A 288,358-nucleotide genomic window follows, 5' to 3' on the forward strand; every position below is an offset into this window, starting at 1 on the left:
AAATCACGAACCTCGCCATAGTTTCATGTTCATATCAGATACATTCTATTTTTTAAATGTTATAATTACTCCGAAAGAAGTAATTTGACTTCTATTACTTAAACGCCGTTGAGTCTTTTTTAAAACTGATACACTAGCAGCAGAAATTACTGTAGTCCTATTTAGAGAAGCGCAGTTGATATCAGTATCGCTGTAATCAACGTAGCTATGAAAAATTCGATACGACATTTTCACAATTCACCTACGTGATGAAACCGAATAATATTTCCTTAAACGTTTCTGGAAAGTTTGAGACGAACGATTTAACTTTTTTTTCTTTACCTAATTTCGATCCCCCAACCCCCAGAGGGGTTGGGGGAGGGCTGCCAGCAGCGTAATATGCCGCTCTGCAGCCTACAGAAGAGTTAAGGAAACAGAATGAGGAGATAACAATAAAAACAAGCGATAAAACGATGACGGCTTAAAATTGGAACATGGGGAAACGCTGCGAAGTGAAAATATAAAAACAAAGGGTCGGCGAGGCTGATTAAAACACTTAGTAATTAGACAGGCACAATTAAAAACGCGGCGACTGGTTTCTGATATCAAGAGATAAGAAGCACATCTAGCTGTCTGTTCACAACACTTAAAAAGGGGACGCACAACACTCAACACTCACAGAAATACTGCACTCTAAAGTACAAAGGCATATGGGGGGAGGGAGAGGATCCGGAGAGGAGACGGCGGGCAAAGAAAGGGAGGAGAGGAAAAGCAAAAGGGGGAGCCAATGGAGGGAGAGGACACAGAAAAAGAGGGGGCAGGATCTGGAGGGCATTATAGAATTTGGGGGGGGGGGGCAAATATCCAGGCAGGACTGGCATAACAGAGGATGGGACAGATTAAGGATTTGCCAATGTGGAGGATCGTAGAGGGGTTCAACACCCATGTCCAGCCAGAGAGGAGTTTAATGAGACAAAGGCAGTTTTGGGCTTTGGATTGAATAGAGCAGAGATGAGCAATCCAGGTGAGGTGACAGTCAATGGTGAGTCCAAGGTAGGTGAGGGTGGAGGAGAGGTGGACAGGATGAGCGCAGATGGTTAGGGGAAAAATCAAGGAGCAAGGAGGAGTGAGTGGTACGACCTATGATGATTGCCTGGGCCTCGGAAGGATTGATTTTGAGGAGCCACTGGTTACACCATGTGGCAAAAAGGTCAAGGTGAATCTGTAGAAGGCATTGGGACCATTGAAGGGTAGGAGTGAAGGCAAGGAAGGCGGTGTCATTGGCATACTGCAGGAGTTGGACTGGAGGGGGGAGGGGTAGAAGGTGCAGGAACCAGCATTATGGATGATAACATAGGAGAGGCAGCAGGAGAGGAAGGAGGCAATAAGATGGACACAGTTGATAGGAAGGGGATAAGTCTGGAGTTTAAAGAGGAGACGGGGATGCTATACACGGTCATAGGCCTTTTCAAGGTCTAGGGAGACAAAAATGGTGGAGCGAAGGGAGTTAAGCGGGAGGGAGAGGAGATGAGTGAGACAGAGGAGTTGGTGGAGTTGGTCATCAGCAGAGGAGGAAGGTCGAAAGCTACATTGGGTGTTGGGGAGGACATGTTGTCGGTGGAGGTGGTGATGGATGCGCTGGGTAAGGATGGGTTCCAAGAGCTTGCTGAACACCGAGGTGAGACACATAGTGCAACAGCAAGAGGCTTGTTAGATCTGGAGAGCATCAGAATATGGGAGGTTTTCCACAGGTTGAGGTTAGAAGCCAGTGACAAGGATTACATTGTAGAAGGCGGCAAGTACTGCAGGGAAAGAGGGAGGACAGTGTTTGACATGGCGGTAGGTAATGCAGTCGTGGCATTTAGTGCGGATTGTGAGGCTGATGTCCTGTGTAGTGATTGGAGTGTTAAGTCCTGATGGTGGTGGTGCCCCAAGTACTGGAAGCTAGGAGCCAGGGGAGGAGTGGATGTATCTGTATGTTTGATGACATTGGGGAAGAGGGAATAATCAAATTGGGGGATCATCTGGATAGGTAGGAGGCAAAGTGGCTGGCCTCACTGAGATTTTCAGGAAAGGGGTGGTAATCAAGGAGGAGAGGGTACTGCAGCGTAGGGTGGTTCACAGTAAGACAGTGGAAAGTAGAACAGTACTTGGAAGAGTTTATCGGGAGCATAGCATTGAGTTGTGTGCATGTCCGTCACCAGGCACGGCGTTTCTTCATAGTAAGCATGTTGTGAATGTGTTGTTGTAATTGCCGGTGGTGGGTGAGTGTGTCCCGGTTATGAGTGCAGAGGAAGGATCTGTAGAGGTGACAGGATTCACAAAGGAGATGAACAGCCTGTGGGGGCAGGACTGGGCAATGAGAGTGGAAGGCTTTATTAGGGATACGGGTGGCGGCAGCGTCAGAAAGGTTCCAGTGGAGGAAGGCAGCAGTTCGGGAGATCTCTTTGGGAGATTGGAGGGTAGGATCGTGGCGTTCTACCTGGGTGTGTGTGTAGTCTAGTATACATGCCAGTCAGTGTGGGAGTAGTTGTGCACAAGTTTAGGAGAAATGTCAGGGTGAGGAATGGGGTGGAAATGGCGACCATCAGAGATAGTGAGGAGTACAGGGGCATGGTCACTGCCAATTAGTTCAAGGACATCCACAGTGACATGTCCAAGGAGGTCAGAAGAGACTAGGATCACATTGGGAGTGGTGTTGGATTTGGGTCAGATGTGTTGGGGGAGGGGAACCAGGTCTCCATGGAGGGTGGTGATAAACTGATGCCACAGTTGGAGTTCTGCAGGGGAATGGCTGTGGATTTTGAGGTCTGTGACACTCACGTAGGGGGAAAAGGCATAGTCAATGTGGGCCAGGAAATTGTACGGGTGGAGGTACGAAGGTGGATGTAGATGGTGACACATATGACAGCAAGGGTGGGGAAGAAGAGGCTGAAAGTGAGATTCTCAGCAGGATTGTTGAGGAGCGGTTGAGGCTGAACAGGGAGGTGTTTGAGGTGGCCAATAGCAACCCCACCACGCGCCAGGGGGCTTGGGCTATTGGTGAAGTGGAGGGTGTAAGGAGCTATGGAGACAGGGTTGAAGGAAGGTTTCATTTATGATGAAGGCGTCCATGCAGTGTCGATGGAGGGTATGGAGGAAGAGGAGTTTGTGGGTGGGCAGGGAGCGGATATTATGGTAAAGGATGTTGTAATGTTATCATGCCATGGGAAAGGAGTTTTGGCAAGAGTAGTGAAGTGAGCCTGGTTGTGGGCATAGGTGGCATAGGTGATGAGGTGGAAGACAGAATGGGCAGCAAAGGCGATTTGGGAAAGAATGTGGGGGGGGGGGGGGCATCGGAATGGGTGGGTGTTTTGGAGGACTATGGTGTCAAAGTGGATAATGTCCTCTGCAGTAGGGGGAGGGTGGATGGGGTCATCAGTGGGTCAGACAGGGACAGTGAGCTCAGGGGTGACAGGAGGAGGTTTCACTTTGCATTTCGAGGAGTAGGTATGATGGGGTTCATTACAGGTATTACAGGAGGGGAGAGAGGCAAGGTTGGAGCAGTTCTTCAAGAAGTGGGAAGCTATGCAGTGGGGACAGGTTATTGTATATTAGGCAGCATTGGCAGTGGTAGGATTGGAGGGAGGAATGGGAGGGGCCCACTTTATAATGTATATTGTAGAATAGGGCTCCCTCTGTAGGGAGGTGGTCAGTGGAGGAGGGGATTCAGTAAAGAGGCGCATTAGGTAAGTTGACCTGGCATCATTAAAGATGTAATGGGTTGAGCAGATTTCAATGTCAGGATGGGAATATAGTTGAACCAACTCAGCCTCTGTGATGATGGGGCTAAGCTTCGTAATCATGGCAGTGAAGGTCAGTGGATGTTGGGGAGTTGAGGCTGTTGAGGAGGGGGCAGGGTGTGGCAGGAGGAAAGGGTAGCTTGTGGGTCAAATTGGACACATGGGATTTTGGGGTTTGGAAGGAAGTAGGGGGGGGGGGCGGATTTAATGAGGACTGAGTCCTTTCAAGGAATGAGAAGGCAGATGGGTGCATTGGGGAAGTATTTACAGATGGCCAGGGAGAGGGTGCGTGCATCAAGGAATTGAGGGCCAGGATTGGAGAGGACAAAGGTGTGGGTAGAGGAGTTGTGGGGGGAGGGTCATATGCATGAGGGTGGGTGGGTCGCAGGGTTCAGGGGTTTTCTTTGTGGAGATGGTGGGGGTGGGGTCAACATAGGGTGCTTAGCAGGTTTCTTGGACAGGGCAAAGTGGGGAGGGGCCTGGGGGATGGGTTGCAGACGGAGGTGGCGGGGGCAGGTCCTCCCTGAGGGGTGGGTTATGCAGAGGGTGGGTTCATTGGTATCGCAGAGACTGTGGTGTGGCGGATGGAAATCCATGCTGGCTGGTAGCCTGCTGGATGTGCAGGATGTGCAGTAAGTGGTGGGAAGTCTGAAGATGGCGATGGGGCGACAGCTAAGGGTGACGGAGAGTTGAGGAAGTGACAGCCGAAAACGGGGCAGGAGTGGGGTGAACAGGGAGGGAAGGGAGGATAGGTGTGCAGTGAGGGGTGAAGATGGCGACAGTGGTGATGGCGATGGCAGCGAAGGACGAGAAACGGCAGAGGCGGCGAAGGATGGAGGCGGCGGCAGCGAAGGATGGCAGCGGTGGATGTGAGGGAGCCTTCAACGAGAGGGAGCGACAGCCCTTCCGGCTGGCAGTAATGGCGGTCTGGCGAATCCCTCTGGGCAGCAGCTAGACGACGACGGCAAAAGAAGGTGGCCCAGGATACTTGGCTGGCGGCGGTGGCGGCGAGCCCTGGACGGTGGCTAAACGGCAGGCAGGTAGACGAACGTATGTACGTACATACGACTATAACGGGGGGGGCCGACAGATGGACGGATGGCGAACGGCAGCGAGCACTGGGTGGACGGAAGACAGTGGCCGGCAGGCAGGCAGGCAGGCAAGCAGGCAGACGAAGCAGGCAGGCAGACAGACAGACAGACAACAGCAACAGGCATTTCGAAACCGTAGATTACACCCTGAAGGTAGCCCAGGCAGTATAATCTGTAGACTTCGAAGGATCCCAACGACTTAACTTTTTTTTCTTTATTGTTAATTTAAACACCTTGTACAAAGGTGGGCTGTCAGCAGCATAGTACGCTGCTCTTCAGCCGCGAGTGGTACAATATATGACATAAAGGAGGTACAGATAATACAATAAAGATGGCGGGCAAAAACTGTAGACACGGAAAACAATATACACGAAGCCGTTCACGCTGGACAAGAAAAAACACTAAAACCTGTTGACACGGCGCACAAAACACGGACGACTGCGACGGCACAGGTGAACGATGGTGGCGTGACAGCGAAGGAACACTAAACACAAACCCGAAGGCACACAAACGAGACACTGATGGCGATGATCTCCGGCGCGCGAATGTCCACTGAGTGTGTACGAGTCTGGTGACTTGCCAAGAGAAGAGGAGGGGGTTGGAGAGGGAGATGGGAGAGCAGAGATGCCAAGGGCAGGGGAGATAGGGGGGAAGAAGGAAGGGAGGAAGAGGGAGGGGAAACCCGGCGGAAGAGGGGTAGAGGAAGGGGGGATGGGGGGAAAAGCCGAGAGAAGGGAGGGAGGGTGCCCAAAAGAAAAAGCATAGGAAGTGGGAGGGGAGGAGCAAAGTTGATAGGAGGGGTAGATGGAGGGGAGGACGGTATCATCAGGGAGGGGGAGCTGGCGGAAGCCACCTTGGGAGAGGGTAAGGAGGGTGGAGAGATGAAGACCGGGTGGGATGTGGGAATACAGGCGTGGCAGCGGGCAGGGTGGGAGAGGATGAGTGAGACAAGCGGGTGAGGAGGATCGAGTTTACAGAAGGTGTAGAGGATCTGTATTCATTCGAGGAAAAGGAGGAGGTGGGGGAACGGAATTAGGTCATACAGGATCTGCATGGGGGAGGGGAGATGGATGCGATAGGCAAGGCGGAGAGCATGGCGTTCAAGGATCTGATGGGATTTGTGAAAGGTAAAGGGGCAGAGATCCAGGCCGGATGGGCATAACAGAGGATAGAGAGAATGAGGGATTTATAGGTGTAGAGTATGGTGGAGGGGTCCAGACCCGACGTATGACCAGAAAGGAGCTTGAGGAGTCAGAGTCGGGAGCATGCCTTGGCTTGGATTGTCCGGAGATGAGGAGTCCAGGAGAGGCGACGGTCGAGGGTGACGCCAAGGTACTTCAGGGTGGGGGTGAGGGCGATAGGACGGCCGTAGATGGTTAGATAGAAATCAAGGAGGCGGAAGGAAGGGGTGGTTTTGCTTACAATTATCGTCTGGGTTTTGGAGGGATTGACCTTAAGCAACCACTGGTTGCACCAAGCGGTGCACTGGTCAAGATGGGATTGGAGAAGGTGTTGGGAACGCTGCAGGGTGGGGGCAAGGGCAAGGAAGGCGGTGTCATTGGCAAACTGGAGAAGGTGGACGAGGGGTGACGGCGGCGGCATGTCCGCTGTATACAAAAGGTACAGAAGGGGGGAGAGGACGGAGCCTTGGGGCACACTGGCAGAGGGAAAAAAAGGTGTAGGAATCCGTGTTATGGATGGTGACGTAGGAAGGACGTTGGGAGAGAAAGGGGCCGATCAGATGGACGTAGTTAATGGGAAGGGCGAAGGTTTGGAGCCTGAAGAGGAGACCGGAATGCCAGACACAGTCATAGGCATGGTCGAGGTCCAGGGAGAGGAAGGTAGTGGAGCGATGGGAATTAAGCTGTTCAGAAAGGAGATGAGTGAGGTGAAGGAGAAGGTCACTGGAAGAGAAGGACGGCCGAAAGCCACACTGGGTAACGGGAAGGAGGCAATGCTGGTGGATGCGGCGGGTGAGTATGGATTCCAGGACCTTGCTGAAGACCGAGGTAAGGCTGATGGGACGGTAAGAGGAGACGGTGGACAGCGGTTTGCTGGGTTTAAGGAAAATCAGGATACAGGAGGTTTTCCACAGATTGGGGTAGTAGCCAGTGGACAGGACTACATTGTAGAGCCTGGCCAGGGTGAAGAGGAAAGAGACAGGAGCTTCACGAAGGTGACGGTAGGTGACATGATCATGACCAGGAGCGGTGTTGCGTTTTGTGCGGAATGTAGCAATGAGATCCTGTTTAGTGATAGGGGCATTGAGTTCTGTGTGTGCCATGTTGTCCAAGTACTGGAAACCAGGTTGTGGGAGTAGGTGGCATGCATTTTTAGGTGAAAGATGGAATGGGCGGCGAGGGATATCTGTTGGAGTGTGTGAGGGCGCTGGAAAGGGTGGACATTTTGCAGTACAATGGTGAGGAACCTGATGATATCCTCAGCGGTGGGAGGGGGACGAAAGGAATTGCCAGGAGGAGTGGGGGCGTCCAGAGGGCGGACAGGGACGGTGAGTTCAGGAGTGGTCAGAGGGGGTTGGGCTTTACACTTTTGGGAGTAGGTGGGATGCGGGAGATTGCAGGTATTACAGGAGGGAGGGGACTGAAGGTTAGGGCACTGCCAGAGGAAGTGCACTTGCTTACAATGCAGGCGGGTGGGGGCCTCGCAGGCCTCAGCTGTTGTGTGTGCGCGTTGTAGTGCAGACACCTCTGGCAGTGGAGGGATTGAGGAGGGGAACGGGAGGGGTCGATCTTGTATCGTTGGTTAAAGAGGAGGGCACCCTCCTTCAGGAGACGCTCTATGGAGGGGGCATGTTTGGAAAAAACCCGCATAAGGCGAGTGGGGCTGGCGGAGTTGTGAATGCGGCAAACTGCATGCACCTCCAGGTAGGGATGCGCCTTGAGCTCCGCCAACACTCCTCCTCCGTGATCGTCAGACTAAGCTGAGTGGTCACAGCAGTGAGTGTTGGTGGACAATGCAGGGGTTGGGGTTGGCGGGAGGGAGATGGGGAAGGGACAGGTGTGAAGGAGGCATTAGGGCAAAGCGGATGACGTGGATGCGGGAAAGGATATCGGTGTGATGGGTAGGGCTGGTGGAGGAGACGAGGACTGAATCACGGCAAGGAGTGAGGAGGGAGATGGGGGCACCGGGAAAATGCTGGTGAATGAAGAAGGTGAGGTTCCAGGCCTCAAGAAGGGAGGGATCAGGACGGAAGGGGAGATAGCGGTAGGAGGAGGGAGAGGAGGAGGAGGAGGGGGCAGGGACAGGCGGGGAGACACACATGGTATCCTGGGCAGGGCAAAGGGAACGAGACGGAGCCTTTTTAGGTGCAGTGGGGTGCAGGGGTGCCACTGGGGCGTTTGACGGCGGCGGAGGAGTTGCTCCCATCCCCAGTCCCGGTGTTGGAGTCGGTGCCAGAGATGGTGAGGGCGAAGGCGATGGCGATGGCGATGATGTAGACAACAAAGAGGGCGAAGGTGAAAGTGGAACGTGGGATGTAGCCCTCCGGGCCACCACCCTAGCGGGGGTCGCGGAAACGGGAGAAGCAGAGGGAGGGAGTGGAGGGAAGGGATCAGAGGAGGCGCAGGAGGGAGGAGCTGGGGGAGGAGCGACAAAAAGTGAGGGAGATGGGAGAGTGTGGAGGGGGGGATGTACTGAGGAGGGGGGGGGGGGTGCTTGGGCACACCACGTGATAGTTGTGGCGGCAGTGGAGGGAGATGTGTAGATGATGACAGTGGTGGTGGCTGTTGTAGTGGTGGTGGGGGTCGACATTGTGACAAGGAGAAAGACACAGAACAGGACAAAAGGACAGAGTCAAACGAGGGACAGGCAAGCGGACGAAAAACAGATGAAAAGGATGTAGAGTGACGAAGAAGACTGTGGCCGAAGCCCCACTCTGCTGCTGTTGGCGGGGGAGCGACTCGGCTGGCTGGCTGGCGGGGACGCCGCTGCTGCCGTCGCTGCCGATGCTGCTGCTGGCTGGGACCACTGCTGCTGGGACCGCTGCCGGCTGGGACCGCTGCTGGCTGGGCCCACCGCTGGCTGGGACCGCCACTGGCTGGAACCGCTGCTGGCTGGGACCGCTGTTGGCTGGGACTGCTGCTGGCTGCTAGGCTGGTCCGCTGCTGACTGCTGGCTGGACCGCTGCAGGCTGCTGGTTGGCTGGCTGGCACCTGCAAAACCTATCGCTTCGATTAGTGACAAGAATGTCACAATCGAAGGGCAGTATCCCTGCGAATTACCACTGGAGATGAACGACTTAACTGTATCACCGTTTACAAAACTCGACACATGCCACATGACCCGCCAGGACCACGCCTGATCGACGTATGCCTAGTTCAGTTAAGCTTGTTTGAACTTTTCATGTTGAACAAATAAGATGGGCTTTCAACAAATAATGTAGCACATTTTTTCTGGTTGAAAAAATGCAGAGTTTATTGTGGGACAGCATGGAGTTGTCCCGCTTCAGCCCCTATAATTTCATGAAGTACCGATAGGGGCGGCGCTATTCGCAGCCTTCAAAATCGCATCTATAGCGGAGGTGGGTTCCATGCAGAGAGCTGTCCTTGAGTTTCTTTCGGCGGAAAACCAGACCATCGCGGATAAGAGTAGGCACTTGCAGAATGTGTACAGAGACGGTTAACAAAAGCGTGATGAAGCTTTGGGTGAAGTGTCTGTCATCATCACAAAAAAGTCGGGCAGACCTTTCCGATCTCCCGAGTGCCAGCCGGCCGCACACAGCTGTACCTCCAGCAATGTTGGGCGTCAGTTTGTTCGTCGCCAGAATAATGCAAACGAACTTCCCCTTCTCCATGATAAATCAAACCTCAGACAAGTCTGCGTAACCGAGAGGAGCTCACAGAACTTGACCCTATAGCCCAGATCTCGCACTTTCTGACATCCATCTGTTTGGCCTCAAAAATGGTTCAAATGACTCTGAGCACTATGGGACTTAGCTTCTAAGGTCATCAGTCCCCTAGAACTTAGAACTACTTAACCCTAACTAACGTAAGGACATCACACACATCCATGCCCGAGGCCGGATTCGAACCTGCGACCGTAGCGGTCGCGCGATTCCAGACTGAAGCACCTAGAACCGCTCGGCCACTTCGGCCGGCGTTTGGCCTCAATGTAAGCTGCACTCCGCTGGAAGAGTACGTGGATGATGAGAAAGTTATGGATGCAGCAAAACACTGTCTTCGACGTTAACCAGCGGAGTGGTACCATGCGGGCATACAGCCTGCCCAGTAAGTAGCGTGAAGCCGTCGCATTGAACGGAGATTATGTTAAAAAATAGGGTTTTTTTGCCAGATAAAATTTGGAATTATGTGGTCTACTGGAGTCCTGTATAAAACCAACCTCATTTCAGAAAAAAAAATGTATTCCATTACTTACTGAACGCCCCTCATGTTTCGTACATTTTCCCGTGTACATTAGGACGTAGCTGTTACATGTTGTTAACGTAATCTCTTTTCCTTATCAGTTCATGCTATGTCAACGTATTGCTGGAAGTCAAAAGAATAAATATCTCTCCCGAGGTCTGCATCTTAAACATTTATGCGCTTTTGTTAATTATAATAACGTCCCGTTCGTTCTCACATCTTCAGCTACAACCATCGTGTCCTGGAGCTTTGTCTAGTTTTAGCTATTTCAGTCACTGACACTAATAACTATATCGCTCATCCTTGTAATGGTGAGAGAATTAAACTGTTGCACCACTCCTGGATTTTCGTCTGTAAACGGACATTTGAAAACGGAGTTCAGAATTTATGATTTCAGTTTTTCTATTATACTCCATTGTTCTTTACTAACTTTGTCTTTAATATATGTGAGGTCTCTCCCTTTTATCTTTAATAAAATATGTGAAACATATAAAAAGAGCGAAAATGTGGTATTTTTATTACGAAGATTTCATGTATGGCATTAAACACAACTTACTGTAAAGTGTTTTTATGCTTGCATATGTTTGACAGCACAACACTTCATGCTGATCAGTTTTGTTTTATCCATTTCACTGACGCTCTAGAAGCAAGTTGCTTTAGGTAGATGTTTCAAAGTATATTACTTTTTAAATTCGTTTTGCACAAGTTTCTAATATAATCTGTAAGAGGTAGATAGTTGTTATGTGAATTTAGACAAAACGTAGGACCCCAAAATCATCCAGAAGACAAAACGTTAGTCAAAATAGTGCTCTGGCTCAATATACGTTGGTAACCAATCGCGCATGTGCATAGTCATTACCGTCATGTTAATTCCGTCTATGTAGGAACACAAACTAGCACAACCGAGAACCTGTACTGGAAAAGGAATGTGAGACTATCTTACCGTTTTAGTGTCCTGCGTCACCACGATGCAGCTGTGGCGAAACACTTGCATTTCCTCCAGAACACAAACCATAAACGTTGCAACATCAATGGTAAAAGTTGGCAGGTCGAAACAGCGTTACTGCCTAAAATGTTCTGCTTTTATGTTTCATGTATAAGTTCCGTAAACAGGAATGAGGCATGTCTTCTGTGATCAAGGGCAGACGTGCCAATGGCCTTGGCCCATTGAACAGGAGGGCTATTTATGTAGTTCAACCTCCGATAAGTCCCGGACTAAAACCACAATGAAAATCCGGTGAAACTTTACGCAGATGTCTTGCGCAGCGTTTCTAGTATGCCCACCGATGGTGTCACGCGTACTTCCAGTAATGAGCGCACAGTGAGCAAGTAAAGACACCTAGAACAATATTGTCTCCCACCAAGTGTGAAGTGCTTGCTGAGCAATTTCGCCTGATTTAATGCAGCTCGTATTACGTAACTGTCGTGTGTTTCCTTCTTCATGACAGTTTTCGGTCGCACCCTGCAGGTGCGACGAAGACGATCCTGCAGTGTTTCCAATTGGAACTGTTTGATCGCCCACTATATTTGATTGCCCACCATACAGCCCGGACTTGGCTACCTATAATTTTCATCTCTTCGCTCACATGAACCGCCGGGTATGAGGACAGCATTTTGGCACTGAAAACCAGCGTAGGGAATTGGCGGAAATCGTACGTGGCTGCCTACTACAACGATGATACTGTAAACTTTCGACCAATGTCTAAGTCGGAGCGACGACTGTATAAAGAAGTAGCTGGAAGGATTATTCAAATTTTGAAAACGAAACATTTTTATTTTCACTGTGATTTCCATTTCTCGACGGCTCGATTGAAAAAAAAAAAAACAAGGAAAGAAAAACCTGTTCTCGTCAGATAATTGAAATCAATCAACGTCCCGTGTGGTCTGTGTTTGGACGGTTGACGGGTGTTCAATGTGTTGTTGGGTGTGAAGGAGAGGAAAGGTGGCGACGTAAAGTTCCTAACCACCAGTCTTTAAGCCAATGTCCTGGATTAAAATCCAAAGCTCTCCTCAGTGTCTCACAAACTGAAAGACATTTAACACTATTGATGGCGATCTTAATTCGGGTGCTGTTCATCGTGGCAGGCCCATTGGTGCTATTCGGGAGGAATAGGCTGCATGCTGGCATTGCATTTCATTCTCTCTTATGTCATCATCAGGCAACATAAACATGACACCACAGTACACACACACACACATTACAGTCACCTACACTTCACAGATATACGACAGGCTTGAAGAAATGCAATACATTTTTTTTCTTAAAGTAGGATAGTTTTATTCGGGATTCCAATACACTACACTATTCTCCACTCTTGTGACTACAAAACCTTAATTTTTAACATAATCTCTGTTCATTGCGACGGCCTTACGCCTACTTACTGGGTGGGCTTGTGTGTCCGCATGGTACCACTCTACTGGTTGACGTCTAAGGCCACGTCTTGCTGCCTCTCCATCATAAACGTACCGCTTCCCGCAGAGTGCGTCATTCATTGGGACAAACAAATGGATTGTCGGAAGGTGAGAGATCCAGGGTGGATGAGGAAGAAAAGTCCAATAAAGTTTTGTTTCCAGTTCGAAGTCATGGACCCATGTTTCTTCTCCTGTGACGACGTGCGACAAAAAATTGCCACGATCAGCCTCGTAATGCGCAAACAGTTCGGCACTGACGGTGCTTCGTTGCTCTTTATGGTCTTCTGTTAGGCGGCGAGGAACCCAGCGAACACCTTTGAGTACCCCAGCTATTGGGCGAGTGTGTCAGCACTACCAACACAGTCATCCAGTCGTGCAGTGAGGTGTTTGGCTGTGATCCATCGCTCACCTGGAATGAGAGGATCAGCATGCTCCAGCACTGCAGAAGTCACAGCTGTGTGCGGCCTGCTAGTACACAGAAGATCGGACACGTGCGTGTGATCTTCTTGCGAGGATGACACATCTCGCCCAACGACTCAGCGTGCTTTCGTTCAGTACTAGTTCTCATTAGAATTCTGCAAGCGCCTGTGAATATCAACGATGCTCTGATTTTACGCCAAAAGAAACTCAATGCCGTTTTGAAGGCTACGTGTAGCGCCGCTACGTCAGAATTACATGAAGCTATAGGGACTGAAGTCGGAATATTCCAGTATACCCAAAACAATTCCCCAATTTTTCAACCGAAATTGGCCGAGAAGGAGATGTGTTGCATTCCTTATTGAAGGCCCCTCGTATTTAAACACACAGCTCTCAGACTTCGGAAGGGAAGGTGGCAGTGTGGCCGAAGGATAGGAAAAACCTTTCCAATTAGGCGTCTGAATATTGAAAGGAGGTGTTTTTAGAAAGCTTTGTGTACTCATCACTCTGTTCGTTGGTTGAAGTGAATTAAGTGCTCTTTCGCTTACGTCACGATCGTCAACTATAATGCTTGCTACAACTAGTACACTTACTACATCAAATACTGTCAATGAACAAGAGTCACGCAAACCATAACTTGAGTGTCTTCACTCAATCATGGAGTAGGAATGTGGCATTACGTATGTTGGTCTGAGGGTTCTGTTCGTTTATTTTACGGGAGCTCAGTTTTTAATTCATTTTAGACATCCAGTGATAGATACGCCATACATGGCATTCAGTGATTTCTTCCATTGCATGGAAGGCAACAACACAATGACAATGCCGTGACTGTCGAGGAGGGAACAGCCAAACTGCACACTTCTATAAACAAGGCCCCCACCAGGTCATCCATAGCTGGAAAAAATTTGTCGCACTGGGAGTGTATATGTAGAGGAGGACCAGCACCATCACCAACTTTACTTTTCTCAGTGTAATTTTTTCGACGTGATAATTAATACTTTATGACTATCCTTGAAAAAAACAGGGGAACGAGAGAGCAATACTAATACCACGTATTCGTGTAACACACTGTACGGTGGCTCGTTGATTGTAAATGTAAATGTTCGTCTATAGCCACTACGCTCAGTACAATTTTTGATCGTTACTTCCTCTCTAAGGAGAGGAGATCCACAGAGGAAATATCGGTGCGCGACAAATTCCAGAGAAGGCTTTGAGCAATTTAAATTTGCTTCGAGGAGAGTATACGAAGTTGGGAATTTTCTCTTTGAAGTTGTTGTAGCGTAATGCGGTCGCTAATTCTGTAGGCTGCTCAGGGATGCTATTTGACTATCTGCAGCAGAGAAGGACGGCAAGGGAGAAAGGGCATCAGTGATACCAGTGCAGCTGATGCCGCGCGTACTCCGACATTGAAGACGAAAAGGTAGTCCGAGACGAGACTTCTGTCTGCACTCTCTTAGGCTGTACAGTGCAGGCTTCTTCAGTGTGCCCAGCCTTTCATTTTTCCGCGAGCCCAACTTTGGTAAAAAGCTGCCGTCGTTTTCTTAGAATTCAAAAAAATTACGCTGGAAGAGTCAGGTTATACCAAATATGAAAAACAGTTTCATTGTACAGCGTTGTCGTGCATCTATAAACTAATATTCTATTCAAATTTAAAAACCATTGCAACTGAAAAATCTTGTCAACACTGTATTTAATAGGCTATGTATTACATTACTACTGTACCATACATCAATAATTAGTAAGTGGAATCAACTTAAGATGAAATATTATCAAAAACTAGTTATAACTTTTAAAAAATACGAAATAGAAGTTATTCGCAACTAACACAAACTGCCATTTTTAAGGCAGGAGAATTGCGAAGACATTAAAGAAACTCAGCTCATTTGTCAGTTTCGTGTTCTATGATAGGAGACCTTCTTCCGTTTCAATGTACAAGATGGTGCGCTACTTACAAAGAATGACTTACCAGTCCACTAGTTACTATCGAGTTTTAAAACTATATAGAATTTTCCTCGCCATAAAACTCTGCAACTGATGAAGACGATATATATGACACTTAAATGTGTAGAACACTTCATATTCGCAAACGCTACGCAAAACGCGAACTTCATGTCTAAGAACAAAAACTGTAAAAATCGGCGGAAACTGCTTACGGCGGTTTCTAGTGCGCATTCTTCCATGCGATTCGAAGATCAGTCACTAGTTTGAAATACCGTTAGGTAAACATGTTTCTATAGACACTAACCTTCAGATACAATATTTTGCCTTACTGTCTGGAAACTAATTATAATAGCAGTGGTAGTAATAATGATAATAATAATAAGAAGAAAGATAGATCTTGAGTAAAATCGAAGTTCCAATCAAACGAATTGGCCCAGTGCGAGTAGTACTCGCACGTTGTGGGTATCCGTACAAACTTAATTATGTACATATATAGTTCATCCGTTCTGTAACTCAACAGAAGCGATTTTTGCCTGTTATCGATAGCGACCGTATCAAAATCTCGAAAGAAGCGAGCATAGGTCTTCGGTTCATTTGTGTAGAGAGAGAAGATTTAATAAAACACTTTTATTTACATACAAAAACATGACTACAACTTATATTTTTTTACTTACTGAAGCATGAGTACAGCTTACATTTTATTTTTGTATGCAGTAATGTTGGTCTATTATGACGAATGATGACCGCAATGTGTGTCCAAATGGCGAAAGATATTTTTATGTGATGTAATTAAAATTTTACAAGATTCAGATTTTTTACCTTACTTGTAATGTGAGACCTTACTTCGTGACGAATTTCATGGTTCTGTGTCAACGGTAAGTACCCTCTAGGTTTTGATGAGTGAGTTTGCGAGGATCAAAATGTGTGTCATAAATGGCCATATCTTTTGCGTGCATTGACATAGACGCTTAAATTTTTTACAGTTTCAAGGGGTCATAGACTTTAGTAAGCGACATAGATTTGAACTTTATACGCCTAACTGTTAGAGAGAAAACGGCTCTTAACACACGGATAGAAAAACAAACAGAAGATAAAAATATTACAAATAAAAAATATTTTTCTGTGTTATATAAGTGCAAATTAACATTTTTTGGGGTTTCTCATTACTTTTGCTGTGATATTTTGCTTCTTGCTAAATTTCGTGATTCTAGGTCAACAGGAAGCATTTTACGGGTTTTCATGAGTGAGTTTTCGAGGATCAAAGTATGTGACATCAATGGCCGTATATTTACAGTGAAGTGATTTAGCAGCTTAAAACTTTTACCCTTCAAACGGACCATAGGCCTTAATATGTGACATAAATGTGAACTTCATTTGTATCTTTCTGAGAGAAAGGGTTCTTAACAGTGGGATAGATGAACTGACGGAACGGATAAGAAAGCTATCCTATAAGATTTCCATTTTTGCAGATTGGGGCATGGAAGCCTATAATGAATTCACCAAACAAAATTTATGATCACATTTCTAGTGATTTAAAAAATTTAATGATAAAGCTGAAATCATCTCTGTTTCACAACTATTTCTCCACACAAGAGTTTACGAAAATGTAATAATAAGAGACAGCCACAGAGAAAAGCAAGGACGGCGGGTGGAGAGAGTGTGTTTAAGTGACGGGGAAGTGAGAGAGATTGAACATGATTAAGTGCGAAATATTATGTGTAAAAAAAAAATAAAAAATGAAACACATACCTTTAGGCTTTTTGAATAACAACATTTTCACCATCGAACGCATGTATTTGTTAAACATCCCACAGTTAAAACTTCTACATAAAGGCGTTATTAAGTGGTTTAAATAATAAGAGACAGACACAGAGGAGAGCAAGGACGGCGGGTGGAGAGAGTGTGTTTAAGTGATGGGGAAGTGAGAGAGATCGAACATGAATAAGTGCAGCAGGACATTCATCACCCAGTACAGAGAACATATCAGAGCATGGAAATATGGAAAAAGCCACTCAAATTTTGCAGAACATATAACAGAAGGTAGTCACGAACCTATTACAAGAGAGAAAGTCATGAAAATAGTTAGAATAAATACTGAAAGACACCTCCTAATTTACAAGAAAATTACCACATACACAAAACAAAAGCTGAAATGAAATGACTGCTAAATGACCAAGTGAATATGACTTACTGCTCACTGTTTACACTAAATTGATCATATAACAGACAGTAATCCCAATAGATGATCAGAAATCCCATTTCTCTCTCAAGAATACAAGTGTATCTGGAAAAAATAAAAATAAATAAATAAAAGTAGTAATAATAATAACAACAATAAAATGAAATACAAGCCCCCAAACACACACACACACACACACACACACACACACACACACACACACACACACACACACGCACACGCACACACATACTTACAGAAACAAACGGCACTATGCAAACAGAAAACGGCACTTTCTTTGCTATACGTTGAAAATAGTGGCCAAAAGGAAAAATTCTAGCAGTCTGCCACCTGAAAGAAAGCTGTTGGTCTTAAAAATACTTAATTATGCGCTGATCTGTAAGTGCTTTTCCATGTTGTTATAAGACATCAAGCAACTGTTCTAATCTGTAAACTGTAAATGCAAACGATAATTTGTTCAAACGTAAAAGTTGTGTAAAATTTAAGCACATCAGCTAAAGAGACCTCATAAACAAGGCGAAATGCATCTGGGTGCATAAGACAAGTAAATAAAAAGAAAACTTGTTGTGCATTACTGAACATCGGTTTCTTGTGTCTTTGTTCTTCTTCCATTCAGTAATAGTTGTTATGGATTTTTATTTGTATTTATTTATTTACTCGTGTTCTGTAGATCCAGTATGAATGTGGAATGAGTCATAATCACACATAAGAACATTAGTCTACATATAGATGTTAATAGACACAAATTGCAATATGCTTAAAGGAACAAAACATGATAACATTTATAAGCTTAGGCACTTCCTAAAACTTCCTAAAACATAGGTATAAAACAATGCAATAATAAATTACAATTATTCCATATTAAATTATAACTTATCTAGAAGCAAGGTACGTTGTTATTCTGACATAGGTCATCACATTCACTTTCAAAGAGGTGATGGCAAATGTTACAGGTCAATCTGCCATATCTGACTTACAATAACAAGTGTTTATGTCAAAGAACTCATCAAGAGAGTAAAAAGAGTGTTTCAGAAGATATTGTTTTAATTACTTTTAAATTGTGTGGTCGCACTGGTAAGATTTTTTATGTCTGCAGGAAGTCATTAAACACCTTTCTGTTTGAGTAGTGTACACTTTCTTGTACTAGGCTCAAGTTTTTTCCATTCACATGCAAGTTGTGTTTTGATCTTGTGTCATAGTCATGATAGTCACTGTTAGTTTTGTGCATGGATAGGTTCTTCACTAAAAGGGACATAAGGGATAGGATATAGTGTGAGGACACTGTTAATATTTTGCATGTTTTAAAAAGACTTCTGAATGAATTATTTCTACTCACTCCACACAGAATTCAGATTGCTCTTTTCTGAGTGACGAATACTTTATTTCCCATTGGCAGACTCCACAAAATATTATGCCATACGACAACAATGAACGAAAATAGCCAAAATAGCAGCCTTTGCAGAGTCATTATTTGCAGTCGCTGCTACAATACATAGAGCATAAGTTGCTGAACTAACTCTTTTTCTCAAGTCCAGCATATGGCACAATCAATTTAATTTACTGTCGATGTAGAGGCCTAAAAATTTAGAAGAATATTCTTGCTGTATATCTTGACCATTACAGCTTAGACATAGGTCCTACTGCACTTTCTGAGACCCATGGATATGAACGTACTGTTTTTTTTATTAGTTTTAATTCAAAGTCAGGCCATTGCAGGTGAGCTGTTTATAGAGATCATTGAGCACATAGTTGGCAGATGTTGCAATGTCACTGTCAGGCGTTTTTTCAACTAAAAGAGATATATCTTCTGCAAAAAGTCTAAATTTTGTAGTAACTTTTGTACAGTGGGAAGGTCATCAATAAAAATAAGAAAGAGCAAGAAGCCCAGAACAGAACCTTGTGGCACTCCTGTACTTACCGTTCCCCAACCAGATGGGTCTATTGTGTCATCTCCATGTTTAAGCGATACCCACTGTTTTCTATCAGTTAGGTATGATCGTAGCCACATTCCCACTGGGCCAATTAAGCCATAACAGGCAGCTTTTGAAAGGAGAATTTCATGGTTCACACAGTCCAAGGTCTCGGTTAAACCACAAAATATACCAACTGAAGCTGATCTATTGTTCAGTGATTCTAAAACATTATTGGTAAGTGCAAATATAGCATCATGAGTTGACAGGCATGCTTGGAATCCGAATTGGCAATGGCTAAGACCCTGATGGATGTTCAGGTGGTCGACAATTCTCTTATGCATAAGTTTCTCAAGAACTTCAGAGAAACTTGTTAAAAGGGAAATTGGGTGGTAGTTAGGAGCATCAATTTTATCCCCTTTATTGAATAGTGGTCTCACATCTGCATACATTATTCTGTCTGGGACGATTCCTTGTTGAAAGGATTCATTATATATATGGCAAAGTATTACACAAGGCATTATGAGAATGTTTAAGTACCTTAGAGGAAATATTACCAATGTCAGATGAATTTTATGTTTGCATTTTAGTGGTGATCGTTTTCTCCTCACTCACGGTAACTGGGACTACATGCATTTCACTTATTTTTCACAATCCAGATTCTTTTAGGAGGTCCATATGCTCATTGACCAAGCCCTTACAATCGGTTTTCTAGGAAGCTGTTAGAAAGTGCTCATTAAGGACACTTGCAACTGGATCAGTTTCTTTAACTAAGCTACCACAATGTCTTATTTCTATGTTAGAAACACTATCATCTTTTTTTCCTGTTCCCTTTTGATAGCACTCCAGATCATTATTATTTTATTGTTTGATTTCTCTACTTCAGATTTAACATGTAATGTATCAGAGCACTTTATAACACTTTTCAGCGTTTTACAATATGATATATAATGTTCTTTTACAGCAGGCTCATCAGAACATCTTTGTGATGTATATAACTCTATTCTTGTTTCACATAAAATTTTTATCCCTCTTATAATCAGAGCTCCATTTTGATAGCCTGGGACTCATTTTTACAGTATTTTTTTTTTTTGCAAAACTCTGATCCAAAAAGGGACATGAATTCATTTGTGAATAGGTTGAAGTTAATATTAACATTTCTTTGATTATATACTGAGCTCCAGTCCATCTGCTTCTAGAGCTTACTGGAATTTTCTAATGTGTCCACATTGATTGTTCTGAAAGACCTAAAAGCTGCTTTACATTTAATGATCAAACATATGTTATTAAGAGTAAGCAACTGCCCATCATGGTCAGTCAGACTATTGAGAATTTGACTTAAAGTACTGTGACTACTACTAAACTTATCAATAAAGATGTTGTCAATAAGGTTTACACTGGAATCGGTCATTTGGGTAGGAAATTCAATTAGTGAAGTTAGATTAATGTTTTGTAACAAACCTTATAGTTCTCTGCTGTTGGTTTTGTCTGTAAGGAAGTTTGCATTAAAGTTACCCAGAATGACTAAATGTTTAGCGTTTGAATATATTTTCAACAAAATTGATTTAAGCTCTTTTAAGAAAACACAAATTTTCCCTGCAGAGCCCTATATATAGTCACCACTGTAACTGAACAATTATCAGCAAAAATTTCAGATCCACAGCCTTCAAAATGGAAATCTGCACAATACATACTTAAGTGATGTATGAGCTATACCCACTCTGACGTGTATTGCAGCACCATTTTTCTCTCCATTTGCTCTACAGTAACTATCAGCTATGACGTAACCCTCCAACTGAAGCATCAGCGTGTTTAAATGTTCAAATGTGTGTGAATTCCTAAGGGACCAAACTGTTGAGGTCATCGGTCCCTAGACTTACACAGTACTTAAACTAAATTATGCTAAGAACAACACACACACCCATGCCTGAGGGAGGACTCGAACTTCCGGAGACAGTATCAGCATGCAGACTTTACACAGTGCTCCATGAAACACAATAAATGGGCTTGGGTTAGGGACTAATTTTCATTTATGTTGAGATCCAAAAGCTGCACTTTATCTCTAAGGCTCCTGATATTTTGGTGGAATATACGTAATTTATCATTTATAACAGATTTCAAGTTACAGCGTTTGGGGCTTAAATTAATGTCTCTCAATAGTTATGGTTTGGTACTCGATTTACTGACAGGCTCCCTCTTGTTGGCTATATTTGAGTCCACCTTACTTATAAATTTACCAGAGTCTTGCCATGTTTCTTTTTTCACTGACCCCATAAAAAAATCGGCACTGTAAACATCAGCTCTTCCACCCCAATCGCTTTTCACTAGTGATGGTGTTGGACAGGCTGCTAGTGATGAGTTGGTTACTGTTTTTGACTGGCTGGTGTTGTTTAATTCCACACTTTCGTGTTGCTTATTGTGCGAAAGAAATTCTGTTCATTGTAGTCTATGGTGAGAGGGTCCCTGGTTTTATTCACTTTTGCTACAAAGTTCCACTACCTGGTTCACTAACTGGTTAACTAACATGATTAAACGTTTTACACAGCTTCTATAGTTGGGAGCTGTAGCGCTCAACTGCTCTGTTCACACACGACCACTGAGGGAGATCATGCCGCACTGGTACTTTTATTAAGGTGACATTTGTGTTGTAAAATTTAGGCAATAACTTCCTGTAAGTTGCGAGTGCTGTCTTGCCCTTGTTTTTGAAGACGTCGTGGGCGCCACCTCTAATTACAATGTGATCGTCTTTTTTCAAACTATTTGTTTTTGTAGATTTTCGACTACAGCACTTAATGTTGCTCCAGGTTTAACTTTTGAGAAAACAGAATATTCTTTTTGTAGAGCATCATGAAGGGGAGCTGAAAGGCGTTTCCCGTGGCTGTCTGCGTACAGTAAGAACCTTTTTCTGCAGCCGTCCGTTATCATCTATTTGTTTCGACCCTTATCGTTAGATTCCTTGCGTTTACTTTCGCCACCACAGTGCTAAAAACTTACTCGGTGACTCTAGTGATCTGTTTGTTAGTGGAATATTTGCTGACTTTAACATATGTTTTTTGGTTGGGGTCCGCCTTTAGCAAAACACAATTTTGTTTTTTGTCCCAGACATGTTTCACTGCAGTTGCAGCATCATAAGTGGGTTTCTTTATTATTATGGCTGTTAAACATAAGGAATGTTCTTCACTGTTTAACTACATGTAAATATTAGTTTATAACTCGTAATTATACACTCCTGGAAATTGAAATAAGAACACCGTGAATTCATTGTCCCAGGAAGGGAAAACTTTATGGCACATTCCTGGGGTCAGATACATCACATGATCACACTGACAGAACCACAGGCACATAGACACAGGCAACAGAGCATGCACAATGTCGGCACTAGTACAGTGTATATCCACCTTTCGCAGCAATGCAGGCTGCTATTCTCCCATGGAGACGATCGTAGAGATGCTGGATGTAGTCCTGTGGAACGGCTTGCCATGCCATTTCCACCTGGCGCCTCAGTTGGACCAGGGTTCGTGCTGGACGTGCAGACCGCGTGAGACGACGCTTCATCCAGTCCCAAACATGCTCAATGGGGGACAGATCCGGAGATCTTGCTGGCCAGGGTAGTTGACTTACACCTTCTAGAGCACGTTGGGTGGCACTGGATACATGCGGACGTGCATTGTCCTGTGGGAACAGCACGTTCCCTTGCCGGTCTAGGAATGGTAGAACGATGGGTTCGATGACGGTTTGGATGTACCGTGCACTATTCAGTGTCCCCTCGACGATCACCAGTGGTGTACGGCCAGTGTAGGAGATCGCTCCCCACACCATGATGCCGGGTGTTGGCCCTGTGTGGCTCGGTCGTATGCAGTCCTGATTGTGGCGCTCACCTGCACGGCGCCAAACACGCATACGACCATCATTGGCACCAAGGCAGAAGCGACTCTCATCGCTGAAGACGACACGTCTCCATTCGTCCCTCCATTCACGCCTGTCGCGACACCACTGGAGGCGGGCTGCACGATGTTGGGGCGTGAGCGGAAGACGGCCTAACGGTGTGCGGGACCGTAGCCCAGCTTCATGGAGACGGTTGCGAATGGTCCTCGCCGATACCCCAGGAGCAACAGTGTCCCTAATTTGCTGGGAAGTGGCGGTGCGGTCCCCTACGGCACTGCGTAGGATCCTACGGTCTTGGCGTGCATCCGTGCGTCGCTGCGGTCCGGTCCCAGGTCGACGGGCACGTGCACCTTCCGCCGACCACTGGCGACAACATCGATGTACTGTGGAGACCTCACGCCCCACATGTTGAGCAATTCGGCGGTACGTCCACCCGGCCTCCCGCATGCCCACTATACGCCCTCGCTCAAAGTCCGTCAACTGCACATACGGTTCACGTCCACGCTGTCGCGGCATGCTACCAGTGTTAAAGACTGCGATGGAGCTACGTATGCCACGGCAAACTGGCTGACACTGACGGCGGCGGTGCACAAACGCTGCGCAGCTAGCGCCATTCGACGGCCAACACCGCGGTTCCTGGTGTGTCCGCTGTGCCGTGCGTATGATCATTGCTTGTACAGCCCTCTCGCAGTGTCCAGAGCAAGTATGGTGGGTCTGACACACCGGTGTCAATGTGTTCTTTTTTCCATTTCCAGGAGTGTATTAAGTACATAAAATTATGGCTGAGGCAAGAAACAAAATTGTGTTTGCTAAAGGCGTACCCCACCCAAAAACATATGTTATTATTAAAGCAAATGCAGACAAAAAAGCTTAAACCTCAAGATGATTTGCTGAGTCGTTTAGTATATCATTGCACATATAGCACTTCCATGTTTTTATACAGTTTCAAAGATGAGTCTATCTTTACACAACGAAAGCTGTGAAATTTAGACATGCACTGCACACATACAATGCCGCTTTTAGCGGTTTTCCCACATTTTTTACATACGACATCAGATTTGTTACCCCAAGACCTAGTAACGATAGTACCTAATAATAGTTCGTTGTTTCTTTTATCACATTCACTGTTTTGTTTCTTGAGATTGTCATATTTATATTTTAAAGCGTGCAACTCTTCTAACAGTAAGGCAATGATTTCGTATTTGCAGTCTCGCATGCGATTTCATTTTCGTAGTTTTGTGCCGCACTCTTTCTTCTTTCAGAAATTTGTCCGATACTAAAACACGCAATACACTCATCACCACGATATACATCACATTTGTTAAGTGTTAAGCACTTTTTATTATTTCTATTGAATTTATTCTGGGAACTAACATACTCGCAATTTACACTTGATGCCATCTTGAAACACGAGAAGTAGTTGTTATTAAGTCTTTACAAAGTTAAAATGTTGTAATGGAGTGGGGAAATTGTAAAATGTTCGAGTATATACACTGAAGAGCCAAAGAAACTGGTAAACCTACCTAATATCGTGTAGGGCCCCCACGAGCACGCAGAAGTGCCGCGATACGACGTGGTTTGGACTCGACTAACGTCTGAAGTACTGCTCTAAGGAATTAACACCATTAATCCTGCAAGGCTGTCCATAAATCCGCAAGAGCACGACGGGGTGGAGATCGGTTCTGAAAAGCACATTGCAAACCATCCCAAATATGCTCACTAATGTTTATGCCTGGAAAGTTTGAGGGCCAGCGGGTGTGTTTAAACACAGAAGAGTGTTCCTGGAGCCACTCTGTAGCAATTATGGACGTGTGGGGTGTCACATTGTCCTGCTGGAATTATCCAAGTCCCTCGGAATGCACAATGAACACGAATGGATGCAGCTGATCAGACAGGATGCTCACGTACGTGTCACCTGTCAGAGTCGTATCTAGACGTATCAGGGGTCCCATATCACTCCAACTGTACATTCCCCACGTCATTACATAGCCTCCACATGCTTCAACAGTCCTCTGCTGACGTTCAGGATCCGTGGATTCATGAGGTTGTCTCCATACCCGTACACGTCCATCAGCTCGATACCATTTGAAACGAGACTCGTCCGATGAGGCAACATGTTTCCAGTCATGAACAGTCCAATGTCGGTGTTGGCGGGCCCAGGGGAGGCGTAAATCTTTGTGTCGTGCAGTCATCAAGAGTACACGAGTGGCCTTCGGATTTGAAAGCCCATATCGGTGATATTTCGTTGAATGGCACGCTGATACTTCTTGATGGCTCAGCATTGAAATCTGCAGCAATTTGCGGAAGGGTTGCACTTGTGTCACGTGAACGATTCTCTTCGGTCGCTGTTGGTCCCGTTGGTCCCTTTCCGGCCACATGGATGTCGGAGATTTGGTGTTTTACCGAATTCCACTCGTGAAATGGTCGTACGGGAAAATCCCCACATCGTCGGTACCTCGGAGATTCTGAGTCCCATCGCTCGTGCGCCGACTATAACACCACGTTAAAACCCACTTAAATCTTGATAACCTGCCATTGTAGCAGCATTAAACGATCTTACAACTGCGCCAGACACCAGTTGTCTTATACAGGCGTTGCCGATCGCAGCGCCGTGTTCTGCCTGTTTACATATCTCTGTATTTGAATACGCATGCCTATATCAGTTTTTTGGGCGCTTCAGTGTAGTTAGTCATCGACGGCAGGGTGTAAACTGATACCTTACGTGAAAATATAAAACGAAGAGAAATAAAATAACATACGATAGAAACAGAAACTAGCAGTGCTCAAATTTACGGCGTAACCACCATCGTACTGCATAAAAGTAAGGAATTTATTCTTTCAAGAAGCAATGATTTCTTACGAATCACAGATTCAACGAGCATCAGCAAGAAGCAGGTACTGTGCGACTTTCCTTCTGCCTAACACAACCAGCGATGTAAGGCAGAAGAATGCACTTTCTCTGAACTTTTCTTTCGATTGTTTGGTGCAGCAGTAAAGGCGAAGGCCGGCTCAAGCAGCAAGATAGTGTTTATTAATTTACAATTTCTGAATGTACAATTATTTATTCAGGTTAGGAATATAACGAGTTCTTACTTACTTTTCAACGAAGCAGCAGAAAACTGATATCGATTCAAATTGCTTCCCCAATTGCTAATATTGGGGAAATTTTCGTTTCTGACGGAAACCTGCTGGAACTGGTTCTCAAATCATTCACTGTTATTTACGTTGGGAACTGACCCTACGAGTTATCTCAGGAGACAGAATGGAAAAAAAGACGAATCCACATTGCTTTTATTTCATATGCTGATTTAATGAAAGCCTTTGACAGTATTGACTGATTCACACCCTTTGAAATTCTGAAGAAGTGTAGTGTATTCATCGCGCTACTCAATTTGTACATCGAGCAAGTGGTTAAGGAAACCAAAGAGACATTATGAAAACGAATTACAGTTGAGGGAGAAGACATAAAAGATACGCCGATGACCTAGCACTGTCATAGACAGTAATAATTCAGAGATCAGTTGAGTGGCATGTAGAGTGGAGATTTTTTATACACTACTGTTATGATCACTAGAGAAAAATTAAATACAATTGAATTCAATACCTCTTTTGTTACCCAAGGATTTCTACTAGCCCTCGTCTATTTACCTACTTGATCCTCTGCTGCCTTCACTGTTTCATCTCTCAAAGCTACCCATTCCTCTTCTACTGTATTCCTTTCATCTGTTCTTGTCAGTCGTTTCCTAACGCTCCCTCTGAAACTCTCTACAATCTCTAGTTCATTCAATTTAACCAGATATCTGCTTCAATTGCTACCTTTTTGCAGATTCTTCAGCTTTAATCTACAGTTCATAGCTCTTAATGGGGGCATTTTGACCCCATGTTTACTAGACTTTTTTGCTTCCAATGATTGTTCCTGGCATATCCCTGAATATTGATCATCCCTGCTGTGACACACTGTATACTGCTGTCTCAGAACAATTGTTGTAACTTGTGATATAATTTATTATTTAATGTGTCACATAATTTATTAAGCTAAATGATTTCATATTGAATTTTCATTGAAATAATTCCTCTAGTTTTAATCCTAAATCAGAAACTAACAATACTCATGTTTGGAAACCAACCGAGACATTCTGTAGATGCATTACTTTAAAAATTTTTGATTGCACGAGAATTTCACAGCCACGCATATTTATCTCTGTACCTGACGACGGCGTAAAAGCAGAAAACGGTCTGGAAAACATCAAATGCTGTAGAATGTTGCTTTTTTGAATTCATGATGTATAAATTGTTCTACCAAGAAGCAAAGAAAAAGTTAATTAGTGAAATGCGATTACTCTCTGGCGCGATACTGGAGACAACGGGTACGTTATATACACTGAGATATTCCCGCTGAACAATTTCCAAATTTTTATAGGTAGATTTTTGTTTCAACCTGGGTATTGTAAAACATAACGGTCCTTTGACACTCCTTTGAGATACACCTGAAGATGCAGTCGGCAGTAACCGTACGCAACTGACTCTTGAGGTTGCTGTTGCCGTTACGTGAGACGCTACGTCTATCCAAATCTCATCAGCGCTCAACACTTTCTGCAACGTTAGACCCACCGTATAACACCTGCTACCCGGTCCGAGGGAAAACCTCGCCCGTCCTCGCTCCACTCGCCTGCCGGCTGCAGTCTGTTCAGTAGGAACGTGCGGTCACATATGTAATGGCCGCAAGCAGCGTGTTCTCCCCGCCAGAGGCCATCGCAGACGCGGGTCACGTCTGTGTCCCAGCAGTTCAGGCCGTTACTCGGGAAGAGAGCGACCGCGTCCTGTGAAGCAAAGTAATCTGTTAGCCGCCTCTGGCCGGGCTCGCCCATTACAAATCTGGTCCAGATACACTACTGGCCATTAAAATTGCTACACCACGAAGATGACGTGCTACAGGCGCGAAATTTGACTGACGATGCTGTGATATGCAAATGATTAGCTTTTCAGGGCATTCACACAACGTTGGCGCCGGTGGCGACACCCACAACGGGCTGACAAGAGAAAAGTTTCCAACCGATTTCTCACACACAAACAGCAGTTGACCGGCGTTGCCTGGTGAAACGTTGTTGTGATGCCTCGTGTAAGGAGGAGAAATGCGTACCATCACGTTTCCGACTTTGATAAAGGTCGGATTGTAGCCTATCACGATTGCGGTTTATCGCATCGCGACATCGCTGCTCGCTTTGGTTGAGATCCAATGGCTGTTAGCAGAATATGGAATCGGTGGGCTCAAGAGGGTAATACGGAACGCCGTGCTGGATCCCAACGGCCTCGTATCACTAACAGTCGAGATGACAGGCATCTTATCCGCATGGCTGTAACGGATCGTGCAGTCACTTCTCGATCCCTGAGTCAACAGATGGGGACGTTTGCAAGACAACAACCATCTGCACGAACAGTTCGACGACGTTTGCAGCAGCATGGACTATCAGCTCGGAGACCATGGCTGCGGTTACCCTTGACGCTGCATCACAGACAGGAGCGCCTGCGATGGTGTACTCAACGACGAACCTGGGTGCACGAATGGCAAAACGTCATTTTTTCGGATGAATCCAGATTCTGTTTTCTCGGTCACCTCTTGTTCGCATTGATTGCACTTTGAACAGTGGACGTTAAATTTCAGATGTGTTACGACCCGTGACTCTACCCTTCATTCGATCCCTGCGAAACCCTACATTTCAGCAGGATAATGCACGAACGCATGTTTCAGGTCCTGTACGGGCCTTTCTGGATACAGAAAATGTTCGACTCCTGCCCTGGCTAGCACATTCTCCAGATCTCTCACCAATTGAAAACTTCTGGTCAATGATGGCCGAGCAACTGGCTCGTCACAATACGCCAGTCACTACTCTTGATGAACTGTGGTATCGTGTTGAAACTGCATGGGCAGCTGTACCTGTACACGCCATCCAAGCTCTGTTTGACTCAACGTCCAGGCGTATCAAGGCCGTTATTACGGCCAGAGGTGTTTGTTCTGGGTACTGATTTCTCAGGATCTATGCACCCAAATTGCGTGAAAATGTAATCACATGTCAGTTCCAGTATAATATATTTGTCCAGTGAATACCCGTTTATCATCTGCATTTCTTCTTGGTGTAGCAATTGTAATGGCCAGTAGTGTAAATACACCACACACATTGTCAAACTCTTGAGCGAACAAAAGTGGCGGAATGTCGCGTTCGACGTAACAACTCAGTGACAACTACTAAAACGTGATAAAAACTAATCTGACGAAGTGTGGTCGGTATCAAAGTTTGGATAATCCTCCTGATCCCTTAGCCGAGGCATAGGCACCAGAGAGGCAATAGAAAGCAACACAAGTTCCAAAAACAACGATCTTGTGGAACCCAGCTCTCTCCATTCGGCCAAGAGAGGTAAAAATAAATAGATACTGGTGCTCTGGTTGATGCCGTGTTCCTTGACTACCGCAAGGCTTTCGATACAGTTCCGCACTGCCGCCTAATGAACAAAATGCGAGCACACGGAGTGAGTATCAGACCAGCTGCATGGCTGGTTTCTAGCAAACACAAAACAGAACGTTGTTCCCAATGGAGAGAAATCTTCAGGCATAAAAGTAACTTTGTGGCTACCCAAAGAGAATTTGGGGTCTTGCCCACTCGCCTCGTATAGGGTGCCTAATGGATGCTGCATTCTCGGATCGCTATACAACAATTCAATCAAATAACGTTAGTAGTTTTATTTCTATAAAGCAGATTGACAACATTTAACTTTAATGTACAAAGGTGTCGCAAGTGATGTGCGACATGCAACATAAATTCGGGTCCTTGCTATACACAATGTTCCTCCAAGTTGACACACGTCACTGATAACGGTTCTCGTAGCACTCTCTGCCATACCGTGCTAATACTCCGCGAATACTTTCCACTAACGTCCGTGTACTGAGCCGATCTGAGATGCCGAGGCTGGCAGGAGCGGCGCTTATATTCACTTCAGCTCGAGGGCGCTCCTGTCGTGGTGCGGTCCTATTCCACGCACCATTGGCCGATGTCGTTTCACCGCCTTCTCTGGTGTTGCGTTCTTCGTCTTCGTTCCGGCACTTGTGGTTACACCAGAGCAGAGAATATCATACGACCCATACTTTTACAATATACGGAGTGATTGACCTGCCCCTGCCACTGGGTTTTTTGCAACCCGCAACGCCTTCAAATATCACAAGCAATATTTTCTTATTCTGTCGTTCGCTACATCCTATAGAAAAAACGAATAGGATATGTTTGTAAGAAGTTTAATGTACTGTAGTTAAACTTTGTACTAGGATTCGTTTTCGCTGGAGGCCAGAATAATCGCATTATTCAAGAAGCACATACAAAAGTAACCTTCAAATGCGTTTTTCTTGAATAAGCCAAAAACTGTGACCTCCATCAAAAATGTTTCCCAATGCAAAATTTAACTACATTAAATTTCCTAAAAAAAGTTCCTTTCATTTTTATGTAGGACTAGTAGTTCGCTCATAGCAAGAAAAATAATATAGAAATCACGCCTGTGGTTTTCTTAAGACACTGGAGCTTACATAAAACCTATAGGTAAGATTCCCTAGTAGATAACGTCGGAAGTTCCATAAGGTATTTTGATGATGATGCTATTGCATACAGAGAAGTCGAAACGCTAGAAAATTATAGCGAAATGCAAGAAGCCCTGCACGAGGATCGACACTTGGTGCAAAGATTGGCAATTGACCCTCAACATATACAAATGTAACTCATTCCGCGTATAGGCACAAAGACCCACATTATTGTACGATTACACGATTTCAGAACAATAACTGGAAGCAGTCACATCCGTAAAATATCATGGACAATGCGCACAGAGCTATTGGAAGTTGAACTGCAGGTAAAACAGATGCCAAATGGAGATCAGTGAGTGGAAGAACACCCAGGACATGCAATGCACCCACCAAGGAGGTAGCTAAAAAAAACAATAGAGCAATACTTTAATATTGCTCGTCAGTCTGGGGTCCATGCTAGACGGACGGATAGACGAAATATAGAGTATCAAAAGAACAATAGCGCATTTCGTTACAGGTTCATTTAGTAGGCGTGAAAACGTCATGGGGAATCTCAGCCAGCACTAGTGGCAGACGCGTTCTGCTCCACGTTCGTGGACTGCTGATATGTTCCGACAACGCATGCTCCTATAGGAGTCAACTAATATATTGCTTCCTCCTACGTACATCTCGCAAACAGACAATGATGGTAAAATTAGAGACATTCGAACTCACATGAAGTCTTAGCAGCAATCGTTCTTCCTGTGAACTACATGCGACTGGAACAGGAAAAGGGCGAATGACAGCAGTACATAAGGTACCCTCCGCCACACACCGTGAGATCACTTGCGGAATATAGATGTTGATCATGTTTCGCTTGATAATGGATGCAACATATTAAAAAAATTTAAAAATCCTCAAGAAACTACCGCTGGATTCGTGAATTATAAAAAGCGTTAGACAACGTAAAGTGCTGCAAGATGTTCAAAATCGTCAGAAACAAATAGATGCTATTATTATTATTATAACAATAAGTATAGCAAATGAAATCACTATGCAGTGTTTGATATTTTATCATGTGCCGGAAGCTTCCCAGAAGTCTAAGCCTGCATAATGTGTCGGCGCGCGGTATTCGAACAGATCTCAGTAAAGTAATTTTTGCAGTTCGAAGGTGTATATTTTGGTTTACAAGTGCCCGTTAGGATCTTCTAAACTCCGTCCGAAAAGGCCTTGGAAGGCCCAACGGTACCTACCGGCCGCCGTGTCATCCTTAGCCCACAGGCATCACGGGATGCGGATATGGAAGGGGCATGTGGTCAGCACACCGCTCTCCCCGCCGTATGTCACTTTACGAGTGCTCAATCAAGTTTGCCTCACAAGGGCTGAATTCACGCCGCTTGCCAACAGCGCTCGACAGACCGGATGGTCACCCTTCCAAGTTCTAGCCCAGCCCAGCGCTTAACTCTGGTGATCTGACGGGAACCGGTGTTACCACTATGGCAAGGCCGTTGGCGTTACGATCTCCTGGCACTGCTCAAAGCGTGCTGAAAAGCAGTGGGACTCTAACATTCTGCGTGGTGTCTGTTAGTTCTACATTGTGTCTCCCTACCACTTTCGCGCAACGACGCTCTGAGCGTGTTCTTTAGGGAATTGACTAGTTTGAACCTGGGACCTGTTGCTAGTAAGGAGACGCCAGACCACACATGACATGTAGAATTCAGAAGAGTTCAGTGAGACTAGCGATGATATAATCAAATACTTAACGATTTCAGCGTCAGCTCCACTGCACTCCCTGTAAAAGAATCTTAATACTAACTAAATTTAGTGGAAGGGGTTCAAGGCTTTCCTATTTTCAGTTAGCTGGTAAAATAACATCGAAAAAGCAGTTAAGTTTACCATTGGAAATTTTATTCTACTCACAAAACATTGTTTATAAATTGCACTATTGATAAAAGGAAATTTTTTAATACAGGATGGTAAAAACCAACTGCGTTCAACAAACATGTGAACGAATATTCCCTGAATGGGTTTCCAAGTTCTTCAATGGATCGAAGGATGACCTATGCCATATCACATCTATAATCTAGGTTTAAATTAAGTTTCACAAAAGAGAAAACTATCAAAACTGGCTACAGTGACCCTCAATTATCTTTAATTACTTATCTAACTTGTCGTAAATTACAGTGGCTGATGTGGCTTCTCAACAACTATATAACAGAAAAATCATCGCGTTTCAGATTTTTACTTCAATTGGCAAATGTGAACACCATGAGTTTTAATTGACGATCGACACTAGTATTACGCAGAAAGGGGGTGTAACAGATGAGACTTCTGCAGTTCTGAGTGAAGCTTTATGCGCTGTTATGCGGCATCGCGTGCGTTTATTACCTTGTCGGTGTTCGTCAGGGGGCAGCGGCCGGCGTAGCTCCGCTCACCTCGTCGTCTCGGAAGCAACTCCGTAGCAACTCTCTCCTAACTTCTCCTTACTACAATTTAGCGAAGTTGGTTTAAAAAAACTATCCGGCTGTGTTTTCATCTGACCAATCAGGGTCTCAATGTTAACCTTAAGCTCTGCCTACAAAAATTCTGTCTATCCAATGTGAAACGTTATACTTTTCGTGGTGGGCAATGTTTTTAAAGTTTGCAGCGTAACAGAGACGCGAAAAAGTCTCACGCTAAAACTTGCAGCTGGTGTGGTCGTTTTTAGTGTTATCGTAAGATCTATACCGTTCTTCTGGAGGGCTCTATCTTTTAACATGGGCTGGGGGGTGGTCCTGACGTAACAGAGAGGTGAAAAAGTCTCACGCTAAACTTGCGGCTGGGGGGTGGCCCTTTTTGTGTTTGTTCTTCTGGAGGGCTCTAGCTTTTAACATGGGCAGGGGGGTGGTCCTGACGTAACAGAGACGTGAAAAAGTCTCACGCTAAAACTTGCAGCTGGGGTGGTCCTAGTGGTTAGCTGGCGACGTCGGTGTCCAGTCCGTCCCTTATCATAGGGCCTTCTAGCTTAACACAGTTCTGCTCTCTGCTTCTGTTCTCGTTTCTCCCCTGGGAACTGCGTCTGTCTCACGGTGGGAAGGTATGACATGCATTTAGGCATTCTTGTGTCAGTCTGTGGTATTCCATATGCTCGCTCGTTGCTCGTATTACTTTGGTTAATTTAATGTCACGATTTATTCGGAGCTATGCGACATTCTACTGGATTTGCTTATCATGTCAGGGATTTCATGGAAGGTGATGGATTTGCCTGACACCTTACAGGACCTCTATCACTGTCTTATGCTGTAGTCGCTGCATCGCGATTTCCAGTTCCACGTACTTGTTTTTCCACTTTTCTCTCGTCGATCTGCTATCACCTGGTACGGCGATGTCAGTGAACCGCACTTTCTTGTTTCCACAGTTTTGATGTCAGGAGTACTGTGTTCAGGCATTAGGTCTGTCTGCTCTCGTAAACGCCAGAGTAATATTGCATGTTCGTTTTCGACGACTGTTCCCGACTTGCGGCCGCACCAGTTCGACCACAGGTGAGGGGTCAGCCTCAGTGCGAGCAGTAACTGGGTTGGCCACCGGTGAGGACCGATCGGAGGACTCGGACGTGCTGGACGTCCGTTGGATCCCCACGGCTGGCCCACATCAGTGGTACCCATCCACTGCAGCCTCAAGCTGTGTAACCGAAGCTGCCGGCTAATTGTAAATCTGGCTTACCTTCCAGTGAACCACTCGTTCCGCAACATAATGCCCCTGCTTGTAATCAGTCTAGAAGGTCTTTTTGCAACAGCTCAAGACGTGGTTAATTAAATCCTCCGCTTTTTTTCTTACAGATTCTGATCTTTCGACTTCTGCTGCTTTCTCTTTGATAGTATTAGTTGTCGTGGGTTCTTCCTGTGAAACAAAAATCTGTCCTTCATTTTCTTTCTTTAAGGTTGCCTTGGTCCGTGAAGAAAATGTCTTTCCTTATATGTTTTGACTTCGATCTGATGTCAGAACGTCCTATTCGCTTTATCGCGAACACTATCAGAGCGCAGCTTTCCTGTACCGATTCTTTATTTTTTCTATTTAGAGAGACTTACTGTTGTTAACTTCAGTCAAAGCTGATCCCTGGCCATCTTTCACATAGTCTGCCGAACTAGCTGCCTAACTTGTAAGAGTCGTCTACCGTCTCCTCTCCTGGGCAAGTACGGGCTGCCAACGTCCCAGCGAGGGTGAAATACATGGTGAATTGTCATGAGACTTCTTTGTCTGTCCAGATTATCGAGCTCTATCTCAGTCCAGTTCAAATGCCCCCAGTGTTCCTGATGCCGGCTGTAGCGCAGGTTTTCATTAACTTGGTAGTATTGCTACCATTCAGTTAGCTTTTCAATTTTTTTCCTGACCCATTGGATGTACTGTTTGCCGACCATGCTTTTCACATGCCCACGCTTGATGTTGTTCAACCATGAAATGCCTAGATATTCGTAGGCTCCTGGGTGGTAGCATCTGATGGTACGTCCATTTGGGGTTTCATTGCCTTCATTTTCTGGTGTTTTGACTCTCTCCCTCTTATTCTTCACCTTATTATTATTATTATTATTATTATTGTTAGCGGTAACAGAAATAGTAATAGTTGTATAGCTACTACTAACGTTATTAATTCCTAGTCTGTACTGTTACTCACATTGCTTTTACATACATCCAAATAATTTTTCTTTCGAGTAATACCACTTTATTACTATTTATGGTACAAACATTACTGACATTTCTTAACAAATTACGGTGTTAAAGAAGTACTGCATATGTGAAACCCTGGTCCGATATAAGATCAGATTAAATAAGTGCCCTATGAGGAATGGCGAGTAATGTGTAATACGCACAAGAATCAAGAAGGAAAAGCAAAGGATAAGCACTTGGATTAAAAATGTCGTAAGGAATTGATGCAGTCTTACTCTTCTACTGTTCAAGAAGCAATGACGGGAATAAAAAATGCTTTCAGGAGTGTTATTAAAGCTCAAGGTGGAAAAAGTCAATGAAAAGTTTCGCTAATGACACTCTTATTCTCAGTGAGAGTAAGGGAGAATTGCAGGACATTTTGAGTGGAATAAACAGTCCGGTGAGAAAATAACGTGTATTGAGAGTGAAACGAAGAAAGAGGAAAATAATGAAGAATATCAGAAATGAAATTAACGATAAATTTGAACTAAAACCTGGGCACTACGTTGTACAAGAAGTGAAGGAATTCGGCTACCTTAGAAGCAGAAGTATGGATGGTGGGAAAGCTAGAAAAGATAAAGGAAGCGTCTCAGATATGGTGTTACAGAAAAACTGAGTGACCAGATAAGAAGTGGTGAAGTTCTGTAGGGAACAGGTGAGGAATGGAATATACAATGTCTAATCAAAAGCATCCAGAGACTGTTAGTGGACATTAATATGGAGTGTGTTGATCCTTTATCTTCATGATGGGTTGAAACTTGCTGGTGACAGTTTGAATGAGAAATGGAGAAATGGAGCCCACTGTTCCTCAAGAGCCTAAACCAGAGCTGTTCCCTTGGGTTCAGGTCGGGACACTGGGCAGGTCAGTTCATTTAAGAAATTTATGTCGGCAAACCACTGCCTCACACATGGTGGTTTATGACAAGGTGCATTGTCATGCTGATATCTCTAAACTGTTGTTCTACTGTACGAACCATACAGTTCTGTATAGTGTGCTTTTATCCTTCCACATTTTTTGTTTTCTTAAGCGCAATAACGGGACCACACCTTAACCATGAAAAACACCCCATAGCATAACATCAGCTGCTCAGTACTTCACTGTTGGCATTACACATGATGACAGGTAGATTCTCCCATCACCAAACAGTTTCGTCAGATTGCCACAGGGAGCAGCGTGAGTCATCACTCAGATTCATTTGTTTCCAGTGGCTTTGCTCTTTACATCACTTCAAGCACTGCTTAGCATTGACTAGAGAAATATGTAACTTGTGAAAAGCGCTTGACCATTGTACGCCTTTCTTTTTAAATCGCTACGTGTAGTCTTTGTGCTAGCTGGCCTGCTCGTGACACTTTTAAAATAACATGTGATTCCATTGATTTGAAGCGATTTTTTACAACCACCTTCTTGACCTGTTCTCTACGATTTTTTCCGTTTTTTATCGGTCACTCGAGATGTCCTCCGTAGGAGCTGGACAGTTAAAGGTCATGGAACAACGTGTCATCGGGTACTGCCGGCCGCTGTGGCCGAGCGGTTCTAGGCGCTTCAGTCCGGAACCGCGCTGCTGCTACTGTCGTAAGTTCGAATCCTGCCTCTGGCATGGATGTGTGTGATGTCCTTAGGTTAGTTAGGTTTAAGTAGTTCTAAGTCGAGGGGACTGATGACCTCAGAAGTTATGTCCCACAGTACTTAGAGCCATTTGAACCATTTTTGATCGGGTACTTAGAGCTCTGACTTCATTTGCTCTCATTAAGCTGAGTGTAGGCTCTGATCTCGTTTATGTGCTTTTCTACTGAAACTGTCCGCATCCGTTAGCAGAGTGGTCAGCGCGGCGGAATGCCACGCCAAGGGGCCCGGGTTCGAGTCTCGGTTGGGGCAGGAGATTTTCTCCGCTCAGGGACTGGGTGTTGTCCTCATCATCATTTCATCCCCATCTCCGACGCGCAAGTCGTCCAATGCCCTCGGCGGCCGAACTTCCCCGAATGCGGGACACCCGGCCCACAATGCCGTACGCTCATTTCCATCTCTACTGAAACTGTGAATGTGACCGCTCGGTTAGGAACGGTGCGCTTGGGAGAATTGCGTGTTCTCGGTCCAAAGAGTTCTAGGAAGGTGGCGGGTAGGTGGCAATAGCGGGGTGCCGACAGAGGCTACCCCTGGGGAATGGTCTGCGGTACGCCTTTGTATCAGCCGCGATGTAGAGGGCAATGGCCGGGCAGAAGTTTACGGCGACTGGCTGACGCCTCGCAAAGTGGTTTTACGGCTGAATACCACGTACTAGTCGCCGTCTCGACACCAGGCATGTGCACTGTGGCGGTGGCGTTCGCAGAAATTGATATCTAACACTGTGCAATGGCACCACACATAGAAGCTGTTTTGCAAATCTCACGTGCGGTTTCTCTCGCGTGTGTCCTACCGCATGCTAGATGATTGGTGGACTGCAGATGGTCCATGCTGACGTCATAGAGCACCGCTAAAATTTGACGGCAATTTTCTCCATTAAAACAGAACGCTCCGCCCGAACGGCCAGTAAGGCCCAACGGTGCTGACCGGCCGTCATATCACCCTCAGCCCACAGGCGTCACTGGATGTGAATATGGAGGGGCATGTGGTCAGCATCCCGCTCTCCCGGCGGTATGTCCGTTTACGAGACAGCAGCCGCTACTTCTCAGTCACGTGGCTCCTCAGTTTGTTTCACTAGGGCTGGCTGCATCCCACTTGTCATCATCGTTCGGCAGATCAGATGGTCATCCATCCAAGTTCTAGCCCAGCCAGATAGCGCTTAACCTCGGTTATCTGACGGGAATCGATGTTACCACTGCGGCAAAGCTGTTGACCAAGTTTCTGCATTGGATATGGATTTTGCGTGGTGTTTTTGGAGGAGTGTGTGCGGCATACAGCACGGAAATGACTGGCATATAATCCCACGCACAATCACGATTGGAACTGTTGGATCGTGGAAGGGCCGAGGCGCACTAATTTTGCAGAGTTGGTAGGATGAGGAGAGAGTTCGGAGAGGCTCATCTGGGCTTGAAGAGAGAAAGAGGTCGTGGCGTCTCTTCTGAACCGACAGAATGAGTTCATCCCGGAGTAGAGCACCAGAATTCTTGAGTAAATACTTAAGAATATTTCTTTTACCATTACTGTGTACTTTTGTACACTTCGTCAGTAGTAAGAACGTTTATGCTTCTACAAGAATACAGTATCTCAGAGTAAATTGCTAGCAATGTGAAAGCAAGTGCTCTGAATTCCGATTACAGTGTCGCCCATGTATTCCGATCCAGAACAGCCTTTGCTACCCTACTTTTGAACATGAGCATGTGTAAATTACTTTTGATAGGTGTGTGGCGCAAGTTACTCTAAGCTGCATCTGACTGTAAATGAAATTGAATTCAAAGAATGGCTGTCTACAGTATACAGAATGTCTTCTTCAACAAACACACTAGCCAACTGACGTGTATTGAAACTGTGCCCTGCTAGAAAATGCCTCTATTGAATTATGTACAATTTTGTACATGAATACTAAACTTCAACAAAGAAAGTTCGTTTAGGTTCTATGATTGATTCTTACCTGCAACGAATACCCTACCTCTGCTCTGTCTCCTTAACTGCCTAAAGTGATTAGCAGAACTGCATACACCTGAAATAAATCACCGCTCCACTAATTGCCTTAGCACTTATTTTAAGCTTCTTCTTCTTCATCCTCTTCCGTCATGCATTAGGCTTTTCGTCAGCCTTCCTGATATCTGTATTTCTTTTGTAGTCTAGCTTGGTGTATCCTGCTATGTACCTGAGGAATTTCATTTCATTGGCTTGTAATCTTATTTTAACTTTCTTTTTCATTACCCAAGATTCACTTCCATATAGTATTGTTGGTACTGACATAACTTTATAAAATTTTAGACATGTTTCTGTTCTTACTTTACGTTGGAGGGCTCTTCTGATAGTGCGATTTAAGTAGTTAAATTTCTCAATTTTGTCTTGTTGATCTAGGTCTCCCCTGTATGACAGCATGGTTCCTAGAAATTTGAATCTATCTACTTGCTCTATAATCTTATTGTCTATAATTCTTTTTGTTCTTACTGTATTTTTTCCACAGAAAGCCATGGCTCTTGTTTTTTGTATTCATATTGACATATTATATATCTTACATGTTTGGTATGCTTCATAGGCAGCTCTCTGCAGTCCATCTTCATTATTCGAAATTAACACTTGGTCCTCTGCGACCGACAAAGTCATAATGTAATCTTTTTGGTTGAAGCTATATGTATAGTTCTTCAGTTTCATTCCCCATCGCCGTGTAATGTCGTCAGTGCATGTATTAAAAAGCAGTGGAGAGAGGCTGCGACCTTGTAGCTCTCCTAAATTAATAACCTTTGTTGTCTCTTCATTATTCCCAATTATTTGGATTCTTAAATTAGCACAGATCTTTTGAGCTACCTATACAATGTGTATTGGTACATATCTTTTTATTAAAATTTCCCGCAGTAGCTGTCTATTTACTTTATCAACAGCCTTTACATAATCGTAGAACAGGGTGTGTATTTCTTTATTGAATTAATTATTTTTCCTATAATTTGCTGTAGCATTAATATGTTGTCTGTACAGCTTCTCCCCTTTCTGAATACATTTTGTTCTTCTGACAACAGGCACTCTGCGACCGAACCGCCGATTCTTTCCATCAGTAAATGGGGTATGTTCTCAACTGACTCGGTTGTTTTAACCCCCTCCACTGACAGAATGACCCGCTTCCTACTTCCGTATGTATAAAGCCGATACGGACTTGTAGCTGTCACGCCTTTGCGCTTACTGCTACGTATTTTAACCGTAAATAGCTCAGTCCTAATGGTAAGAGGTAGTAGTGGATTCAAGTTATTAATCTTTGAATACAGCACAGCTGCCACAAGCTCAGCTCACTTTTACTCCACTCCTACCCTCGCCATTGCACCACATTAACTAGGTGCTACATGGACCTTGCTAAATTCACTTGCGTATACATTTTTGACCGTTACTCGCCAGTATTTACCTAATGATTAGTACACTCCTAACCGGACTATTTCCGAAAGAGCTGTGATGATTGAACGGGTTCGATCCATGGCCTACAGTGCCCTACAGTTCACACGGTAACACTGCCTACCTGACCCACTTAACTTGGTAGTGAGCTTATGTATCCAATCACCACTGCTAGCAGCAGTGGATAATCCTATCAGCACGACGAGAGCAGCAGACTTACCGTCGAATCCTCCTGAAAATACTTATAACTACGGTCGCCAGCTCTGAAGGAGCAAAAGAATAAATCAATTTTTTGGCTCGTTTCAAAGTGAAACAGCTTGAGTTGAATTTTAAATTAATTCTGAATATTACTATTCCTGATCATTCTAGGTGATTCTACAAAGCAAATACTCTCTCAATTTCTGTGAGTTGGCTTGGTAATTACTACCAAGACAATTTATGCAACTTAGGTTAACAAAATTCTATCCTTCAACTTATTTAATGATTTTGGATATTACTCTTTGGACAACTGATATACAATTAGTTAAGTGACTTTACTTGAAAGGTTACTCAGAAAAATTTAAGTAACTATAAATAGGCGACTCATTCTGGTGTGACCATTGCTCTTTTCAACATTCTTATACGCTAAAGTATTCTACAAACAAAAGAATTGTAAATGAAAGAGGCGATGGTGGCCTCAGTCTGATTTCACTATACTATGTTTGAGGTTACTACACTTTACAAGGAATAACATGCGTCGTAATTTTACTCATTACTATATTCTGTCCTCTGCACTTGCATAAAAGAAAACTGGTATTCTCCTTTTACATGTATACAAAGTTCGACTTAACAATTGCAAGCAGTCTTGCCTTGGGTAGACGTGTCGGTGCTGGTGGTGAGATGCATGTGGCTAACGCAGCTCTTCACGCCACATGCCCTTAATGGCGGCTGGAACTACGAGCTGTAGCACTCTTATAAGCTACTGCACGTCCGCCATAAAATCTGCCGCAGGAACTCTTACAATCAGACCCAGTGGCATAGAGACGGCTTCGACAACTATTCGTCGCGTTCTACTCCACAAACGGCGACGATATTCGCCTCTTCGCTGTTGCACAATCACTTTTGCGTGAGCACAGTTACGCACGTCCGATCACGTCAACACTCCCCAGGCCATCTCATTGTTCAGTCCCTCTGTCTCCAGCTACCTCTAGCTACGCTCATATCACCAAGAGTGGGGGCGTTCCCCTACCACCTTTTCACCGAAATCATTTAGTATTTAAGAATATTTATATTTATTACCCTGGAGTTCATACCAGTCATAATAATTTACTACTAGCGCTTTGTAACATTAAATCATACAGTAATAACTTATAATTACCAAGAAAAAGAATACATTTGACTCCGAGAGCTTAGTGCATTGTCTGACAGGTAGCGCTAATTCCCAGTTTCGCCAATAGATGGCATCAGGGTGCACTCCCTGGCAGTCTCACACCAGCGCGCCCGTTTCCGACGCGCGGGCTCCAAATTACTGTCAGCCCACCATCATTTCAGTTCCGTTACAACTCCATTATGGGTTTTAGTCTTTCGGTTATTATTCTATCATAGATCACATATGCAGTATTTAATTGTGATATGCTTCTACAGTTTTTAAGTTTTGATCTGCCTCGTTTTTTAAATACTGGTTCTGTTAGTGAAATCTTCCATTCTTTCGGTATTTCCTTTGTTATCCAGCAAAGATCCAAAAATCTGAGTACCCTTTTTTTTAATGCTACTGAAGAATATTTTAGTAGTTCACTGTTATGCGATCACTTCCCACTGCCTTTCGATTCTTTGAATATCTGAGAGCATGTTCTAATTCTTGGAATTCAAGATGATCTGGATTTGTTTCAAGATCTTCATCATTTTATTTGTTCATTTGATCAGTCCGCATTTCCTTGTAATAATGCAGCCAGTGTTTGTTCTTTATTACATTGATATCTGCCACATCCTTATCGCTGTTATTCAAGTGTCGTACCATTTTATATGCAAGTGTTTGTCTCCTATGGACACCGTTTTAGATCCTGGCAACCAAGTTATCCCAACCGTCTTGATGGAGTTTTCAGCTTAGTTTTTTCACTTCTGCTGTCTGCTTCTTGTATGCTTCATTATTCTCCTGAGTTGGGTGTTGCAGATGTTTTTTATATAGTTTCCTCAATATTTCAACAACCTCCTCAATTTCTTTTCTCCAAATCATATGGCCTTTTTTCTTCTTCCTGTATTTCGTTTTACCTAAAGCTTCTTTGGCTGCCGTTCTCAATATGTTCTTCATCTGTTCCCACTCAATTTCAATACTCTCTGATTCTGCTACTGTGCCCGTTATTGTGTCTAAGCGTCTTTGATAAAGATTCTTGATTGACTTCTGTTCTAGTAAGTAGATTTTATAACTTCCCTTGGTTGTTCTGGTGATTTTTTACGTGTTTTATGCCATCTCTGCTTTAGGGCAACTTTTGCTTGTAGCAGGAAGCGGTCTGTGTTAATGTCGTACTCTCTATACAACGCACATCCTGAAACAGAACGGCTGTTTTTTGGTTTGCCACGAAGTAGTCAATTATTTTTCTAAATCCTGTGGCGCACCAAGTGTATTTGTGTATGTCATTGTGTTTAAAGAAAAATTTAATATTCTGAAGTTGTTGAAAGTTGCAAAATCTCTTAACATGGTTCCATTGCTGTTGACTGTATTCTCTCCAGCATAGCCAACTATATTATCTATTCTTTCCCTTCCTATTCTTGCATTGTAGTCTCCGCCAATTATAATATAGTCATTCTGATTTATCTTATCTAGTGTTTTCTGTTGATCTTCGTTGAGCGTTTCGGTTTCCTTCGTTCTCCCTTCCTCTGGGGCTTACACTGCTATACCGCTTAGATATCCTCTAGAAATCATACATCTTATGCTGCATATCCGCTCGTTTATCAATGCATAGCTTATCAACCTGTTTGTCCATTTTTTATTTTTTTATTATGGCAACCCCAGTTTGTGCTCTTTTGATTTGTTCTACTCCACTGTATATCGTAGTATAATTTCCTATACCTTTAGTTCCTTTCATTTTCTTCTATTTTATGTAGTTCTCCTTCCTTTGTCAATATCCCTCTGACGTTCCATGTCATTAAGTTTACATATTCTGCTATACCAAATTCTTTAACCTTTTCCGTTTCGTCGTATGGTTTTCTGCCCGGCTTTCTCTATGTAGCTTGCCAGTAACTTTTTATTACGCCTGGCCGCCTTATGGGGGCTGCGCAGTCTGCCCTAAGTTAAGTTGCTTTGTCAAATAATAATTTTGCCATCTTTACGACTAGCTGCCCACAAAATAGTACAATGCACGGCAGAGCAGTAATGTTAGAATTTCCATTCTATCTGTTAGGACAAAATTAAAGAATTTGTTGCAATCAGTGAAAAAGTCGTTTAAACTGAAGTTTTGTTGTGAAAGAAATGGATCACATTAAGTTGAAGACTATATTCTTTCTTGAGCATTATTGTGAACAATGGGAAATGATTCAAACAGTATTTTTAAGCTCCAAATTTACTCTTTACTTTTTCTACAGAATGCTTTTAACTAGAAGTTAAGGGTGACGAATAATAATAATTAAGATTCTGATCACATGACCGCAATTCACCCTGGATAGTTAACACAATTATTGTGGCACGATATGGAATCATTACACTACAATAATTACGTGGCTAGAGCTTGAAACAAATAAGAACTGTGTTTATGTTACCTTACTTTTGCAGATGTGTTGTCTCTCTAGAAAATCATCTCAGAATCATCCTGCATCCTTAGTCACATAAGCAGCACCTCAAACAAAATTCATTCTCTGTTTAGCACGACCGCCACCAAAGCTCTTCACTCACTAACCAAACACAGTCTGAGCCATTTAGCATTTCGCAGACTCCACACGTTTTGCAACATGGTCGATACCTCCTTCATTTCTCTGTTATGTTCTTATACAATCTGTAAGAAGATTTACAGGGAATGAAATGATAATTTACCCCGCTCATCTCATGTTATTTGGCAATAATAGTAAATGAGACTGAATTTTAGAGCTTTATACACATCAAAGAAAGTTTTGCATCACCTCGGTTCAGAGAGTTTCAGAATCTATACAAAAAATGGAATAGAGATCAACATAAACATCATTTACGCCCTTTTTATTGCACATTAAAACCAAACATTGCATGTTGTACCACCATACAGCGAGACCTTCAGAGGTGTTGGTCAAGATTGCTGTACACACCGGTACCTCTAATACCCAGTAGCACGTCCTCTCGCATTGATGCAAGCCTGTAGACGTCGTGGCATACTATCCACATGTTCATCAAGGCCCTGTTGGTCCAGATTCTCCCACTCCTCAATGGCGATTCCGCGTAGATCCCTCAGAGTGGTTCGTGGGTCACGTCGTCCATGAACAGTCCTTTTCAGTCTACCATGGCATGTTCGACAGGGTTCATGTCTGAAGAACATGCTGCCCACTAGTCGAGCGATGTCGTTATCCTGAAGTAAATCATTCCCAAGATGTGCACGATGGGGGCGCGAATTGTCGTCCATGAAGACGAATGCCCAGCCAATATGCTGCCGATATGGTTTCACTATCAGTCGGAGGATGGCATTCACGTATAGTACAGCCGTTACGGCGTCCTTCATGACCACCAGCGGCGTACGTCGGCCCCACAAACAACAGGGAATCTCCACCTTGCTGCACTCGCTGGACAGTGTGTCTAAGGCGTTCAGCCTGACCGGGTCGTCTCCAAACGCTTCTCCGATTGTCTAGTTCAAGGCATATGCGACACTCGTCGGTGAAGAGAACGTGATGCCAATCTTGAGCGGTCCATTAGGCATGTTGTGCGTATCTGTACAGCGCTGCATGGTGTCGTGGTTGCAAAGATGGATCTGGCCATGGACGTTGGGAGTGAAGTTGCGCTTCATGCAGCCTACTGCTCACAGTTTGAGTCGTAACACGACGTCCTGTGGCTGCACGAAAAGCATTATTCAACATGATGGCGCTGCTGTCAGAGTTCCTCCGAGCCATAATCCGTAGGTAGAGGTCGTCCACTGCAGTAATAGTCCTTGGGCGACCTGAGCGAGGCATGTCACCAACAGTTCCTGTCTCTCTGTATCTCCTCCATATCCGAACAACATCGCTTTGGTTCACTCTGAGACGCCTGGACACTTCCCTTGTTGTGAGCACTTCCTGGTACAAAGTAACAATGCCGACGCGATCGAACTGTGGTATTGACCATCTATGCATGGTGGAACTACAGACAACACGAGCCGTGTACCTCCTTCCTTGGGGAATGACTGGAACTGATCGGCTCTCGGACCCCCTCCGTCTCCTAGAAGCCGCTCATGCATGGTTGTTTACGTCTATCTGTGGGTTTAGTGACATCTCTGAACAGTCAAAGAGACTGTGTCTGTGATACAATATCCACAGTAAACGTCTATCTTCAGAAGATCTAGGAACCGGGGTGATGCAAAATTTTCTTTGATGTGTGTAATAGGTATATAATGAAAATAAGGCGGTGATGGATCCAAAGTTACTTGTATTTAAAAGTAACGCGTTTTTCCGTCGTTAGGCATCATCAGATTACGAAAAACTGCTTAATGAAGTTCACTGCGCCAGCTGACAAAGTTCTTTGCTAATCGCATTCACATAAAACTGTCTGGATCAAAATCCGGTCGTCAGAATAACTAAAAGGAAATGCAGGTACCTTTGAATTGTTATAGCAGCAAGTAGAGAGTTATTAATTGTAGTGCCGCTCCCGGTTAGAGCGCTCAGCTGTCTGGAAACCAGGCTGATATGGTCCTACTTAAGTCTGGATTTATCGTTAAGTAGGAATGGGAGTGGGAGGGCTAGGCCAAGTTCCGGGCATCGAGCAGTACGGGCTCCGACAGAGGTAGCAAAAGGCGCACCTCAGAATAGGCAACTCTCTCAACCCAAAAGCGCACCCAAGGTACAGGGTACAAGATCACGGTTGGGTGCGGAACATCGGAAACCAATGTCGGCCCTGCAATGATCATAAATACAGACATTTCTTGTCTTCCCAAACCTTCAGTCGGAAGAATGTGTACAAAAGGATATACCAAAATTATGGTCACTATGCAATCAAACCAACAACCCGGGCACAATTCTCAATAATGATAGGTTAATTCTCAGACCTGTTGCGACCAAACATAAGATTTAAACAGTACTTATGTACATAAAACTAGAAAAATGTAATTAACCAAGCAACAAGCCCAGAATACTACAGCTGATGGCCGTAAGCTACCAGGTAAACATGCTGTAAGACTGTTAAATGCCCAGAATTCTTTTACCTTTTAAATATTAACAGACGTAGATAAAGGACTACAACAAGATAACCGATGAAGCAAAAACTAGCTGGTGCTACTGACAACAGTAACACTTAGCCGCCAGACCTGCTGCGACCCAACATATACATACATAAAAGGGGCTTAAACCGCAACATATATGTATCTATTTAAAAAAAATAAAACTATGTAATCTACCAACTCACAAGCACAGAGTACAACTGCTAGTGGCTGTAAAACATTTGGTCATAACAGTATTTTCAACTGTACGCTGACTGAATACTAAACGGCGCTCTGTCAAAAGGCTCTTCTTGTGGCATGACGTTAAACAAATTGTGATTCAACGGTGCAAGTTAATAAGAATAGGAAATATCAGCGGCGCTCTCTCGAATAATCTTACCAATTTATTAATAATCACAGAGCAACGACGTATTTGGTTATAACAGTAATTTCAACTGTACGCTCATAGAACACTCAACGGCGTTCTGTCGAAATGCTCTTCTTGTTGCTTGCCATTAAACAAATTGCCATTCAACAGTGCACGTTAACAACAGGAATATCAAAAATTGGTTCAAGTGGCTCTAAGCACTATGGGACTTGACATCTGAGGTCATCAGTCCTCTAGACTTAGAAACTACTTAAACCTAACAAACCTATGGACATCACACACATCCATGCCCGAGGCAGGATTCGAACCTGCGACCGTAGCAGCAGCGTGGTTCCGGACTGAAGGTCCTAGAACCGCTGGGCCACAACGGCCGGCTAGCAGGATTATCAATGGCACTTTGTGGAAAAGTAGTAATCTTGTCAACAGCATTTAATAGTCATAGAGCAACGACGTATTTGGTAATAACAGTATTTTCAACTTTACGCGCATTCATGCAGATTCCCCTTCCTGGCTCACAACCTTGTCACTTGTCTTGCTACATATACTGGACTTACTTGTTTTAATTTAAGTAATTTTACATTTAAATTATCATAATTTAAACTTCCATGCAACTTATTTTTGATTTGTCTATATAGTCTTCTAGCTTTTATGATATATTAATATTGTTTTTCTGTTTTTATAATCTCATTTTTAATGTCACATAGAGGAATCTAGTTATGGTCAGTCTACAGGCACATACATAGCCTTCACATTCAGGAATTGCATGTGAGAGACTCAGACACTTATTTTCTTTACTCTAAGTATAATCATATTCCTTTTACTAATTATATTAACTTTGATATTCACTTATTTCTAAAAATTGATAACTTGTATGTTATCTCATACTTTAATTTAATTTTTACTGTATCTAAGATTGTTTATGCAAGTTATTTTAATATTTATTATGCTACCATGTTTCATGTAAAATTCTAATATCACTTATAATCTTACATAGATAAATCTAGCCCACTTCAAATTTTGGGCATATGTTTAAATTGTACTCTAAAATTGTAGCAGCGAGAACCCGGTTCTCTGTAGACACCCTATAGTTTAGAATTCTTTTTCTTTGTTTTCTTTCGTGTGTATTTCTTTTATATCTTATGTGTTTCATTTTATATTTAAAAAATTATATTATTTTTTATCAATTAGTTTGCAGATAAACGTCACTCACTGTAATAATTAGCGTACTAACACACAGAGAAACAGCCAGGTCAGAAACATTAGAAAAGGTCCGCCTCCACGTGGCAGGGACGGTAACGGAATGGGGACTTGTCAAGCCGACATAAATTGCAAGTAGCCATTTCGGCTGAGTGACGAAACACTGCCTGGCTTGTTACTTGTTTTAAGTAGCACACGGCCCACCTTAGTAACCCATGTTTAAATGAAAAAAAAAAAAAATGTACGCTCATAGAACACTCAACGGCGCTCTGTCCAAAGGCTCCTCTTGTTGCTTGCCGTTAAACAAATTGCCATACAGTGGCGCACGTTAACTGCAGACTCACCGTACGATACAATCCCGCTCGCGAAACGTCCATGCGGATCACCTGCCAGCAAATGCCCGTACACTAGTGCGACCTCTCTCTACGAAAGCCGCCAGCGATCGCACGCTAAGCACCGTGACTCCGTCTGGCGATGCGCCAGAGGAAGGAGAGCACGGCTCACAGGCCAGTATGACGTACGAATGGCTCTATACTGTATTCTGATTGCTGCTAAAACAGTTCAAAGGTTCCCACAGTTTCTTTTAGTTATTCTGCCAACCGGATTTTCATCTAGACGGTTTTATGTGTATATGGTTGAGAAAGAGCCTTGGTAGCCGATGCACTGAACTTCATTTGACAGTTTTACATGATCTGACGATGCCTAACTACGGCGAATTGCGTTATTCTTAAATAAAACTTTAACTTTGCAACCATAACTGTTTGTATTTTCACTATAACCGTGAAAATCGGTTGTTGTTGGTAGGGTTCTTGCACTTAACTTAGGATCCACGTAGCAACTAATAAATACACGAAACCCTCCGTTGCCTAATTTACCTTTATTGTAATTTTAATTAACGTGGAAGCCATAAAAACACCAAACGTGGAGGCAACATGTACGCATCTAAAAGCTACTTAAAAAAGGAATAAAATCACTTAAATTTGTTTCCACATGAGAATACAACGTCCCAATTCGGACCTCGCTAACACATTTTACTGACATTAAGTATAAAAAGGTAAATAATTATACATGTGACGAGAACAAATGAATAACACTATCAGTCTTTACTGATGAGAATACGACTATATCCATTACGGTTCGCGCCGTAGCAAGGGAGATACTTAACTTCAACAAAAAAGGTGATTACAGTAAGCCCTAATTCCACTCGACAAACGTAGTAACGATATAAGCGAGACAAATGTACTGAAGAAGGACAGCCGGATGTGACGTAGTAAAAAGGGCCACTATCAACCCCGTCAGGACGCGGCCCCCGTGAACACGTCATTTGTAGCTTCTTAAAAACAATTGACATGAAAAAGTACAAGGCAATGAAATATAAACGACTACTTCACAGAACTAGCTCCTCTTTAGACAAGGCAAACAGCAGAATATTAATAACACGTAAAATACTTCTAACCTATAACAAACTAAGGTACCACGTAATAGAATATCACCTTGAGCTCATAGAATACTCAGTTTGACTTGCCTGTTTATAGGTCTTACTACTCAACTGTATCAGCTTAAGCAAACCCGCGAATACGAAACTCGAAATATGACAGGAATAATGATTGAAGCCACTGACAATGCTAGGCTGCCACACAGAGGAGACAATTGTAATTTACAGCGGCACACAACCGACCTTACATCTCCAATTTAGTATAATTAGAATAAGAATTTTGTGTATAATAATTACTTACAGTACCATGACAACCTCTGAATAACACTTATCACCCAAGGTAGGTGCTAGTATGGAAAGGCACCTTTAGTAATACAGAGTTCGAGTGTATTCACTTATTGGAAGGGTTTCAACTTTACATCGCTTTTCAAATAGCTCTCTGTTTGCACACTTCTATAACTTTTGCAACTAAAGAAGGGCTTATAAATGCGCATATAACTGACACAGATTCAAGCAGAATAAAACAGTACCTTAGTATGACGCAAATGGCTTCATTTGCTTGACACGTGGGATATCTTCACAATTCAGTAATTCCGAAATATATTCAACAACGCGTGAGAGCAAGACGTCGCCGTGGTATCAACTATTTACTTCACATAATTTCCTCCACAGACACAAGGCAGACGAAGCGTTTTCACATGCTACAGCGGCGAGCATCACACATTTCCTCCGTCACGCCATACACACATCTCAAATTCAATGGCCAGTAACAAGAACCTATACATGCCCTCGCAGCAGAAAAGCCCCAAAACACAACACTGCACCACCGCGATGGCAAACCCGAGGTCCCATCAAGTCACTGCCGGGATCTCTTGCTGACCCTGCCCCTAGCGTACAGGCGTCGTACCACAGGACTCACGGTAAACGTCAACAAGCCACCTCCGACCCTGCGAATATCCACTCCGTTGTCTCTTTTCTCTCCCCGTTAACCACCCGACCACCGGCCTGAATCGCGGAAGGCAAAGATGGTGACCCTATAATCGATGGCAGCGATGCCTTTCTAAGTGTGAGAACACTGGCTCCAGCCGCGCCACGGCTCGGTTGTATCAATCAGCCAGTCATGGATTGGAGTGAATACTTTATAATATAGTGCAAATGAAAGCACGCATTTGTTGTGGAGAGGACCCATATTTAAAGCGTACAACTTGCCTGTTAATGACGGAGGATAAATTTAAACGCTCTCGCGATGCGTTGTCCAGCGTGGAATTGGGTTCCACTTTGCATATTCTAGCCGCCCCGCCCCAGCAACGAAGAGGGCCCCCGCTCCAGTATTTATAGAATAGCTGGGAACGCGGCCGTACATGGATTTTACTTATTCAGCTGCACGAGACGGCGCGCGGTGCGTTCCGGAGCTGTTCCGGCCGCCTTCCTGGCCGGGCTACCGGCCCTCATAAAGGCGCACTACCTTATGTAAACTGTCGACGGCGGCGGCGGAAGCGGCAAGGCGAGCCGGGCCGAGCCGACCCCACCAGAGCGGAGGATACATAACTGCGGAGCTCCCCGCTGATGTGTGATGAAACTGCCGCGCAATCTGCAAGTTAAGCAGGACGGATGAGCCCGCGCATGCGCGTTTTATATTCCGCACCATCGCGAGCAGAACTTTTAACTTGGGCGCAGAGGGTTCACTGATGTTTACGACCGAGCGCTTAAGTTTACGATTTCGATATTTGGAAAAGCCGAGAGATAAGTCATAGACGTGAATATTTATCAACAGCTTCCTGGCTCGCATTTCTGCAGCAATTTCTACTTAGAGGATTGCCTCTGACACCAGATAACTCGCCCAGGTGGGAAAAACTGCGGTATCGGTGGGGTCCGCACACGGCACTCTTTCGTGCCGTGCGCTTGTTTTGTTTTGCTGGCGCCAGTCCGTATCGATAGCTCACGCGCACCCTTTGGTCCCCACGGGCTCGGGGCAGTGCCTAGCCACGGAATAAAAATACTACATCTGGAAAGATGACGTCGATTATGACTTAATGACAAAGTGAATGTACTGATGATGATCTCAACGTCATCCGCCGACAGACAGCGTAGTGACATACCTACTGGGCCCCCATTTGCGTCAAGCCTTTAAGAGGGAATGCTCACAGCCACAAGACTCAGTGCAGTGCAGATGTGTGAAGCAAGTAGGCAACCATGCGACGGCGACGTACTCGAGCTTCCTGCAACCAACTGAGCTAGTTTGAAAGGGGTCAGATTGTGGCCTTCCGACTGGCGAGACGGTTCTCTCGGAGAATTGCCGCACAAGATGGACGTGAGCATCATTCGTGCAACGATGCTGATAGGTGTGAACAATCTCACACCCATAGGCGAGGTTCTAGACATCCAAGCAGTACTGACGCTCGCCGGGATCGCCATACTATAAGGGTAGCAGTGGCAGAGTATAGAGCTACCACAGCACAGGCAACTGTTGCGAAGGGGTTACTAGCAGTGAGACTACGGGCACACACACCTCTAGCCCGTCTTCCACTCACGCCACAGCATCGACGTGCACGGCTCGACTGGTGCCGTCAGAGGATCATGGTCTTCAGCGATGAAAGCACATTATACCTGCACGCAAGCGATAGTCGTTTGTGCTTACGACCCAGACCTGGTGAGCGCTGTCTCATAGAGTGCATTCCTTCATGACACAATGGCCCCAACCCCCCAGGCCTTACGATCTGCCGTCCGGGGTGTTCGAGCGGTTCTAGGCGCTACAGTCTGGAACCGCGTGACCGCTACGGTCGCAGGTTCGAATTCTGTCTCGGGCATGGATGTTTGGGATGTCCTTAGGATAGTTAGGTTTAAGTAGTTCTAAGTTCTAGGGGACTGATCACCTCAGAAGTTAAGTCCTATAGTGCTCAGAGCCATTTGAACCATTTGAACCTCATGATCTGGTTTGCGATAAGCTACAATTCTCGTTCACCTTTGGTGTTTCTGGAGAGGACGCTAACCAGCGCTCTGTACGTGGACCAGTTATTTTGCCGTTCTTGCAAGAGAAAGGTTTGTGTTGTTCCAACAGGATAATGCTCGCCCACGCACTGCCTGTACTCAGTGTGCTCCGCAACGTGGCACTACACAAAACTGGCGCTAATAGCATAGCCACATAGGGAACACACAGGACACAGATCTGTAAGTCCACTGTATTGGTGATAAGTTGAGAAAACCGACCCGAAACACATGTGCTACAAAACGTCACTGTTTCCTGCGCATGTACCCCGGCATCAATATGGGATGTGATCACCACGTACACAGGCTGCACCTCGGTTTGACATACTCTGGATCAGGTGGTCGAACAGTTGGTGGGGTATAGCGTCTCGTTCTCGCACCAGTGCCTGTTGGAGCTCCTGAAGTGTCCCAGGGGTATGAAGACGTGCAGCGATACGTCTACCGAGAGCATCCCAGACGTGCTCGATGGGGCTTAGGTCTGGAAAACAGGCAGGCCACTCCATTCGCCTGATATGTTCTTTTTCAAAGTATTCCTCCACGATGGCAGATCGGTGGGGCCGTGCGTTATCATGCATCAGGAGGAGGGTGGGACCAACTGCACCCCGGAAAAGGCGGACATACTGATGCAAAATGACGTCCCGATACACCTGACCCATTACAGTTTCTCTGTCAAAGAAATGCAGGGGTGTACGTGCACCAGTCATAATCCCACCCCACACCATCAAACCACGACCTCCATACAGGTCCCTTACAAGGACATTAATGGGTTGGTATCTGGTTCCTGGTTCAAGACAGATGAAAACCAGGCGACAATCACTGTTCAAACTATACCTGGACTCGTTCGTGAACATAACCTGGGGCCACTGCTCCAGTGACGCGTACTGTGTTCTTGATACCAGACTTTACGGGCCCTCCTGTGACCAGGGGTCAGTGGAATGCACCTTGCAGCTCTCCGGGCGAATAAACCATGTCTGTTCAGTCGGCTGTAGACTCTGGGTCTGGAGACAACTGTTCCAGTGACTGCGGTAAGGTCCCGAGCAAGGCTACCTGCAGTACCCCGTGGCCGTGGTGGTGAGATATCGGTCTTCTTGTGGTGTTGTACACTGTGTGCCTGGACACGTTTCCTGTCTGCTGGAATCGTTGCCATAATCTTGAGATCACACTTTGTGGTACACGGATGGCCCGTGCTACGACCTGCTGAGTTTGACCAGCCTCCAGTCGCCCTAGTATTCTACCCCAAAATAACGTCATCAGTAGATGTCCTTTGAGCCATTTTCAACACACAGTCACCGTTAGCACGTCTGAAAACGTCTGCACACTTTCTCGCTGCATCGTACTCTCACGTGCACCAACACACCTCTGCGTATGTGAACTGCTGCCAGCGCCACCGTGCGACGACCGCAAGTCAAATGCACCGCATGTCATACCCCGAGGCGATTTAAACCAGAAAAACGGCACATCAGATCGTTTTTTCACCATGTATCACCATTATCCTTTATTTATGAGCATGAGTGTACTTGAACAGGTCTATCTGGCGGGGCATAACGTATCCCAGGACAGTATTCGCCATCTGTGTGCTCGATTGGATGCCAGAATGACCGCTTGCATTTCCGCCTGTGGAGGCTACATCACGTTTGGTATTAATATGGGTGTTTCAGCATGAGTCGATATCTGGTACTGCAGAACTGCTTGTGATATTGATCACTAATTGCAATTATTTCATGTACTCCACATGCAACAATAAATCTTGAGCGGATTGTAAACCTTTAAAGGGTTGCACTAATTTTTTTCTGGCAGTGTGTTTATTAAACTATAGCACTTACAACTATGAAACTTGAAACACACCTTTACGAATCTCTCCAATTTAGATTACAGATGTGCAGTGTGTCCTCCGCCAGTGACACAAACAATATCACATTGATACTCGAATTCCTTCCATAATTGGATAAGCATTTCCGACGTCACTGATGCTGTGACAGTATGCATAGTATTCTTCAACTTTTCTAGCTTCTGCGGTAGCGTCGAGCAATCGATGGGCCGTTGTAAGTGAATAATTGCTGTTCTGAGCGAACTTCTCTTTCGGCTGGTTGCTGTTTATTGTTTACTGTTGTAAACCAGTGACTTATGTCCTGGTATAAATGTACTCAATTAATTCTATATATACAGTATACTTGTGTTGCTGGCCTAAGCCAGTTGTTTTACTCGTTCTAAAGAGGAGTCTGGCTGAGTCCAAAATTGCACTATTTCGTGTAACACTGTCCACCCAACGTAACTGATTTTGTATTAAAACCATAATTAAGATATCTTGGTACGTTACCTTTCTTTTAGTAGCGTTCTGTGCCCAATGCGTTTATTTTAACCATCCGCCTAGTGTGTTTGTTTGCTTATGAGCCTCCTGCAGCCATATGGGGGAAGCGTTAACTTCATTCTGTTTAGAACATTTGCAACGCCGTTGACTGTTGGGCGAACCACTTCCCGTGTTTCAAAAGGAAAAAGACAAAGAAAACTTCGGTTAAGTAGACCTACTTAGAGCAGTTGTTTGGTTAAGTTAATTGCCGCCTTCCTTGTAAATACCAGTTTCGTAGTACAGAGAGTGGCACCTGTCAAAATTACTTGTATGGTCATTTGATTAAAGTCCTTCTGGCAAAATTATGCATAAGTTCTGTGATTACATGTTATGCGAAGTCACCTTATTTTATGCTTCTTGCTAGTCTAGTTAATACCATGTAAACATAGTCCCAAAGTGTTCTAAAGGGGATACAGCACTAAGTGTTGTTTGATAAACTGTTTAGCCTTCTCTCGCAGCCTAAGTAATAACATTTTGCCTTTGAATTTATTTAAGGTGTGGTGACCTATTTGTAATTGATCCGCTACGTGGAGTGGGCAAAATGTAAGAATCAATCACTAATTTTTCTGCCAAAGAGGATTTATTCTGATGTATGTTGTCTTCTTCAGCGGGAATTTCAGAGATTGTATGCCTTATCGCTGTTTTTCTATCATTTTGGAGGGTTGTTACTGAATGAGAACATTTAAAGTACCCCAGGCCAAGAAAAACTGTCTTAGTTTGTGTGTGTGTCCTGTAAACGCTTGCCCTGTGCAGTTAAGAAAATTCAAATTACTTTCGAGATCATCATCATCATCATCATCATCTTGGACAGTTTCCAGCCTCTAGCCGGGTCTGTATGGAACATAGGCATCTCCTTCTGTCTTGCCACCATCTCTCCTTCTTCACCTTGGTCCAGTCTTCTCCTTTCTTCTGGACGCATTCCTCTACTCCTTTCAGCCATCTGCCCTCGGTCTTCCTCTTGGTCTCTTTCCTTCCAGTTTCATCTCATGTATCCTCCTGAGCAGCCTCTTCACCTCCATTCTCTTAACGTATCCATACCACCTTAGCCTTGATTTCTCTATCTCCTCCTGTAATGGTTTCACCTTCATTAACGCTCTGATCCTCTCATTTCTTAGACTGTCTATATTTGTCACTCCAATACTGTTTCTCAAAAATTTCATCTCAGAATGGTTCAAATGGCTCTGAGCACTATGGGACTTAACTTCTAAGGTCATCAGTCCCCTAGAACTTAGAACTACTTAAACCTAACTAACCCAAGGACATCACACACACCCATGCAGGATTCGAACCTGCGACCGTAGCGGTCGCGCGGTTCAAGACTGTAGCGCCTAGAACCACTCGGCCAGCCCGGCTGGCGTTTCATCTCACTAGCTTCTACTTTGATTTTCTCTCTTCCTTTCATAACCCAGGTTTCTGATGCATATGTCAGGATCACCGGTATATAACCTTTTTACTGATTTGGGGTACATCCTTGCTTCATATCAGGCTTCTAACACTCTTTCGAAATGCTTCTACTTTTCTGCCACGCTCGTTTATTTCTCTGTCGTTTTTTTCCATCTTCCCTCATCAGGGTTTCTAGGCACTTGAAACACTCCACTCTCCTCAATCATTCCCCACCAATTGTTATTCGAGTTGTTCCTCTCTCCTTCTTTCTTCTTGTGATAATCATCTCACTCTTACTTACACTAAATTGCATCGCATATTCTTGAACTGTTCGTTCCCATACGTCCAACTGCTCTTGTACTTCCTCCTCCTTATTCCCCCAAACCATCAGATCATCTTCAAACACCATAGCTTTCATCTTCCTTTCACCAATTACTTGTGCTACTGCACTCATCATATCAACCATCTCTATAATGAAGAGTAATGGTGAAAGTGCACTTCCGTGTCTCAAGCCATTCTTCAATCCAAGCTGATCTCTCTCCTCCCACTTTCACACAGCTCACACTTCCATGGTACATTTCCCTTATCCTCCAAATAATATGTTTTGCTGCTCCTCTGTTCCCCAGGGCTTTCCACACTTTACTTCTACGTACACTATCATACCTTTTTTCAATGTCCAGGAAGTTCATTTACAGATCCATTCCATATCCATCGTGCTGTTCCTGCAGTTGTCTTACAACAAAAATTGGATCCACCGTGGACCTCCCTGTTCTGAAGCCATGTTGCTCTTCTCTCATTCTTCCTTCTAATTTTGCCCGAATTCGTGCTTCCAAAATTCTCTCAAAAATGTTTGCACAATGACTCATCAATGTTATCCCCCGATAGTCTTGCACTCTTTTCTGTTTCCATTCTTAAAGATCGGGACAATTATTCCCTGTTTTGAAATACAATGTAAAAACTTTTTATTAATCTGGAACAGAAATTGTTAACGTTGTGCGAACTGTATAGAATATTCAACGTAATTTGTTAAAGCTATTGTGTTACAGTAGTGTGGTATTTCGATTTACAACTTGAGCCTCTGGGGGCTCCTACGAAACGAGATACATTTTTCTTTTTTCAACTGTGTTTGTTAACTGGTGTGTTTTTGGGTTTTGACATTAACTGTTCCTTTTTTTAAAACTCAGATTTGACCGACCTCCATTGGCAGTGTTCAGCGATAAATTTCAGAGTTACTTGATAAATAAATTGTGGTTGCTTGAATAGAGAATTTACCGTTATTGTGGTCCAACTCCCTGTCAACACGCCTTTGACCTTTTTTTTCAGATTGAAAGACAGTAATATATAGTTATTCAAATTTATGTAATAGTCAGAAGTGACAATACGGAAAAACTACGTACTGGTGAATTTCCCAGCTCGTGGTCTGTGAAACTTTTTCATCCCTGTAATGTCAAGAGCTGCTCTGGACATCTTCTGGCGTGCTCCCTCTTCAGCTGAGTCGTTTCGAATCTCAGTGAGCAAGACTTAGCAGAAGAAAGAGCACGTCTGAAGATGTCCAGAGCAGCTATAGACAAAACTACAGGAATGGAAAAGTTTCATGGACCTCTACCATACAACCCGATTGATTCAGCAACAGCTAAGCCATTCGGTGGAGAATGCCTTCTTTGTACAAAGAAGAAATATATTTCCCGCGATTTTGTTTTCCATTGTGGGGAGATGTGGGACATACGGTATTATTCATATGTATCTCAATGATTTGAGACGAGGACTGAGTGATAACTACAAGACATGAAGAAAGTAGCTGTAGCTCAGTGGACGGAACATCTCTCCATATTTGTAACTCTTATTACAGATGAACAATATGTGCTTCGTTTGTGTTGTGACAAACGTTAATACGTGCATGCACTTCGTTGATACATGATACGATTTGTCGGGGAAGGTGCTACGACAGCGCGCTTTACAAATACACTCCTGGAAATGGAAAAAAGAACACATTGACACCGGTGTGTCAGACCCACCATACTTGCTCCGGACACTGCGAGAGGGCTGTACAAGCAATGATCACACGCACGGCACAGCGGACACACCAGGAACCGCGGTGTTGGCCGTCGAATGGCGCTAGCTGCGCAGCATTTGTGCACCGCCGCCGTCAGTGTCAGCCAGTTTGCCGTGGCATACGGAGCTCCATCGCAGACTTTAACACTGGTAGCATGCCGCGACAGCGTGGACGTGAACCGTATGTGCAGTTGACGGACTTTGAGCGAGGGCGTATAGTGGGCATGCGGGAGGCCGGGTGGACGTACCGCCGAATTGCTCAACACGTGGGGCGTGAGGTCTACACAGTACATCGATGTTGTCGCCAGTGGTCGGCGGAAGGTGCACGTGCCCGTCGACCTGGGACCGGACCGCAGCGACGCACGGATGCACGCCAAGACCGTAGGATCCTACGCAGTGCCGTAGGGGACCTCACCGCCACTTCCCAGCAAATTAGGGACACTGTTGCTCCTGGGGTATCGGCGAGGACCATTCGCAACCGTCTCCATGAAGCTGGGCTACGATCCCGCACACCGTTAGGCCGTCTTCCGCTCACGCCCCAACATCGTGCAGCCCGCCTCCAGTGGTGTCGCGACAGGCGTGAATGGAGGGACGAATGGAGACGTGTCGCCTTCAGCGATGAGAGTCGCTTCTGCCTTGGTGCCAATGATGGTCGTATGCGTGTTTGGCGCCGTGCAGGTGAGCGCCACAATCAGGACTGCATACGACCGAGGCACACAGGGCCAACACCCGGCATCATGGTGTGGGGAGCGATCTCCTACACTGGCCGTACACCACTGGTGATCGTCGAGGGGACACTGAATAGTGCACGGTACATCCAAACCGTCATCGAACCCATCGTTCTACCATTCCTAGACCGGCAAGGGAACTTGCTGTTCCAACAGGACAATGCACGTCCGCATGTATCCCGTGCCACCCAACGTGCTCTAGAAGGTGTAAGTCAACCACCCTGGCCAGCAAGATCTCCGGATCTGTCCCCCATTGAGCATGTTTGGGACTGGATGAAGAGTCGTCTCACGCGGTCTGCACGTCCAGCACGAACGCTGGTCCAACTGAGGCGCCAGGTGGAAATGGCATGGCAAGCCGTTCCACAGGACTACATCCAGCATCTCTACGATCGTCTCCATGGGAGAATAGCAGCCTGCATTGCTGCGAAAGGTGGATATACACTGTACTAGTGCCGACATTGTGCATGCTCTGTTGCCTGTATCTATGTGCCTGTGGTTCTGTCAGTGGGATCATGTGATGTATCTGACCCCAGGAATGTGTCAATAAAGTTTCCTCTTCCTAGGACAATGAATTCGCGGTGTTCTTATTTCAATTTCCAGGAGTGTATGTTTACTGGGCCTACAGAATGCCACAATACAGAGCAGAGGGTTAACAATGAAAGTTGAAGACACCACAACCTACAAGTGCAATCTGCAGTTGTAAGAAATCGGCAAACCATTTTCAGGCTTCGCATTTGCCACCGAGACATTGATACCTGGTGGTTATAATTAAACTCATGGTGCAGTGAGTGCTGCTGTGCGGGGTTCAAACATCGCAGCATGCTGAAACATCGTAGGTTTGTTCATTAATCTGTGCATTCGCGGAGTATGAGGGGGAAAATAATAGCTGCGTTTTCTGAAACCAGGTGAAAATATACTGCTGTAAGCAGTCAGAACGTGGTATGAGGGCAGAAAAGGGGAGGAATGATCAAACACATGACAACGGTGGTTCTGGCACGTTTGTTAGGTTTCGATCACGTGTTCTATATGGTCTCCCGTCTCAGCAACATGCTGCTTCTAACACAGCATGGTCGACAATTGATCACAGCGTATCTGGTGTAATCAGAGAGATATGTCATGGTATGCTACCCTTCAGGTCAGAAAGTGTCCAGATGCATCCGCGATAGACACGAACTTTCAGATATCTCCACAAGCAGAGGTCACGTGGATTTAGGGTGGGGGATCTGGAAGGCCACTCATCTTGAAATTAGCTAGAGATGATACGCTCATTACCAAAGGTAACTCGAAGCAAATCTTTCACCTGGCAAGCGACATGTGATATCGCTCCATCTCGCATCAAAATAACCGTGTGGACACAGCTGCGTTCTTGCAAAACTGGAATCACGTGTTGTACAAGGAGGTCGTTATAAAGTGCAGATGTCACTTTCCACCTACCAGACCCCAGAGATAAGCAAAATAGTTTATTAAAAGTAAAAGTATTTAAATTGGTGATACAAATACTTGATTTTTTACGTCAAATGTAAATAGGAAACGGTTTTAAATAAATAATGTAAATACAAAACACAAAATACGTATTTTCAAAATACGTTTAACTCAAATAAAAGACCTCTAGTTCGTGAAAATTCACCATGCCGTATATTTCACTGATTTTAACGCCACTAAGAGCTCAAATATTTCGCCTTTAATGTTCTCCTTATGTGGTCTCATTATTATTCCACCATAGTAAAAGGGTCATTCAACAACAGCAGAACTTGGTAAACAAGTATTACATACGAGGGCTATGCACAAAGTACATTACGTTTTGGAATTAAAAATAAATAAAGTTTTGGAAATTTTTTTATTATATACAGATGAAAGCCACACTTGAATACTACTTTTCTACATAGTTGCCATTTAAATTAAGGCACTTATCGTAGCGATGGACGAGCTTGGAAATTCCTTCGTCGTAAAATTCCGCCGCCTGCGCCTTCAACCACGTGGTTAATCAGTAACCCGGTAGAAATACGATTTTTGTGGATTTCCTGGAAAGAGGCACTACAATAAATTCTCAAAGGTATTGCCAAACTCTACACAACCTCAGAAGAGCAATACAAAACAAGCGCAGGGGGAAGTTGGGCTCAAAGATCTTGCTGATTCACGACAACGCCCGGGCCCACACGGCAAATGCCACTCGTGAAGTTCTCGAATATTTTAAGTGGGAGTTGTTTCCTCATCCGCCGTACAGTCCCGACCTGGCACCGAGCGACTTCCACTTATTCCCAACAATGAAGAAGTGGTTGGCTGTGCAGCGTTTTGATGACGACGCTTCAAAAAGAGGTAACCACGTGGTTGAAGGCGCAGGCGGCCGAATTTTACGACGAATGAATTTCCAAGCTCGTCCATCGCTACGATAAGTGCCTTAATTTAAATGGAAACTATGTAGAAAAGTATTATTGAAGTGTGGCTTTCATCTGTATATAATAAAAAAAATTTCCAATACTTTATTTTTAATTCCAAAACGTAGTGTACTTTGTGGATAGCCCTCGTATAAGGTAAAAACTGTTTAGCGTTGGATATCTGCTCAAAAAATTCAAATTATTATCATTAACTCCCGCACATTGTGGTATTTCCAGAGTTATTTTAGGGTTGGCACTATCACTGACTACAAATGAATCAGCTCTCAAAAAAGTATAATAAATTCAACTTTTTTATTAGAATGTTTCGAGTTCTTTCCATATTCTTCTTCTTGTTTCATCATTCGCACTTCTGAAATAAAGAGTTATTTAACTTATTCTCTACTAGCATTCGGTACCAATTTCAATTTGAGAAGAGGATAAGGATGGATGTTAATATGCCATCCTTTGCTTTCGTTTCCTCTAACTTAAACACTCTCTCAAAATGCCTATTGATACTTCCTTCAATAACTTCTATCAGCACGCCACTGTACACAGCTTCACCCACTTGCAAGCTTCTTAGCATTCTTTATATTCTCATGTGTACTGACAAAAGGCACCTATAGAACGTATCTTTGTCCCCCACTACAGTTCTGACGCCATCAGCAACAGAGCAGTATGTTTTGAACAGCTTATGTATTCATTAAGAAATTTTCTTAAGCTTCTCGGTCTCAAGAAAATTTATTATGTTCGAACTGAGAATATGTTCAAGGATTCTGCAGCAGACCGAGGTTAGGGATATTGGTGTGTAACCATGCGCGTCCGTTCTTTTGCCCTTCTTATACAGGAGTCACCTGCGTTTTTTCCATTTGTTTGGGGCTATGTGCTGAGCGAGAGATTCTCGATGAAGGGCTGTCAAGATTGCATACCGGACTGTACACAACCTAAGAAGAAAAATCCATCCCAGAAAAGCGAAACTACCAGTGCACGCTTACAAAGGAGTGTATAAAATTAATTGCAGCGCCTAAAAAAATCGATAGAAATTCTAAAGCAGATACTGAGAAAAAAAACAGAAACAACACACCTACCTACAACATAAAAATTATGTTGAAAACTTTAATGAAATTGTAGAACGGATAAAATAAATTTACAGCAAAGACATCACAGGCGATCATTTGCAATGAATTTACTACTGTAGTGTCGGTAGCTGGACCGACACTGTGAAGTGGATTGCTGAAAAGAATGCTAAACTAACGCTGTGGCCGATAGTGCACGTTCGGCATAGAGCAGACGGGCGTGAAGTCTGGAACATGAAAACTTATGAATGAATAAGAAGAAAAGTATGTAGATGCTTTTTACTTATCTTTTCTTTATTCCTTGGAATACATCTCTCTTGAATACACGTAAGCTATAGGCACTGATACAATTGGCGCCTTGCTAGTTCGTTGCCATTAACTTAGCTGATGGCTATTCTGTCTCTCGGCTAATGAGAGAGAAAGGCTTCGTACAACTGGGCGATAGCTAGGTTCGCATACAACTGGGCGGTAGCTTGGTTCTCGTACAACTGGGGTCGAGTCCACTATCGTATCACGAGACCTGCCTTGGTGGTGGCGCTAGGTATGCGATCACAGTGGCGACACGCGGGTCCGACATGTACTACATGGACCGCGGCCGATTTAAACTACCACCTAGCAAGTGTGGTGTCTGGCGGTGACACCACAACTACTACCACAGACAACTACACAGATGAATAAGCCAACTACAGGTATATGTAAAAATATAACATCGTTGACGTAGCTGTGAATTGAAGCTGCCAAAATCACTGAAAATACTAAATAAGTTTTAGTGCACACTGCTCAACAGCAAATTTCGTTGGTGAGACATTACATACCTAGAGAATAACAATTTCGTCTGCGCTACACCTACAATACACAGCAATACAAGGTATTAGACAGCGAATGCGTTAACGATGTGTTATAGAAGTAAGTACTACGGCAGATATGTGCAAAATTGTTATTTGTTACAGATAGACGTAGATATATGTACTACAAATCTATATATTTCTAGATAGCTTCTTAATGAGCTTGAAGCCGAAATAAGCTTATAGCATTAGAAAATAACATCTAATAAAAAGTTTTTCAATATAGCAGCGTTTTGGCTAGCTATACATATAATTAGTCGTATTTTGGGTTCTGATGTGGTTCATTAGCATTCATTTGTTACCTCCCTTTCCGTGAATAATTGTGCCTTAATAATATATCTATGCCTGAGCTTGTTTTTTTTTAATACAAAGTGTATGAGATGTTGCAGTCATATATTTTATTACCAGTTGTAAGATACAGGATTTGTGGTATTGCAGTCAAATATTTTAAATCAAACTGTTGTGACCAGCCGGGACGAATAGCTCTTACAATAATTACAGATTTTGATTTTTGTCAACAAATTATTAATTGGAATTTGTCCACTAAAACCACCAGCGCCTTCTCCTCAGTCTCTCGCACTACTTTACGTTTCAGTGATTGTAAAGTGAGAACGCAAAAGCAGAACCACAGCCAAACGAGGACCAGACAGATAACATGTACTGACGGACAGATGCGAAAAATTGCTTTAAGTCAACGGAAGTAGTTGCGCAGTGCCACCAGCAGTCCAGCCAGGACAAGGACTGTGCTTAGAAAGTTAAAAGGATGGGGTACAACGGTCATGGAGCTCCTAATAAGTCACATAATTACTTATCCATTCCCAAACGGCGTTTGAGGTGCTGTAAAGAGCGACACCATTGGACAGTGGACGACTTGCAAACGAATGATTTGGAGCGAGGATCACGCTGTTCTCAGTGCCAATCCGGCCGAAGGATCTGGATTTGGCGAGTGCCTGCAGAACATCTCTTGCCATCATGTGTAACACCAACACTGAAGTACGGAACAGGTGGTGCTAAGTTGGTGGTGGGGTGGTAGTGACGGGAGGGCAGTTTTTCACGGTTAGGTTGCGGTCCACTTATTTCACTTAAAACAACCCCAAATGAGGAAGGAGATGAAAAAATTTTACACCATGATGCACTGCGTGCAGTAGAGGGACAGTTCGGGGACCATAACTTTTTTGTATCATCGTGACAGTCCGACGGGGGACGTAAAGCTCGGCGGTACCCTTGGTGCTCTTCAAGAGGTGTGGGCTATATACCGCCATCAGGTTTCACCATCTTCCTTGTCTCATCAGCTCCAACACTAACGTGACACTGTACTCCACACATACACATTGCAGTCACCTACACTTAACTGATACACTTACCTACACGACGCTCATACTTCGCAGAGGAAAAGCGCATGCGGCCGCGACGGATAAAAGAAAACCTTTCCAATTAGGGAGATGAACTTGCCCTCGGGATTTCCCAGCCACTCATGCTATACGGCTTCACTTTTATTTATCATGACCATGAACCCAATCGTGAAGCAGTGTTTGTGAGGCAATGGTTTGTTGACAGTAACATTTCTGAAATGGTCTCGCCTTCCCGAGTCCCACCTGATCTGAATGGAAAACCTTTGGGGCGCGTTAGAACGTAGGCCGCACTCCAGATCCCGCGTCCGAGATTACTACCTGCTCTGATTTCCGATCTTGAAGAAGAATTGGCTACCATTTCTCCACGCACACACATTCAGACATCTCGCTGAAACCATCGCAGCAGAGTTCAAGCCATCATAAAGGTGAAGGGTGTCCACTAATAGCACTTTTGAGCAAATAGTGTATTTGTGGGAGCTTTCGTCCAGACGGCGAGATAGTGAGCGTCCTATAATGGGGCAGATGTCTCGACATGCTATTGTATTAATTTAATGGAGAAGTTATGAAATATACATGAACTGTGGAATTCGTAAGTGGGTAGATTGTTCATAAACGATTAAAGGTAATGTGATGTAACATAAAAGATTTTTACAGATGATTATTCTTTGTTAATATGTCTAGCGAAACGTCAAATTCTGTCAGACTAAAACTTCCTACGTTCATTTTTAATGCGACATGAGAAAACACATATGCTGTGCATGGAAATAAAATCTTCTAGAGCAGTTTTCTTAATGCGATAGTCATCGTTTTTTCTACAAGTTCAAAATGGTTCAAATGGCTCTGAACACTATGGGACTTAACTTTTGAGGTCATCAGTTCCCTATAACTTAGAACTACTTACACCTAATTAACCTAAGGACATCACACGCATCCATGCCGGAGGCAGGATTCGAACCTGCGACTGTAGCGGTCGTTTGGTTCCAGACTGTAGCGCCTAGAACAGCTCGGCCACTCCGGCCGGCCCTTTCTACAATTCACCAGGATACAATGAACGCTTGACTTCTATATCTGCAAGCTTTTGAAAGTCGTTGAACATACGTACTTTCCACATTTTCTCCAGTACTGCCCGATCTATTTCAGTTCACTTGATAAAATATCACCTACTATCTGGAAAGAGCATTGGCGGCCGAAGACTTCCGGCATAAGAAGTCAGCCTCATTCTGCCAACGGCCTTGTCAAAGAGGGCGGAGGAGCGGATAGAGGTTCAGGGCACTCTCTTGTCCTATGGGGTGGGAAATTGCCCCTAAAGGAGGAAGAATCAGCAATGATCAACGACATGAGGATTCAGAAGGCAATGGAAACCACTGCATTAAAGACAAGTAACGTGTATCCACAGGACATGTGGCCTGTAATTGAAGAAGTGTCATGATGATCTCTCCATTGGCAAAAGATTCCGGAATAGTCCCCCATTCGGATCTCCGGGAGGGGACTGCCAAGGGGGAGGTTACCATGAGAAAAAGATTGAATAATCTACGAAAGGATAACGTTCTACGAGTCGGGGCGTGGAGTGTCAGAAGCTTGAACGTGGCAGGGAAACTAGAAAATCTGAAAAGGGAAATGCAAAGGTTCAATCTAGATATAGTAGGGGTCAGTGAAGTGAAGTGGAAGGAAGACAAGGATTTCTGGTCTGATGAGTATCGGGTAATATCAACAGCAGCAGAAAATGGTATAACAGGTGTAGGATTAGTTATGAATAGGAAGGTAGGGCAGAGGGTGTGTTACTGTGAACAGTTCAGTGACCGGGTTGTTCTAATCAGAATCGACAGCAGACCAACACCGACAACGATAGTTCAGGTGTACATGCCGACGTCGCAAGCTGAAGATGAACAGATAGAGAAAGAGTATGACGATATTGAAAGGGTAATGCAGTATGTAAAGGGGGGCGAAAATCTAATAGTCATGGGCGACTGGAATGCAGTTGTAGGGGAAGGAGTAGACGAAAAGGTTACAGGAGAATATGGGCTTGGGACAAGGAATGAAAGAGGAGAAAGACTAATTGAGTTCTGTAGCAAGTTTCAGCTAGTAATAGCGAATACCCTGTTCAAGAATCACAAGAGGAGGAGGTATACTTGGAAAAGGCCGGGAGATACGGGAAGATTTCAATTATATTACATCATGGTCAGACAGAGATTCCGAAATCAGATACTGGATTGTAAGGCGTACCCAGGAGCAGATATAGACTCAGATCACAATATAGTGGTGATGAAGAGTAGGCTGAAGTTCAAGACATTAGTCAGGAAGAATCAATACGCAAAGAAGTGGGATACGGAAGTACTAAGGAATGACGAGATACGTTTAAAGTTCTCTAACGCTATAGATACAGCAATAAGGAAGAGCGCAGTAGGCAGTACAGTTGAAGAGGAATGGACATCTCTAAAAAGGGCCATCACAGAAGTTGGGAAGAAATACTTCAGTTGATTGATGAAAGGAGGAAGTACAAACATGTTCCGGGAAAATCAGGAATACAGAAGTACAAGTCGCTGAGGAATGAAATAAATAGGAAATGCAGGGAAGCTAAGAAGAAATGGCTGCAGGAAAAATGTGGAGACATCGAAAAAGATATGATTGTCGGAAGGACAGACTCAGCATACAGGAAAGTCAAAACAACCTTTGGTGACATTAAAAGCAACGGTGGTAACATTAAGAGTGGAACGGGAATTCCACTGTTAAATGCAGACGAGAGAGCAGATAGGTGGAAAGAATACATTGAAAGCCTCTATGAGGGTGAAGATTTGTCTGATGTGATAGAAGAAGAAACAGGAGTCGATTTAGAAGAGATAGGGGATCCAGTATTAGAATCGGAATTTAAAAGAGCTTTGGAGGACTTACGGTCAAATAAGGCAGAAGGGATAGATAACATTCCATCAGAATTTCTAACATCATTGGGGGAAGTGCCAACAAAACGACTATTCACGTTGGTGTGTAGAGTATATGAGTCTGGCGATATACCATCTGACTTTCGGAAAAGCATTATCCACACAGTTCCGAAGACGGCAAGAGCTGACAAGTGCGAGAATTATCGCACAGTCAGCTTAACAGCTCACGCATCGAAGCTGCTTACAAGAATAATATACAGAAGAATGGAAAACAAAATTGAGAACGCGCTAGGTGACGATCAGTTTGGCTTCAGGAAAAGTAAAGGGACGAGAGAGGCAATTCTGACGTTGCGGCTAATAATGGAAGCAAGGCTAAAGAAAAATCAAGAAACTTTCACAGGATTTGTCGACCTGGAAAAAGCGTTCGACAATATAAAATGGTGAAAGTTGTTCGAGATTCTGAAAAAAGTAGGGGTAAGCTATAGGGAGAGACGGGTCATATACAATATGTACAACAACCAAGAGTGAATAATAAGAGTGGACGATCAAGAACGAAGTGCTCGTATTACGAAGGGTATAAGACAAGGCTGTAGCCTTTCGCCCCTACTCTTCAATCTGTACATCGAGGAAGCAATGATGGAAATAAAAGAAAGGTTCAGGAGTGGAATTAAAATACAAGGTGAAAGGATATCAATGATACGATTCGCTGATGACATTGCTATCCTGAGTGAAAGTGAAGAAGAATTAAATGATCTGCTGAACGGAATGAACAGTCTAATGAGTACACATTATGGTTTGAGAGTAAATCGGAGAAAGTCGAAGGTAATGAGAAGTAGTAGAAATGAGAACAGCGAGAAACTTAACATCAGGATTGATGGTCACGAAGTCAATGAAGTTAAGGAATTCTGCTACCTTGGCCGTAAAATAACCAATGACGGACGGAGCAAGGAGGACATCAAAAGCAGACTCACTATGGCTAAAAAGGCATTTCTGGCCAAGAGAAGTCTACTAATATCAAATACCGGCCTTAATTTGAGGAAGAAATTTCTGAGGATGTACGTCTGGAGAACAGCATTGTATGGTAGTGAAACATGGACTGTGGGAAAACCGGAACAGAAGAGAATCGAAGCATTTGAGATGTGGTGCTATAGACGAATGTTGAAAATTGGGTGGACTGATAAGGTAAGGAATGAGGAGGTTCTACGCACAATTGTAGAGGAAAGAAATATGTGGAAAACACTGATAAGGAGAAGGGACAGGATGATAGGACATCTGCTAAGACATGAGGGAATGACTTCCATGGTACTAGAGGGAGCTGTAGAGGGCAAAAACTGTAGAGGAAGACAGAGATTGGAATACGTCAAGCAAATAATTGAGGACGTAGGTTGCAAGTGCTACTCTGAAATGATGAGGTTAGCACAGGAAAGGAATTCGTGGCGGGCCGCATCAAACCAGTCAGTAGACTGATGACCAAAAAAAAAAAAATCTGGAAAGAGCACTATGAGGATGAGAACCACCTACTTGCCACTGGGATGGGCCTTTGGATGTGAGTGAAAAGAGGGTGACTTAAAAGCATAACTTAGCGACGTCTGGTGCAATTTCTACCAAATTTTGTATTAGTTCGACTCATCGTAGTGTGTGGGTAATACATCCGTACTACCCATTGGACTGAGGCAGCAATGAGAAATAGTCTTATTCGATAATGACATATTATCGAATTCATTGTTTTCAACCACGCAAGTCTCATTGGTGACTGTCCCTATGACGTTTTACCCTAGGGGCGGGTGTGGCGGGTAGGGGTGAAATGACAGTGACATATCAGAATATCTCTGTAACGCCTGAAACGGTTTTTACCAAACTTACCACGCGTATTACTTTCTATCTGCAGAAGAGATTGTGAAGGTAAGATACTCTTAGCACGTTAAGCGCTGTGGGTGAAAACGGTGACATAAACGGCGTAACCCAGAAAACCCTGCAACATATTCAGCACAATTCGATGTACATGTGACTCATTATTTGTGTAAAATTACTGTGGGAGTAGATACCACTACCTCCCCTGCAGATGGAGACGAGGATGAGAAGTGACGACATTTAAAAATGTTCGAAAACGACCTGTTGCTATTCCATTCCTGTATTTAATTGAGAGGGGCACTGTAAAAGAATGAATCAGTCACTTATTTGTGATGAAATACTTACCCAACAACAAATTTAAAATGCAGCTGTTCCATTTTCACACCTAAAAAAGGAACCAATATCAACGACTTCTTGCGTACTTCTTCCCTTGCAAAATTATGTTTCCCTTTGGATACTGATAAAGCTGTGCGACGAAATTTGCTGCAGATACGTATGAGATAATTGTACAAATATGCCTGAAATGTGTCAAATGCATGTGACATTTATACATGTATGAAACATATGTGATGTGTGGGTAAGTGGGTGAAGAAATAGAGGAAAAGCTACTTTTTTAATAAAGTATATTCTTTGCCATCTGTTTCGCTTAATTTTCGATCTGTATCATTTATAATGTCACAGAAACACTTGTTTTTCCTATAGGAGTTCCTTGTACGTTTCCTCGAACGTTTAGTGAACGTGTCACATCAAGTCGCACGCATGCACTCAGAAACATTCTGATAACCAGTCTTGCGCGTTTGAAAAGCGGGAACGAAACGTAGCGCATTGCTCAACGGCACGGACCACCAACAGAGCGCACCACAATTGACTGCGAATTTCTTTTTCTCTTTTGTTCATTTCCGTTTACACTACCCGATGTCTCTGCCCTTGTTCCTCTGTTCCTCTCCTAATCGTACGAGCGCTGAGACAATGTCGAAAATGTTGAATTCAGAGACGTGCAGATTAAATCTAAATTCACCCGTACCTGAATTTACTTTTGCATGTACTTCCGGTTAAATGAATCTAAGCGTCTCCATTCACACCGGAATACTTTCATTTGAATGTGTTTAGCTTTTGCACTTTGTTTTGGAGCTTTCTTTCGGATTTTTGCGATTACGTTACATTTCCTATGGTACTAACGGAATTTGTTCACAATCCTTAAATTCTCTGTAAGTCATCATGATCGAATCAAACTTTAGTGACAGATAATTCCCGTTCTGTGCAAATTCAGCCGATGCCCATGTAATTCCGACGTTACATTTCATTGATTCCACAGAGTCTGGTATGTAAGGAATAACAGTAAGCCAATTGGATACAATTTATTGAAATTCAGTACTTTGAACTTAATTTCATGAAGACAGAAGTATTACAATGCTTATATTAATGATGCTGTTGGCCCAAATGTAAGTCGCAGCGTAATATATCCTGCGCCGTTAATTTTAAGGGGGAGAGGGGGGGGGGAGTGAAAGATAAGCTCGGTGAAGAAACATTTACGTCACGTTAGCGATTTACAAAAAAAACTGGTCACGTTTATTGAAAAATTTTGTATTTTAATATCGATAAAACACACAAATAGACCTTCTGTCCGCAGTCCTTGATGATGTCACTGTTCACAACGCCACTTGTATTTGCTCCACCACTGTCACTATTGCTTCACTCTTCTCCGAAAGTATGATTACGGTGGCCTCGTTACCATGCAGAATATTGTACACACAACGCATGTTGAACCACTTTCTGAGAATATGACTGATTATATTATGCACAAAGGAAAGAACCAAACTTCCAAGTGTCTCAGATGTTGCAACTTCGTATTGTTTCCTTAATGCAACGGCAATTTGCAGCTCATTCTCCGATGCGGATCAATGCCACACATTACGTGTGTGTGTGTGTGTGTGTTTGAGGTTTACGGGCGCTAAACAGCGGGGTCATCAGCGCCCACACACATTACGTGCGTCCGACTCACACTTTTTGATGCTCTATGAAATGCATTCTTCACATAATGGATAACGCGAATTTGAAATCTGCGCGGTAACTGTATAGAATTCAGATGTTTGTTAATGATTTTCTTTCAGTGTCACTAATCTTTGATGAAGACCAAATTTTACTGTTTGGTTAGAGAAAAACAGTGACTGTCATGTTGTGTAAAATAAAGGAACTATGGGCACAATAATAATTCATACCTAAATGAAACATCAACAATCGGAGACTGTTACATTATTAGCTCATATACAACCATTAATTTCTCTTCACTATCTACATTGTTGCTAAGGAAGGGGCACTCTAGTTTAAGTTTCTATGATACTAAAATATTCCAATATTTGTAGGATTGTGCATATGCACTGCATGCTAATTTTTCGTGGGCGAATTTGGGGGGGGGGGGGGGGGGGGGGGAGCGATGACTTTACCGCTATATTCGGGCCAATACGATGTATTGTAAGCTAATAATTGGATAATGAGTTTCTCAATTACAAAGTAAATTTTTCGACAGTTCTTTAAGTCAGGATTAAACTTAATTACATAATGAGCAAAACATTTAAAATACCAGTGATTTGATGAACGGATGAGCACTCTTGTATCTATTACTGTTAACCACTCAACACTTTACACAAACTATGGTACTTTTCAAGAGAAGATAAGTGTTGGTAACGACAAAGGGTGATAGTAGATTCGTGTTTCTGAAACTTTTAAAAAATAGCAAGTCTTTGGAAGAGCTTCCCCGATAAAGCAAGTCTTTAAAAAAATCGTTATCCAATGTTCAAAACTATGAGCTCGCTGAGAGGCAAACCAAAGTCCTGTTGCAAATATCTGAAATTGCGTGTCATGTATTATATGTCCGAGTAATTGAAAAAATGATATTGCACTGTTTACCAATGACCTCATTTAAAGAGGAAAAGAAAGGTTTTTTAATAGGGACTATAAATGAACAATTGCAGTGCTGTGTATTAGAGCTGCTGCTACAGCCGAAAAGTATACCAACGCACAAAACAGTTGCTGTATTTTCACACACAAACAAAATGAGAAAAATGTATCGTAAAAACACACTCGCGGCAGCTGTCAACATTGAATACAGCGTCTTCTACTAATGAGAGCCAACTGCATCACAAACAAGAAACCTGATTAGCCACAGTCAGAGCTTTCAATTTCGGATCAAACATGCACTCTCTTCGAATTTGAAGATAATTACTATAGTCATTCGCCCACTACAATCATTTTGAAAATTGTGCGGAAAAGTTTGTAAGAGAAGTAAGACGAAAGACCGCCGTTATCGTCGTATTAAAAATGCTCCCTGAATTTTAAACTAAAATACTTCATCTGGGTTTTGGCACTTGAAAACACTGCGATGGTGCTTAATACAGACGTTTTTAGTCATTTGTAAATGACATAATGCTTGACATACACGACAAACGGCTATTATGCAGCATTTGGTGACATAATTACTACAGTGTAAAGTTTTGATTTCTAGTATTTACTGAACAGAACCTATAGTATACAGACAGAATATAACTACGATAAGACTAGAATGCTAACAGCAATACAAGGGAATAAAAGAAATTTAAACTGTTCAACAAATGAATATCTTTCACTCCGCGTATTTAGAATGCATACCAGTGCCAAACTTCGCATGACTTGCGACTATGAGAACAGTACTGGAGTGATGAATTGATAGGGTAAATTCAAGCTCTCGTATATTCACATCACTTGCGTTACCTCGAAGCTGTACTTCGATGCTCAAGTGCTACAGTGAACTCTCCGTAACGAGTAGCAGGCCCTTCGGAATGTAGGCTGATGACATCTTCTTTGCTTTCTCACTTTATGTAAATAACCAACAATTGGCCTCTTAATGTCGGTCCCGGGTTTCTATGCCACATGCTGTGGCAGCAAACAGCATTGACAAAACTGGAGCACAGATGTACTCCGTAGCACTGAAGATAATATTGAAACGCTTCGCGTAAACCAACGCTGTATGACGTTACTGACGAGCACGTGAGAGTGTGGCAGGTTGTAACGATTCTACAGTTCACATAGTGTGTCACAGGTGGACATATAAACGCCAAGCACGTCGCTAAATTCTAATTTTCACTCATCTCAAATCTTCACACGACGTCCCTTGCCGCAGTAGCTACTGAGTTCATATATTCGATAATCACTCTTCTTAACCACTATGAAGTAACTGGCTAGGTGGCAGTTGGAAACGGTTTATAGGCGTTCCATCAGTACGTTAAAAATCATGAATTCGAATGATCGTGATGAACTTATTTCACACAAGTAACTGATAAGTTCACAGAAGTAAGTACAGTATTATAACAGATTCTGTGATTCACTTAAAACTTCCGGGCTGATAGGCCGCGGTCGAAGTATAAAACTCTTCCCTAACATTTCGTCTCCGACTGCGGGAGACATCCTCGGAGGTAAAGCGGCGAACTGCGAAGAGAACTCGAGGAAGCGCTGATTATATAGGCAGTGCAGAGGGCGCCACTGTCGATCACGTGGCGTCGGCTATGAGATTGTCTCTGGTAATGCCAACATTCTCGATTGAAAGTAATCGATCGACACGCTTGCGGTGCAACGCTGACATCCAAATTTTATCCAGTTTAACACCTCCGTCTTTCCTGTTAAAATTATTACGATGTTTATCAATCTCGATAGCCTTTCCATACATGCGTGCATAATAATGTGAGGTTTTTGATATGACACTCGCCTCGCTGAATTTTATTTCATGATCACCTTCCTGGTAAACATGTTACGCTATGGTCGATTTATCCGTGTGACCCAGGCGGCAATTCCTCTTACGTTCAACAAGACGGGTGTTCACACTTCTCTTTGTGGTACCGATATAAACCTGTCCACAACTCCAAGGAATTTTATATACCCCCGGTGTAGCCAAAGGGTGACGTACATCTTCTGCCGATCTTAAATATTCTTTTTTTTTCCCTGGTGGGTCTGAAAATAGTTTCCACCCCATACTTGCTTAAAACTTTCCCAATGCGATCTGTGACCTTACTAATGGTCGGAAGAAAAACTTTGCCCTTGGGCGACTGTTGTTCGTCGTTGCTCCTAATTCTCTGCCTAGAGCAAAGTGCTGGATCTATATCTTTGCTAGCCAGTCTTCACGAAAGTTGACCGTAGATGATCAATCTCATCTTTTAAATAAACAGGTTCACAAATTTTGTACGCCCTGTCTACCCAGGTTTTCATTACACTTCTTTTTTGTCTAGGGTGGTGGTTTGAATCTTTATGTAGATAACGATCAGTATGTGTGGCCTTTCTATATCCCTTATGGCCCAACTTTCCGTCCCACGTGACCGACAGTGGCGCCCTCTGTACTGCCTATATAATCAGCGCTTCCTTGAGTTCTCTTCGCAGTTCGCCGCTGTATCTCCGAGGATGTCTCCCGCAGTCGGAGACGAAACGTCAGGGAAGATTTTTATACTTCGACCACGGCCTATCAGCCCGGAAGTCTTAAGTGAAGACAATACCGGCCGTGAAAGCTTACATTGTATGATCACATTCTGTGATTCCTGATGTATGCATTAACCTGCACTAATTGTAAAAGGAAGTCCTTCACACACGCCAGATTTTCAGGATAAGAATCCGTAGTCGATATATAAAACTGTGACTTGCCATTTCGCCTCCTGCAGTGGACGTTTGCGAAGGTATCACGACAACCGTTGTCGCTTTACATCCGAAGATATCTACCACAGTTGGAAATGAAGACGTCAGGGAGTAGTTTTAAGTATCGCCCACGAATCCAATAAGAAAGTTTTAAATGAACTAATCTGCAGTGGCGGCTAATGGGTAAGGACACAATACGGCGAGAACTGATGACACATTTCGGATTTGTTGGTTATTTTTCTTTGAACGCTGTTAGGCGTAATGTAGTTGCGGTAATCAGAAATACAAGACACTAAATCTACCGCGCAATGCTACATTTCTGCCCCTCTTGACTCCGAGAAACTTCGCATCACGGTCGCGAGCACACTTTCTGTTGTGTACATTTTAGGGATTTTGACGCATGCGCAACTGGTGTGACGTAATTACCTTACAGGCCAAATATATACGGATCTGATAAATGACGTGCCCGGTTCATGGAGTGCTCAGCTAGCCTCTACCACTCAACTACAAGTTTATGTCAATGCCACCAGGTGGTAGCACACTGTAACAAACTTTTATCCACGTTCGCTTGGAATAAATCCCGCTAGACGGTAGCACACTCCTCAGATATGCCAATTCACTCACTATACAGTAAAATTAGATCGGACATCAATATATGTTACACCGACAAAAAAACCTACTTTGTTGGATTGTGAATGAGAGATAGTATATTAAGTTATGAATTTAATCACATAGTAACCCATAGGAGCTGAATATCATAAAGTACGTACATCATCCCCTGTTGCGAAACTGCAGCATTTATTCGTTCTTCTAATATCTGTGGATTTTAGGTAGGTCAGATTTATCTGTGCTGTAGGCCCACATTATATATACATATATACATTCACGAAAAGATGTCGCACTTGTTTCTTTGACATTCACTTAAAGTGGGATCGACGATGCTGTGCTTTTGGCCCTCATGGTTCTCAAGGAATCATTTATGTTCTAGCCAAGTGATCACGTTGATAGACAGTACTACTTGAATTTAATCATTTCCACAAACAGCAGTTTGTGTTGCAGTTCGTTTTTAACTGTGCAGGAATCTGTGTTTGTGTATTGTGTCAACATAAGATCTGTTGAGTCTGTTTTAAGTGCCAACAGAAAAGAAAATTACCAGGAAAGTTAGCCGCAAAGGAACTATGGCCTCCCAGGCAGTCTGTTGACTCAGGAAGTGACGAAATCAAATAAGCGTGACTACGAGTGAACAAAGAAGTGTATGATAAGAGTACGTTGCTGTGTGGATTCAATGTAATAATGTACGATTTTTAGCTCGCATTTAATTCGTTAACGAATACATGTCTCTGGAATCTTGTAAATTTGGCCGAAAAAATAAAAAACAATGAAAATTGCTACTTTCAAAAAAATGAGGAACGGGGAATAACGGAAGCTTAAACGTTATTTCGTTCTTGCCCTAAACTGTACTTGATTATGTACAAAGCAAAAAATTCCTCACAAAAAATTCATTCTTTCTTCAAACGAGTTTTGTATATTATTATTACTATTATTATTATCATTGTTATTGTTATTATTTATAAATATGTTAATAAGCAAAACTGTTATACAGCAGATGCTATTAATTTCACACTCTCATATTTACTTGAGTCTAAAAATTTGGGAACACGCACAATGTATACCAAAGAGCCGCTACGGATAATCTGTATTGTTCACAAAGGTACGTAAACACCTCAAGCGTCGGCTCCTAAAGACCAACAGACTTGAATGGTTGGTGTTTCTTCAGCTTAACAGGAGCATCTGTTCATACCTATCCAAGCAACTGGAAGCTAGTGAAAGGTCACACTTCCTTATGAAGTAATGAGACTAGTCCGTTTCTGTGGCCTAGACTAATGGGAGAAGAAAACGTGTTGCTTACCTTAATCTCCATCATCATCACGCACACGTTTGGGTTAGACATCTCTGTCACTTAAAGCTGATCGCACCATCTTCTTCCTGGTCGCCCTTTCTTCTTCTGCCCTTGGGTCTGTAGCCATACTTGCAGGTTTTTCTTGTTATCTAGCTTTGGTCCGTACTTAGTATCAGGTCACTCCATTTCTTTCTGTACTGTTAGATCTTTCCTACTATTCCTAGAAAACGTAGCTCATATCTAATGTTATTGTTTCTTTCGTGAACGTCTAACTTGTATTCTGCCAAAGGTTTTAGCAGACTGGTCCCAAACTTCAAAATTTTCTTAACCAGTTCTGAGTGTTAGGACATCCATATTCATATCGTCTAGCGCTAGCATGTAGCGAGATGCTTTCGGAACTCTGATAAAAATGCTGCGGATCAAAGGGGTGGATATATAGAAGGCTGCGAGAGAACAAATGGAACGGCACATGTTTGTAGGTAGCACAGTGCGCCTGTTTCACTGAAATTAGATCAAATCACAGTCTTCTCCATTCCAATAATGTCTGAAATATCTAACTGCCTTTTCTTATACATCATAGATATTGTTTTAAAATAGACACCTCAGTCATTCTGCTGGTCCGTAGATAATTTGTACATAGTGGGAGGTATATGCTCCAGAAAACTACATATAATGTAGAAAACATTGGTGTGTGTGGTATGTCAAAGCCATCTACAAATGTAATGCTGAAAACTTGTGTGCAATGTTTCATGTTTTTTGTTGTTACTAGAATAAATGTGTTTTGGCATTGATTTGTTATGTTTTTCTCCATAGTTGCATTCCTAAGTAAATCATTGTAAAAATAAAGATTTAACTCTGAAAATCACAGACATGAAAACATGGATCTAGTCGTGTTCGTAGCACACATGTGTCACCCTTCAGCGATTTTCAAAATCGGTCAGTTAAAAATTTTTTCGGTGTTCGAAGTGTATATTTTATCATACTTGAAGAGAGATTTTGACTCTTTATTTATTAAATATATGCAAAACAAATTTTAACCATGAAATGGTTAATCATTCCTAACTTGTGTAAGGATCTTAGTACTTTCTTATCATAAGCACAAGAAGATACAACAACCCAACTGTATGAATGTATCGATATGTTACAGTTTGTTTTTTTTCGATTCTGATTTGAGGCCTAACACGGAAATGTCATCAACTTGACCTCATATTTTAAGGAGAAAAACGAAACCAGCAACTAGCAACTCATCAGTCCTAGAAATCGATTCTGCGCGAAAATCTGGGCTCTTATACAGGTGGTACGTAGTTATGACTTTCTGAAAGAATAGATTTTAAATATTCGCGAGCACCCTCCACGCTGCCCTCCAGTGCTAAATTGGTGATCCCTTAATGCCATGTTCTTCCAACCTATCCGTTCTTCTAGTCAAGTTGTGCCACAAAATTCTCTTCTTCCCAATTCTATGCAATACCTCCTCATTAGTGATGTGATCTACCCATATAATCTTCAGCATTCTTCTGTAGCACCACATTTCGAAAGCTTCTATTCTCTTCTTGTCTAAACTATTTATGGTCCATGTTTCATTTCCATATATGGTTACACTCCACACAAATTCTTTCAGAAACGACTTCCTGCCATTTAAATCTATACTCGGTGTTAACAAATTTCTCTTCTTTAGAGACGTTTTCCTTGCCATTGCCAGTCTACATTTTATATCCTCTCTTCTACGACCATCAGTTATTTTGCTCCCCAAATAGCAAAACTCATTTACTACTTTAAGTGTCTCATTTCCTAATCTAATGCTTTCAGCATCACCCGATTTAATTCGACTACATTCCATTATCCTCGTTTTGCTTTTGTTGATGATCATCTTATATGCTCCTTTCAAGACACTGTCCATTCCGTTCAACAGCTCTTCCAGGTCCTTTCCTGTCTCTGACAGAATTGCAATGTCATTGGCGAACCTCAAGGTTTTTATTTCATCTCCATGGATTTTAATTCCTACGTCGAATTTTTCTTTTGTTCCCTCTACTGCTTGCTCAATATACAGAATGAATAACATCGGGGATAAGCTACAACCCTGTCTCACTCGCTTACCAACCACTGCTTCCCTTTCATGCCCCTCGACTCTTATAACTGCCATCTGGTTTCTGTACAAATTGTAAATAGCCTTTCGCTCCCTGTATTTTACCCTTGCCACCTTCAAAATTGGAAAGAGAGTATTCCAGTCAACATTGTCAAAAGCTTTCTCTAAGTCTACAAATGCTAGAACCGTAGGTTTGCATTTCCTTAATCTATCTTCTAAGATAAATCGTAGGGTCAGTATTGCCTCACGTGTTGCAACATTTCTAAGGAATCCAAACTAATCTTCCCCGAGATCGGCTTCGACCAGTTTTTCCATCCGTCTGTAAAGAATTCGCGTTAGTCATTAAAATTCTTCTGGGTATTATGCCGCGTCATTGCTTAAGAGAAGAACAATAATAAAGTAAAACCGACGTTTCGGCCGAATTGCAACGGCCTTCCTCAGGGCACGACTCACTAATCACTATGACACCGGCCGCGGAAGCCTACGTTCTTATATCAATTCGCGTTAGTATTTTGCAGCGGTGACTTTTTAAACTGATAGTTCGGTAATTTTCACATCTTTCAACACCTGCTTTCTTCAATTACTATATTCTTCTTGAAGTCTGAGGGTATTTCGCCTGTCTCATACATCTTGATCACCAGATTGTAGAGTTCTGTCAGGGCTGGCTCTCCCAAGGCTGTCAGTAGTTCTAATGGAATGTTGTCTATTACTTAGATCTTTCAGTGCTCTGTCAAACTCTTTACGCAGTATCATGTCTCTAATTTCTTCTTCATCTGCATGCTCTTCCATTTCCATAAAAATTTTCCTCAACTACATCGACCTTGTATAGACCCTCTATATACTCCTTCCACCTTTCTGCTTTCCCTTATTTGCTTAGAATTGGGTTTCCAGCTGAGATCTTGATGTCCATACAAGTGGTTCTCTTTCCTCCAAAGGTCTCTTTAATTTTCCTGTAGGCAGTATCTGTCTTTCCCTTAGATATATGCCTCTACATCCTTACATTTGTCCTCTACCCATCCCTGCTTAGTCATTTTGCACTCCCTGTCGATCTCATTTTTGAGACGTTTATTCAAAGGGTTCAAATGGCTCTGAGTACTATGAGGCTTAACATTTAAGGTCATCAGTCCTCTAGACTTAGAACTACTTAAACCTAACTAACCAAAGGACATCACACACATCCATGCCCTAGGCAGGATTGGAACCTGCGACCGTAGCAGCAGCGCGGTTCGGGACTGAAGCGCCTAGAACCGCTGTATTTCTTTCCCCCATTCTTGTCAACTCTCTACAACCTCTGGTTCTTTCAGTTCATCCAGGTCCCGTCTCCTTAAATTCCACCTTTTTGCAGTCTCTTCAGTTTTAATTTACAGTTCATAACCAATAGCTTGTGGTCAGAGTCCACATCTGCCCCTGGAAATGTCTTACAATTTAAAACCTGGCTCCAAAATCTCTGTCTTACCATTATATATTCTATCTGAAACCTCCCAGTATCTCCAGGCCTCTTCCACGTATACAACCTTCTTTTATGATTCTTGAACCAAGTGTTAACTATGATTAAGTTATGCTCCGTCCAAAATTCTACCAGGCGGCTTCCTCTTTCATTCCTTACCCCAATACCATATTCACCTACTACGTTTCCTTTTCTTCCTTTTCCTACTATCGAATTCCAGTCACCCATGACTATTAAATTTTCGTCTCCTTTCACTATCTGAATAATTTCTTTTATCTTATCATACATTTCTTCAAACTCTTCGTCGTCTGCTGAGCTAGTTGGCATATAAACTTGTACTACTGTGATAGGCATGGGCATCGTGTCTATCTTGGACACAATGCGTTCACTATGCTGTTTGTAGTACCTTACTTGCACTCCTGTTTTTTTATTCATTGTTAAACCTACTCCTGCATTACCCCTATTTGATTTTGTATTTATAACCCTGTAGTCACCTGACCAGAAGTCTTGTTCCGCTTGCTACCGAACTTCACTAATTCCCACTATGTCTAACTTTCCCTTTTTAAATTTTCTAACCTACCTGCCCGATTAAGGGATCTGACATTCCACGCTCCGATCCGTAGAGCGCCAGTTTTCTTTCTCCTGATAACGACACCCTCTTGAGTAGTCCCCACCCGGAGATCCGAATGGGGGACTATTTTACCTCCGGAATATTTTACCCAAGAGGATGCCATCATCAATTAACCATACAGTAAAGCTGTATGCCCTCGAGAAATATTACGGCTGTAGTTTCCCCTTGCTTTCAGCCGTTCACAGTACCAGCACAGGAAGGTCGTTTTGGCTGCTGCCCCTCTTCAGGAACCACACGTTTGTCTGGCCTCTCAACAGATACCCCTCCGTTGTGGTTGCACCTACGGTGCGGCTATCTGTATCGCTGAGGCACGCAAGCATCCCCACCAACGCCAAGGCCCATGGTTCACGGGGTGGGGGGTGTGAAAGTACTTATCAAGCAAAGTTCCGCTGACGTACTTGGGTAACGTCACACAGCACACAGTCAAACGACAGGTATACAGTGATTTTATTACGTGCGTAATACATTGATCAGATGGAACAATGCATGTATTACACACCATGCGTTCAGGGCAGCTTCATCTGTTAAATGTATCACATATAATAAGATCACTTTGTTGTATGGCTATGTGTTGTGTGGACGTAACCCAATACGTCTCTAAGATTTTGCTTTGATAAGCACTTTTACTGCAAGTCTAGTTTAAAAGTGAACGACTACGTTCGAAATAAGTCAACAATTTAAATTACATGCAGTTGTGACAGAAATTTAAATAAAGAATTAATAAAAGAAAGCTTCAAGAGAAGGATTAAAATTCAAAGTGAAAGTCTATCAATGAGAAGATTCACTGATGACATTGCTGTCCTCAGTGAAAGTGAAGAAGGATTACAAGATTTGTAGAAAGGAATCGTGTAATGAACACAGAATATGGACTTAGAGTAAACCGGAAAAAGACAAAATTAATGAGAATTAGCAGAAATAAGATAGTGGGAAACTTAACACCAAAATTGTTTTTCACAGAGAGGACGAAGTTAAAGAATTCTGCTACCTTGGAAGCGAAATAACCCATGCCGGACGAAGTGAAGTGGACTTAAAAAAAGCAGACTTGCTCAGGCAAAAGGCTTTTCTGGCCAAGAGAAGTTTAAAAGTATTAAACATTAGCCTTAATTTGAGGAAGCAGTTTCTGGGAATGTACATCTGGAGCACAGTATTGTATGAAAGTGAAGTATGGACTGTGGGAAAACCGGAACAGAAGAGAATCGAAGCGTTTGAGATGCGGTGCTAAAGAAGAATATTGAAAATTAGGTCAACTGATTCGGAAAGAAATGAGGAGATTCTTAGCAGAATCGGTGAAGAAAGGAACGTAGTATGCGAAACACTGACAAGAAGGAGGGACAGGACGGCGGGAGATGTGTTACGACATCATGAAACAACATCCGTCGTACTAGCGCGAGCAGTAGAATGTAAAAGCTATCAGAAAAGACAGAGACTGGAATACATCCAGCAAATAATTGAGGACGTAGCGTGCAAGTGCTACTGTGGGATGAACAGGTTGGCGCAGGAGAGGAATTCGTGGTGGGTGCGTTAAACCAGTCAGAAGACTGAAGACTCAAAAAAAAAAAGTTGTGCTCCAAAATCAAAATTAGTAAACCCAAACAACTGAAGAATTATTATGAAATGGGGTCAATGACTTTAGATTTCAAATTTAATGACGCTAATCGTATTGAAGAGTAGCGTAATTCGTTTAATAGTGTCAGCTTTCCAATTCAAATAAAATAATGCACAACAACGATGTTAATAAGTAAATAGCACTAAGCTAATGCCTTAACGACACACTCACTCATTTCATTAAAAACATTTCTGAATCGCAACTAAATTGTTTAAAGCGAAAAGATGTCTGGCACCAGCTACAGGTTAGAAACCGCTCACTTTGACACACTGAACAAAGCATTATGGCTTGTTGGTACACCGACGTTATGAACATGACCCCCTTAATCACTCGACTGCACAGTACTTCGTACTCGTACATTAGGCGGTCGATGTGTGCGAAATTTAAAAGCTCTACATTCAGGTGCTCATATTAAGAGAAAACTGACCGAAATTTCCACGCGGAATCGATTAGTGTAACTGATATCTAGAAAGTGTGCTTTTTTCCTTCAGATATGTCAAGATGGTGATGTATCCTTGTAAAATATTGTTTTCCTCAAAAGGCCATAACTTTATATGGCAATATCACGTGTGCCACTAGCCTGGAAGCGCAATATTATGTCTTAAGGAAGCCCGTTCCTGAAGCAGCTTGATTGCTCTAGTTAACGTACAGAGCTAATCAGTCATGAATATTAAAATATAAACTGCACTTTGCACATGCATCGATTTCCACTCCAACTCCTGTTAAGAACGCGTCATTTACACCAGCAAAAACATTGATTTTAGTACCATTACAAAACACGTAATACCGGTTGTCATATAACACGAACGAGTTCCCTCTACAAGCCATCATTAGGCTGTCACAGCTAAGATCGTCTTCAATGCAATGCTTTCTACTTTCTTGGCTTTAAATCAGGAAAATGGTAAGAATTAACTTGCTAAACATTAGATGTACATGCAAATTTACAAGAAAGAATAAAGGCGTGTAGGTCAGCTTCACGGAAGCCCTTTTGTTACAGGTTCTGCGGATGTTGTTGTAGAACAAATGCCGCATATAATATGTTGGGTTTCTCCAGAAAATAATTTCGTAACTTATTAGCAAATGGAGATATGCAGAATACCCATTTTTCAGCATTTTCAGATCACATATATAGTAATCGTAAAGCAGTCGTATCCAACTCAAGTACAGCACTTCAGTAATTCAGTAGAGTGGTCTTGCAAGGGAGGTAGTCCTCTACCTATGATTCTTGAAACTGAACACGATCTACTTTATGTACTTCATTGTTTGAATAGTTCTTTTCTGATTTTGTATTTATCTAACGACAGTATTCGAGTTCTCTATTAAAAACTGAAGTATATGGCTATGTTTTTCCTACTCTCAGCTTATCTTTGCTTTGAAAATTGTGCTGAAACTATCAAATCGAATTCCATCAATTTAAAAACAGTTCTGACTAGGCTTAATGTTATCTTCAAGCACTTTCCGAAATCCATGTCAAGTGCCGGGATCGTTCCCCATTTGCCCCTCGTATACCTGGGAGCTATGTGTAATACACTCTAAGACTAGAAGACAAAGCACTACGAAGGAATTATCCGAATGGGAAGGAAATAGGTAGGCGTGATGACATGTGCAGACAAACCAATGATTACAATTTAACCAAAATTGTAATAGTGATTCGAGAGAAATAGCTTTAGAAATTAGACAAGACAGTAAGGCATTGGTCCGACTCTGGCCCTTATGCTAACAATTATTCGGCTTGGCATTGATTTATGGTGTTGTTGGAGGCGCTCCAGAGAGATATCGTGCCAAATTCTGACCGACTGGAGCGTTAGATCATCAGAATTCCAAGCTGGATGGAAAACCCTGTCAATTACACCAAAAGCGCTCTCAATTGGGGAGAGATCCGACGACCTTGTTGGTCAAGGTATGGTTTTGGCAAATACGAAGACAAGCAGTAGAAACTCTCGCAGTGTGCGGGCGGCCATTATCTTAATGTAAGCCCAGGATCGCTTGCCATGAAAGGTAATAGAACGAGGCGTAGGATGTCGTTGACGTACCTCTGTGCTTTTAAGGTCTCGTCACGGATGACCACCAAAGGGGTCCTGCTATGAAATGGCACCCTAGATCGTCACTCCTGGATGTCGGTCCGTATGGCAGGCGACAGTCGGCTGGTATTCCAGCGCCATCTGGGGCGTCTCGAAATACATCTTCTGCCTGGAATATCATTGAATGGAGCAGAATTGCCTTGAGTAATGAATCCCGGTTCGAACTGAGCCCCAATGACCAGTGAAGACGTGCCTATAGGCGCCTGAGACAGGAGTGAGATACCAATCTGACAGTAGTCCGCCATACGGACAGACATACAGCAGTGATAGTCTGGGGTGTCCTTTCTTTTCGTAACAGTACCTCTTTGGTTGTCATCGGCGACACCCTTACACTACAGCGGTACGTCGAATATATTTTATACCCCTTATTTTTTGTCTTTTATGGCAAGTCCTCCGGCACACAGTTAGAGTTTCTACTGCTTGCGGAGTGGCCGTGCGGTTCTAGGCGCTACAGTCTGGAACCACGTGACGCTACCGTCGCAGGTTCGAATCCTGCCCGCATTCGGGAGGACAACGGTTCAATCCCGTCTCCAGCCATCCTGATTTAGGTTTTCCGTGATTTCCCTAAATCGTTTCAGGCAAATGCCGGGATGGTTCCTTTCAAAGGGCACGGCCGATTTCCTTCAAAATCCTTCCCTAACCCGAGCTTGCGCTCCGTCTCTAATGACCTCGTTGTCGACGGGACGTTAAACACTAACCACCACCTCCACCACCGAATCCTGTCTCGGGCATGGATGTGTGTGATGTCCTTAGGTTAGTGAGGTTTAAGTAGTTCTAAATTCTAGGGGACTGATGAGCACAGCAGTTAAGTCTCATAGTGCCCAGAGCCATTTGAACCATCTACTGGTTGTTTTCGTGCTTGCCAACCCCTACCTTGGTCAGCAAGTCGCCGGAACTGTCACCAATTGAGAACGTTTCGAGCGTTATGAGCAGGACCATTTTGACGATCTGTCGCGCGAATTGGACAGAGGAGGACATCCAACAGCTGTATAAATCAATGCCAAGCCGAATAACTTCTTGCAATAGGACCAGAGGAGAAATAATGCGTTATTGACTTGCCGAGTTTGTGAAGCTCTATCTCTTGAATCAGGCTGTCATTTTTTCTGAAATTGTAATAATCTGTTTATCAGTAAATGTAACATCACATCTGCCAAATTCCGTCCCATTTCGATAATTTCTTGTTGGTGCACTTTTTTTAGTCCTAGAGTGTAATTTGTAGAGATACGAAATGAAATAATAGCATGGGATATAAGTTTATCGCAGGTAAAAGAGATGTCGTATGATTGTTAAGATACCGGGAACGTTTAGTTCGTCTACTAGCAAGAATGCTTACAAAGAAGTCGCGGGACGCGTCATAGAACGTTACTTAAGTGTATGGGAACAATTTATACCAAAAATAAAACTGTAAAACTGACGTGCCTCTCTGTGTTTCTGTTTGAAAAGGCTAACCTTCAAAACTACTAAACGAATATTTATATGGTTTAAGCAGGTAACTTAAGCGTAGCTAGGTGCAACGTGTAGGCTTTATTTCTTCAAGCCGGCCTCTGTAGCCGAGACGTTCTAGGCGCTTCAATCCGGAACCGCGCGACTGCTACGTTCGCAGGTTCGAATCCTGCCTCGGACATGGATGTGTTTGATGTCCTTAGGTTACCTCAGATGGTAAGTCCCATAGTGCTCAGAGCCCTTTGAACCATTTTTATTTCTTCAAAATCAGGTCACGGAAAGGAATACGTTGTGATTTAATGTTTTATCAATCCTTGCGTGTGTCCGTTTTTTTAACTAACACGCTAACCGCCAAAACTACGAGAAGAATTGTCATAATATTTTCACATATGACTTGAGCAAAGCTTCGGGCAATGTATGGGTGTAATTTCATCAAAATCGTATCATGGTAGAAAGAGATAACGTGACGTAACACGACACAGGGAAACATGTTTACTCTTTGTAAATGCTATTTACTCTTTGGCGTTTTAACTCTATCATATTTGCGAAAATTCCATTATTGATGTGTTCTAGGTAATACGATTCTAAGTAATGAACAGAATGTTTATTCAATGCTCAATGTATTTAATCCATACTCCCATACCAACAGTATGCGAAAGTAACAATCTTTCAACCTGTTACATTTTCACGGCTAAATTGCTGACCCGATTTCGATGAAATTTAGTTTGGAGATAGCTTGGAAGCTGAGGAAGAAAGCAGGTAACTTAACAAAGGGGATAAACCAGAAAAAACTATCGACCCCTAAGACTGTGAAGCAGGGGATGGAACATCTTTTTTTTTACCTCAGTGAAAATTAACTATGTCAAAAATTATTAAGTTTTTTTCGTAATGTCCACGTTTTGTGACGTATAGTTACTTCAGTAGCACGACGCATGTGTGCGCGCTCCTACCCACGCACCTCTTTGCACACTACTCGGCAACGATGCTGCGCATTCCGTTGCGTCGTGCGTTGGGGCAGTGGAGCGGTGGGGAACTTAACGCAACAGGCACTTGAGGGCAGCTGGCATTACTATACATACAACAGCTTACTCACCATCACTCATCATAACAAAACTACTGATATGCGATATTAGCCGCAGGTAACAGCTAGCACCACACAACTGACAGGGGATACTGAAGGTATACAAGAAAGGTGAACACGAATGGTAAAACGTTTGTTGGATTCACGGCAGAGCATCACGGAAATGCTGAAAAACATTAACCAGCAGATGCCTGGAGATGGACATAAACGATCCCATGACGCATATTTTGAAATCTCCTTGAAGTGATGGATACAGGAATATCCTGCAGCTACCTGTGTATCATACCCGCAGGGTCTGCGAAGGGCAAGTTAGACCAATGGCATCGTGCGCAGTGTCATTTAAGAAATCATTCTTCCCATGCTTCATACACAAATGAAACGGGGCGAATTAGGAAAAGTACCATCTGCCGTACAATTCGCAGTGGTTTTAAGAGTACCGACGCAGGTATGCATATAGTTGTTGTGTACATAGTTCCGCGTAGTCAGCGCGTACACAACTTTCCCACTAGAGCGCGCCCCGCTAAGCACAACAGCGCAGGCGCAGCGCTCGTCCGTCTCCGCACTACGAGATGGCGCTGTCTTATAGACGGACCAAATTCTGCTTCCGCCGATCCGCGTATTAATATGTAACGCAGCCAATGATATTGCTGCTAACGTAGAACCTTTTCTCCTCGCGGATCACACTCGCGCAGTGATACCTGAACGCTCGATGTATTATAACGTGTGTACAGACCTCCGATTAGTCAGTCTGCATTAGTCTACATTAGTCTGTACCAGTCTATAGTCAAGTTACAGTCTGCGCCTAATAAGATTACCATATTCCTGTACATAGCCATGAAGAGAAATGTATAGACACTTTGTCAAGGATCAGAGATATGTGAGAATAAGATTAACGTACCAAGACCAAAAGAACTTCAGATTGTCAATTGTAAATAGCATCCAGAACTAAGTTAAGATATTTTTATGCTTGTTATTATTTTAATAAATGTGTGTGAAAATTAATCAAGTTCTGTTTAAAGTTGGTCACCGTCAATCTGCTACTCTAAGCGTGCAAGTGGCATTTCTATCGTCTGGCCTAACGCCAGAAGATAAACACGCCACTTTTTTTTTCTTTATCGTATTTCAGTTCCCCATCGGGGCGGGCTGGCAGCAGCATATGCGCTGCTCTTCAGCCGAAAGACATAGAACAAACAATAGAAGACATTTAAAAATAACAAAGGAGAGAATATGGTGAACATAGATATAAAAAAGGGGGAACATCATGGAAGGCAATAAACAAAAAACGGGGTGACTGTGAAATGGAGACAAAAAACTGTTTAAAAGTAGCACACACAAAAAGCCACACACTGGGACAATTAAAAGAAAACAAGGCACAGTATGACTGGAACATAAAAGCTATTGACAGATGGCGTAACACATCACAAACACTGACGGCGAACCTCAAGGCAGCACACAATTAAAATCACACCTCTTGACGCACAGGAGAAATAGCACTAACCACAACACTGATGTGGCACACTGACGATGATCAAAACAGAGGATCTGCCAGGCGCAAGGAGATGAGGAAGACCAGAAGAATGGAGGGAGGGGAAGAGATGGGGCAGAAGAGTGGGGGGCGTGCTGAGGAGGGCCAGGTAGGTAGGGATGTGGGAAGGAAAGAGGCAAGTATGGAGTGCAGGGTCTCAGGGGAAAGGGGGGGGGGGGGAAGGAGGAAAATCCGCTCTGGGAGAAGGAGGGAAGAGGAAAAAGGGGGCCCTGGGGAGGGGGGGGGGGGAACAAGGCCAGGTTATAGTTGGAAGGAAGGGTAGATGTCATGGCGAAGTTCGTCATCCGGGAGAGGGAGGCGTTGGAAATTGCCCTGATGAAGGAGATGGAGGGTGTGGAGGTGGAGAGAGGGAGGGATACAGCGATAGAGGTGCAGCAATGGGCGGGGGTGGAGAGGAAGGAGGAAACCAGAGGGTGGGGGGATCAAGCCTGCGGACAATGTAAAGGATGCGGAGATGTTGGAGGAACAGGAGGAGGTGGGGGAAGAGGATCAGTTCATACAGGAGCTGTGTCGGGGAAGGAAGGCGGATACGGAAGGCAAGGCAGAGCGCATGGCGTTCAAGGATTTGGAGGGCCTTGTAAAAGCGGGTGGGGGTGGAGATCCAGGCAACGCTGGCATAACAGAGGATACACGCCACGATAAGACCACGAGACATATTGCTGACACTCGCCTACTTCGTTAGAGCGACAAGTCAAATAATCCGATGGTTTGTGTACCGAAGGTCTTACAGTACGCACACCACACATATAGAACCCACAACCACCACCAAACGTAGGAAATCGACTTATTTTGGACAGGTGTTGCGATGCGAGAAGTACAGTTTCATGCAAGTACGGCCGTACCGTACTTGGATGTCACGGGAGGTGTGATGAGAACTCTGCAGGTAGCGCTCCGGTTTGCCAGCGGAGACGCCAAAGGAATACCTTCGGTCTGTGGTCAGTAGATCAGCTGGCAGTTTTGTGTGCAAGTTCGAAGTAAAAACAAAATGCAGAAAGAGGAACGTCTTATTCCACACGCTGTACAATGATTTAAGGATACGCTGCTAATTTTTTACAGATTCGTGAGAATGTCAGTGCGGTCATTTGACGAGTTAGCGGAGACCTCCCGAGATGAACTGAAGAAAAAGAACACTGTTCTAGGGAGAGTAATTTCGCCAGAAGAAAACATTATTGTAACCTGCCTAATTTGAAGCTAATTATTTGTTGTCTGCAAGTGGTATTTACAGGTTTAGTTGTAACTGGAAAGTATATGTAGGAGTGACTTCTGCAGTTTTTTTGGAAAGTGCGTTATTATAAAATGAAATTAAATGACTAATGTGTTAGATAAAAAGTAGATAACCTGCCTCATTTGTTTACATACCTTAGTTATTAAAATAACTCTAGCGCCTCTGGTGTGTCAGACACACTAACGTCACCTACTGCAGGTACATGGTGTTGCGGTACAGTGGAAGGCCCTGAAACTAATCTTGTCAACAGAGACGTTGTTTTTTTTTCGTAAAGACGTGCTGCCCTTCGAGCGTACATTGATTTTGAGAGGGTGTGTAATCATTTGAAGTACGATTCTCAACATCTAGTTGTAATAAGTGATGGTGCTTCTGGACAGAACAAAAACCATGTAATGGTGTACGTCTTGTATTTTCTGCTGCATGCCTTGAAAATATTTCGTAGCATAACGTACTTATCTCCAATGCGGGGACACAGCTACCTCCCAAATGATCAAGACTTTGACCTCATAGAAAAAAAGTAAAGAAAACCGAATGCAGCAAAAACTCCTAATGGGTGGGTGGAAGCAGTATCAAGATCACAACAAAATCCATCACCATCTAATCTACAAGAAACGTAATATACCGATTTCAGTGTTTTCAGAGCAAGTTTGGCCACATAGTTTGAAACGTCCCCTTTGAAAAATTTATATATGACTGTGCTTTAACTGACACACAATAGTTTTTTTTAGCGCAATGCAATCTGACTTTCAAAAATCCCTCCAAAATAATGGCCCTGACTAACATTAACCTATACCTTTCACAAATCACCTACCTCACGAAAAATCTTCGTTACTCGAACTACTGCAAAACAGCGAGCGCCACTACTGCCAGCTAAATAAAAGATTCAAACTAAGGAAGGCACTAACTACTGATAGGCATAGTTAGCAAATGAAAGATTTTAATAGAGAACAAATAATGTATTTACCTTAATAGTCATAATATATATAGCAGTTCATGACAAATTACAAAACTCCGCCATCTCTCTCCCCACATCCACCACTGCTGGCGGCTCACCTCCAACTGCGCAACGCTACGCGCTGTTCACATTCAGCTGCCGCTGCCCAACACTACAATGGCAGACAACAATGCAAGCTAGCCACAGACTGCACACAGCACAGCCAGTGATTCTCACACAGAGCGCTACGTGTCGTTACTAATAAGAAAACCTAAACAGCCTACTTACAAGTTTGTGAATCGTGACACACCTCCTATGCAAATGAAAACAGTGAGAATGTTCAAGTTAGAGCAGATACGTCCAACTGTAAAACTCAGGGATACATATTCAAGTCCATGAAGGACTAGTGTCAGTCGCAATAGCGTTCAATTTTCACAGGAAATTCAACTACAGCTAGCATACAGCGTAAAGTTACCAATACCACCAGCCAAGATTACGGACCTGCAAAACTTGATGCAATATTTGAGCAAGCACGACAACATAGTATTTTATAACAAAGTCTGCATGGCACCTGAAGGCAGTAGTGGCGAAGCTGACACTGACTGTGGTGGCAATAGCAATGGGTGTGATGAACGAGCAGCTGACAGCAGCTGTTCTACGAATGTAAGCTGTGTGTACTGCAGCTTCAGTTCACCGAAATGATATTAAAGACTCCTTGATTAAGAATGTGTGGTCTAACTGTGTCACAGTTGGTTACATGTGATAAGCACTCTGAATGTTACGTCATTTTTGTATGTTTCTGGTACATCTTTATACTTATGAATACATCTTACTAAAAAAAATGTGTTTATGATACCTGTATTTTTGAAGCGTAAACAGCAGCGGCACTTGGTGCAGGGAGTGGCAACTGACCCTTAACATAGACAAATGTAATGTATTGCGAATACATAGAAAGAAGGATCCTTTATTGTATGATTACATGATAGCGGAACAAACACTAGTGGCAGTTACTTCTGTAAAATATCTGGGAGTATGTTTGAGGAACGATTTGAAGTGGAATGATCATATAAAATTAATTGTTGGTAAGGCGGGTGCCAAGTTGAGATTCATTGGGAGAGTCCTTAGAAAATGTAGTCCATCAACAAAGGAGGTGGCTTACAAAACACTCGTTCGACCTATACTTGGGTATTGCTGATCAGTGTGGGATCCGTACCAGGTCGGGTTGACAGAGGAGATAGAGAAGATCCAAAGAAGAGCGGCGCGTTTCGTCACAGGGTTATCTGGTAAACGTGATAACGTTACGGAGATGTTTAGCAAATTCAAGTGGCAGACTCTGCAAGAGAGGCGTTCTGCATCGCGGTGTAGCCTGCTGTCCAGGTTTCGAGAGGGTGCGTTTCTGGATGAGGTATCGAATATATTGCTTCCCTCTACTTATACCTTCCGAGGAGATCACGAATGTAAAATTAGAGAGATTCTAGCGCGCACGGAGGCTTGCCGGCAATCGTTCTTCCCGCGAACCGTACGCGACTGGACCAGAAAAGGGAGGTAATGACAGTGACACGTAAAGTGCCCTCCGCCACACACCGTTGGATGGCTTGCGGAGTATAAATGTAGATGTAGATGTATATATGTCCGTCGTAGTTTCTGTTTTTCATGTGTGAAATATAACTTGAAAATGTATATTATGTTTATTACTGTGTAAATGTATCCCAACGCAATACCGAATTCCATATATATCGCTGCATTATGATGGTGGACAGTTCCGTCTCCCTTCCCTTCAATATTCCGTTTGCCTTTACGGCAGAGGGGACAGTCGCTGTTGTAGCGTGAAGTTCCTGATCATCAGTCTATGAGCCAACTTCATGGATTACGTTCCAAGCCTCTCCGCAGTGTTTGATGAAGTGAGGGCATGCTACACGTTGATATCTGTCCGTCCGTCGGATGGGTAAGTTTAGCTCGACGGTGCTCTTGGAGACGAGTAGGCTATGTGCCAGAACCGAATTTTAACTCTCTCCTTTCTATCGTCATTCTTCAACAAGAGCATGACACTACACTCCTCTCTCTCTCTCTCTCTCTCTCTCTCTCTCTCTCTCTCTCTCTCTCACACACACACACACACACACACATTACAGTAACCTATAATTAACAGATACATTTACCCACACTACGCTCACACTTTGCGAAAGGAGCGTACCTACAGGCGCCTAGGATAGGAAAAATCTTTCGAATTAGGCAACCGAACCTGCCCTTCGGGATTTCCCAGTCATTCGTGCCATACGGCCTTACTTACTTTATTTCAGCAATGGTCGTTGGCGAAGTGTATTCTAGATTCCAAATGCTCATTGCATGCAGTTTTCGAATTGTTCTCTCGTAAACTGGTTGTTTCCCAGTCATCCGTGCCATACGGCCTTACTTACTTTATTTCAGCAATGGTCGTTGGCGAAGTGTATTCTAGATTTCAAATGCTCATTGCATGCAGTTCTCTTAGAATTGTTCTCTCGTAAACTGGTTGATGTGAAGCTGGGTTCATTGATAGCAGCGTTTCATGACCGACTGTCGCTAACAATGTGTGACACACTCGTCTCCGGCTCCTACCGCTTAAAATATTTTTCTGAGCACCTTACATCGCGTTAGAAGCCTGCGGATATTAACCACTTCTTGTAAAGCCGTTCGACAGTCTATGTTCAAACAAGAACAAATCTGCTAACTCCAGTCACTGTATGGTTACGAGCACATTCCAAAGCGATAGCTCTAACGAAACCTTATTACGTCGATTCCGTTCAACCGACTGGCATATAGACACAATTTCACGACCATGATATACTAGGGGGGACCCAAAAGTAACCGTGCAGACGTGAGACGAGGAAATGGCTAGTTCTTACGAACAACGTGCGGCAGTGAAGTTTTGTTTCTTGCTCGGCAAGAACGCAGCAGAAACTGTTCCGATGATTCAGAAAGCCTACAAAGACCACGCTCTTGGTAAAACGCAAGTGTACGAATGGTTTTCTCGACTTAAAAAGGGAGAAATGGTGGTTGAAGATCAGCCCCGATCCGGTCGACCTACAACTGCTCGAAGCGAAGACAACATCGACAAAATCCCTGATCTTATCAGTGAAGATCAACGCAGGACAATCGACCAACTCGAGAACTTGTCTGGGGTGTCCTGGAGCTCAATTCAGCGCATCTTGACCATCGATGTCGGTATGCGAAGAGTGGCAGCAAAATTCGTGGCGAAGCTTCTTACCGGAGATCAAAGGGATCATCGCGTTCAAGCCTGTATGTCAACAGCTATGCAACCTCTATAGCGTTCCAAAGAGAACAGTCAGCTCTTTTAAGGGCGTGACTGATATTTTGTTCGTGAGACTAAAAAATAAGAAGGAAAGCGTGAATTTATTCACAGAGTGCTGTCCGTTGCACAAGTGTGAACGAGTAATCCGACGGTGGTCTTTAGTTTTGTATACTACCGCTACGGCCGCTCCATTGTCAGCTTTTTTGCTAACCATGCATATTTTACGTAGGTATTGCTGTTTCTGTGGTTTTTTATCGTTTTTGAAAACCATTTCGTTCTGTTCCGTTTATAGTAATTACCCGCCTTGTCTACGCACGTTATTTCATAAAATAGATAGAAAATATACAAATATTACTTTTCAAATACGCTCGCCCGTATTAATTTATTATGATTTCATGAATTCACAGTTGTGTAATTAACGTACGTAGGAAATGATTCCGTGTTGTAGCCGCCATAGATAAAAATATGGCTGCATAAGGGGGACACCAATTACTGATATTTTAGCGCGAGGTAACATCTATTTTGTGGATTATTTGAGCCGGTGTTTGATTTCGTTATATGTCGGAACTGTTTCCTTGCGAGGCATTATTATCGGACCTGCTACGTATTGCATTTAAATAATTGAAGTAATCCACTGCTGCTCAATTATACTGTTACGCATAAGTCACTGAAAACAATAAAAACTAGAAAATGCTTAGGAATACCAAACTGGGGTGATCTAAACTGGTGTGCCCACATTAAGCAAACGATTGGAAAAACTGGTGGGAGGCTGAGAGTGATTGGGAGAATTTTAAGGAAGTGTAATTCACACGTGAAATAAGTGTTCGATTGATTCTTGATTACTTACCATCAGTTTGGGACCCTTATCTTACTTAGCTTTACGGGCTTTTACTCTCTTCAGCAGTTGCCCTGTATTCCAATTCGCCAGCTTTCACAATGATGGCCGTCTTCCTCTTTCAGATCGCTCATTTTCATCATTCCAATTACTCCCACTCTCCATCTTAATCTCGGCCGCCCACCTTCCTCCTTCCCGGGTGGCGACCACTCCAGGATCGCATTTGGCCAACGTCCTTGCTCCATTCTTGTACCAATTCTTGGTACAACTGGTTGTTCCATTCCATTATCTTCCTAATTTCCTCATTCCTTCTCCACCCTGTCCTGGATATCAGGTCGGTCACTTTATTCCATCCATATTTACTGCCTCTACTCTGCTGCTCCTCCAGGGTCCATCGTTCTGCATCGTCTGTTAGATACTTCCCACTTTTGTTTGCAGTATCTTCTTCTTTGTTTGTTTTCGTCTCTACTTTGTTCTATCAGTACCTGATCATCGGCAAGTAGTAATTAGTAGATAAATATTGCATGACTAGCTCAAATGGCTCTGAGCACTATGTGTCTTAACTGCTGAGGTCATCAGTCCCCTAGAACTTAGAACTACTTAAACCTAACTAACCTAAGGACATCACACACATCCATGCCCTAGGCAGGATTCGAACCTATGACCGTAGCTGTAGCGCGGTTCCAGACTGTAGCGCCTAGAACCACTCGGCCACTCCGGCCGGCTGCATGACTGGTTTCACTGTTCCAGTACAGAGGGCGATTTTTTTACACCCTGTATAAACTCTAGGTATTGATCGATGAGAGGACTCGGAACGGAAAGGTCTAATGAACTTAATGTACGGAAGTGCATGGTTTCCATGCTAGAGACCATTTATTCAATCATACATTGTTACAGAGACTGCGGTCTAATAAGCTTTGTACTATGCAGCCACCTTTACAATATGTGCTGAAAATGGTTTTCATGTGCCTAAACGCATGCTTGCTTGCGCCGTAGCATATTCTATGTCTAACTTTCACATAGGCCAGGCTGCATCCGAACAATGTCAAAGGCAGCATGAATATATTCCAGTGTCTCCACATCTGGACTGGGCTCAGCATATACGATACTTTTGAGGTGACCACGTGACCATAAATCGCAAGGGTTGAGTTAAAATGAACGAGCAGATCATGCAATTGGACCCCTTCGTCCGATCAGTTGAACAGGGACGACATGATTGAGATCCGCCAGGACGTTACGGTGAAGTAGGCTGGAGCACCATCATGTAGTAACCACATATCCCTTCGAAACGTCAATAGCACTTCTTCCAGCAGCGGAGGCAGAGTCACCCGCAGGAAACGCCGATACTTCCTGCCTATTAGGCGACGTGAAAGGAAGATGGTCCTAAAATAAGGTCGCCAATTACCCGACCGACACATTTCTGCTGCACCTACTGATGATTCGCTGTCACCACACCATGGGGGTTCTGAATTCTCTCCCACAGATGAGCATTACGGAAGTTGAAAGTTGAAGAAATCACTCCGCGTAAAGGTGGCCTCATTTGTGAACAGGATGGATGACACAAATCCTAGAAAACTGGAAATTTGTTGTAAGGTTCTAGGGGACCAACCAGCCGCGGTGGCCGAGCGGTTCTGGGTGCTTCAGTCCGGAACCACGCGACAGCTGCGGTCGCAGGTTCGAATCCTGCCTCGGGCATGGATGTGTGTGATGTCCTTAGGTTAGTTAGGTTTAAGTATTTCTAAGTTTAGGGGACTGATGACGTCAGCTGTTAAGTCCCATAGCGCTTAGAGCCATTCGAACCATTTCTAGGGGACCAAACTGCTGAGGCCATCGGTCCCTAGGCTTACACACTAACACACTAATTAAACTAACTTAAACTAGCTTACCCTAAGAACAACACACACATCCATGCACGTGAGAGGACTTAAACGGGTGGGGGGGGGGGGTGGAGGGGAGCCGCGGGAACCGTGACAAGGCGCCCTAGACTGAGCGGCTGCACCGCGCGGCACAAATCCCGTAATTGTGGTTGCCTGGTGAAGAAACCAGTGACAAAACTGCTTCCGATGTGGAAAGTCTGTCGCTAGTAAACCCTAAACACGCTGTGAGTGATAATGGTAGTAACAATTGTCATGGAGAATGTTCCACACGGTCGTCTAGCTTACGCTGTACTGGCTGGCCGACTGTCTGGTAATGACACGGCGGTCACCTTCCATAGTGTTACATTTTCCCCCTAGTCTGGTGTCCGAACATTTCGGCTACGTCATTCATGACTGCCTGTTTCCTGAAACGACCCAGTCTCAGGCAAACGGCGAAACACTGGTGGAAACACTGAATGTTGTGGTTGTTGTCGGTGGGGATAGGACTCCTGATAAAATACTGCTGTCTGACGCCCGAATACAGAACCATTGTGTACAATGCTCTATCACATCCACTACAAGGTGAGTTAGTAAGAGAAGTGAAAAGAACACAACATTACCAATTACTACCGCTGGAGAGGGCGCTAGGTCATGACGTGTGAGGAACAGCGCCACCCTCTAGGAGGAAACCATGCTTACTGTAACTGAGGCTGCATTGTACAGCGCGTATTAGACCGCAGTCTCGGAAACAATGTATGATTAAATAAATGTTCTCTAGTGTTGAAACCATTCATTTCCGGACATAAGTTGATTAGACCCGTTTTCTTCCGTATCGTCTCATCGATCAATCCCTAGAGTTTTTACACGGGGGAAAAATCAGCCTATATACTGCATACACAAAAAGTAAAGGGAGGTAGGTTTACGTGAATGAGTTCCACTACAGCACTCGTGGCTGCCGCATCGCGGTGGCGAAGTGGGGCCGAGGCAGTTCCAGATAAGTTTTATAGTCTGACGATAATTTATGGATTTGTAGTTTTAGCTTGACGATGTCCAATATGGACAAACGATAGTTACTGTTTTCTGAAGAAGGTTAGGTTATCCCGACTGAAACCTAGGTAAATTCTAGGTAAACGGTGCAACTGAGGCTGTTGATTATTAAAATTAAAATTGCTATTGTTTTTTTTTTTTGTAAATAAAGTTTACATTATGGCTACGAAGTCTTTCGCGAAGTATTTCTTGAGTAAAAATCTCTCGGTGTACATGCCGCGTCAATTCAGGATAAAACTCCAAGCTTTCGACCACTATCTCCATGCTCGTCGTCAGGGTTAAAACTGACTGTCGTGAACTAGCGACATGCTTCTACAGATATGTCTACGATACTTTTTTAATCTGGCCACACGGCAGCGACACGCTGCAGCAGTTCGTCGAACATCTGAATGGTGTACATCCAAACATAAAATTTACATTGGAGGTAGAGAAGGAAGGGAAGTTACCTTTTTTAGATATGTTGGTGGAGCGAAAGCCGGATGGACGACTGGGCCATTCTGTGTACAGGAAGCCAACCCATACAGACTTATATCTGCATAGCCATAGCTTGCATCATCCATCTCAGAAGAGAGCTATGCTGAATACTTTAGTACACAGAGCCAGGACTAGTTCCGACAAGGACCACCTCGGTCCCGAGATTAACCATTTGACGACTGTTTTCAAGAAGAATGGTTATTCTGCCGGTGAAATTAAATCAGTATTGTCCAAGAAAGTAAGACACGATGCCGGCCACATACAAGAAAAGGACCAACACATAGCGCGGCTTCCCTTTTGCGGTGCTACAACAAGCAAGATAGCCAGAGTCCTGAAGAGGCAAGGAATAAAACCAGTTTTCCGACCACCTAGGAAAATTAAGGAAATGTTGAGACCAGTCAAAGATAGTCTCGGCTTAAGAGTGCTGGGAATTTATACTATTCCTTGCGAATGCGGCAAGAATTACGTGGGCCAGTCTGTAAGAACCGTTGCCGACCGCTGCATCGAGCACCAACGCCACCTGAAATACAGGTATTTGGAAAAATCAGTGGTGGCTTTTTTTTTTCTTTATTGTATTTCAATTCCCCATCGGGGCGGGCTGGCAGCAGCATATGCGCTGCTCTTCAGCCGAAAGACATAGAACAAACAATAGAAGACATTTAAAAAGAACAAAGGAGAGAATATGGTGATCATAGATATAAAAAAGGGGAACATAATGGAAGGCAATAGACAAAAAAACGGGGTGACCGTAAAATGGAGATAAAAAAACTGTCAAAACTGTTTAAAAGTAGCACACACAAAAAGCCACACACTGCGACAATTAAAAGAACACAAGGCACAGTATGACTGGAGCATGAAAGGTATCGACGGATGGTGTAGCACATAACAAATACTGACGGCGAACCTCAAGGCAGTACACAACTAAAATCACACCTCTTGACGCACAGGAGAAACAGCACTAAACACAACACTGATGTGGCACACTGACAATGATCAAAACAGAGGATCTGCCAGGCGCAAGGAGATGAGGGAGACTGGAAGAAGGGAGGGAGGGGAAGAGATGGGGGAGATGAGCGGGGGGCGCGCTGAAGAGGGCCAGTAGGGAGGGATGTGGGAAGGAAAGAGGCAAGTATGGGGTGCAGGGTCTCAGGGGAGGGGGGGTGGGGGAAGGGAAGGAGGAAAATCTGCTCTGGGAGAAGGATGGAAGAGGAAAGAAGGGAGCCCTGGGGAGGGGGGGGGGGGAACAAGGCCAGGTTATAGTTGGAAGGAAGGGTAGATGTCATGGCGAAGTACGTCATCTGGGAGGGGGAGACGTTGGAAATTGCCCTGATGAAGGATATGGAGGGTGTGGAGGTGGAGAGAGGGAGGGTTACAGCGATAGAGGCGCGGCAACGGGCGTGGGGTGGAGAGGAAGGAGGAAACCAGAGGGTGGGAGGGATCAAGCCTGCAGACAATGTAAAGGATGCAGACATGTTGGAGGAACAGGAGGAGGTGGGGGAAGGGGATCAGTTCATACAGGAGCCGTGTCGGGGAAGGAAGGCGGATACGGAAGGCAAGGCGGAGCGCATGGCATTCAAGGATTTGGAGGGCCTTGTAAAAGCGGGTGGGGGCGGAGATCCAGGCAACGCTGGCATAACAGAGGATAGGACAGATGAGGGATTTGCAGGTGTGGAGGATGGTAGAAGGATGCAATCCCCATATCCGGCCAGACAGGAGTTTCAGAAGGCAGAGGCAGGAATGGGCTTTCTGCTGGATGGTCTGGAGATGAGGGGTCCAGGTGAGGTGTCAGTTGAGGGTGAGGCCAAGGTATTTCAGGGTGGGGGTGAGCTGGATAGGACGACCATGAAGGGTGAGGTAGAAATCATGGAGGCGAAAGGAGCGAGTGGTGTGGCCTATGATGATTGCCTGGGTGTTGGAGGGGTTGAGACGGAGGAGCCACCGGTTACACCAAGTGGTGAACTGGTTAAGGTGGGTTTGGAGGGTACGTTGAGACCGTTGAAGGGTAGGATAGAGTGCCAGGAAGGCGGTGTCATCAGCATACTGGAGAAGGTGGACTGGTGGGGGTGGCTTGGCCATATCAGCTGTGTACAAGAGATAAAGGAGAGGGGAGAGGACAGGACCCTGGGGGACGCCAGCCGTGGGATAAAAGATACGGGAGTTGGTGTTGTGGAGGGCGACATAGGAAGGATGGTGCGTGAGGAAGGAAGCGACCAGACCGACAAAATTGATAGGCAGGGTGTAGGTTTGGAGTTTAAAGAGGAGACCGGGATGCCATACATGGTCATAGGCATTTTGGAGGTCTACTTTTTCTATAATGCGTCAGAAAATGCAGTGTTGTAGAATGGCATACTTTATCTCAACATTATGAATTTCTTTGGTTCCAGTTGGTAGGGGTAGTCCTCAAAAACAAGTGGATCCAGTGAGATGGGTCGAGCTGTCATACCACACACATCTCACGCATTCTTGCAGGAGAAATTTCTGGCTCATATGATCTTACGCCGTGGACACCAGATTTGGCCATTCTTGTCGCATGATGCCATGTAACTGCTTCCTTTGGGGTTACGTGAAGTCACGTCATCACACAAACAAACCGAGCACGATCCCTGAGTTGATGGACAAAACTGAGTTCGTCATCCCACAAAATTAAAAGCGTTAAGCCTTTGTCAATAAAGTTTTGGTAGATCTTTTTCCATACGTACACTCATGAGTTTAAAAGAAAAATATTCCTATTTTGATTTAACTAATGTATTATATTCAGTAATTAAACCATGTGTTGTTATTGGGACATCAACAAAAGACACTATTTAATTTGAGGACTTTGAACATCTTGCAACAAAAGGAAATCTCTGTTAGGGGAGGGTGGCGGTATTCGACACGGTGGAGAAATTACACGACTCTGTAGTTTGTCATTATCGAACCCAGTAAGCTCTTGAAGGGTGTGAAGGGTGCTGCACTCTAGTGACATAACGCAATCAACCGTATGAAGATGCCATCATTTGTCGGCGAATTAGTGCATCGAAGCGATACATGTGTCAGTAGTAATTTTTCTGCTGTGAATTTTGAGGTAAGAAGAACTGTGTAATTTATTATTAAATGCATGTATAATAGGAACAATTTTCATACGTTTCTAAATCCAGGGATTGAGAACTTAACAGATTGTATCTGATACCCATTTTTTGTAACCAATGTACGCTGATGTCATATTGCGAACAATAGTTAGTTGAGTCACATGGCCTCGCAGTACTATATGTTTATATTTTATTATAATTATACGGTTGCATATGTAGTAACAAATGTAGAAGCACAAGCAGAGAAAAGCAACATTCCACAATTTTGAGGGCTACGTCATACAAATTGGTGTTGAAATTTAAAGGCTTGAAACAGAAGTTGAAAGAAAAAGCGAAAATCAGAAGACAACAGAAAATGAAGCAGAAGAAGGAAAATACTGCTAAGGCAAAACGTAGCAAATATATACAACGTAACACTCGAATTGTCATCACCTGAATTTGAATCAGAGGTCGGTCTGATGAGCTTGTCTGACGACAAAGTAGATGATTTGAATGGTGATAAGAAACAACTAGTGTGACGAATCTGAAAAAGGTGGAGAAGTTTGCTGGTATTGGAGCTATTCAGAGTGCAGCAGATGAGACAGTTCACGCAATTAATGTGATATATGTTTGTACAAACAATGAATTTATCAGGTTTTGATAGAATTGGCTCAACACTGTAGATATTTCTACAGCTGATACATTTCATTTTTACGTTAAGCCTAATTTGAATCATTTAGCAAGCTAAAACAAATTGCAAAATAACTACATAAATCAGACACTTAGACATTCACAATGGGCCACTTTCCCCATCATGTTCGGGTAAGATGGCACAATGCAAAAAATTAGACAGATACGATGTTATATAAACAGCTAGTCATCTGAAACTGCTATGAAATTGGCATTGTTATGGAGATATGGGTGAAAGTTTAGTAACAGAAACCTTGATTTTGAGAATACACCTTAAAGGTGCGAATTCGAGGAGGTTTAATGCAGTCTGAGCACTCCTTCTCCCCCTCCCCACCTCCTCCCCCTCCACAAAAAAGAGATGCGTGTTTATATTTTTACATAGCTATCAATTTCTATATTTCTCAGATTACTTTCGAAGAATAAAGTAATATGGAAACTAGGAAGAATTTTAGAAAGCGCAAGGTACATTTAAAACAGGATATTCTTCAGCTGTTTGTACAAAATTCTACCTGCTAACTATTTCACTGGCCGAGGCACAAAGAGAACACGGCCCGAGTGAACAACGTAGACCAGTTTATTGAAAAGTATGCAATCCAAAATATTCCTCTGTTGAAGAAACGTTAATCACTACAATAGTTTTTAAAATTTTCTGAGTAGTACTGAATTTACCCAAGCCTGAATCTGGGCAGAAAGAGTCAAGGTTTAATATTCCTCAGAAGCAGAACAAGATAACGTAGTGAAGATCGATGGCTGACACCAAGTTCCTGGCCGTCTCCGAAGCGGAGACCAAGTCATGGCGGTGGTGAAGGCAGACATGGCGACTTCCTAGGTCAGCGGTGGCTGATGCGACAAGGTGTCGTTCATAGTGAAAGTTCCGATCGGGACTCTGATTTGTTTATTTATTATTCATTTATTTGTTCTCTGTAAGACAGCCTATTATCTAGAGAGCTAACGTAGATAATACAGTCACATTTTATACATAGAAATACGTGTATGGGTTAATTATTTGTTTCTGGTGCTTATAAACATTTTAAAAATTATAATTATATAAAAAATGCTACCACTGCAATTATTCTCTACCACTACAAAGCTACAATTAAAAACCCTTAACCAATTACCCAACTATTAATACTACTTTAGTGCTACTGATTCTGTTCTATTTATGTTCATTTCTTGCTGTGCATCTAAACTGTTTATGTTTTTTGCCATTGCTGGATCCACTCTCGTACTGCCCCAGTCAACAGCCATTGTTTGCCGGATTCTTTGGGGTTGGAGCAGTAACAGCGGCGTTTCCACTTTACGAGCGCATAGCTAAACCACCCCTCCTCTCGGTCCGTTCATCACTCGCTCGGTCCTTCAACTCACCAGTGGAAAGTGATTCCAAGTTCCACTGCAACGTCTCAGAATTACCTTTTCTTTTTCACTAGCGCCAACGCACTGTAGATTCTTGAAAAACCACTTCATTCATTGGTCTCCATCCGTAGAATATCACGTCTAGCCGCGATGGCAGCATATTGCCGTGCGGTTGAGTGCCTTGAGAAGTCTTCCTTTGCCTTCCTCTAAACCACGGCTGGAGTATCGTCAAAGATGCGCCAGGTTGACTCGTTCTTCAATGGCTCTGGGATCGAGAGCCCTTAATGACTGACGACCACTGACCACTGCATCTTCTTATTGCGCACCCTCCCACACTGTGTGCCCTGGAATGCCCACATTGCGGCAGGCGCAACTATCCTTAGTTTGCCTTTTGATTTTGTGCAGGTATGTAGCATACAGGCTACAGCAAGTCAAGTAATGTATCGGTCCACTCGATGGTTGAAGCAGTCTCATTTTTAGTCTCACTCTGATGCTAGGAAGAAATTCGTATCTCCGCTCTCCGTTGCCTGAGGAGTACCGTTCATTTTGCCACAGCTACAATAAACGATCTTGAATTAATTTTTTTTGTACTGGCCTCAATTCAAAATATCCTTAGTACTTCCATTTGCTTTCCTTTCTTTAACCAAGTGCTCCCCTTTTCCTAATCTCCAAATCCAGTGGGCGTATTCCTAGAGATACTGAAAATACATAATTCGGGGCAGTGCAGTAGGCGCCCTTTAATTTTAGTACCACTCCTCGTTGAACTCTTCTGATTAACGAAGCTCGCTTCACAGGCTGTCATCTGTGAGCCCAAACGCTAGCGCCATGTCCTACGACTGATGCTGATATAGATTCGTGGTATGGTGTGATGGTGTTCAAGGGAAGTTGCTTTCAAATATAGAAAGGTCTTGATCGTTCAATTCTTTATGTTACGTGCTTCAAAATTTCTCATCAGACTGAAGTTGTGGAAAATGTGTACTAAGAAATTAACGATGACAAATATGTACAAACTTCCGTAAGTATGCAGCATAGTAATCCATACACAGAATTTTCAAATAATATCGTACTGACATTTAAATCAGACTTTAGTAAAAAGCTCACGAAAGTGAGCATGTAGACAATATAATACAGATCTCATCTCATGTAGCCACACTGGAAAGCGCCGTTCTCTATTTGAAGAGAACCAGTGCCAAATCAACTGTGGTGTTTAAGCTACGTAAGAAGTAAACAAAGTCCGTAGGTGGTGCAAACGTTGACCCTAAAAATGAAGTCAAAGAGAAACTTTACAAAGAACTATACATTGCGATAAAATATATTTCAGAACAACTTGACAATGATACAATTATGCTACTTTTATGGAGAAGAAACTCGTATATTGATAGTAGGTTATATTCACGTAGCGTGAAATGTTCGTCGTTAGTCAGCACTCAAAACAGAAGACATGTTTGCAGTCATTACGTGGTTTAGCACAACGTAAACTTAAAACTGATATAGATCACAAAAAATGTAAGTTGTCAAGGAATAAATTTACAACCATCACAAAATGACATGTTACAAAATTTTGGAAATTTGTGGTAAGGTCTCATGGGACCAAACTGCTGAGGTCATCGGTTCCTAAGCTTACACACTACTTAATCTAACGTAAACAATCTTACACTAAGGACAACACACAAACCCATGCCCGAGGGAGGACTCGAACCGCGGACGGGGGAGACGCGCTTACCGTGACAAGGCGCCCTAGACCGCTAGGTTACTCCGCGCGGCAAGTGTTACAAAAGTATCACCAAATGTAGTCATATTACAATAGTGTAACAAATAGTAAATGACATATGACAGAATCATTCCGGTAACCCTAGATTAGTGGCGACAACATCAGTAAAAAGTAAGCTCATATTTACAATGAAAAAGATTTTATATTTATATTTCACCGAATGGTGCAGTAATACATCGTAATTAGAGTTAATCTGTTTAGTTTACATCCATCACAAATTAAAATGATACAAAAGTATGACCAACTCTTTTAATATTGCATTAGTCAAATATATAATAGAAGACATAACAGAATCATTTAGGTGGCAGCAATCTGAAATAAAATGGAAGCTAATATTACGATTTCTATTTCTTTCTTTATATTCAGACGGGTAATGGTATAATTTTAGACTGTATAACAGCCTAGCTTGATGTATATGCGTGACGATACCCAAAACACATCTTATCATATTGTGGTTCAGGATGTAAAGTTTCGATCATTAGTGCCTAGGCACTCGCATTGCTGAAACAGTGGTCAAACTATTTCGGAATTATTGGATTCGGTTTGGAGATGTAGGTATACGTAGTAGAATGTGAACGTGTGTAACAGTACGTAAATGCGGAATTACATGAAACAAACACAAGCGCTTTGTAATGGTAGCGAAATCCAAGCGTTCAATTTTCGTAAGGGTAACTACATTCAAGACGACAAGTTATATTTACTGCTCTCATAACGTGCTACTCATGGCGTGGAAGCATAAAATTGTAAAATAACTCAAATGTATGGTATGAAGTACTAATGTTAGCGAAATACAAAGTGCCGATGCGATAGGAGCGTCTGTAATTAACGGAGCTACACAGCGAAGCAGGTACGTTGTGATAGGCGGGGGGGGCGGGGGGGGGGGGGGGGCTTGAGAATAGTGCCTCCGTATCTTGGCTTGGAGTTAATCCACAGAGAAAACGAGGCGAGATGGCAATGTCAAAAAGGCTGTTGAAAATGATGGCACCACCTAACAGGACGGAAGAAAACTAATGAACATTAAACTGTAATGGTTGCATCGTAGGTAGCTGACGAAGGGTAGGTATTTATGTCTACTCTAAGCAATCTTAGAACAATTGGGTCAGGGCCGAGATACGGGTTGGGTTGATGTGGGGCTTGGAGGCCAAACTGCGAGGTCATCGGTCTCATCGGATTAGGGAAGGATGGGGAAGGAAGTCGGCCTTGCCCTTTCAAAAGACTCATCCCAGAATTTGCCTGAAGCATTTAGGGAAATCACGGAAAACCTAAATCAGGATTGAACCGTCGCCCTCCCGAATGCGAGTCCAGTGTGCTAACCAATGCGCCACCTCGCTCGGTCGCCCGAGATCTGTTTCATGTAGTGTCTTCCACAGCTTCAGTCCGATGATGAATTTTGGAACGCGTGACGCTTCATAAAGAATTATGCTATCAAGAATTTTTATATCTCAAAGTTGTGCCAAACCCGAATAGTCGTCCTCCTGTAGCTTTTATCATCACGTTACGACGTTTTTGGCCAGCCTCCTCTATATGATGTGCAAAGTTACGAAGTTCGTCCATGAATACCCCTGGAAACGCCGTTGCTGAGCTTCTTTTAATAATTAGATCATTTAATTCAATGTTAGGAATTTCTTGCTAGGTTACATTTCAGCAAGAGATACGTTGTTCTGTGAGGTGCCAGTGACGATTTGACACTTCTACACCATCCTGAAAGCCGATGGGGCGCTGCATTACGTTTATCTTCTACATCTACATCTATACTCCGCGAGCCACCTTACGGTGTGAGGCGGAGGGTACTTATTGTACCACTATCTGATCCCCCCTTCCCTGTTCCATTCACGAATTGTGCGTGGGAAGAACGACTGCTTGTAAGTCTCCGTATTTGCTCTAATTTCTCGGATCTTTTCGTTGTGATCATTACGCGAGATATATGTGGGCGGTAGTAATATGTTGCCCATCTCTTCCCGGAATGTGCTCTCTCGTAATTTCGATAATAAACCTCTCCGTATTGCGTAACGCCTTTCTTGAAGTGTCCGCCACTGGAGCTTGTTCAGCATCTCCGTAACGCTCTCGCGCTGACTAAATGTCCCCATGACGAATCGCGCTGCTTTTCGCTGGATCATGTCTATCTCTTCTATTAATCCAACCTGGTAAGGGTCCCATACTGATGAGCAATACTCAAGAATCGGACGAACAAGCGTTTTGTAAGCTACTTCTTTCGTCGATGAGTCACATTTTCTTAGAGTTCTTCCTATGAATCTCAACCTGGCGCCTGCTTTTCCCACTATTTGTTTTATGTGATCATTCCACTTCAGATCGCTCCGGATAGTAACTCCTAAGTATTTTACGGTCGTTACCGCTTCCAATGATTTACCACCTATGGCATAATCGTACTGGAATGGATTTCTGCCCCTATGTATGCGCATTATATTACATTTATCTACGTTTAGGGAAAGCTGCCACCTGTCGCACCATGCATTAATCCTCTGCAGGTCCTCCTGGAGTACGTACGAGTCTTCTGATGTTGCTACTTTCTTGTAGACAACCGTGTCATCTGCAAATAGCCTCACGGAGCTACCGATGTTGTCAACTAAGTCATTTATGTATATTGTAAACAATAAAGGTCCTATCACGCTTCCCTGCGGTACTCCCGAAATTACCTCTACATCTGCAGATTTTGAACCGTTAAGAATGACATGTTGTGTTCTTTCTTCTAGGAAATCCTGAATCCAATCACAAACCTGGTCCGATATTCCGTAAGCTCGTATTTTTTTCACTAAACGTAAGTGCGGAACCGTATCAAATGCCTTCCTGAAGTCCAGGAATACGGCATCAATCTGCTCGCCAGTGTCTACGGCACTGTGAATTTCTTGGGCAAATAGGGCGAGCTGAGTTTCACATGATCTCTGTTTGCGGAATCCATGTTGGTTATGATAAGGAGATTTGTATTATCTAAGAACGTCATAATACGAGAACACAAAACATGTTCCATTATTCTACAACAGATTGACGTAAGCGAAATAGGCCTATAATTATTCGCATCTGATTTATGACCCTTCTTGAAAATGGGAACGACCTGCGCTTTCTTCCAGTCGCTAGGTACTCTATGATTCTTCTGGAGTTACCGCTTACAACTAACAGCACGTCATCTGCAAATGCTTGCTGTCAGCTTACGCTACTGCTGTCATGCAACTACTGTAGAATGGTTCCAATCCTATATCCCAAAACTCTGGGCCAAACATAGACCTCTGAGGACAGCCTTTTGTTATGGTCTTCGTTATTTCCTTTCCTGGGCATATCGAAGCTACATGTCTCCCTCAGCAGTAGTCTCTTAGGAAGTTGTAGGGGACCTCTGGACACTCCAGATCTCTAATGCGACCAAAGAAAGAAGGCCACTGTAGATTATCGAAAGCACGAGTAATATCTATCATCATCGCTAGAGCATACGTAAAATCAGTATCTGTCGCTAGCGAGTCAGCCTTCTTAATTGCGTCTTCAGCTGACTTGCCTCTCCTAAAATCGGACTGGCGAGGATTCTTCCCTCGTAGTAGCCTGGAATCTTGTAATCTTCTGCATAGTAGTTTTTCAAATATCTTCCCAAGAATGTTCAGAAAATAAAGTAGTCTATAGGATACCGGTACCATCGGATCCTCGTCTTCCTATTAACTGATAATCACTACCCCGGCATTCATCCTCGATGCAGGGACCCTTCCTTGCAGGATACACTCGTTATTCATTTCACCCAAGTACATATCTGCTTGGTAAGATAAGGCTTGTATTACATCGAAAGGGATCCAATCCGGCCCTGGAGATTTTTTTTCTTTTTGAGTCTGAGAATTATTTGCCTAATGTCTTCCCGTGAGGGAAGGTACACAAGCTTATTGTTTCTATAGCATTCCTGTAACGTAATTCATAATCTAAGCTGGTCATCCATCACGTTTCCTTCTTCGTCGTCAGGGATCAGTGTATCCATCAGCAGGAGCAGGGCAACTGACTGTTGCCAACTATCTGTTACCGTCCCATCGTTTCTTTTGAGGCGAGCAAGACTTTTGATGATCGTATTTTCTCGGTTTCTACGTTAGCCTCCACAAATTGTTTCTATCCTTTCATTTTTGTTTTCCACAACTCTTCTTTCAACGTTAAACAACGTACCAGTACCTTTGCAGCCTTCGAAGTCTTTCTTCTTGTGTCATACCGCTCTGGCATAGCATCCTAGCTCTTCTTGTTCACATCTTAAATTTTGCAGCGTGTCAGTTCAGATGCAAGGAACTCCTCTAGAAGGAATTTTCCATTTCAGTATGTATGGCGCTTTAACGTCCACATCATCATCCAGCGATGGACTTACTGGGCATATCTTCCCATTTAGCCAACTTGATGATGTAATTGGACTTTATGAGCACGTTTTCTGTAGTATACTGCATTTACCTTCTATATTGTGATCACTCTATGACATTCCACTCTCAACCTTCCGGTCTTTCACACAGGGCGCCCCGCTTCCGTATTCGCTAAAGTGACATCTGAGTTTGACGTACTCCTACTCCCCCCCTCCTCCCCCCTTCACATGTTGGCAGGTTGCGACGTGTGTTCAATGCCTGTAGCTTGAGTTCCATGCCTGATTTCTTCTAGTTGTCTTCCACGATCATCAGTCGCTCACTTTCTGCCAGAAATTCCTCGCTCTTTCAGAATTGCTCTTTCTCCTCGATGGTGATTTAAGTTTTTATCTAGACGGCACGTAATGGTGTCAGTAGAACACTCATTGTTTTCTAATTTTATGAGACATATCACCATAGCTCGTTCTTAAAATCTGCCTTGTTACGAAGGTTTGGTACGTGTGCCACTTATCTCTGTTCCCCACGCACTTTTTACCCATCTTTACACATACATGGCCCATTTGAGCCGTGGTAAAAATTGCTGTTTTGAAGAGCGCGCCGCAGCGCGTAATGTGAAGCAGTCGCTCTCCGTTTCAGGGGGTGGCACCGCTGTGGCAATCGCAGCTTTGGTGTCTCCCTCTGTTGGGAAAGGGGAAAGGTTGCCTGTTCACGTGCATTTAAGGGGCGCTATGAGGTCGCCAGTCGGTCAGTCTGGGTCAGTCTCTCGTCCCCAGCTTGCTAGTCTGTCTCTCGTCCGCATTTGTTAGGCAGTAAGAGAACTCAGCGAGTGGTCGCCCGGTCGGGACTTAGTTCCTGCACCTGAGTCTGCGCGTTAGGCCGCCAGTCTGCTCGAGTTTGCTCAGGAAATGGTCATTGGCGGTTGGATCGATCGGTTGGTCGGTCGCGCACTGAGACACAAGATGACTTGTCTGTCTTGAGCGTCGGCGCACGTGAGGTCGCCACGTGAGTCCAGTGGGCCGCGGCGTATAGCGAGGGGTAGTGACATCGCGGTCGACACGAGAGCAACAGGAGTCAGCCCACGACATCAGTCTGGCCGGTGCGAGCTGCGACGCCGTGAGACGGGAGATTGGCGCGTCTTGCTGCGTCCGTTGAAGCGGCTGGCAGCGGACTGTTCGGGAGAGCGATTTGGGGGTGGTGCGCCAGGTCTTCTCGAGAAATCGCAGTTTATTAGAAGTTAAGTGATTGGTGATATGTTGTTTGATGTACTCTTGTTAAATTCTACTTGTTTTATTGGTGAGGTCACCAGCCGTTTTGCTTTGGGGTCGTCCCACCATTCTTCTCCGTTCGCTCACCCGTGGGAAGGTAGTTGTTTATAAATCCGGTGGTCCGTTTTTCCCTTGTGGAGTACGGGCGGGTTAGAGCAACCTGCGGCTCGGGTTCTTCGGTAATCTCCGTATCAATCTACCGTACGTTAGTAGCTGCCTCCGTCGTGTTTGTCGGATTTGGTGTGTTAACGAAGTTATTGCTTGGAGTGTAATGGCCTAATACCTGAAATATCTTTTGGTCTTTGGAAACTTTGATATTATTGCTTATGATCTTGAGAGGCGGTATCTGTGTACTGTAGGGCATCTTAACTTTTGTTTGGCCAACCTTGTAGAATTTTATATAAGATTGCATTTCATGGGCTTTTATTTAAATGATCATTTTAGTATATAAAGTTGCCACCCTTTCACCGTAAGACTTTTCTTAGAAGGTAAAATCAAGTTGCACCTTCGGTGGCAAGGTGAATAATTGTTAGTGTTTTGTACCATTTCCATCCCTCCTACGGGGAGTGCATAGTTTGTGTGCTTGTGTAAATTGTTAAAACTCTTAGTTTAAAATTATCTGGTGTGTTGCAGATTTGCACCAGTGTAGTCTTTCAGAGGCTGTTGTGAGCGGTCGTAGCTACGGCCATGTCAAAGGGAAGCGGCAAAGTTCTGTGCCCGAAAGCTCATACTGTCAAAATTTGTTCTTCCTGCCTCGGAATAAATTGTAACTTTGATATTTAGAGGGTACTTTCTGATTATAATTTTAAATTTGTTCCTTTTAAAAAAATGCTTTAGGCACTATTAAAGTGAATAAAATTCCCATTTGTTAAAAAGAATTTGGTTATGATTTCATCAGTTACTCCCTGGTAAGTACTTCCATGCTTACATAGTGTGATTAAATGTGTTAATGTTCTTGATGAATCGCTAGTAAATAGAACAAATTCTTAAGAAGATTCTTTGAAAATAAATCACGGTTCACCATTGTTTGATTTTATGGCAGTCTTTCCTGATATGGCTTTCTTCCCCACAGTGTCCACAAGCTACTACTTGTCTATTACAGTGTTTTGCCAAATGGCTAAGATCTTCGCAGTGGGCTCATCATCTCACTACTAGGTAGTCTTTCACTTATCGAAATCCACTATATACGTTTTGTCGCTTTGAGACCTATTCTAATCTTGGGGGTCACTTCAACATTTTGATTAAACAGTTTTTTTCCCGTTAATCATGTCCTGAATTTTACTATAAAGCCGCTTTCAAAGCTTTCTTTGGTCAGATCATCTGCAAAATTCTGAGTATATACTGTGTCTTTTAGTGTCTTTGAATTTGTGTCCTCTGCGATGTCGTACAGTATGAAAAAGGTCTCTTTTCCTTAGGCTGTTCACAAATCAGTGTCTCTTGCGCCTTTTTGTTGTTAATTATCTTTTTCGTGACACTTTGCGTAGCGGTTTCCAGGATGACTTCAATGTTAGTCTTGGTTTTCATTGTACTAATTTTCTCTATGGTGGGGTTTATTGAGGTCGTTAGTATTTGTTGCACTATCTTGACTCTACGCACAAAGTATTTTCTTGGTTAGTTTGTGCTGCTATTCAGTAAAAGCCATCAAATCTTCGTATCACAGTTGTATATTCACCACTTGTCATACTGTTACAGCTTTCTCCTGGGCATTACCCTTTGAATTAGCCATGCTTGGGACTCTGATTGAAAAACTGCAGGTTCAGTCACCGTCTGGCCCAGAAATCGATGGAATGTATCTCAGAGTCGCTTTTCACCATCTATATACCCACGTTCCGTAAACATACTTCTTTTTTTGAGTCATTAGTCTTATGACTGGTTTGATGCAGCCCGCCATGATTTCCTCTCCTGTGCCAACCTTTTCATCTGAGAGTAACACTTGCAGCCTACGTCTTCAATTATCTGCTGGATATATTACAATCTCTGTCTTCCTCCACAGTTTTTACTCTCTACAAGGTGGCGCAGTGGTTAGCAGATTGGATTTGCATTCGGAAGGACGACAGGTCAAAACCCGCGTCCTGGTTTGGGTTTTCCGTGATTTCTCTAAATCGCTTCAGGCAAATGCCGAGGTGGTTCCTTTGAAAGGGCACGGCCGACTTTCTTCTCCATCCTTCCCTAATCCTATTGGACCAATGACGACGCTGTTTGGTCCCCTCGCCAAAATCAACCAACCAACCAGCCGTCTACATTTCCCTCTGGTACCATGTCAGTTGTTTCCTGATGTCCTAACAGATGTCTTATCAGCGTGTCCCTTCTTCTTGTGGCTCTTTCCCGTGTATTCATTTCCCCGCTTGTTCTGCGAGAACCTCATTCCTTACCTTATCAGTCCACCTAATTGTCAACATTCTTCTGTAGCACCACATTTCAAATGATTTGCTTCTCTTCTTTTCCGGTTTTCCCACAGTCCATCACTACCATACAAGCAGTGCTCCGTATGTATAGTCTCGGAAGTTTCTTCCTCAAATTTCGTCCAATGTTCGACACTAGCAGACTTCCCTTCGCCAGGAAGGACTTTTTGCAGTGCTGTTCTGCTTTTTGTGTCCTCATTGCTCCCGCCTCCATGGGTTATTATGCTACCTAGGTAACAGAGTTCCTTAATGTCATCGGCTTTGTGATCATCAGTCCTGATGTTCACATTTCACCTTGAATTTTAATGCGACTCTTGAACTTTTCTTTTATTTCAGTCGTTGTTCCTTCGATGTATAGATTCAAAAGTAGAGACGATAGAGGACATCCCTGTATTACACTCTTTTTAATCCAATAACTTCATTCTTGCTCTTGCAGTCTTACAGTCCCCTCCTGGTTCTTGCATTGTGTATTACCCGTCTTTCACTATAGAACACCCCTGTTTTTCGCAGAATTTCAAACATCTTGGTCCCCTTTACATTTCCGAACGCATTTTCTAGGTCGACGAATCCTATTAATTTGTCTTGATTTTTCTCTGTCTCTTCATCTTCTGCTCGCGACGTCGGTACCTATATTGTTGTAGTGTTCGTTTGCTGTCGATTCTGATGAGAACAAACCTATCACTGAACTGTTCACAGTAACTTGCTCTTTGCCCTACCTTCCTTTTCACAACGAATTCCGCTCCTGTTATAAAATTTCCTGCTGCTGTTGATAGTACCCTACACTCATTTGACCAGAAATCCGTATCTTCTTTCCATTTTACTTCACTTACCCCACTATATTTAGATAGAGCCATAGCATTTCCCGTTTAAATTTTTCTAGCTTCGCTACCACTTTCGAACCTCTGACATTCGGCGCCCCGACTAGTATAATGTTACCCTTCTTTTGGTTATTCATTATTTTTCTCATGGGCAGCTCCCGATTGGTAGTCCCCTCCCAGAGATTCGAGTGGGTCACATTTCGAAATCTTTTGCCAATGGGGAGATCATCATGACACTTTTTCAATTATAGGCCTCCTGTACTGTGGATACACATTATGTGCCTTTAATTCAGTGGTTTCCTTTGGGTTCTGCATCCTCATGTTGTTGATCAGTGGTGATTCTTCCGCCTTTAGGGGCAGTTTCCCATCCCAAGGGCAAGAGGGTGCCTTCAACCTCTGTTTGCTCCACCTTGACAAGGCCGTTAGCAGAATGAGTGTGATTTCTTATGTAGGAAGTCTTCGACAGCCATTGCTGATGATTTTAATTCAAAATTTAAGCATGGAGGAATTTGAACCTTGGATCGAGGACGTTTTGATTGTTAGTCAAAGACGGTACCCCTCTTTTTTTCTTTTAATATATGCCGGACTGTGATTTGAACGGGGCTCTCCTCCTTACTTGGCAGGAGTGTTGATAACTACGCTATCTTTGTTTTTTTATTTTTTAACTTGGAATCGAACCTAGGATCTACCACTTACTTGGTGATTGAAGGCAAAGTACAACAAATTCGCAAAATAAAGCACGATAATGTGTAAGCCTATGCCCCTTCCAATATCTTCACCATATATTAGCTAAAATCATGGGGGTCGGGATCGTTGTCACGTCCAACTACATAGTGGACACAGTGCCCAAGAAGCCATCCGGTTGAATTAGTCTTCGTACGAGGGAAGGCGGGAAGGTCCGGAGACAGACGGAGTTCATCCCAGAAAGTAGCTTCAGCTGATCAGGTAAGGAAAGCCAGTTGTCGGCGAATCCAGTGCCAACCGTAGACCACGGGTGCTTCTTATGAAGTAAGGAAACTAACTGAGATCACATGACCCGTAGAGGTAAACACTTCTACGGCATCAGCGACCTCTGGCGGCCTCTGCTCTGTCTAGCCAGTGTGCATGACTGAAACTCTGTCATCTGCTGATGTAACCTCTTTGAAATAAGGCCGCTAGTGTACCAGTGCTGTTAGAAGGGTTACCAGTCTGTTGGGTATACAGCCCGGACACAGCACAGTCTCTGTGTGTAGGCTTGTGGCATGATCGGTAACATTCTTATCAGATAAAGGTGTACATTCACAGGCTGAACGTACGTGCTGTCAATAACAAATCCGGCTTTGTTCTGTGTCCACAGGTAGCATCGGCATACTACAGGAAGCTGAGTAAAGGAAGATAGAAAGGGAAACATTTTTCGTTAAGATAAAAACAGAGGGAAATAGAAATACTGAGCTTCCTGATCGTATGCACGCTCGCATTGCCACAGTATACAGATCTGAGTTCGCAGTCATAACCAGTCAGTGCAAAAAGTTTCAGGACTGGATTAATAATAATAATAAAAAAAAAAAAAACAGAGGAAAGGTAGACTTGGAAACTTCGGGGAAGTTCCTATGGAACCAAACTGCTGAGGTCATCGGTCCCTAGGCTTACATACTACTTAATCTAACCTAAACTAACTTACGCTAAGGACAACACACACACCCATGCCCGAGGGAGGACTCGAACCTCCGTCGGAGAGAGCCGCGCAAACCGTGACAAGGCGTCCTAGACCTCGCGGCTACCCGGCGCGGCAGAACGAAATGATTAGATGTTTTTAATGCTTCAGGTGCATTACATAGTCGGCCCTACTCCCCCACTTGACTATATCCCTTAGAACCTTCATACGACAACATAAAACTGTCAGAAAGTACTTCTATGGGATGCTACTCAACTCGTGCGGTCTATTGGCTTGAATGTAGCTTGTATCGTCCAAGGATTCACCCTTCAAGTGAATTTGTGTGTTTTTTCGTTCTGTGGCAAGTTCTACATCTACATCTACATCATACTCCGTAAGCCACCTAATGGGGTGTGGCGGAGGGTACTTTCGGTACCACTATCTGATCCCTAGAACCCTGTTCCATTCGCGAATAGTGCATGGGAAGAATGACTGTCGGTAAACCTCTGGATTGGCTCTAATTTCTCGAATATTCTCCTCGTGGTCAATACACGAGATGAATGTGGGGGGAACTAATATGTTGTCCGACACCTCCTGAAAAGTGCTGTCCCGAAATTTCAATAGTACCATGATGCACAACGCCTCTCTTGTAACGTCTGCCAGTGGAGTTTGTTTAGGATCTCCGTAACGCTCTCTCGCCACCTAAACGATCCCATGACTAAACGCGCCGCTCTTCGTTGGATCTTCTCTATCTCCAGCATCAGTCCTACCTGACAGGGATCCGAGATAGATGAACAATTCTCAAGAAACGGGTGAACAAGCGCCTTATAGACCACTTATTTCGTGAATGAGTTACGTTTCCTGAAGATTCTTCCGATGAGTCTGAGTCTGGTGTCTGCTTTTCCCACTATCTGTTTAATACGGTTATTCCACTTAAAGTCACTCTGAATAGTTATGTCTAGATATTTTACGGCAGATGCTGTCTCCAGCTCTTTTTGATCAATAGTGTAGCTGTACAATAGTGGATTTCTTTTCCTATGTATGCGTGATATGTTACATTTATTTACGTTCAGCGTCAACTGCCAGAGCTTGCACCAATCATCAATTCTCTGTAGATCGTTCTGCAAATTCTTAGTATCTTCTGGCGTTGCTACTTTTGTACAGTCAACTGCATCATCTGCGAATAGCCTTAAAGAGCATCCGACGCTTTCTACTGGATCATTTATATATATTGTAAACAGCAACTATCCTATCACACTTCCCTGTGGTACTCCGGATATTACCTTTACATCTGTCGATTTTGTTCCGTTAAGAGCGACCTGTTGAATTCTGCGTGCGAGAAACTCTTGAATCCAATCGCAAGTCTGCTGCGATACTCCATAAGCTCATATATTTTCGTCAAACGGCAATGCGGGACGGTGTCAAATGCCTTACTGAAATCAAGGAACACGGCGCCAACCTGAGCGCCGTTGTCCACAGTACTGTAGAACTCATGGAGGGACAGAGCAGCTGAGTTTCGCAGGATCTCTGTTTGAGGAACCCATGTTTATTTTCATGGAGGAGATGTTCATTTTCCAAAAACGTCATAATTCTTGAGCATAAAACATGTTCCATAATTCTAAAACAGATTGACGTCAACGATATAGGTGTATAATTGTGTGGATCTGTCTCGCGGCCTTGTTAGGTACCTTTCGTTGCCCAAGCGATCTACGATAAATTACTGCTAGAAGGGGAGCAAGTTCTTTCGCATAATATTTATAGACTCTTATAGGTATCTCATCTGGTCCTGATGCCTTTTCACTACGAAGCGATTGTAGCTGCTTTTCGATTCCGAGATCAGTTATCTCAATATCTGCCACTTCCACATTCGCACGACGGTTGAAAAGAGGGACAGTGTTACGATTTCGCGGTGAAACAACTTCGGAAGACCGAATTCAGTATTTCGGCCTTCTCTCTGTTATCTTCCGTTTCTGTTCCGGTGTGGTCACTGAGAGAATGAGTAGATGATTTTGTCCCACTTACTGATTTTACATACGACAAAAATCTCTTGGGGTTTTTACTCAGCTCGGTCTACAACGTCTTACTTTCAAAATCATTGAACGCTTCTCTCGTTGTTCTCCTTACGCTCATTTTCGCTTCGTTGAGCTTTTGTTTGTCAGCTATGTTTTTACTTCTCTTGAATATGAGACGAAGTGCTCTTTGTTTACTTAGCGCTTTTCTAACATGGCTATTAAACCATGGTGGATCTTTCTCATCCCTTAAAAATTTACTTGGAACATACTTGTCTAGGGCATATTGAACGAGGCCTTTGAATTTTTTCCATTTGTCCTCCACATCTTCGTCCTCAACATCGAATATTTGATGCTAACTGCTCAGGTGTTCTGAAATTTGTATCCCGTCCCCCTTGGTGAGCAAATATATCTTCCTACCTTTCTTAACATTCCTTGTAGGACCCATCGTCATAGATGCTGTCACAGCCTTATGATCACTGATAACTTCCCCTACGTTATCTGATTCGATAAGTTCACGTCTGTTTGTTGCCAGGAGATCTCTGTAGCTGGTTCTCTATCTGCTCAAGGTAATTTTTGGACAAGACATCTAGAACAATGCTACACGAATCCCTGTCTCTTGCACCAGTTTTGATGGGATAACAATCCCAATCTATAACTGGTAAGTTGAAGTCACCCCCCCTTCCATTACGATGGCATGATCAGGAAAATTACTGATGAAATTCTTCAAGTTCTTTCTGAAGCGTTCTTCAACTACAGATCCAGACCCTGGTGGTCTATAGAAGCAACCGATCAAAATTTTTGACCGTTCGTTGATACTCAATTTCACCCAGATTAATTCACATTCGGAATCCGTGACAACCTCGCTAGATTTCATCGATTTTTTTTCTGCAGTAAACACGCTGCCACCATTGACGACTAACCTATCCTTACGACGAACATTCCAAGCTGAATTTAGTATTTCATTGTCACTGACTTCTGGTTTTAACCAGCTTTCTGTTCCCAGTACTATCTGTGCATTATAACCTTCAGTATGCGATACTAATCCTGGGACCTTTCCCTGGACGCTCCTGCAGTTTACTGATAACATAAAATCTTGTCACGCGCAATGATTTTTCCCAGAAAAGAATTGTCCGTGTTTTGCATTTCAGTTAAGACGTACCAGGTGTTCAAGGGATTTTCTTTTTGTTAGGCAGCCAAGGTGTACGGGACAAATTTTGCATACAGTTTTCTCTTCTTTAAAACATTCTGGAGAATGTCTTGTACACCTGATATACTTGTGCTGCTCAATTGCGATTTGTGGCTCAACACCATTGATACACTACAGCCGCACGTCCATTACTTATCTCTCCCTGTCACAACTGACTAGTCGAATGCACATCTGTTGTTTACAGTTGTTAGTTCAGCCTGCCACCGTAGTTCTTGCACTGATGTCGCTGGTAGACCAGAAATAAAATCAGTATTGGAACTTTTCGACGGGCGGTGTAGTGCTTACTGAAGTATCGACAGTGGTGCATGCACAGTTCGATTTTGTATTATGTACATTATGAAACTGTCAAAACTGTGGCAGGTAGTTTCTATCGTAACTCATAAATTAGCTGCAGGACATGTGGATTTTTCAAATTTGCGATTGAATGGTTCTCAAACGCTTTTTCTCTGAATCGTAATTTCTTGAACGTTATGTTGGAGCTATAAACTGAACATTGATTTAAATTTTGTTGCAATTAATTTATTATTTAATCCATTAAAGCATTTTATATTTTCAATTGTTTTAATTATAAAAATCTTAGGTTTTTCCGGCACATTGAAAGCAGGGTGGCAGAAAGTTTTTTTTGGAAGTAGGTGAGGCAGTAACATACTGTTACCACACCTGTCTGCATTCCTCCTACAGCCAAACACTGGATCGGTACCTATAGTCTTATCATTAATAATGTATTTCCCTTAGGTGCACCAAATTCTTCCATCTTCCCCTTCTCTCTGCCTTGCAGGAGACGATTTTGCTTCGAAACAGTTGAGGCGTCGGTGAATGGCGTATTTGTGGTGCAAAGCGTCGAAACATGAAGAAAGGGCTGTACTAGGCTGCCGCTGGAGATTGCTGGAGGCGTGATATTGCGTGTTTCAGCAGAGTAGGGGCGGCATACACGCGTGATCCCCTAGACGGGCGGCCTCCCTCCGCAGACACGTGCTCAACAGGTTGCGGATACTCCAGGCGCGTGCCTGTCGGAACTCGACGCTAGAGTCTTGTCCAGGCTTTCGTAGTTCATTCGTCATTGTAAGTAGCTATAACAGAAAGAATCATCCGACTCTTCTTTTTCTGTGAGCACAGGAAAGAAACCGTATGCATCTACCACTTATTAGAAAAATTCTGTGCGAGCAACTATTATTTTACGAATACTGTTACAGATCTGTTAAACTGAAATAATTTTTAATTTGTGAGGCCATAGTGTCCGTAGTTGCTTTATAATTCTTGAGGATATTTTGTTCTGTCGTTACAACTACAAAAATGCGTGTTCTCTTTTTCACGAGATGCGTTTCCCTCTATTGAAGTAAAGTGTCATCAGTGGTTTGTAATTAAGTTATTTACATTTTGATTATCTTTTAGATTGAAAAACAGTTCGTTAAGGGTAAGTTTATTTGTACTTACGGTGATTTTCTGTTGATTTCTCGCTTACATCGGGAAACGCCGTCTGTTAGCACATCGTCGTTTTTTGCGTTTTACAGTGATAATTTTGCTCCAATTGTTCTACAGCACTATGCATTTCTCACATTTTTCACAGCACACTTTTCTGCACACCACTGTATTCTGTTTGTTTTTTGTACTTCTAATTTTGTGTTGTGGTTTGTGTTTTGAAGTGTTGCCAGCATAACCTTTCCAATACTTTGTCTTTGACCTACAACTTTTTTTTAATTAGATTGTTGTATGCATGTAATTCTATTTCATTATGTTTCTGTGTATTTATGTACTATGTAAGAGTAGGGAAGGAATAGCGATGATGGGACTTTTTTTGTGAAAGGGAGGGAGAAACCATGATGAGTGGACACAAATTTATAGCATTGTGAAGGAGTGTGAGTTAGAGGAGAAGGTGAGGAGCGAGAAGTCAAATGAAATTGTGAATGGGGGGCGGGGTGTAGGGGCCGTGAAGGATGGAAAAGGCTCTTTTCTTTTTCATGTTATTTTATCAATTATTTCATATAGGGTCTGGTTTCCAATATGTACTCCAATATGTGACCATCACCGAGCAGCTGTTTATTCTGTGTTAATGCTTTTTCTATGTGGAAATTTTCGTGGAATGGGAGGAGGTGTCCGTCTTTACTGATTCTTATGATATTCATATCTTTTTAAGTATCGCTTGGTTTATGGTGTTCTTGTTTTAGATGATATGCAAATGTTGAATGATTTGCACAGTATTTAAATGCTCTGGTGTGTTCTTTATACCTCGTATAAAATGATCTGTCAGTCGAATGTCCTGCCAGTCTTTCCAATGTATACCTCCTCACAATCTCTGGAACTGAGTTGACAGATACTATATTGTTGCTATCTGTCTGGATTTGATTTCAGTTTTGGGATATGCTTTTGTATGGAACTGCTTGTTTGGTAAGCAATGTTTATGCCTTGTTTATTGAATATGTTAGCTATTTTATGCGTGAATTTGTCATGGTAAGGTCATTGAATGCCATTTTTTGTTGTAGTGCAAGTTGTATGTGTTGGTGTCGTTTGGTTAGTTTTTTTCATTATTTGTCTCTTTATTTTTTTGTTTAGTTTGTCTATCATTGTTTCTTTGTGTCCATTTTAAGGCTATTTTTGTTTTATAATGGCAAGCTCTTTCTGGTAACCAGAAGTGTTTAGGGGGATTCTGTTCAAGCTGTTTAAATTGTATCTGATTGCTGCTTGTTTGTTGTGTTGTGGGTGATTTTAGGTTGCATTGAAGGTAATGTCACGTGTTGTGGATTTTCTGTGTATCTCAAATGTGTGTTTATTATTGTTTTTTCTTATGATTATGTCTAGAAAGCTGAATGAATTTTCTTGTTCTTCATCTAATGTGAAGTTTATGTCTTTGGGTAATTGCTGTATTCTGTTTTTAAGTTCATCTACCATGCATATAATGTCATCCATGTGCCTGTACCAGTAGATGACCTGGTAGCTTTTCTTTGTTATTATGTCTTCAAACATTAATTTTTCTATGTGATTCATAAAAATGTAACCCATGGGTAAACCTTTTTCTTGTATGTAGTATTCTTGATTGAATTGAAAATAATTTGTTGCGTAATTAACTGTAATAATTTTATTGTTTCATTTGAGTATTCATGTGGTAGCTTGTTGTGTGTTTCGAGGTTTTCCTCAATTTTTTTTGTCGTTTCATTAACGGGGATATAACTTTACGTACTTTCTACATCAAAGGAGAGCAATGTTGCTGTGCCAGGGATTTTCGCGTCTGTTATATGTTCTACCAGTTCTTCCTGCTTCAACAAAGCGAAACGCGTCTGGTGAAAAAAAAAAATCACTCATTTTTGTAGTTGTAACGACAGAACAAAAATGTCCTCAAGAATGAGTTAATTTTATTTGTGAATATAATACGCTTATCATGAAAAAGCCTCCTTCATTGTCTTAAAAGTTACAAATATATAAATATAGCCTTCGACGAAAGTTTATCAATGGTCTTGGCTGTTTTACAGGCCACCCGATTCCGCTGTGACAGTTTTCGAGTCAATCAATGAAAGCTACGGTCACTAGCATGTAAATACCCAAATCATTCAATACTAATTGGAAACGACGTTAACCTACCGAGTATAAACTGGGACGGTTGTGGGTTCATTGGAGTCTTGCAAAATACATTTGAACACTTTTCCCGGAAACATTCCTGAGCAGCAAGTTCGGCAACCCACACGCAATGGAAATGGGAAATGTCTTTGGCCTTGCGAGTGGCATCAGTATAAAGACGATTGATCCCGTCGAAGGCACTACGGCTATGGATGTTAAAAAATCAGACCCTGGGGAGGGTTTCTGGTAGAAATAGCAGAAAAGCAGGCTGTAGTAACTCGCCTAAACATTGAATTGACGTCACTTAGTTCCAGTAACATGGACGTAGTGGAATTATGGGAAAAGTCTAAACAAATTGTATATCGTGGACTGGAAAAGTATGTGATTACGAAGTGATTTTTTTTTTAGTCATCAGTATTCTGACTGATTTAATGTGATTCGCAACGAATTCCTCTTCTTTGCCAACCTCTTTATCGCAGAGTAGCACTTACAATTTAGGTCCTCAATTATTTGCTGTATGTGTTACAATATATGTCTTCCTCTACAGTTTTTGCCCTCTGCAACCCCATCTAGTACAATGGAAGTCATTCCCTCATGTCTAAACAGATGTCCTATCATCCTGTCCCTTCTCCTTATCAGTGTTTTCCACATATTCCTTTCCTCTCCGATTCTGGGCAGAACCTCCTCATTCCTTATCTTATCAGTCCACCTAATTTTCAACATTCGTCTATAGCAACACATCTCAAATGCTTCGATTCTCTTCTGTTCTGTTTTTCCCACAGTTCATGTTTCACAACCATACAATGCTGTACTTCAGACATACATCCTCAGATATTTCTTCCTCAAATTAAGGCCGATATTCGATATTAGTAGCCTTCTCTTGGCCAGGAATGCCCTTTTCGCAATTGCTAGTCTGCCTTTGATGTTCTCCTTGCTCCGTCCGTCATTGATTATTTTACTGCGTAGATAGCAGAATTCCTTAACTTCACCTACTTCGTGCCCATCGATCCTGATATTAAGTTTCTCGCTGTTCTCATTTCTGCTGCTTCTCATTACTTTTGTCTTTCTTCGATTTACTCTCAGTCCATGTTCTGTACGCGTTTGACTGTTCATTCATTCAGCAGATTTTGTAATTCTTCTTCACTTTCACTGAAGATGGTAATGTCATCAGCATATCATATCATTGATACCCTTTTACCGTGAATTTTGAATCTATTTCTGAACCTTTCTTTTATCATCATCATTGGTTCTTCAATGTACAGATTGAACAGTAGGGGCGACAGACTACATCCCTATCTTACACCCTTTTTAATCCGAGCGCTCCCTTCTTGGCCGTCCAGTATTATCATTCCCCCTTGGTTCTTGTACATATTGTATATTACCCGCCTCTCCGTATAGCTCACGCCCATTTTTCACAGAATTTCATACATCTTGCACCATTGTGCATTGTCAAAAGCTTTTTCGAGTTCCACGAATCCTATGAACGTGTCTTGATTTTTCTTTAACCTAGGTTCCATTAATAACCGCAACGTCAGAATTGCCTCTCTTGTCCCTACACTTTTCCTAAAGCCAAACTGATCGTCACCTAGCACATCCTCAATTTTCTTTTCCATTCTTCTGTATATTATTCTTGTAAGCAGCTTCGATGCATGAGCTGTTAAGCTGATTGTGCGATAATTCTCGCACTTGTCAGCTCTTGCCGTCTTCGGAATTGTGTGGATGATGCTTTTCGAAAGTCAGATGGTATGTCGCCAGACTCATATATTCTACACACCAACGTGAATAGTCGTTTTGTTGCCACTTCCCCCAATGATTTTAGAAATTCTGATGGAATGTTATCTATCCCTTCTGCCTTATTTGACCGTAAGTCCTCCAAAGCTCTTTTAAATTCCGATTCTAATACTGGATCCCCTATCTGTTCTAAATCGACTCCTGTTTCTTCTTCTATCACATCAGACAAATCTTCCCCCTCATAGAGGCTTTCAATGTATTCTTTCCACCTATCCGCTCTCTGCTCTGCATTTAACAATGGAATCCCGTTGCACTCTTAATGTTACCACTGTTCATTTAATGTCACCGGAGGTTGTTTTGATTTTCCTTTATGTTGAGTCTCTCCTTCCGACAATCATTTCTGTTTCGATTTCTTCACATTTGTCAAGCAGCCATTTCGTTTTAGCTTCCCTGCACATAATATTTATATCATTCCCCAGCGACTTGTATTTCTGCATTCCTGAGATTCCCGGAACATTTTTGTACTTCCTCCTTTCATCGACCAACTGAAGTATTTCTTCTGTTACCGATAGTTTATTCGCTGTTACCTTTTTTGTACCAAAGTTTTTGCTTCCAGCATCTGTGATGGCCCTTCCTAGAGACGTGCTTTCCTGTTCAACTGTACTTCCTATTGCGTTATTCCTTACAGCTGTATCTATAGCCTTAGAGAACTTCAAGCGTATCTCATTATTCCTTAATACTTCCGTATCCCACTTCTTTACGTATTGATTCTTCCTTAAAGTTCAGCCTAGTCTTGATCACTACTACATTCTGATCTGATTCTATACCTGCTCCTGGGTACGCCTTACAATCCAGTATCTGATTTCGGAAACTCTGTCTGACCATGATGTAATGTAACTGAAATCTACCCGTATCACCCGGCCTTTTCCAAGTATACCTCATCTTCTTGTGATTGTTGAGCATTCGCTGTTACTAGCCGAAACGTATTTCAGAACTCAATTAGTCTTTCTCCTCTCCCATTCTCCGGTAACCTTTTCTTCTACTCCTTCCACTATAACTGCATTCCAGTTCCCCAAAGCTATTAGGTTTTCAACTCCCTTTACGTATTGTATCACCCTTTCAGTATCATATATTTTCTCTATCTCCTCAACTTCCGCTTGCGACGTTGGCATGGATACCTGAACTATGTCGGTGTTGATTTGCTGTCGATTCTGATAAGAAAAACCTTGTCACTGAATTGTTCACAGTAACACACTCTCCATCATACCTGCCTATTCATAACGAATCCTACTCCCGTTATACCATTTTCTGCTACTGATGATATTACCCTATACTCACCTGACCAGAAATTCTTGTCTTCTTTTCACTTCACTTCACTGACCTCTACTACATCTAGAGCGAGCCTTTTCATCTCCCTTTTCAGATTTTCTAGTTTCACCACCACTTTCAAGCTTCTGACATTCTACACCCCGACTCGTAGAACGTTAGTCTTTCGTTGGTTGTTCAGTCTTTTTCTCAGCGTCACTTCCCCTTTGAAGTCCCCTCCCGGATATCCGAATGGAGGACTATACCGAAATTTTTGCCAATGGAGAGATCGTCGTGACACTTCTTCAATTACTGGCCACATGCCCTGTGGATACATGTTAAGTATCTTTAATGCAGTGGTTTTCATTGCCTTCTGCATCCTCATGCCGTTGATCATTGCTAATTATTCTACTTGTTAGGGGCAGTTTCCCACTCTCAGGAGAAGAGAGTGCCCTGAAGCTCTGTCCGTTTCTTCGCCCTCTTTGACTACGACGTTGGCAGAATGAGGGTGACCTCTTACGCAGTGGCGGGCTTCGAACACAGGACCGAGACCGTTTTTATTACTAATCCAAGACGCTACGCTGAGACCACGGATACTACCTAGGAATTGGATTAAGTACGGAAACAACCCACCTTGGTTTAACAATGAAGTTCGGAAACTGTAAACGAAGCTAAGGCTGTTGTGCTCTCGGTTAAAAAGAGAATGTCAAGAATGTCAAGAACACGAGAAAATTCTTGTTCTACACTACTGGCCATTAAAATTGCTACACCACGAAGATGACGTGCTACAGGCGCGAAATTTAACCGACGGGAAGAAGATGCTGTGATATGCAAATGATTATCTTTTGAGAGCATTCACACAAGGTTCTATGCACCCAAATTGCGTGAAAATGTAATCACATGTCAGTTCTAGTATATTTGTCCAATGAATACCCGTTTGTCATCTCAATTTCTTCTTGGTGTAACAACTTTAATGGCCAGTAGCGTATGTAAGATCGCTAAGCGGGTCTAAGGCTTCCATCTAGTCACTTATTGACCAGTCTGGTGTGCCAGATGCAGATAGCAGGACCAAAACCGAAGTTTTAATTCTCACGTTTAAGAAATCGTTGATGCTGGAGAATCGTACAAACGTATCTTCGTTTGACCGTTGAACACACTCCATTATGAACTACATAGTAATAAGCATCCTTGGTGTACAGAAACAACTGAAGAAGTTGAAAACAGATAAGTCGCCAGGTCCGGCTGGAAACCCAGTTGCGTTTTACAGAGAGTACTCTACGAAACTGTCTCCTTAGTCAGCTTGCATTTATTGTGAATCTCTCGTCCAGCGCGAAGTCCCAAGCGACTGAAAAAAAAGCGCAAGTGACTCCCATGTATAAGAAGAGTAAAAGGACGACCCAGAAAATTGTAGATGAACATCCTTAAGACGGGGTTCCTGCAGAGTTCCTGATCATTTGAGTTCGAATATAATAAATTTCATTGAGACCGGAAAGCTTCTGTCCACGAATCATTCCATTTTTCTAGATTTCTGAAAAGCATTTGACAACGGGCCCCATTGCACACGTTAACAAAGGTATGAGCATATGGAATAGGTTCCCGCATATGTGACTTGCTGGATGACGGCGTAAGTAATAGAACGCAATCTGTTTTCCTCGATGGCGAACGTTCTTCAGAGACAAGGACATCGTAAGGAATGCTCCAAGGAAGTGTAATAGCACACCTGTTGCTCTCCATATACATAAATGATTTGGTGGACAGGGTCAGTAGCAGTCTGCGGCGGTTTGCTTATAACAGTGTGGGTTAGGTGAAGGTGTCGTCGCTGAGTGACTGTAGGAGAATATAAGATGATTTAGTAAAAATTCCTATTTGGTGTGGTGGATAGCAGCCAGCTGTTAAAGTAGTAAAATGTAGGTTAATGCAGTTGAGTAGGAAAAACAAAACCGTGAGGTTCGGAGACATCATTAGTAGCGACATGAAATGGAACGAACTTGTGAAGATTGTGTTAGGGAAGGTGAAAAGTCGCCTTCAGTTTATTGGGAGATTTTAAGGAAAGTGTGGTTCATCTGTAAAGGAGACCACATATACGGATAGGACTTGTTGATGAGTACTGCTCGAGTGTTCGAGATCCGCTCCAGGTCGTGTTAAAGGAAGACATCGAACCAGTTCAGAGGCGGATTGCTATATTTGTTATCGGTGGTTGGAACAACACACAAGTATTACGGAGATGCTTTGGGAACTCAAATGGAAACCCCTGGAGGGAAGGCAACGTTCTTTTCGAGAAACACCATTGAGAAGACTTAGAGAACTAGCATTTGTAGCTGACTGCAAAATAATTCTACTGCCGCCAACGTACATTTCGAGTGAGGGCTACAAAGATAAGGTATGAGAAACTAGGCCTCGTACGGAGGCGTTTAGGTAGTCTTTTTTCCCTCGCTCTATTTGCCAGCGGAACACGAAAGGAATTTTCCCTCGCTCTATTTGTCAGCGGAACACGAAAGGAAATGACTAGCAGCGGTGAAAGGTATCCTACGCCACGCACAATACGGTGGCTTGTGGCGTATGTATGTACATGTGGATGTAGATATCATTTGAAGGAAGGTATAAATCAGGTGAAGATGGCCGCAACTTTAATACTCCCTTTTTTTGGTTGATCGGTTTTCTGATTGACTTGATGGTGGTCGTCACGAATTCCTCTCCGGTGTTAACCTTTTCATCTCAGAGTAGCCACGTCAGTTATACCTGGACATATTAATACATTTTCTACCATAGGATATCTCCTTCTTGTCGATGTTTTCCATATGTTCCTTTCCTCGCTGATTCTGTAAAATACCCCCTCATTCGTTACACTGAGGCGACAGAAGTCATGGGATATCGATATGCACAAATACAGATGGTGGGGGTATTACGTACACTAGGTATAAAAGGGCAGTGCGTTGGCGGAGCTGTCATCGCTACTCACGTGATTCATGTGAAAACATTTTTGACGTGATTATGGACGGGAATTGACAAACTTTGAAAAGGGAAAGGTAGTTGGAGCTAGACGCATTGGACGTTCCATTTCGAAAATCTTTAGAGAATTCAGTGTTCTGAGACCCATAGTGTCAAGAACGTGCCGAGAATACCAAATTTCAGGCATTACCTCTTACCATGGAGAACGCAGTGACCGACGGCCTTCATTTAACGACCGGGAGCAGCGGCGTGTGAGCAGAGTCGTTAGTGACAACATACAAGCAACAGTGCGTGAATTAACCACAGATGAATGTTCGATGGACGTATCCGCTAGGACAATGAGACGAGATTTGGCGTTTTCGGGCTGTGGCAGCAGACGCGCGACGTTAGGGTCTTTGCTAGCAGCACGACGTCGCCTGTGGCGCCTCTGGTGGGCTCGTGACCATATCGGTTGGACCCTGGACGAGTGGGGAACCGTGGCCTCGTCAGATGAGTCCCGAGTTCAGCTGATAAGAGATGACGGTAGGGCATGAGTGTGGCGCAGCCATGGACACAGGTTGTCAACAAGGCACTGTGCAAGCTGGTGGTGGCTCCATAATGGTGTGGGCTGTCTTGACATGGAATAGACTAGGTCCTCTGGTCCAACTGAATCAATCATTGATTAGAAATGGTTATGGTCGACTATTTGGAGGTTTTTGCAGCCATTCATGGACTTTTCCTAAACAAAGACAAAAATTGTGTGTGTAACGTCGAGTTTCTGCACTACGCCTGGCCAAAGGAGGTATCCCATGACACTTGTCACAGATTTGTAGAGGGGAAACTGCGTGGCACTGACTCGACAAGTATGTCGTAGATTGCTGCAGCTATGCAACCACAGATGTCTACGCACAGGTCACGCAGTTCCTAGTAGTGGACGGTGATTTGTCGACTTAGAGAGGGTGCTCAAGACATTTTCACCCTCATACACAACATTAAATTACGTAAATGTCCATGCCTTGTAGCAATTTCATCACATGTCACATACACTGAAGCGCCAAAGAAACTGATATAGGCATGCGTATTCAAATACAGAGATATGTAAACAGGTAGAATACGGCGCCGTGATCGGCAACGCCTATCTAAGACAGCAACTGTCTGGAGCAGTCGTCAGATCGGTTACTGCTACTAGAATGGCAGGTTATAAAAATTTAAGTGAGTTTGAACGTGGTGTTATAGTTGGCGATGAAGTGGGGATTTTTCCGTACGACCATTTCATAAGTGTACCGTGAATATCAGGAACCCGTAAAAACATCAAATCATCAAATCTCCGACATCGTTGTGGCCGGAAAAAGAATCAGCAAGAACGGGACCAACGACGACTGAAGAGAATAGATCAACGTGACAGAACTGCAATCCTTCCGCAAATTACTGCAGATTTCAGTGCTTTGTCATCAAGTGTCAGCATGAAAACCATTCAATGAAGGATCATCGATATGGTCCTTCGGAGCTGAAGGCCCACTCGTGTACCCTTGATGGCTGCACCACATCTCGCCTGGGTCAGTCGACACCGACATTGCACTCTTGATGACTGGAGACATGTTCCCTGGTTGGACGAGGCTCGTTTCAAATTGTGTCTAGCGGACGGTCGTGTACGGATATGGAGACAATCTCATGAATCCAAGGAACCTGCATGTCAGCAGGGGACTGCTCAAGCTGGTGGAGGCTCTATAACGGTGTCGGGCGTGTGCAGTTGGAGTGATATGGCACCCCTGATACGTCTAGATACGACAATGACAGGTGTCAAGTACGTAAGCATCGTGTCTGATGGTCTGCACCAATTCATATTGTGCATTCCGACGGACTTGGGCAATTCCAGCAGGACAATGTGACACCCCACATGTCCGGAATTCCTACAGAGTGGCTCCAGGAACACTCATCTGAGTTCAAACACTTCTGCTGGCAACCAAACTCCACACACATCAACATTATTGGGCATATCTGGGATGTCTCGCAACGTACTGTTCAGTAGAGATCTCCACCCCCCTCGTACTTATAGATTTATGGACAGCCCTGCAGGATTCATGGTGTCAATTCCCTCCAGCGCTACTTCAGACGTTAGTGGAGATTCATGCATCCACGATTGATAAATTCAGAGTTTTTGTCAGTCTTCTGACTGACTGGTGCGGTGTGATCCGTCCCTGCCGACCTCTTCGTCTCAGAATAGCATTTACAACGTACGTCTTCATTTATTTGCTGGATGTATTCCAATTTCTGTCTTCCTCTACGGTTGTCACCCTCTACAGCTCCCTCTAGTACCATGGAAGTTATCCCCTGATGTCTTAACGGACGTCCTACCGTCCAGTCCTTTTCTGTCAGTCTTTTCCATATATATTACTTTCCTCGCCAGTTGTGCGAAAAACCTCCTCATTGGTTACTTTATGAGCCCACCTAATTTTCAACATTTTTCTGTAGCACAACATCTCACATGCTTCAGTTCTCTTATTTTCCTGTTTTCCCACAGTCCATGTTTCACTACCATCCAGTGCTTTGCACAAGACGTACATTCTCAGAAATTACTTCCTCAAATTAAGGCCTATGTTTGACACTAGTATACTCCTCTTGTCCAGGAATGCTCTTTTCACCAGTGCCATTCTGCTTTTTAAGTCCTCCTTGCTTCGTCCATCGTAGGTTAGTTTACTGCGTAGGTAACAGAATTTGTCAATTTAATCTACTTTGCGATCACCAATCCTGATTTTAAGTGTCTCACTGTTCTCATATTTGTTACTTCTCATTACTTTCTTCGATTGACTTTCATTCCATATATTTCTAACACGTCATGAGTCAAATTTTCCTCCTCAAAGAGGTCTTCTTTCATCGATAAACTGTAGTATTTCTTCCCTACGAATTATTAGCAGATATATCTTTGTACCTATGTTTCTCCATTCAGCTTCCGCGACTGCCCTTTATAGAAAAGTTAATTCTTCTTCAACAGAACTGCCTACTGAGCTATTCTTTAACGCATTATCTGTAGCCTCAGAGAACTTCAAACGTATGTCTCTATTCTTTAGTACTTCGGTGTCCCACTTCTTTGCGCGTTGATTCTTCCTGACTAGTCTCTTAAGCTTACTCTTCATCTGAATCTATATCTGCTTCTCGGTGGACTTCACAATCCAATCTCTGATTGCCCATGATGTAATCTAACCGAAATCTCGCATTATCGAACTCAATTAGCCTTCCTCCTTTCTCATTCCTAGTACCAAGCCCATATTCTCGCGAAATCCTTACTTCTGTTCCTTCCCCTACAACTGAATTCTAATTCATCATGACTGTTACATTTTCATCTCCATTTACGTAAGGTGTAAGGTGTTCAGTATCATCACGTATACTTTCTGTATTCCTCCACCTGCGGCTTTCAACATCGCCATATGTAAAGAACTATCTTTGTCGGTGTTGGTTTGTTGTCGTTTCTGATAAGAATGACGCTGTCAAATGACGCTATCACTGAACTGTTCGCAGTCACTGACTCTCTGCTCTGCCTTCCTATTCATAACGAATCCTACTTCCGTTACACCATTTTCTGCTCTGTTGATATTATCCCTGACTCATCTGACTAGAAATCCTTGTCTTCTTTCGATGTCACTTCACTGACCACCACTGCATCTAGATTGAGCCTCAGCGTTTCTCTTTTCAGACTTTCTAGCTTTCTTACCAAGTTCAAACTTCTGACATTCAAAGCCCCGTTTCGTAGCACGTCAGACTTTCATTGGTTATTCAATCTTTTTCTCATGGTAACCTCCCCCTGGGCAGTCCCCTCCAGGAGATCTGAATGGGGAACTATTTCGGAATCTTTTGCCAGCAGAGAGATCATCATGATACTTTTCAATTACAGGCCACCTGTCCTGTGGATATTTATTATGTATCTTTAATGAAGTGGTTTCCATTGCCCTCTGCATCATCATGCCGTTTATCATTGGTGATGCTTTCGCCTCTGGGGCCGGTTTCGCCGGCCGATGTGGCCGAGCGGTTCTAGGCGCTCCAGTACGGAACCACGCGACCGCTACGGTCGCAGGTTCGAAACCTGCCTCGGGCATGGGTGTGTGTAACGTATTTAGGTTAGTTACGTTTAAGTAGTTCTAAGTTCTAAGAGACTGATGACCTCAGATGATAAGTCTCATAGTGCTCAGAGCCATTTGAACCTGTTTTTGGGGCGGTTTCGCACCCCAAGGACAAGCGAGTACCCTGAACCTATCTCCATTCCGCTGCCTTCTTTGACAAGATCTTTGGCTGAATGAGGGTGACTTCTTATGGCAGAAGTCTTTGGCAGCCACCGCTGATGATTTTCATTCAAAATTTAAGCTGCGGCGGGGTTGGAACCCGGGACCGAGAACGTTTTGATTACCAACCAAAGACGCTACCATGTTTTATTTATTTTTGGAACATTAGAATGTAATGTAAACTTTAGTAAAAATCTGTCGGTGTACATGCCGCGTCAATTCAGGATAAAACTCCAAGCTTTCGACCACTACCTCCATGGTCGTCGTCAGGGCTAAAACTGACTGTCGTGAACTAGCGAGGTTCCCACTTTTATATGCAAAGGACGGCTTCTGATGGGCTGGAATACGTCATAGCAGTAGCGATATGGCGCGTAGTGAATTGGTGCCCTCTACTTCCATAGATGTAGTTGCTATCCCGCGTTGCTTGCAGCGCCATCCCTTGAATCAGGAGGTAAAGTGCGAGAAGTTTTTCTCTGCGATTTTTCTTTATCCAGTGCACTCTTACAAGTGTTGCGAAGTGCATAGCCGTGGTCTCTATTAAAGTTGTTATCGCTAAGTCTAATTTCGACTGCTTCCCGGATCACAGAGTCCCAGTAATTCGATGCGTGGGCTATTACTCTGGTTTCTTCAAATAAAGTCTTATGCTTGTTAAGCAGGCTATGTTCAGCCACCGCTCATCTATAGGGTTGGATCCCCTCCTTCGAAAGCGTCAGATTGCAAAGCCTGGGCTACTCTCAGGGTGGAATCTCCGTCTTCGAAGATTGTGTCTGTCTGTCTGTCCGCCGCTTGCTGCTGTAGCTGTTCGTCCGTCCGTCCGCCTGCTTGCTCGCTGTCCATCGCCGTCGCCGTCGCCGTCGCCGTAACTGCTGCCGCCGCCGCCGCCGCCGCTGCTGTCTGTTGTCCGTCCGTCTGTTCGTCGCCGACCATCGCCGCCGCCGCCGCCGCCGCCGCCTGCTGCCCGTCCGTCTGTCAGTCGCCGTTCGTCTACAATGAGTACTCCCACCTCCACTGTCATCTACACCTCCCCCTCCCCCTCTCCCACAGTCACTTCCTGGAGTGCCGCCCCTGGCCTCCCTCCTCACACCTCCCCGCCCCTTCCCTCACTTACCCATCCCCCTATCTCATCCCCTGCTGTATACCCACACCTCTACACCCTTCCTCCAGCCGCCACACCCTCAACAGCTCCCACTACTACCCCCGCCCTCACGTACGCTTCTGTTGCCGCCTCTGCTGCCGCCCCCCAGGTGGTCGGCTTCCCCTCTCTCACCCACCCTGTCACTTTGTCATCTGCATCTCCCGCACGCATCACGTCGCGCCGAGCCACCATCGCCACCACTGAACTGGCTGCTTCTCCCGGTGCCTCCACTACGCCACAGGTATGTGCCACCCGCCACCTTCCTCTCCTCCCCGTTCCTCTCCCCTCCTCCCAGCCTCCAGTCTCCAAAAAACCCCAAAAGCGCGTCATTTCCGACCCTGCTCCCGCCACTGTCCACAAAAAGTCAACACCACCTCCCCCTCCCCCTGCCATCTCCATGGACACCACCCTTCCTCCTGCCACCCATACCTCGGCCCCCACCCTCCACATCTTTGTCCTGTCAACTCCTGATCCTAAGTTCCTCGACGCTCATACCCTCACCATGGAGATACCTGATGCTCCCATTTCCCAACTCATTCCCCACAGGGACTCAGTCCTTATCAAGTCCCCGTCCCCATCCTTTCACACAAACCTCCTGCGAAAACTCCCACGAGTTATGTTTGGCCCCCACGCCTCTCTGACACCCTTCCTTTCTGCTTCCACTCCTTGTCAGCCTCAGCCTCCCCGTCGCCCCCCCACCTACACCGCTGTGATCACCAAGCTCAGCCGGGTGATCACAGAGGATGAAGTGTTGGCAGAACTGAACTCCCACCCGGACTTGGAAATCCGCTCTGCCCGCCGTATCCACAATGCCTCTGGTCCCACCTACCTCATGCGGGTGTTCTCTGAGTCCGCCCCATCCATTGACCGTCTCCTCACCCAGGGTGCCCTGATATACCACTGTCGCCACCCAGTCGAATCCTCCAAATCCCCTCCCCAATCCTACCGTTGCCAGCGGTGCCTGATGTACAATGACCACCTGACTCCCAACTGAAAAAACCCCCCCATCTGTCCCCATTGCAAGGCCTCCCACTTTCTTAATAACTGCCCCAACCTCATTGCTTCTCCTTCCTGTAATACCTGCAATGGCCCCCATCCCACCTATTCCCACAAGTGTAAAGCTAAACCCCCTCCAGCCACCCCTGAGCTTACAGTCCCAGTTCGTCCCGTCGATCCCCCTGTCCATCCCAACAATTCCCTCCGTCCATCCCCCATGGCCGAGGACATCATCTGGTTCCTTACCGTTGTACTCCAAAACATTTACCCTTTTCAGCGCCCCCACACCTTCCAACAAATCTCCCCTGCCGCTTGCTCCGTTTTCCACCTGAACACCTTTGCCACCTACTCCCCCAACCAAGCCCACTTCACCTTCACCCACCTCAACACCCTAGTTTAAGTCTCTTCCCTTCCCTCTCTTCCCCCCCTCCTTCCCGCCAAGGCACGGCATGGGTATCGCATCCTCTTCCAGAACATTCGCTCCTTCCACTCCAACAAATACCTCCTCATGCACACCCTCTCCCACCACCAGGTCGACACCTTCCTCTTGAACGAAACTTTTCTCCAGCCCCACCATTCAGTGAAAGTGAAGAAGAATTACAGAATCTCCTGAATGGAATGAACAGTCTAATCAGTATAGAATATGGAATGAAAGTCAATCGAAGAAAGTAATGAGAAGTAACAAATATGAGAACAGTGAGACACTTAAAATCAGGATTGGTGATCGCAAAGTAGATTAAATTGACAAATTCTGTTACCTACGCAGTAAACTAACCTACGATGGACGAAGCAAGGAGGACTTAAAAAGCAGAATGGCACTGGTGAAAAGAGCATTCCTGGACAAGAGGAGTATACTAGTGTCAAACATAGGCCTTAATTTGAGGAAGTAATTTCTGAGAATGTACGTCTTGTGCAAAGCACTGGATGGTAGTGAAACATGGACTGTGGGAAAACAGGAAAATAAGAGAACTGAAGCATGTGAGATGTTGTGCTACAGAAAAATGTTGAAAATTAGGTGGGCTCATAAAGTAACCAATGAGGAGGTTTTTCGCACAACTGGCGAGGAAAGTAATATATATGGAAAAGACTGACAGAAAAGGACTGGACGGTAGGACGTCCGTTAAGACATCAGGGGATAACTTCCATGGTACTAGAGGGAGCTGTAGAGGGTGACAACCGTAGAGGAAGACAGAAATTGGAATACATCCAGCAAATAAATGAAGACGTACGTTGTAAATGCTATTCTGAGACGAAGAGGTCGGCAGGGACGGATCACACCGCACCAGTCAGTCAGAAGACTGACAAAAACTCTGAATTTATCAATCGTGGATGCATGAATCTCCACTAACGTCTGAAGTAGCGCTGGAGGGAATTGACACCATGAATCCTGCAGGGCTGTCCATAAATCTATAAGTACGAGGGGGGTGGAGATCTCTACTGAACAGTACGTTGCGAGACATCCCAGATATGCCCAATAATGTTGATGTGTGTGGAGTTTGGTTGCCAGCAGAAGTGTTTGAACTCAGATGAGTGTTCCTGGAGCCACTCTGTAGGAATTCCGGACATGTGGGGTGTCACATTGTCCTGCTGGAATTGCCCAAGTCCGTCGGAATGCACAATATGAATTGGTGCAGACCATCAGACACGATGCTTACGTACTTGACACCTGTCATTGTCGTATCTAGACGTATCAGGGGTGCCATATCACTCCAACTGCACACGCCCGACACCGTTATAGAGCCTCCACCAGCTTGAGCAGTCCCCTGCTGACATGCAGGTTCCTTGGATTCATGAGATTGTCTCCATATCCGTACACGACCGTCCGCTAGACACAATTTGAAACGAGCCTCGTCCAACCAGGGAACATGTCTCCAGTCATCAAGAGTGCAATGTCGGTGTCGACTGACCCAGGCGAGATGTGGTGCAGCCATCAAGGGTACACGAGTGGGCCTTCGGCTCCGAAGGACCATATCGATGATCCTTCATTGAATGGTTTTCATGCTGACACTTGATGACAAAGCACTGAAATCTGCAGTAATTTGCGGAAGGATTGCAGTTCTGTCACGTTGATCTATTCTCTTCAGTCGTCGTTGGTCCCGTTCTTGCTGATTCTTTTTCCGGCCACAACGATGTCGGAGATTTGATGATTTGATGTTTTTACGGGTTCCTGATATTCACGGTACACTTATGAAATGGTCGTACGGAAAAATCCCCACTTCATCGCCAACTATAACACCACGTTCAAACTCACTTAAATTTTTATAACCTGCCATTCTAGTAGCAGTAACCGATCTGACGACTGCTCCAGACAGTTGCTGTCTTAGATAGGCGTTGCCGATCACGGCGCAGTATTCTACCTGTTTACATATCTCTGTATTTGAATACGCATGCCTATATCAGTTTCTTTGGCGCTTCAGTGTATGTGACATGTGATGAAATTGCTACAAGGCATGGACATTTACGTAATTTAATGTTGTGTATGAGGGTGAAAATGTCTTGAGCACCCTCTCTAAGTCGACAAATCACCGTCCACTACTAGGAACTGCGTGACCTGTGCGTAGACATCTGTGGTTGCATAGCTGCAGCAATCTACGACATACTTGTCGAGTCAGTGCCACGCAGTTTCCCCTCTACAAATCTGTGACAAGTGTCATGGGATACCTCCTTTGGCCAGGCGTAGTGCAGAAACTCGACGTTACACACACAATTTTTGTCTTTGTTTAGGAAAAGTCCATGAATGGCTGCAAAAACCTCCAAATAGTCGGCCATAACCATTTCTAATCAATGATTGATTCAGTTGGACCAGAGGACCTAGTCTATTCCATGTCAAGACAGCCCACACCATTATGGAGCCACCACCAGCTTGCACAGTGCCTTGTTGACAACCTGTGTCCATGGCTGCGCCACACTCATGCCCTACCGTCATCTCTTATCAGCTGAACTCGGGACTCATCTGACGAGGCCACGGTTCCCCACTCGTCCAGGGTCCAACCGATATGGTCACGAGCCCACCAGAGGCGCCACAGGCGACGTCGTGCTGCTAGCAAAGACCCTAACGTCGCGCGTCTGCTGCCACAGCCCGAAAACGCCAAATCTCGTCTCATTGTCCTAGCGGATACGTCCATCGAACATTCATCTGTGGTTAATTCACGCACTGTTGCTTGTATGTTGTCACTAACGACTCTGCTCACACGCCGCTGCTCCCGGTCGTTAAATGAAGGCCGTCGGTCACTGCGTTCTCCATGGTAAGAGGTAATGCCTGAAATTTGGTATTCTCGGCACGTTCTTGACACTATGGGTCTCAGAACACTGAATTCTCTAAAGATTTTCGAAATGGAACGTCCAATGCGTCTAGCTCCAACTACCTTTCCCTTTTCAAAGTTTGTCAATTCCCGTCCATAATCACGTCAAAAATGTTTTCACATGAATCACGTGAGTAGCGATGACAGCTCCGCCAACGCACTGCCCTTTTATACCTAGTGTACGTAATACCCCCACCATCTGTATTTGTGCATATCGATATCCCATGACTTCTGTCGCCTCAGTGTAACGAATGAGGGGGTATTTTACAGAATCAGCGAGGAAAGGAACATATGGAAAACATCGACAAGAAGGAGATATCCTATGGTAGAAAATGTATTAATATGTCCAGGTATAACTGACGTGGCTACTCTGAGATGAAAAGGTTAACACCGGAGAGGAATTCGTGACGACCACCATCAAGTCAATCAGAAAACCGATCAACCAAAAAAAGGGAGTATTAAAGTTGCGGCCATCTTCACCTGATTTATACCTTCCTTCAAATGATATCTACATCCACATGTACATACATACGCCACAAGCCACCGTATTGTGCGTGGCGTAGGATACCTTTCACCGCTGCTAGTCATTTCCTTTCGTGTTCCGCTGACAAATAGAGCGAGGGAAAATTCCTTTCGTGTTCCGCTGGCAAATAGAGCGAGGGAAAAAAGACTACCTAAACGCCTCCGTACGAGGCCTAGTTTCTCATACCTTATCTTTGTAGCCCTCACTCGAAATGTACGTTGGCGGCAGTAGAATTATTTTGCAGTCAGCTACAAATGCTAGTTCTCTAAGTCTTCTCAATGGTGTTTCTCGAAAAGAACGTTGCCTTCCCTCCAGGGGTTTCCATTTGAGTTCCCAAAGCATCTCCGTAATACTTGTGTGTTGTTCCAACCACCGATAACAAATATAGCAATCCGCCTCTGAACTGGTTCGATGTCTTCCTTTAACACGACCTGGAGCGTATCTCGAACACTCGAGCAGTACTCATCAACAAGTCCTATCCGTATATGTGGTCTCCTTTACAGATGAACCACACTTTCCTTAAAATCTCCCAATAAACTGAAGGCGACTTTTCACCTTCCCTAACACAATCTTCACAAGTTCGTTCCATTTCATGTCGCTACTAATGATGTCTCCGAACCTCACGGTTTTGTTTTTCCTACTCAACTGCATTAACCTACATTTTACTACTTTAACAGCTGGCTGCTATCCACCACACCAAATAGGAATTTTTACTAAATCATCTTATATTCTCCTACAGTCACTCAGCGACGACACCTTCACCTAACCCACACTGTTATAAGCAAACCGCCGCAGACTGCTACTGACCCTGTCCACCAAATCATTTATGTATATGGAGAGCAACAGGTGTGCTATTACACTTCCTTGGAGCATTCCTTACGATGTCCTTGTCTCTGAAGAACGTTCGCCATCGAGGAAAACAGATTGCGTTCTATTACTTACGCCGTCATCCAGCAAGTCACATATGCGGGAACCTATTCCATATGCTCATACCTTTGTTAACGTGTGCAATGGGGCCCGTTGTCAAATGCTTTTCAGAAATCTAGAAAAATGGAATGATTCGTGGACAGAAGCTTTCCGGTCTCAATGAAATTTATTATATTCGAACTCAAATGATCAGGAACTCTGCAGGAACCCCGTCTTAAGGATGTTCATCTACAATTTTCTGGGTCGTCCTTTTACTCTTCTTATACATGGGAGTCACTTGCGCTTTTTTTTCAGTCGCTTGGGACTTCGCGCTGGACGAGAGATTCACAATAAATGCAAGCTGACTAAGGAGACAGTTTCGTAGAGTACTCTCTGTAAAACGCAACTGGGTTTCCAGCCGGACCTGGCGACTTATCTGTTTTCAACTTCTTCAGTTGTTTCTGTACACCAAGGATGCTTATTACTATGTAGTTCATAATGGAGTGTGTTCAACGGTCAAACGAAGATACGTTTGTACGATTCTCCAGCATCAACGATTTCTTAAACGTGAGAATTAAAACTTCGGTTTTGGTCCTGCTATCTGCATCTGGCACACCAGACTGGTCAATAAGTGACTAGATGGAAGCCTTAGACCCGCTTAGCGATCTTACATACGCTACTGGCCATTAAAGTTGTTACACCAAGAAGAAATTGAGATGACAAACGGGTATTCATTGGACAAATATACTAGAACTGACATGTGATTACATTTTCACGCAATTTGGGTGCATAGAACCTTGTGTGAATGCTCTCAAAAGATAATCATTTGCATATCACAGCATCTTCTTCCCGTCGGTTAAATTTCGCGCCTGTAGCACGTCATCTTCGTGGTGTAGCAATTTTAATGGCCAGTAGTGTAGAACAAGAATTTTCTCGTGTTCTTGACATTCTTGACATTCTCTTTTTAACCGAGAGCACAACAGCCTTAGCTTCGTTTACAGTTTCCGAACTTCATTGTTAAACCAAGGTGGGTTGTTTCCGTACTTAATCCAATTCCTAGGTAGTATCCGTGGTCTCAGCGTAGCGTCTTGGATTAGTAATAAAAACGGTCTCGGTCCTGTGTTCGAAGCCCGCCACTGCGTAAGAGGTCACCCTCATTCTGCCAACGTCGTAGTCAAAGAGGGCGAAGAAACGGACAGAGCTTCAGGGCACTCTCTTCTCCTGAGAGTGGGAAACTGCCCCTAACAAGTAGAATAATTAGCAATGATCAACGGCATGAGGATGCAGAAGGCAATGAAAACCACTGCATTAAAGATACTTAACATGTATCCACAGGGCATGTGGCCAGTAATTGAAGAAGTGTCACGACGATCTCTCCATTGGCAAAAATTTCGGTATAGTCCTCCATTCGGATATCCGGGAGGGGACTTCAAAGGGGAAGTGACGCTGAGAAAAAGACTGAACAACCAACGAAAGACTAACGTTCTACGAGTCGGGGCGTAGAATGTCAGAAGCTTGAAAGTGGTGGTCTTCTTCTTCGGTTATCAACCCACAGGTTGGTTGGCAGCAGCACGCCATTCCGTTCTTTTGTCAACTTTCTTCTTCATATCTGCATAGGTCTGGCACCCGATGTCATTTATTACTTGTTGAATGTAGCTTAATCTAGGTCGTCCTCGGCGAGTTCTTCCTTCAATGATTCCTTCTAATATTCTCTTAATGAAATTGTTATGCCGTAAAATGTGACCTATGAAGGTTATTCTTCTTTTCTGTATATTTCGCCAAAGAGATCTGTTTTCTTTCACTCTTCTGAGGACATCTTCGTTTGTAGCCTTGTCTCGCCAGCTGATTTTTTCCATTCTCCGGTAGCACCACATTTCGAATGCCTCTAATCTTCTCTTTTCTTCTTTTCCACTAGTCCAAGTTTCACATCCGTAAAGGGCTGTACTCCACACATAGGTTTTCATGACTCTCTTTCTTACGTCTAAACTAACATTTCTACTCGTCAGTAAGTTTCTTTTTCCATTGAATGCTATTTTGGCAAGTTGTATTCTGTTTTTAATGTCACTTTTGCTCCTTCCATCTGCTGTTATTTTGCTACCTAAGTAGTTAAATTCTGTAACCTGCCCTAGTTTCTCTCCCTTTATTGTTATTCGTATGGGTTCATTGTAGTTCAGGGCGCCACTCACCATCACTTTAGTCTTTTTCTTATTTATTTTCATTCCATACTGTTCTTTTAAGGTGTTTTCCATTTCATTGAGTGCGGCTTCTAAATCTTCTTTCCTTTCTGTAATTATGGCGATATCATCTGCATATCGCAACATATCTATTTTCATTCCGTTAAGTTTTATTCCTACTTCAATATTCTCTCTTATTTTGTCTATTGCTTCTTGGATATATGCGTTGAAAATTACTGGAGATAGTGGGCATCCCTGTCTCACTCCTTTCCTTATTCTTGCTGTTTCTTCTTTGTTTTCCTTCTTAACTAAGGCTGTTTCATTTTGGTATATTTTAAAGATTATCCTTCTATCATTATATTTCAGACCAGCCTTCTTCAGAATTCTAAACATTTCTGGCCATACAACATTGTCAAATGCCTTTTCGAGGTCTACGAAGGCTATAAATACTTGTTTGTTTTTGGAAATTTGTTTCTCAATTATTAGTCTTAAAGATAAGATTGCTTCCCTCGTCCCTACACCGCTTCTAAAACCGAATTGGTCTTCACTTAGAGTGCTATTCAATTGGTTTTCAACTCTTTTCAAAATTATTCTTATTAGAATTTTTGATGCGTGTGAAAGAAGACTGAGTGTTCGATGGTTTTCACAGTCCATAGTAGATGCTTTCTTAGGTATGGGGACTATGATGCATTTCTGATAGTCTTCAGGAACTTCACCTGTTTTGTATATTTTCTGTATGAGTTGCAGTAATGTAGCTTTCATTTTGTCTCCTGATTTCTTAATTAGTTCAGAAGGTATATCATCAACACCTGCCGCTTTCTTATCTGGTAGTTCTTTTAGTGCTTTTTCAAATTCATCTTTCAGAATTGTGTCCCCTAGTTCTTCTTTCTCTACTTCTTCGCTTAATTCTATCATATTATCTGTTAGAGGGTCTCCTTGATATAGCTCTTCAATGTATTCTTGCCATCTCTTCAGCGTGTCATATCCAAATAGTACCTTGCCCTCTTTGTTCTTTATAGTTCCTGAAGATTTTACTTTCCGTTTAGCAAAGTTTTGTTTTATTGTTCTGTAGGCCAAGTCAGTTTTTCCTTTAACCATGTTTTCCTCCACCTCTTTACAAATGCTGTTGAGGTAATTTTCTTTTGCTTTCCTAGATTCTCTGTTTATTTGGTTTCTAAGCTTTCTATATTTGTTTTCGCTTTGCTCGTCAGAGGCATTTTTGTATAGTCTTCTTTCTTCCATTAGACAAATTATTTCAGGTGTTATCCACTCTTTCCTGTTTACAGGTTTGGCTTTCCCAATAAATTCTTCTGCTGCTTTATGTATGCCTTCTTTGATTTGTTTCCACTCCTCGTTAGTACTCCCGGGAATAATGTTTGATGCCATCTCATCAGTTTTCCGTGCATAAGGGATCACTAGTTCTTCAGACTTTAGGTTATCTCTGTTCCATACTTTGTTCGTTTTTCTCTCTAATCGCTTGAGTTTGAGTAAGCATTTCATCATTACAAGGTTGTGATCACTATTAATATCCGCAGACGGGTAGCTTCTGCAATCCTTGATTTGGTTTTTAAAACGCGATTTTACTAATATATAGTCGATTTGGTGTCTTCTAGTATCTCCTGGGGCTTTCCACGTGTACCTTCTTCTTTTATGGTGGTTGAAAAGGGAGTTCGCTATGACCAACTTGTTTTTGGCACAAAATTCAATTAGTGGTGGTGAAACTAGAAAATCTGAAAAGGGAGATGAAAAGGCTCGCTCTAGATGTAGTAGAGGTCAGTGAAGTGAAGTGGAAAGAAGACAAGAATTTCTGGTCAGGTGAGTATAGGGTAATATCATCAGTAGCAGAAAATGGTATAACGGGAGTAGGATTCGTTATGAATAGGCAGGTATGATGGAGAGTGTGTTACTGTGAACAATTCAGTGACAAGGTTTTTCTTATCAGAATCGACAGCAAATCAACACCGACATAGTTCAGGTATCCATGCCAACGTCGCAAGCAGAAGTTGAGGAGATAGAGAAAATATATGATACTGAAAGGGTGATACAATACGTAAAGGGAGTTGAAAACCTAATAGCTTTGGGGAACTGGAATGCAGTTATAGTGGAAGGAGTAGAAGAAAAGGTTACCGGAGAATGGGAGAGGAGAAAGACTAATTGAGTTCTGAAATACGTTTCGGCTAGTAACAGCGAATGCTCAACAATCACAAGAAGATGAGGTATACTTGGAAAAGGCCGGGTGATACGGGTAGATTTCAGTTACGTTACATCATGGTCAGACAGAGTTTCCGAAATCAGATACTGGATTGTAAGGCGTACCCAGGAGCAGGTATAGAATCAGATCAGAATGTAGTAGTGATCAAGACTAGGCTGAACTTTAAGGAAGAATCAATATGTAAAGAAGTGGGATACGGAAGTATTAAGGAATAATGAGATACGCTTGAAGTTCTCTAAGGCTATAGATACAGCTGTAAGGAATAACGCAATAGGAAGTACAGTTGAACAGGAAAGCACGTCTCTAGGAAGGGCCATCACAGATGCTGGAAGCAAAAACTTTGGTACAAAAAAGGTAACAGCGAATAAACTATCGGTAACAGAAGAAATACTTCAGTTGGTCGATGAAAGGAGGAAGCACAAAAATGTTCCGGGAATCTCAGGAATGCAGAAATACAAGTCGCTGGGGAATGATATAAATATTATGTGCAGGGAAGCTAAAACGAAATGGCTGCTTGACAAATGTGAAGAAATCGAAACAGAAATGATTGTCGGAAGGAGAGACTCAACATAAAGGAAAATCAAAACAACCTCCGGTGACATTAAAAGAACAGTGGTAACATTAAGAGTGCAACGGGATTCCATTGTTAAATGCAGAGCAGAGAGCGGATAGGTGGAAAGAATACATTGAAAGCCTCTATGAGGGGGAAGATTTGTCTGATGTGATAGAAGAAGAAACAGGAGTCGATTTAGAACAGATAGGGGATCCAGTATTAGAATCGGAATTTAAAAGAGCTTTGGAGGACTTACGGTCAAATAAGGCAGAAGGGATAGATAACATTCCATCAGAATTTCTAAAATCATTGGGGGAAGTGGCAACAAAACGACTATTCACGTTGGTGTGTAGAATATATGAGTCTGGCGACATACCATCTGACTTTCGAAAAGCATCATCCACACAATTCCGAAGACGGCAAGAGCTGACAAGTGCGAGAATTATCGCACAATCAGCTTAACAGCTCATGCATCGAAGCTGCTTACAAGAATAATATACAGAAGAATGGAAAAGAAAATTGAGGATGTGCTAGGTGACGATCAGTTTGGCTTTAGGAAAAGTGTAGGGACAAGAGAGGCAATTCTGACGTTGCGGTTATTAATGGAACCTAGATTAAAGAAAAATCAAGACACGTTCATAGGATTCGTGGAACTCGAAAAAGCTTTCGACAATGCACAATGGTGCAAGATGTATGAAATTCTGTGAAAAATGGGCGTGAGCTATACGGAGAGGCGGGTAATATACAATATGTACAAGAACCAAGGGGGAATGATAATACTGGACGGCCAAGAAGGGAGCGCTCGGATTAAAAAGGGTGTAAGATAGGGATGTAGTCTGTCGCCCCTACTGTTCAATCTGTACATTGAAGAACCAATGATGATGATAAAAGAAAGGTTCAGAAATAGATTCAAAATTCACGGTAAAAGGGTATCAATGATATGATATGCTGATGACATTACCATCTTCAGTGAAAGTGAAGAAGAATTACAAAATCTGCTGAATGAATGAACAGTCAAACGCGTACAGAACATGGACTGAGAGTAAATCGAAGAAAGACAAAAGTAATGAGAAGCAGCAGAAATGAGAACAGCGAGAAACTTAATATCAGGATCGATGGGCACGAAGTAGGTGAAGTTAAGGAATTCTGCTATCTACGCAGTAAAATAATCAATGACGGACGGAGCAAGGAGAACATCAAAGGCAGACTAGCAATTGCGAAAAGGGCATTCCTGGCCAAGAGAAGGCTACTAATATCGAATATCGGCCTTAATTTGAGGAAGAAATATCTGAGGATGTATGTCTGAAGTACAGCATTGTATGGTTGTGAAACATGAACTGTGGGAAAAACAGAACAGAAGAGAATCGAAGCATTTGAGATGTGTTGCTATAGACGAATGTTGAAAATTAGGTGGACTGATAAGATAAGGAATGAGGAGGTTCTGCCCAGAATCGGAGAGGAAAGGAATATGTGGAAAACACTGATAAGGAGAAGGGACAGGATGATAGGACATCTGTTTAGACATGAGGGAATGACTTCCATTGTACTAGAGGGGGTTGCAGAGGGCAAAAACTGTAGAGGAAGACATATATTGTAACACATACAGCAAATAATTGAGGACCTAAATTGTAAGTGCTACTCTGCGATAAAGAGGTTGGCAAAGAAGAGGAATTCGTTGCGAATCACATTAAATCAGTCAGAATACTGATGACTAAAAAAAAATCACTTCGTAATCACATACTTTTCCAGTCCACGATATACAATTTGTTTAGACTTTTCCCATAATTCCACTACGTCCATGTTACTGGAACTAAGTGACGTCAATTCAATGTTTAGGCGAGTTACTACAGCCTGCTTTTCTGCTATTTCTACCAGAAACCCTCCCCAGGGTCTGATTTTTTAACATCCATAGCCGTAGTGCCTTCGACGGGATCAATCGTCTTTATACTGATGCCACTCGCAAGGCCAAAGACATTTCCCATTTCCATTGCGTGTGGGTTGCCGAACTTGCTGCTCAGGAATGTTTCCGGGAAAAGTGTTCAAATGTATTTTGCAAGACTCCAATGAACCCACAACCGTCCCAGTTTATACTCGGTAGGTTAACGTCGTTTCCAATTAGTATTGAATGATTTGGGTATTTACATGCTAGTGACCGTAGCTTTCATTGATTGACTCGAAAACTGTCACAGCGGAATCGGGTGGCCTGTAAAACAGCCAAGACCATTGATAAACTTTCGTCGAAGGCTATATTTATATATTTGTAACTTTTAAGACAATGAAGGAGGCTTTTTCATGATAAGCGTATTATATTCACAAATAAAATTAACTCATTCTTGAGGACATTTTTGTTCTGTCGTTACAACTACAAAAATGAGTGATTTTTTTTTTTCACCAGACGCGTTTCGCTTTGTTGAAGCAGGAAGAACTGGTAGAACATATAACAGACGCGAAAATCCCTGGCACAGCAACATTGCTCTCCTTTGATGTAGAAAGTACGTAAAGTTATATCCCCGTTAATGAAACGACAAAAAAATTGAGGAAAACCTCGAAACACACAACAAGCTACCACATGAATACTCAAATGAAACAATAAAATTATTACAGTTAATTACGCAACAAATTATTTTCAATTCAATCAAGAATACTACATACAAGAAAAAGGTTTACCCATGGGTTACATTTTTATGAATCACATAGAAAAATTAATGTTTGAAGACATAATAACAAAGAAAAGCTACCAGGTCATCTACTGGTACAGGCACATGGATGACATTATATGCATGGTAGATGAACTTAAAAACAGAATACAGCAATTACCCAAAGACATAAACTTCACATTAGATGAAGAACAAGAAAATTCATTCAGCTTTCTAGACATAATCATAAGAAAAAACAATAATAAACACACATTTGAGATACACAGAAAATCCACAACACGTGACATTACCTTCAATGCAACCTAAAATCACCCACAACACAACAAACAAGCAGCAATCAGATACAATTTAAACAGCTTGAACAGAATCCCCCTAAACACTTCTGGTTACCAGAAAGAGCTTGCCATTATAAAACAAAAATAGCCTTAAAATGGACACAAAGAAACAATGATAGACAAACTAAACAAAAAAATAAAGAGACAAATAATGAAAAAAACTAACCAAACGACACCAACACATACAACTTGCACTACAACAAAAAATGGCATTCAATGACCTTACCATGACAAATTCACGCATAAAATAGCTAACATATTCAATAAACAAGGCATAAACATTGCTTACCAAACAAGCAGTTCCATACAAAAGCATATCCCAAAACTGAAATCAAATCCAGACAGATAGCAACAATATAGTATCTGTCAACTCAGTTCCAGAGATTGTGAGGAGGTATACATTGGAAAGACTGGCAGGACATTCGACTGACAGATCATTTTATACGAGGTATAAAGAACACACCAGAGCATTTAAATACTGTGCAAATCATTCAACATTTGCATATCATCTAAAACAAGAACACCATAAACCAAGCGATACTTAAAAAGATATGAATATCATAAGAATCAGTAAAGACGGACACCTCCTCCCATTCCACGAAAATTTCCACATAGAAAAAGCATTAACACAGAATAAACAGCTGCTCGGTGATGGTCACATATTGGAGTACATATTGGAAACCAGACCCTATATGAAATAATTGATAAAATAACATGAAAAAGAAAAGAGCCTTTTCCATCCTTCACGGCCCCTACACCCCGCCCCCCATTCACAATTTCATTTGACTTCTCGCTCCTCACCTTCTCCTCTAACTCACACTCCTTCACAATGCTATAAATTTGTGTCCACTCATCATGGTTTCTCCCTCCCTTTCACAAAAAAAGTCCCATCATCGCTATTCCTTCCCTACTCTTACATAGTACATAAATACACAGAAACATAATGAAATAGAATTACATGCATACAACAATCTAATTAAAAAAAAGTTGTAGGTCAAAGACAAAGTATTGGAAAGGTTATGCTGGCAACACTTCAAAACACAAACCACAACACAAAATTAGAAGTACAAAAAACAAACAGAATACAGTGGTGTGCAGAAAAGTGTGCTGTGAAAAATGTGAGAAATGCATAGTGCTGTAGAACAATTGGAGCAAAATTATCACTGTAAAACGCAAAAAACGACGATGTGCTAACAGACGGCGTTTCCCGATGTAAGCGAGAAATCAACAGAAAATCACCGTAAGTACAAATAAACTTACCCTTAACGAACTGTTTTTCAATCTAAAAGATAATCAAAATGTAAATAACTTAATTACAAACCACTGATGACACTTTACTTCAATAGAGGGAAACGCATCTCGTGAAAAAGAGAACACGCATTTTTGTAGTTGTAACGACAGAACAAAATATCCTCAAGAATTATAAAGCAACTACGGACACTATGGCCTCACAAATTAAAAATTATTTCAGTTTAACAGATCTGTAACAGTATTCGTAAAATAATAGTTGCTCGCACAGAATTTTTCTAATAAGTGGTAGATGCATACGGTTTCTTTCCTGTGCTCACAGAAAAAGAAGAGTCGGATGATTCTTTCTGTTATAGCTACTTACAATGACGAATGAACTACGAAAGCCTGGACAAGACTCTAGCGTCGAGTTCCGACAGGCACGCGCCTGGAGTATCCGCAACCTGTTGAGCACGTGTCTGCGGAGGGAGGCCGCCCGTCTAGGGGATCACGCGTGTATGCCGCCCCTACTCTGCTGAAACACGCAATATCACGCCTCCAGCAATCTCCAGCGGCAGCCTAGTACAGCCCTTTCTTCATGTTTCGACGCTTTGCACCACAAATACGCCATTCACCGACGCCTCAACTGTTTCGAAGCAAAATCGTCTCCTGCAAGGCAGAGAGAAGGGGAAGATGGAAGAATTTGGTGCACCTAAGGGAAATACATTATTAATGATAAGACTATAGGTACCGATCCAGTGTTTGGCTGTAGGAGGAATGCAGACAGGTGTGGTAACAGTATGTTACTGCCTCACCTACTTCCAAAAAAAACTTTCTGCCACCCTGCTTTCAATGTGCCGAAAAAACCTAAGATTTTTATAATTAAAACAATTGAAAATATAAAATGCTTTAATGGATTAAATAATAAATTAATTGCAACAAAATTTAAATCAATGTTCAGTTTATAGCTCCAACATAACGTTCAAGAAATTACGATTCAGAGAAAAAGCGTTTGAGAACCATTCAATCGCAAATTTGAAAAATCCACATGTCCTGCAGCTAATTTATGAGTTACGATAGAAACTACCTGCCACAGTTTTGACAGTTTCATAATGTACATAATACAAAATCGAACTGTGCATGCACCACTGTCGATACTTCAGTAAGCACTACACCGCCCGTCGAAAAGTTCCAATACTGATTTTATTTCTGGTCTACCAGCGACATCAGTGCAAGAACTACGGTGGCAGGCTGAACTAACAACTGTAAACAACAGATGTGCATTCGACTAGTCAGTTGTGACAGGGAGAGATAAGTAATGGACGTGCGGCTGTAGTGTATCAATGGTGTTGAGCCACAAATCGCAATTGAGCAGCACAAGTATATCAGGTGTACAAGACATTCTCCAGAATGTTTTAAAGAAGAGAAAACTGTATGCAAAATTTGTCCCGTACACCTTGGCTGCCTAACAAAAAGAAAATCCCTTGAACACCTGGTACGTCTTAACTGAAATGCAAAACACGGACAATTCTTTTCTGGGAAAAATCATTGCGCGTGACAAGATTTTATGTTATCAGTAAACTGCAGGAGCGTCCAGGGAAAGGTCCCAGGATTAGTATCGCATACTGAAGGTTATAATGCACAGATAGTACTGGGAACAGAAAGCTGGTTAAAACCAGAAGTCAGTGACAATGAAATACTAAATTCAGCTTGGAATGTTCATCGTAAGGATAGGTTAGTCGTCAATGGTGGCAGCGTGTTTACTGCAGAAAAAAAATCGATGAAATCTAGCGAGGTTGTCACGGATTCCGAATGTGAATTAATCTGGGTGAAATTGAGTATCAACGAACGGTCAAAAATTTTGATCGGTTGCTCCTATAGACCACCAGGGTCTGGATCTGTAGTTGAAGAACGCTTCAGAAAGAACTTGAAGAATTTCATCAGTAATTTTCCTGATCATGCCATCGTAATGGGAGGGGGGGTGACTTCAACTTACCAGTTATAGATTGGGATTGTTATCCCATCAAAACTGGTGCAAGAGACAGGGATTCGTGTAGCATTGTTCTAGATGTCTTGTCCAAAAATTACCTTGAGCAGATAGAGAACCAGCTACAGAGATCTCCTGGCAACAAACAGACGTGAACTTATCGAATCAGATAACGTAGGGGAAGTTATCAGTGATCATAAGGCTGTGACAGCATCTATGACGATGGGTCCTACAAGGAATGTTAAGAAAGGTAGGAAGATATATTTGCTCACCAAGGGGGACGGGATACAAATTTCAGAACACCTGAGCAGTTAGCATCAAATATTCGATGTTGAGGACGAAGATGTGGAGGACAAATGGAAAAAATTCAAAGGCCTCGTTCAATATGCCCTAGACAAGTATGTTCCAAGTAAATTTTTAAGGGATGAGAAAGATCCACCATGGTTTAATAGCCATGTTAGAAAAGCGCTAAGTAAACAAAGAGCACTTCGTCTCATATTCAAGAGAAGTAAAAACATAGCTGACAAACAAAAGCTCAACGAAGCGAAAATGAGCGTAAGGAGAACAACGAGAGAAGCGTTCAATGATTTTGAAAGTAAGACGTTGTAGACCGAGCTGAGTAAAAACCCCAAGAGATTTTTGTCGTATGTAAAATCAGTAAGTGGGACAAAATCATCTACTCATTCTCTCAGTGACCACACCGGAACAGAAACGGAAGATAACAGAGAGAAGGCCGAAATACTGAATTCGGTCTTCCGAAGTTGTTTCACCGCGAAATCGTAACACTGTCCCTCTTTTCAACCGTCGTGCGAATGTGGAAGTGGCAGATATTGAGATAACTGATCTCGGAATCGAAAAGCAGCTACAATCGCTTCGTAGTGAAAAGGCATCAGGACCAGATGAGATACCTATAAGAGTCTATAAATATTATGCGAAAGAACTTGCTCCCCTTCTAGCAGTAATTTATCGTAGATCGCTTGGGCAACGAAAGGTACCTAACAAGGCCGCGAGACAGATCCACACAATTATACACCTATATCGTTGACGTCAATCTGTTTTAGAATTATGGAACATGTTTTATGCTCAAGAATTATGACGTTTTTGGAAAATGAACATCTCCTCCATGAAAATAAACATGGGTTCCTCAAACAGAGATCCTGCGAAACTCAGCTGCTCTGTCCCTCCATGAGTTCTACAGTACTGTGGACAACGGCGCTCAGGTTGGCGCCGTGTTCCTTGATTTCAGTAAGGCATTTGACACCGTCCCGCATTGCCGTTTGACGAAAATATATGAGCTTATGGAGTATCGCAGCAGACTTGCGATTGGATTCAAGAGTTTCTCGCACGCAGAATTCAACAGGTCGCTCTTAACGGAACAAAATCGACAGATGTAAAGGTAATATCCGGAGTACCACAGGGAAGTGTGATAGGATAGTTGCTGTTTACAATATATATAAATGATCCAGTAGAAAGCGTCGGATGCTCTTTAAGGCTATTCGCAGATGATGCAGTTGACTGTACAAAAGTAGCAACGCCAGAAGATACTAAGAATTTGCAGAACGATCTACAGAGAATTGATGATTGGTGCAAGCTCTGGCAGTTGACGCTGAACGTAAATAAATGTAACATATCACGCATACATAGGAAAAGAAATCCACTATTGTACAGCTACACTATTGATCAAAAAGAGCTGGAGACAGCATCTGCCGTAAAATATCTAGACATAACTATTCAGAGTGACTTTAAGTGGAATAACCGTATTAAACAGATAGTGGGAAAAGCAGACACCAGACTCAGACTCATCGGAAGAATCTTCAGGAAACGTAACTCATTCACGAAATAAGTGGTCTATAAGGCGCTTGTTCACCCGTTTCTTGAGAATTGTTCATCTATCTCGGATCCCTGTCAGGTAGGACTGATGCTGGAGATAGAGAAGATCCAACGAAGAGCGGCGCGTTTAGTCATGGGATCGTTTAGGTGGCGAGAGAGCGTTACGGAGATCCTAAACAAACTCCACTGGCAGACGTTACAAGAGAGGCGTTGTGCATCATGGTACTATTGAAATTTCGGGACAGCACTTTTCAGGAGGTGTCGGACAACATATTAGTTCCCCCCACATTCATCTCGTGTATTGACCACGAGGAGAAAATTCGAGAAATTAGAGCCAATCCAAAGGTTTACCGACAGTCATTCTTCCCATGCACTATTCGCGAATGGAACAGGGTTCTAGGGATCAGATAGTGGTACCGAAAGTACCCTCCGCCACACACCATTATGTGGCTTACGGAGTATGATGTAGATGTAGATGTAGAACTTGCCACAGAACGAAAAAACACACAAATTCACTTGAAGGGTGAATCCTTAGACGATACAAGCTACATTCAAGCCAATAGACCGCACGAGTTGAGTAGCATCCCATAGAAGTACTTTCTGACAGTTTTATGTTGTCGTATGAAGGTTCTAAGGGATATAGTCAAGTGGGGGAGTAGGGCCGACTATGTAATGCACCTGAAGCATTAAAAACATCTAATCATTTCGTTCTGCCGCGCCGGGTAGCCGCGAGGTCTAGGACGCCTTGTCACGGTTTGCGCGGCTCTCTCCGACGGAGGTTCGAGTCCTCCCTCGGGCATGGGTGTGTGTGTTGTCCTTAGCGTAAGTTAGTTTAGGTTAGATTAAGTAGTATGTAAGCCTAGGGACCGATGACCTCAGCAGTTTGGTTCCATAGGAACTTCCCCGAAGTTTCCAAGTCTACCTTTCCTCTGTTTTTTTTTTTTTTTTATTATTATTAATCCAGTCCTGAAACTTTTTGCACTGACTGGTTATGACTGCGAACTCAGATCTGTATACTGTGGCAATGCGAGCGTGCATACGATCAGGAAGCTCAGTATTTCTATTTCCCTCTGTTTTTATCTTAACGAAAAATGTTTCCCTTTCTATCTTCCTTTACTCAGCTTCCTGTAGTATGCCGATGCTACCTGTGGACACAGAACAAAGCCGGATTTGTTATTGACAGCACGTACGTTCAGCCTGTGAATGTACACCTTTATCTGATAAGAATGTTACCGATCATGCCACAAGCCTACACACAGAGACTGTGCTGTGTCCGGGCTGTATACCCAACAGACTGGTAACCCTTCTAACAGCACTGGTACACTAGCGGCCTTATTTCAAAGAGGTTACATCAGCAGATGACAGAGTTTCAGTCATGCACACTGGCTAGACAGAGCAGAGGCCGCCAGAGGTCGCTGATGCCGTAGAAGTGTTTACCTCTACGGGTCATGTGATCTCAGTTAGTTTCCTTACTTCATAAGAAGCACCCGTGGTCTACGGTTGGCACTGGATTCGCCGACAACTGGCTTTCCTTACCTGATCAGCTGAAGCTACTTTCTGGGATGAACTCCGTCTGTCTCCGGACCTTCCCGCCTTCCCTCGTACGAAGACTAATTCAACCGGATGGCTTCTTGGGCACTGTGTCCACTATGTAGTTGGACGTGACAACGATCCCGACCCCCATGATTTTAGCTAATATATGGTGAAGATATTGGAAGGGGCATAGGCTTACACATTATCGTGCTTTATTTTGCGAATTTGTTGTACTTTGCCTTCAATCACCAAGTAAGTGGTAGATCCTAGGTTCGATTCCAAGTTAAAAAATAAAAAAACAAAGATAGCGTAGTTATCAACACTCCTGCCAAGTAAGGAGGAGAGCCCCGTTCAAATCACAGTCCGGCATATATTAAAAGAAAAAAAGAGGGGTACCGTCTTTGACTAACAATCAAAACGTCCTCGATCCAAGGTTCAAATTCCTCCATGCTTAAATTTTGAATTAAAATCATCAGCAATGGCTGTCGAAGACTTCCTACATAAGAAATCACACTCATTCTGCTAACGGCCTTGTCAAGGTGGAGCAAACAGAGGTTGAGGGCACCCTCTTGCCCTTGGGATGGGAAACTGCCCCTAAAGGCGGAAGAATCACCACTGATCAACAACATGAGGATGCAGAACCCAAAGGAAAACACTGAATTAAAGGCACATAATGTGTATCCACAGTACAGGAGGCCTATAATTGAAAAAGTGTCATGATGATCTCCCCATTGGCAAAAGATTTCGAAATGTGACCCACTCGAATCTCTGGGAGGGGACTACCAATCGGGAGCTGCCCATGAGAAAAATAATGAATAACCAAAAGAAGGGTAACATTATACTAGTCGGGGCGCCGAATGTCAGAGGTTCGAAAGTGGTAGCGAAGCTAGAAAAATTTAAACGGGAAATGCTATGGCTCTATCTAAATATAGTGGGGTAAGTGAAGTAAAATGGAAAGAAGATACGGATTTCTGGTCAAATGAGTGTAGGGTACTATCAACAGCAGCAGGAAATTTTATAACAGGAGCGGAATTCGTTGTGAAAAGGAAGGTAGGGCAAAGAGCAAGTTACTGTGAACAGTTCAGTGATAGGTTTGTTCTCATCAGAATCGACAGCAAACGAACACTACAACAATATAGGTACCGACGTCGCGAGCAGAAGATGAAGAGACAGAGAAAAATCAAGACAAATTAATAGGATTCGTCGACCTAGAAAATGCGTTCGGAAATGTAAAGGGGACCAAGATGTTTGAAATTCTGCGAAAAACAGGGGTGTTCTATAGTGAAAGACGGGTAATACACAATGCAAGAACCAGGAGGGGACTGTAAGACTGCAAGAGCAAGAATGAAGTTATTGGATTAAAAAGAGTGTAATACAGGGATGTCCTCTATCGTCTCTACTTTTGAATCTATACATCGAAGGAACAACGACTGAAATAAAAGAAAAGTTCAAGAGTCGCATTAAAATTCAAGGTGAAATGTGAACATCAGGACTGATGATCACAAAGCCGATGACATTAAGGAACTCTGTTACCTAGGTAGCATAATAACCCATGGAGGCGGGAGCAATGAGGACACAAAAAGCAGAACAGCACTGCAAAAAGTCCTTCCTGGCGAAGGGAAGTCTGCTAGTGTCGAACATTGGACGAAATTTGAGGAAGAAACTTCCGAGACTATACATACGGAGCACTGCTTGTATGGTAGTGATGGACTGTGGGAAAACCGGAAAAGAAGAGAAGCAAATCATTTGAAATGTGGTGCTACAGAAGAATGTTGACAATTAGGTGGACTGATAAGGTAAGGAATGAGGTTCTCGCAGAACAAGCGGGGAAATGAATACACGGGAAAGAGCCACAAGAAGAAGGGACACGCTGATAAGACATCTGTTAGGACATCAGGAAACAACTGACATGGTACCAGAGGGAAATGTAGACGGCTGGTTGGTTGGTTGATTTTGGCGAGGGGACCAAACAGCGTCGTCATTGGTCCAATAGGATTAGGGAAGGATGGAGAAGAAAGTCGGCCGTGCCCTTTCAAAGGAACCACCTCGGCATTTGCCTGAAGCGATTTAGAGAAATCACGGAAAACCCAAACCAGGACGCAGGTTTTGACCTGTCGTCCTTCCGAATGCAAATCCAATCTGCTAACCACTGCGCCACCTTGTAGAGAGTAAAAACTGTGGAGGAAGACAGAGATTGTAATATATCCAGCAGATAATTGAAGACGTAGGCTGCAAGTGTTACTCTCAGATGAAAAGGTTGGCACAGGAGAGGAAATCATGGCGGGCTGTATCAAACCAGTCATAAGACTAATGACTCAAAAAAAGAAGTATGTTTACGGAACGTGGGTATATAGATGGTGAAAAGCGACTCTGAGATACATTCCATCGATTTCTGGGCCAGACGGTGACTGAACCTGCAGTTTTTCAATCAGAGTCCCAAGCATGGCTAATTCAAAGGGTAATGCCCAGGAGAAAGCTGTAACAGTATGACAAGTGGTGAATATACAACTGTGATACGAAGATTTGATGGCTTTTACTGAATAGCAGCACAAACTAACCAAGAAAATACTTTGTGCGTAGAGTCAAGATAGTGCAACAAATACTAACGACCTCAATAAACCCCACCATAGAGAAAATTAGTACAATGAAAACCAAGACTAACATTGAAGTCATCCTGGAAACCGCTACGCAAAGTGTCACGAAAAAGATAATTAACAACAAAAAGGCGCAAGAGACACTGATTTGTGAACAGCCTAAGGAAAAGAGACCTTTTTCATACTGTACGACATCGCAGAGGACACAAATTCAAAGACACTAAAAGACACAGTATATACTCAGAATTTTGCAGATGATCTGACCAAAGAAAGCTTTGAAAGCGGCTTTATAGTAAAATTCAGGACATGATTAACGGGAAAAAACTGTTTAATCAAAATGTTGAAGTGACCCCCAAGATTAGAATAGGTCTCAAAGCGACAAAACGTATATAGTGGATTTCGATAAGTGAAAGACTACCTAGTAGTGAGATGATGAGCCCACTGCGAAGATCTTAGCCATTTGGCAAAACACTGTAATAGACAAGTAGTAGCTTGTGGACACTGTGGGGAAGAAAGCCATATCAGGAAAGACTGCCATAAAATCAAACAATGGTGAACCGTGATTTATTTTCAAAGAATCTTCTTAAGAATTTGTTCTATTTACTAGCGATTCATCAAGAACATTAACACATTTAATCACACTATGTAAGCATGGAAGTACTTACCAGGGAGTAACTGATGAAATCATAACCAAATTCTTTTTAACAAATGGGAATTTTATTCACTTTAATAGTGCCTAAAGCATTTTTTTAAAAGGAACAAATTTAAAATTATAATCAGAAAGTACCCTCTAAATATCAAAGTTACAATTTATTCCGAGGCAGGAAGAACAAATTTTGACAGTATGAGCTTTCGGGCACAGAACTTTGCCGCTTCCCTTTGACATGGCCGTAGCTACGACCGCTCACAACAGCCTCTGAAAGACTACACTGGTGCAAATCTGCAACACACCAGATAATTTTAAACTAAGAGTTTTAACAATTTACACAAGCACACAAACTATGCACTCCCCGTAGGAGGGATGGAAATGGTACAAAACACTAACAATTATTCACCTTGCCACCGAAGGTGCAACTTGATTTTACCTTCTAAGAAAAGTCTTACGGTGAAAGGGTGGCAACTTTATATACTAAAATGATCATTTAAATAAAAGCCCATGAAATGCAATCTTATATAAAATTCTACAAGGTTGGCCAAACAAAAGTTAAGATGCCCTACAGTACACAGATACCGCCTCTCAAGATCATAAGCAATAATATCAAAGTTTCCAAAGACCAAAAGATATTTCAGGTATTAGGCCATTACACTCCAAGCAATAACTTCGTTAACACACCAAATCCGACAAACACGACGGAGGCAGCTACTAACGTACGGTAGATTGATACGGAGATTACCGAAGAACCCGAGCCGCAGGTTGCTCTAACCCGCCCGTACTCCACAAGGGAAAAACGGACCACCGGATTTATAAACAACTACCTTCCCACGGGTGAGCGAACGGAGAAGAATGGTGGGACGACCCCAAAGCAAAACGGCTGGTGACCTCACCAATAAAACAAGTAGAATTTAACAAGAGTACATCAAACAACATATCACCAATCACTTAACTTCTAATAAACTGCGATTTCTCGAGAAGACCTGGCGCACCACCCCCAAATCGCTCTCCCGAACAGTCCGCTGCCAGCCGCTTCAACGGACGCAGCAAGACGCGCCAATCTCCCGTCTCACGGCGTCGCAGCTCGCACCGGCCAGACTGATGTCGTGGGCTGACTCCTGTTGCTCTCGTGTCGACCGCGATGTCACTACCCCTCGCTATACGCCGCGGCCCACTGGACTCACGTGGCGACCTCACGTGCGCCGACGCTCAAGACAGACAAGTCATCTTGTGTCTCAGTGCGCGACCGACCAACCGATCGATCCAACCGCCAATGACCATTTCCTGAGCAAACTCGAGCAGACTGGCGGCCTAACGCGCAGACTCAGGTGCAGGAACTAAGTCCCGACCGGGCGACCACTCGCTGAGTTCTCTTACTGCCTAACAAATGCGGACGAGAGACAGACTAGCAAGCTGGGGACGAGAGACTGACCCAGACTGACCGACTGGCGACCTCATAGCGCCCCTTAAATGCACGTGAACAGGCAACCTTTCCCCTTTCCCAACAGAGGGAGACACCAAAGCTGCGATTGCCACAGCGGTGCCACCCCCTGAAACGGAGAGCGACTGCTTCACATTACGCGCTGCGGCGCGCTCTTCAAAACAGCAATTTTTACCACGGCTCAAATGGGCCATGTATGTGTAAAGATGGGTAAAAAGTGCGTGGGGAACAGAGATAAGTGGCACACGTACCAAACCTTCGTAACAAGGCAGATTTTAAGAACGAGCTATGGTGATATGTCTCATAAAATTAGAAAACAATGAGTGTTCTACTGACACCATTACGTGCCGTCTAGATAAAAACTTAAATCACCATCGAGGAGAAAGAGCAATTCTGAAAGAGCGAGGAATTTCTGGCAGAAAGTGAGCGACTGATGATCGTGGAAGACAACTAGAAGAAATCAGGCATGGAACTCAAGCTACAGGCATTGAACACACGTCGCAACCTGCCAACATGTGAAGGGGGGAGGAGGGGGGGAGTAGGAGTACGTCAAACTCAGATGTCACTTTAGCGAATACGGAAGCGGGGCGCCCTGTGTGAAAGACCGGAAGGTTGAGAGTGGAATGTCATAGAGTGATCACAATATAGAAGGTAAATGCAGTATACTACAGAAAACGTGCTCATAAAGTCCAATTACATCATCAAGTTGGCTAAATGGGAAGATATGCCCAGTAAGTCCATCGCTGGATGATGATGTGGACGTTAAAGCGCCATACATACTGAAATGGAAAATTCCTTCTAGAGGAGTTCCTTGCATCTGAACTGACACGCTGCAAAATTTAAGATGTGAACAAGAAGAGCTAGGATGCTATGCCAGAGCGGTATGACACAAGAAGAAAGACTTCGAAGGCTGCAAAGGTACTGGTACGTTGTTTAACGTTGAAAGAAGAGTTGTGGAAAACAAAAATGAAAGGATAGAAACAATTTGTGGAGGCTAACGTAGAAACCGAGAAAATACGATCATCAAAAGTCTTGCTCGCCTCAAAAGAAACGATGGGACGGTAACAGATAGTTGGCAACAGTCAGTTGCCCTGCTCCTGCTGATGGATACACTGATCCCTGACGACGAAGAAGGAAACGTGATGGATGACCAGCTTAGATTATGAATTACGTTACAGGAATGCTATAGAAACAATAAGCTTGTGTACCTTCCCTCACGGGAAGACATTAGGCAAATAATTCTCAGACTCAAAAAGAAAAAAAATCTCCAGGGCCGGATTGGATCCCTTTCGATGTAATACAAGCCTTATCTTACCAAGCAGATATGTACTTGGGTGAAATGAATAACGAGTGTATCCTGCAAGGAAGGGTCCCTGCATCGAGGATGAATGCCGGGGTAGTGATTATCAGTTAATAGGAAGACGAGGATCCGATGGTACCGGTATCCTATAGACTACTTTATTTTCTGAACATTCTTGGGAAGATATTTGAAAAACTACTATGCAGAAGATTACAAGATTCCAGGCTACTACGAGGGAAGAATCCTCGCCAGTCCGATTTTAGGAGAGGCAAGTCAGCTGAAGACGCAATTAAGAAGGCTGACTCGCTAGCGACAGATACTGATTTTACGTATGCTCTAGCGATGATGATAGATATTACTCGTGCTTTCGATAATCTACAGTGGCCTTCTTTCTTTGGTCGCATTAGAGATCTGGAGTGTCCAGAGGTCCCCTACAACTTCCTAAGAGACTACTGCTGAGGGAGACATGTAGCTTCGATATGCCCAGGAAAGGAAATAACGAAGACCATAACAAAAGGCTGTCCTCAGAGGTCTATGTTTGGCCCAGAGTTTTGGGATATAGGATTGGAACCATTCTACAGTAGTTGCATGACAGCAGTAGCGTAAGCTGACAGCAAGCATTTGCAGATGACGTGCTGTTAGTTGTAAGCGGTAACTCCAGAAGAATCATAGAAGATAAACGTAATGCAGCGCCCCATCGGCTTTCAGGATGGTGTAGAAGTGTCAAATCGTCACTGGCACCTCACAGAACAACGTATCTCTTGCTGAAATGTAACCTAGCAAGAAATTCCTAACATTGAATTAAATGATCTAATTATTAAAAGAAGCTCAGCAACGACGTTTCCAGGGGTATTCATGGACGAACTTCGTAACTTTGCACATCATATAGAGGAGGCTGGCCAAAAACGTCGTAACGTGATGATAAAAGCTACAGGAGGACGACTATTCGGGTTTGGCACAACTTTGAGATATAAAAATTCTTGATAGCATAATTCTTTATGAAGCGTCACGCGTTCCAAAATTCATCATCGGACTGAAGCTGTGGAAGACACTACATGAAACAGATCTCGGGCGACCGAGCGAGGTGGCGCATTGGTTAGCACACTGGACTCGCATTCGGGAGGGCGACGGTTCAATCCTGATTTAGGTTTTCCGTGATTTCCCTAAATGCTTCAGGCAAATTCTGGGATGAGTCTTTTGAAAGGGCAAGGCCGACTTCCTTCCCCATCCTTCCCTAATCCGATGAGACCGATGACCTCGCAGTTTGGCCTCCAAGCCCCACATCAACCCAACCCGTATCTCGGCCCTGACCCAATTGTTCTAAGATTGCTTAGAGTAGACATAAATACCTACCCTTCGTCAGCTACCTACGATGCAACCATTACAGTTTAATGTTCATTAGTTTTCTTCCGTCCTGTTAGGTGGTGCCATCATTTTCAACAGCCTTTTTGACATTGCCATCTCGCCTCGTTTTCTCTGTAGATTAACTCCAAGCCAAGATACGGAGGCACTATTCTCAAGCCCCCCCCCCCCCACGCCCCCCCCCCCCCCGCCTATCACAACGTACCTGCTTCGCTGTGTAGCTCCGTTAATTACAGACGCTCCTATCGCATCGGCACTTTGTATTTCGCTAACATTAGTACTTCATACCATACATTTGAGTTATTTTACAATTTTATGCTTCCACGCCATGAGTAGCACGTTATGAGAGCAGTAAATATAACTTGTCGTCTTGAATGTAGTTACCCTTACGAAAATTGAACGCTTGGATTTCGCTACCATTACAAAGCGCTTGTGTTTGTTTCATGTAATTCCGCATTTACGTACTGTTACACACGTTCACATTCTACTACGTATACCTACATCTCCAAACCGAATCCAATAATTCCGAAATAGTTTGACCACTGTTTCAGCAATGCGAGTGCCTAGGCACCAATGATCGAAACTTTACATCCTGAACCACAATATGATAAGATGTGTTTTGGGTATCGTCACGCATATACATCAAGCTAGGCTGTTATACAGTCTAAAATTATACCATTACCCGTCTGAATATAAAGAAAGAAATAGAAATCGTAATATTAGCTTCCATTTTATTTCAGATTGCTGCCACCTAAATGATTCTGTTATGTCTTCTATTACATATTTGACTAATGCAATATTAAAAGAGTTGGTCATACTTTTGTATCATTTTAATTTGTGATGGATGTAAACTAAACAGATTAACTCTAATTACGATGTATTACTGCACCATTCGGTGAAATATAAATATAAAATCTTTTTCATTGTAAATATGAGCTTACTTTTTACTGATGTTGTCGCCACTAATCTAGGGTTACCGGAATGATTCTGTCATATGTCATTTACTATTTGTTACACTATTGTAATATGACTACATTTGGTGATACTTTTGTAACACTTGCCGCGCGGAGTAACCTAGCGGTCTAGGGCGCCTTGTCACGGTAAGCGCGTCTCCCCCGTCCGCGGTTCGAGTCCTCCCTCGGGCATGGGTTTGTGTGTTGTCCTTAGTGTAAGATTGTTTACGTTAGATTAAGTAGTGTGTAAGCTTAGGAACCGATGACCTCAGCAGTTTGGTCCCATGAGACCTTACCACAAATTTCCAAAATTTTGTAACATGTCATTTTGTGATGGTTGTAAATTTATTCCTTGACAACTTACATTTTTTGTGATCTATATCAGTTTTAAGTTTACGTTGTGCTAAACCACGTAATGACTGCAAACATGTCTTCTGTTTTGAGTGCTGACTAACGACGAACATTTCACGCTACGTGAATATAACCTACTATCAATATACGAGTTTCTTCTCCATAAAAGTAGCATAATTGTATCATTGTCAAGTTGTTCTGAAATATATTTTATCGCAATGTATAGTTCTTTGTAAAGTTTCTCTTTGACTTCATTTTTAGGGTCAACGTTTGCACCACCTACGGACTTTGTTTACTTCTTACGTAGCTTAAACACCACAGTTGATTTGGCACTGGTTCTCTTCAAATAGAGAACGGCGCTTTCCAGTGTGGCTACATGAGATGAGATCTGTATTATATTGTCTACATGCTCACTTTCGTGAGCTTTTTACTAAAGTCTGATTTAAATGTCAGTACGATATTATTTGAAAATTCTGTGTATGGATTACTATGCTGCATACTTACGGAAGTTTGTACATATTTGTCATCGTTAATTTCTTAGTACACATTTTCCACAACTTCAGTCTGATGAGAAATTTTGAAGCACGTAACATAAAGAATTGAACGATCAAGACCTTTCTATATTTGAAAGCAACTTCCCTTGAACACCATCACACCATACCACGAATCTATATCAGCATCAGTCGTAGGACATGGCGCTAGCGTTTGGGCTCACAGATGACAGCCTGTGAAGCGAGCTTCGTTAATCAGAAGAGTTCAACGAGGAGTGGTACTAAAATTAAAGGGCGCCTACTGCACTGCCCCGAATTATGTATTTTCAGTATCTCTAGGAATACGCCCACTGGATTTGGAGATTAGGAAAAGGGGAGCACTTGGTTAAAGAAAGGAAAGCAAATGGAAGTACTAAGGATATTTTGAATTGAGGCCAGTACAAAAAAAATTAATTCAAGATCGTTTATTGTAGCTGTGGCAAAATGAACGGTACTCCTCAGGCAACGGAGAGCGGAGATACGAATTTCTTCCTAGCATCAGAGTGAGACTAAAAATGAGACTGCTTCAACCATCGAGTGGACCGATACATTACTTGACTTGCTGTAGCCTGTATGCTACATACCTGCACAAAATCAAAAGGCAAACTAAGGATAGTTGCGCCTGCCGCAATGTGGGCATTCCAGGGCACACAGTGTGGGAGGGTGCGCAATAAGAAGATGCAGTGGTCAGTGGTCGTCAGTCATTAAGGGCTCTCGATCCCAGAGCCATTGAAGAACGAGTCAACCTGGCGCATCTTTGACGATACTCCAGCCGTGGTTTAGAGGAAGGCAAAGGAAGACTTCTCAAGGCACTCAACCGCACGGCAATATGCTGCCATCGCGGCTAGACGTGATATTCTACGGATGGAGACCAATGAATGAAGTGGTTTTTCAAGAATCTACAGTGCGTTGGCGCTAGTGAAAAAGAAAAGGTAATTCTGAGACGTTGCAGTGGAACTTGGAATCACTTTCCACTGGTGAGTTGAAGGACCGAGCGAGTGATGAACGGACCGAGAGGAGGGGTGGTTTAGCTATGCGCTCGTAAAGTGGAAACGCCGCTGTTACTGCTCCAACCCCAAAGAATCCGGCAAACAATGGCTGTTGACTGGGGCAGTACGAGAGTGGATCCAGCAATGGCAAAAAACATAAACAGTTTAGATGCACAGCAAGAAATGAACATAAATAGAACAGAATCAGTAGCACTAAAGTAGTATTGATAGTTGGGTAATTGGTTAAGGGTTTTTAATTGTAGCTTTGTAGTGGTGGAGAATAATTGCAGTGGTAGCATTTTTTATATAATTATAATTTTTAAAATGTTTATAAGCACCAGAAACAAATAATTAACCCATACACGTATTTCTATGTATAAAATGTGACTGTATTATCTACGTTAGCTCTCTAGATAATAGGCTGTCTTACAGAGAACAAATAAATGAATAATAAATAAACAAATCAGAGTCCCGATCGGAACTTTCACTATGAACGACACCTTGTCGCATCAGCCACCGCTGACCTAGGAAGTCGCCATGTCTGCCTTCACCACCGCCAAGACTTGGTCTCCGCTTCGGAGACGGCCAGGAACTTGGTGTCAGCCATCGATCTTCACTACGTTATCTTGTTCTGCTTCTGAGGAATATTAAACCTTGACTCTTTCTGCCCAGATTCAGGCTTGGGTAAATTCAGTACTACTCAGAAAATTTTAAAAACTATTGTAGTGATTAACGTTTCTTCAACAGAGGAATATTTTGGATTGCATACTTTTCAATAAACTGGTCTACGTTGTTCACTCGGGCCGTGTTCTCTTTGTGCCTCGGCCAGTGAAATAGTTAGCAGGTAGAATTTTGTACAAACAGCTGAAGAATATCCTGTTTTAAATGTACCTTGCGCTTTCTAAAATTCTTCCTAGTTTCCATATTACTTTATTCTTCGAAAGTAATCTGAGAAATATAGAAATTGATAGCTATGTAAAAATATAAACACGCATCTCTTTTTTGTGGAGGGGGAGGAGGTGGGGAGGGGGAGAAGGAGTGCTCAGACTGCATGAAACCTCCTCGAATTCGCACCTTTAAGGTGTATTCTCAAAATCAAGGTTTCTGTTGCTAAACTTTCACCCATATCTCCATAACAATGCCAATTTCATAGCAGTTTCAGATGACTAGCTGTTTATATAACATCGTATCTGTCTAATTTTTTGCATTGTGCCATCTTACCCGAACATGATGGGGAAAGTGGCCCATTGTGAATGTCTAAGTGTCTGATTTATGTAGTTATTTTGCAATTTGTTTTAGCTTGCTAAATGATTCAAATTAGGCTTAACGTAAAAATGAAATGTATCAGCTGTAGAAATATCTACAGTGTTGAGCCAATTCTATCAAAACCTGATAAATTCATTGTTTGTACAAACATATATCACATTAATTGCGTGAACTGTCTCATCTGCTGCACTCTGAATAGCTCCAATACCAGCAAACTTCTCCACCTTTTTCAGATTCGTCACACTAGTTGTTTCTTATCACCATTCAAATCATCTACTTTGTCGTCAGACAAGCTCATCAGACCGACCTCTGATTCAAATTCAGGTGATGACAATTCGAGTGTTACGTTGTATATATTTGCTACGTTTTGCCTTAGCAGTATTTTCCTTCTTCTGCTTCATTTTCTGTTGTCTTCTGATTTTCGCTTTTTCTTTCAACTTCTGTTTCAAGCCTTTAAATTTCAACACCAATTTGTATGACGTAGCCCTCAAAATTGTGGAATGTTGCTTTTCTCTGCTTGTGCTTCTACATTTGTTACTACATATGCAACCGTATAATTATAATAAAATATAAACATATAGTACTGCGAGGCCATGTGACTCAACTAACTATTGTTCGCAATATGACATCAGCGTACATTGGTTACAAAAAATGGGTATCAGATACAATCTGTTAAGTTCTCAATCCCTGGATTTAGGAACGTATGAAAATTGTTCCTATTATACATGCATTTAATAATAAATTACACAGTTCTTCTTACCTCAAAATTCACAGCAGAAAAATTACTACTGACACATGTATCGCTTCGATGCACTAATTCGCCGACAAATGATGGCATCTTCATACGGTTGATTGCGTTATGTCACTAGAGTGCAGCACCCTTCACACCCTTCAAGAGCTTACTGGGTTCGATAATGACAAACTACAGAGTCGTGTAATTTCTCCACCGTGTCGAATACCGCCACCCTCCCCTAACAGAGATTTCCTTTTGTTGCAAGATGTTCAAAGTCCTCAAATTAAATAGTGTCTTTTGTTGATGTCCCAATAACTACACATGGTTTAATTACGGAATATAATACATTAGTTAAATCAAAATAGGAATATTTTTCTTTTAAACTCATGAGTGTACGTATGGAAAAAGATCTACCAAAACTTTATTGACAAAGGCTTAACGCTTTTAATTTTGTGGGATGACGAACTCAGTTTTGTCCATCAACTCAGGGATCGTGCTCGGTTTGTTTGTGTGATGACGTGACTTCACGTAACCCCAAAGGAAGCAGTTACATGGCATCATGCGACAAGAATGGCCAAATCTGGTGTCCACGGCGTAAGATCATATGAGCCGGAAATTTCTCCTGCAAGAATGCGTGAGATGTGTGTGGTATGACAGCTCGACCCATCTCACTGGATCCACTTGTTTTTGAGGACTACCCCTACCAACTGGAACCAAAGAAATTCATAATGTTGAGATAAAGTATGCCATTCTACAACACTGCATTTTCTGACGCATTATAGAAAAAGTAGGGCCCAATCAATTCGCCACCCGAAAATCCGGTTCAAGAACGGATGTGGCTCTTTGTGCATGCATCGAATGTTGAAGACATGCGTGAGGATTCTCGACGCCCGAAATTCGATTGATATGCTTATTGACGTATTCATTCAGGTGTAAATACAGCGCAATGCTCAAGATGAAATATCTCGCAAAATTGTCATCCGTATATTGGTTTTCCATCTTCCAGCGAAAATATTCACGCCGTTGTAAATGGTCGATTGTACTTATGTATCAATGCTAAAAGGTCCCTGAAAGTTTTCAGATGTAGGGAACTGACAGTATGGCAGAATACCACTGGAGAGGAAAGCAGTGTTCAAGACAGAGGAGGACGACGGTTAAGAGATTACAAAGTTCCAGAAACGGCCGTTACCAGCCTCACTTCCAGGGCACACTACACTGGTCAGAAGCAACAAAATTATTTCTACACTCCAAAGCGTGAACCATAAAATACAAATAAAAGGAGCTCATTCATTTCACCTTATCAGTGTGACGAGTGCAACAAGATTGAAACTCTTCTACATTCCAAAATCTGTGCACGCTACGAACAGTTTAATTGAATATAGTAATATTTTTAACATTTTTTATGTAAACTGTGCAATATATCATGACAGGGAAACCAGAGGTAAGTCAGATGATAACCAAGGATATTAGCCACAATATGCGCCCAACACAGCCTTGTACCACTGACACCATGGTTGCAACATCATATTTAATTGAAGAATGTCACCTGAATCGGACTTGATGAAGTCGACTGGGAGTGAACGCAGATACTGACAATCGTGCTTGAGGTGTCATTGTACAGCATTTACGACATGGCCTTACACATGTAAAAATATACAGCACAGACGTAAGAAAATATGATTAGTTAGGTTGGAATATAGAACTTTTGGTATCCAAATATGGATGCTATTACAAAATAGAGCAACAGTGTAAAATTAGAATAAGTAGAATTATTTATCGTCTTAGCACACATAAAATATTGGGTCAGTTTTGGGTACAAGTGTCTACTGAATAAAGTATATACAGTACGTACACTATGTGACCAAAAGTATCGGGACACTCCCAAAAACATACGTTTTTCATATTAGGTTCATTGTGCTGCCACCTACTGCCAGGTACTCCATATCAGCGAACTTAGTAGTCATTAGACATCGTGAGAGAGCTGAATGGGGCGCTCCGCGGAACTCACGGACTTCGAACGTGGTCAGGTGATTGGGTGTCACTTGTGTTATACGTCTGTATGCGAGATTTACACACTCCCAAACATCCTTAGGTCCACTGTTTCCGATGTGGTACTGAAGTGGAAACGTAAAGGGACACGTACAGCACAAACGCGTACAGGCCGACCTCGTCTGTTGACTGACAGAGACCGCCGACAGTTGAAGAGGGTCGTAATGTGTAATAGGCATGCATCTATCCAGATCATCACACAGGAATACCAAACCGCATCAGGATCCGCTGCAAGTACTATGACAGATAGGAGGGATCTGAGGAACCTTGGATTTCATGGTCGAGCGGTTGCTCATAAGCCACACATCACGCCGGTAAATGCCAAACGACGCCTCGCTTGGTATAAGGAACGTAAACATTGAATGACTGAACAGTGGAAAAACGTTGCGTGGAGTGGCGAATCACGGTACACAATGTGGCTATCCGATGGCAGGGTGTGGGTATGGCGAATGCCCGGTGAACGTAATCTGCCAGCGTGTGTAGTGTCAACAGTAATACTCGGAGGCGGTGGTGTTATAGCGTCGTCATGTTTTTCATGGAGGGGACTTGCACCCCTTGTTGTTCTGAATGGCACTATCACAGTGATGTTTTAAACACCTTCTTGCTTCCCACTGTTGAAGAGCAGTTCTGGGATGACGATTGCATCTTTCAACACGATCGAGCGCCTGTTCATAATGCACGGCCTGTGGCGGAGTGGTTACACGACAATAACATCTCTATAATGGACTGGCCTGCACAGAGTCCTGACCTGAATCGTATAGAATACCTTTGGGGTGTCTTGGAACGCCGACTTCGTGCCAGGCCTCACCGACTGACATCGATACATCTCCTCAGTGCAGCATTCCGTGAAGAATGGGCTGACATTCCTCAAGCAACCTTCCAGGGCCGCATTGAACGTATGCCTGCGAGAGTGGAAGCTGTCATAGAGGCTAAGGATGGGCCAACACCATATTGAATTCCAGCATTACCGTTGGAGGGCTCCAGGTGTCCGAATACTTTTGATCAAATAGTATAACTCCCTTCTGAAGACCATCTACGTTAGATACATTATTTGCTTGTAATTACTTTGTATGAAAGTCCTGATTAGATACATTTACACTTTCAAGACATTTAAGTCCATTCCCTTTGCGAGCCGTGATCAGCATTCTAACTAGCACGACTTCGGCCCGGAAGTATACCATCTGACTCTCCAGTTGACTCTGCATTCTGCTATAGTGGGGACTTGCGGCCTCCTAAACACTCGGCGGGCGGAAGGATACAGCAAAGCTCTAGTTCCGCCCTTGTGAGAGTCGCAGCAAAGTAGTGTCTCTCCGCTGTGCCCTCTGTACGCCAGACTGGAACTGTGGGGTCATCTCGTAGCATACGCCTGCGGCGTAGGCAACCACGCTAACTCTGCTGTACCGCATGAAGCCTCTTGTGCCCTGTGGATACAAAGATGCTAGCAATCAGATATAACCACAATTTTATTGGCATAAGTAGCGTTTCCACACTTGCATCAGGCTGTATTGCCAAAGCAGCGAAAGAGGTTACAAATGACAAGCTTGCTACATCAAGTACAAACCGTAATATTTAATCCGACTTGTAGTCAGCTTTCTTCACCATGTTCTTCTTCTTCTACACTTGTAAATGTTCATTCCATTTATTTTTGTTCTCATGCAGCTTTCCTTTCACATTCAACTCCTTTAGAATATCTGCATTTCTTATTTTATCTATACTTTACAGCCCTTCACTGCTCACTGATCTTATAATGCTCATTTCTATTGCGGTATTTTGTTTTCCTTGTCTTTTGTTCAATATCCGCGATTCACTTGCATACAGTAGGGCTGGCAATGCGACTGTTTCATAAAATTTCACTCGTGTTTCTTTCCGTGCTTTATTGCTGTAATGTTCCATTAATTATTCACTGATACTTCAAAATCTATGCAACTTATTCCGTATATATTCATCATGTTCATAGGATATGCTACATTCGAGACAGCTAAAATATTTTACCTGTTCTATATTTTCATCAACTACTATTTTAGTTCTCACTGAATGTTTTCCACAAACCTTTATTGACTTAGGTTTATTAGAAGATATTTTCATACAATAATTTGTGCTTGATTTATTTGGTTCATAATTTTTTTTGTAAATCGTCTTCTCTGAAAAAAATCGGTTTAAAATCTTCAGCACAGAAAAGCGACTTAAGCTCTACCGAATTATTTAATTGCCCCAGCGTATATACCAGTATTAAATTTGTAAACTGAATCACGAGTATAAATATTGAACAGCGTATTTGATGAACTACATATTTGTCTCACCCTCTAATTTATTTGTATCAGTTCTGTACGCGTGCCTTCTGTATCTATGATTACTGATTTTTCTTTGTATGGTCTTTTGATAGCTGATATAAAGTGTAAAGGGTAAGCTCTGTGCTTCATTATTCTCCATAACTTTTCTCTAAGCACATTATCAAACGCTTCCTTAAAATGTATAAAAGCACTACGTCCATCTTTCTTGCATTATCTCTGCTATTCAATAAGCCGTCGTACAATAAAAAGGGCGTCACTCGTTGCTTACACCTTTCTAAATCCGATCTTTTCTTCCGCTAGGTATTGCTGAAATTATTTGCTGTATTGAGCACACAAAAGGACTTGTTTTTAGCTTTGTGTTTAAAATTGTAGCATAAAGTTTGTATGCCCTGCCAAGTAAACTTGTCCCTCTTTAGTTTCTATATAATTTTTTTCTTCTTTTTTTATACACAAATATTATTTTCGCTTTCTTCCAATGTCCTGATACATCTGTTTAGTTTCAGTAGAAGTTAAACAAATGTAACACTTTAAGGAGCAGTGAAAATCCTCTTGCGTTAATTCCATCTAATCCTTTTGCTATCTTATTTTTTGTGGTTTTCAAACCTATTACGAATACTTTTATTATTCTGTCATACAGGCACTTTACGACTATTTCTGGATGTTTTTCTTTCTTCCCTTCCATGTTAGTGTCATTCCATAGGTTTTTATAGTATTTAATTCACTCATATTTCGTAATATTATTCAAACGAATTGAACCCTTTTCTGTTTTGTTTAATGTTTTTAAGCCTTATATGCTGCTGCTGATGGCAATGAATATCATGTTCTATATTACTAATGTATCTTTCCCAGGTTTGCTGATTGGCTTTCTTCACTATTCCTTTTGTGTGATTCTGTTTGTTTGTGGATTTGTTTACTTTCCAGGGTAATCTTTGAAAGATATTTTTTATATACTGTTAGTCCTTCTCGTACGGCTTCCGCAATTTTTTTGACCAAATTTTGAATCCAAACCTTCAGTTACATTTCCTTTTCTTCCGCAATGCCTGATTTGCGCTTTGTTATTACTTTTTCAATATTTGTCCATATTTCTTCAATACTGTCCCCAGCACTTAATTGTGTAGATAGAATTCGTACAATAAGCGTACGTAGCATAATTTAAATTTTAAGTGAATTGTGCACCACTTATATTAACGTTTATTTGAATTCTGTTTTCCCCTCACCAAAATGACAAGTGGGCTGAGGCACTGAAAGGAATAGAGTAATGTCTAGAAATAGTTAAGAGCTACGCTCTGTGGTAACGGTATTACAGCAGCGAGCAGTTTTTTAAGGTAGGTCCAGTGGTCAGCTGTGAGGCTTCAGGCCCATACATACAGTTGTGGTCTCTTCCAGTTGGTGAGTTGGAGAGAGCTTTTGGGGATAACAGAAGACCTCGCTTGCCGGCTGTCACAGTAAAACTTTTCATAGAAGCATGAATCGCGATTGGCAGTAATGAATAAGCGTAGCCTGTTCAGTATCATCACTGGCTTACATGTCTGTATGTCTCGCATAAGAATATACGTAAATTTAAACTTTCATGCTTCAGTGTTGTGAGGTGAAATAAATTACGACAAGCCGCTGTTGGGCTGTGGAATGATTTCATTGGAGACAAGTGAACATCTGTGCCGGATCGGGACTTGCACTCGGATTTAACGCTTTATGCGAGTTGTTCCCTTAACCACTTTTCTTTGAAAAGGAAAATATCAATTCCATTATATGTAAACAATTACTAGTTACAAACAATTGATACAGCTGAATTTAGTTACATTTTCATTAACGGTGCAACATACCGCTTCTCCTATCCGATCATTTTTTTCCGCCTGACCAAAATTCTCAGCTTGTTGCACACTATTTACGTAGCGCTCCCTGTCCAAGCGGGATATCCGGGTTCGAGTCGCCATTGAAGTCGTTTCAGTGCATAGTTACGACCGATATCAGAGTTTATTTCATTTCATTGTCTATATATGAGGCCGTGGGATCATGCCCGAAAAGAATACACACAACGTATCTAAAGTTCAGTGTGGGCTACATCACTGACTGAAACTTCCTGGTAGATCAAAACTTTGTGCCGGACCGAGACTCGAACTCGGGACCTTTGCCTTTCGCGGGCAAGTGTTCTACCATCTGAGCTACCCAAGCACGACTCACGACCCTTCCTCACACCTTCAACTTTGCCAGTTTTAATTTACCAGGAAGTTTCATACCAGCGCACACTCCGCTGCAGAGTGAAAATATGATTCTGGAAACATCCTACAGGCTGTGGCAAAGCCATGTCTCCGAAATATCCTTTCTTTCAGGAGTGCTAGTTCTGCAAGGTTTGCAGGAGAGCTTCTGTAAAGTTTGGAAGGTGGGAGACGAGGTACTGGTGATACTGAAGCCGTGAGGACGGGTCGTCATTCGTGCTTGGGTAGTAGAGATGGGCAAACTCGTTAATCTTTGGAAAGTAGTTCACTGGTGGTCGTTGTTTTTAGGAACCGTTGGTTTTTATTCCTTCATGGTTCATTTGTGCATTGTATACGGTTCTTACGAAAAACTGAAAATTAGTAGCAGTGGTGACTGAAGGATGGAAGGCCCCCTTGGAGTACAGAGGTTTTAATCATTACAAAACTCACACACACTAGCAGAAGTAATTTTTGTGATTCTGCAAAACCTCTCGTTTAGCCAACTATAGCGTTATGTGGCTGATCACAGTGAAATAACGTACCGGCTCCGAGTACAGACTGCTCGCCAATTACGCACGATTTGTTGACCGCTAGGAGTAGAATAGATAAACATGTAATAATTAAGCAGTAAAGAAATAACATACAGGCTAATGCAAACAACAACTTCGATACAATAGATGACGATTGGCGGATGACAGTAAGCAGCCTAGTACTCGGGCAGATTTTTCGTGCGCCACCCTGTAGCACTGAAATAATATTCTAGAAGTTATCATATTCCCTTTACAAAATATGAGACCAGACACTCGATTATGGAGCGCGGGCTTCATTGGGTTGTAAGTTGGTCTGCCTTCCATAACAACGAACATGCTGTTTTACCCGAGATCAAAAAAGACGGAAAATGGCCACTCGTGTGTGCCATGCCGACTTTCTTTGCAAGTGTAATAACAAAAAACTTGCCATTTTATGTCTTCTGCTGTTTATCGAAACAATGAAGTAAGCTGATATGCCCTTTTGTTATCTGAAAAGATGTGTGTGTTAATACATCTGTGTACGAATACTGAAAGTATTATATTTAGATTTAATAAAAAAAACATAAAATCAGTCATAATGACCGTTCAAATTATACAAATTGACCGCTTGCTTTGTGGATGACACCTGTCATCCGCGCGAGTGACCATGTCACGAATTTTCGCGCAAATAACGGAGAGTTGAGACAGTGAAGAACAATTTGACGTTAATGGGCTACGACAGCAGACATCCAACGTAAGTGCCTTTTCTAATAGCACGACATCGCTTGCAGTGCCTCTTCTGGGCTCGTGATATGTGATTGGACCCTAGGCGACCAGAAAACGGTGACCTGATCATATGAGTTTCAGTTGGTAAGAGTTTAGGGGAGGGTTCGAGTGTGGTGCAGACTCCACGAAGCCAACAAGGCACTGTGCAAGCTGGTAGTGCCTCATAATGATGTGGGTTGTGTTGACAAAGAATGGACGGGGTCCTCTGGTCCAAATGAATCGGACATTGACTGGAAATGTTTATGTTCGGTTACTTGGAGCCTATTTGCAGCAGTTCATGGACTTTATGTTCCGAAAAAAGATGGAATTTTTATGGACGACAGTGCGCTAGGTCACCAGGCCACAGTTGTTCGCGATTGGTTTGAAGAACTTTCTTTGCAGTTAGAGAGAATATTTGGCCGCCCAGACCACCCGCCATGAATCGCATCGAACATTTATGGCACATAATCGAGAGATCAGTTCGTGCACAAAATCCTACACAGCAACACTTTTGCAATTATGGATGGCTACCGAGTCAGCATGGCTCAGTATTTCTGCTGGGGCCTCCGACAACTTGTTGAGTCCATGCCACGTTGAGATGCTGCACTAAGCTGGGCAAAATGAGGTCCGACATGTTATTAGAAGGTATGCAATGACTTTTGTCACCTTAGTGTATGAATCATTGTATTTAATATTAAACTGTTCTTATGTAAAATTTGTTGATTAAGATTTACCCCCTTTTTCTCCTGTAAAGATAAAAAAGAGGAAGAGTCAAACGAAGTATATTTCTACAAACTGTATTGTATATGCGAAGAGTAAAAGGTTTTAAATACAATAAAACAATAGGAAATAGCACAGTGTCAACGCAGTGAAAAGCTAAAATTTTGACCGAATATTATACACCAGCGAATCAAATTTTTCATGTAAGGCCTACTTTGTACACTCCTGGAAATTGAAATAAGAACACCGTGAATTCATTGTCCCAGGAAGGGGAAACTTTATTGACACATTCCTGGGGTCAGATACATCACATGATCACACTGACAGAACCACAGGCACATAGACACAGGCAACAGAGCATGCACAATGTCGGCACTAGTACAGTGTATATCCACCTTTCGCAGCAATGCAGGCTGCTATTCTCCCATGGAGACGATCGTAGAGATGCTGGATGTAGTCCTGTGGAACGGCTTGCCATGCCATTTCCACCTGGCGCCTCAGTTGGACCAGCGTTCGTGCTGGACGTGCAGACCGCGTGAGACGACGCTTCATCCAGTCCCAAACATGCTCAGTGGGGGACAGATCCGGAGATCTTGCTGGCCAGGGTAGTTGACTTACACCTTCTAGAGCACGTTGGGTGGCACGGGATACATGCGGACGTGCATTGTCCTGTTGGAACAGCAAGTTCCCTTGCCGGTCTAGGAATGGTAGAACGATGGGTTCGATGACGGTTTGGATGTACCGTGCACTATTCAGTGTCCCCTCGACGATCACCAGTGGTGTACGGCCAGTGTAGGAGATCGCTCCCCACACCATGATGCCGGGTGTTGGCCCTGTGTGCCTCCGTCGTATGCAGTCCTGATTGTGGCGCTCACCTGCACGGCGCCAAACACGCATACGACCATCATTGGCACCAAGGCAGAAGCGACTCTCATCGCTGAAGACGACACGTCTCCATTCGTCCCTCCATTCACGCCTGTCGCGACACCACTGGAGGCGGGCTGCACGTTGTTGGGGCGTGAGCGGAAGACGGCCTAACGGTGTGCGGGACCGTATCCCAGCTTCATGGAGACGGTAGCGAATGGTCCTCGCCGATACCCCAGGAGCAACAGTGTCCCTAATTTGCTGGGAAGTGGCGGTGTGGTCCCCTACGGCACTGCGTAGGATCCTACGGTCTTGGCGTGCATCCGTGCGTCGCTGCGGTCCGGTCCCAGGTCCACGGGCACATGCACCTTCCGCCGACCACTGGCGACAACATCGATGTACTGTGGAGACCTCACGCCCCACGTGTTGAGCAATTCGGCGGTACGTCCACCCGGCCTCCCGCATGCCCACTATACGCCCTCGCTCAAAGTCCGTCAACTGCACATACGGTTCACGTCCACGCTGTCGCGGCATGCTACCAGTGTTAAAGATTGCGATGGAGCTCCGTATGCCACGGCAAACTGGCTGACACTGACGGCGACGGTGCACAAATGCTGCGCAGCTAGCGCCATTCGACGGCCAACACCGCGGTTCCTGGTGTGTCCGCTGTGCCGTGCGTGTGATCATTGCTTGTACAGCCCTCTCGCAGTGTCCGGAGCAAGTATGGTGGGTCAGACACACCGGTGTCAATGTGTTCTTTTATCCATTTCCAGGAGTGTATTTGTAATTATTACAAACGATGCATACTACGATGCTACCAGTAACCTGTGTCACAATTCTTTACCATCCATTTCCTTGATAACGTCCAAGGGACCGAAGTCAGGTAAATATACATGAAATAAAATGTTTGGTTCAGGTATCAATTCAGATCGATGTAGGACAAAAATGCTTTGTATACAAACTTTAATGCGTTTGCGGACAGAAACACAGAAAACATAGTTGCGTAAAAGGTTAAAGCTATCGAAAAAGGTTTCCAACGAATAAAAATGTGCAAAAATTCGATTATTTCCTGCATTGTTAATATCTGTTAATTTTGGTACCTATTACTCAGACCACTTTTACGCCCGTTAACAACAGGGATGAAAGGAAAATCACAGTGATATAAGGCTTGCTAACATTTGTGGCGTGACTTTTCACCACAAAACACAGGCCGTTAGTGTCCTAAATTGGCAACGCTTCCAACTCAGTGTTGATTCCGTGATGTTTACGTAGCACGCACACGGAACTGTGCTTTTCTGGCAGGACAGAAAGCCGCAGGTGTTCTGTGTGGTGCTGAATAAGAGTCACGTCGCCACAGGAAATAAACTACGGACGTGGATCCACTTTATCATTGTCCGTCCCCCCAGAGTGCTGTTCTGAGAGCACCGGTAAAAGTTTGGGATCGATGAAGAAATATGTGCGTGACGTAAGCTGTGGGAGGTGTACTCTCTTCAGATACTGTGGAAAACCAGGAAGAAGGAAAGGTGCGCTACGTCTACGGTATTATTCTGTAGCCAGTTACTAAACGACAACCACAATACGACAGAGTAATTTACTACTCGCGGAAACTAAACAACGAATGTGTCGGGTGGAATATTACTTCCAGTTCAAAGTTCTCATTTCTGCAGGGCTGGGAAAATGACAGATATGGAAACACGCTAGTTCGGAGTTCGAACACGACTGAACGGCAACTGTACCTGAAGGGGTGCGGCTGTGTAGTGTTCCAGAGTGATAGGAAATAGGCTCCGTCTAACACAACGGAATGGTCGGACTAAATTTAAGTAGTGTAAATGACCATGGAATCAACTGGTGACATAATCTTGTAATTTTACACTAATGAACTTAAATGTGTTGGTCAAGAGCGCTTAATTCCACCTGTGATATTGTGGGATGATAAGAACGAATTTAATTTGACTGTCCAAACCAGAGCGGTGATCGTATACTCATCTTGTACTTTTACCCAAGTATGAAAAATCAGGATCAAGAAAATAAAATAAACATCCATCTCTGACACTAAATATAGTTCTCAGAAGTATATAAAACTAAAGTTGTTGAATAGCAAGCAAGCATGCAAGCAGAAATATACTCAGAAACCCACAATACATTAACGCGCCCAACCCATGCAGCTCCTGTGATATTGTAAACAATCCAACCCAAATGTGCACCATCTGTCCGATTTGAATGCAGCGCCTGGTGTGGTGTCGTCAAACCCTAATTTAGTACATTTGTGATATGTTCGCTCACACGTCGTATAATAAAGTTTTGCAAATCTGTCCACTTCACAATTTAAATACATTATACCGCTAGAAATCAGAATCTGCCTGACATGGAAAATTCGATGGATGAATGGGAGAATCTGTGACTATTTTACATATTAACTGAAACATAGTAGGGAGGGATGTGGAGCTAACACTGATTTATTTTTTAGTGCTTATGCAACAATTCGTGACAAACCTGTTAATTTAAGAGAATATTACATTTTAAAGAGAAAGCACCTAATACATAACTTTCTTTAAAAGAGACTGATCCTGCTTAGCAGTCTATTTCAAAAGTCTCAGCTTTGGCTGCATCTCACCTCGTTGCAGCATTCCGAGGTTGTGTGGCGACGATGATGGGCGATGCAATTATCTGACGGTTCTGTGTTGAAAATGTCTCCAGATCAGTAATATATCTGTTCCAAATAATAATACATCTCCCATCGTCAGGAGCTTGATGTCTTCGGACTGCAGTTCCAGAGTGTGCACAATTTGAAGCACTTATTTATAGAGTATATTTATTCGCCTGTACGAAGTCTTATTCTGTGGCACCTGCCAAACAGTTTCTGGTGACTGGGCGACATGATACGGTTCAAGAGTTACTCACATAAAACACAGTCCTCACAATGTTCAAATCTGCTGTCGTGCACAGGCATCGTTTCACAGGCGAGCTAGAAATTTGCGGTCATTGCGCACACGAAAACTGTGTTAGTTCGTCCCGGCATGAAAGCACAGCACACAATTCACAGTTCACTCAATAGTAATCCCTGTCTTACCGCAGTTGATACGTTAAATTAAATGTTCTAACAGTGTCCTTACACACGAAGGGCAACAATCAGCCTTGTCTTTACGTCAACAGCAAACATCTTTGTCATCATTAATTCAAATTATATTGAAACAAATATGGGGTTGAACTGACTTCCTAGCTAAAACAACATAGTTGTGCGTTAAGGGAAGACTATTAATGTTCGCAATATACAAGTGTTATCCGGAAGTTAATATTCCCTACTTTTGTTAAGTTAACGCATTTAGCTGGAAATACTTGCATGCACAACGGGGCTATGACGTAAGGCCTTATTAAGAGAGAATTCAAAATTATTTGACGGCTGAAGACTACAAGCAGTACTTCAGAACAATTAAAGGCTGAAGGCCTTAATCACAAATGAGGAAGACAATAACATGTTAAAAATAGCAAAATAATTTTAAACAACCTTTTTTTAAAAGAAATTGACTGTAACCCAAGCTACGCTGACGGCTCAAGGCCTTATTAAGAAGAATTGAAATTATTTGTCTGCTGAAGGCCACAAGTAATAGGAACAATTTAAACAAAATATTATTTTTGAACAATTGACACAATCAGACCAAATAAAAAGAAAAGGGAGTGATCCACAGACAGTGCTCCAAAGATCGACCTGAGAAAAGTCCCTACAGCTGCGTAAGCGATGAGACAGGCAGCCAAGAGTTATGCTCACTTAACGGGTTGGCAATTCAAACTACGGACAGCTTAAACACTGACCAACACACTCGCAAAATCCAACCAAGATGCGATAATCAGTACCATGATGGAATAACAGTTAGCATTGTCAAATGACAAGCGTTTAATTACACAAATTGGCTCCACCAAAACCTTGTACGCAGACAGGGTTAAGACCAAACTGCCTATTCAAAATCTGACTAGATGCACATGGAACCGCAAAAGATAATTCCACAAAAACTCAAACAATGCTAAAACAGTCACTATACAGCAACAAGACAAATTGCACGTAGACATGAACGTTAAGAACACAGAAATGGTCGAAAGACCAGATACACGTCGTCCACTAAGACGACCGACAGAATGACCATCCATCGGACGTGGCCAATTAAGTCAAGCAAGGGAAACGTTGGAGTATACAACTGAGAGCTTGGTGGCATGAGGTCACTTCGACGGACGGACACACATACACAAGTGAAAGTTGCACAACTCGAATACAACGATCCATTCAACTTAAACTCGCTGAATCCGGACCTCGATGTGGTCGCTCCAAAGATAGTACCACAGTACTCGCTATCGATAAACGCCGCTGCTGCCACTCACTGACAGTTAAAGGGAGCAAACGTAGTGGCGCCAGTGAACGCATTAAGAAAACGAGAAGTCACAATCCGGATACACGACGCCAACCTGTCAACGGCACAAATGGGAGACGGAGAACGGGTTCACATATGACGGCCGAACACGCCTCAAGTGTTATCAAAAGCGCTGTACCACTGGCTGAAAATGACGAATCTTATTCCCTGTTATTCCCTGTCTCCTACCAATTTGCGAGTTACGGTCGGTGAGAACGTTTCTTAAAGAAAAAAGAAAAAAGACATAGTGCCAATCGAAACTGTCAGATGTGTCCGATGTGCGGGCCGAAGGTCATGAGCAAGTAGATGATACGTCACTGGTGTAGGCAATTTTCTGCAGACTGTCAATGTGTCAATCCCTCATCAGTGATGACCTTGTATTGCTGGTGCGGCATTGTATTATAAAGAACAGTCGCTCCTCTGTACGTGTCAGGTTGGTGTCAAAAAACCTAAGGCCGAAACACAAAACGAATCAAGAAACAGAGAAATTAAAAAAGTTAGTTGCCACTTGTGTCCAGATGGCATAGTGGTTAGCAAACCTGCCTAGTAAGGGGGAGGCCCGGGTTCGAATCCCGGTCTGGCCAAATTTTCGACTTGTCCCATTGATAAAAATCAATTCTCATTAGCAGCTAATGTCCTTAATTGCTTTGTGTCTTGATTCATAGTGGCAGCAGGTTCAACATGTCCGGCAGAGCAGAGAACAAAGATATAAAATGAATCGCTTAGAAGTAGCACTGATATTTCTGCAACGGTACCATGATGGCAGCGACGAGTTTCTCGACAGGCTCGTCCTAGACGATGAGACATGGGTTGCTCACTTTAGCCCGGAAACCGAGCAACTATCGATGCATTGGCTTCGCAGTGAATATCCATTCAAGACGAAGTTAAAATAGTGTCGGTGGGTACCGTGACACGAGAGGTGTTCTGGGGCAGAAAGGACGTTCTGCACATTGACCTCCTGCTCAGAGTCGAAACAGTGAACGCTCGCCGTTACTGCGAAACATTACGGAAATCGCGAAGGGCCACTCGAAACAAGAGGCGTGGAATACTTAGTGCGTGTATTGTGCTGATACATGACAATGATTGCCCACGTACTCCTCGGAGCAGACCAACTATTCTGGAGCTCGTCTGGAAGCTGTTTGATGATCCACCGTACAGTCCAGATCACGCCTACAGCTATTTCCATCTTTTATTGCACCTCAAGGAACTGCTATTCTGGAGTCACCATTTATACAGTGTAAAAAAGCTGAAGACTACTGTCACACTATGACAGCATTTCCAGCTGGCGAATTTCTACTACACGGGAATACTAAAGTTAACCCACATTGTGCTAAAGCCAGAAATAAGTTCAGCCGAAATTTTTCGAACCATCTAACAGTGTTCAGAAACGATAGATTAAATACAGTTGGTGGTGGAATATTTATTGCTGTCAGATGTAGTTTGCTTGGTACTGAAATTCAAGTAGATGGTTCCTGCGAATTAGTATGGGTAGGGGTTATACTTGACTAAACTATTAATTGGATCGCTTTACCAACACCCGACTCAGAAGATATAGTTGCTAAACAGTTCAAAGAAAACTTGACTCTCATTTCAAATAGACAAATAAGTACCCAGCTTACACAGTTATAGTCGGTGGTGACTTCAACCTACCCTCGATATGCTGGAAAAATTATACGTTTAAAGCCGTCGGCAGGCATAAAACATCATCCGAAATTGTACAGAATGCGCTTTCTCAGAAAATTATTTTGAACAATTAGTTCATGAGCCCACTCGAAGCGTAAATGGTTGCGAAGGCATACTTGACCTCTTAGCAACAAATAATCCTGGACAAATAGCGAATATCGTGACGAATACAGGGATTAGCGACCACAAGGCAGTTGCTGCTACGCTGAATACCGTAACACCTACAACCATCAAAAAGAATCGCAAAGTACATCTATTTTAAAAAAAACGGTAAAAATGCTCTTAACGACGTTTTAAGAAACAGTCTTCACTCCTTCCAATCTGATCATGTAAGCGTCGAAAAGTTGTGGAATGATTTCAAAGAGATAGTATCGACAAGAAATGAGAGATATATACCACATAAATTAATAAGTGATAGTACTGATCCCCCATGGTACACAAAATGGGCCAGATCGTTGTTGCAGAAGCAGCGAAAAAAGCATGCCGAATTTAAAAGAACGCAAAATCCCCAAGACTGGCAAAGTTTTACAGAAGTTCGAAATATAGCTCATACTTCAATGCGAGTTGCTTTCAATAATTTCCATAACGAAACTGTATCGAAATCTGGCAGAAAACTCAAAGAGACTCTGCTTATACATAAAGCACACCAGTGACAAGACGCAATCAATACCTTCACTGCACGATAACAATGGCGAAGTCACTGATGACAGTGCCACTAAAGCAGAGTTATTAAACACGGTTATCCGAAACTCCTTCACCAAAGAAGAAGAAGTAAATATTCCTGAATTCCAATCAATAACAACTGCCAAGATGAGAAACATGGAAGTAGATATCCTCGGTGCCGCAAAGCAGCTTAAATCACTTAATAAAGGCAAGGCTTCTGGTCCAGTCAGGTTCCTCTCTGAGTATGCTGATACAATAACTCCATATTTAGCAATTATATAGGGTTTTGGGAGTGGCCGAGCGGTTCTAGGCGCCACAGTCTGGAACCGCGAGACCGCTACGGTCGCAGGTTCGAATCCTGCCTCGGGCATGGATGTGTGTGATGTCCTAAGGTTACTTAGGTTTAAGAAGTTCTAAGTTCTAGGGGACTGATGACGTCAGAAGTTAAGTCCCGTAATGCTCAGAGCCATTTGAACCTTTCTTTTTTTTCGATTTATTGGCACTTTATCAGCACGGATTCAGAAACTATCGTTCTTGCGAAACACAACTAGCTCTCTATGCTCATGAACAGGGAATGTCAAATTGCTTCCATATTTTTAGATTTCCAGAAGGCTTTCGACACCGTTCCTCACAAGCCTCTTCTAACCAAACTGCGTGCCTGTGGAATATCGCCTCAGTTGTGCGACTGGATTCGTGATTTCCTGTCAGGAAGGTCACAGTTCGTAGTAATAGACGGAAAGTCATTGAGTAAAAATGAAGTAATATCCGACGCTCCCCAAGGAAGTGTTATAGGCCCTATATTGGCTCTGAGCACTATGGGACTCAACTGCTGAGGTCATTAGTCCCCTAGAACTTAGAACTAGTTAAATCTAACTAACCTAAGGACATCACAAACATCCATGCCCGAGGCAGGATTCGAACCTGCGACCGTAGCGGTCTTGCGGTTCCAGACTGCAGCGCCTTTAACCGCACGGCCACTTCGGCCGGCTGCCCTATATTGTTTCTGATCTATATTAACGATAGAGGAGACAATCTTAGTAGCCGTCTTAGATTGTTTGCAGATGATGCTGTCATTTACTTTCTTGTAAAGTCATCAGATGACCAAAACGAATTGCAAAATGATTTAGATACGATATCTGTGTGGTGCGAAAAGTGGCAATTGACACTGAATAAAGAAAAGTGTGAAGTTATTCACATGAGTACTAAAGGAAATCGACTAAATTTCCATTACGCGATAAGTCAAACAAATCTGAAGGCTGTAAATTCAACTAAATACTTAGGGATTACAGTTACAAATAACCTAAATGGGAATGATCATATAGATGTGAGTAGAGCAAACCAAAGACTGCGATTCATTGGCAGAACACTTAGAAGATGTAACAGGTCTACTAAAGAGACTGCTTAGACCAAGCTTGTCCGCCCTATTCCTGAGTACTGCTGTGTGGTATGGGACCCGCATCAGGTGGGACTGACGGATGACATCGAAAAATTACAAAGAAGGGCGGCACGTTTTGTATTATCGCGAAATAGGGGAGATAGTGCCACAGACATGATACATGAATTGGAGTGGCAATCATTAAAACAAATGCTTTTTTCGTTGGGACGGAATCTTCTCATGAAATTTCAATCACCAATTTTCTCCTCCGATTTCGAAAACATTCTGTTGGCACTCACCTACATAGGGAGAAATGATCATCACTATAAAATAAGATAAATCAGTGCTCTTACAGAAAAAAATTTAAGTGCTCGTTTTTCCCTCGCGCCGTTTGAGAGTACAACGGTAGAGAGAGAGCTCGAAAGTGGCTCACTGAACCCTCTGCCAGGCACTTTACTGTGAATGACAGAGTAATCACGTAGATGAAGATGTACATGTATGAAAACTATCTCAACTCTAGCGATGTTTATGTCAAAAATTAGTTCCAAAATTACTGTATTTGCTGCACATTAGGTTTTTTAAGTACTATTTTAGCATTTTTTTCTTTTTAAAGCACGGAAGCTTGATTTCAGCGGGAGCAGCGTATATTCAGGACCACAAAGGAAATGTTTTTATCTTTCTTAATTTTTTAGATTATCCCTGATTATTCGCGATGGTAATGTTAAAAAGATGTTGTGAATTGCTGGAATGGTTATAAATGATCAACCCTTTGCGCTAACCGGGGTTGCTGATTCTCAGTACACTTAGGCAGTGCCTTACTTAGACGGAACGATTTGATATCGTTGATCGGCACAGGAATGACCACATAAATTTAGTCAAGGGAAAAACAGACGCCAGAGAAATTTATTGGAAAATCTCTCAGAGAGTGTCACCTGGGATGACCTAGAGTATGTCATTTCTGACTCACCTTCTGTATCAGAGCGGTGATCCCTTGATGATTTTACAAACTGTCAGGGAGTAACAAAGATAAGGAAAAACTATGTAGTAAACATGGGCCCTAAAATACATACCTTAAGAGCCATGAGGACATCTGTAAAAGAGATGTGTTTCACAGTACCAAACATGAACAAGGGCTCATAGTTCTTAAGGTCTGCACTTTGGTGCCCATTTTTAACGGAAATTTTTTCGTGTTTTGGTGTGTACTACCTCTTTCCAAAATGTGGACGGGAAAGAGCTTGCAGTATTAGAGGTCCAGTGTTACAGGTATCAAGATGAGTTTTGCTTACGTCTTTAGACTCGCTTATTTCCAGACCACTGGCCCTTACCTCAAGTTGACGCAGTTACCCTTCTCCACCATCCCTGGAAGTTTGTAATATCAGCTTGGAAGCACTCTTTACATGCTCATCCAGAAGCTATGCACAAGGAGATTTACAAAATTTCCTTTCTTGATATGTATGCGGCAATATGGGCCGCTGGTCCGGATAGCTTAGCGCATTATCCAGGCGAGTAGCGGAGAGGTGGTTTGTTGCTGTGTATGGCCAGGCAAAATGAGTCAGGAGTAGAAATGTGCTATACTAAAAGTAGGGTTCGATCGTTTTGGCAGAGTACGTAAATGAGGTAGTAAATGGTACGATTACCTGTAGTATTGGTAGCATCGGTACTTAAAGAAACGTAAATGAATGTGTAAGAGCCGACGTCTTCCCTGTGTTTATTGTTTGTTTTGCACATAATTAGAACCGCATATCTACAGTGTTAGTCTGTTTTGTTTTCTGTAGCCTTGATAGTTAACCAAAATTAGTTGATCGCGTAACTTCCTACTCTTATGTAACCGTCGCATATACTTTAGATACAAGTAGGCCTACGGTTTGCATACGCACAAACATAATGCCATCTATATTATTATTATTATTATTATTGTTATTGTTTTTTGTACTCGATAGAAATTTGTTCATCATCGTCAAAGGCAAGACTTCCCGTTATTATTGACAAGTTCAAAAGATGTTTTACGAATAACAAAAACGTGTTTTACATAAGCTCTACGAAGTACTGAGGCGATGTTTGATATGTTTTTGTTTAGCCGTTTTTTAATTTTGCTTTTTTTGAGGAAATTGCTTTTTCTAGTGCTGTGTGTTAAATCGATATTTTTTAATTTTTACCACGTTACAAACCAACGGTTTTCGAATAAAACATGAATTAAATATTGGCAATTACAATTTTGCTGTAAATACTGTTTATTTATAACAGATAGAGGGATAACAATGTAGAACAAAAATGTTCTTTAGGAAACGAGGCCTTTTATATATCGTCCCTCATCTTCTAGACGATTCAAGGGAATCTAGTAAGACACTGATCGTATACGCAAACAAAGGGATCGAAATGAAGTAATGCCCTGTAGGTATGCAACATACCTAATGTACGGGTAACACAGTTACTATCTTAACTGAACAAAACTACTAAGAAAGCTACGGCAGTCTAAGTTACTTGTGGTAGTCTACAGTAACCTACGGCATTTTTACATCCCTATTCATGAGGGTTGGGCGGCGACCCAGCGTGAACGAGGCCGACAAGGCCAGCAGGTGTGTGGATAGATTAATGGAAATGCCGTGTGGCTAGGGCTTCCCGTCGGGTAGACCGCTCGCCTGGTGCAAGTCTTTCTAGTTGACGCGACTTCGGCGACTTGCGCATTGATGGGGATGAAATTATGATGATAAAGACAACACAACACCCAGTCCCTGAGCGGAGAAAATCTCCGACCCAGCCGGGAATCGAACCGGGCCGTTAGGTATGACATTCCGTCAAACTGACTACTCAGCTGCCAGGGGCGGCACTGGGAAAATCCCAAGGCTAGCACACCTGGCGCGGAAAGTCCGGAATAAACGACGAGATGGCCTACTGACTGAAAGTGGTATAATGAAATCATCTAAATTCACTAATGTAGCTAAACTGCCTTCACCTGAACAGGGCATATAAAGAGGTAACAGAAATCGGCGGAAGTTCTAAAATTCAAAAAGATTGTCACCCTATTTGTATGACGTCGTATTTAGAATTTATTTTAGGTTAAAGGTTTATTGTTTTTTTTTACAACAAAGTAGTAACCATTTGGAGACAGATTACTAATACATGTGGCACACCAATGGGTAGGTGATGAATTCAGCTGCATAATCAGCAAGCATGGTTGTGTAATATGCAGGGTGTGATATGCAGGGAACCAAAACTGTTAAACAAATTATTTATAATATTTAACTCAGCAATGCAATTAGCTGTACCATATTGACTACAAAGTAATAATTTATGTAAAGAGAATTTGTTGAGTTTTGTAAGAATTAAGACATGTGCTTCGGGTCATGTAGTGCCCCAACACTGGATAGAATACCGACATATTCTGGACTACGTTCTGTAACTTTCTCTGAGAACGAATACAATTTCACGAATTGAAGGGATAAAATATAGATATTTAGATATGGATCAAGAAGTGTATACATGCAGAGTTGTGAAAATGTTTATCAAATATATATTATGAATTGCAGACGTAAAGTCTGTAAATGAGTCCGCAGTCATATTGTGGCACTTTATTTGTAAAGCTCCATGTTGATCACACCTTTTTTTAAATAATCAATCACTGTTATCGGTTTTGGCTACTGCCATCTTCAGATCATAAAATATTCTGTAGGTATCAACGTCAAAATATAGGTATATACACGCGGGTACACATACGTATCAGCGTAAAAGTATATTATTTCGAAAAAGCGGCAGAGCCAAAGTAGCAGGCTTGACTGTGGTGGTCATGGGACCAAGTTCTGATATAAGCCAGCAAACCGTGCCTTGTGGTCCTCGGTCGATAAGTTTGGTAAGACTTGAGAGGGCGGTCGTCGAGCTGCGTGTCTTAGTTGCACTGTATAGCTGTGTTACGAATATGCTTGCCAGGGTGTTGCAGGGTAGGTTCTGCTGAGAAATTACTTTTAAGAAAAAAAATTGATTCTTAGGGCCGTTTCTAAGTTAATTAGCTTTAAAGTTTGCCAGTCAGGCGCAAATTCTAGACTCCCATCAAATACAATCGTGTCAATTGTTCTCATAGCGTAGCTGATAACGCACGAGATTGCGCACCCCATGGCTAGGGTTCGATCCTTACTATAGTCCCACGTCGAATTTTTCTATCGCCCTACTGCTCCCGTTTTAGGAAATCAAACGAAGAACACCTCTGTCGATGCCGTCTCTGGAAGGCCGCTTGAATTTGCGCGCGAAACGGCCTGATTGGCTAACTTCAATGCTAATTACCTCGGAAACAGTGCAGCGTATCGAATTTTTTTTTTCTTAACGATTATTTCTCAGCACAAACTACCCTGCGACACCATTACAAGCTTTTCAGACTTTTCCTGTTCACTCCGTACGTGGCCGCATTGAACATTATATTATTAGACTAGTGACAAGTAGAGCTGATGCCGGTGACTGAATGCCCTTCACCCTCTAGAACGTTTTTGTGGAACTTTTAACTTTTGTAAACATTGAAAATTATTATTACATTTATATGCTACAAATTGTCAGATTAGTTAGCGTTCGGAACTTCCGTACTTGCTTTGTTCTGTTCTGTCAATTGCAGTAAATCCATGTATGGCCACGTTTTCATACTTGTTTCTTATTCTTTTACTTGTAATAAATTTCCAAGTTGTGTATATGGCTACATCAAAAAAATGGCTCTGAGGACTATGGGACTTAACATCTGTGGTCGTCAGTCCCCTAGAACTTAGAATTACTTAAACCTAACTAACCTAAGGACATCACACACATCCATGCCCGAGGCAGGATTCGAACCTGCGACCGTAGCGGTCACGCGGTTCCAGACTGAAGCGCCTAGAACCGCACGGCCACACCGGCCGGCGGCTACATCATTATCCTTCAGGATTCAGTACCAGATTTCATTTTTTAGCAGTCTGACTGTGCATGTGTTTTCATAAACTTATGCTTATTCACATTAATATTTCATTAACTGTTATACTAAACCACATCAGCGATGTTATCTGGGCCAAAAGGCAGCAGTACACAGCTGACCCTTGAACATAGAGTGAAGGAAACAGCCGCACTTGGCAGCCATCATGCGATTCCTCGCCTCAATTCAAGACAAGTGTACCTAGTAAAAGTTGGTCCCACCAGTAGGTTTACTAAAAAATGGTATTTAAAGAACCTGGTTCTTGCAACGCTGTAGCTGCGTGCAGCGTGGCCATAGCCAGGGAGCATGAACTCTGCGCTGTGCCGGAGCTGTCCCGTTAGCTCAGTCAAATAAGGTAATGCCGTGGAGTACGATATACAGGCGATAAAATATGAGTTTGTGACCGCATTGTCAATATGTTAAACTACCGACTTTCCGGTCACTATTGCAAGCGACCTTCTTCAGGGTCACTTACAACAGTGACCGAAACTTGCAACTGTGACAATGGCCGCGTAAGCCTATGTTTATGTGATGTACAGACTACGTTAAGTCCGAGTCGCAGCACTCCAAACTTTTTTTTTCAATTAGAGCGCCAAATTTTATTCAGTTTTTACATCCACAGTGCGGTCTCTTGTGTATTTCTTTCTCTTACTGTTACCTTTACTTGCACGTTAAGATATAATATGAACTTCTTACAGACGTAAACGACCACTTTATTTCGTCCATGATACAAATAAAGCCTACAGAAAATAATAAAGGAGACAGTAATACATCGTCTGTATCCAGTGAGGTACAAAAAATACAACAGGCAGGCTACACCAGGTTGCACATTATGCAACGTACAGTAATTTCATTATGTATTTTTGACGCTCAGGTTTATCTTCACAGAGTCAGTACGTATTCTTACGAGCAACGTTCACTTTAAACAAGATGTTCAAAGCGACCACCTTGCATTTGCAAATAGTTCGCCACTCGCTAGATCATAATTTGCTGGACCCTTCAGAACACACTTGCATCCACCATTGCCGAAGTGGCACGCACATCAGCTATTACGTCGTGTACGTAAGTGGTGGCGAACAACCAAACTGTTCCTCTAAGTGTCCCCACGAATAAAAATGTAGTGTATTCACAATATATATAAATGACCTAGTAGATAGTGTTCCAAGCGGCTTTTCGTGTATGATGCTGTAGTATACAGAGAAGCTGCAACATTAGAAAATTGCAGCGAAATGCTGGAAAATCTGCAGCGGATAGGCACTTGGTGGAGTGGCAACTGACCCTTAACATAGACAAATGTAATGTATTGCCAATACATAGAAAGAAGGATCTTTTATTGTATGATTATATGATAGCAGAACAAACACTGGTAGCAGGTACTTCTGTAAAATATCTGGGAGTATACGTGCGGAACGATAAAATTAATTGTTGGTAAGGCGGGTGCCAGGTTGAGATTCATTGGGAGAGTCCTTAGAAAATGTAGTCCATCAACAAAGGAGTTGGCTTACAAAACACTCGTTCGACCTATACTTGAGTATTGCTCATCAGTGTGGGATCCGTACCAGGTCTCGTTGATAGAGGAGATAGAGAACATTCAAAGAAGAGCGGCGTGTTTCGTTATTTGGTAAGCGCGATAGCGTTACGGAGATGATTAGCAAACTCAAGTGGCAGACTCTGCAAGAGAGGCGCTCTGCATCGCGGTGTAGCTTGCCCTCTAGATTTCGAGAGGGTGCGTTTCTGGATGAGGTACCGAATATATTGCTTCCCCCTACTTACACCTCCCGAGGAGATCACGAATGTAAAATTAGAGAGATTCGAGCGCGCACGGAGGCATACCGGCAGTCGTTCTTCCCGCGAACCATACCTGACTGGAAAAGGAAAGGGAGGTAATGACAGTGGCACGTAAAGTGCCCTCCGCCACACACCGTTGGGTGGTTTGCGGAGTGTAAATGTGGATGTAGATGTAGAAGGTCCGGGAATATGGAGAATATTGGACCTCCACAACCATTCCTTTTCCCTGGAAACGCTTCATTTGAATAGTTACCCACATTCGTTCCAAACTGCGGAGGTGCACCATCATACTGAAATAATAGCTGTTGCCAAACGCCACCTGGGAGGTTTTCTAATGCGCCAGGCAAAGTATTGCAAAGAAACGTACGACAAAGGTGCGTATTCAACTTGACGGCCAGAATGTATGGGCCCCAAAATACTTCTCCCAAGATTCCAACCCACAGGTTTATGCCAAACGGTGCCTGAAAGCTACGTACGTGGATGACATGTAAGTTGTGTTCCGACTAATAATGGCTGTTGTGGGTGTTGAAAATAGCTTCACGAGTGAAGCTAGATTCTTCATTCCATATCACGCTATTTATAAAAAGTTATCTTCGGCTTGGTGCAAAGCCTTTGGCAACACAGTACTTGTCGAATGTGATCTCCTGCCCCCTGGTGTTGAGCTGAAGTTTAATGATATGGATGCAGTTCTTGAAATAGTCTTTGAAATAGTATTTGGAACTGCCCTGCAATCTCACAAGTACTTTGCCGAGGCGGCTGTTGGACGGTTTCAAGAATCACATCCTCTGTTTTGTGAGAACGTCCAGTTCTTGTACGACCTCTGTCCGTCCGCCTAATCACCGGCCAGTTGATACTGGGTTCCGTACTTTCACAGGGTTGGCGGCGTGCCTGCTTGTGAGTATTCGATAGAAGTCGTGTGCTGTCGGCGCTCTGTTGGCTAGGAGATCTGTCATAACGTCGCTATATTCAAGAAAAAAGTATCTGATATGGAGAAATGATTGGAAACTGCTCTTCACCATTAACGGCGCAGTTCGAGAAGCTGGTGCCAGTTCGCCTATCGTGAGTCCGACAGACACGTCTTTTGTCCATCCCATATTTTCAAAATCGCGCTGAGATGAAGGGCCACCATACGATCGTGAACATTTACGAGCCCAGGCCTCCTCTATCAAAGAATAGGGTCAGGGCATCATATTGGATCTTGACGAGAAAACCGCCTGCATGGGTAGGGCGATCGTCTTCGGCATCGGAAGAATCTGTGCGTATTGGGGGATAAGTGACACTAAGTAGGTACTTTTGACGCCTTGCACTGAAAGGTGTGTTCCCGTATCGTAAATCCTGTCAAGCGATGGTGAAGACCGCTGAGAAGTGGTTCAAGGGCCAGTGCACTGGATAAGGGGCAACCTTTTCGTTGCGATCTGGTCATAGTAAGGGGTCCCTCCAACCGGCCATTAATAAGCACTATTGAGGTGGCTCCGTGAAGTAACCGCATCATCGTGGCCATGTATGGCTACGGAAACTTCATTTGCGTCAACACTATGAAAGGCTCGGTCGAAGTCTATGGATATCAGAGCTCCGCGTAGTCGACATGCTTTCGCCAGTACGATCGAATAACGGTATTTCCAGAGTGACGTCAGGATGTTGCTACTGCTGCGTAGGGATGTCTGGTCAAGTGACACCACGTGATGCAGTATTCTTGTAAGCCGTGCCGTCATCAAGCTGGTAAAAATCTTAAAATCACAGTTAATTAGTGTTAGTGGGTGGTAGTCGCCAAGTCGTGTACCGCCTCAAGGTTTTGGCATTGGGATAATCAGTCCCTCTACAAAGGCAGACGGAAATGGCTCATCGGAAGACATTAGTTCGCGGCAGATTTCAGTCCAACAGGGAGTCATCAAGTATTGAGAGGTCCGACAGAACTCCAAGGGTACACCGTCCGGCCCCGGCGACTTATTGGGCGCCCCTTTACCTATAGCTTCTACCACTTCGTCCTCGTTAATTTCCTCTTGCAGTATGGCCCCCGCCTCTTGATCGAGCGTCCCAAGAACGTGCGAATAACGCCTTTTAGAGTCGTCCTGTGATGTTTCATTCAGTGTATAAATGGATATCATGGTCAACGAAGGCATTTGCTATGTAGTTTTGTGTAGTTAGTTGTGCGGGATCCTCTGTGTCAATGGTATGTATTAGAGCTCTGCGGCGCCGCTTATGATCATTAACGACATGGTGCGTTGTACGACCACCTGTCGTTCAGAAGAGGGGGCCTGATTCGTACTTTCTCATAATATCGTGAAATAAAACTTTCAAGTCTGCCGTCTCCACAGTGAGTGTTGCAACCCAACGCAATCAGTGCACGCCGCATAACCGGTTTGGTACACTCCAACTACCAAAGTAAAGTCGAAGGGTTTATCCGTGGACGGATGAGATACAAACATCTTCCATAGGCCGGGGCTTCGCCACACCTGCTTTCTTTGAAGGGCGATCGTGCAGATATACACAGAGTGGTCCGTAAAGGCCGCAGGTCACAGTTTGCATCATGCATGTCAGGTTGAAGGCGGGGCGTGACGTAGACGCGATCGATGCGGCTGGCGGAGATGCTAATTACTTATGTATGTTCGGTCTCCATGGATATGTTCCCACGAGTCTACGAACTGAAGATCATTTACCAATGTTCTCAATTCTGGACACGGGTTATAACGCGGGAACTGACCCATCGGCGCCAGCACACTATTGAAGTCGCCGTCAAGGGTGAAACAAGCGTGCCATCCAAGAAAAAGCGGTGCTATTTCTTCCGCGAAGAAGCGTGATCGTTCTCTTTGTCTGTCCAAGCCTGAAGGCGCGTCGTTGTTAAGCCGCTCTCCAAATACAGCCACACCCATTCCGGGTGCCGATGGTAGATGGAGACGTTCTCCGCTACTATACTTGCCTTAAGATGTATCACTATGCCACTACCGGTTTCTGAAGTTGATGATATCAAATCGTCGTAACCATAGAGGGACGAGAATTCGTCGCTGTATACTTACTGTGAAAGAACGATATTCACATCTGCCGTATACCTTCCGTGTTTCGGGTATTAGTATTAAAGTATGAAATTAGGAACGCCTGTTGAAGTCGTATGTGTCGTGGGACTCGCACATAAGGCACACGTTGTTCTTGTCGGAGCTCTCACCGTCGGTGGAGCGAATGAGTCAGCCATCGTGAGTTATAAAGTGGGCTCCCCGTGAAAGCCCACTTTATAACTCTCCCCGTGAGAGCCCACTTTGTAACTCTCCCCGTGAGAGCCCACTTTATAACTCACTATAACCGCTGTTGCAGGTGTCTGGATTTTCTCATCGTCATCGGCAGAATACTGACAAGACGACTCCTGCGACTGGACCTTCTCAGCCTCTGCTTACGACTTCTCTACTGTGCCGAGCTCTGGGACTTCCTGTAACTGAAATTTAGCGCATTCTTTTTAGTGCTCACGTGGATGACTTCTCACTTTTCGTGATTTAGAGTCAATTGCACTTTTTACTCTGCAGGGTCACATTACTGCCAAGGATTATGTGACGGTTTCGGCTGCTCAGGTTCATCCCATGGTAGAAGCAGTCGTGGATGCCGCATCGCAGTCGCGAAATGGGACCGAGCCAGTTTCAGATAAGTTTTTACAGTCTGAGGAAAAATTACTGATTTGTAGTTTTAGCTTGACGATGTCCACTATGGACAAACGGTAGTTACTATTATTCTGAAGAAGGTTGGGTTATCGTGACTGAAACCTAGGTAAATTCTGGGTAAACAGTGCAACCGAGGCTGTTGGTAATTAAAATTATTACTTCACTATAGTGGAGATTCGGTGGAACGAGTTATTGCAGAAGTTTAGATGTCTGATAATGTGGAAATAAGTTCCGATACTCTTTAAAGGCTTAGAGAAAGGCAGAAATCTTCCTGCAATAGACAGCAGAATTTTCTGCCCCACTGAGATGCTTGTCCGAAGTTACACCCAAGTTCTTCACTGCTTTTTGATAAGGGTGTTATAATAATTTCGAGAAGAACAGGAAGAAATTGTTTGTAGATTTCAGGGCTTATTAATTTCTGTTAAGGTACTAAAATTACTTAGGAGTTTTTCACATTTAGTACCAGCTCTCGCTCCCATCTTACCACTGAAGACAGATGTGGACAATCGAAGCATTGATGTCGGCAGGTCAGACACTTAGGTAAAACTAGAGATCGTCAGAACAGAAATAATATTTTTAGGAGGACAAAACCGACAAGATATCATCGATATACAAGGAAACTTCAACCATGTCCAGGACTAACCCCTGTGGCGTTCCTGAGAGAAAGTGCATCCAGGACAACTTATTTTTAACCACATACAACACGTTGCTGTCGGTTTCTCAGCTAACTTTCACTCCACTTCAGCGTCCTATCTGAAAATTTCAGCTGTCACCTGTTTTTGAGTAGTAGTTCAAAGCTGACAGTTATAAGAAAAACATTAACCGCCCTATAACACTCCCTTGGGGTGCTCCCGAAATTGCCTCCACATTTGTATATGTCGTCCTATTAAAAAGGTGGACAATATTATGGAAATGGAAGAGGATGTAGATGAAGATGAAATGGGAGATATGATACTGCGTGAAGAGTTTGACGGAGCACTGAAAGACCTGAGTCGAAACAAGGCCCCCGGAGTAGACAATATTCCATTGGAACTACTGACGGCCTTGGGAGAGCCAATCCTGACAAAACTCTACCATCTGGTGAGCAAGATGTATGAAACAGGCGAAATATCCTCAGACTTCAAGAAGAATATAATAATTCCAATCCCAAAGAAAGCAGGTGTTGACAGATGTGAAAATTACCGAACAATCAGTTCAATAAGCCACAGCTGCAAAATACTAACACGAATTCTTTACAGACGAATGGAAAAACTAGTAGAAGCCAACCTCGGGGAAGATCAGTTTGGATTCCGTAGAAACACTGGAACACGTGAGGCAATACTGACCTTACGACTTATCTTAGAAGAAAGATTAAGGAAAGGCAAACCTACGTTTCTAGCATTTGTAGACTTAGAGAAAGCTTTTGACAATGTTGACTGGAATACTCTCTTTCAAATTCTAAAGGTGGCAGGGGTAAAATACAGGGAGCGAAAGGCTATTTACAATTTGTACAGAAACCAGATGGCAGTTATAAGAGTCGAGGGACATGAAAGGGAAGCAGTGGTTGGGAAGGGAGTAAGACGGGGTTGTAGCCTCTCCCCGATGTTGTTCAATCTGTATATTGAGCAAGCAGTGAAGGAAACAAAAGAAAAATTAGGAGTAGGTATTAAAATTCATGGAGAAGAAATAAAAACTTTGAGGTTCGCCGATGACATTGTAATTCTGTCAGAGACAGCAAAGGACTTGGAAGAGCAGTTGAATGGAATGGACAGTGTCTTGAAAGGAGGATATAAGATGAACATCAACAAAAGCAAAATAAGGATAATGGAATGTAGTCTAATTAAGTCGGGTGATGCTGAGGTAATTAGGTTAGGAAATGAGGCACTTAAAGTAGTAAAGGAATTTTGCTATTTGGGGAGCAAAATAACTGATGATGGTCGAAGTAGAGAGGATATAAAATGTAGGATGGCAATGGCAAGGAAAGCTTTTCTGAAGAAGAGAAATTTGTTAACATCCAGTATTGATTTAAGTTTCAGGAAGTCATTTCTGAAAGTATTCGTATGGAGTGTAGCCATGTATGGACTGAAGACCACAACAACAACAACAAAAAGATGCGATCAACTCTGTCGGGTCTGCAGCTCGTGGTCGTGCGGTAGCGTTCTCGCTTCCCGCGCCCGGGTTCCCGGGTTAGATTCCCGGCGGGGTCAGGGATTTTCTCTGCCTCGTGATGACTTGGTGTCGTGTGATGTCCATAGGTTAGTTAGGTTTAAGTAGTTCTAAGTTCTAGGGACTGATGGCCATAGATGTTAAGTCCCATAGTGCTCAGAGCCATTTGATTTTTTGAACTCTGTCGGTTAGGATGACCTGAATGCAATCACAAACCATGTCCAGTATTTGATAAGCTTCTACGATTTCCTTCACTACACAGGGTGTGATTTTGCAAAATGCAGGCAAATCGCTGGAAACGATTCGTAAGAGGATAAGAAAAAAATGGTCTGTTAGACATATGAGAACAATGAGAGAAGATTCAAAGACTTTGCAAATGAAACTTTGTCAACTGATCTGAGTAAAAACACCAAAAGGTTTTGATCGTACGAAAAATCAGTAAGTGGTTCAAAATCATCTACTCATTCACTAAGTGACCATACTGGCTTATAAACGGAAGATGACAGAGATAAGGCCGAAATACTGAATTAGATTTTCCTAAATTGTTTCAGGGCTGTAGACCGTAACATGGTCCTTCCTTTCAATCGTCGTACGAACGTAAAAATTGCAGATATTGAGATAATCGATGGCGGAACAGAAAAACAATTACAATCGCTTAGTAGTGGAAAGACGTCAGGACCAGATGAGATACCTATAAGATTCCACAAAGATTTTGCGGAAGAACTTGCTCCCCTTCTAGCAGTAATTTATCGTAAATCGTTTGAGCAACGAAAGGCACCTAGCGACTGGAAGAGAGCGCAGGTCATTTCCGTTTTTAAGAAGGGCCGTAGAACAGGTGCACACAATTTTAAACCTGTGTCGTTGACGTCAATCTGTTATAGAATTATGGAACATCTTTTATGTACAAGAATTATGAAGTTCTTAGAGAAGGAAAATCTCCTCTATAAAAATCAACATGGATTCCGTAAACAGAGATCCTTCGAAAATCAGCTCGCTCTGTTACTCCATGAGATCCAAAATGCTGTAGACAATAGCGCTCAAGTTGATGCCGTAAACCTTGACTTCAGGAAGGCGTTTGACATCTTCCCGCACTGCCGTTTAGTGAAAAAAATACGAGTGTATCGAGTATCGGAGCAGATTTGCGACTGGATTAGACTTACTTGCAGACAGAACGTCGCTCTTAACGGAACAAAATCGACAGATTTATAGATAATTTCCAGAGTACCCCAAGGAACTGTGATAGGACCGTTACTGTTTGCAATACATACAAATGATCTAGTACAGAACGTTGGATGCTGTCTAAGGCTGTTCGAAGACGATGCGATTGCCCATAAGAAAGCAGCAAGGCCAGAATATAGTGACGATCTGCAGAATGACCTCCAGAGAATTGATGAATGATGCAGGCTCTGGTGGTTGACCCTGAACGTAAATAAATGTAAAATCTATTACTGTATAGCCACACTATTGATGACAAACCGCAGGAAACAGTATCTGCCGTAAAATATCTAGGAGTAACTATCCGAAGCGTCCTTAAGTGGAATGACCATATAAAACAAATAGTGGGAGAAACAGATGTCAGACCCAGATTCATAGGAAGAATCTTAAGGAAATGTAACTTATCCACGAAGTAAGTGGCTTATAAGGCGCTTGTTCGACCCATTCTTGAGCACTGTTCATCTGTCTGGGATCCCTACCAGGTAGAACTAACAGAAAAGGTAGAGAAGATCTAACGAAGAGCGGCATGTTTCGTCACGGGATCGTTCAGTCGATACGCGAGTGTTAAGGAGATTGGAAGTTAGTAGGGTTGGTGGAGCAGTTTATTACTCTGAGATTTATTTCACCAATCATTATGAGTAAACCAAATGCTAGAAAGTGATGTAACATGGGCTGCATACTGTTATTAATGTATCGGTGCCAGTGGTTAGTCACTTGAGGGCATTGGTGCTACATAGATTGTATTAAATCTAGCGCGCAGCGGGCCAACGTCCACCTAACGTTTGCTACGTGTTGTAGGTACCACAGATCACAACCTTTATATTTCTCGAAGATGTTTGGCTCTCAAAGATAGTCCCGCTCACCCGCACTCGATATTACTCACTTTAAGCAATCTTGGGAAGTAGCAATTCCACTAAGTGATATTCTAGGGAAAAGAGTGTTGGAGCAAATAAGAACACGGACCTACCGTGATAAATAAAATATAATTCAGAGGCGCAATGTCCTCCAATAAAGCACATGTTACGACTGCAAGGGATTCCTATTACAGTATTGTTTGGCACCTGTAGTTAATCCGAGAGCACAGAAATGACAGAGTATCAGGCTAACGTCTTCCCTTACGTGCCTTATGATAAGGCATCTCTCATTTATGTTCATACTTCGGCGTCACCATGAATCAGGCTCTATCCTTCAGAACAGTGCAACATATGTTACCCCCTTCTAGAACAATCTGTCTTCTCTTTACGTACATAGAATTTAGATACGGGTTTCACTCAGAGTTAAACAATTAATTTTGCACTGCCACGAGAGACTTCTAGTGATGCAACTACAACAAACACTCGCTCGCCTGAACATTACCACATTACACAATGAATTTAGGTTCGTTTAACTGCACTCGACTCTACGGCCATCTAGCGTACAGAAAAGCTTGAAGACTTAGCGTCCAGCATGCAAGAAATCACTTACCCATGACGACGAGACCGCATCTTGACTGCGATACGCGGTTCTACCGTTGTTCTAATGTTCAACACAGTTGCAATGAGACTTCATATCACACTATCAAAATCACTACCTCGCCTACGCTTTTACTGGCGTATTAAGTTGCGAAATAACCTGTCGCTACACAACTGCTGTTGCAAGCACTCGTAGCAGTGCCTGGAAGGCCTATTGTACTGTAAAAGTACTTACTGATCGAACAAAGTTAGCGTTTCATCGGAGCGGTCAGATACGGGTCTGTCCGTCGTGAGGGACCCAGAGCGACTGTCTAGAGCGAAGGCGCCAACGGCAAAACTGGCGCTCCCCTCCACTTTGTTCGTATCCCTGTGCCAATGAGTAATCACGTCTTTACTCATTTTATAAACTAATGAAAGAAAATAGCATTTAAGAGAGGAGATCGTATTCTTAAGCCCTGTTCTCAGTTACATGTTTCAGATTACATTTAAAATATATTTTCCTTAACCTGAAGTATTAAAAACAAGTGGGACAACTTTCTCTCGACGCCGATATCTGTCAATATCACCATTGAAGTCCTACAGGGGAGGGGTTCCCCTCAACATTCACAATTCCGCACGCTTTCTGATACCGTATAGGTATTACTACGCTGAAATTGTTCTAGAAGGTAATAGAAATCTATCATTTTCCCTCGCAACTGGCACTCCCATCTACATCCGCCTTCGTCAACCAGTACGCCTTCTCGCTTCTATACCGATCGTTCGACGTATGTGAGCCCAATACCTTCTGCATACTCTCATTTACATTTACTTTGATTAATAACTACACTCCTGGAAATTGAAATAAGAACACCGTGAATTCATTGTCCCAGGAAGGGGAAACTTTATTGACACATTCCTGGGGTCAGATACATCACATGATCACACTGACAGAACCACAGGCACATAGGCACAGGCAACAGAGCATGCACAATGTCGGCACTAGTACAGTGTATATCCACCTTTCGCAGCAATGCAGGCTGCTATTCTCCCATGGAGACGATCGTAGAGATGCTGGATGTGGTCCTGTGGAACGGCTTGCCATGCCATTTCCACCTGGCGCCTCAGTTGGACCAGCGTTCGTGCTGGACGTGCAGACCGCGTGAGACGACACTTCATCCAGTCCCAAACATGCTCAATGGGGCACAGATCCGGAGATCTTGCTGGCCAGGGTAGTTGACTTACACCTTCTAGAGCACGTTGGGTGGCACGGGATGCATGCGGACGTGCATTGTCCTGTTGGAACAGCAAGTTCCCTTGTCGGTCTAGGAATGGTAGAACGATGGGTTCGATGACGGTTTGGATGTACCGTGCACTATTCAGTGTCCCCTCGACGATCACCAGTGGTGTACGGCCAGTGTAGGAGATCGCTCCCCACACCATGATGCCGGGTGTTGGCCCTGTGTGCCTCGGTCGTATGCAGTCCTGATTGTGGCGCTCACCTGCACGGCGCCAAACACGCATACGACCATCATTGGCACCAAGGCAGAAGCGACTCTCATCGCTGAAGACGACACGTCTCCATTCGTCCCTCCATTCACGCCTGTCGCGACACCACTGGAGGCAGGCTGCACGATGTTGGGGCGTGAGCGGAAGACGGCCTAACGGTGTGCGGGACCGTAGCCCAGCTTCATGGAGACGGTTGCGAATGGTCCTCGCCGATACCCCAGAAGCAACAGTGTCCCTAATTTGCTGGGAAGTGGCGGTGCGGTCCCCTACGGCACTGCGTAGGATCCTACGGTCTTGGCGTGCATCCGTGCGTCGCTGCGGTCCGGTCCCAGGTCGACGGGCACGTGCACCTTCCGCCGACCACTGGCGATAACATCGATGTACTGTGGAGACCTCACGCCCCACGTGTTGAGCAATTCGGCGGTACGTCCGCCCGGCCTCCCGCATGCCCACTATACGCCCTCGCTCAAAGTCCGTCAACTGCACATACGGTTCACGTCCACGCTGTCGCGGCATGCTACCAGTGTTAATGACTGCGATGGAGCTCCGAATGCCACGGCAAACTGGCTGACACTGACGGCGGAGGTGCACAAATGCTGCACAGCTAGCGCCATTCGACGGCCAACACCGCGGTTCCTGGTGTGTCCGCTGTGCCGTGAGTGTGATCATTGTTTGTACAGCCCTCTCGCAGTGTCCGGAGCAAGTATGGTGGGTCTGACACACCGGTGTCAATGTGTTCTTTTTTCCATTTCCAGGAGTGTATATGGATCGCGTGACTTACTTTAGTTTACATTTCGGCGAAGCCCTTACGCCACTATTATTATTAAAATTACTACTGAAGCCTTTAAGTAAAATTGCAAAATACAGTGCGCATATTTATACAGTACTACGTAACGTAGTTGCTACGTTACAAGATGGTCAACAAACTCCATTGGCAGGCGTTAAAAGAGAGGCGTTATGTATCACGGAGAAATTTTCTATTGAAACTTCGAGAGAGCACTTCCTTAGAAAGATCACAGGCATACTACTCCCCGCCCCCCCACCCCCCCTCCCATATAAGTCTCGCGTAATGACCATGGGGAGAAATTCTAGAAATTAGGGCCAATACAGAGGCTTACCGTCAATCATTCCCTCTCACGCGCTATTTACGAGTGGAACAGAGTTGGAAGACTCAGTAAGTAAGTAGTACAAAAAGCACCCTCCGCAACACACCATTAGGTGGCTTGCGGAGTATGGTGTAGTTGCAGATGGCAGAAAATGCGTTTTGAGGGAGGCACATCCACCTGAAGGTTGGAGATAAAAGATATTTTTCAGTGATCCCAAAATCAGGATCTCCCTTAGAATGCATTTCCGATCATATCTCTATGTCCTCTCATGAATCGCTCCGTGCACTTTGTCCCTATTTAGCAAAATCACCCTGTATATGAGGTAGTGAGTGCATGCTTCAGATTTGTTCCGTGCAGCATCTATACATTAGTGTAACAACTGAACAACTATTTGACCAAATGTTGTAATTACCTTGCTAAGTAATTAGCACTACTACACACAAGACTTATCAGGATAACTGCTTGTGCAAAAAAGATTCTTTTGCTTTCTGATGATGAAAACATCTCGACTTTCCAACCAGGTGACGTGTTGAAAACTCAAGACGATTCGACGAGTGTCATGTTCATGATCCTCTGACGAAGATTCAAGACATTGTTATTAAATAGGGGAACCCCATATAGAGGCTTATCCATCTGCACCTACTGATATGTTTTATGCAACCTGCAATGCCTTCAGAAACCACGTGCGTGATTCTCGTGTTCTCTCGCTAGCTATGTGCAAATTATTAGTCCAACGGAAAAAATAAACAGAATCTTTTTGTAGAAAATGTAATGTAGTTAAATTCTGTTTGGCATATATTATCGCTGCAGGCCACTGGTTTCGAGTTATGCAAGAAAATCGCGTTTGGAGGTCATTTTTTAAGTTTTTCTTGAATAATTCGCAAACTGCAGACTTTAGTGAAAACGTATCCCAGTACAAAATTTTACTACAGTAAATTTCTTACAAAATGGTCTAGTTCATTTTTTCTATAGATGTCATAGTTTTGTGTAGAGAGCGAGAGAATAAGAAAACCCTGCTCGTGGGGTTTGCAGGTGTTGCGGGCCGCATAAAACCCACCGGTAGGGGCAGCTGTATCAGCCTGTAGGTAGCAAGCGGCTGCCTGTTCTCTTTAAGTTGAAACAATAAATGAAGAATTAATATTTATAACAAAGTAAGAACATGTGTTTGAAGTACACCCTGAGAAGTACATTACCGAGTAACAATAAATTACAGCCAAGGTGCTACTTGCATGGTGTCTCAGTGCGTTTCGTGTCACGCTCTGTTATTCAGCCGTTGCACTACTGGGAGAACACAGGTTCAAACGGAGCAGACGTAAAATTCGTTCCTGGGAGGAGAATCCAGAGGGTAAGCCAACGGAACGCAATCATTCAGAGCTGATGACAGTTCTCTGTCCCTCCACTTGCCTGGAACTTCAGGGACGGATAATCCTGCTTGAAGGTGTGTGTTTCTGTTTTTCTGGCTGATGGAGTCCTCAATGCTCGTTTTAGCCCTTCTCCACCGGCCGGAATGTGGTGCTGAGAGGGAAAGAATGTTCCCCTGGAGCGCATTGCCGGCATCGGTAAAAGTTTTGGGGCGGACGGTACGGTACAAACAGGGACCGAAGTTTAAGGGGAAACTTTCCCGCTCTCTTTAGCCGGTCAAATTGTTTTTCAAATCTGGGACCTGAATATTGTGTAGAAGGAAATAACCACGTGCAATTTATTTCTCACTAAAGCTTTACGTCCAGCTGGTCTATTTTTCTTAATACATCTTCTTTGCTTTTTATCTCCATATTAAAAGCTCTGTACGTTGTTTTTACCTGAAACATCGAATCCCTAATACGCAAATCCTTTTTTATGCTTAACTGCGAGCATAAAAAATGATTTCTCCATTTTGCATTCCATTTTCTAGAGTCCACTGATTCACTCTCTATCTCCAGATGACAAAATGACAATATGTAAACTCAAATCGCAACAGTGAGCCACAAATAAAAAATGACAATCGATAAGTAAATCCGTAGCAACAGGAATACCAACATGCAAAACAAGAACGCTACGGAATTATGCACCAACCTAATACCTTTTCGATTCATCATGTTCTTCTCTGAGTTTGTTTTAACGTAGGCTTGTTGCAGGACGGCTTTATTCCTTACTCGATCTGATCTTCAACTGTCACCAGTAACACAGAATTTTAACGATTCTGTCTCTGTCTGCACCATTCTCCATGTTCCGCATCCATGCAGAACTGTACACAAAACATAGCTTCTCATGAATCACACCATGTATGTATCTGGTCACAAGTTTTGATTTTTTTTTGGTTAAGTTATCATGTTTACTTTATAGAAAGCCTTTTTGTCTTGCGATGTTCTTGCTAATGTGTCTTTCTTGCAGTCTCCTTCTGTACTTAGCCCGCTTCCGAGGTAGTAAACTTAATCCACTTATCGTGTTATTGTACACTGCCTAACAAAAAAAGGGAATCATAAATAGACATTATCTGATTTCAACGAAATGTCGTACACGTACACGCCACTGGCAAGTATGTAAATGATTAGAAGCTGCAATAGTCTGTGACAGATGGAATGACCACCAGAGTTCATTAGTGTTGTTCGTGTTTGGTGTTGTTACCAGACTTGGTATGGTATATAAATGGCGTGAACAGCTTCAGAAGTAATCTCTATGAAGTACACGATGACGTCGCATACTCGTGTGAGAAAGCGTTATCACCACCTGACAGACTTTGAAATGGCCGTCGTTCTGTCTCTCAATTTATCCTGCAGATAGAATCGTCCAATATCCAGACTTTTGGGACATACAGATGAGACTGTGGTCCGATGTTGGACTGCATGGCAAAGTGAGAGAAGGAATACCTGTCTTCATGGTTCTATTCAGCCACGTCTGACTGCTGTTTGCGCACCAAATCCATCGTAACCCTTTCACATCTGAGCATGTCATCCGAGAACAAGTAATGAATTCCCTGTAACATTCTTTGTCATCCCTCATCTATGGTCGGAGATTAACAGCACCTAGATTAGGGAATTAGCGTTCCATGCGTAGGCTGCCGGATGAGTCTGTAGCAGTGACAAGACCGATAAGCGTGGATTGTTGACGACAGGCATCGCATTGTGTTCGAGATGGCTCACGGTTAGGCACTACCCCGGAGAACATCGTCGGTCAGTATGTTGGGCTCGTGAAGATAAATGCCATTTTTCGAATGTTTTGGAGATGCACAGTGGCGTTGCTACTATCTTTACAGTGTGGCATGTCATCGGGTATGATTTCAGGTCACGGCTGGTAGTGACTGAGGGAACTGATAACACAACATTACGTCACAGATACCATGCATCCTCATGTGTTATCTCTTACATGACAATGTCGTGGAACAATTTTTCAATAGGACAGTGATCGTCCGGGCATGCCACGTTTCTCTATGAACTGTCTATCCGATGTTCGAGTGGCCAGCCACCTCCTTACATCTGAGCTCGATAGAACATGTGCTGATCAATAAATATTGTGGAATCAGTCGACAGTTGAAGTTAACCTAACCACCAGAGGGCGAGTACAAAACCTTAAATCTGTACATGGATTGTCTGAAAATCAGGTGTTCGGATGTGGTCTGTTGCTTTAAGCCCTTATCGAAGCATCGATTATTCATAAGGCACACTAACGGACAATCATTAAATATTTTATAAAATCACATAAATAAATAGAGCTGTAAAGAAAGTGGATGAGAAAGAAATGATCCCTCAGAACAATGATGGAGCCTAAGACAACAACGAATGTAACCCAAATGCATCGTGCAGTGCACCCAAATAAATCAAACTGAATAAAATTCCTAAAGTTCAATAAGTTCATTCAAGACCGTATACACTAACCAATTTACAACGGCAACGTTCAGTCGCTGATGGCTATTCTAGCGTCCATTGTCCAAACGTTTTCTAACTACTACATTGTTACATTGGGAACAGGAAGTCCCGAATAGGTGTATACCCGAAATATCACTGAAATGCATGCGGTTCACTGCCGGCGCAAATCTTACAGATATTACCAACTAGACGCCAAAATCAAGAGACCTTGAAATGCGCTCTGCTCGCCTATTTAAAACTTCTGACATGTGATCTACTACTGTTGTCAAGATAGCATCTTGGAACCAGGTTATCATTCCAAGGAATACATATTTTACAATCTTTACATATTTCATGCACTTGCAATGTAATGTATAGAGTGGTCAGAAGCAGTCTGAGACGTCTGTAAGGGTGTTGCAGGGTAGGTTGTGCTGAGAAATAATTGTTAAAAAAAAAATTCGATACGTTGCGCCGTTTCCGATTTAATTTGCATGTGTAATTTCAAGCGGCTCGCTAGAGCCATTGTAGCCAAGTGCGTACAAGACAGCGATAGAAAAATTGGATATGGGGCGATAATAAGAGTGGAATCTGAGAAACAGGATGAGCAGTCTCGTGCGCTATCACCTACGAGGGTAATTCGGGAAGTAAGGAACGATAGATCACGAAATGGAAACCACAGTGAAAGTGAAAACTGTTTTATTTGCAACAGTTAGCTACAACTTCCAGCTACTAATCTCCATAGTCGCCGATCTGACTTAGAAGTCTGTCGTAGCGTTGTACCAACTTTCCAATACCCTCGTTATAGAAGGCAGCCGCCACTGCTTTCCGCCAATTCTCTACACTAGCCTACAGCTCGTTGTCTGTGCCAAAGTGTTGTCTTCATAGTCAGCGGTTCATGTGAGCAGAGATGAAACTCAAAGGGTGACAATTACGGGCTGTATTGTGTGTGATCAAACATTTCCAATTGAAAACGATGCAGGAGCATCTTCAATTTTCATTGCCCCTGCAGAATTGCCCCTGAGAATTGTCTTGAAGACGAAAACGCACGACAGTTATCTAATGTTGGCTGCATAGCTTCAGGCGAAATTTCTCACCAGGGGGTCGTACTTGCTCCCTGTGTACTCAGAACTAAAAAGAACGACGTAACGCGATCGACGGGCATACTAGAAACACTGCCCAACACACCTGTGCAAAATTTCATCGGACTATCACTGTGGTTTCCATTTCGCGACCGATCGTTCCTTACTTCCAGAATTACCCTCGTATGTTAAGAGAAAAACAGACGCAAATTGCATATGGTGGGCCTCTTAAAACTGCGAGTGCAAGTACCTGATTGGCTAACTTCAATACTAATTAACTCGGAAACTGTGCAACTTACCCAATTATTTCCTTCTTAGTTAGTTATTTCTCAACACAACCTAGCCTGTAACACCGTTACTAGCTATTCAACCTGTATATTTTTAGAGAATTTGTAGACGGATATTACTTCATTATACTTTCAACATCTGTATTTTGTAGTGGCAAAACTGAATGAAAAGGGCTAGCCAAATTCATGAATCTTTTCAGCTTGCCGTGCCATACTACGCTATTCAAACAAACCATCCGTCAAACATTGGAACAATAGGATAAAGCATTGATTCCGATGGTAATGTACACTTTATTTGTGAAGACTTCTTTGCCACTATATTAATAAATTATTTATAACTGTATACCTGTCCTATCTTAAGGTCAACATCGTCATTTTATAGCTGACTTCAAGACCTACCCAATGGGGTGTTGTAAGCAGGTGTAGCGTGTCTGTAGCCTTCGTTACTGTTGTTAGAAACAATTTTACACATAATTTATAGCGTGGGGTTTAGGTTGAGTGGGGTTCGGGATGAGGTTTGTGCAGAGGTGGAGTTCAATCTAAAAATTAATTTGTCGTAAAAAATTTCAAATAATAGAACAGAAATCACTTACAATAAAATATATATAATTCTCTGAAGCCTGAAAGAACGTCAGTAGGTCTAACACAATCAAGCTCAAAATATCTCTCTGATAACAACAACATCGAATAAATAACAAATTCAGTCTGGTCATAAGGTGAGTCACCATGTAACAATATACACTTCAAAATGTTTGTCACACTGCCACAGTCAGACATAACAAAGAAAGTCACTTATTTCGGATCAGTAGAGTAGCCTCTAACAACACCTTGTTCTACATTTACTACCGGCCTAACCAAGCCGCCCACACTTACGTCTGAATAACTTTTTATACAATACATACGCTATGTGTTCAAAAGTATACGGACACCTGGCTGAGAATAACTTACAAGTTCGTGGCGTTCTCCATCGATAATGCTGGGATTCGGTATGGTGTTAGCCTACCCATAGCCTTGATGACAGCTTCCACTCTCGCAGGTATACGTTCAGCCAGGTGCTGGAAGATTTCTTGGGGTATGGCAGCCCATTCTTCACGGAGCGCTGCACTGAGGAGAGGTATCGATGTCGGTCGGTGAGGTCTGGCACGAAGTCGGCGTTCCAAAACATCTCAGATCTGTTCTATAGGACTCTGTGCAGGGCACTCCATTACAAGGATGTTATTGTCGTGTAACCACTCCGCCACGGGCAGTGAATTATGAACAGGTGCTCGATCATGTTGAAAGAGGCACTCGCCATACTCGACAGTGGAAAACAAGAAGGTGCTTAAAACATCAATGTAGGCCTGTGCTGTGATAGTGAAACGCAAAGAAACAAGGGGTGCAAGCCCCCTCCATGAAAAACACGAGCACACCATAACACCACCGCCTCCGAATTTTACTGTTGGCACTACACATGCTGGCAGATGACGTTCACCGGGGACTGGCCATACCCACACCCTGCCATCGGATCGCCACGTTGTGTACCGTGATTCGTCACTCCACACAACGCTTTTCCACTGTTCAACCGTCCAATGTTTACGCTCCTTATACCGAGCGAGGCGGCGTTGGGCATTTACCGGCGAGATGTGTGGCTTATGAGCAACCGCTCGTTATGAAATCCGAGTTTTCTCACCTCCCGCCTAACTGTCAGAGTACTTGTAATGGATCCTTATACAGTCTGGAATTCCTGTGTGACGGTCTGAATAGACGTCTGCCTACTACCCAATACCACCCTCTTCAGCTCTCCGCGGTCTCTGTTAGTCAACAGACGAGGTCGGTCTGTACGCTTTTGTGCTGTACGGGTCCATCCACGTTTCCACTTCACTATCACATCGGAAACAGTGTACCTAGGGATGTTTAGAAGTGTGGAAATTTCGCCTTACAGACGTATGACATAAGTGACGCCCAATCACCTGACCGCACTCGAAGTCCGTGAGCTCCGCGGCGCTCCCCATTCTGGTTTCTCACGATGTCTGATAATAACTGAGGCCGGTGATATGGAGTACCTGGCAGTAGGTAGCAGCACAATACACCTAATATGAAAAACGTATATTTTTGGGGTTGTCCGGATACTTTTGATCACATAGTGTACATAACAAACCATTACATGTGTGGCACTTCATTCACATAAGATAACAACAAAACAAAATCTAAACGCAAAGGAGTTAACCACAGATTCAAACGCAAAAAATCTAAAACACAGTTAACTCCTAAAATCACTGAATAAACAGCTCATTCACGCTCGTGGCGAAAAAAGAAAGTCCACATATGTTTAGATAACATTCTCTCGAGCTTTCAGTTGCGTTAAATAGTTTAAAATCCACGAGCTTTCGGAGGAGTACTCCTCTGCCTTTCTCAAATGACGACTGTCTTTTGGTTGCCGCTACCATCCTCATGTAGTCGTGCTGACTTCTGTTGCGTCACTGGTGCTCGCTCCAGCGCCATACAAGATAATGTTTCCGTTGCGCGCTGGCCGTGTCCGCTTCAAGCTCTCGATGTCCGGGTCCCAAGCCGTACTTAGCAGCAGGCCGCCATCTTTATTGAGGGTGCTGTCACAAATATTTATCTCTATTGCTTATTTTATTACGATATCACAAAAACGATTAGTCCGTGTAATAACAGGCGTCTCTTCGAATGCAATAGGACGTTTTCTACAACGTGCTCTGCTACCACTGATTTCTCAGCCTACCAAAGGCAAAAGCGTCTTTCGTGTTCTACACAGCGCTGTTCAGTAGTATGCACAGTCTGTCGACATTAAGACATAAGACACGGTATTTTATATATTTCTGGTTTTCTGGGGCCTACATCGTCTTTCACAGACCTCTTGAGTTGTCGAATTTTTGTTGGAGCCCTGAAGATCGAAATGATTTAATGCCTCTTCAGGAGCTGGCTAATCTTTCCTGTTACTGAGTCACAGAACGGCAAAAAGGCAAGCTTCTTCGAGTCCTCCTTGGGGGTCTTTCTACTTCCGCTTTTTGAAAAAGATGACTTGCGAAATCTAGCGGTTGTTGTGGTCATTTTCCTTGAATACTTTCCGTACAGGGCTCAGTTTCTTTGGCATGTTTTCAGCGGTTGTGACGGCTTCTGCTCGATGGACCAAGTTGCTCTGCGGCGGACGGTAACAGCTATTAACGGGCAGATATCGGTCCGTGTGGGTGGGTTTTCGGTGAACACTGTGGCTGAAACACCCGTTTGCTTTACGGCGGACGAGCTTGACGGAGAACGGCGAGGCACCATCTGTCTCTCTCTCTCTCTATCTTCATCGTGAAGTTTACGTTGTCGCGGATACTGTTGACGAGGTCCATGAATTCTCCCAGATTTTCACGTCGATGAGACCAGAAAATAAACGTGTCGTCTACTTCTTTCTCACGCAGAAAATACGATGACGTCAGAGCGTACTTAAATCCACAACATTGTCGTCAAGTAGGTGGGAGAGCAGATCTATAGAATCCTTAATAGGAACGAGCGTGAATAATAATAATGCTGATCATAATATCTCCTCCATGACGCAGGTATTTATCTGACGTAGGCATTTAATTCGACTGATGTCGGTCGTATTCTTGATATGGCCAGATGTTTCAGGAGTCTGTAAGCCGGCGGTCCAATGTTGCTCACGATGAACCGTAGATGTGTGTGCTTCTTGTGAACCTTTGGAAGGCCACACAGTGTCGATATTCGAGGCACCCGAGGGAGATTTTTAACGACATTCTCTTCCAGTAAAGACCTCTTGAGAAGCTTCGACGCTTTTCTCATTACTCTGAATGTTGAACCCCTTGATATATTTTTTAATGTGTCTCTTCCTCCAGCATCAACAAAACCTTCACATCAAACTCGGCTCGTTCCATAATAACGGCTGCATTGCGTTTATCAGCTGGCAAGACTAGGACGAGAGAACCTTTGTGGAATCCTATAAGACCATTATGCTCAACTCTTGTCATGTTCGGCCGGCCGGGGTGGCCGAGCGGCTCTAGGCGCTACAGTCTGGAACGTTCGAATCCTGCCTCGGGCATGGATATGTGTGATGTCCTTAGGTTAGTTAGGTTTAAGTAGTTCTAGGGGACTGATTACCTCAGCTGTTAAGTTCCTTTGTGCTCAGAGCCATTTAAACCAGCCGACAGAACTGCGCTGTTGATCTATGTGTAGACGTGCGTGGGGAGTCCGAACAGTGTATTCGGCCTTCCTCTTACAAGTTGCTGCGGCAGTACCATGGAGTGACTGATAATAGCAGTCATTCACACATTGCTACTGCAAGTGAACTATAATATCTTGTTTTCTAGTGTTATTTTAATTGTCTTTCTGGCTCCAGTTAGTTCTTGCGCCACCCAAGGCGTTGCTAATGTTAAAATTGTTTAAGTGTCATGCATTAGTTTCATGAAGTCAAGTTTAAATTACACACAGCAAAAAATGTTTTGCATCACCTTGGTACCGAGAGTTCCGGACCCTGTACAGAAAACTGGAATAGAGACCAACATAAACATCATTTCCGACCTTTTTATTGCTCATGAAAACCACACATTGCATGTTGTACCACCATACAGTGAGACCGTCAGAGGTGGTGGTCCAGATTGCTGTACACACCAGTACCTCTAATACCCAGTAGCACGTCCTCTTGCATTGATGCATGCCTGTATTAGTTGTGGCACACTATCCACAAGTCCATCAAGGCACTGTTGGTCCAGGTTGTCCCACTCCTCAGCGGCGATTCGGCTTATATCCCAGGCATGTTCGATAGGGTTCATGTCTGGAGAACATTCTGGCCACTCTAGTCGAGCGATGTCGCTATCCTGAAGGAAGGCATTCACAAGATGTGCACGATGAGGGCGCGATTTGTTGTCCATGAAGACGAATGCCTCCCCAATATGCTGCCGATATGGTTGCACTATCGGTCGGAGGATGGCATTCACGTATCGTACAGCCGTTACGGCGCCTTCCATAACCACCAGCGGCGCACGTCGGTCCTACATAATGCCACCCCAAAACAGCGGGGAACATCCATCTTGCAGCACTCGCTGGACAGTGTGTCTAAGGCGTTCAGCTTGTCCCAGTTGCCTCCAAACACGTCTCCGGCGATTGTCGGGTTGAAGGCACATGCGACACTTATCGGAGAACAGAGCATGGTGCCGATCCTGAGCGGTCCATTCGGCTTGTTGTTGGGTCCATCAGTACCGCTCTGTATGTTATCGTGGTTGCAAAGATGGACCTCGCCATGGACGTCGGGAGTGAAGTTATGCATAATGCAGACTATTGCCCACAGTTGGAGTAGTAACACGACGTGCTGTGGCTGCACGAAAAGCATTGTTCAACACGGTGGCGTTGCTGTCAGGGTTCCTCCGAGCCATAATCCATAGGTAGCGGTCATCCACTGCAGTAGTAGCCCTTGGGCGGCCTGAGAGAGGCATGTTATCGACAGTTCCTGTCTCTCTGTATCTCCTCCATGTACGAACAACATCGCTTTTGTTAACTCCGAGGCGCCTGGATACCTCCCTTGTTGAGAGTCCTTCCTGGCACAAACTAACAATGCGGACGCCATCGAACCGCGGTACTGACCGTTTAGGCATGGTTGAACTACAGACAACACGAGCCGTGTACCTCCTTTCTGGTGGAATGACTGGAACTGATCGACTGTCGGACCCCCTCCGTCTAATAACGGCTGCTCATGTACGGTTGTTTACATCTTTGGGCGGATTTAGTAACATCTCTGAACAGTCAAAGGCACTGTGTCTGTGATACAATATCCACAATCAACGTCTATCTTCAGGAGTTCTGGGAACCAGGGCAATGCAAAACTTTTTTGATATGTGTAGTTGCGTTTGTGAATTGTTACAGTTTTATTTTAAATTGTTTGCGTTTCTTAGTTGTTAACGTTTTATTTTAAACTAGCTGTTACCCACAGTTGTGCTCACACGTCATTACTTTTGTTCTGATAAATTATGATATAGATGTCAGCTGCCCTCATTTCTGCCTGTTCAGTTAAACACAGCTCATGAAGTGCGCCTTTCCCCATGTGCTCCAATTCACAACGGCACGGTATTAACCTCGGGTGCGCTCGCAAATTATTAAAATGGAACAAAACGTGGGTATGGTAGTGTTGGCCAGAAGTCCCTTCATAGAGACTTTGATCGCCTGGTGCATTCCGGTGACATGGGTGTTGATGACGAAATGATAATGAGAACAACACACAAACACGCAGCACCGAGCAGAGGAAATCACACCTGGCTGGGAACCAAACCCATGCCCCTGTGACCACTAACTACGTAACAACAAACTGTTGATGCATTTCAGGAGTTTTGTTATCATGAGTGATGATAATACCAAAATAATATATGGAGTTTCTAAAATTATTAAATAAATAATTTGTATTTCGGTGCAGTGCAAACTTTATAATATTTGTATATGCAGTGGGGTCAGGTAACCCCCACGTGTTTGCCTGTTACCTCCGCTGTGCTCACATACGATAGTCAAATGCAGCCTCACTAAAAGTCTCCCACATCCTACCTGTACGTCTCTCTTGTTTGTCTTATAGCATTTAGGTTGTGCTGTCGCGAGTCTTCCCTCTTCAGGTGTCTCAGATGCTATGAGAGACGTGCAATGCTCAGTAGCTGAAATCGACGAGCTTATTACTGGTATTGGTATGGAAATACGGATTAAACACGCCGAGGATTGTATAAGCATTGTATTCACTACAGTGAGTCGTCTTATGCACAAGGTATCAAACAATGCAAGCTTTTTCACATATATGGTTCAAAGAGTAAATAGCTTTTTCAAAGCTACCTATTCCATATTTCGCGTTATATTCTTCGTATCAACAGATATCTTGTACTATACTTTCTAAAGTAGACTATGTTCATTCTCTTCGTTCAAGCTACCTCCATACTTCATTTGTCTCGTTGTAAAAGACATTGTTATGCCTATTTTCACATTTATAATATTACTATGGGTTATATGGATTTTTAATTTTTAAGATTTTATTTGCTAGTCACGTAATGGTTCACCAAATGCGCTTGATCACAACCGAATCCAGCGTTATACACCCCCTCCTAAATAGTTGGCCTGTTAAAAAGCGGTAAATATTTTGGTTAATCCTAAAAGCCTTCCACGCAGTGATTACTTGCTGTTGTATTTATTCGTTTTATTGGTACAAACAGTATATCAGTTTGATTGTTTTGTTACAGCGTTACTATTATGGTATGTTTTTACAGACCTGTAGTGCATTGCATTATAGCGTCGTGCAATAGGACTGTTCTAATTTCTAATCTGGGGCAGTAAGGAAAAGATTAACCTATATAACGAAAGAATAAGAACCAGTTGCAAAAAAGAAATTTAATTTCTTGACCAGTTTCGGACACTTCTGAAGAAGAGCACTAAGTGCTCGAAATAGGTAAAGAAATTACATTTCTTTTTTCCAAGTGGTTGTTTTTATTTCATTATATAGAAAGAGGCATTTACGATGTGCAGCTTTTTCAGATGTCTTTAAAAATTGCCTTGGTTAAATTCTAGTCCAACTACTAAAGAAACCAGGCTTCTTGTTGTCTCCTCCCATTCTTGTTGCCGGACTGTATTTCGTCTCTAAATGGAAACTGTCTATAAACCCTAATTAAGATTTCACTACAACTTGTATATCCTGCCACATCACAGTTCTTCAGTTGTGTATTACCTTCTTTAAAATTATTTCGCAGGAGAGTAGAATACTGAACCACTCCCTGTCAACAACGATACTGAGTACAAAATTCCCATCCGTCAGCACTATCGAATAACCTGCAAATATGCAATAATGGAATAAAAATTTTTGAAATAAGAGTTTTTTTGTATAATTGGATAAATGGAAGCGTAAAAAGGGAAGATACATCTTACAATCCGACATATTTCTTTGCATGTAACTGACAAAGCTTTTGCTGAAACGCAGAACATGAAACTTATATAAGATGGAATTTGCTCATCAGGAATCTAATGCTAGATATAGGGAAGTAATAGTAACTTTCATAGTGAAACCCAAAATGACACTATGAGATTCAAGCTGCGAGCTGCAAACTCAATTTTATGCTGGTATAATGTACTGCAGTACGAATTATTAAACATAAAAATTGTTTAAGTCTAACTGTGGGCATATTGCATGGCAGTTTCAATGTAAGACTCCCAGAAACTTACAACGTATTGAGATAAAGATATTGTTGCTTGAAATTCGTACCGTTCAGTCCTGAAAACAACTGTTATGTGGAGCACAAATTGAATTACTAGTGTATTGAAAGAGGGCTTGAAACAAAATCAAAAATTTCGGAATAAAATTAGGTCATCAGTTGCAAAATTAGGAAATATCTTTCTTGTGACTATACTGTGTAACCACCCAAGAACGTAAAACAGACGTTCATTATTCTAAAACTGTATATTATGTCGGTCTTTAGTTCTCATAAAGAGACAGTTAAAACAATTACGAGGAGCAGTATTCATCGAGGCCCTATAAACACAATGATGCAGCTTGTATAGTGTAAAAAAGTGCTTTTGCATTCACGCTTCTTTCATGGACTGAACGGAAAGGATGGGAAGGAAATTATTATTTTACATCCATTGTCACACCCTGAAAAATAGCACGAAGAACGCAGTTTAAAACGTAGATTGCAGTATAACCATCACACCGAGCTGACAAAAGTTATGCGATTCCTACTAATATCGTGTCGGACCTCCTCCTGCTCGAGGTAGTGCAGAAACTCGACGTGACATGGACTCGATAAGTCGTTGGAAGTTCCGTGCAGAAATATTGAGCAATTCTGCCTCTTTTAGCGGAATATGTCCCATAAATGTTCGATGGGATTTATGTCGGATAATTTGGGTGGCCAAACTATTCGCTAAAATTGTCTAGAATGTTCTTCAAACCAATCGCGAACAACTGTGGTCTGGTGAAATGGCACATTGTCATCCATAAAAATCCCCCCGCTGAATGGCATTAAATGGTCTACATGTAGCCGAACATAACGATTCCAGTCCATGATTAGTTCACTTATACCAGAGAACTCAGTCCGTTCCATGTAAACACAGCCCACGCCGTTATGGAGCCACCACAGCCTGCACAGTGCCTTGTTCACAGCCCGCGTCCATGGTTTCGCGGAGTCTGCGCCACACTCGAATCCTATCATGAGCTGTTACCAACTGTAATCGGAACTCGTTCGACCAGGCCACGGTTTTTCAGTAGCCTAGGATCTAGCAGATAAGGTCACGAGTCCAGGAGAGACGCTACACACGATGTCGTGCGGTTAGCAAAGGCATTCGCGTCGGTCGTCTGCTGCCATAGCTTATTAAAGCCAAATTTCGTCGCACTGTCCTAACGGGTGAGTCTGTCATACGTACAACATTGATTCCTGTGGTTATTTCAGGCAGTGATGCTGGTCTGTTAGCACTAACTACTCTACGCTAACGCTGCTACTCCCGGTCGTTAAGTGAAGGCCTTCGGCCACTGCGCTGTCCGTGGTGAGAGGTGATGCCTGAAATTTGATATTCTCGCCACACTTTTGACGCGGTGGATCTCGTTTGCCGAAATGGAATCTCTCATGCGCCTAGCTGCAATTACCATTCCGCATTCAAAGTCTGTTAATTCCCCTCGTGCAGTCATAAGCACAGCGGAAATTATTTCATGCGAATCACCAGAGTACAAATGGCAGCCCCGCCAATGCACTGCCCTTTATACCTTATGTACGCGATACTACAGCCATCTGTATATGCGCCTATCGCTATCCCATTACTTCTATCACCTCAACATTTACAAGTTTAATGTCTGCAAAAGCAAAATTACAAATATCCGTAGTTGAGCTGGCTAGGTCGCATAAAATGTCATACAGTAGGTGAAGTACGGCTTCATTGAGCACAGAGTGTGCATGAAGCGGTTCGGAATTATTTCCGTCTTCAGGAATCAACCCAAGAGGAAAGATAGCATAATGACAAGTGCGTTGCCAGTTGGATGCGTAACGTGAGATGACAGGCTGTAGTCATTCTTCGTCGCTGTATGACTTTTTATGCGACCTAGCCGTCTTAACCTACAGATCTAGGCACATTTACTAGAATGGTCGCTAGCTTCCTATGTGGCTTTTTGTCACAGCTACATTATTAAATTGCAGAAAAATCACTTTTACTACAGCAACTGAGTTGCCAACTAAGAAACTTTCCGAGTCTTTGTTCCAGTACTATTAGCATTAGCCAGAATCGATTAAATCCAAATGTTCAAACTTAAACTGATTCCGTTTCACCGAACAACACAAGTGTGTGGCTTTTCACAGAAGCCTCTCTCCCTACCTTAAACTCTTTTCTGACTGGATACACTCACCAACTGTCTGTCCCCAGGCCCTTCGCTTCGGTCGTTAGCTCTCTGCTACAATTTGGAAATTTCTAGTAAGTTCCTACGGGACCAAACTGCTGAGGTCATCGGTCCCTAGGCTTACGCACTACTTTATCTAACTTAAACTAACTTACGCTAAGCACAACACGCACCCATGCCCGAGGGAGGACTCGAACCTCCGACGGGGGGATCTCTGCTACAACTTCGGTACCACTACCATACTAGAATAAAGGATAACATCACTTAATATTCTCAGTGCAAATTATTCAGTCTGACCTCACCTCGGTAGCTTCCGTGTCAGACTAGCTTGTTATTTACTCTGTTAGGGGCTGAAATTATTGTATTCCTGTCCTAACCACCAGAGAAATATCCAGACTGAACATCGCGAGTCAAACTCGAATCTTTTACGTCGGTAACCAGAGGCGCTAACCACTACACTGCATTGAAACGCTCGATTTTCAGAATATTCCACCGCGTGTGCTCTGTCCTGCAATGAAAGAATCGTCGGTAACTCTGAAAACGAACTGCAAAATATTAAATAATTACTCAGAGCCGCAGCGAGCCAGAGGAAGCGATAATTGAAGTAGCGCTTATTCAATATAACGAGGGTATGAAACTAATGGCGAGCAAATTGGGAAACAGCGTTTCGCACTTCTCATTCCGTTGTTAAACTGCCCGGTGTTGGTCAACGGTAAACATTATGTTCCAGTTATAAGCATTACACCTCTGAACTTTCTGTATGCATTTACAGTCCCGGTAGCAGCAAGATATGAACTGCATTTGCAATTTAGTTGCAAAATACACACTTTCGTAATTTCCGCAAAATATAAAACAGGGTCGTTTTCTGCATATGTGTAAAACAATAGACCAAGATGTAAGTAAATAAATGCTGTCACAGAAGTAAAGATACGAAAATTACCTACTTCAAGAACAAGGGTAGATGTAAAATACATCTAGTTCTTTTCTCACGTGGAAGTCCAGACTTCTTTCTTCTATTCCTCAATTTCTGTAGGAGGATTTTGTAGTAGTGAAATTAAAATATCCATAACGCATTTCAGTTGTAATTTACTCGAACAGTTCCGGTAACGAAGAACACGCACTGATCAGCGTTTGTTGGGAGCGGAGGTCAAACATTAGTGACCATGGCTGTATGGTCTTCAGACAAAACAAAATAATAATCATAATAATAATAATAATTAATTTTGGAGGCTCAAATACAAACCCTGGTGATTTGATGTTGCTTTTTGTACCAATCCAGAATGAACATGATAATGTAATGTAGTAACTATTAACTCAGTACAAACATCCACAGAACTCACAGTAGCAGAAAACTGTTTCCCTGCTATGGTTCCTTAATGGTGTCCACTGCACGCTTACTGCTTAACACTTGTTCAAAGGGCCTGTACTAAGACAGAGGTTTGTTTACACAACAACAAATAACATTTGAGACGCCCTACTAAACCCGCAGGACACGACAGGTAGTTTAAGTTATGGAAAGGGGCCAAAATAAGCGGCTGTCAGTTGCACTCGGATATACAACCTTTTATTTGATCAAACATTACAAGAACCAAGAAAAATTTTAAAAAACCACACCTTTAGTTTTGGAACTTAATTAGCGGCTGAATGCCCCGTACAATCTCATGCCTTAAGGGCAAGAGCACTTTAATTTAAAAACGGCTGAAAGCCAATAACTTAAAGAGCAAACAACTTAAATTCAAAATCGGCTGAAGGCCCAACACTTAAGACTCAATAACATTAATTTTAAAAATGTCGAAGGCTTTACGTAAAACAGTTCTTAAATTACGCTGTGGGTCCAAACCATCTGGCGCCTTAAGGGCAAAACACCTGTGCTTTTTTCCTGTCGCTTGGGACCTTGCACTGGATAAGAGATTCTCGATAAATGCAAGCTAAGCAAGTGGCCAATATTGAAGAGTTCTTTCCATAAAACCGAGCTGAATTCCGTTCGGACCTGGCGACTTATTGGTTTTCAACTCTGTCAGTTGCTTTTCTTCACCAGGAATGGCTATTACTATATACTCTATATGGGTGTCTTTCTGATGGTCTCCTTTTTTGAACCATCCTCCTGCGGTAATGATTTCTTAGAAACGAGGTTTAAAACATCGGCTCCCATTTCGATGTTTTCCATTCCCACGCTAGTCTGGTCAACGAGTGACTGGTAAAAAGCCTTGAGCCCGCCTACAGACTTCACGTAGCTCCAGAATTTTCTAGTGTTCTCAACATGGTTTTTGCTAAGTTATGACGGTAGTTGTTGTTTGCTTCGTGCGTAGATCTTTTTACAGACACACGAATTTCTACTAACTTTTGCATGCCGTCATTTGCACGTTCTTTTAAGAACTGAGACTGCATCAATCTCTGCGTCCTGAAGAACTTCCAAATTTTGTTCTTAAATTACGGTGGGTCTTGAATGTCCTTAATCCACTTACTCGGCAAATACTTCACCAAGGCACGATTCATTCATGTACGCGGCACGTAATTAGCCACGGCACGACTTACCATCAGTATGAACCATATTGATTTTACTTTGATGTGGAGCCACAGTCGTATAAAACTTCTAGAAAAATATAACCACCATTTGAATGTACAATAGTTTTTATTCCATAATATAGATTTCGGCCGCAGGGAATTTACATGTGTTACAAGTAAAAAAATCATTAGACTTGCTGTTGTTGTGGTTTCAGTCCAGAGACTGGTCTGATGCAGCTCGCCATGCTACCCTATCCTGTGCAAGCTTCTTCAACTCGAAGTACCTACTGCAACCTACATCCTTCTTAATCTGCTTAGTGTATTCATCTCTTGGTCTCCCTCTACGATTTTTACCCTCCACGCCGCCCTCCAATAGTAAATTGGTGATTCCTTGATGCCTCAGAACACGTCCTACCAGCCGATCCCTTCTTCTAGTCAAGTTGTGCCACTAATTCCTCTTCTCTCCAATTCTCTTCAGTACCTCCTCGTTAGTTACTTGATCTATCCATCTAATCTTCAGTATTCTTCCATAGCATCAAATTTCGAAAGCCTCTATTCTCTTCTTGTCTAAACTATTCATCGTCCATGTTTCACTTCCATACATGGCTACACTCCATACAAATATTTTCAGAAAAGACTTCCTGACACTTAAAGCTATACTCGATGCTAACAAATTTCTCTTCTTCAGAAACGCTTTCCTTGCCATTGCCAGCGTACATGTTATCCTCTCTACTTCGACAATCATCAGTTATTTTGCTCCCCAAATAGCAAACCTCATCTACTGCTTTAAGTGTCTCATTTCCTAATCTAAATTCCTCTGCATCACCTGATTTAATTAGACTACAATCCATTACCCTCGTTTTGCTTTCGTTGATTTTCATCTTGTATCCTCCCTTCAGGACACTGTACATTCCATTCAACTGCACTTCCAGGTAATTTGCTGTCTCTGACATAACTGCAATGTCATCAGCAAACCTCAAAGTTTTTATTTCTTCAATATAGATTTTAATTCCTACTCCAAATTTATCTTTTGTTTCTTTTATTGCTTGCTCAATATACAGATTGAATAACATCGGGGATAGGCTACACACCAGTGTCACTCCCCAACCACTGCCTCCCTTTCATGCGTCTCGACTCATAACTGCCATCTGGTTTCTGTACAAATTGTAAATAGCCTTTCGTTAACTGTATTTGACCACTGCCACCTTCAGAATTTGAAAGAGAATTTTCCAGTCAGCATTGTCAAATGCTTTTTTTATGTCTGCTAATGCTAGGAACGTAGGTTTGCCTATCTTCTAAGATAAATCGTAGAGTTAGTATTGTCTCACGTGTTCCAGCGTTTCTACGGAATCCAAACTCAGCTTCCGCAAGGTCGGCTTCTACCAGTTCTTCCATTCGTCTGTAAGGAATTAGTGTTAGTATTTTCAGCCGTGACTTATTAAACTAATAGTTCGGTAATTTTCACATCTATCAACACCTGCTTTCTTTGGGCTTGGAATTATTATATTCTTCTTGAAGTCTGAGGGTATTTCACCTGTCACATACATCTTGCTCACCAGGTGGTAGAGTTTTCTCAGGACTGACTCTCCCAAGGCTGTCAGTGGTTCTAATGGAATGTTATCTACTCCCAGGGCCTTGTTTCGACTCAGGTCTTTCAGTTCTCTGTCAAACTCGTCACGCAGTATCATATCTCCCATTTAATCTTCATCTACGTCCTCTTCCATGTCGATAATACTGCCCTCAAGTACATCACGCTTGTATAGATCCTTGACGTATTCCTTCTACCTTTCTGCTTTCCCTTCTTTGCTTAGAACTGGTTTTCCATCTGAGTTCTTGATATTCATACAAATGGTTCTCTTTTCTCCAAAGGTCTGTTTAATTTTCCTGTAGGCAGTATCCTACACCTAGTGATGTATGCCTCTACACCCTTACATTTGTCCCCTAGGCACCCCCGCTTAGCCATTTTGCACTTCCTGTGGATCTCATTTTTGAGCTGTTGGTATTCCTTTTTGCCTGCTTCATTTACTGCATTTTTGTATTTTCTCCTCTCATCAATTAAATTCAATATCTCTTCTGTTACACAAGGATTTCTACTATCCCTCGCCATTTTACCTAACTGATCATCTGCTGCCTTCACTGTTTCATATTTTAAAGCTACCAATTCTTCTTCTACTGTATCTCTTTCCCCCGTTCTTGTCAATCTTTCCCCAGTGCTCTCTCTTCAATTCTCCACATCTGATTCTTTCAGTTTATCCAGGTCTCATCTCCTTAAATTCCTAACTTTCTGTAGTTTCTTCAGTTTTAATCTACAGTTCATAACTAATAAATTGTGGTCAGAGTCCACATCTGCCCCTCTAAATGTCTTAAAATTTAAAACCTGGTTCCTAAATCTCAGTCTTATCATTATATAATCTGTCTGAAGCCTTCCATTGTCTCCGGGTCTCTTCCACGTATTCAACCTTCTTTCATGATTCTTAAACCAAGTGTTAGCCAATAAGTTATGCTCTGTCCAAAATTCTACCAGGCGGCTTCCTCTTTCATTCCTTACCCCCATTCCACATTCACCTACTACTTTTCCTTCTCACCCTTTTCCTACTATCGATTTCCAATCCCCCATAACTATTAAATTTTCGTCTCTCCTGACTATCTGAATGATTTCTTTTATCTTATCATACATTTCTTCAATCTCTTCGTCATCTACGGAGCTAGTTGGCGTATAACCTTGTGCTACTGTGGTAGGCAGAGGCTTCGTGTCTATCTTGGCAACGATAATGGGTTCACTATGCTGTTCGTAGTAGCTTACCCGCGCTCCTATTTTTTAATTCATTATTAAACCTACTCTTGCATTACCCCTATTTGATTTTGTATTTATAACCCTATATTCACCTGACCAAAACTCTTGTTCCTCCTGCCACCGAACTGAACAGCACGTTACAAGGCATCCCAAATATGCTAAATAATGTTCACGTCTGGGGAGATTGATGGCCAGCAGAAGTGTTTAAACTCAGAAGAGTGTTCCTGGAGCAATCTGTAGCAATTCTGGACGTGTGGGGAGTCGCACTGTCCTGCTGCAATTGCCCAAGTCCGTCGGAATGCACAATGGACATGAACGGATGCAGGTGTTCAGACAGGTTGCTTACGTACGTGTGACCTGTCAGAGTCGTATCTAGACATATCAGGAATCCCATACCACTCCAACTGAACACGCCCCATACCATTACAGAGCCCCCACTAGCTTGAACATTCTCTTGCTGACAGGCAGGGTCCACAGATTCATGAGGATGTTTCCATACCCATACACGTATATCCGCTCGATACAATTTGAAACGTGAGTCGTACAACTGGGAAACATGTTTCCAGTCATCAACAGTCCAATATTGGTGTCGTGCAGTCATCAAGAGTACACAGTGGGCGTCCAGCTTCGAAAGACCGTATCGAAAATGTTTAGTTGAATGGTTTGCAGGCTGACATTTGTTGATGGCCCAGCATTGAAATCTGCAGCAATTTGCAGAAGGATTGCACTTGAATCGTTGAACGATTCTCTTCAGTCACCGTTGGTGCTGTTCATGAAGGGTCTTTTTCCAGCCGCAACAATGTCGGAGATTTAATGTTTTACCGGTTTCCTGATATTCACGGTACACTCGTAAAAAGATCGCATGGGAAAATCCCCACTTCATCACCACCTCAGAGATGCTGTGCCCATCACTAGTGCGCCAACTCTAACACCACATTCAAATTCACTTAAATCTTGATAACCTGACATTGTAGTAGCAGCAACCGATCTATCTGCGCTTTTTTTCCCTTTATTGGGTTTCGATGCCCCCCCCCCCCCCCCGAGGAGAGCGGGATAGCAGCAGCTTAGTATGCCGCTCTTCAGCCTAAGAATATTTAAAAACAGGATAAGAAGAAAAACAAACAATAAAAACTGGCGATAAAAATGTTGACTATTTAAACTATAAAATGGCAGAAAGTTGTGGAAGTTAAAATATGAAAACAAAGGGTTGGTTGTGTTAATTAAGGAACACAGTAAGAAGTCAGACAATTAAAAAAACACGGCGACAGTCTGGTTTCTGTTCGCAAGAGATAAAAATCACACCTAGTGACAGTATGGTCTCTGTTCACAATACTTGAAAAAGTCTCACAATACTTAACATGCACTAAAAACTGCACTAAAGAGTAGACACGAAAGTGACACACCACAGCCTAAAAGGAGGGGAAGCCTATGGAGGGAGATGACACATAAAGGGGGAGGGGGCAGAGCAGACGCGAGAGGGAGTGAGGAAGGCAGAGGAAGGGAATGGAAAAGGACTCAGGGGAGAGAAGAGAGGGTAGGTGGGGGAAAACATGATGGAAGGGGGGAGAGGAAGCCCGAGAAAAGGACAAAGGCAGAGAGGGGTAGATAGGGCATCATCAGGGAGGGGGAATTGACAGAAGCCACCTTGAGAAAGGAGATGAAGGGTGTAGAGGTGGAGGGTAGGTGGGACACAATGGTGAAGGTGCAGCAGCAGGTGGGGTTGGAGAGGAGAGGAGTAAGCAGGGGATGAGGGGGATCAGGTCTGTGGGAGGTGTAGATGTTCAAGGAAAAGGAGCAGATGGGGGAAAGGAAGCAGGACATAGAGGATCTGTGTAGGGAACAGGAGGCACATATGTAAGGCAAGGCAGAGTGCATGGCATTCGAGGATCTGGAGCGACCTATGGAATTTGGGGGGGAGGGGGGGGCAGAGAACCAGGTGGGACTGGCAGAGCAGAAGATGGGATGGATCAAGGATTTGCAGGTGTGGAGGGTGGTAGAGGGGTTCAACCCCCATGTCTGGCCAGAGAGGAGTTTAAGGAGATGGAGGCAGTTGTGGGCTTTCGATTGGATAGAGGGTAGATGAGGGGTCCAGATAAGGCGATGTCAATGGCGAGTCCAAGGTGAGGGTCGGAAAGAGGAGAACAGGATAGGTGCAGATGGTAAGGGAAAAATCAAGGAGATGGAAGTTGTACAACCTATGATGACTGCCTGGCTCCTGGAGGGATTGATTTTTAGGAGCCACTGATTACACCATGTGGCAAAAAGGTCAAGATGATTCTGAAGTAGGTGTTGGTACTATTGAAGGGTAGGAGTGAAGACAAGGAAGGTGGTGTCATCAGCATACTGTGGGAGGTGGACTGGAGGGGGTGTTGGCGCATATCTGCTGTGTACAGGCAGTGGAGGATAGGGGAGAGGACAGAGCCCTGGGGCACACGGAGGGGTAGAAGTTGTGAGAATCAGTGTTATGGACGGTAACATAGGAGGGTGGAGAGGAAGGAGGCAATCAGACAGACATAGTTCATAGGAAGGGCAGGATGCCATATGCAGTCATTGGCCTTTTCGACGTCTAGGGATACAAAAATGGTCGAGAGATGGGAGTTAAGCTGGAGAAGGTCGAAATCTACATAGGGTGTTGGGGAGGAGGTAGTGTTGGTGGAGGTGGTGAGGGATGCACTGGGTAAGGATGAATTCAAAGAGCTTGCTGAACACCAAGGTGAGACATATAGGCTGATAGGAAGAGGCATTGGATTGAAGCATGTTAGGTTTGGGGAACATCAGGATATGGGAAATTTTCCACAGGTCAGGGTGGACGCCAGTGTCAAGGATTACGTTTTAGAGGGCGCAAGGACTGCAAGGAAGGAGGGAGGGCAGTGTTGGTGAGGTGACGGTAGGTAATGCAGTCGTGGCCAGGGGCAGTGTTGTGTGGTGTGTGAGAATGATGTCCTGTGTAGTGATGGGAGTGTTAAATTCTGATGGTGGTGACTGGCCCAAGTACTGGAAGCTAGGAGCAAGGAGAGGAGCAGAGGTATTCATACATTCGATGACATCGGGGAAGAGGCAATAAACAAATTGGCGATCATCTGAAACGGAAAAGATAGGTGAGAGGCAAAGTGATTGGCCTTAATGAGGTTGCCAGGAAAGGGAGAGCCATCAATGAAGAGAGGGTATTTGCAGGGTAGGGAGGTTCCCAGTAAGGCAATGAAAAGCAGACCAGTACTTGGAAGAGTTTATGGGGAGCGTGGTGTTGAGTTGTGTGTATGTCTGTCGCCAGGCACGATGTTTCTTCACAGTAAGCATGTTGCAGATGTGTCGTCATAATTGCTGGTGGTGAGTTAGTGTGTCCTGGTCATGAGTGTGGAGGAAGGATCAGATATAGGTGATGGGATTCATAAAGGAGAATGACGACCTGTGGGGGCAGGGCTGAGTGGTGAGGAAGGATGGCTTTGGTAGGGATATGGACGGCTATGGTATCAGTCAAAGTCTGGTGGGAGAAGGTAGTGATACTGGGGATGTCATTGTGAGATTGGAGGGTAGGGTTATGGCATGTCTATGGAGTCCTGGTAGGCATCCCAGTTGGCATGGGAGTAACCATGGACAAGTTTAGGAGGAGTGTCAGGTCGAGGAATATTGTGGGGATGGCGAACATGAGAGATAGTGAGGAGGACAGTGGTGTTGTTGCTGCAAATGAGGTCAAGGACTTCTGCACTGATGCACCCAAGGTGGTTGGGAGAGGTGAGGATCATGTGAGGAGTTGGGTGGTGATAAATTGATGCCAATGCTGGACATCGGCAGGAGCATGGCTGTGGATATTGAGGTCTGTGGAAATCACATAAATGGAGAAAGTGCGGTCAGTGTGGGCCAGGAAATCGTATGGGATGGGGGTGCGAGGACAGATGTAGATGGTGGCACATGTGATGGTAAGGGTGGGGAAGAAGAGACTGAGGGTGAGGTGCTTGGCGGTATTGTTTATAAACGGTTGGGCTGAACAGGGAGATGTTTAAGGTGGCCAATAGCAACCCTGCCACATGCTAGGGGATATGGGTTATCAGTGTGGTGGAGGGTGTCAGGATCTGTGGAGCTGGAGATAAAGGGTTGAAGGAAAGTTTCATTCAGTATGAAGGCATCCACACCATGTTGATTGAGGATATGGAGGAAGAGGTGTTTATGGGTGGGCAGGAAGTGCATATATGGTAAAGGATACTGTAATGTTGTCATGTCATGGTAGGGAGGATTTAGACAAGGGTGGTGAGGAGGGTAAGATGAAGTGGGCCTAATTGTGGGAGTAGGTGGCATAGGTGGTGAGGTAACGGATGGAACAGGCAGAAAGGGCAATTTGGGAAAGGGTGTGGGAGCATTGGAAAGGGTGGATATTTTGTAGGACAATGGTGATGAGGTGGATGCTGTTCTCTGCAGTTGGAGGAGGGCAGAGTGAGTTGTTATGGTGGATGGGATTATCTACTGGATGGACAGGGATGGTGAGCTCTGGGGTGATGGGAGGTGGTTTTGCTTTACATTTATATGAATAGGTAGGACTGGATTCATTGCAGAAACTTCAGGTAGGGGGAGAGATGAGATTGGGGCATTCCTTCAGGAAGTGGGAATCTTTGCAGTGAGGGTAGGTAGGGGACTGCTACAATCGGCAGTGACATGTACATTATATTTATGGCAGCATTGGCAGCGGTGGGATTGGAGGGGGACGGGAGGGGTCAACTTTGTGGCATCTATTATAGATGAGGGCTCCCTCTGCAAGGAGGCAGTCAATGGAGGAAGAGGATTCCGTGAATAGTCACATGAGGTAAGTAGGCCTGGCTTTATTAAAGATGCAGTGGTCCAAGCAGATTTCAATGTTGGGAGGGGAACTGAGTTCCACCAACATCTCAGCCTCCTTGATCATCGGGCTAAGCTTTGTGATCACTGCAGTGTTGGTCAGTGGAGGTTAAGGCTGTCAGGGAGGGGAACAGGTGTGGTAAGGGGTAAGAGTGGCTCACGGACCAAATTGGGCATGTGGTATTTCTGAGAGGAGATGAGTGTGGAAGGATGCATTGGGGGATTTGATGAGGACTGAGCCCTTGCGAGGAATGAGAAGGGAGATGGGGCATTGGGGAAGTATTTACAGATGGCCAGGGTGAGGGTGCAGGCATCGAGGAATTGAGGGTCAGGGTTGGAGAGGATGAAGGTGTGAGTCAAAGGAGTTGTAGGGGTAGCAGATGGGGTCACATCTATGGGGGTGGGTGGGTCGCAGGGATATGGGATTTTCTTTGTGGTAAGGTGTGGGCAGAGTCAACATTAGGGCGTTTGGGAAGGGGTCTGATGGATAGGTTGGAGGGGGAGGTGTTGGGGTGGGACAGGTTCTCCCTGAGGGCCAAGTGATGCAGGGGTGGGGGCATGGGTGTGGCAGAGACCATATTGCAGCAGACTGAAATCCATGCTGGTTGGGGCCTGGTGTAGGCAGTGCAGTGAGCTGTGGGAATTCTGACAAATGTTATGGGGTGACAGTTAAGGGTGAAGGAGAGTTGGGGGAAGTGACAGCTGAAAACAGCACAGGAGTGGGGTAGACAGGGAGGCAAGGGAGAACGCGGATGAGGTCTGCGGATGAGCTCCATATGGTGATGGTTGGAGCAGCTGATGGGGAGGTGAAAATAATGGAGTAGATAGGGTGTGCTATGGAGGTGGTAAGCAAGTGAGGGGTTAGATGGTGACAGCAGGGACAGCGACAGGGACGAGAAACGGCGGTGGCAGTGAGGACAGTGGTAGTGGCAGTGGCGAAGGACTACAGCGATGGTGGCAGCAGCAGCGACGATGAGGGAGCCCTCAGTGAGGGGGGGGGGCGGTGGCGACCCGACCAGGGCAGGGCAGCAGTCCCTCCAGCAGGCAGTGAAGGTGGTCCAGCGAATCGCTCTGGGCAGTGGCTGGGCGATGATGGCAACAGAGGTGGCTCGGTATCCTCAGCCAGGGGTGGCAGCGACGGTGGCTAGCTCTAGGCGGCAGTGGCTGACGGATGGGCTGGCAGATGGCTGGCAGCAGCAGCGATGGCCAGCATACGAAAGGCAGGGGACTCTTCCAAATGTGCCAATTCCATCCTGAGTCTAGTCTAGGCAGTGTAATCCTCTGACTTGGAAGCGAGGGGATCCAACCCTCGAAATATCTGACAACTGTGCCAGATACTTTTTGTCTTATATAGGCGTTGCCGACGGCAGCGCCGTATTCTGCCTGTTTATATATCTCTGTATTTGACTATGCATGCCTATACCAGTTATTGCATAAACCAATTTTTGTCCTGTGAGAACATTTGTGTAATAGGCTAATTTACTGGCAATTAACACGAGTTATTCACTTGATACTTTGTGGGATAAAATAGATAACTAAATCACAGATTTAAACTTCGTTATGCTGTGTCTAAGCAGCCACTGACATAAACATAAGTGTCATCTTTGACGATCGTTTCACTTACATTTATGTCAATGGCTGCTTAGACACGGTGTGGCGAAGTTTAAACCTATTATTTTATTCCACAGCCATACAAAGTAAGTAAGTCATGCTAATTGCCAGTAAATTAGCCGATTACACAAATGTTCTCACATTTACTTTTGGCAAAATTTGTGTATATAACTGAAGATACATATCTTGACGAGCATCTTGAAGATTAGAACTACTCACTTGAAAGTCGTCAGAGTACAGAGATGGGGCTACCCTCAGAATGTAATCTACAGTTTTGATGCTCCTGTTGCTGTTGCTGACTGCTTGCTTGCTTGTTTGTTTGCTTGCTTGCTTGCTTGCCCGCCAGCCACTGTCGTCCATCCGTCATCACTGCCCACCTGCTGCTGTTGTTGTCCGTCCATCCGCCTGCTTGCCAGCCACCATCAATGCGCGGTGCTTGCCGCCACCTGCTGTCCATCCACCAAGGTCCATCGTCGCCATCTGTCCACTGCCTTCTGTCCGCTGCCATCCATCATCGCTGCTGCCTGCTGTCAGACCATCTGTAGCCATCCATCCATCATGAGCCTTCTCACCTCCACTGTCGTCTACACCTCCCCCTGCCCTTCTTCCACTGTCACTTCCTGGAGTGCCGCCCCTGGCCTCCCTCCTTATACCTCACCTCCCCTCCCCACACTCACCCATTCCCCCATCTCCTCCCCAGCTTTGTACCCCCACATCTACATCCTTCTCCAGCCTCCACACCCACAACAGCTCCCACTCCAGCCCCCACCCTCACGTACACATCCGTGATGCCTCTACCGCCACCCCTCAGATGGTCGGCTTCCCCTCTCTCACCTCCCCCCCCTTCCGTCACTTCATCATCTATGTCCCCTGCATGCAACCCATCACGCCGGGCCACAATCGCGCTCACTGAACCAACTGCTTCTTGTAGCACCTCCACCACTCCTATGGGATCTACTGCCCACCACCTCCCTCTCCTCCCCATCCCTCTCCCTTCCTTCCAGCCTACAGTGTCCAAAAAAAACCAGAAGTGCGTCATTGCCGACTCTGCTCTCGCCACTTCCCACAAAAAGTCACCACTTCCTCCCCCTCCCACTGTTGTCTCCATGGACACCACTCCTCATTCTGACTTGCATACCCCAGACCCCACCCTCCACATCTTTGTCCTGTCAACCCCAGACCCTAAGTTCCTTGATGCCCGTACCCTCACCATGGAGATACGAAAGTATCTACCTGGTGCTCCCATCTCCGATTCCCCGCAGGAACTCAGTCCTCATCAAGCACCCTCCCCCACCTTACACATGGACCTCCTCTGTTTGGCCCCCATGCTTCCCTGCCTGACACCCTTCCTCTCCTCATCCTTTCCTTGTCAGCCCAAGCCTCCCCCTGCCCCCCCCCCCCCCACATACACCACCATGATCACCAAGCTAAACCCGGTGATCACAAAGGATGAGGTGTTGGTGGAACTGAACTCACACCCTGACCTGGAAATCCTATCCCCAGTCCCATGCAGGTCTTTCCTGAGTCCGCCCCATCCATAGACCACGTCCTCGCCCAAGGTTCCCTGATTTTCCACTGTCGCCACCGTGTTGAATCCTCCAATTCCCCTCCCCAATCTTATTGTCGCCAGCTCTGCCTCATGTACAATGATCACCTGACCCCGAACTGAAAAAAAAAAAAAAACACCTGTCCCCATTGCAATGCCTTCCATTTTCTTAACAACTGCCCTAACCTCGTCACCCCTCCTAATAAAAGAGTTTCAGCTCCGATTCTATTAAAAACCTATGTAGCACTGACTGTTAAATCATTTTCTTGAAACAGAAACACTTGACTACTCCTATATGTTTTCCTTGTCCTAAGGGCTAGCAGAGAGGCGGGCGCCCACTCCCCCCTCCCCTCTCCCCCCTCCCGCGCTCCTCGCCTTTCGGTCCTCGGGTACAGGCGCCCTTGACTGAGGAACTGAGCATATATTTAACTAACATCCCAATTACTCCCACAAGTGTGAAGCTAAATCCCCTGCTGCCACCTGTGAGCTTACTGTCCACCCCAACAATTACCTCTGTCCACCCACATGGCTGAAGACATCATGTTTCCTCACCATAGTCCTCCAAAACATTCATCCTTTTCAGCACTCCCACACCCTCCTACAGATCTCCCTCATTGCCCACTCCATCTTTCACCTGAACAGCTTCGCCACTTTCTCCCACAACCAAGCCCACTTCACCTTCACCCACCTTGACACCCTAGTTTAAGCCCCTTCCCTCCCCTCTCTTCACCCCCTTCTCTTCCCATCATGGCACAGAATGAGTGTCGCATCCTATTCCAGAACATCCACTCCTTCCGCACCAACAAATACCTACCCATGAACACCCTGTCCGACCACTGGGTCGACACCTTCCTCATGAACAGAACCTTTCTCCAGCCCCACCATACTATCTGCACCTCTCTCTATAACCTCCGCTGCACAGATGCTCCTGGTCCTCGAGCACAGGGTGGGGTTGCCATTGGCCACCTTAAGCATATCCCCATCTGGCCACAACCCCTTCTCAATGACCCCACTGTACACCTTATCCTCTGCATCTTCTTCCCCTCCCTCACCATTACCTGCGCCACCATCTATATCTGCTCCACTGCTCCTCTTCCCTATGACTTCATCTCCCACATTGACTGCTCCTTCTGCACCTATGTGATTGCTGCCGATATCAACATCCATAGACGCTCCCCTGCAGCCCTTAGGCAGTGGCATCAGTTCCTCCCCACGATCCAATGTGACCTTGTTCCCTTTCCCCAGCACACCTGTCCTGAAAGCGACGCCACCCCCAATGTCATCATTGCCTCTACCAACCTCCTTGGGTGTATTGCTGTCAACATCCCTGACCCCACAGGTATTGACCACCTCCCCATCCTTCTCACCATAACTCAACTCACAATCCCCCTCTGGCTCCCCACCCTGCACCCCCTCCCAAGATAGTCTATGACTGCCATCGCACCAACTGGGATGCCTGCTGGGAATCCATTACTATTAAAGTTGAAAGCCACCCTCTTACCTATCACCATTCCGACGATGTCAGCCACGCCTTGTCCTTCCTTCAGAAGGCAATTAATGACGTCATGGAGGCTCATGTTCCTACTAAAACCATCCACCCCCACCATCCCACTCTCCCTCTGTGCACTTTCCTCCTCTGCAGCGAATCTCGCCGCTGCTATCGCTCCTTCCTGCACACTCATAACAGGGATACACTCCAACACCACCGGCAAATACAGCGACACATATGGAACCTCATTACAGCAAAGAAACACTGGGACTGGAACCAGGCCTATACATGACTCAACGCCACCCTGCCTATAAACTCCTCCAAGTACTGCTCAGCCTTCCATCGCCATACTGGTTCCCATTCCGCACGACATTACCCCCTTCTCCATAACGACCACCCGCTTCCCAACAACCTCAGTAAGGCCAACCACTTCGCTTCCCCCCCCTCCCGCGTTCTTCTCCATTCCTGATGATCCCCACTTTGATTATTCCATTTTCCCCTCCATCATGGAACGCACTGATACCTCAGTCACTCCACTTGCTCCCAGTCTCCAGTACTTGGAGCAGTCGCCCCCCTCCAATATAAACACTCCCATTGCAGCACATGACATTAAACTTATCCTCCAGTTAAAGCACAATACGGCCACTGATCACGACTGCCACCTCAGAGAATGCCCCTTCTCCTTCCTGTTTTTGTCAATTTATATGTCATCCTCTACTGTCTTCTACCCTGACCTGTGGAAGACTTCCTGCATCCTCTTATTCCTCAAACCCAACAAACACCCTTCTTTTGTTGCTTCCTATCGTCCCATCTGCCTCACCTACACCTTCAGTAAGATCTTCGAATTTATCCTCTCCCATCGTATCCATCACCATCTCCATCAACACCACCTCCTCCCCCTTGCCCAGTGTGGTTTCTGACCCTCCTTCTCCGGCGAAGACCAACTCCTTAGCCTCATCCCCTATCTCTCCCTCCAACTTAGCTCCTGTAGCTACACCATTTTTGTGTCCCTCAACCTCCAAAATGCCTACGACCGCATATGGCATCATAGTCTCCTACTTAAAATCGAACCCTACAATCTGCCTATAAATTTCGTCCATCTCGTCACTTCCTTACTCCCATGCCATCCTTCCTATGTAATCCTCCATGAAACCACACCTGTATCTTTTATCCCACTGCTGCCGTTCCACAGGGCTCCTTCCTCTCCCCTCTCCTCTATCTCCTGTGCACTACTGATAAGCCCAAGCCATCCTGACCTATTCACCACCTCCAATAAGCTGATGACACCGCCTTCCTGGCTCTCTATCCTACCCCTGAACGGTCCCAGTGTACCCTCCAAACCCACCTTGACCAGTTCACCACTTGGTGTAACCAGTGGTTCCTTCATGTCAACCCCTCCAAAACCCAGGCAATAATCATAAGCCACATCACCCACTCCTTCTGTCTCCCTGATTTCTACCTAACCATTTATGGTCATCCCATCTAGCTCACCCCCACCCTGAGATACCTTGGCTCGATTGTCAACTCACCTGGACCCCTCATCTCCTGACCATTCAGCAGAAAGCCCATTCCCACATCCACCTCCTGCAACTCCTGTCTGACCGGCCATGGGGATTGCATCCTTCCACCATCCTCCACACCTACAAATTCCTCATCTGCTCTATCTTATGTTATGCCAACATTGCCTGGATCTCCACCCCCCCCCCCCACTTTTATAAGGCTCTCCATGTCCTAGAACGCCATGTGCTCTGCCTTGCTTTCCATATCTGCCTTCCTCCCCCCCACATGACTCCTATATGATCTCACCCCGTCCCCTCCTCCTCCTTTTCCTCCAACATTTCTGCATCCTTTACACTGTTAGCAGGCTTGATCCCTGCCAGCCCCTGGTTTCCTCCTTCATCTCCAGCCCCCGCCCATTGCCACGCCTCTATCGCTGTATCCCTCCCTCTGTCCACCTCCACACCCTAGATACCCTTCATCAGGCAATTTCCAGCACCTTCCCCTCCCGGAAGTTGAATTTTGCCATGACATCTACCCTTCTTACCAACTGTAGCCTGGCCTTGCCCCCCCCCCCCTCCCCAGGGTTCCCCTCTTCCTCTCCCCTTCTTCTCCCAGATCGGATTTTTCTCCTTCCACCCCTGAGTCCCTGCACCCCCTCCTCAACTGTTATCCTCTCGTCTCTCTTCCCTGCCCAGCCCCCCTTCGGTGCCCCGCCCCCACCTCATCCTCCTTTCTCTCCTCTCCTTCTCGCCTCCTTTTCCCTTCTCCCTTGTACCCCACCCCTGCTAGATCCTCCCAGGTTTTTATTCATTCTCGAGTGTGCTGCATTACTGTTGTGCTCAGTGCCATTATGCAGTGTCATCAAGTGATGTTGTTTTTGTTGTGTGCTGGATCTGTATATAGTCCATGATTGTTCTGTGCTACACTGTCCATCATGTGGCTGTTTTAATCGTTCTGCAACTTTTTATTCTCCAGCCATACTTTGCCTGGTGCCTTTTAATCCTTACATTGTGTGTCTTTTTGTATAAAATACTTTTCTAGATTTTTAACTCCAGTCGCCGGTTTTTGTATGCTTTCTTTTCTTATGTTCCGTTTTTTTTTTCTAGGTTCCGCCATGTTTTCTTCTTTATATGGTTTCACATGTCATCCTGTCTACTTGTAATGTCTCTTGGCTGAAGATAATCGCCTATGCTGCTGCCAGCCCACCCCTCGAGGGGACTGCAAATACAATAAAGGGGAAAAAAAATCATGACGAGCCTCCCCCCCCCCACCCAAATTCTATAAGTCACTGCACCTTCTCGAGTTCCATGCACTCCGCCTCGCCTACCGTACATGCGTTCTGTCCCCAGAGCAGATCCTCTATGACCTGATTCCTTCCCACAATCTGTTGCTTTTCTCGAACACAACCGAGTCCTCTACACCTCCCGCAGACTTGATCCCCCCCCCCCCCAACCCCTGGTTGCTCCTCTCCACTCTTCTCCAACCCCTGCCTGCTGCTGCACCTTCATCATTGTGTCCCACCTACCCTCCACCTCTACAACATTCATCTCTTTTCCCAAGTTAGCTTCCATCAACTCCTCCTCTCTGATGATGCCCTATCTCCCTCCATTTATCCCTCCTATCAATTCTGATCCTATCTGACTCGTTTCGCATTCCCCTCCTCTGCCTTCCCCACCCCCTCTCGTGTCCACCCTGCCCCCCCTTTATGAGTCCTCTTCCTCCATCGGCCTCCCCCCATTTACTTTCTCCTCTCCTCCCCCCTTTCTTCCCCTCATCTGTCCAGGTCCCCGCCCCCCCCCCCCTGCCATCTGCCTTAGTCTGTGGTTTGTCATCTTCGTGTCTGCTCTGTAGTACAGTTGTTGCTCTTCAAGTCTAATGGTTTTTAATGATTGTAACACTTGAAAAGGATCTAAGGCTGAACTCTAGATTGTGGAATTAAACCGATTCTACAGCCAAATGGCGGTTATATCTTTCAAAAAGTTTGAAGTTTGTCAATAAATTCTCTACTGCATCGTATTGGAACTGAATCATTTCCAGTCATTTTCTAAGTGGAGTGCTAACAAATGCTTATCTGCTCTTTTTAGCCAAAAGTGTCTCCTAGCCTTCTTTGTGGACTTATTAATTTTAGTAACCATCGTTGCTATGATGATATCATGATCACTAATGCCTGTCTCTATACTGTCATCGTCGATAAGGTCAGCTACAAGGTCAAACAGATTTCCATTGTGCGTGGGCTGTCGAATAGAATTATTAACAGTAGCTGATTGCTGTTTGCACCTCCACGGCCTCATCACATCATTTTCAACACAATAGCGTTGTTAATACTCCTTGTGCTGATGTAATTGCTGTGATCACTGTATTTTGTTATCAGGATGACATTACAACAGATCCCCCCGCCTGTAGGTTCCACGTATTGCGAGTATATAAAAATAAAGGCGACCCATTCAATCAGCGGCACAGTGACCTGGTGCGCCAGAAGCTAAGCCCACGGAAATCGAATATCGCTGTTGGGAGAAGAGGATGAGATTTCTTTTCTAATCCCCTAATGCCTCCCACGAACTCCATTCCCAGTCTGGCTCTCCGCGAAAGCAGCTGAGAGCGACCCGCATTAACGAAATTGACTGAAAGCGAGCCCCAGCAGCAGTATCCCTACTCCAAATACGCCTTGCTGTGACGGATGACATTGTAGATGTCACGCAAGGTCGCAAGAGACAAAGATCAAACAGTCCTCGTCCGATAGCCTTCCCTGCTATTTTCCCAATCTCTCATTTTTCCTCTTTACGAGGCATTCTACAAGAACGCTAGCTGGTTACTGTCGAGTATTAAAAAATAAATTGTTACATATTGCAACTTATCAGTATGGGGAAGCAGTATGTGTCTTTTCAAAATTGTAGTTGGATGTTTATGCATCCGCACTGAAACCACGGATTATCCATGGAAATCTGAAAATAGCTACAGAATACGATTGCCTTTCCTTCCTCTCCACTCCCACCCCTCCCCCCTGGCGACTTTGCTGAAGTTAAAATTCTTCCGTACTACCGTCAGCAAAATAATCATTTCAAATTTTCCTAGTGTTTCTAAGCACACTGATGAGAGCAGGAGCTTTAAAGAAATTTTAAAATCTATTTCGGGTATTAAAATTAAGTAAGATTTACGACCTTACATCAAGCTTCAATAAAAGTAGACACATTATATGCAATTTGTCGGCAAACTTCTCTAGATAGTTCTTAAAGAGTTTGAAGCAATGATTCATCTCAAATCAAAGTAATAGCATAGAACAATGATTAAAAGTCAACCGTAAAGGTCAGATTTACTCTCCGAAATGAAATTAAAACAGTTTATCGCTTGTTAAAAGTTAGTTATTCGTGCAATAAAACTTCAGAAGCAAGCAAGCAATTTCAGTTTATTATTACTTTACTACTACCTCTATTCGCTACTAAATTTGAAGTCAATATTAACGTATACCACTGAAGATGTCTACAAAAGTATGTCGTTGTACGAGACATGGTTTAGGAGAAAATAGTAATTCGTTAGTAATCAGACGTTCCATGCTGTTTCATACATGGGAGCTCCTTTCTTTAAAGAATCATGGCGTTGGGGGAGGGCGGGAATGGAAGCTGTGGCTTCGTGAGTACTGGTTACTTCCAAATACAACTACATCAACAACTATCATCTCCATATAGCCACCGTATGGCACGTGGCAGAGGGGTACCCTGTACCACTACTAGTCATCCGCTTTCCTGTTTTACTTGCAAATAAAGCGAGTAAAAAACAACTGTTCCTATGCTTACGTAGGAGCCCTAATTTATATTATCTTCTTGGTCCTTACGCGTCTGCGGCAGTAGAACCGTTCTGCAGTCAGCTTGAAATAACTATTCTCTAAATTTTCTTATAGTTTCTCGAAAAGATCATCGTCTTCCCTTCAGGTGTTCCCATTTAAATTCCCGAAGCATCTCCGTGTTGTTCGAACCTATCGGTAACGGATCTGGCCACCTCTGAATTGCTTTGATGTCTTCCGTAGATCAGACCAGGTGCAGATCCCAAATACTCGAGCAGTACTCAAGAATCGGTCGTACTAGTGTACCACATGCGGTTTCCTTTAAGGATGAACCATACTTTGCCAAAATTCTCCGAATAAACTGAAGTCGATCATTAGGCTTCCCTGCCACAATCCTCACATGCAAGGTCCATTTCGTATCGCACTTCGACGTTACATCCAGGCATTTAAACGACGTGACTATGTCAAGCAATTTGTCGGCAAACATCCCTAGGTAGTTTTTAGAGAGTTTAAAGTAATTGTTCATTTCAAAGCAAAGTAATAGCACAGAACAGTGATTAAAATTCAACCATAAAGGTCAGATTTACTCTTAGAAACTGGAAGTGTGGCATAAAGGCTTCCTCTGTATTGACTATGGCCGTCACCTGCAGTTCTCCTCGCCACCCGGATACCTGTGAACACACACAAAAATGACTAAACGTGTTCAGACTTGAGCTGTTACGTTAAAGTAAGATCAGTCAGTAATCTTAACTACAGCCATCGTCATTAACTAGAAGTGACACAGTCTCGAAAAATCAGACAGAAATGAGCTCGCGGTGACATTTTTTTTCCTAGTCCAGCAAACGACGTACTTCAAATTCGCACTCTGCACAATACTTCGAGACAGAGCTACTTGCGACTGTGGTCTCACCTCACGTTACACGGAGCTGCACTAAGGATGTCTGTGGAAAAGTCTGATAGTAGTTTTCTGTGTGAGCTGTGAGGACTCTCTTGAGTCCGAGGCCAGAATGTCAACGCGAGGCGCCTGGTCAAGTTAAAGACATGAAAGTGGATTAACACAGTTGATACGGGTTGGAGAAAATAATATCGCAGGCGATTTAAGCAGAATGTATTTTTCGGTGATTATTAGAAGTAACCTGAAGAGCTTTCTCTGGTAATGACAAGTATTCAAGGTACAATTTTGATTTAAACCGTGTGTGGGTAAAAGCTAGAAATCATGGTGAGTAAGTTTCATAATATATTCCGAAAGTATCGTGAAATTTGAACTCATTTTTTCTTATTCATTACTTGCCTAATTATTAATGGCAGACGCTAAATGCTTGCAATAATGACTTTAACTGCGTTCGTAATGGTTACAGCATGCGGACATTGTTAGAAGCAAACACGAAAAACCGATGTAAATTCTATAGTAACTAAACATTGCGATTGCTGAAAATTAATTAAATTGTGATGACAGTTTGCCAGTAGAGAGCTTACAGCTAACGAGATGGATAAATGGAAATAAATATCTTGTGGCACCATGACCTGGTGCCAGTGTTTCAGTCTAAAACCACTTCGGCGACTTGCGTGTCCTTAATACCAATGACAGCTGGCTTTCTCCGGGAGATCACCCAACCAAGTACTAGCCGGGTCCAAAGTTGCTTAACTTCGGTGATCGGGCAGGAACCGGAGTTACCAACAGAGCAAGGCCGTTGGCCGTTGAGGGGGCTAAACTACCTCCAATCAGCAAACTTACCATCAGTCAGCATTTCCTTGTCAGTCTGATGTTACTTCACCTCTGCAGTGCTCTAAAGTCACATCTGTTTCTCTGATTAGGATCTTGGCCAGCAGCCTGCTAGACACAGTTATTAGTGCCAGTTATCCTCATAGCGTAGATGATAGCGCACGAGACTGCTCACCCTTTGGCTCTGGTTCTATCCTTATTACCGTCCCACGTCAAATTTTTATATCGTATATTTTACAATTTGAGAAAACCAAATGAAGAACACGTTTACTTGAATTTGAACGTTCAATGACCTGACTATCTAACTCCAATCCTAACTAAATCGGAAACGGCGCAAAGTATCGATTTTTTCCTGAACAATTTTTTCTCAGCACAACCTACTCTACAACACCCTTGCAAGCTTTTCACATTGTTTCTGACCATCCTGTATGGATGGTTTCGTCTAGTGTAGCTTTATGGAAGCCTATCATTATCACTAAATTTCAGCACCTGATATTTTTCTTGTGTTCATTTCGATCACAAGACGCCTTGAGTAACATCATCAAACAATCACTGTGCTCGGAATTTTGAATTTATAAATTCCAAGTTTTGCATAGCTTCATGTGATCTGTTCTATAGTTGGTTAAATGCCTGAAATGATCCTACAACTTTACTAGGATTTATGTTCAATAAGTCTCTGAATGCATTGATCCTTTTGCGAAAGAAAACGAGCGCATTCGAACGGTTTCTCGCTGAATGGCTGATGCACTGTCGTAGCGGCATCGCTAAGGAGCAGTCTCACTGTTCTAAGTGCCAACAGCTCAACGTTCCCTTATAAAATGTAAGCCTAATCCACTCACCTGAAATGAGTAAATAAAGTATTTCACTGAATAAACGGAAGTACTGCTTTCTTATTTTCCACTACTTCGTACATACTTCGCGCCGTCTGTCAACGTGATCCCGTCATAAAAACATTAAGACTTCACCCATAAAAGAGAAAGCATGTTATTGCGGCGTACCAGTTTCTGTTTAAAATAAATGGGAGACGTAAACAGAACAATACATGAGGATGTGTTAACAGTAAGTTGGCTCTCAGCTCCCAAGGCCTGAGTCAGTAGAGTACCGAAAGCTTTGGCTATCAGTCATTTATTTTATTTTATTTTATTTTATTTTATTTTTTTTTTTTTTTTTTTGCTGCAGCCAACTAGCTGACAGTACTGCGTGACATACCCACCGTTGCCTACTGTGTTACTTTTTTTGCACTTCACCTTATTTCGAACTGTTTCCTTTCCTTGTGATAAGTGTACGTAACTGTTGCAGTTAGGATCTTTATTGAACATGTTGTGGGGACGTTCGTCCCAGTGCTACCGAACATCTTTGTCACGAGTGGTGTGGAAGCCCTTTGGGACAGTGCAATGCGACTTCAGTGCGAGCTAGACAATGCGATTGACTAGACGCTTTGTACTAGTGCTCTATTTAATAAATAATATTGTCGTGATACAGGTGCTTCGTCTCTGTCGGTGGCTTACTACCGCTATAATATCCCACTTTCTACAATGCCAGTACATAAACCAGTTTCAGTTCAAGCGACTTTCATTTCTGTGTGCGACCTCTGTTTCTACGAAAACGCGAAACACAAGTTAAAGTACTTGTGCTGAGGCTTGGCTTGTTCCTCGCTCCCCCTCTCCCTTCTCCCTGTGGCGATCTGCGTGGGGACTGGGTTCACTTCCTCCACTCACCACAACCTCTCTGGAAGTCGGCAACTTAAAGTTAACACACTATATAAATACTTTTCTTGCCTTGGGAGCTCAGCAGTAAAGTGCCAGATTACAGTTCCAACAGTCTTGTATTTTCACTGGTCACTTACACTTCTCTCAGCTCTGGCAATGTTTGCTAATGTGGAAAATGCCGACTTCGTCGTGGTTCAGCGTCCCTGTTAAGCTGTAGTTCCACTTGTAATTGGTGGATGAGTCACTTCAAAGGTCGGAGGGATGCAACATCATCTCACCTCATACAGGACCACCCCTAGTAAAGCACTGTGATGTTCAAAACAACCTTTGGGGTGGGCATAGCTTTACGTTTTAGTACTTATCTCCTAGTGTGAACACGTGATGACATTATGACACAATGATTATACGGATTGAAGTTACGACTTTTTCTTGTACTTTGATTATACAGGGTTGACAAGAATTAACTCCCTACTAAAACCTGTATATAACTTTAACACTTAACGAATTTTCATGAAATAATTTTTTTCTTTGCTACAGACTTCTGCAGAGAATTCAACAGTATGTTTCCAATAACTTAACGAACTCCCTCCTACAGTTCACCAAGAGTTCTGCGCGATAAACTTACTCTTTCGTCCACTCCCAGAGGAATAAATCGCAGGGCGTTAGGTCAGGACTCCTCGAAGGCCGTTCACCGTTCAAGGGAGTCACGATGTCCCAATCAGCGTCCTGGAAAATGGGTGTCGAGCCACGGGCAGACGGTATACGTGTGGGTAGGAGGGGCATTATCTTGCATAAACATTAGGTCACAGTAATTGTCCCAAGTGCATACAATACGTGAACATAATTTTCCAGCATCTCAAAGCACCATTCTGCATTCATTGTGTCCCGAATGATTTCTGTACCCACAACTTTCTATGATGTCAAGCAGCACCACACAGTAACGTTTCGGCGGTACTGACCTTGTTCAACAACCAAACGCGGATCCTCTGTTGCCCAATAACAAAAATTGTTTCGGTTAACAAATCCCTCAACAGAAAACACGATTTCATCAGACCATAGGTTTTTTTTGGTGTCTGACTGCTTTGATGAGGTCCGCCATGAATTCCTCTCCTGTGCCGACCTCTTCATCTCAGAGTAGCACTTGCAAACTATGTCCTCAATTATTTGCTGGATCTGTTCAAATCTCCCTCTTCCTTTACACTTTTTACCCTCTTCAGCTCCCTCAAGCACCATGGGCGTTATTCCCTGAACTTAATACATGTCCTATCATCCTGTCCTTTTTCTCCTTAGTGTTTTCTATATATTCATTTCCCCACCGATTTAATGGAGAACCTCCTCTTCCTTGCCTTGTCAGTCCACCTAATTTTCAACATACGCCTGTGGCACCACATCTCAAATGCTTCAGTTCTCTTCTTTTCAGGTTTTCACACAGCCCACGATTCACAGCCGTACAATGCTGTGCTCCAAACATACGTTCTCAGAAATTTCGTCCTCGAATTAAAGCCTATGTTCGATACCAGCAGACTTTTTGACCAGAAATGCACTTTTTACCAGTGCTAGTCTACTTTTTATGTCTTGCTTGCTTGTTCCGTCCATCATTGGTTACTTTGCTGCCTAGTAAGCGGAATTCCTCAACTGTATCTATTTCGTGATCACCAATCATGTTGCTAAGTTTCTCGCTGTTCTCATTTCTGCTACAGCTCATTACATTCTTCTTTCTTCGGTTTACTCCCAACCCATATCCTGTACTCATTTCCGTTCAACTGCTCCTATATTTCTTCTCACTTTCACTAAAGAGGGAAATGTTATCAGCGAATTTTATCACTGATATCCTTTCACCTTTCACCTTTCACTGCCTATTCGAAGTCTAGATTGAATAGTAGGGGTGAAACGTTACATCCCCGTCTTACACTCTTTTTAATCCAAGCACATCGTTCCCAGTCTTCCATTCTTATTCTTCACTCTAGATTCTTGTACATATTGTACATTACCCGTCTCTCCCTGTAGCTTACACACATTTTTCACAGAATTTAAACATCTTGCATCATTTGACATTGTCGCACACTTTCTCCAGGTCCACAAACACTATGAACGTGTCTTTATTTTTCTTTAGTCTTGCTTCCGTTATCAACCGCAACATCATAACTGTCTCTCTGGTGCCTTTACCATTCCTAAAGCCAAACTGATCACCATCAACAGATTCTCAACTTTCGTTTCATTCTTCTGTATATCATTCTTGTCAGAAACTAGGATGAGCTGTTAAACTGATTGTGCGACAGTTCTTGCATTTGCCGGCTGTTGCAATCTTAGGTATTGCGTGTATGATGTTTTTCCGAAACACAGATGGTATATCTCCAGACTCATACATTCTACACATCAATGTGAATAGTTTCTTGGTCGCAACTGCCCCAATGATTTTAGAAACTCTGGTGGAATGTTATCTATCCCTTGTGTATTATTCGATCAAGGTTTTGTAATAAATTTCAGCTAGTAATACCAAATACTCTGTTGGTTAATCAGAAGAGCAGACGGTATACTTCGAAAAGACGTGGTGATATGGGAAGATTTGAATTAGATTACATCATGACCGGACAGAAACTCCGAAATCAGATACTAGATCGTAGGGCGTACCCAGGAACAGATATAGACTCAGATCACAATGGAGTAGTGATGAAGGGTTAGCTGAAGAAGAGGAGATTAGTCAGGAAGAATCAACACGCAAAGAGGTGGGACACAGAAGTACTAAGGAATGACAAGATACGCTAAAAGTTCTCCGAGGCTATATGTGTAGCAATAAGGAATAGCTCTAAAGACAGTACAGTTGAAGAGGAATGGACATCTCTAAAAAGAGCAATCACAGAAGTTGGAAAGAAACACATAGGTACAAAGAAGGTAACTGGGAAGAAGGAAAAAATCATGAGTAACAAAATAAATACTTCAGTTAATCAATGAAAGAAGGAAGTAAAAAAATGTTCCAGGAAATTCAGGAATGCAGAAATACAAGTTGCTGAGGAATGAAATAAATAGGAAGTGCAAGGCAGTTAAGACGAAATGGCTGCATGAAAAATGTGAAGAAATCGAAAAAGAAATGATTGTCGGAAGAACTGACTCAGCACATAGGACAGTCAAAACAACCTTCCGTAAAATTAAAAGCAAGGGGTTAAAATAAAGAGTGCAACTAAAATTCCACTGTAGAATGCAAAGGAGAGAGCGGGTAGGTAGAAGGAATACGTTGAAGGCCTGTATGAGGGGAAAGATTTGTCTGTTGTGATTGAAGAAGGAAGAGGAGTCGATTTAGAAGAGATATGGGATCCAGTATTAGAATCAGAATTTAAAAGAGCTTTGGAGGACCTAAGACCAAATAATGCAGAAGGGGTGGATAACATTCCATAAGAATTTCTAAAATCATTGCGGAAAGTGGCAATAAAACGACTATTCACGCTGGCGTGTAGAATGTATGAGTCTGGTGACATACCTTCTTGACTTTCGGAAAAAATGTCATCCACACAATTTCGAAGACTGCAAGAGCTTTAAGTGCGAGAATTATCGCACAATCAGCTTAACAGTTCATGGATCCAAGTTTCTGACAAGAATAATATGCAGAAGAATGGAAAAGAAAATTGAGGATGAGCTAGATGACAATCAGTTTGGCTTTAGGAAAAGTAAAGGCACGAGAGAGGCAGTTCTGACGTTGCGGTTGATAACAGAAGCAAGGCTAAAGAAAAATCAAGACACGTTCACAGGATTTGTCGACCTGGGAAAACTGTTCGACAATGTCAAATGATGCAAGATGTTCGGATTTCTGAGAAAAATAGGGGTAATCTACAGGGAGAGACGGGTGATATACAATATGTACAAGAGCCAAGAGGGAATAATAAGAGTGGGCGACCAAGAACGAAGTGCCCGGATTAAAAAGAGTGTAAAACAGGGATGTAGATTTTCGCCCTTACTATTCAATCTGTACATTGAAGAAGCAATGAGGGAAATAAAAGAAATATCCAGAAGTGGAATTAAAATTCGAGGTGAAAGGATATCAACGATACTATTCGCTGATGACTTTGCTGTTCTGAGTGAAAGTGAACAAGAATTACGTTATCTCCTGAATGGAATGAACAGTCTAAAGAGTGCAGAATATGAACTGAGAGTAAACCGAAGAAAGACGAAATTAATGAGAAGTAGCAGAAATAAGAACAGCGAGAAACTTAACATCACGATTGATGGTCGGGAAGTAGATGAAGTTCTGCTACCAAGGTAGCAAAATAACCAATGATGGGCGGAGCAAGGAGGACAACAAAAGCATACTAGCAATGGCAAATAGGGCATTCATGGCCAAGAGAAATCTACTAGTATGAAACACAGGCCTTAACTTGAGGAAGAAATTTCTGAGAATGTACGTTTGGAGCACAGCATTATGGTAGTGAAATATGGACTGTGGAAAAACCGGAACAGAAGAGAATCGAAGCATTTGAGATGTGGTGTTACAGACGAATGTTGAAAATTGGGTGATTGATAAGTAAGGAATGCGAAGATTCTGCGCTGAGTAGAAGAGGAAAGGAATACGTGAAAGACACTGACAAGAAGAAGGGACAGGATGATAGGACATCTGTTAAGACATCAGGGAATGACTTCCATGGTACTGGAGGGAGCTTCAGAGCTCAAAAACCATAGAGGAAGACAGAGATTGGAATACATCCAGCAGATACTTGAGGAATGAGCTGAAGAGGTTGGCCGTGGAGAGGAATTCACGGGGGGCTGCTTCAAACCATTCAGAAGACCGACAACTCAAAAAGAAAGTCTTCCAAAGTTCTTTCAAATTCTGATTCTAATACTGGGTACCCTATCTCTTCCATACCGACTACTGATTCATCTTCTGTCGCCTCATTAGACAAATCTGCCGCTTCACAAGGGCCTTGAATGTATCCTTTCCAACTAACTGCTCTCTCCTCTGGATTTAACAGTGGAATTTCCATTGCACTCTTAAAATTACCACCCTTGCTTTTAATTTCTCCGAAAGCTGTTTTGTGTTCTCTATGTGCTGAGTCAGTCCTTTCGACAATCATTTCGGTTACAATTTCTCAAATTTTTCCTGCAACCATTTCGCCTCAGCTTCCGTGCACTTTCTGTTTAATTCATACCTTTGTGACTTGTACTTCTGTATTTCTGAATTTCCTTGAACATTTTTCTACTCCCTTCTTTCATTGATTAGCTGACGTATTTATTTTGTTACTCATTTCTTCCTTCTTCCCAGCTACCTTCTTTGTACCTATGTTTTTCTTTCCAGCTTCTGTGATTGCCCTTTTTAGAGGTGTCCATTCCTCTTCAACTGCCTGCTGAGCTATTCCTTATTGCTACATCTATAGCCTCGGAGAACTTCTAGCGTATTTTGTCATTCCTCAGTACTTATGTGTCCCACTTCTTTGCGTATTGATTCTTCCTGACTAATCTCTTCAACTTCAGCTAATCCTTCATCACTACTCCATTGTGATCTGAGTCTGTTTCTGTTCTTGGGCACGCCCTACGATCCGGTATCTGATTTCGGAGTCTCTGTCTGACCATGATGTAATCTAATTCAAATCTTCCCATAGACCTCGGTCTTTTCCAAGTATACCTCTTCTTCTTGTGATTATTGAATAGAATATTCGCTTTTAATAGCCGAAACTTATTGCAGAACTCAATTAGTCTTTCTGCTATCTCATTCCTAACATCAGGCCCATATTCTCCGGTTGCCGTTTCGTCTTCCCCAGTGAATATTAGATTTTCATCTCCCTTTGCGTACTGAATTACTCGTTCGATATCCTTACATACTTTATCTATCTCTTCATCTTCTGCCTGCGACCTCGACAGGTAGGCCTATAACTGAACTATCGTTGTCGATGTTGTTTTGATGTCTATTCTGCTGAGAACTATCCATCACTGAACTGTTAACAGTGACTCACTCTTTGCCCTACTGTCCGATTCATGACGAATCCGTTGTACCATTTTCTGCTGCTGTTGATGTTACTCTATACACATGTGATCCTAAATCCTTGTCATATTTCCCTTTCACTTCAATGGCCCCCACTATATCTAGACTGAGCCTTAGCATTCCCCTTTTCAGCTTTTCTAGCTTCCCCACCACCATCAAACTTCTGACATTCCACGCTCCGAGTCTTAGAACGTTACTGTTCCGTTGGTTATTCAGTCTTTTTCTGATGGTGACCTCCCCCTTGGCAGTCCCCTCTCAGAGGTCAAAAGAGGGCTGGTCGGGATCTTTTGCCAATAAAGAGATCATCATGAAACTTTTTCAGTTACAGGCCACGTGTCCTGCGAATACACATTATGTGCCTTTAATACAGTGGTTTCCACAGGATATTAGCGAAAATATCGGAACAGTCTTCATATCAAGCAACCAGCATCTCCCCGTATTCTAGCCGATGCTCACAGTCTTTCGGCTATAATTTCTGGCAGTAGTGTGGTTTCCATGGAGAAAAATTCAACTGTCTCTTCAGAACAGTATTGTGTGGTGCGTTACACCACTTTCGCAAGATGAGTGTCTTTGTAATTTGTGAGGACTTCGAGTGAACATTTCATGAACCACCTGCACAGTTTCCTCCGTCCTGGGCGTTGAGGTCGAGTGCTTCTCCCAGCATCTGATACAGAAACTGTTCCCATTAGATTCGAGTGGCAGTCCCTTACAGGCTTTGCATCTACCGTGGCACGAGGTTCTTCCACACTTCGTTACCGTCCCTGTACTCGATTGCCACACTTCGTACTGGAATACCGGCTAAGCCCGCTCACGCAAGTTAAACGTTGCGCCGTGGTCCGGCGCAACGTCATCCGCAAAGACATCAACGAGATATACCGTAATAAATTCTACCTTTGTAAGGAACAAAATGTTTCTTTTTGTTTCATGAAAATTATTAGTTAATTAGTAAAAACACTATAAACAATTTTCAGTAGTGAATTTGTTCTTGCCCACCGTATATTTTACAGTCCTCATTAATGACAAGCGTAATATTTTACGGGTAGAACAGAGTGATCAGCAATCGAAGAATAACCAAATCTTATTTACTGCAAGAAGTGAAAAAGAATACGGTGATGTATCTTCGCAAAATTATCCATACCTTCACAAGAAAACTGTAAGAGGATCGGACAAACCTGACTGCCAACTTCAGGAATAATGTCGTTCTTTCTTATTCTGGGAAAAATGGTAAGGAAAGAAAGTCTGCTAACATTCCACATATCCTTACGTAATTCACAGATATTGTTCCGCTATACTATTATGCCAAGTCCTATACAGTGTATCTCACTATTATTCGCGCGCTCCAAGCTGCGATTTGGCGCTTTGGCTGATGTGAACGACCGTTACGGCATTTCCCGTTTACAGTCACTCCGATCAGCGACCGAGCCAAGTGGCAGCTTGGGGTTGGGTTGTTTGGGGGAAGAGACCAGACAGCGAGGTCATCGGTCTCATCGGTTTAGGGAAGGACGGGGAAGGAAGTCGGCCGTGCCCTTTCAAAGGAACCATCCCGGCATTTGCCTGGAGCGATTTAGGGAAATCACGGAAAACCTAAATCAGGATGGCCGGACACGGGATTGAACCGTCGTCCTCCCGAATGTGAGTCCAGTGTGCTAACCACTGCACCACCTCGATCGGTAGCAGCTTGCAGTGCGCGAACAATAATGTTGAGAATTTGGATCGGACAGAAAGCAAGTCCGGATGCCCGTGGCATTATGTTCATAAATCGTGCCACTCAAACGCCAAACCGACTAACTCCATTTTTTTATATTTTTTCTACGTAAAAGAGGCGGTTAAGGCAACCGTTCTAGAGAAGTGAGGCATCCGGCTTCGAGTCTCAGCCTATTGAATATAAACTAAGAAATTTAGTAGAGTTCACTGTCAGATGTAGTCTAGGAAAATTTTAATTGACTGATAAGGACGTTAAAGGTTTTACACATGTAATCTGAAGAAATAGCAATTTCTCTGATAATAATTAACTTGGATGATTAATTCACACGTCAGTGTTAAATCATGCATTGGACTTTCAGTAAGGTATTAGGAACTGTCTAAACTCAATTAATAGTAATGTGCTATTCGAAGGACATCAAAGAGAGTTATTACAAAAAGTTTCGAATTAAGTTTACGCGAATTTGTGCCGAACGATTCATAGTTGAACCATTAACGACATTTAACTGGGCTAAGGGTTTGTAGAACATAACTGTAAAAGCTACAGGTTTACTGCTGTCAGTTTAGTCTCTCAGTGACAAATACTGAAATCAAATTCGTATACGTACACACGATTCTTTAGATGGCGTGTAGTCTCTGGCTGCGTTTCGTACTTGCTTGGAACATTGATCCTTTACCTGTATTAACGGAGTTTGTACTGTGGAAGATAGTGGAGACAGCTATTTGAAAGGTTCTCTAATCTGGGAAGACTTGTCGGAAGAAATTATCGTTATAAATGTTCATAAAAGAAAAAAATTGCAACCAGAGATTAACGACTGTTTGAATATCGATTCATTGAGATTTCGTTTGTATCACAAAAATTGCAAACTTTTTACCCACAAACGGAATTCAGCATTCTACGTCAAAATATTCCTGGTTATACTTCTCGCTAGCGAAAATAGGTCTGCTACTGAAAAACAGGACTTAACAGAAGGAGAATTAATTGCAAAGAGATGAATGCGAGTTCGTTTTGTTCCTGATTAGACTACGATTGTGCACCTGCTGTGTGGCGACACACGGTCACGACATCACCTATATAAGAAATAAGACCTTATCCATTAAAGAATTTCGGCGTAGGAAGACTGCAGTTGACTGCAGGAGCAAGTCGGAACGGTGTACCCTGCATGCTGACGTGTGGTGTTCAGTAAGTTACAGCGGACGAAGTAGCTAATTATCTGCTGTATACAAGTACAATAATCGTTTACATATTTGACTGCTGAATTGAAGGGGTAGACAGAAGAAAGTCCTATACATCTCACAAAAACTAATTTTGAGTCATTACATGGTAAAACTTAAAAACAGTAACATAAATACAGCAAGAAAAAAATCTCTAAAGAAGACACATCTTGCTAGCAGTATTTATGCATTGTCTAACAAAAAGGATGAAGCACCCATAACACATGGTCCGATGTCAATGTAAAGTCATATACGTACGCGCCATCGACCGGTAAGCAAACGATTGGAATTACAATTCTCTGTGATATGCAGAACGGCCGCAAGAGTGCATTAGTATTGTTCATGTTTGACGTTGTTACAGGGAGTGTAGGGCACATAAGTGGCGTGAAAGCCGTCAGATGTCAAATGGCCACTGCAAAATGGCTCTGAGCACTATGGGACTTAATATCTGAGGTCATCAGTCCCCTGGAACTTAGAACTACTTAAAGCTAACTAACCTAAGGATATCACACACATCCATGCCCGAGGCAGGATTCGAACCTGCGACCGTAGCGGTCGCGCGGTTCCAGACTGAAGCGCCTAGAACCGCTCGGCCACAACGTTCGGCACCACTGAAAAGGACACGAAAATGCCATGCACTCTTATGAGACAGCTGTGCCAGCGTCTGACAGAATTTGAAAGGAGCCTCATTGTTTGTCTCCACATAGCAGGCTGGTCGAATCGTGGAATATCCAGACTTGTGGGGCATTCGTATATGACGGTGATCCGATGGTGGACTGCATCGGAAACTAAAGGCAGGCACACTCTTCGCCAAGAGTCCAGTTAACCACATCCGGTCACCACAAGAGAGCATCGCCGTTGGTTGGTTGGATGATTTGGGGGAGAGGACCGAACAGCAAGGTCATCGGCCCCATCGGATTAAGGAAGGATGGGATAGGAAATCGGTGCCCTTTTCAAAGGAACCATCCCGGCATTTGCCTGAAGAGGATCGCCGTTTTTTGCATCTCGCACATCATAGCCTCTTCACATCTACTGACTCCCGAGAAAAAGTAATGGATCCCAGCACCATTCTGTCTCATCCTGCACCGTTGGTCGGAGACTAGGAATTTCCAGACCAGGTACTTACAGTCGCAAGCGTAGGCTGCCGTTAACATCACAACACAATTGGATGCTTATAATTAAATTTTCCCCGGGATATTTAAGTCTCATCTTTACCTACAATAATCTTTATCTACAATAACGATGGAAGCCTAAGAAATGAATTAAAATTGGGCGGGGCTCGAACCCGGGCCTTCTCGCTTATTAATAAGTGCTGACTATTACACCACCACAGCATTATGGACAACATTGCTGCACGAACTACTCAATTCTAATGCCCTCCACAACACAAACGTCAATTCATATCTTCAGCTTATTTTCCCCCTAAATTGTCGCTACTGCCAGGGTTCTCAGGCATTGGAATAGCACCCCAACGTTGGACGTGATGGGGAAGTCCTGTACCACAGGTGATTTAGTAAGCAAGAAGAGCCGGGTTCGAGTCTCGGCCGTGGCACAAATTTCAATTCATTTCTTCAGCTTCCATGATTATCGTGTACAATTGGATGCATTTGGAGTTCTGCCGTGACTGGGAAGGCTGGACTGCTGAACTGTGTTCAGCGAAGAATCGCGGTTCTGCAGTATCCCACATGACCGTCGTCGGCGAGTGTGGAGGCTGCCTGGAGAGGAGAACCATTCTTCCAGTGTTTTTGAGGTGCACATCGTTGTTACTCCTGGAGTCATGATGTGGGGACCATGGTGTATGACTTTTTTTCGAGGGTGATAATGAGTGAGACATCTCTAACAGTACGAAACTACATCACAGGAATGCTGTGTCCTCACGTATTACCTTTCATGCGGCAATATCGCGGTGAAAATTTCAACATGACAAGCTAGTCCACACCTATCACTTGTTTCTATGAACTGCCTGCGTTATACTGAGGTACTTCCGTGATCAGTAGGATTGCCAGATCTGTCAGCGATAGAACAAATGTGGAACCAGATCGGCTGTCAATGCAGGCCGGCCGAAGTGGCCGTGTGGTTCTAGGCGCTGCAGTCTGGAACCGCGAGACCGCTACGGTCGCAGGTTCGAATCCTGCCTCGGGCATGGATGTGTGTGATGTCCTTAGGTTAGTTAAGTTTAACTAGTTCTAAGTTCTAGGGGACTAATGACCTCAGAAGTTGAGTCCCATAGTGCTCAGAGCCATTTGAACCATTTTTGTCAATGCCGCTCCCAGTATATAAAGGACCAGTTACAACAGTTGTGGGACAGCTTACCTCAGGAGAGGATACAGTGCCTTTATGACATTCTCTCCCACTGAATCGGTGCATTTGATCCAACGCAGGGTCGGCTCATACTGCCAAGTTCTCTGTGAATCTGACTCGATTTTGTAATCACTGAAATAACACCATGAGGAATTTAATTTCGTTTCCTCGTCTGGGTGCTTCAATTTTTACGTTAGGGAATGTAAAAAACACAAGAGACAACGCGATCAGAATAAATCTTACCAAACTGAGAATCAGCACTTTCTTCCGCCCACTTTCTATGTCAGGGAGTGTACAAAATACAACAGGTAAAGTGATCATAATAATTCTTACTATGTGGAACTGGCAACAGACTTCGAAGAGGACTTCAGCGACACAACAACGCCGCAAACAACTGTCCCACCATCAGGAAGAGTTCCCAAATGTCTGACCCACCGAAACAAACGTAAGAAGACACTAACTCCGTCCGAACATACAGGCGTCACTGGATGCGGATATGGAGGGGCATGTGGTCGGCACACTGCTCTCCCGACCGTATGTCAGTTTACGAGACGAGAGGTGCTAACTCTCAGTCAAGTAGCTCCTCAGTTTGCCTCACAAGGGCTGAGCGCCCCCCGCTTGCCAACAGCGCTCGACAGACCGGATGATCACCCATCCAAGTGCCAGCCCAGCCCGACAGCGCTTAACTTCAGTGGGCTGACGGGAACCGCTGTTACCATTGCGGCAAGGCCGTTGACGCAAAAAGACACTGCATAAAGCAAAACTCCTTTCACTGTTTTTCCATTACTGTACAGTTTCGTATTTACCGCCCTACCTTTCACTGTGTCAAACATCCTACAGTTACACTGCTACAGATAGGAATCGATGAATTATTACCATTCTAACCCACATATGGTCATTCCGATGGAAAGCGACTGGACATCTCTTATTCGACATTAATACGGTAGGTGTCAACCCTTTGCCCTTATGACGGCTTGAACTCTGCTGGGGACACTTTCAACGAGGTTTCTAAATATTTATGGAGGAATGGCAGCCCATTATCCCTGTAGAGCCGAAAGCAGAAAAGCTAGAGATTTTGGAAGCTGGAGTCCGGAGCTAAGTCGACGTACTGTTTCATCCCAAAGGGTTTCCATTGGATTCAGGTCGGTATTCTGAGCAGAAGAGTCCATTTCAGCAATCTTATGGTCCACTGACCGTTGCCTTCCAGACGCTGGTTTACTACAGGGTGCATTGCCATGTTGATACAGTCATCGTCTCCGAAATGTTTCTCTGCTGTACGGAGTAGAGAATGCTGTAAAATTTATAAATATCCTTCCATATTTAGCGTTTTCTTAAGCGCAGTAAGGGTAATCACACCCAAAACACGATAAAATATGCCATACCCTAAAACTACCTCGTCTGTACTTCACTGTTGGCACTGCAAATGAGACAGGAAACTTTCTCCACGCATTTTCCAAACGTAAATCGTTCTATAGAATGATCACAGGTTGTAGCCTGATTAATCACTCCTTCCCAACTACCCACTGTCCATTAGCGTCGCCCTTTACGTCATCACACGTGTCGCTAAGCATTCACTGCAGAAATGTTTCATTTCTGAGGACCTGTTCGATCATCATACCCCAGATACACCATAAGCACATTCCTTCTGCTAGATGCACTGCACTGCACTGCATTGCACTACTGACAACACTTTGGTACTCATGGGGGTAATTCCTTCCGAAGAGTTCATGCGATTTTTTACATCCATCCTTAGTAATGTTCGATGGTCCCCGTCCGTCAAAACATGACATCTGCCGCGCAGGATTAGCCGAGCGGTCTATGGCGCTGCAGTCATGGACTGTGCGGCTGGTCCCGGCGGAGGTTCGAGTCCTCCCTCGGGCATGGGTGTGTGTGTGTGTTTGATCTTAGGATACTTTAGGTTAAGTAGTGTGTAAGCTTAGGGACTGATGACCTTAGCAGTGAAGTCCCATAAGATTTCACACACATTTGAACATTTTTGAACATGACGGCAGCTTTAAGGGGGTAGTAATGTCTATCACGGTCTGTTGCTGGGATGACATGCAGTGACTAGTCCACGTTCGAAGTCACTGAGCTCTCATGACCGACCCATTTTAATGTTACTGCTCATCTACTGACAATGCAATATTCTCCACCTCCATTTACGTTGACTGGTCCGCCTCTCATGACATCTAATGGTCAATTCCGCAATACTTAGGATGTCCAGACCCCTTCCATAAGATAGTATAATTAAGGATATGTTCGGAAAAGCAAAACTGTTTCACTCAAGAAAAGTATAAATGCCTATATACTTCTGAAATCTGATTTCGCAGGACAGAGCAGATCAGGTTATAGTTGTAGAAAGGGGCCAAAATCAGTTTCTGTCAGTTGCACAAAACATACAAACTTTATTTTCCTAAAACACTTAATCACACATGCCCTTAAAAGCATTCAAAGGCCCGAACACAAGTTACTGAAAATGCATTAAGGAATACACACGGCTGAAGGCCTTAGTTACAAAATTTTACATAAAACACACACTGGAGATAGAAGAAATGAGGGCTTAAGGCCTGGGTAACAAGAATTTCAGATAGAGAAGAAAATTTTAAAAGGTTTTAAACAAGTGACTTTTCAAATTTTAATTTAAGATGGCGGAAGGCCTTATCGAAAATAATATTTCACGTAAAGTTCGGCTGATGGCCACATACTGAACATAGAACAACTCATGGCTTAAGATCTGAATTATAACAAGGATTTCCAATGGACAAAATCCATTAAAAAAATAGTTTAAGCAAGAATCTTCGAAGTTTGAATTTAAGACGGCTGAAGGCCTTAACATTAAAACAAACTAAATTAATAGACAGCTGAAGGCGTCGCACGGCACTTGAGACTAAAAGAAAATCACAATCTAAAACAACAGAACAGTGGTGCTCAGAAGTGCTCCAAAGGTCGGCCTGAGGAGGTAACTCTAACATAAGTTTAGATGAGACAGCAAGCTAAGCGTAATACTAAATAATCGGATGGCAACCCGACCCAGGGACGGCTGAAGGACCGACCAACAACCTAATCAATTGCCTTCTACCCTACCAACAGCACGACAACGGAAAAATCAGCGAGGACGAAGATACCAGCAGCACTACGTCTTGAAAATTGGCGTCTAAACACAGTCAAGACACAATAACCACTCAAAAATATGAACAACACCAAAGGCTGTCGATCCTACACACCGTGGCGGACAGCATCAACACGCTGAGGAAAAACACACTGCCGAAAAACTACACTAACGACCAGGGCAGGTAACTGGAGTGTTAATGGCCACAAGGCAGAAGATACGGCTTATGCACTTCACTAATAAGTATCAATCAATTCAATAGTTAAACACCATACAGGAAGACGGCTACAAAATTTCGCCGACTCCAACACAAGATTGTTGCTGCTTGTGGGAATGGCCCAGAAAGCAACGACCAGCAATGAATGAAGAGATGTCACAGCAGTTGAGGTTTCATAACAGGTTAACTGATCACTCAACTTCAGTGTCCAGGTTCGGTAGGCGACGAACTTTGTAGTTCGCGCAGCTGGCGCCTCACAAACCCGACCGCGCGTGCACGCCGCCAGCGGTCCCGTCCTGACCTCGCGCCACAGAGACTTCCTCGCTACTCTATCCCAACCGACCGACTGCCACACACACCACACATGGAAACATCCTGGTCACACCAAAGATGGTATAGAAGTACTAGCATCGATAAGCGCTGCTGCTGCCACTGACAGAGGCAAGTTAGAAACTCGTTATGGCAGTAACTCAGAGAGAAATAAGACGTCACTCGATTGTGACAAATGTCAAAGAACAAGGCATGAACGCGAGCCAGCCGCGGCTCAACTTCTGCGTAATAAATATTATTTTGCTGAAAGAAAAGGGTGTTTCAATTTATAAAGCGAATATACAGCAATGTTCTACCTCATCCAGCGCACTAAAATAGTATCATTCAGAGACTTTGTTGTTGCTCTTCATTGTGTTGCAGCCCAACTAATGTCTTAGTTGTTATTAGTAAAAACGGATACAAAAAAGATTGCTGTTATCCCTAATATTCTTTGTTTTCACAAACGAGGATCATATTTTTATCTGGATCATTATGTCGCTCCTAGAGGAGAATAATATATCTTGAAAGGCCTCTAAGAACCATTTCATAATTTTTCACTAAAATTTATCTTCGTTTTCCACGTCTTTAGCACATACTTTAGGCGCATTTGGCAAACCTTGACAAGAGTCAGGAGCTGAATGTGTCCTTACTACCCACAACTTCATACATTTTCTGAATTCATGTTTATTCCGTACCTGTTTTACATGCATATTTGTCAATTTCTTAAGTATCTGTGTTTCCTCTATATCCAATGTCTTGATTATGATGTCTTAATATAGTACTCGTCTGCTTCTTTCCATTCCCTCCCCTCTTTAAACGACAGAGCGAGTGAATGTGTCTGTATATTGGGTTGTGATACCGTTTGACGTTGGGTAAACTTCTCGTCTGCTACAGTGGTAGCTTAGCCAATTCTTACATAGGCTTAGAGTGAGCCAAGAGGTCTGGTTTCTCCTCTTCAAAGGGCTGTTGTGCTTTAAATTGGCAGTGTGCGAAAAGGTTTTCTCTGACCACTTCCGCAAACTGTGTGGACATCGATTTTGTTAGGGCTCTCTTCACTCGTTCCTGAGAATCCGGCGAGTGAGGTTGCTCGAGGGGGCTCGTCTGCAGTAGCTGAGTACGGTATCTGAGTTCATGTAAGTTTCGATCTAGCTCAAGTCTTAACCCAATCAAGCCTTAATCATGAAGAATATTTTATTCGGTATACGGAGTAGCAGAGTTTTGTAACAGTTCGATTTTATAGGTAGTTATTTTCTTCAGATGGAACTTAGAAACGTGTGATCGAGGAAAGGGCGACCGTCTAAAAGGGGGTAGGTAAAACACAGTAAGGTAGTTGTAGAAACGATCGGTATTGTAGTTGTAAATTGTCGTAGCTGTGTTGGGAAAGAACCAGATCTCCAGGCCCTAAAAGAAAGCACTGAAGCTCAAATAGTTATTGGTACGGAAAGCTGGCTAAACCCGGAAATAAGTCAACTGAAATTTTTTCAAACGACCTAACAGTGTTCGGAAAGGATAGATTAAATACAGTTGGTGGTGGTGTATTTATGGCTGTCAGAAGTAGTTTACCCTCGATATGCTGAAAAAATTATACGTTTAAAGCCGGCGGCAGGCATAAAACGTCATCCGAAATTGTAACGAATTCTTTCTCAGAAAGTTATTTTGAACAACTAGTTCATGAGCCCACTTGAAGCGTAAATGGTTGCGAACGCATACTTGACCTCTTAGCAACAAATAATCCTGGACAAATAGGGAGTATCTTGACGAATACAGGGATTAGTGACCACAAGGCAGTAGCTGCTAGGTTGAATACTGTAACACCCACAACCATCAAAAAGAAACGCAAAGTACACCTATTATAAAAGCTGATACAAATGCTCTGAACGCCTTTTTAAGAGACTGTCTCCATTCCTTCCGATCTGATATTGTAAGCGTTGAAAAGATGTGGAATGATTTCAAAGAGATGATATAGACGGCAATTGACAGATGTATAACATATAAATTAATAAGCGATGGTACTGATCCCCCATGGTACACAAAACGGGACCGATCGCTGTTGCAGAAGCAACGAAAAGAGCATGCCAACTTTGAAAGAATGCAAAATCCCCAAGGCTGGCAAAGTTTTGCTCAAGTCCGAAATATAGCGCGTACTTCAAGGAGAGAGGCTTTTAATAATTTCCACAACGAAACTCTGTCTCGAAATCTGGCAGAAAACCGAAAGAGATACTGGTCATATATAAAGCACACCAGTGGCAAGACACAATCAACACCTTCACTGCGCCATAACAACGGTGAAGTCACTGATGACAGTGCTCTGTTGGTAGAGAACTTGCCCGCGAAGGCAAAGGTCCCGAGTTCGAGTCTCGGTCTGGCACACAGTTTTAATCTGCCTGGAAGTTTCATATCACTGGAAGTCCCTTGACTATTATTAGTGAGGCGGCACTTCAAAAGTGGGAGGAGGCAGGAGCTTGGCTCACCTTTCTGTTATGAGGAACAAATTTGAGGAGAGCTATTCACTAGAAGACTGTTGAAATCTAAATCTAGGCTCGTATCATTTTTAAATGTCAGGGAAGTGAGCTTGAATTTAATTTTTTAATATTACCTGTGATGAATGTGTAGGTCATTCTAGGAACCGACTTTATGCATGCCCATCAGGCCGTGATTGACCTGGCTGGAGAAATAATGCAATGGAAAGCCGAAGGAAGCCCTGTGAAATTAGTATGTGATGAGTGTGTTTTGCACAACAAGTCGAAAGTGAGCTGCCTGAAGAATCATCCTCGCACTAGATCAAGACCCGAATTGGAGGCCCTCGTCAGCTGTTCGGTGAGTTGAGTCCTCAGTCTGACAAGTGCAGGAAAGGTACAGTTTTCACTGATTTTGTGAACGGAAGTATTGCCAGAGGCTGACCGGATGACATTATTTCATACTTTAGGGATCACACGTGGGTATTTTCAGACGCACCTGGCGCAGTTGAAGGTTTTGTTTACCAGTTTACAGTGCGGCACATTTCACAACACAGTGATCTGGAAGTGGAGACCCTTTGGTGGTGGCGATCAAGAGGGCTGCACCACATATCAAAGGTGAAGCCATTCTTCAAACGATATGGGCGCCGACTGATTACAGTAACGTGGGAATGATACAACGACACTCATATTCTTCTGCATTGACTTTGTTCAGAAGTGCTGTAAATAGAAATTTTTTGTGTTCCTTATTCACTTTTTTCTGCGTTATATGATGTGTATGATGACATTCTGGTTCATTTCATGTGTGCTCTGAGTTATATACATGTTTTCTTGAGTGAACTGGCTTTGTCATTCAGTGTATAGGAGAGGGTAGGTTTCAGTTACAGATCTATCATCACAAGCAGGTAGCGCGAACATCAGAAGGAGCCAAGGCAAAACATGGAGGCCTAAGAAGAAAAAGAGGAGTGATGTAGTTTGGTGGATGTGTAGTAATGACGCTGCTGATTTAGTCTGGCTATTTATTTGTTTATAGCATGGTCTCTAGTGGTAGCTGTGTAGGAGTATTGATGTTATGTTTCTGGTCTAATGTGTATCTGTGTATATTGAGATATTTAGCATAGTTAGTCTGGGTGTGGAAATAACATTAACACCAGTCCTGTTCTTCACATCCCATATTTAGTGAGAAAGAATTTTATGCTTCAAAAACTCAGCTTCATTTTGGTTCAGTTGACTCCACCCACATTGGTAATGTCGGTCCACATTATATTACTACCGTGAATTTTTTTTTCTTGTTCAAAGAGATTTTTTCCTTGTTCTTAAAGAATTAATTAAAATCTTTTATTGTAAAGCCCATCACGTAAAACTATCCCAGGCAATTCATTTTGTAACTATTATTAAGTACTACTGTTAAAAACCAAGATTCAATTCAATCTTAAATACTCTTAAGAGAGGTAATATGAGCTGTGTGAGTTTTTTTCTGACATATTATTATGCTGAAATATTTTGTGAGCCCAGTTGGCACTGAGAAGTGAGGCTATCTCAGCTTGGAACCAGCGCGCGGACGAGTAATTAGCAGCCGAGGTATAAGGAGATTTCTGCGTTTTCACCGTGCTTGCAGTACTTCGCAGGCTGGAAGCAGCAGTCGGAACACAAAGAGGGTGCCGCATTTTCTACCCCTTCTCCTCTGGCTAGAATGTGGCACACCAGGGTCCTACACTCGTCTTCCCCACCAAGCGGGCGACTTTGATCGCAAGACCATAGCCGACACCCGGAGGCCATGCCGACTGACCTACTAGACATTGGGGGCATCGACTCAAATGTTTCTGACAGGGCCACTGGTCGCATGTGTGACATTGGCGCTGATGTGCGGTAGGTTCCACGCTGCGGACAGTAGCTACACACCACCCGGCTATCTGTGCCTTGTAGAAAGAAGATGCGTGGCTTGTCACCATTCAGGTCATGTGTTATGAAATTACCCTCGACGGCGTTATCAGAAGAAGAAGAACACTGGTGCACCACAGGGTTGCCACCCACGATAGGTATCGTTTTGTAGACTAGAGATCACACCTCTGTGAGACGTCAGTGGAGCAAGTCGACACGCCTTCCCAGCTGCCGGCTATCAAGTCACAGTACCAACACCATCTCGGAAGTCGGAGCGAGGTTCACTGCTTGCTATGGGGAGGGGGGGGGGGGGGCACAAAGAAGAGCTTATGTGTGCCATCCTTGGGCAGGAACTTGCAGGTGGGTGTCAGTATGCCACACTACAAAAGATCGTATGGTTACCTATCGAAGAAGAGTGCACTGCAAGGAGGGTTACTGGGACGTCAGCACACTGGACTCGCATTCGGAAGGACGACGGTTCAATGCCGCGTCCGGCCATCCTGATTTAGGTTTTCCGTGATTTCCCTATATCACTTCAGGCAAATGCCGGGATGGTTACTTTGAAAGGGCACGGCCGATTTCCTTCCCCATCCTTCCCTAACCCGAGCTTGTGCTCCGTCTCTAATGACCTCGTTGTCGATGGGACGTTAAACACTAATCTCCTCCTCCCTCCTCTGGGACGTCAGAGGTAGCTAGGCGGTGCCTCGTGAACGGATAGCCGACATCTGGCGAAAGCCGTAACAACAAGCCCCCTCTCCGACAACCGCATCCGAAGGTGCCTGCACGCTAGCGACAAGTTTGTATAAAATGCGAGTGCTTCTCTCAGGAAACTGAATATTATTCATTTATTACTTGTAAATTACTGCTCCATTTCATTTTCTGTTTTTTATATTAAACACTAACGGTGCATGAATCAGCCAAATTTCTTTCTACTTGTACAATAATGTACCAAGGACATTCGTTCTCTTAGAGTGATCGAAAGAAATAACTTTTGATAAGTCACTCGAGACTTAGAATCTAGTTTATAATTACTTGTTTAGTTGATATAGTACTGCTTTTCATCCTCGTTTCTTGATATCTGTGAGATATTCCTTATGAAGTTGTGCTGTAACAGTCATATCTCTTGCAGTTGGAGTGTTTGAAGGGAAAGTCTCTCGAAGACGACACCCTAAATTTAAAATTTCGTTCATAATTTTTTGTGTACTTGATGTGATATTGTTTTCTTCCCTTTGTTCATTTATAACTTTGATGTATTTCTTTTATGGTAATGTTTTACTTTAACAGCTATACTTTTTCAAATCCAGAATGTTGAAAAGAAACGACGCTTTAAAGCGGAACGCCGAAGTTAGTCGTATTATTTGTAGGTTGGATGTTCTAATACTTTCTTGTCTTACTTATTAATGTTTGTAGCGTACTGTTTTTTGTAATGTTTTATTTCATTTTTATTAAAATTGTTGTGGTGCCTTTGCTTTTATTGTTAATGTTTCTCAGCGCTGTGGTTTTTATGGCCTCTATCTTTTGCTTGATCTTGCATTGAGCTATATGTAAGAACCCCATAACAGTAACAGCGTCCTGTTCATTTTAATATACAGCACAGTAACCAGTTAGTTTGTGCTGACCCAAATGGGGACCAAGTTTATTATTTAAATCAGGTGCCACTGAATTAGCAAGTTTAGAACATACTTTGTAAATCGTCGGTAAAATGTTTTCCTGTAGTGCTGGTTGCCTGTACTCAGTTTTACATATTTTGCTCTAAATCTTTTTCACTTCAGTTTATTCATCGTTGTTAAATGACTGGCGTAGCTTTAGAAAGCCTGCTTGGTAGTGTCCTAGCTTGGCAAGACTGTTACTGTGCAGTGTTTCCCCAGAGCATGAGGCTGATGAAACATCTTTATACGATCCATTTCATAATGTTTCACTGAAAATTAACACCATTTACCATATCTTTAGCTACTCATACTTTTGGAGCATTTGGTAAACCTCGCCAAGAGAAAGATTTAATAGCTGGGGATGTCCTTATCAGCTACATTTTCTGAATTCATATTTGTTCTGCATCTGTCTTACAATCACATATGTCGATTTATTAAGTATCTGTGTTTCCACCACCTTCCCTGCCCTACATTATAGAGTCTTAATGTGCTCCTATCCTTTCCCATTCCTCCCTTCTTTGAATGACCGAGTAATTGAATGCGTCTCTGTATTGCATTTTCATAGTGTTTGGTGGCTGGTAAACTTCTCGTCTGCTACTGTGGCTGTTTAGCCAACTCTTATATAGGCTTAGAGGGAGGCAAGGTGGCTTGAGTCTTCCTTTAGTTCTTAATAATCATGCGGAATATTTTATTGTGTATAGGAAGTGGTAGAGTTTCTGTAATAGAACGATTTTATGAGCTATTACTTCGTTAATCCGGAACTTAGGAATGTGGGAGCGAGGTGAACGAGCTACGCTTCGTCTCAACTTGAATTTGCTTTTCTCAGTGTGAATGTGCGTATACTTGCGTTTCTTGTATTTTTAACGCTTCTGTCCCAGTAGTTTCATATCTATTCTTTATTTTCTATCGGTTAGGATGTGAGCTTTTGTTTGTTGTACCCCACGTGTTAGTATATGCTTTTCAGAGCCTCCAGCTGCCTGAATTACTTTGCTCTTGTAATTATTTTACGATAATTTTCTTATGTGGCTAATCCTTTCACCGGAATAAAAGATTTTCAGAATTTTCATATTTTCTGTTGTCTGACTTTATGCTCGAAATATGCAATTCAAATATGTGGATGCCTTCACCTCATCGTTCTCCATTTCCTCCTTTTATCGGTGGGCTTCAAGATAAAATCCCCTCAAATGCGTATAATTTCTCGTTTGTATCGTGTGCTTGAGGTTGTGATTATCTTAATACCGCAGTTACGACTGCCGTTTCTTGTTTGTTTCTTCATTTATTACTTCGGAAATGGGGAACGTCGTGGTTTGTTCTGCAAAATAATTTGTTCGGCCACGTTGTCCTTTTCTGTCCATGGTACGTTTATCCGTATTTCTGTGCATTATAGAGTCTCAATTTCCGATCTCAGTAACATTTGCTATACATGGTACATAAGCTGAAATAGAAGTAACAGTATATGCATGGAAGCAAGTGTACAAAGCATCCAGTAATAACTCATTTTACATATTTGTCATGATACAGACGACATGTCATAATAAGATGTTTGCTGTAGTAAATCAGTAATCTAGTTTAGTCAAAGTGGCATAAATAACACAATTTTACAGTAAGGTTCAAAGTATTACAAAGTCATCACAATTATCTATACAAATGTTTAAAAAACTATAAGGACAACTAAGATTTCCCGTCAGTTCAAATGAAGTAAGGAAGATATACATATTTCATGCAACATGGTACAAAACTTTACAGAGCAGTTACAATTGTTTGTTCAAATGTTAAAAAAATCATATGAAAATGAGTGAATATTCTTGTCAGTTCAAATAAAGCAAGAAAGATACACACATTTACAGTATGGCACAAAAATGCTTACAATTGTATGTCCAGGATTATTGAGAAAACCTTTGAGGACAACGTAATGCAATGGGAGGAGAATATATCACAGTAAAAGTCACATGCATCACTGTTTTATCACACACACACACTTATCATAGTTGCACCAACAAGGTAGCATGAACACGTTCCTGTGGCAGACTGAAGGAGCATAGTACTTCTCCTTTAGTTTCTCCAGTGACAACACAGAGAGTTCTAAATAAGTATGTTATCTAGGGACACTTAGGGAGGATGAAGTGTCTTGTCTCAATCTCCATTGACTACCCAGAATTTGAAGAGTTACAATCACTGCTGTAGAATTGCCATAGTGAGCAGCGTTTCCATTGGCCTGTCTTTCATAAGCTAAGACATGGTGTGACACTAAACTTAGTGCCACCGCAAATTGCATGAAGCCATCCAGCGTAGTTCTTTACATTAAGCTTTGCATGTGTATGGTAACCAAGATCACCTCCCATAAATGTCCAGGATACATGAAACAAATTTACAAAGGAATTAGATAACTAGTGACATACATTTTAGTGTCAAACTCAATTTTCCTGAAAAACATGTTAATTTCCTGTACATGTACATTATTTAAAACTCCTTAACTGATACACATACATAGAAATGATTATCCTATAACTTGGGCATCATACAACTGCACATAAGGCTTGTCAGTAAAATTCTCATGTCGGTTTAAGCAGTTGCTTAAATAAGCAAACAGTTAACACCAATCTGGTATGTAATGTCAATCTTGGTTACATATCTCCATTTTTAAAGAAAACAAAAAGACTTGAATCCAGACTTAATTTACATACACTTATCTATCTGGCAAGAATGTTAACTACCACATATCTCATATACAATAACATTAGGAATAAGTATGGTGATAATCAAAATGGCTAATTACTGTGTACACACTCTTACAGTAGAACACCTTATTAGAATACAGTTAATGTCAATCATGTGTCAGTCAACATCTTACACTGTTGGAGCCAAAATTAAGGGGTAATATTTCCTTAGCATTTGTCAGATTTGCTGGTATCATTACTGCTTCGGAAATTCCTGAAAATTCAAAGATCAGTTGTCAACCACAAAACAGCTCTATTACCTGTTTAGTAAATGCCTTGTAAATACATACATACAGAGAACAGTTCTGAAAGAAAATTTTCGTCTTAAATGTATTTTGGATCTTCTTTCCACTGCTGCACAGTCTACGTGTAAAGTTAATATTAAACTACATACAACACCATTACTGAGACAAAAGTCTTCCTTTATCCCCCCCTGCCCATTGCTTACCTAAAATAATAACCACAAAAACATCAGTATACATTATCAGTACTGAAATAACATCATCTTCTTCTCCTTGTTGACTTCCTTCATTACTGCTTAGCATAGTAGCATTTACATTACTGCAGAATATCAACATCTTATTTCACCACACTAATATAGCTACATTATAAGCATACAATTTCTTACCTTTTGGTATCAGTATTTTTACATAAATGTCATACTATACCCTTTCTCTGTCATTCTTTACTCTGTGTCTAGTATTATCAACATGCATATTCATTTGAAGCTGACAGGTCATTTCTCTGTATTAAGACTAGCCAACAGCTGAGGATTGTTTGCTTCATTTAACTATTTACAAACATACCAGAATGGCATCTATACAGTAGACTTCTGAAACATTATCCACAAATTACCAAAAGTTCATAGCAAATTATATTTATCAGCAATTAGGAAAATACTTTCTTATAGTGGAATGTCAGCCAGTCTCAAAACTTCCATCACTATACTTACACTAGGATAGTAGGAGAGAGTTATGTACAATTATTATGCAAATAGGACAGTAGTGGAATACACAGTGCACTCATCATTATCATCACCATCATCATCATTTAAGACTGATTATGCCTTTCAGCGTTCAGTCTGGAGCATAGCCCCCCTTATACAGTTCCTCCATGATCCCCTATTCAGTGCTAACATTGGTGCCTCTTCTGATGTTAAACCCATTACTTCAAAATCATTCTTAACCGAATCCAGGTACCTTCTCCTCGGTCTGCCCCGACTCCTCCTACCCTCTACTGCTGAATCCATGAGTCTCTTGGGTAACCTTGCTTCTGCCATGCGTGTAACGTGACCCCACCATCTAAGCCTGTTCGCCCTGACTGCTACATCTATACAGTTCATTCCCAGTTTTTCTTTGATTTCCTCATTGTGGACACCCTCCTGCCATTGTTCCCATCTACTAGTACCTGCAATCATCCTAGCTACTTTCATATCCGTAACCTCAACCTTGTTGATAAGGTAACCTGAATCCACCCAGCTTTCGCTCCCATACAACAAAGTTGGTCGAAAGATTGAACGGTGCACAGATAACTTAGTCTTGGTACTGACTTCCTTCTTGCAGAAGATAGTAGATCGTAGCTGAGCACTCACTGCATTAGCTTTGCTACACCTCGCTTCCAGTTCTTTCACTATGTTGCCATCCTGTGAGAATATGCATCCAGTACTTGAAACCGTCCACCTGTTCTAACTTTGTTCCTCCTATTTGGCACTCAATCCGTTTATATTTCTTTCCCACTGACATTACTTTCGTTTTGGAGATGCTAATCTTCATACCACAGTCCTTACATTTCTGATCTAGCTCTGAAATATTACTTTGCAAACTTTCAATCGAATCTGCCATCACAACTAAGTCATCCGCATATGCAAGACTGCTTATTTTGTGTTCACATATCTTAATCTCACCCAGCCAGTCTATTGTTTTCAACATATGATCCATAAATAATATGAACAACAGTGGAGACAGGTTGCAGCCTTGTCTTACCCCTGAAACTACTCTGAACCATGAACTCAATTTACCGTCAACTCTAACTGCTGCCTGACCATCCACGTAAAGACCTTTAATTGCTTGCAAAAGTTTGCCTCCTATTCCATAATCTTGTAGAACAGACAATAACTTCCTCCTAGGAACCCGGTCATATGCCTTTTCTAGATCTATAAAGCATAGATACACTTCCCTGTTCCACTCATAACACTTCTCCATTATTTGCCGTAAGCTAAAGATCTGGTCCTGACAACCTCTAAGAGGCCTAAACCCACACTGATTTTCATCCAGTTGGTCCTCAACTAATACTCGCACTTTCCTTTCAACAGTACCTGAGAAGATTTTACCCACAACGCTGATTAAAGAGATACCTCTATAGTTGTTACAATCTTTTCTGTTTCCATGTTTAAAGATTGGTGTGATTACTGCTTTTGTCCAGTCTGATGGAACCTGTCCCGACTCCCAGGCCATTTCAATTATCCTGTGTAGCCATTTAAGACCTGACATTCCACTGTATTTGATGAGTTCCGACTTAATTTCATCCACCCCAGCCGCTTTATTGCACTGCAATCTATTGACCAATTTTTCCACTTCCTCAAATGTGATCCTATTTCCATCATCATTCCTACCCCATTCTACTTCTAAATCTGGAACATTACTGATCGCATTTTCACCTACATTGAGCAACTCTTCAAAATATTCCCTCCATCTGCCCAAGGCATCCACAGGATTCACCAGCAGTTTTCCTGACCTGTCAAAAATACTTGTCATTTCCTTCTTACCGCCCTTTCGAAGACTGCTAATTACACTCCAGAATGGTTTTCCAGCAGCTTGACCCACAGTCTCCAACCTGTTTCCAAAGTTTTCCCACGATTTCTTCTTGGATGCTGCAATTATCTGTTTGGCTTTGTTTCTTTCTTCAACATAACTTTCTCTGTCTACTTGGGTTCTGGTTTGTAGCCATTTTTGATACGCCTTCTTTTTCCTTTTACAGGCTGCCTTGACTGTGTCATTCCACCAAGCTGTTTGCTTCATCCTACTTTTACACACTACTGTTCCAAGACATTCTTTAGCCACTTCTAGTTCTGTGTCCCTATACCTTGTCCATTCCTTTTCCAATGACTGTAATTGACTACATTCAACTAACTGGTACCTTTCTGAGATCGCTGTTATGTACTTGTGCCTTATTTCCTTATCCTAAAGTTTCTCGACTCTTATCCTCCCACAAATCGACCTGACCTCCTGCACTTTCGGCCTCACAATCCCAATTTCACTGCAGATTAAATAATGATCAGTGTCATCAAAGAATCCCCTGAATACACGTGTGTCCCTCACAGCCTTCCTGAATTCCTGATCTGTTATTATATAGTCAATGACAGATCTGGTTCCCCTGCCTTCCCAAGTATACCGGTGAACGTTCTTATGTTTAAAACAGGAGTTTGTGATTACTAAGCCCATACTGGCACAGAAATCCAAGAGTTGTTTCCCGTTCCTATTGGCCTCCATATCCTCTCCAAATTTACCCATAACCTTTTCATACCCTTATGTTCGATTTCCAATCCTGGCGTTAAAATCACCCATGAGCAGAACACTGTCCTTGTCCTTTACTCTAACAACTACATCACTGAGTGCCTCATAAAAACTATCCATATTATCTTGATCTGTCCCTTCACAATGCGAATATACTGACACAATCCTAATTTTCTTGCTAGACACTGTCAAATCTATCCACATCAGTCGTTCGTTTACATACCTTATTGCAACTGCGCTGGGTTCCATTTCTTTCCTGATGTAAAGCCCTACACCCCATTGTGCTATTCCTGCTTTGACTCCTGACAGGTAGACCTTGTATTCTCCCACTTCCTCTTCTTTCTCACCCCTTACCCGAATGTCACTAACAGCTAAAACGTCCAGCCCCATCTTACTTGCAGCCTCTGCCAGCTCTACCTTCTTCCCAGAGTAGCCCCCATTGATATTAATAGCTCCCCATCTCATTACCATTTGTTTGCCAAGTCGTATCTTTGGAGTCCCTGGTTTGTCAGTTAGAGGTGGGACTCCGTCACCTCCAAAGGTCCGAGGCATTTTGCTCTGATTGTTGCCAGCATCATATTTAAAGTACCAGGGAAGCAGGTTGCTAGCCTTACTTGCCCCGAGTCCCATTGGGTTTTACCCCTAACGGCTGAGGGACTAACCGGTGGATTTGGTAGTCTTTGCCGTATGAGCACAAAGGTGACCACGACTCAGAATATGTCCGAGATGCCCAGCCTTATTCCAAAGTAACTGGTATCCCGACTGTCGGGACCACTTACTTGGCCACTCATACGTTGCCCGTGGTTCATGAACTAGGACATGACTACAGGAACCCACACCATGAGCCACAGTGCACTAAGAGAAAAAATAAAAAAAATGGCTTTGAGCACTATGGGACTTAACTGCTGAGGTCATCAGACCCATAGAACTTTGAACTACCTAAATCGAACTAACCTAAGGACATCACACACATCCATGCCCGAGGCAGGATTCGAACCTGCGACTGTAGCAGTCGCGCGGTTCCAAACTGAAGCGCCTAGAACCGCTCGACCACACCGGTCGGCGAGAGAAGAAGTAGTAACGCTCAACTCAAGGAGGTCAATCTCGAGGAGGCCCAGCACAAGGAGGCCCAGCTCGAGAAAGTATCAATTGTCAGTTGATGTACCCATCAAAAAGAAATGGATACTCTGCCTATTTTACTCATTAAATATATTGACATTAGATGCATGATTAACACCTCTTGAGCTATGTGTCCTCATTTTTTTCACTTTCACAGCATTTTTGTGAACAATGCAACATATGTGAAATTGTCCATTGTATAGAAAAAAACTCGTGGCTGAGTGATTATTCCCTTGTGGGAAAGGTAATGATACTTCACCAAAATGTTTTTGCCTACATACAACTGTTTGACATTTATGTGCCATTGCAAGTTCTTCCTATTTTCAGCAACTCTCTTAATGTTGGGTAAGGCAAAATCAGTGTCTTCATGATGATGTAGGCATCTCTATTTGGGTAATTGTACAATTTCTCTGACTCTGTCAGGTGGTTGCTTACTCTTTGACACTAGAAGAGGGGCAAAGAGGTAGAATCATTCTGTAACTCATTCAATACATTCTGAAACAAATGAAGCTAGCAACTCCAAGGGTTGTGCTTGCAGTAACAATACAGCCTGCAAAGTTTCCCAAGCTCCTTCTTTAGGCACTGCCAAGGGACTGAAGATGCATGATACAAGGAGATAAAGAAAGGGTTAATTTTCCTACAGCATATGTATGTAACCAATGCTGGGATCGGAACTGACGTCCATTATTAGATATTACTTTGTCTATGTCACTAGCTTCCTTCAAGATACAGATTATGTATGTAGTTGCTCCATGTAGTTGGGTAATGACGCAAATTTCGACATTAGTTCTACTGCTACAAAACAGAAGAGTAACTGTTGTTTGTCTTGGGAAGGGGTCCAAACAAATCAACAACTAAGAGTTGTCTTAATTTAGTATGGAATATGGGAAACAGTGGAGTAGAGAGGGATATAGTAGGAGATTTTGGCTTTTGACATAGTTTACACTCCACACAAATTCTTTTCTCCATATTGTGAAAATAATATGTGCCACATAACTCGTTAAAACATTATCAGGCCCCTAAATTGATGTAACTAAGGTGTATGTACCACACAAGTTTCTTTACTAAGTCATTAGAAATACATACCACCCAATATTCACTATTAGGACTGCTAAGTTTGAAAAAAATATTGTTCCCCATCAGATAAAATTGTCTCGTAGCTACACTGTCTTTTCCATTTCATTTCTCTTCGATTTCCCTCCATATAGGATCCTTATCTTGTTCCTTATCGATGTCAGGAAGTGTTATAGTGAAATGTAATTCTCAAATGCAGCCTTCTGAGTGTTTAACATGTTAAAGTTATTTTACAGCCAATCTTTTTCAGGTGACCGTGACAAAATCTCAGCCACTGTGTTTTATGTTAGCAGAATGTAAACAATGGTAAAATGGAATTCTTGCAAAGTTAAGGCCCAATACTTAAGACGATCATGATTTAACTGAGCAGTTATCAGAGACTGAAGGACATGGTGATCAGTATACACCTTGGAACATCTGCCATACAAGAAGTAATGGAATTTATCAACAGTCAAAACCACAGCCAATGCCTCCATTTCGGTCACATAGTAATTACGTTCTAATTTAGATAAAATGTGACTGGCAAGTGCAATAATCCTTTGGGTTTTGACACCATTTTCTTCAAATTCTTGAAAAACGTGCACACCAAGTCTAAATTTGGAGCTGTCAGTAGAAATACAAAAGTCATTTGTCAGGTCTGGATGATATAATATAGCTGCAGCAAGAAGTGCATCCTTATAACTTTGAAATTCATCCTGAGCTGCCTTGTCCCAGTGTCACTCAATATTCTTACCACTCAACTCATACAACCTGGAAATAGTCAGGTTTTCCCAATTAATCAAGTGACAGTAGAAATTAATGAGCCCTAAGAACCCTCTGAGTTGACATTTAGTTGTAGGTGTAGGCATTTTTGCAATAACTTCCAACTTCCCTGGATCAGGGTGAATTACTCCTTTAGATATGATATGACTAAGAAATTTAATTTGAGAATTTGTCAAATGGCGACTTTTCCAAATTAACTGTGATGCCAGCCTCAGCAAACACTTGTAGCAGTGTATTAATAAGACTCTTGTATTCTGACTATGTGTCTCTAATATCATAACATTGGGCAAAATTTATTAGTCTCGCCTGTGAATCCATGTCACAAAACGCTTTTCCTAAGAAAGTGTCATCAAAATCCACTACTGGTTGTGGATATACATCTGTTCCACATTCACTATCATCATCTGGCCAAGGGATGTAATAAGTTACCTTGTCAAAAACATTGACAAATGTAGTCCTTGGTCTTTAACAGTCTCTATATTTACAGGATTATGGTTTCACCTAACATCTTTTTCTCATTTTCATTACTAATTGGCTGAATAGGTTCACAAAATATGATTTTTGTGGTATGAATGGAGGAATTCTCTGTATTGACAAACGAGTTGTTTGCCACATATGCCATCAGTCATCCCTGTGATGGCCTGTTACGTCTAACATTATCACAAGGATTAGGTGGTCTAATCTCAACTACTTCAGCGCATCGTTCAGAACTAACATTCCCACGATCACGCCTCTCCTGATTATTTCTTTCGTAATAACTGTTACGATCACGCGAACCATGAAGTGTTTGGTTGTAACGATAGTCATATAATCTGAAATCAGTGTTCTCATTTTCTCCATTTGAATTAAAGTTTCGTCTTTTACGCCAATTACTATTATTTCTTTCATTATACTGATCTCTGTTGGAATCACCGTTATTGACATAACTTCTTCAGTTCCTAAGACCACGACCTCTGTTTCTGTCTCTGAGGATGCCGCTATTGCACGACTGATCTCTCGACTGCCAATTGTTTGAATAATTATGATCACAGTTATTAGAGAATTGATTACTCTGTTCATAATTGTTGTTCTGATTCGCAGAATACCCATCATCTGATTATTTTCGTTATGATTAGAAATTTTGTCTGTACTTGTTTCGCGAGTAATATTCCTCACTGGCAACTCTCAGCTCTTGCAGTAGATTTTGAAAACCCTCAATGACATTTTTACAGGGCCCTGCCAAAATAATGCGTCGCAAGTGTGTCAGTAGTTTATTCAAACAAATTCTTATTAATTCAGAGGGACTGTACGGATTCGATAAAAAGCGATAAATTTTGATTCTGTATTGTGTTGCTTGACACCAGCGTGCCGACAAGAATGCGTGATCAAATCCACCTTCCGTTTGGTATTCCTGTGCGGTTCCTCTCATTCTTGTGGCTGGTTCGGATTCTAAATAGCCACACAAATATTCAAGTTTATGGCCAACTGGCCATGAAGGAGGCAATACTGGAATTGTTGTAGCCGTTCTGTGGGGTGCATGTCATTGAGAGAATTTCGAAAAACCTTAAACTTTCGAATAGTGAGGAAATGTTTGTAAGTAAATTAATCATTTTGGTGGGAGGACAAACTGTTTTTCGCGCTATCTTGTCTGCGTAACGTACTGCGTCCGCATATCAGTTCACCTGCATGTCACAAAGCAGGAAGTTCGTCAGGAATATTAAAACGCGAAGTATGGCTATCGGCATGATCATGTCCGAGAATGATTTTCCGTTCAATGCACGATAGCCAGTCTTCTAATTTCCATAAATCAGACTTTCCTGTTGATTAATGGTCATCTGTCACTGTTTAAAACAATGAAGAGAAAGATGTACTTCCGACTCTACAAAAGGAACACATTTTGTTACATCAGAATTTTTGTCTGCATTGCTAGTCAGCTGGATCACGGTTACAGAGTTCGTCTACTTGTTTGGCAATACTGTTTAAATATTCTAGGGTAACTGTTTAGATTTCGGCTGTTTCAATGTGTTCAACTTTCGGTTTCAGATTGTTTATTAGAGGGTTGTACTGCTCACGTGCATCTTGCCTAATCTGTTCCATGTCATTCGTGGAGCGTTTAATCTCTTCTCTAGCACTTTCTTTAATCTCTTCTTTAAAACTTTTATTGTCTTTCTTAACGCTCTTAAACCCTGATAAAAGTTTCTGCAAAAGATCATTGTCCTTGTGTTTGGCACCACTACCTGAAGCCATAGAGACTGGCTCAGTATGATTAACTTGTGGCCTAACTCGTATTCATAAGCGTCGCGTTAATACCTGAGAAATGTGTACAACTTATTTCTAATATCGAAATAGTGCAAGACAACAGAACTACGTGGCAGTTTATTTCTGAACTCAGATACGTGGACTCACCCTACACGATACTAAATCCAAATTCCTCTGCGTGAAAGCAATCCAGTTCAATGAAATTTACAAACACTGAATCTGACTGCAGAACAAAATGGTTCAGTTTATATTATTGGCCCTGAATACTGCTAATCTTTATCATTAGCCTTGCAAACTATCACTGTAAAAGAAATGTTATTGTAATTATATAGGAATTGAACATAGAAATTAACGCACCTGTCTTTCTGTTAAAAATGCTTGAAAATTCCCAAGATTAATTATATTCCAGTCTCGTATTGTTCGTGAAAAGAAGGATTGTCGGTATGCCTCTGTGTGGGCTCTAATCTCTCTGATTTTATCCTCATGGTCTCTTCACGAGATATACGTAGGAGGGAGCAATATACTGGTTGTGTCCTCGGTGAAGGTATGTTCTCGAAACTTCAACAAAAGCTCGTATCGAGCTACTGAGCGTCTCTCCTGCAGAGTCTTCCACTGGAGTTTATCTGTCATCTCTGTAACGCTTTCGCGATTACTAAATGATCCTGTAACGAAGCGCGCTGCTCTCCGTTGGATTTCTCTATCTCTTCTATCAACCCTATCTGGTACGGATCCCACACTGCTGAGCAGTATTCATGCAGTGGGCGAACAAACGTACTGTAACCTACTTCCTTTGTTTTCGGATTGCATTTCCTTAGGATTCTTCCAATGAATCTCAGTCTGGCATCTGCTTTACCGACGATCAACTTTATATGATCATTCCATTTTAAATCACTCCTAATGCGTGTAAAATTTTACTAAGGCCTAAAAGATTATTCTTTTAATTATAACTTTGAAGGTTATTGAATTAACTGCTTCCAGTTGCTGACCTGCTATATTGTAGCTAAATGATATGGGATCTTTCTTTCTATGTATTCGCAGCACATTACACTTGTCTACATTGAGATTCAATTTCCATTCCCTGCACGATGCGTCAATTCGCTGCAGATCCTCCTGCATTTCAGTACAATTTTCCAGTGTTATAACCTCTCGATATACCACAGCATCATCCGCAAAAAGCCTCAGTGAACTTCCGATGTCATCCACAAGGTCATTTATGTATATTGTGAATAGCAACAGTCCTACGACACTCCCCTATGGCACACCTAAAATTACTCTTACTTCGGAAGACTTCTCTCCGTTGAGAATGACATGCTGCGTTCTGTTATCTAGAAACTCTTCAATCCAATCACACAATTGGTCTGATAGTCCATATGCTCTTACTTTGTTCATTAAACGACTGTGAGGAACTGTATCGAACAGCTTGCGGAAGTCAAGAAACACGGCATCTACCTGGGAACCCGTGTCTATGGCCCTCTGAGTCTCGTGGACGAATAGCGCGAGCAGGGTTTCACACGATCGTCGTTTTCGAAACCCATGCTGATTCCTACAGAGTAGATTTCTAGTTTCCAGAAAAGTCATTAAACTATTCCTCTTATGCGAAGATTGGGTCACCCCCCTGATGCCCACACCTCGGCGCCTCCTTACTTATAATAAGCAAGTGATCACCCTCTTGGGTCAGTTCACGGCTTCCATCATGTATAAATCGGTTCGCCGGGAAGTTACCTTCCTTGAGGTCAACAATGCGGCCACGGCGGATCTCTTCAGGTTGGATGCCTTCTGGGCCTTTGGCTTCGCCATCGGTGAAAATGTTCATCTGGTGTCTTCCCAAGTTCCATTCTCGGCAGTCGGTACCTTGTGCACAGAATTCCAGGACCTCTTCTCGCTGGGCGTCTGTTGTGGTCAAGATTTTCTTGTGTCGCTCCACCTGAAACTGTCTCCCCGCCTGAAGTATTTCTGAGCCTGGCAGGTACCCCATGCCCTCCAGCAGCCTCTTCAACAACAAATGGACCGTCTCACCATAGAGCGAGTCATCACTCTGGTTCGTTACAGTTCCTGGACGAATCCCATGGTCGTCCTCAAGAGACCAGATGGGCGTCTTCAACTTTGTGTCGACTTCAAGACTATGCTTAAGCCTCAGCTACAGGCTGAAGACTATGCCCTTCCACGTCCCAACAATCTGTTCTCCAAGCTCACAGGGGGACCATTTTTTTCGAAGATCGATCTTGCCGAGGCCTACCTCCAGATACCTTTAGATGAGCCTTCTGCTCACTTGGCCATCGTCAACACACCATTTGGGCTGTTCTGGTTGAACCGCCTCATGTATGGCATCGCTAGTGCACCGGCCATCTTTCAGCGTTACTTGGAACAGCTCTTGCGGGATGTGCCAGGTTGTATAAACTACCTCGATGACATCGTCATCACCGGCCATACTGCGGATGAACATCAGTCATCTGCGACAATTGTTCCTGCACCTGTGGACTGCGGGTCTAAAACAGAACCTTGCTAAATGCTCCTTTATCCAACCTGCTATCTCCTACCTGGGTCACATCATTTCCCGCGATGGCATATCGCCTATCTCCTCCCACATCGCCGCTATAATGGCCCTTCCTCATCCGCACGACATCCAGCAATTGCAGTCTTTCGTGGGTAAAACTGCTTACTTTCGAAAGTTCATTCCCTCAGCTGCCCACATTGCGACGCCCCTCCATCACCTATGCCGAAAGAACGTGCGTTTTCGTTGGTCCCCGGCTTGTGAATAGGCTTTCCAAACCTTAAAGCAGAGGTTGCACTCTGGAGCGTGTCTCATGCCAGATAACCCTTCTCTTCCTCTCCTCTTGGTTACAGACGCCTCAGACTATGGTGTTGGGGCTGTCCTTTCGCACAGTCTACCAGATGGATCAGAACGCCAGGTGGCATACATATTGAAGTCCCTTACAGAGGGCCAATGCAAATATTCTGAAATTGAGAAAGAGGCCCTAGCCATCATGTCTGCCTGTACCAAATTCCTCCTGTACCTTTACAATACGTCTTTTCGCTTAATCACTGACCATAAGCCCCTAGTGGCCTTATTTTCCCCGTCAGCCTAGTTACCCACAAAAACTTCCCACCACCTGCAGTAATGGGCCCTAATCCTTTCACGTTTTATGTACACCATCCATTTCCAGCCCACCTCCCAGCTTACTAATGCTGATGCCTTGTCACAGCTCCCCTCTAGCCAGGATTTGCCATTAGATTCGTCGGACCCCCTAATTTTTCAGGTCGATGACAACATACAGGATGCCTTAGCTGCATTCCCAGTCACAGCAGAGAGGGTCGCCGCAGCGATGACCACAGATCCGCTCATCCCCCTGGTGTGCCACTATCTTCTCCGCAGCTGGCTGATGCTTCCTCCGCCTCGTGCCCAGGTTGACTTCTGATTCTTCTTCTCCATCTGCCATCAACTGGTGGCCATCAATGGGGTGCTCCTCCGTGTGGAAACTGACGCCACTCCATGAGTCATTGTACCAACTTCCCGAAAGTCCTGGATTCTCCAATGCTTACATCAAGGTCGCTGGGGTATTGCCCGGACGAAAACCCTCGCATGATCCATGTCTTCTGGGTAGTCATAACAGCGGACGTGGAGCGCATGGTTTGGGGTTGTCTGCAGTGTATCCAGGCCCTTCCCACACCGAGCCGGTCCTTCCAATCCTGGCCGACCGCTTCCCTCCCATGGGAACGCATCCATGTGGATTTTGCGGGACCCTTTCTCGGCACTTACTGGTTACTCATCACAGATGTCTACTCCCACTTCCCTTTCATTATCTGATGCTCCTCTATCACCACAGAGAATACCATCATGGCCCTGTCAAAAATATTTTCCATTGAAGGCCTTTCTGCCTCCATGGTATCAGACAATGGCCCGCAATTTCAGAGTCAAGAGTTCGCCAAAAACTGTCACGATAATGGTATCCACCACATCTTTACCCCTTCTTTCCATCCCCAATCCAATGGAGAGGTGGAGCACCTTGTTCGCACTTTTAAAACTCGGATGAAGAAGTACACGGAGGACTGTTTTCCAGAAGAAGCTCCTACATTATTTCTCAGTACCTACAGGGCCACACTGGTGGGTGACCAGAGTCCAGCCGAACTGCTCCATGGTCGCCAGCGTCAGACCCCACTCCATCTTCTCCTTCCACAGGATGGACCTCGCACCCTGCCATGTGCTTCCTGATATTCATCTGGCTCCAAGGTGTGGGCTTGCAGTTTCGGGCCCTGGCCCAGCTGGCTTCCGGGGCTAATTATCTGGCCCCCTGGTCAACAACTGTTTGACGTACGCCTGGACAACAGGGTGGTTTTGTGTCACAGCAACCAACTGCGTCCTCATTTCCTTGAGCAGCCACAGCCCCAAACGCTGGCTCCTCTCTCTCTCTCTCTCTCTCTCTCTCTCTCCCATCGCCAGTCCCTTCCTTGGGGCCTATGTTGATGCCCTCTCCTCAGTTGGTGGATGATCTTCCTGGTGACAGTCAACAGATGCCAGCTGCTAGGACTGCACCGCCGCATACTCCGAACCCGGGACAGCTCCGGGACCTTCCCCTGAACCCACTTCCTGGCCCCACTTTGACGCCGCCTTGGTTGGACGACGCGGACGTCCCCGTGCTGCATCCCCAGCCTGACGTCGCCTCGCAACTGCCACCGCTGTGGCATTCCAGCTGCCTCGCGTGGAAAACGGCGCCCTACTCTCCGGCGGCCGGGTTCCAGCGCCTCCTTCAGGAGGACTTAGCTGCAGATCAGCCTACGGCACTGGGCTATATTGGTACACTCTCCCCTGCAGTCGCCCGTCCTGCACCTACTTTTCCAAGGGGGGAGGGGTTTTATACCAGAGCCAAGGTAGCCCCTGAGGGCCGGCAACCCACATTACACCACAGAGGACGAGGTTGTCTATGGCCAAGGCGTACCAAAAACACTATGGTAAACACTGGCTATTTACATGCAAGATAATGGAAACAGACATTCCGAGCACTACTTCCTGCAGGGGGAGCTCGAGCCATGGCCTGCAGTAAGTATCACTATGCCAAAACCTGATTGGCTGGAGACAGCTTGTACTGATAGATAGGACAGCTTGGCTGTGGAAGCAAGCACCCAAGCTTTAATGATCTTCCAGCAATAAAGGCTCTTAACAAATCTCAATTAAGCAAAGACATAAACTTGGTTACAAACATATGTTAACCTTCAACCAATGAATAACACCAATAAAGAATTACCAATCAATAAAACGTAGATAAAGGACTGCTTTACAAGAATGCTTAAATTAAATAAAATCATGAAAGCTAAGTTACAAATTTTATGTTAAGCTTCAACGGGCGAATAACCCCAACGGAGAATTCTCATTTAAATAAAATATAAATAGGAAAATTCCTTACCAAAATGCTTGAATTGCGTAAAATCATGAAAAGCTCAGTTACAACTTTTCTCACAAACTACTTAGGAATTTACTGCAAATAAACAAATTTGATCTGTTTAATCAGAAGGTAACTGCCAAGTCCAAGCGACCGAAGCCACCCAGAGCGGACGACCGCCCCAACGCTGGTCATCAACCGAAATCGTCACGGACCAGTGACCACCGTGCTAAAACAGACTAACGTTTCGGTAAGCGACCGACAACAACACAGGAGTAACAGTGACTGAAAGTCGGCGTACGCCTTGCGAAACAAGGCACACCCTGAAGCGGGAGGAGGCACAGCTGACTAGCGGCCATACAACCGCGAGCAAACAAATCTCACGCCGCCCGTACTAACGCGAGAAATGATAGCGAGCGACAAGACGCCACTCGCAAAGCAGCAACCGGGAATACCCCTCGACCACAGAATGTGTCCTATCACCTTGTCTATGGTAACACAATTTACAGCACACAAGAAACGATTTAATAATGGCATTAGTTCAACGCAAGATCAGTTAACAGTTAGGTCCAGTAAAGATTTACCCACGGATTTACCTTCAAACCAACTTCCGGACCACAGGCGGAAATTAGTAAACTTGGCATAAGTTTTCACCACACCGATAAACAAGAAATCAAATTAAACAGTAGCCAAAATACAGTCACGATACGCAAGCCTTTCAAGACCTTCCTATCTTACAGTTATCATTAACGGCGAATCATACACAAATGAATGACAAGAAATTCACCATTGAAAGCAAAAAAACACACCACAAAGGTTAAATTAATTAATTTGCAGACGAGCCAGTCACTGAAAGCTCAGTTTCACAAGATTAGGGCTAACCTCACTCGGCAGCAATACATTTGTGTGCATGATAACTAGATTGCCCAAACAGGACGCCAAAACCCAAAACAGGTCACACGTTAGCTGTCTTGTTCTCGGATACTAGGCACCACCGGGCTAAGACAATCGCGACGAAAAAAAAATCTCTGAAATTACAGCTGCCTGCAGCAAAACAAATGAGTCAGGGTGCATGAACATAAAGCACAAGCCACTGTTCCAGCCGGAGCGCAACCTTTTCAATGCACATACGGATAGAACAACACACGTGGGCATAAAGGGAGGAGCAGATGCGTACCAAGCCAACTATCCTGCGCCAAAATACGACCCACGTCACGTCCACAAACCGGAGCACTGCTCCCGGAGCTGGTGTCTGCTCGCTGGACTGCCGCAACTCTCTGTCCCCCCGGAAAGCGATGCTGACTGCCGCCTTGCTCAACGCTCCCTTCTCGGCCGTGCACAACAACTCTTCTCTTGTCGCCTCAGAGTGCGGCCGCAATGTCCGTCCTCCCTGCTGTTCGCCCCAGACTCTCGTTACTCGCCCTCACTCCCTCGTTAGGAACCGCTCCGACAGGAGGCGCTCGCGATCGCACATAGTGCCAACCTCAACCAGAGGAGTAATCGATAGCGTCTTGCGCTCGAGAGCCGCGCCACGGCTCACAGCTATTTAAGGGCTAGAATCAGCCCCGAAGTCCAGTTCACGCCGGACGCCGACCTCGTGTGCTGCGACTGTTGAAAATTAACGCTTCCTCTCTGAATTGGACTGTTGGACTGTTACTAGTGTGTGTGTGTGTGTGTGTGTGTGTGTGTGTGTGTGTGTGTGTGTGTTACCACGAACCTTTGTGGAAAATTAGAAGTGAACTTTTGTTTGCCTCAATTAGGAGACTTTTTCTGTCATCGTTATTGTTACCTTTCGTTTGTTGTTCAGTCATCAACCTTGTGAACTAACATCAATAAAAGTTGTGTTTGTGAAAAATTGCGAACTGTCAGTCACAACACTTACCATTTTTCATAAATGCTTGTCAGTACACTACTCGTGATGTGTGAAGTGTCATGAAAGTAAATTAAAATGGGGAACTACTCAGAACGACTGGTAAATGAGAAGAAGGACTCCAAGTTTAACTATACTTCATAAGCCATAAAATTCTCACGCCCAGACAAGTTAGCAAATTGTTTCTTAATAACTCCCCTGTGTACAGTTGCTTCCCTGGACACTTGTTGCAACTATAAGACAAGATCATATGCTTCATTTAAAAATTTCTACAGCAGAATTCAACCATACACAATGTTTCATAAATGATAAGTTGCACAGTTACAAATATAAAAAAATTGGATACCGTAAAAGTTGGCTTTTATCATTCTTTCATTATTTTAATCTCGTTTGCTCAATATGTTTCCTCAAAACATATCATTACAAAATCATTTTTAAATAACGCTGTCTACACCACACAGCAGGTCAGCTTCCGTCCTTCTTAAACCAAGTACATCGCCAGACTCTCCAACATTGGCCAAAACTTCATGAAAATCGTCGTGGCAAATAGAACAGCCGCCTTTTACGCTCCCAGATCGAAGAACTATAAAATGCAAGTACGGGGGAGTGCGCATTTTTGACCATAAGTATAAACACTTGGATCCCCAAAATTTTTGAGCTACCGAGGCATGGCACAGACACTGCCAGTGGGACAGAAAGGCAAAATGAAACTGTGTAAGTGAAAGGGGAGACAGTGGCAGTGAAATATAATGTAAATCAATGGGAGAAATAGGAGACAGTGGGATATATACAGGGTGAGCCACCTAACGTTACCGCTGGATATATTTCGTAAACCACATCAAACACTGACGCACCGATTCCACAGATCGAACGTGAGGAGAGGGGCTAGTGTAATTGTTTAATACTAACCAAACAAAAATGCACGGAAGTATGTTTTTTAACACAAACCTACGTTTTTTAAATGGAACCCCGTTAGTTTTGTTAGCACATCTGAACATATAAACAAATATATAATCAGTGCCGTTTGTTGCATTGTAAAATGTTAATTACAACCGGAGATATTCTAACCTAAAGTTGACGCTTGAGTACCACTCCTCCGCTGTTCGATCGTGTGTATCGGAGAGCACTGCAACATACATCGCGTTTCTACAGAATGATCTGCCAACGTTGCTCGAAAATGTCCCACTGGAAACGCGTCGACGTATGTGGTATCAGCATGATGGTGGACCTGCACATTCCGCAATTAACACTAGGCTGATCCTTGACAGGATGTTCGACGGGCGTTTCATAGGACGTGGAGGACGCATAAATTGGCCATCCCGTTCTCCTGATCTTACACCTCTGGACTTCTTTCTGTGGGGTACGTTAAAGAAGAATATGTACCGTGATGTGCCTACAACCCCAGAGGATATGAAACAACGTATTGTGGCAGCCTGCGGCGACATTACACCAGATGTACTGCGGCGTGTACGACATTCATTACGCCAGAGATTGCAATTGTATGCAGCAAATGATGGCCACCACATTGAACATCTATTGGCCTGACATGTCGGGACACACTCTATTCCACTTGTAACCTCCCCCCTCACTTATCGACCTTAATGACAGTGAGAAATTAAACCGCGTGTACCTAATGGAAATTTGGGAAAAGCAATCGTCACCGAAGTTAATCTATCGCTAAAGAGGGAGGAAAGGGTTACATCTAAATGAAAGGAAAAATGCAAATGAAACTGGTGGAAATCAATTTTGAAAAGGGGTAAAGTTAATAAAGAAAGTAAATGTGCGGCCGTTACGTTAACAATTAACTAGCGGTAATTAGATATTTGAGATTTGGGGGAAATCACGGTCGCCAGTCCTAAGGACAATTACTATAGTAACTGAAAAAGAAAGGTTATTACACATATAATTAGCACTAGAAGCGTGGCAACTGAAGGTTGACACGTGTAGTGTGAAAACTGAAAGTTTGTCAGAAGTAATAAATTTCGCTACACTCTGACTTAATTTAGCAAAAGAATTAATTAAACCGGAAAATCGAAAATTAATTTAGTGAGTGAAGTTAATAGTGAGCTTTCTTTCTGAAGCACATCGAAATCCAGTAAAATACGGTTAGTCTTGGACTACCTCAACAATCATTTCAAAAGCAACTTGACTCGACGCAATTTAGAAACAAGATATTTAACTTTGAACTTGAATTAAATGATTCTGAACTATTAACAATAGTAAAATTTAGTACGTACCAAGCTGAGCTGCAGTCACAGGTAAGCTAAAATATGCTAACAAAACTCGCACTCTAAATTTGTGCTCGTGTAACCTAAATATTGTAGCCAGCTACTGAACTTTGAAATTAAAGCAGTGAAATCTAATCATATTATTTTAATGCTGGCGTTTGAATTTCAACGACACTCGGGTTCATTTCGGAAAAGGAAGGGACCCTGCTTGGCAATGCAATTGGGACAATGAGCAACAAAGGTTCATGCTAAGTTGCTGTAATTTTGCGAGGCAAATGGAACAATTTGAAAAGCTGAGGTCTGCCATACAGTTCTGAACTTTACGTGCTTTTAGTCTTCCTTGTTGGTTGATTGAAGGTTTGAAGCCGTCGATCGAGGAGGTGGCGACAGTCACTCATTGTCGGCCGTCGCTGTTGCAGAAGCTGGATGTTGGCGCGCCTTCTTCTCGACACGGTCACCAGGCGAAACGGGCTCTTGATGTGCGCCAGCTAATGCTTCCCGTCCGCGACACCATGTCAGAAACTATCATCGCGAGTCGAGCGCAATTACTTGCTGCCAAACCCCGAAAGCGCGGCAACTCGCGGGAGCGTCACACGACACCTGCTCCACTCGCTACTCCCGCCAGACCCTCACTGTTCTGCCCGCGCTCCACGCGGCAGAGTTAACACTCCCAAAGATCCTACACACTTTGATTCGTCACACGACCTATCGACGTAATCGTTCGATAGCAGTTTTCCCTAGGCAAGACCCAGCGTAAAAATACAAATAATATTTATGAAACAAACCAATTATACATCGACATGAGTGCATAAATATATATATACAAACAGTAAAACAATTACAATATATAAAGAGACAGAAATGTCATATCTTGAGGTAACAAAACAAGGAAAAAAAATAATAGTACAATAGATGGAAATAGGAGTATATGCATTTCCGGCGTTACACGTGCCCCACATTGTCTGAGGATGTTCGTGTAACGTAAACAGACTCAGAAAATGTCCCAAAAAAGAAACAGCGGAAATGCATATGCTCAAAACATCAACAAAATTTAGCATTCGTCTAATTAATCATAAATCAATTTTTAGACCATAATAATTGAGTGGGGACACTCCTAATCTTATTCCACTCTGTCATCTTGCACAAAATAAAACAGGTTGACAACATATTAAAATTCATAGAAGATATAGAAAATGGTTTAGCTATTCCAAAATCATTAAAATTCGTAACACTATGAGAAATGGAATACTATTTGCAAAATTAATCAGAGTACATGGTCATAAAAACAGGTAGATCAAAATACGCAAATTAATAATTAATTACATAGAATACACATTTTTACATAACCTTTTCATAATTAATATCTCGTCATGAGATTCCACTTAACGCTAAACAAGAAAATAATATTCAGTAGATCGAAAAAAACATAAATATTGACAGCAGAATTCTTTCACATCAGCTGTCCGGGAAGAAAAACTATTCCGCCTTTCGTACTCGCAAGTACAAAGAATGCCGACAGCGGCACAAGAGCCAACAGCGGCACAAGAGCCGACAGCGGCTCGCCTCGCCAGTATTGTTGCGCCCGCGTGTGCGGCACGCTTGATCTCACTCGCGCTTGTGACGGCGTTTCCAGAACGTCCGTTTCACTGAATTCTTTAGGAAAAACTCACTCCCGAGTAATCTCAAGGAGTCCCTTAATACTATCACAATGGATAACTCAACACTGTCCATCATCACACGCATGTACTAGCCTGAAACTTAAAACAGCGTCTAAGTACATCGGCAATGACTAGTAAATCACATATTTATGAAATCTTACAGCTATTTACAAAATCATATTTACATTCCTTAATCTACTGTGACTCAGCTGAAAACTTAAACTAGCAGCTTGGATTTTTCAGTTGATTAGATCATGATTAAATTGATTAAAATTAAATTGATTAATCAAAATTAATTACTTATTAATTACAACTTCTTTAATGACCTTGGTCAGTCAAAAGCATGGCAATCTAGCAAATCGTTAAATCTTACACTCTATTTTACATACTGTATAAATTACCCATTGTGTGGTATTAATCGATCCTAGGTTGGTACAATTTCAAGTCTACAATATTCCGTAAGCATTTGTGTGAGGCATACCAATGACTTTATATGGTCCATTATAAACAAACTTAAATTTAGAGTTTTCATGGTCTATCTCGCTCGATTTCTCATGAGCTTTTACAAGTACTAAGTCTCCGATTGCAAACTTAGCAAAACGCGCTTTAGCGTCATGACGACGTATGCGAGCATCGGCTTTTAGCTTCATTACTTCTCGCAAACGATCTTTTTTCACACCAATACTAATGTTAATCCGTGGAGGGAATTTGATTATCTCTTCCAATTCACTTTCTACACTTTTGTCAATGCCGAAATTCCTCATGTTACGGCAGTTCAAACTCATTCCTACGTCAATACCATTCGGCCAGTTAACAGTGTGTATAGGCTGGTATTGCCTATGCACACCGTCTCCTGCCTCGTCAAAACTAACTACTATTGTTTTATCTTGGGACGTACATGTCAACGTTTTGCTTTCGCAGTTAATCACTGCACGGTACTTTAACAGCCAATCTAACCCGATAATTACTTCCGTAGTTAAGTCTGGCACGACGACAAACTCTTGTTCAAATCGTGCCCCACATATCTCGAAGTTGACAAAAATCTGTTTTGTGACCGGTTTACTGGCCTTCCCAGTAGCACCGATAATTTTCACTCCTGTTACTGGCATAACTACGATGCCAGGTCTGTCTTTCAGTAACTCAAATATTTTCCCAGATACAGCACTCAATTCTGCACCGGTGTCAATCAACACGTTTAGTTGTAGGTCGTGCATATTAACAGACACTACTATCTGTCTACACTTGTCCTCGACTGTTTCTTTATTTTCCCACAGTAAATCCTCGTCTATATCCAGGTCATTCCAGAAAAAACCATCCGGCTTTGATCCTAAATCCAGTTTATCTGGCGGCTTTTTCAGCCTCTGTTCACATACAGTTTTTATTTCAACACGTTTGTCCTGAGGCTTAGTCTGTAGCGTCGCCTCCAATACCGAAACCTTTTCCTGTAACTCGTCAACTAGTGAGTGTAGCTTTGCTATCAATTCACTAATTGTCACCTTCGTTGATTCCTCTTTAATCAGATTGATCTCATCTGCCAATCTACCTGGAGACATGTGCCCAGTAGTATCTGCAATTACTTCCTCTGGATCTGCGCAACCCACACTGCTATCGTCTGACCGTATAACGTCAGCTCTAACCTCATACACACTGTAATCTACGTGGTTTTCTACCAATCGTGTCCGGCTATCACTAAAATTTTCGTAATCTTTCTCCTTAATACTCTCGCAATGTTTCAACTGGATGTTCGCGTCGGATGGGTCGGCTACTTCTACCATTACAACTTTCGGTAAAGTCTGCCGGTTAGGGCCAGAACTTTCCGTTACTACTTCAACATTCAACTCCTGCGGGACGAAACACGGCGAATCTTGCTCGTGCTCCCCATTAACATCAACTATTTCTGGTAAAGTCTGCCGGTTAGGGCCAGAACTTTCCAACACTTTACAAATACTATCTTCCTGTGGGACGAGACGCGGCAAATTCTGCCCGCGCTCTCCATAAATACTTCTCCCGTACAGGCCCCTATAATCTCTTAGTTCGTCGTATAAGCGACCGAACTGCCTTAACCAGACCTCATCCCTCTCTGCATCCCCTCGCTCGATGACGGACGTTTTATCCGACATCTGATCTTCTCTCAACAATTGCGAATCATTCTTAAACTCAATCTCCAGTTCCGCTGTGGGTATTACAGCTGGCACCTTATAATCGATTTCCGGAACACTACTTAAATTGTTCTCACAGACAGTGAATGTACCTTCTACTGCCGTGTATACAGCTGATCTACTACTTGTGGGCGCACTCCTTTCTCTTAACACTGGCACACTCTCCCGCCGTTGATTATTCCATACGGAATTTTCATAACGACGACACCTGAGTTTTCTACTGTTATTGGGCTGTCAAAATTTCTCCACGCCCGGTCGGCCCCTCACCGGCGCGGCTAATGGTTTCCCTGTCTCATCCCAGCAGATACAGTCCCCGGATACTGCTGAGGCGGCTGGTCACACCCTCTGGCGTTATTACTATTCTGCGCAGCCCGTATCACGCTAGTATGATACTGGTTTCCGTCATTCCGGTTATTATTTGCATTGTACCGATTCTTATTACGGTCCGAACCATTATTGTTATTGCTGCCATGGTTGCGGTATGCATTATTCCCATGGTTATCGTTGGTGTGGTTGCTGTGGTACCCGTTGTTGTTACCACGGCCTCTACCACTGTCGCGATTATTGCGCCAATTGTCCTCGTCCTCAACTCTTTCCAGGAAATCATTGATTGTCCTGTAATTGCTTCCTACATAGCGTTTTGTATCATCTGGAAGCTTCATGTAGAGTTCCCAGACTATTTCGGATTCCGTGCGGCGATCACGCAAATATTCCAACTTGCGGATCCAGCCTTCACAAAACTCCTTCATCGAGCCGCGCGAATTCGCATCGAAAGGCCTCGATACGACAAATTCGCGCCAGACACTTTGCTGTTTTTGCTCTGACCAGTATTCAGCCAGAAACAAATTTTTAAACTCGTCAAAAGTCAGGTTCGTAATGTTGAGGTTTAAGCCCCAACGCTTGGCATCACCAGCCAACACATCAATAATCGCATTAATTTTTCTCTCATCAGTCCATGATCTGGGTAAAACTCTTTCACAATTTTTAATGAAATCCGTCGGGTGTATACCGCCTTTTTTCAAGGGGTCGAACCGCTCCTCTTTCGTCAACAACTCCGAACTATGTGCACAGATTGGCACATAGCTCTGTTTTTCGTCAAGTTTCCTTTCTAATTCCGACACCCTCGTAATCACTTGGCAAGTGGTTGTCGCAAGCGTTTCCACTTCCCTCTTTTTCTCTTCGCAGGTATTAGCCTGCTTCGTCACTTTGGTATCTACTTCGGATACTAAAGCCTTTAAAGTTTCCACCTTCTTTTGATCCTCTTTTTTCACTAATTGAATTTGTTCCGTCACCTTATTCTCGATGATCGGAGCAACTGATTCTCCTACACTTTTCTCGATTCTGCTAATTTCAGAATTAAAACGAGTATTTATGCTCGCAATTTCCGCCTGAACGCCTATCATTTCCTGTTTAAGATTACCGATTTCGGTATTAATTACAACAATATCTTCTTTGATTTTATCAACTTTTGTGTTAACAACTCCAACATTGTTGTTAACAACGTTAATAGCTGTGTTCTGATTGTCTAGCATTCGTTCAAATTTTTCAGACTGAGCTTCTTGCTTGACCGATTGACTCTTGATTTCGTTCATCAAAACATTCAATAAATCAGTTAAATTCCCGGAAACTACCGGTTTTACTTCCGTAGCGGCTTCCTCTTTAATTGTCCCCCCATATTCGTCATCAAGGGATTCAGATTTGATTTTCACTTCTGATTCCGAAACATTTTCTAAAGTTTGGAATTCCATTTCTGCTCTTTGTTGCGTTTCGGCGGTCGCGTCTTTCATGCTAGCCGCCTGCCCCTGAACAATGGGTACCGCGGTGCGCGTTTCCCACTGTTCGACCGATTGTTCCGTATCCAAGTCTACCAAATTTTGGCAATTGTTGCCTTCACTCATTTTAATAATTTTCAATATAACTGCCAAATCTCAAATATAATTAGGATTACTCCCACTACTTATTCTCGCTGACGTAACGGCCTGTACGTAACCAGTACTTTGTTACGAGATTTGCACCATACAAAATTCGTGTCCAGAACAACCTCAAAACTGAAGATTGTCCTGTCACCAGGTCGCCACGTGTAACCTCCCCCCTCACTTATCGACCTTAATGACAATGAGAAATTAAACCGCGTGTACCTAATGGA

The sequence above is a fragment of the Schistocerca piceifrons genome, chromosome 2 (genome assembly GCF_021461385.2).
Source record: "Schistocerca piceifrons isolate TAMUIC-IGC-003096 chromosome 2, iqSchPice1.1, whole genome shotgun sequence".
Classification (NCBI taxonomy): Eukaryota; Metazoa; Arthropoda; class Insecta; order Orthoptera; family Acrididae; genus Schistocerca; species Schistocerca piceifrons.